Genomic DNA, 288,358 nt, shown 5'->3' with positions numbered 1-288,358 from the left:
TGGTATGCACTAGTTATTACAACAAAAGTGATTCAAGGAAGGACAACTGGACAACTTCAGGTCATAGGCTCAGAATGATTATTGATGCACATGGGGAGTTAATGCTAGCCCATCTGGTCCAATCACACAGAAGAGATACTTTAGCTCAAATTGCTGAAAAGCGTAATGTTGATCATGATAGAAACGGGCCGTGTAACTGCAGACCAGTCAGAGTGCCCATGATGATCCCTGTCTACTGCTGAAAGTGTCTTCAATGGGGACATGAGCATCAGAACTGGACCTTGGAGCAATAGAAGAAGGTTGTCTAGTGTGATGAATCACGTTTTCTTTTAGGTTAGGTGGATGGCTGGGTGCATGTACATTGTTTACCTAAGGAAGTTATGGCAGCAGGATGCACTATAGAAATAAGGCAGGATGGCAGAGGCAGTATTATGCTCTGGGCAATGGTCTGCTGGGAAACCTTGGGTCCTGGCATTCATGTGGATGCTATTTTGTCATGTACCACCTGCCTAGATATTGTTGCAGACCACATATACCCCTTCATGGCAATGGTGTTCCCTGATGGCTCTGGTCTCTGTATAAATTAAAACTCAAAAAAACATGAAAGTATCTGACTATGCAAATCTGCTCTCATAACAATTGAAAGTTAAAAGCATTAAATCAAAGTAAGTTATATTCAGTTATACGACAGTAGACTATTCTAAATGCCTTTATTCAGAAATGATCAAGTGGTCTCACCTTGGAAAGCACCAAAAATAAAAAATAATCCCAGACCTCCAATGACTTAACTGTGACTGAGGTAGACAAAGCTTGCAAACCTGAGACCACCCTATCAGGATGTGATACTAATAGTGAGTTATTTAGTTAAGCAAAAGACACCATATTTTCTCAACTGATGTGATAGGTCATTTACTCTAGATTCATGTATATATAGTTTGTTATGGTTGTGGTATTGGAATGTACTCCTGTATATCATATGTTTGAATTAAGTGTAAAATCTTCATTGCACATTATTTTATTCACATTAGGTAAATCCAAGGGATAATAAAGGTGCACCTTACTGTGCTTTTTTTTTTTAACTCTGACCACTTGAACCACATGTAAATTGACTTATTTAAAGGTGGGATGGCACTCAGCATTCCAAAGATTACTCTTGAAAATTTACTTGTTTACAGTATGAAACAAGTAGAGAAGTGGTTGGGGACTGTTTATAATATACAATGGAGGTGGTCATTGTCACTATCACCACCACAAGATGACTAGGGGTCACCAAGCCTTTATCCATCTCTAAATTAACCATACATACTCCCTCACTCTAATAATTGTGAGGAGGGCCATTAAACTATTACCTGTAAAAAAACAAACTATAATTATTATAATGGGAGCTCTAATTATAATTTTCAAGGGCCCTAGGGACCTAGTGTTCACCTCAGTCACCACTCATGGGCAGCGGTTGGTGGGGTGGACATGCAATTATCACCACCACCACCACCCATGGGATTTCCAATCCCCTAGGTATACTATCATCTTTGACTCAAAAGTGACTTTGCAAATGCACCATGTAGTGACTAGTATTACCATTTTAATAAAACAGCTTATTTTGCTATCTGTGAGGAATTTCAACACGGCTCTGTAAAGCGTTTCTTAATAAATCATAGCCATAAGGAATATGCACGTTCCAAGTGATAATGGATTTTATGTTATTAAATTGTCTACTAAACAGGGTGCTAAAACTACCTTAACAAAGTATGTCTATCATATTTAAGGAACATTTTGTAGGCACTTTCAATAATCCATAAAGGGTTACCTCTATTTAAAAAAGTTTGTTACATGGCACATGCCTGTTTATCAGAGCAGTTACTCTTTAGACATAGAAACCATCCTGCTGATAACCATTTCTTAATGTGGAAAGTGCAACTACTCCTAATGTCAAGAATTGCATTAATATCCATAGGTTTTCTATATATGGACTTATACGACCATACGAAAAACAGGTCATCAATAAATCACTTTAAAAAACAAATGTTGTCATGAAGCAGGCTCATATCTCCAAAGACATGGGGTTCCTCCCACCAAACCATATAAAAGTTGGAGTAGGAGGGGGCACACCACAGTAATACACCATACTAAGAATGAAGTCATTCAAAGCCAGTGTATAACCACTGTAGTTGTCTAAATAATACTTTAATGTTATCATATCCTTGTCATGCATTATGAAGGAGTAAAGGGACTCCAATTCCCTAGTGGCACATTTGTAAATCTTAAGGCAAGCCATTCTGTTTACAATGGATAAAAAGGGTTTTGTGTACCTAATAATGAGTTGTTCATTGAACCAACACTGAGCCACAATATTAAAACCACCTGCCTAATATAGTGTAGGTCCCCATCATGCTGCCTAAACAGCTGTGATGTGTCAAGGCATGGACTCTGCAAGATCTCTTAAAGGACCACTCTAGGCACCCAGACCACTTCAGCTTAATGAAGTGGTCTGGGTGCCAGGTCCAGCTAGGGTTAACCCATTTCTTTATAAACATAGCAGTTTCAGAGAAACTGCTATGTTTATAAATGGGTTAAGCCTTCCCCCAAAGCCTCTAGTGGCTGTCTCACAGACAGCCGCTAGAGGCGCTTGCGTGATTCTCACTGTGAAAATCACAGTGAGAGCACGCAAGCGTCCATAGGAAAGCATTGATAATGCTTTCCTATGCGACCGGCTGAATGCGCGCGCAGCTCTTGCCACGCGTGCGCATTCAGCCGACGGGGCGGAACGGAGGAGGATCGTAGGCAGAGAGCTCCCCGCCCAGCGCTGGAAAAAGGTACGTGAGGGGGACCCTGAGGGTGGGGGCACCCTCAGGGCACTATAGTGCCAGGAAAACGAGTATGTTTTCCTGCCACTATAGTGGTCCTTTAAGATATCCTGTGGTATCTAGCAACAGATGCTTTTATTTCTGCAAGTTGTGAAAAAGGACCACCATGGATCGGATTTTGTGTTCTAACACATCTTTGATGCCCAATTAGATTGAGATCTGGGGAATTTGGAGGCCAAAGCAACATATTAAACTCTTTATCATGTTCCTCACACCATTCTGAGCTATTTTTTGGCATGGAGTATTCACATGCTCAAATAGACTACTGCTATCAGGAATACCATTGCCATCTAGGTAGGTGGCACGTGTCAAAATAACATCCACATGAATGCCAGGACCCAAGGTTTCCCAGCAGAAGATTGTCCAGGGCATAACACTGCCTTTGTCAGTTATAACACAGATGGTCAGTTTGTCAGCAGATGGCCTGCTTCATTACAGCACACCCAGAATGCATGTATGCATATTTGCCAAAATAACACAAAGATAGCCATATGACACATGGGCATTTTTGGAATAAATAGATGCAGAATGAGAGTGTGAAATTAATTTGGAATCCTAAGATTCTTGTGAAAGTCCAAAGCATAAGTGACAGGATTTACACACCTGAGAATCTCGTAAGGACCTATGTATTTAGGGGCAAATTTAATGGAGGGTACCTGGAGATGGATGTTACCAGCAGACAACCAAACCCATCAGATAAGTAGAAACTGTTCAACAGTAATGATCAGCAAGTCTTTTAGCTGTTCTATTCTGGGTATCATGTACTTGCATGCACATCAACTGTATATTGGCAAGGTGATTTTCAAAGCATAAACTGCCTTTATTAAAGAATGCCACTGTTCTGTAGCACCATTGGTTTGGAGATGATAGGCAGAAGAGAAGGAAAGGTTGATACCCATCTCTAAGCAGACCCCTCTCCAAAATTATGAAACAGACTAAGTGCCTCTACCAATTTATTTATTTTTTCATGGAAATCACATTAAGTAAACACTTCTTTGCCAAAGACACTAGCTAATTGTTCTGCAGAGGGAAGTTTCTAGAGGGGTACAAAATGGGCCATTTTGGAGAACCTGTCAATCACAATAAGGATGACTGTGTCCAAATCAATGGACTAATGAGTCCAGGGCTTGGAGGGTATAGGTAAAAGCAAGAGCAAGCCGGTCAGATTTTTTATGTGGAATATTTAGAATACATTGACAGGCTTGAACAAAATTAATAACAAAGGAAGTCCAACAAATAGATGTGCAGTATGATAAATGTTGTTTATACCAGTATAGCCAGATGATTTGTAAGAGTGGTAAAGTGACAAAACCTCCTGTCTGCCAAACAATTTATCAAGGGAGCTGTGACGAACTACCCTTCGCCACTGGCTTCTGGAGGGGCCTGATTGCCAGCCTCCTACCCCAAGACTTTGGGCCCTGCAAAAAGACATGCCAAAAAGTGACTTCCATGGGAAAATGTGCCTCTTCCCCTCCCCTTTTTCCTGTCCTATTGTTCTCCAGCAGGGCGTTATCCCATGGACACTGCCAGACCAGTTGAAATTGGCTGCTTTGTCCCTCCTCCATATCTCATCAACCCTTGCTATTGTCTGACCCCACCCTTCCTTGTACTATAGGGCACTTTTAACATTGGACATATTGAGCGCTCAGATCCAAGCTATCTGGGGATATATTGGACATATAGGTTAAACATTGTATTATAAGAGTTATGTATTTTTATGTGGTTTTTGTAACAGTTTTTGACTTAGAAATATTTCCTGTACCTGGAAATAATTAAGTTACCTCAGCCACTTAAGCCAATTATCTCCAGGATATAGGAGAAGATAGACCGGCCACACAGCCTGAATCTGTGGAACTATTTTGGGCATGAAAACCATGCTTGCGGTCGGTCAAATGTGACTTCCACAAAACTTTAGAACCCCTGCTCTGGTCTGTTTGATTTTTAGATATGTTGTTCACCCAGATCAGGGCTATCAAGTGATGTGTGGGGATATGTGGTGTTTTGGGGCATTTTCTGTGTTTTGTGCCTATGGATTGAGTTAGTCCATTATGTTTGTTATTTGTATCACAGGCAGAAGGGAGGGGTTGTGTACATTATCTGGGAGTGTCTAACTGTACAAGACTGTTTTGATTGGCTTGGTGACTTTGTGTCCTGTGCTCCACAAGGTCCACATGGGTGGTAACCTTGTGGGAAAACTTGTATAAAAGAGACAACAAAGCCTCAGTTCTGCTGACCTGCTTAACCCCCAATATGTAGCCTTGTCTCGTTATTGTAGGGAACTGCTATATTCACAATGGGGGTTGCCATACTTTGTATACTCCCCTGAGCTCTAATCACTTACCTCTTTTAAGAGCTGTTCCTGATACGCTCTCCTGGAGGAGAGGTCTTTCCCACACGGCCCTGGAGGACAGAGTGAACTTGCCTGGAGGATAAACGTCAAGCCTTTGGGATGAACAGGTTTTGGTTATCTGTGATAGCTAATATGGGTTTTTGGTAAGAAGGTGTCTCCATTATTTGAATTCCAATACAATGGCATTACCTATATCTTAATTGCTCTTAGATCTGACAGTTTGAGTAAGCACAACAATGATGAAGGGGCTGACCATAAGCTGCTGTTTGAGGCAAAACTGTGCCTAATTAAGAGTCAGCATACTCTGTGATAAAAGGTTTACAGGGATCTAGATAGACCAGAACTTATGAAGAAGAGAAGGCACAGGCTGGAAATTTAACGGGGCATTACATAACCCAAATGGCATGACCAGATATTCATAGTGCCCACTATGTGTGTTAAAGATCATCTTCTATTCATCTCCCTCACAGATTCTAATAAGATTGAGAGCTCCACTGAGATCAAGTTTGGTAAAGATCTTAGAAACTTTAAGACAATCAAATAATTCAGTACCAAGTGTATTCAGATAGACATTCCTGATTGTAATTTGATTTAGACCCATATAATCAATACAATCTCTCAAATGGCCATCGTTTTAGTCACAAGGAAGCATTCTGCTCCGATTGGTGATGGGGATCTTTTAATAAAAGATTTGGCCAACACATTTGGCTAAGTCTGTCCACTTTCAGAAAGTGGATAGACATTTCCTTAGGTGGTATATAACCAGGGGAAAGATCTATAGCATAATCAAAAGAGGAGGAAGCTTGTCTACTTGTTTCTTATTAAACTCCTCTCTTTGATCATAATATTGTGGAATGACAATCGTATACTGAGGAGTAGCAGCAAAAACATTTATAGTACGCAGAGAGCGTATATCCAGCGACAATTCCTACTCCTAACAGTGTGCTCACGTTATTCCCATTGCTACATTGGAGTTGTTGTTGGTCAGCCAAGGAAATCCCAGGACTATGGGACAGGAATGGAAATAAATCACTTAAAACACTATTTGTTCTGTGCGTAATCCCCCACAGCCATATAAGAAATGTCTCATGGATGATTTGAGATATTAAAAGAAATCTACCAGTGATGGCCTTGATGGTTGCTTTAAGATTGCGAAGTACAGCAGAGCAAAAATATAAACAATTAAGTTATCTGCTGCCTAGGAATCAATCAAGGTATTAACTTGTATTTTTCAGTATCTGACCATTAAGGTCACTGGAAGAATGAACCTAGATGACATTAAACTAAGAGACAAAGTCATCACACCCAAGACAGGCCACCTGAAAGAGTTTTTAAGACAGCTAGAACATTCCTTCCTCAAGTGCCGTATTTGCCCACAAAACAAACACAGTCCTTATTTCCTCCTTTATGCCTTTTCTGCTTCTGATAACTTTGATAGCGCCGAAAGCATGGGCTCGGGAGGAGTTTATAAATTAGAACATGTTGGTGCAAGATGTGGAAATACCTTTTACCGTTTGTCGTTGACTGTGTTCCTCTCCCTGATATGATTATCAATGTGTATATAATAGTCTATCATATCATTTAACTCCTTATAAGATTTCTAGCAGCAATTTCATCTAATTCATTTTTAGCTAGTCCCTCTTGAAATGCAGTCACGCGAATTATTGCTCTAGACTACTTCAGAGACAAATTATCTAAATTCAATGGCATATTCTGGTACATTACATGAACCTTGTTTCACTCTAATGAAACCCATTACAGCTGATTTAGCATGACCAAACATTCTCTTAAAAGCAGCTAGAAATTCAGTGTAATTAAATAATATTGGTTTATTGGTCTCCCATGAAGGAGGCGCCCGGACAAGTGCTTTATCAGCTAAAAAATTGATTGTGAACCCTACCTCGACCCCATTGGAAGGATGAAACCAAGGATTCATTACAAAGTAAATGCCTACTTGAATAAAGGGACACTATAGTCACCAGAACAACTACAACTTATTGTATTTGTTCTGGTGAGTATAACCATTCCCTTCAGTTTTTTTGCAGTCAACACTGTCTTTTCAGAGAAAATGCATTGTTTACATTGCAGCCTAGAGATACCTGCACTGGCTACTCCTCATATTGCTACTAGAGGTGCTTCCTGGGGCAGTGCTGCAAACTACATCCATGCCTTGAATTTGCAGGTAGAGTGATAATGGAGTTGTGTTGCTGAAAATTAGCAAACACATATGAGCAGCTATTATTTGTATTGCATCTGCATTGAAATGACCAGAAGATGATATTTCAGCCATGGTCTGGAGCACTTCAATATAATTGGCAGAACTTGGGTCAGTATAATATCCACCACTAAGTGGACAAGTGAAGTCTGGAAAGGTATAATCAGTATCTTACAGTGAATGGGATCGTAATCAACGCTAAATGCACTAGTACAATCACAAAACACATATGTCTCTAGTGCAAAAATAAAAAAGTACCAGCCTAAGGCTACTCCTTTACCTATTGTCAGCTATAAATAACCATAGGATAATCCTAAGAAGTGCTTAAAATACAAGTGTACAAGCTTTATTAAATAGGCTTATTTATAGCACAAAATCTGCCCCCTTTATAAAATTATAATTTGATGGAGGACTAAATCAGTCTTGGGAGGTAGACAAGAGGTTAACCCGTAATATACGAGGGCAGTAACAAGGGAAGCTAAAGGTTAGACCATAAGTACTTGTCTATGAAGATCTTATTACATGCTTGCCGAAAAAGATCACTATACTATGCCATAAGTGAATCCAATATACAGGGGTGGACAAGTTAAATATAGTATTATAGTGAGGTATGTAAGACAGCAAGGTAAATTCAGAAGCCTCTCTCCCTGTTAAACTGACTAGATAGGTAGAGGAGTCAGAGAATAAAGAGTGAAAAACAAATAAACATTAGTGAAAAAAGGCATGTCTATATATCAGATAGACATCCCTTAGTGCAGACTTCTCCAAACTCCGGCCCTCCAGATGTTGCTGAAATACAACTCCCATGATTCTATGAATGAAATAGGCTGAGAATCATGGGAGTTGTAGTTCAGCAACATCTGGAGGGCTGGAGTTTGGGGAAGCCTGCCTTAGTGCATTTTGGTAAGTGCCCTAAAACACTCTAACCAAACGCCCAACGAGCGTTTCGGTGCAATCCGATATGCACCTTCGTCATAGCACCACACATGGGTTTGATCATGCTTTCCTACTCAGCCATATGGTAAACCCATTATACTGTCCTTGCATGTTGGAGGCCCCTTCTGCAGAATTACCAATACATTTTGAAACATCACCGTGGCTTCCAGAGCTTCACAAACCAAACTGCACAAAGCTTTTCCAGTGGTTGTTGAACAATTTATAACAGAAACAAGGCATTCATGGACAATATCTGTGACATACCAAATGACAATTGAACATTGATCACAAAAATTGATATCCTGCATGGTGTCTATTTGTATGGAGAACATGTCAGCTTCCCTGATTTCTTGTGCAATGCCTTTCTACATCAGGGAGGAAATCACAATTATAGTGTTAACTTTTGTTTTTGAAAGCAGTATAACCAAGAGCACTAAGCCAAGCTGTAGTGCTCTTTGGATCTTTATGTTGTTTTTTATTCTTCTGTATGATTTGGTCAAGGTGACTTTTTACCAAGAATCAAATGTACAAAGAAGCAAAATGTCAATAATATTACTGTGGTCCAACTTTTTATCATTAAAAGTATAAGCTGCTTCTGTTTAAGCTCTATAACTCAATCCCATTTTGCTGATTGGCGTAATAGTTTTAGCAACATGTTCTAGGATACCATGCTTTGTCTTCACTTCCTTGTTCTGTAATTTTTTTTTATTTTCTAAAACAATGGCTGCCAAAATCAAAATTTTTCGATCTCATTATAAAGAATTCTTATGCTTTCTTCATGCTCTTCAATTCTTAGTGATGAAAAACACATGTACCAATCAATAAAAGCACTTTTATCAATGTTTCTGCTAAAGGCAAGGCAAACAGTGCAGAAAAGGGCTCTGTGTGCATGTGAATATGTCAACCACTGATGTCTCTTTCCATCTCTCAGCTGATAATATATATATATATATATATATATTTATTTTTATTTATTTTTTATTTAAAGGTAGGGCATTTGGTTGTCATGAATGAAACTTAAAAAATGCACAGAAAGTTTAAGATTTGGGGTTTGGCAAACCACAAGGTGTAATCCAAGTTATCTTAGACTGCTTCCTCCAAGTGCTTCAATACATAAATTGAGGCTTGTCATTCACCACCTGCAATTACCACTCAGTTTGAGCTAGCAGATATCTGAAGTTCCACTAGGACTCCTGATAGGCCAGAGCCTGTTTGTCATACAACCCATACAGGTCATCAACTAATACTAACATATTGTTAGAAACATTTTGTTGGAGTAAACATAAAATGTAAAGTAGCTAATTAAACGGACACTCCGAGCACAAAAAAAAAAGCTTTACAAAAGCTGTTTTGGTGTATAAATTATGCTCCTCCAGTCTCTGTTCCATCCTTTGCCATTTAGAAGTTAAAACACGTTATTTACACAGCTCTAACCACACCGTCCCTATTTGTGAATAACACAGCCTCTATGAAAAAAGATGTCTCACTTTTAAAACATAATACATTGTGTGTTTCACTTTAATCACACATACAGGTTGCTGCTGTTAACTTGATCAGGCAATTAAGCAGTGGATATGAAATTATAACTTAAACGCACTGAGCAATAAGAGAAGATAAAATAATAAAGCTGTTTTTGAGAAAGTGTGTAGGAGGCTGTGTGAGTCACATCCAGGAAAGTTGTGTCTAGAGCTGCATGACCCAAGTGATTTAACTCCTTAATGTCTTAATGACATTGAACTGAGGAGTGAGACCATAGGGGTAAGATCTATACACCAAACCCACTTCATTGAGATAATGTTGTTTTGGTGGTTAGAGTGTCCCTTTAAGATTGATCAAATTACCTGTACATCAAAATTCAGTTCAGACAAGATTAAAAAAAGTATTATTAGTTGCTATCAGTCCTGACTTCTCAGTAACAACATACAAAGTTGCTACACATCCAAAAGTGACACAGGCTATTTCTGTAATCTGCAAATAAACGTTAACATTGGTTTCAGATGCTTTGCTGTTAATGGTAACATCACAAGTATATGTTGTTATCCAAAATTATACAAGTTATACAAAATTCTTTGATTTTATTGTATCCACTTTCCAATTAGACTTTTCCATTGTTAATGTCTTCTCATGAGTTGTAGATCCAACATTGTTCATGACATTTTGATCCTGTGTATTATCCCTTTTTCCTGTAATTAAAAAAAGTCTGTATAAATAAATCAGATTAAAAGTATAGCAGGCATTGAAAACTGAAAAGTGTCCCTCACCTTTTCTGCCATAAAATAAAAATAGAGGCACGCCAATAATTAAAAGCAAAGAAACAAGTAAGATTCGCACAAGCCAGACGACATCAATGTATGGACCCATAATGGAGTCTTCTGAGAAAATCTCTAGAAAGGAATTAGAATATAAAATAGAGATGATACCAATAATAATTGTAAACAAATAGAACAAGGAGACATGCAACAAAGAATAAATTAAACACTATTTAAGAAAGAATCTTAAAGTGTTACCGTCTGGTGACCTTACAGAATTTGCAAAGACACCTGAAAGTCTGGGGACTGACAGTGACATCGCCGCTGGTGGTTCAGTGGCCTGGGGTAGAGGCGCGGGGAAAGGTTATATCTACTTCTCTGAACCTATTCCTAGCACTGCCATCTCGCTCTGGCCAGTCCTCTTCTGCTCCTGGCTTTAGCACCAGGAGCCAATGACAGTGCTGTACTCTTGCGCATGCATAAGAATGCATCATTGAGGTCTATGGAGGCTCCCACTAGACAACAGGATTCTCTATAGATAAAGTTAATATCTCTGCAGCCATCATTAGTGATGGCTGGAAGATTAACGCTTCTAGACAGCTGTTGCTTCGCTCAGTGTCTAGAGGTTTCAGGTGCAGGAAAAATACTAAGACAAACTAGATATTTTGTCTCAATATATATTTTGGCTGGGTTGGAATTTCAGTGAAATCCCAACATAGTCCATATGAGTATTTCATAAAGATTCTATCTTTATGAAATGCTCATTTTGCGGGGGGAGGTGACAATGCCGCTTAAACACCAGTAGGTAGTATTGAATACTATAATAATTAGACTCACATGTCCACCATAGAAACTTGGAAACAGAATTGAAATTGAGTTCCATTTCTTATATACCAAGTTCCTTGTGTTCATATTCAAAGCTCTCTATGATTGACTCTCTCAATCACAGTAAATATCTACATTGAAGAGAGTCAACCATACTGACACTGGTCTCCTAAGCCCCCATGGTGGGGCAAACTAATAAAATATTTAATTGGAGGGGACCTCATGCCATGGTTGGGGGCTATTAATACAAATTAACAGAGGGACATAATGCCCCATTGGCAGCAAGTGGGGGCCCTAAATAATAATAGACCTTTTATCCACCCTAGCTCCCACCTATTGGCAGTGGGTGAAGGTTAATAAAAACAATTCCCTTTAATAAAAAGGCTAATTTAAACACTTCTGGAGTAATTGGCTTTTCTTAATTTGGATCTTTCAGCAGTTTAGCAGATAACTCCCTAAATGGGTACCCTTATGTGGGATTGCCATATTTTAGGATACCAAATGAGTGCCCTATTTAGTGAATAATGTCTTTATTTAGTATACTTATGGCAATCCCACATAAAGATAGCAAATGTGTGGGTATTTCTGTATTACAGCTCTGTGTACCCATCACAGTGTGGTATATTTATGGGGATCCTTGAAGTAAACCTGGTGCTTGAAATAAACCTTTAATAACCTCTGCGTGCCTCTCCCAAGCTTGGGTTCTTGATCGACCCCTGGGGTGAATGTGATTGTTGTGCAACAGTAAGTATCATGTTGGGACTATGTAACAGAGTGACAGAAAGATAAGTATAACTAAATGGTACTGGTGAGAGCAGCTGATGAAAGAGAAAGGGTGGGTTCAGGTTACACCCACACACACTGGGTTATTCACAAAAGTGAGAACTTACTCAGATGAGAATTGTCAGGGATTCAGAATTTCAAATTTATGGTCAAAATAGATGAATAGGAAAAATTCCTCAAGTCGGCTATGTTTCCAGTTTGGCTACTCTGGCCTTACATTTAAAATAACTTTAAATTCACTGTACATCCCCAACAATTCACACTTTAGTAAATAGCCCTGTTTTCAATAACGGTGAAATAACTCTTGATGTTAAGCAGAATTTTTAGAATAACTGCTACATATTTGCCACAAAATTTTGAATTTGTTAGATCATTCACAGTTCAGTAGTTGCAAATACACAGTCTCACCTGTCACATTAAGAAAGGTTCCGTCCCCATGTCCTGATATTGTGTTTCCTAACTGGAACGTAACTTTGCAAATAAAAAGCCCACTGTCTGTGAGATCCACTTTGTGCAGGATGATATTAGAAGATCTGTTGCTGATGAAATCATTATAACTGGATCTGGTAGTTCTGTTTTTGAAATGTCCTTCAGTGTTCGAAACACATTCCTCATTTACTGTATGTCTGTACCAGTCGAACCAGCCAATAGCGTCCTCAGATATGTTGCCGAGTGTGTACTGACACTCAAATGTGACTGAGCTGCCCTTCACAGCATCCACTCGAGGAACCTGGTAAACCTGGATACTGTGTGACAGGAAACCTGATAATACAGAGCAGTAACTGTGACATGCAAGTACCTGGTATATTTTCTGGGTACACATTATAAAATAATACACACAGGATGAGGAATTTCATTTTCACTTCTATTTTCCAATTTTAGTACAAACAAATTTGCAGTTTCTTTGGCTCTGTGGAAAACATACCTTACAATTATTATCTGAATCATTAAAGTTTTGAATTGAGGCTGTATTTTCAATTTGACTTAGTAAAAGTTGCTTTTGTGCACAAAGGATTTAAAAACACTTTTTTTTCCCTTCTGACTTGTTTGGTTTGGTTTCTTATGTTATATTTAAAGGGACAATCTGGGTACCACAACAACTTTATTGGGACAAAGTTATTGTGCAAGGAGCTCCTGGTCTTACTTGAAGGGGTTAACTTTCAATGAATGGTTTAACCTCAATGTTTTCAAGATCCATCCAGAACACTTTGTCCTTGAACTTCCATTTTATGTCTGAAGAGTTGAATAGGAGGCCTCAGACCGGACGCATAGTCCATAGTCTGAGAGCATCAGCTTGTGCATTCAATTCATCAGTAGCTTCCCATTGAGAAAATAAAGTGACAAAGATAAATACTTGTAGAAGACTACTCGTTAAGGGACCCGAGTGTCACCGCCATGGCTCTCCTTTCCCCTTCAAAGTATCCCTTACAGCACAGTATTCAATGATTAAAGCTCAGAGTACAGCTGTAGAGTAAAGTCCTGTTATAGCTTCCCCCTCCCCATACATTAGTTGAGACTTAATGCTGGGAGAAGATCTGGTTTTATTGTCACCAATACGGTAATGTATGCATGGACCCACAGCATGGGGTCCCTATTCAACACTACAGTGATCCCATCCTGGTGCCTCGGTGTCTGGGAGATTATTGTGTAATCTCTCACAAATCTAATTATCTCCCGGACACCAGTGGCCCCTCCCTCTCCTCTTCCGAGATAACTGATTCTCTCCCTTGCAGGGCCAGCACTATCCAATCGGTTATGGTGTGATGTTGTGTAAATAGGTCGGTTTCAGTTGTGTTGTATTTGTGGGGTAATGTGTGGCTAGGGGCTGTAGAGAGTGAGAGAGTATGTATAGGGAGCATAGTGTGTATAGAGGTTGTAGAGTGTATGTGGTTAGGGAATATAGTATGTGTTTGCTTACAAGGAATCTAGTGTGTGCATAGGGGATCCAGAGTTTGAATGTCAGGAATGTAGTGTGTGTGAAGGGAATCTAGTGTGTGTTTGAAGGATCCAGAGCGTGAATATGAGATCTAGTATGTGTTTGTGTGTATAGAGGATTCAGAGTATATATATGGATTTAGTGTGTGTAGATGATCTAGAGTTGTGTAAGGGATCTAGTGTGTGTCTGGAACGTAATGTGTGTATGAAGGGTGCTGTGTGTGCAGGGCCGCTGCTAGGACTTTTGGTTACATAGGCGAAGATGCATTTTTCCGCCCCAACCCCCCTCCTCTAAAACTAACATCTTCACCTATGTGCCTCTTAACCAGCCCCTCTTCCCTCCCCGTCCATTAGTGGTCCCCTCCCTTCGTGTTCCTCTCCTCTCCCTCCTCTTTTCCCTGTCCCTTGGTGCACGCCCCACCGTCCACCCCCTTAGTGGTCACACTTCCCTTCCTTGTGTGCCTCCTACCTCTCTTGTAGCATTTTCGAGTGGAGCAAATCCCCCACAGGAGCTTCAGTTTTCTGTACCCGGCTGGACTGACAGGAAGTGCTCTCTCAGTGAGCACCTCCTGTCAGTCTGGCCGGGTACAGGAAACAGAAGCTCTTGTACCACGCTCCGCTCCGCCACGCTACACTCAGTGGTGCATACACACTGACAGTCACACACACTCAATGACAAAAACACAGACGTCACTGACAGACACAGACTCACTGATCTGACACACACTCATTAATTGACAGACACACACAGATTCAATGACAAACAAACTGTCACAGATTTGACAGACACACACATACACTGACAAACACACTCATACACTGACAGACACACTCATACACTCACATGCACACATTCATACAATCACTCACAGACACACACACACACACACTCACACTCACAGACACAGACTCACACAAATTATTAATATGAAATGTCCACCCAGCCTCCCTACCTGAAGAGCTGGAGTGGATCTTCCCCTGGGGTCGAGTGGGGCTTCAGTGTGGCGGGTGGCAGAGTTCCTGTCAGACTCGGCGAGGGAACACTAACCTCTCTGCTCTGCATCCTCGAGGGCTGTCTACTGATGCATTAGCAAACGGCATGTGAGGGAGCAGAGCAGAGAGAACACAGCTCCCTCGCCGTGTCTGACAGGAACTCTGACGCCCGTCAGAAGGTGGCCTGGCAGGAGGGAGCGCTTCTCTCCTGTCAGTCATTAAAATCCTTCGCCCCTAGAGCTGGTGCGCCCTAAGATGGCCGCCTATGCCGCCTTATGGATGCGCCGGCCCTGTGTGTGTGTGTGTGAGAGAGAGGGGTGCTGTGTGTACTTGTGTGGGTGTTGTGTATGTGTGTGAGGGGTGCAGTGTGTGAGGGTGCGGTGTGTGAGGTTTCTGTGTGTGTGTGTGTGTGGGAGATAGATTAATGTAAATATATATTTCCTTTTTTTTGTCAATCTTTGTTTTATTGAGACAAATGAGTTAACACATGCATTGGTCAATGCGTAAACTGTGAGGTAACAGAGTTGCAAGATAAAACATTCAACTTTAAAATGCCTCATTTTAATTTTTTCCTTCGTGTGCGACAGTGGGGATGTATGGTATGATTGGTAATGTATAGTCGTAGTGTGTGTAGGTACCTCCGGGGTGGGTAGTGTGTTGTGATAGTTGTCGCTGTGGTGCTGTGGGGTATCGGACCCTTGTGTTCGTTGTGCTTCGGTACATGTAGGTTGGGTGTTGAAGTGAGTGACACTATCGTCAGGTCGGCGTGTGTGGTATCAGTTGCTTTGTCTAGTAGGTGTCATGCCCCTAACCAAGGGAGCATACGGGGGGAAGGGGTTTAGCTGTGTGTGTTGGACGTTTTAGTGGTGGGGGGGGTCGTCTATGTGGGTAGTGACTTCAAGATTAGCTGAGGATCATGTAATCAGTTGATGTTCCACAGTGTGTGTGGTGTTTTGATAAGGCTTTGGTGTGGTGAGTCTACTGTTGTAGTGATACACAGTGTTGAAACTAAACTTTAGAAAAATAAAATAGTAACAGCTGTAGGTTTCGTAGGGACTCAGGTCTCGTCTGGTTTCTCTCCCTCGTCAGACGTGCTGGGCGTCCGTCTAGTCGGTGTCCGGGGTTGCTTGTCGGTGGGGTCATTAGGTGCCTCCGAGTGCATGTTTAGTCCCAGTGTTTGGAGGAAAGCTGCTGCGTCGGTTGTGGAGGTGAGTCTTAGGATCCCACCATCCGCTGTTGTGGCCGTGAGAGCTCTCGGCAATAGCCAATGGTATTCCACTCCGGCTGCCCATAGGTGGCTTGTGATTGCACCTAGTGATTTTGGCCATTGCAGGGTATTCCTGGAAAGGTCTTGGAAAAATGTCAGTTTGGATGATTCAAAATCCATTGGGGTTTTGCCTTTCACGGCTGCCAGAAGCCGGTTCCTGTCTGACACGGTGTGGCAGCGTACTATAATGTCGTGTGTGGCTTCACTAGGGACCTGTCTGGATTTGTTGATCCTGTAGCAGCCGTCGAGCTGGAGTTTCTTAGCTTGTGAGTGTGGAAGGATCGTTTCTACCAGTCGTCGTATATAGTGTGGCAGTTCCGCCTGGCTGATTGAATCCGGGACACCTCGGACCGTGATGTTAAGGAGTCTATTGCGGTCTTCGGAAATGTCGACCCGCTGTGTCAGGGAGGTATGCGAGTGCTGTAGGATGTTGATTTTGTCTCGCAGGTCTCGTACCCCTCGTTGGAGCTCCAGAACTGTGTTTTCTGTGGCTTGTGTGTGAGCCTCCACCGCCTTAACATCGGTGCGGACTGTGTCTATGTCGGCCGCCGACATTTGTCACAGTTCCCTTAGGAGGTTGGCGATGTCTTGTTTTGTGGCCGGGGCCTGTGGATCTTGTTCCGGCAGTGCCTCTAGGAAGGTTGCAAGGGTTTCAGCGTCACCGGTTATGTGAGCATTGGTTGCAGGTTTAGCTCTTTGCTCGCCCGTGTCTGGTGGGACCGCCACCTTGGGTGCCACTGGGCGTTGTAGCAGCTCCCCTATATCTTGGGAGTCCCTGCTGGGGCCAACCTGAGCTTTCTGGGTTCTGCGCCCCATGTTGTCTGTGCGTTGTGCAGTGTAGTCAGGTAGCCAGGGGGAGCTGTAGAGCTCTTCCAGTTCAGCCTCCAGGTCCCGTGCAGCTGACCGCGTGGTCTTGTACCCCTGATAGGCCCCGGACTTGCGGCGAGCTTTCCCGCTCGATTTCGGGTACAGAAAAGGCATGGGCTTGTAGCTCACCCCCTCCTGGATCTGGTGAGTGTTGTCCGGTGCTCTGTAGGCCGCGGGATATCCCACGGTTTACTGTTTATCGCTAAGCCCCGCCCCTCCGTAAATATATATTTCTAGTGTGTGTGTGTGTAGGGATGCAGTGCATATTAGGGGTACAGTGTATTGGGGCGGGTGCAGTGTGTGTGAGGTGGTGCTGTGTGTGAGGGGAATGTGTGGGTGTTGTGTGTATGAGGAGTACAGTTTATTGGGGGTGCAGTGTGTGTGTGAGGTGGTGCTGTGTGTGTGAGGGGAGTGTGTGGGTGTTGTGTGTTTGTGTGGGTTTCAATGTGCGTGTTTGCGGGTAGCTGTGTGTGAGGGTGCTGTGGGGGCTGTATGTGAGAGGTGCTGTGTGTGTGTGTGTGAGGGGTGCCATGTATGTTTGAGGGTGCGCTGTGTGAGGCTGCTGTGTGTGTGTGTATGTGAGGGGAGCAGTGTGTGAAGCGTGCAATGTGTGTGTGTGTATGTGATGGGTGCAGTGTGTGTGTGTGTGTGTATATATATATATATGGGGGGGTGCAGTGTGTGAGGGTGCTTTTTGTTTCTGTGAGGGGTGCAGTGTTTGTGTGTGTATGTGTGGAGTGCAGTGTGTGAGGGGTGCTGTGCATGTGTGTGAGGGGTGCAGGGTGTGTGTGTGTATGTGAGGGTGCTATGTGTGTATGTGAGGGGTGCAGTGTGTGAGGGGTGCTGTGTGTGTATGTGAGGGTGCTGTATGTGAGCGGTGCAGTGTGTGAGGGGTTCTGTGTATGTGTAGTTGAGGGGTGCAGTGTGTGAGGGGTGCTGTGTATGTGTAGTTGAGGGGTGCTGTGTGTGAGAATGCTGTGTGCGTGAAAAAGAGGGTGCTCGGTGTGTGACAGAGGGTGCTGTGTGTGAATATTTTTGGAGGTATTGTTTGTCGGGGGTTGGATTAATGTAAAGGTATCATTTTTTATTTTAATTTTAGAAAGCATAGTATCCCCCCTCCCTTCTTACCTTTAGCCTGGGAGAAGGGACAGTGCTGCCATCCCTAGTGATCCTAGTGGTGAGTAAACTCTAGCCTGCGAGATCAGACTGTTGCCGTGGTAACCGTGACAGCGCTCCCCAATCTCGCAAACCCTGCAGAGCTGCAAGATAAAGCTCCTCCGGGTCCTCCTCTCCCTCCCTCCCCAGCTGGCGGCCACGTTTCACTGCCTGAGGGCCGACAAGGGAGATCTTTGATCTCCCCATCAGCCCATGCAGGCTCACAGCAGGGCCGGTGCTAGAATAGTGTCGGCTCTCAATGGGCCGGCAGGGGAAATCTCTTGATCTCCCCTGTTGACCTCGGCCCATATCCATTGCCGGCCTGTCCGGGATGGATATTGTGTGGTATTCCTGTAAAAACGTGTGATTTATCTATGCTGTGCTTGCCACAAGGTGTAATCGTCTGTGTTATGCTTGTAATAAGGTGCGATGTGCCCGTGCTATGCTTGCAATATGGTGACAAGCATTCCTCTGGCACATCGCCATCATCACACAAGTATAAATATGTGTGTGTAAATAAGTATATATATATATGATTTGAGGATGATAAAACAGATTATCATTGGCCTTAGTGGAAAAACATTGTATATGGAGCTTTGCTATTTCATGTGTACTAGCTGATGGGAGGGTTTGTAAAAGTTCTCTTTGCAGTGGTTTCATATAGTGCGGTGGGCTTTGGGTGACTGGCAGGACTCTGTTCCTAAGAAGTTCAGGAACGTTCAATTCTTTATTCATATTTTCATGGGACAGGTAGGATTAGGAAACTATAATGCTAGATATGTTTCTTTAGTTTCCCTTTACATGGTGGAACACTTATATAGGAGTCATGCTATATGGAACAGCTTCTTTAAAAATGTAAAATGAGTCCCATCAAGGTGTTATATTTCTTCTGAATATGATACATGCTTCACCTAAATCTAATTTGAGTACAATGCTTAAATAATAATACTACGCTCACTATTGAAATGCAGAAAATAAAAAATGATTGCAAAAAAATATTTACTTTTTCATAATTGGGTTTGGGGAGGAGGGAGGAACAATACAGCTCCTTGCCAAGGGTGCTGGACACCTCAAGCATGCCTCTGGCATTGGGGACCGTAGGTACATTCATGGCACTCGCCACACTTCCAATTAAGTCCCCTCTTGATTGAAGGCACTTCTAGCCAATGGGGGCCCCTCTACCACAGGTGGCTCTACCACACAAAATAAGAAGAAATTCAACTCTATGATTGGACAACCACATACCATGTGACCCCAAAGGGGAGGACTTACATGAACTTTCAAACATTTATAAAGCAGAAGATTCCTGAGGCTACTCCACAGCTACTGAGGAAGCTCATGGAAAGAGTGAAACGCATTTAGCTGGATTTTGGACTTTTTACTTGGACGTTTTTTATTGTTTTCTATATTTTAAGTATTGTTTTAATCTTACTACAATAAATTACTTTTTAATATTTACATATATTAGTCCAAGAAGTCATTTCTAGCCTTCAGGAACTTCATGTGGGGAATGCTATCCCAACAAAATTAGCATACTGCCAATGAACCTCAGATCCGGGAATCCAAGGCTGTGTTTAAGGTGAGGACAACCATCACCACTTACGTTATACTAATTTATTATACAGAACTAAACATCTGGTTTATTTATTTTTTGCTCTATATCCCCGGAGGAATACCGTTTGGGACAAAGGGGTGTGTTGCTGCCTCAAAAGCCAAAAGGATTGACCTACGGAGCCAATAGCATATAGGCTTCAGTCCATATGAGTGGTTCTAGCCATTTGTTACTATCACTCATCCCTATTTTGTAAACCATCTGCACTATATTTCCTTTTTGTCATTTTATCTTGTATGTACAGTCGAGTATATATTCCCAAGAGTGTCACTGTACCTGAGGGGTGAGTGTACCCACTTATCTTTCACACTTACTTTAGCTCTCCACTTGTTGGTATATAGTCTAAACCTTTTTTTTGCAATATTTGTGTTTTACTGTGGATAAGGGTATTCCACTTTTTGTGTTGAGCTGCTTCTCCTATTTAGGCACTTTAGAGTACCGCTTACTATCTCTGCGAAGAGACAGTTGTTTTTGTGTTAAGGGTTTAAAGGGGCTATAACAAGATCTCAGTTGAGATTGAAACATTGCGTGTTTTTCCAATAAAACTGCAGCATAAGTGCATAAGACAAAATAATGAAAGGGGAGACAGCTGGTCCCCCTCTACACCAGCAGAGAGAGTGTCAGGGAGACGAGCCTGTTAACCCCTCTCCTCAGCAGCAGTTTACCGTCCAGAGAGAGGAGCTTGTTACACCCTCTCTCCAGCGGCAGCCTAACCCACCAAGGGGAGATGTTACACCCCCCAACAGTGCAGATGGGACCGTAGTCTCTGCACTTGCAGCACAAGGGGTAGGGACGGTCGGTCCTGTCCCCCAGCCCCAGAGCTGTGTACCCAGAGGGGAGACGGTCGGTCTCCACCTCCCACAACCAGGCTCCAATCAGGCTACTTCAGTGGTAGCGCTGGCACCAGGGCAGAGTACCGCTGGTCTCTGCCCACTCAGCAACCCACCAAGGCAGTCTACCAGCTCCCCGCACAGCCGTGGTGAGGAACCTGGACCTGGACAAGCTGCTACTTTATCCAGGTGGAGTAAACATTTATTGTGGGTGGGAGGTACTGCTGTTTGTGCTTTGTGGGTGGGTTGCTGGACTAACCAGGGCACTGACCGGCAGGAGGTCAGATACCCTGTTAGTCTGGGGGGTAAAGGGGAGAAGTGTGGCGAAACCGACCTCGCCACGTGTCCTTGGAGGGGGCTGCTTGCCCGCCTCTTGCCTTTGGACTATGGACCAGACTTTATGTGAATGTGTTAACCCAGATAGCTATACCATGGAGCCTATTCATATAATTCATATAATGAAAGACTATGGGAAAGACTTTAGCTCCATGGCAATTGTACTGTGTGAATAGGATCTGCGCTATTCGGTAGTTTTGTGCGCTCAGATCCCAGCTATCTGGGGATATGTGAAATGTCTGTGTGTTATGGATAAAAAGTTACTTTCTGTATTTTAAAGTGTTTTATGTCTTTCTGTAACCATGTGGTTAATGGAGTCTGCTTCTAGCCCTGGATAATTGGATTACTTCCTTCTTTGTCTCAAGGATAGAGGCCTATGTCAAACCTGTCTAAACCGGTTTGCCATGTGGCTAGAAAGGGACAAAAGATACTTTTAGTAACTTTTGAACCCCTGGTCGGATTCATGCCATTTTTTAATATGTTGTTCCCCTGAATGGATATGTATTTTTATGTGAATGTGATGTATGGTTTTAGAGTTATGAAAGTTGTGTAAAAAGTATATTTTAAACTGAATGCATAATGGGATTATGTGTCACACTAAGGGGAGGGGATGTGTGGGTTGCACCCGTGATACTATTGGTCATTTTATGCCTCCCCCTGGGTGTGGCCTGTATGTGTGCGATGGAAATAAAAGCCAGGCTGGATGAGCCAGTCCAGAGTTCCTGTTTTACCGTCAAAGTGAAGTGTCGTCTCATTATTGGGGGAGGATTTATTGTATGCTTTTCCAGTTTGACTGCTAGGAGTGCAAACCTATTCGTATGGTTCCTATTCAACTGTCTACAGCATTCAGAGGCTTGAGAGGATTCATATGCTTCTCTGATTCGGTGATTGTGGTGTCTGCCAGAGTGCTTGGAGTCCTCAGGAAGCGCTAGGAGCATCCTTTAACGGAGGTACCCAGTCGGGGTGCCAGGCGATCCGTTACAAATTGTTTTTTATTTAATTTGCAAGCTTTGTCGGGTAGTACCAAAGTATGCAAATTACCTCTTGCAGTACGGTACACATGGTTCATTTATTTATACTCTACTACTGGAGAAAATGTGCTCATGTGGAATTCTCCTTTAGATGTCCAAGCACCTGGGGCATCATTGGGCAACAAAGTCACACCCTCACGGAAGTTCGGGTTATGTAAAAAAAAAAAAAATACTTTTATGTACGTATACTGCTCTAGTCAACACAGTGAACCCTGATTTTGATATATTTAGGATGAAGGAAAAAGGAACTGACTTTTTCTAAAATAAAAAAAAAGTAAAAACACTTCTTTAGATAAACAATATTTACTTTGTCATATAAAAGATTCCCTATGCAATAACCATGTACATATATGTATATGAAAAGTACATCTACCAATCAATCTATGTCTCAATAATATGCACTTTAAGTTTGTGTAATAATGCCTCACTTTCTTAAGTCTGTAACTTTAAGTGTGCAGAGCCTTTATGAGTGGGATCTCTCTCTGTAATGGTTCTCTCTGTAATGGCACAAGTGAGCGAAACCATTTTTGACACCTGAGCAGGGCACTTGACCACTGAATGGCAAGCTAATGAGTGTCTCTAAGCTTCCACCCTTTCTCAGAATTCTCATATTCTCTGTATTTGTTGCAGAGCCTTTTTCACCTTTTGGGTTTGTATGCCAAACATTGCTTCTTATTTTTTTTGATTTAGAAATAATAATCAGTAAACTGCAAACTCAATATATTGGCTAATCTCCAAGGTCCAGAGAATATGCTCTCATAACAATTTAAAATGTAAAGCATTACATGAAAGTAATATATATAGCCAGCAAGACTACTATAGATAATTTTAATTGCCTGCCATTCTGAAATACTAAAGCCATCTCACCTTGTAAAGCACCAAGAATGAAGAGCAATCCCACACCTTCCATGCTTCTACTGTGACTGAGGGAGACAAAGTTTACTTTTCTGAAACCACACTGAGTATCAATTTCCTCAGGATGTGATACTAAAAGTGAGTTGTTTAATGACTTTTAGTTAGTGACTTATAGACCATAACATTTTTTTTTTTAAAGGAACACTCCAAGCACTATTACCACTTCATCCCACTCTAGTAGTTATAGTTCCCTGGTGCTCGACACTCCATTGTAAGAAATCAAACTGTTTTTTGACCTTGGGTTCACTAAGCGCAGCTCCCTGTGTCCACTACCAACATTTGACAGTTGGAATTTTCTTAGCAACACCTGGTGGACCCCATTAAATGGTAAATACATAGGTTGTATTTGTGGGATAGTAGGTGCCTAGCAGTGGTTATGGTACTGATTACAGTCCAGTCCCACTTGTGTTGTCACTAATATAGGCGCCCAAAACTGTCAGGAATGTACATGGATACCCTTACAGGGGTCATATAGACAAATGAACCTCCCTATAATGAGGAGGAGTAAAAAATTGACAAATAAGGTGCTATTGCTAGATGTATATATATAGCAGAGATCCCTGTCAGGGAAAAATGAGCTCTGTATCTCCTGTATCGCTCCAAGTGAGGAGCAATATCAACAAAAAGCAGGACTACTAAAAAAAAATATCTCAACAAAAGTATATACATCTATACAGAATGAGTAACCTCCTAGTGCTTACAAGGGAGGGAGAAAAGCACCCTAGGACACCCTAGACTAACTGTCTAGCCCAAAGAAAACGGAACAAACTGACTGCTGCTTCAAGGCAGCCTAACAATATACCTGAAAACCTATGGAGATGCTCAAGCGCATATTAGAGAACAACTGCAGACATCGTGGGAGCCCAGGTAAGTAAAAAATAAAAAAGAGAGAAAGTAAAATTCTATCAAGGTAGATGCATCGGCAAATAGTAGCTCGACGCGCGCTTCGGTGTTTCCATACGCCTTTGTTAAGAGTTAACCGGTAAATGAACTAGGAGCTGTTTATAAAGGGATGATAATGTAAGTTCTCCCCCTAATCGTGAACCTCCAATCAGTACATGTGAATCAATTGAGGGTTGGTCGGAGTGTAAATTGGTCCCTCCTCTTATTACCAAGACCAATCATACAGAAGATGGGCGTGATAAAGTCTCACTCCAATCCCTAAAGGGGAGGTACACTCACCCATTCATGAATAATAGCATTAAGTAAGTAAACAAATAGATGCCCGGATACTAGCTGGGTAAATTGTATATAGCCAAATAAGTATGGCAGTAACTAAAGTAGCTAGATGGAGATAGATAGAGAACGCCCATCAACTCCATCATATCGGAGTAAATCCATGACATAAATTAGCGGGTACTATAAGGCTCCAATGTCCCTTAAATAAAGCTATTACTGTAACCAGACATGATGAGTATCAATGGAGATATTTACTCGTCTGATCATAGTAAGCACTGTAAATACTCCTTGTAACAGCAGGGATACATAAAGATCAGGGATCCAATACATCATAACGAATACATAAGCGATGGTCACTGTCACAGTATGGGGGGTAGTATACAGGGACTCTGTAAAGCTCACGTGTCGAGCAGCCCCATGAATCAAACTATTCCAAATTGAGTGACATAGGAGTAATGCAACCGAACAAGTTAAATATAACTCGATGGGGGTATTTATTCCTAATGAAGAGGTTGCTAGGAGATGACATATGTAGACATCACAGTCCCCACCGATATATTGGAAACTCACAAGGTCGCGTTATAAAGTAATAGGGTAGGGGTGACAGGAAACCTGTCTCAAAAAGCTACATGTTGATCCCATAAAGGATGTCGGACAAGCGGGAGCAGATGAGTTAGACAATTAGCTCTATGCTCCACCGGAGACAAGGATTATGTAAAGAGTGACAACAAGAGATATACTCAATACTTATCACTTAAAACTGTAAATATACCTCCCGTTGCTCAGATATGAAATCATAATGGGGGAGATGTGGAGTTAGGGAAATGGCTAATAATGTCATGATACATCAGTCGCATTGGGTGTATAATGAGGAGATGTAATGATTACTCCGAGTAAATGAGGGGGAGTAGACATACGCCAGTGAGAATGTGGCGGTCCTAGAATCATTGCACCATTTTTTTAGGGTTGCTTATTACCATAAAATGTGTACATAAACTGATCACTAGTTGTAAAGTCACTAAATAGTGGTTAGGCCGGTTAAACAAAGAAGAGAAAACAGTAAAAAAGCACAGTATATACAAAATATACAAATTATACAAGACTCTCATATGTCAAATGAAGGGAGAGAAGGAAAACCCTTCATTAAGACCTCTGGGATTGAGGGTATTAAGCGTATAGATCCACCTGCGCTCTTTTTGACGCAGGATTTTGTCGAAATCCCCCCGTCTTTGTTTCCGCTTGACTAGCTCCAAGCCACAGAAACGTATATCCTTTGATGACCCACCATGGCTTTCCTTCAGATGTCTGGAGATTGGGGTGCCCAGATGATTTTTTTGTCTATATGACCCCTGTAAGGTTATCCATGCACATTCCTGACAATTTTGAGTGCCTATATTAGTGACTACAGTCCAGTCCCACTTGTGTTATTGGTATCATAATCACTGCTAGGCACCTACTATCCCACAAATACAACCTATGTATTTACCATTTATTGCACTCTATACCTTGATTTCCGTATGGACCAGACCGGATCGTGCTTTCACTTTTATATAAGGGACCTTGGTGGTCTTACTTTGACCCTTTTCGAAGTTCACATGCGATTAACCCACTTGGACCCTATATTTATTTATGTGATATTTAGGAGCACATTATCCAGGCTTTTATAAGGATATTTGTTTTCAGTTTATCACGGTTTATACACATTTATGGTGCATTTAGTTTTGATAACTTTTTACCATATATTATTATTATTATTATTTTCAAATAAAGGTCCTTACCATATCTACCGTATATACTCGAGTATAAGCCGACCCGAATATAAGTCGAGGCCCCTAATTTTCCCCAAAAAAACTGGGAAAACGTATTGACTCGAGTATAAGACTAGGGTGGGAAATGCAGCAGCTACTGGTAAATTTCTAAATAAAATTAGATCCTAAAAAAATTATATTAATTGAATATTTATTTACAGTGTGTGTATATAATGAATGCAGAGTGTGTGTATGAGTGCAGTGTGTGTATGTATGAATGCAAGGTGTGTATGTATGAGTGCAGTGTGTGTGTTTGAATGCAGTGTGTGTATGAATGCAGTGTGTATGAATGCAGTGTGAGTGTGTGTGAGATGCAGTGTGTGTTTGTGTATGTGTTGCAGAGCGTTGGTGGGGGGTGGGCATTTTTATTATTATTTTAATACTTTTTTTTTGTTATATTATTTTTTATTTAATTATTTTTTATTTAATTATATATTTTTTTTTGTCCCCCCTCCCTGCTTGATACATGGCAGGGAGGGGGGCTCTCACTCCCTGGTGGTCCAGTGGCATTGGCAGTTCAGTGGAGGGGGCTGGCAGAGAGCGTTGACTTACCTCTCCTGCAGCTCCTGTCAGTTCCCTTCTCCTCCGCGCCGGTCCGGTCAGCTCCCTCTGCAAGTCCCAGTGTAAGTCTCGCGGCCGCGCTATGACCCTGCGGCTCTTGCAAGACTTACACTGGGAGCTGACAGGGGAGCTGACCGGACCGGCGCGGAGGAGAAGGGAGCTGACAGGAGCTGCAGGAGAGGTAAGCGCTCTCTGCTAGCCCCCCTCCTACACAGCCCCCTGTCTGTATTATGGCAATGTAAATTGCCATAATACAGACATTGATTCGAGTATAAGTCGGTTGGGGTTTTTCAGCACAAAAAATGTGCTGAAAAACTCGGCTTATACTTGAGTATGTTACTTTTTACATGAGGAGGTATTTTTGAATGAGAGTAGATCCCACCCACTATTAGTGAGTGGATCTTCTACCCTATTCCTATTTTTTGTCTCATTGATCTTTCATAAATATTTTGTCTTATTTTCTTTGCTTTTGAGCTTTAGTATTGAAATGCACTCCCAGCATATCACGTTTCAATTCAGTGTAACTATTTTCTTTTTTTTTTCATATTAATTTTTTTATTTTTCAAAAATGTATCACAATAGACAGTAAAAGACTTACATTTAAAAATATAGACAAAAAAAAACAATAAAACAATAAATACATTCCGACAGTTCTAGCCCTCTAAGATACTAAATCTTTAATTTATTACCCTTAATTATCATCTTAATTATAAATTAGACGACATACCAAATGTAGTGTCTTTACTTCAACTTGAAAGAACCTTAAATAGCTATTCACTGTCTATAATAAACCATGTAAACATAAAAACAAACAAACATAAAGTCATACTGTGCCGAGATCTATATATCCTGATAGATAGTGCCTTACTATGGGGCTTGATATTTTCCCCTTTATTTTTCCCTTTTCTGCTACTTTCTCTCTTTTCTTCTCCCCTTTTTTTTTTAACCCCTTAAGGACCAAACTTCTGGAATAAAAGGGAATCATGACATGTCACACATGTCATGTGTCCTTAAGGGGTTAAAGAGAATTTACGCTATAAATAGCCAAAAGACGGGTTTATATAGAGATGCAAAATATAGGAACATCACAACCCCATGAACATATCAACAGTGTTAGCTCTCTAAGATGTAAAATTATTAAGAACAGTGTAACTATTTTCATTGCACATTATTGTAGTCACATAAATTATACCTTCCAGTTGTCCCTATTTAAGAGATATATTCGCTATTTTGGTTCCAGCTCCCTCTGTCCCTCTTTTCTGTCCGAATGTCCCTCTTTTCAAGGAAATCAATGTTGTTTGTGTTTCAGTCTATAACAGAGCTTCACAGCAATAATTCTTGCAATAATGGGTCTTTAACCCCATTAAGGACAGAAGCAATTGTCCATATTCTAAACCAAAACAAATCCTTGAATTTCAGCTGTGTGTTTGTTCCACTGTAATTTAAGATTTTCTCCATAAGGGTCTCCATACATATTATATATCACTATTTAAAAGACAGAAAGTACTTTCATTTAATAGCCTATATGTATACCTAACACATATGTGAACAAAATGATGAAAAAATTGGGGGTGGTGGAATACTTTTTTCACATGTTTGCTTAACCCCTTAAGGACCAAACTTCTGGAACAAAAGGGAATCATGACATGTTATACATGTCATGTGTCCTTAAGGGGTTAAATTATATATTTTTACGAGAATTAATGTGAGTGGTTTTTAGCTAAAAACCATAAGAAACACTATAATAAGGAACATGCTAGGCACATATAAAATATAGTAGTCATAGAATAAGTAACATGCTTGGCAAATAGATTATATTGAAAGAAAATGTATAGAGCATATGACAGGAGAAGTCCCCTACGAGGCCACAAACTAGTCAAAGCCATATCATGGGGGCTGTAGAGCAAGTAACTCAAAAACAGAAGATTGTGCTAGTATTCTTGGCAGTGACCCATATGTCTCCGGAGGAGAAGATGAATGGCCACAAAGCCCTTCAGGCCCAGGTTAACCTATGGCAATCAGGTTCACAAGGCAGGTAGCTCCTCAAATGTGGTAACAGAGCCCGACGTCTGACAGAAGTCTTTGAAGATTTTATCCAGCTTGGACAGTGTCACAGTTTCTTCAGTGACACGCGAGGTGCGTCACTATGTATGCTATTGGCCTTCATGGCTTGCAGAGCAGCATTTGATTGGTACAGTGGCATTTTGTGTTACTTGTGCACTAGATTCCCAATGTTTCCCTATGAGAACGCAAAATCTTAATATAGGGGTTATATTTTAGGAGCAAGATAGGCAGTTTAACCCCTTAAGGACACATGACATGTGTGACATGTCATGATTCCCTTTTATTACAGAAGTTTGGTCCTTAAGGGGTTAATTGCCTTCCTAGTAATTTTTTTTTTTTTTTTTTTAAGTATATCTGTGCTGCTAGATTTTGAGCTAAGGGTATATGATGCGCTGCCAGAATTAGTGGCATGTTTACTTCATTCCCTCCTTTCATCCCTCATGGACAGGTATTGTAGACTGCCAATATGACAGAGCTCTGTGTAGCATAGAGTACAGGGTATTATTATAATTGACCACTCAATGTATTTCTCAAATTGCAACCTTGAAAGCAATACTTTGAGCTGAAGGAAGGATTGATCGTAAAATAGCCTTCATACTAAATACAGTTTGTCTTTGGAGGTAATTTTTGGTCCTTTTTAATGTAAATAAAATTGTAACATGTTTTACCTTAAAGCAGTGACTTTCACACAAAGGGTAATCTACTAAGAGCTACCCATTGTTTTGGGTTCTCTCCCTTGTTCTGAATTAACAATGTAGGTCAATTACACCTCCCCTCCCCATTAATTGAAACACCAATGAGTTCATCAAAATAAAAATAATTTGCTGTATTCCTGACAGTAAAATCTGTGGAATTTAAAGGAACACTATAGTCACCTAAATTACTTTAGCTAAATAAAGCAGTTTTAGTGTATACATCATTCCCCTGCAATTTCACTGCTCAATTCACTGTCATTTAGGAGTTAAATCACTTTGTTTCTTTTTATGCAGCCCTAGCCACACCTCCCCTGGCTAGGATTGACAGCCTGCATGAAGAAAAAAAAAAACTGGTTTCACTTTCAGATGTAAGTTACCTTACATAATTGTATCTCAATCTCTAAATTGAACTTTAATCACATACAGGAGCCTCTTGCAGGGTCTAGCAAGCTATTAACATAGCAGGGGATAAGAAAATCACACAGAACTTGCAATAAAGAAAGCCTAAATAGGGCTCTCTTTACAGGAAGTGTTTATGGAAGGCTGTGCAAGTCACATGCAGGGAGGTGTGACTAGGGTTCATAAACAAAGGGATTTAAAGGACCACTCTAGGCACCCAGACCACTTCAGCTTAATGAGGTGGTCTGGGTGCCAGGTCCTTCTAGGGTTAACCCATTTTTTCATAAACATAGCAGTTTCAGAGAAACTGCTTTGTTTATGAATGGGTTAAGCCTTCCCCCTATGTCCTCTAGTGGCTGTCTCATTGACAGCCGCTAGAGGCGCTTGCGTGCTTCTCACTGTGATTTTCAGTGAGAGCACGCCAGCGTCCATAGGAAAGCATTATGAATGCTTTCCTATGTGACCGGCTGAATGCGCGCGCAGCTCTTGCCGCGCGTGCGCATTCAGCTGACGGGGAGGAGAAGAGGCGGATCGGAGGAGGACTGCTCTCCGCCCAGCGCTGGAAAAAGGTAAGATTTAACCCCTTTCCGAGCCGGGCGGGAGGGGGTCCCTGAGGGTGGGGGCACCCTCAGGGCACTCTAGTGCCAGGAAAACGAGTATGTTTTCCTGGCACTAGAGTGGTCCTTTAACTCCTAAATGGCAGAGGATTGAGCAGTGAGGCTGCAGGGGCATGTTCTATACACCAAAACGGCTTCATTTATCTAAAGTTGTTCAGGTGACTATAGTGTCCCTTTAATTTTTTTGATCCATCTGTGACTTGATGTAGTGACATCCCCACACAGTTTGAGAAACTAGTTTATGCTTGGACCTTTGTGGGGAGATTCTCTGCATTCTAAAGGAGGTGATTATTCACCCAATATTGTTTTTGTTATCACCCTTTGCACCCAAGAAGTTCAGAAGCAAAAAAATAAATAAAAATATTGGTTTAGTCAGAAAGTCTGGGTAAGAGTGAGCATGAAAGTCCTGTTCGGTGCCTGACCTCAAAAGGAAATGCAATTTGGATTGACAAGGGCCTTAAAAAAAAGAAAGAAAAAAAAATGAGACCGTAATTGGCTGAGCCTCTTCACTGTGTGAGCAGAGACCACTGCAAAAGTGGCAAGGTTTAATGGAGGTGCATTTTTATTTACATATGTTGCCTATGTAATACATGGTCTTTACATGTCATTATTAGTTAGCAATATAAACAAATATAGGAGGAATTATTTATACACTAATTTCAACAGCAGTGTCAATCATGTCAAACATATTTGGGACCATTAATTGGCTTTCAGAACTTCATATTTTGGAGATGGCAGTTACACACAAACCCCATTTAGAAACAGTCACTTAATTCTGAATGAGAGAATTTATTGTTTTATGCCAACAATACAGAGATTTGCTTTTCTAAAGTGTGGACACCAGATGGAAATTCTCACCGTGGCACCTAGTTAACTGTACAGCCATAACATGATACTATGAGAGGTATAGACCATTTACAAAGCCTAAGTTATATACTAGACAGAACAGATCTTTTAAAGCAGCGCATAGGTTTAAAGTGGGAGAAAGAAAAGCACCTGCAGTTGCATGGTAGCCATAGTGATTGCAACAAGTTCAAAACAATGAACCTTTGCCAAGTCTCTCGCATAGAAGTAAAGTTTAGTACTAGTATTTATTCACAAAGCAATTTAAGGTGTGGTAAAAGATAAAATCCCAGAATGGTAAAATAGACAAGCCATTTTCCATAGTTATTTTTCTATTGAAAATTGCAATTTGTTTTCAAATCTTTCTGTTTCCCTGTTTGATAACTATATCCTCAGGTCTGGTAACCTAACTCACAGTACCATGTATGTCTGAAAGTTTTAGAACTGGTTTCCAATAGCCGATTATATATAGAATAGACTGCTCATAAGTGGTTACTGAAGAGTGATGGACTTTAACTCAATGCCTTCCAATGATAGAAAGTCAATTGTATCCACAGGCATTCGGATTGGGAATGAGAATTCTTGCCCATTACTTAACTTAACAATCAGCTTGTCCTCTTGATACTCAAAGCAAACCTAAAAAAAAAAAAAAAATATATGAAAAATTAAACTTACAGGAAGCCAGTTGGCTTGGTTTACAATACAAGATTCTACCTTTATTTCAAAGACTTACACATAATTTGGAATGTGTACAGTAAATGTTGAGCGGTCATTCATATTTGAAGAAAATGTGAATAACTGTTCATATGGTGAAATACCTTCTCATTAACAGTGGCTACTACATATTGACATAATGCAGACTGTTTGCTTTTCCATTTATCTACTGTATTGGTATTAAATTAGTGTCCCATTACAGAAATGTTCTGCTGTAAACAGGCTTGTTATTACAGTGGTGTGATGGCTATGCAAACAGGTTTTTGTATGTTTGATTTTACAGTGTACGGCTTTTTTAAAAAGCAGAAATCACAGGAGATCCATGGACTGCACAGATCCATGTGTCAGCATAGCTCAATATAACCTCATTATGGTAGGACTAGGGGTCAGCTTCCTTGCAGGTACATCACCTGGCTGTGAATGATTGTCCTCAGCATCAGGTCAGGCAGTCGCAATCCCTAAAGTCTTTGCCAAACATAATGCAAAGCACGACAGACATTGTAAACTGTGTAATGACACTGACCCCTTGTGACAAGTGGCCTTTGACCCATTGAAGAAATCAGTGGTATTTTGCTACCATTGCTAGCAATTGAATGCGTGCAAGCGAACGACTAGAGTGTATGTAGCTCATAATTCCACTACCGAGGCTTGCAGAAGCAGGGCAGATTTAGGATAATCTCAGGACAGTGTTACATTGTAATACTGCATCTTTACCTTATTTTAACATGTAGGAATACAAAAGGGGAAAAGGGAACACATATGCTAGTAATTGCCAGGTTCTTCAAGACAAGTTGTCACTATATGAATACCAATAATAGGGCATATGTAATGTGTTCAGTTACTCTTGGTTTCAGAAAGCCTAAGCTAGGTGCCAAACTGTCTCAAAGGATAAGTATAGTTTGGGGGATAATCTGATGCTGGAGGTCAGATAACAGACCAAAAGTCAGTATGGATTCTGGAAACACCCCCAGTGGCTGTCTGGTAGACAGCCATTGAGGGCAGACTTAGAGCTGTAATGTAAATATTGCAGTTTCTCTGGAACTGCAATGTTTTACATAGCAGCACTAAGTGCAAAAGGGTCACAGCACCCTGACTACTTCAATCAGCTGAAGTGGTCTGGGTACCTACAGTGTCCCTTTAAGCACACTAGTCCAGATTTCAGTTTAAGTTACTCACCAGGGTCTCTGCCCCCTGTTCAAAGGGGAATGATGATTCCCTCTGCTCCGTGCCCCAAGCATCAGCTTCTTTTGAGTTGCAGACTATTGTATTTGTATCTCCATGGAGGTCAAAGCGAGCATTAAAATGAATGATAAAGTTTGACAAATCCTTCCCCAGGTTTACACAAAATCTAAGGAGAAAAAATAAATAAATCGTTATCTGACAGTTCATTACACAATATAGAGCATGGATGTGTCCAGGCAATAACTGTTCTTGGCTAATCAAACAGATAGTGGTCATTGAGAGAGTTAGTGGCTCCTCATTTCTTCCTGAGTAAGCCTCTGCTCATTGTGCACCTTAACTTAGAGACCCACATAGGAGGCAGCACAGTCTTCTATAAAGTCATCACAGCCATATTGTTGAGGAGAGGAAACTGCCCCATTAGTTAAGGGTGGGTAGGGGATGGCCAAGTTGGCTGGGCCAGTCTAAAATTTGCTCTCTGGTTCCATTTACCAAGTAAAATGAGGAGAAAAAAAAAAACACAGATACAACCATCTTAAAAATAGTAATCCATCTTCCAATATTCATAAAATGCTTGAACAACTTAGTCCATGTAATCGTCAATAGTAGCATATTAAAGAGGACAAAAACCCCAAGAACCAATAGTGCAATATAGTAGCGTAATGTGTAACAAAACTACATAAAGGTCTAAAAATGCCAACTCACATATGAGAGCAATAACCAGCATGCAGTGGTATTATATCCACAATTGCATATTATCTCACAGCCCAGGCGGTAGTTCACAGCAGAACGATGAGGTGCAAGTGGGATATCCAGCAAGTGGAGATATATCACTGCATGCAGTTTTATCCAGAGCTGGTTATAGCTCTACCATATGAGAGTTTGGATTTTTAGACCTGCATTTGTTACACCAGTGTTTTCTTTCATATGCTGCTATTGACTGAAGTTGTTCCTCAAGCATTTTATGAATATTAGAAGATGGATTACTATTTTTTTTTTTTTTTTTTTTTTTTTTTTTTTTTAGACTGTCTTATCTGGTATTTACATTTTTTTAGACTCTAGTATATTAAAGGAACACTATATAGTCACCTAAATTACTTTAGCTAAATAAAGCAGTTTTAGTGTATACATCATTCCCCTGCAATTTCACTGCTCAATTCACTGTCATTTAGGAGTTAAATCACTTTGTTTCTTTTTATGCAGCCCTAGCCACACCTCCCATGGCTATGATTGACAGAGCCTGCATGAAAAAAAAAAACTGGTTTCACTTTCAGATGTAAGTTACCTTACATAATTGTATCTCAATCTTTAAATTGAACTTTAATCACATACAGGAGCCTCTTGCAGGGTCTAGCAAGCTATTAACATAGCAGAGGATAAGAAAATCACAGAACTTGCAATAAAGAAAGCCTAAATAGGGCTCTCTTTACAGGAAGTGTTTATGGAAGGCTGTGCAAGTCACATGCAGGGAGGTGTGACTAGTGTTCATAAACAAAAGGGATTTAACTCCTAAACGGCAGAGGATTGAGCAGTGTGGCTCTAGGGGCATGTTCTATACACCAAAACTGCTTCATTAAGCTAAAGTTGTTCAGGTGACTATAGTGTCCCTTTAAAGACTTTTTAAAATTGTATTTTAGAAGATTTTTAGATCCATTTCATTTGTTATTGATTGGCACTGCCTGTTTCTCGGTTTTACAGGGATTCCCCTATGCTTAGGTGTGCTACATCCCTTATCTTGTAGCTCAGTTTAGTGCTGCTCCATACACCTGGTTTGCTTTGTGTCCATTTACCAAGTGCCTGATAAGGTACTCCACATGTCACATTCATTGTTAAAATTCCTTTGAGATTCAAAAACCAAAAAACCACACACACAAAGGCACTTTAAGTTAGGACTTACTAAGTGCAACAAGAGCCAGGGTATGTTTTCCCCTTCAATGACAAGAGAAGAAAGGACTGCATGAGGTCAGGAACGTAGTCCAAGGAAGGCTTATTGTAGAAGATTAGCATATTAGCTCACTCATAAAGGCTTGATAAATGCTTCTATGTGAGTCGAAAGGTCACATCTTCTCCAATAAGTGTGCATAGTACTTTCTATGGTTTTAGTTACCATCAAAACTTGTAAGTTAAGAACAGAGTTTGAATTGGATTACAGGTGTAATTCCCTTGGTCTGTATTGGGAACCTGGATGAACATGTAGTTTGAATAGCCAAGTAGGCTGAGGATTTTGACAGTGGAATTGCATTTATACAGTTGAAACAACAACCACACAAATATTTAGGTTGTTCTTGCTTAAAGAGGTACGGTGACTGATATATCTGCTTGAGGGGCAACACCTAGAGGAAGAGGGTTAGGCAAGATACTTATAGCTCTTCTACTCCAAGTCACTTCCCCTTTCAGGAGCAGTGTTACTGATGTATTCAAAATTCTGTCACTAGTCTACCAAGAATGAGCCTCTTGCACTGCCAAGTGAGGTAACAAGTGGCATGAGGGAACACCCAATAATTATTTTTAAACATGGACATTGCTAGTGAGGGGCTTTGGGGTCTGAAGCAACAGAGTTCAAGCTCTTTACCCCAGAAACTTCATAGCAGCTGGTGAGGGTGCAGGAAAATTCTCATTTTTTTATTTTTATAAAGTCAGCCACTTTATAAAAAAACACCCACCTGTTTTTTTTTTTTTTTTTTTTTTAAGAAGTTGGATGATCATATTTCATCTAGGTAGCATTTTGTTCATCCTAATTAAACTATCTGGGAAAACCTAGTCAGACAAACCAAAAGGCTACTATAAAACATCTACATATTAACTAATTATTGCAAAGTGAGTTTGTCACACCTCATTTACTGAAGCCAATTCCAGTTAACAAAAAACAAAAAACACATTTTAACATTTCACATCCGGTCAATATTCAGATTGAGCATTTGGTGGCATATTTCAAACAGTTTGGCTGATCCTCTACTTGATTTAGAGACTTTACCCCAATCATTTTTTGGGCACCACAGTCAGAACTCCTAATTACAGAACATAGAAGCATCTCATCCATTTGTTTCTCTCCCATATTTTCTGAAAATTATTTTTTACTCCACAGTTAGTTTTTTCCCCCCCTTTAGATGGTAATACCATATGGGTTACTGTTAGGTTTCGACTACTACCTGCAGGTACTTTGTTGCGGTATTAGACCTATGCTTCGCCGATTACATTTATTTTGATCAAAATGCCTTGGAAGTTCAGAACTAAATGCTACTTGTTTATTTAGGAGGATGTGACTAATTTATTTTCTCTTTACATTTATTAGTTTGTTTTCACATGTGGCACTCCGGCTTGACAGAGACACTGCACTGTAATGGAGAAATAAAGATCTCCATTTGTATTTACATTGTGTTGCAGCTCTCTTTTGTGATTTGGAGTTACAGAATCAGAACGAGTTACCCAAAAGAGTTTGATGAATCTTGTAAAACATGGGCATTCAGTTTCATGTACCTACAAGAAAATACCAGTGAAGGAACCTAAACTCCCACAACACTGTATTGTATGTATATCCCATGTCCTATAGTATAGTTTACAATATCTGCGTTTTAGCATTCCCCCCCCCCCCCTCCCCTCAATACAAATATAGACTATCACATTTTAACATTTCACACATCACAACAATAGATATTCTAAGCCTTTTGCTAATTGCACCATTAATGGTCATTACTCCCATTAGATCCACAGCACACACACACCTTGAATCTGTGGTCATGTTAATATAAACGTTATCTGCCTTTGACACAAGTAGTTTTATTTACCAAAGTAAGAATTCAAAGTGAATTTAAGGCAAATTTAGCTGAACCGACTTGAAGATTTTCTTCCAGTTCAGTTATTTTGACCTTGAATTCTCATTTTAGTTAACTATAGGTTATGGAAAAAAAAGACCCAGAAGCTTTTGTTGTAACCCGCAAACAGTTCACAATACAGAGAATGTCATGGATACATTCTGACATTTGGATATGCAAAACCCAGCCTTACCACTACAGGATGAGTGTTTGAGATGATCCACAGCTTGATAACTTCCAAAGTTCATTTCGAGGCCATCAAGTCAACTCCCCACTCAACTGTTTAACACCCAAGTGTTAGATTCAATCGTCTGACAATTCATTCATAAACATGGGATTTAAACACGAGACTGGTCAGAGTAAAAGGGACTGAGTTTATCAGGATACCCTTACCCTTTTGAATCTGTTGGGATGCGAGCCTTCAGTTCTAAGCAGTGTCCTTTCTTCAGGTTAAGGTTATTCAAGACAACACCCTGTGTAAAAAAAAAAAAAAAAAACCTGGAAAGTTAACGCAATATCTGACAGAGCAAGACTGGTTTACTGCCTTATGTCTGACTTTGCATTTTTAAAGGAACACTAAAGGGTCAGAGAAATGTATTCCTCACCCTAAACTGTTAAAACCACTATTTAGGTGGCTTGCTCTCTTTAGAAGGGGTTACGCTTACCTTCTTTCCAGCAACGCACAGGTCCACTGGCCCTGCCTCTGGTCTGTCTTAGTGAAATCACCACAATTTACGAATTTTATCCAATCCTTTCCCATAGGGAAGGCATTGGATTGGTGAAAATGACAAGGAGATAGAATGGGGCGGGGTCCAAATGCAGATTTGACGAGTCAGCACCTCCTCATAGAATCACTGCATCTCAATGAGGAAAATTAGACGGAGACAATTAACGCTGACGGCAGTGCTGGACACTGCAACACTGCCCCAGGAAGCACCTTCTGAAAAGGCAGTGTTTGCATGAAAATGCCTGAAGGGAATGATTATAGTTACCAGAACAAATACATTAAGCAGTCATTCTAGCAACTAGAGTATCCCTTTAAGCTGCAAAGGGTGTATGACACGAACTTGCAGTTTGTGGGCACCAGAGAGAGTTCTTGCCAAACTAGTCAAAGAAGATTTGGCAGAAAAAGGCAATTACAGACATTAATATACCCACTGCAATGTGCTCTAGTGGTCACGATACAATTCTTCCAACATTGAAAGGTATTGAACCAGAAGAGGAAAGGAGTCTTGGTATGCCAGCATGGAGTCCATCCCAACACAGGGCTACACATGCACAAAGCATTGTTACGTCCTTCTGCTAAGCCAATGGGCTCTAGTCTGACTACTTTGGGGTTAAACCATTTGTAAACAGTTCAATCCCCTAAGGCAAGAAAGTGGCCAGGACCTTAAGGCACCATAACTTATTTTAAATTCATTATGGCACCTAGAACACTCATTTATGCTTTAGGTGAAAAGTTATGACACTGAGGGGCTATGGAGATGTCATAATGGCTCATGGTTGGTTTACAGAATTGTACTCACAAGACTCCTATTACCCCCCATAAATAAATAAATAAATAAAGTTTGATACAGCAGAATGCCAAGTTTCAAACCCCCCCCCCCCCCCCCCCCACACCTTTCCCCTCACTGTTACAAGTCAGATTTAGAAGAGGAAATTGTTCTATATTTGTCACGCTGTGCTTATGAAACGAAGATCATGTTTATTTTAAATCAACAGTGCAACCCAGAGCATTAAAATTCAGATTACATTAGATCATGTGAGTGGTGGAGGTGGGGGTTGGAGAGAAAAAATAAATCCCATACTTGAGACAACTGGAGCATTTTGTTAAATTTACTTTCATTATACGGCATCTATGAATTAGAATTAAGAGCTGGGTGAAGAGATTGCCAAAGTACAAAATATCAAACTCAGTTTTCAGGTGATGTGACAAAAAAAAAACCAAAAAAAAAAAAACCTTCCCCCGCCCCAATCAATTTCAGCCGCAATTGCACTTTGTTTCTTGGTGGGGCACATCACCTAAATACGGTTTGATACTTTGTACGAGCTAAAGGAGTAGCCACTAGAATATTTCTCAGCTGCTGCTATTTATACCAATAGAATATTCACACCATGAGCCGACTATCACTCCTATTTGCATCTTTTTAGAGATTGCCATAGTCATTGTTCTTGGGTGTGGCAGCTATTTGAAAAGGCTGATTTCCCCAAATATGGTAATGTCCTGCCACATGCACCCTACAATTAAGAGGTAAGTGGGGAGTTTATTAGGCAGCAAGGATTTTAAACAGTTTCCATAACCATTTAGCCTGAGATATTGTATCTGTCCAGCTATTCTACTTAAATGCAGTAGTTAAGATAACATACTTTGGCAGATACCATTTCCCCCCCCCCAAAAAAACATGGACTAAACTAGGACACCAGCATTATTACAAACCACTGCAGTTCAGCTTACACAAGAATACCTATCATCCAGCAGTATTGGGCAGTGCAGTCAATCTGCACAGAACTATAAACACTCACAGCAAAATAGTACTCCCTATTCTACTTCTAAATACAGATAATTGTATTCTGCTTCACTAGAAGCTATTTACTTACAGCCATCTTCAGCTTGCAATGCTCTGTGAATGTTAGCAGCTATCCAACTCCCTCCTTTATAATGCAGACCTAAACGAAAAGGCTTGAATTACTGGGAGTGGCCCTTTATATATAGTACCAATCAGCATCTCAAATGAGGAGGGAGGACTGAGTAGAAATATTTTCCAGAAAAGGTTTTTGGAAATTTGTACAAGTGGTTAAAAGTGAGAAGAAGAAAAAAATACAATGAATGAGGTTTCAAGCTAAATCAGACTTGTGCAATGATATTAAATAGAGAATATCTGTGATATTTATCTTTATAACTGATCGCTGGAGACTCACTCTAAAAAAATATTAACCCTTTACATGACGCAGAAAATCTATATAGAAACTAACCAGATATCCAAAAGGTTACTTTGGCAGCTCTAGCAACCAGCGGGAAAATAGTTTAAAAAAAAAAAAAAGGTTGGAGCTTGTAGTGGACTTCGGGTAGCCTTACTAGTTACCTCTGCTAATTCCTTCCCTCAGCCACTCTGGAACCGCTTACAGTGTAAAGACACGCATTCTCCCCAGTAACTGGACGAGACACAGCTCTGCGAGTACAACACGATTTTATTATGCCAGACACAGCTTTTATGCATAACCTCTTGCAAGGGGTCTTCCACACAGACACACAGGGGTTCCTATCCCAGGATCCTGTGTACCTGGGAGCCCAGGCGCGGAAAAAGGGACCTAGTCTCTTTGTCTCCCAGGTACAGAAAGTCGGACCCACATACAAGGGGCCTCCCACACCAAACAACAGGGGTCTTCCTCCCAGGGTCCTCTGTGCCTGGGAGCCCGGGCGCGGGAAAAGGGATCTAGTTTCTCAGTCTCCCAGGCACAGAAAGCCCACCAAACTAGCCAGTGCCCCAAAAGTGTCCCCACTAACCTTATGAACCCCCACACTGTACATTTCCCCTACTGGTCGCAGCTCTTGTGCGAACCCCAGGCAAGGGAAGCATCCCCCGGTTGGCGTTCGAATATGCGAAATGGCGGCCACCCAGGGGAGCACTCATTAATTACTTCCCTTGCAGTTTCGCACTTATGTTACGGGTGGTCCCCGTTCGGGAGACGAATGGGTTCTGTTCTTATTGACGCTCTTGAATGGGAGAACAAGGCACACGAAATACAGGGGGAAACACAAAATACAAAGGGAAACATACGAATAAGCAGTCAGATCCCAACGGATGTCCGGGGGAGTACTCACAGATCACTTCTCCAGTTCTGTCTGTCTCGACAACCCGTCAGCATTCCCGTTTTGCTTACCGGGTCTGTAATGAATAGTGAAGTCGTATGGTTGTAGTGCCAGGCTCCAACGTAACAGCCTGGCATTGTCCCCAGCGACCCGGTTAAGCCACACCAACGGGTTGTGATCTGTGAGCAATGTGAATTGTTGCCCATAAATGTTGCCCACACTACCACCAGACATTCCTTCTCGATGGCGGTGTAGCTCACCTCCCGGGGCAGTAGCTTGCGGCTGAGGTAAGCTACTGGATGTTTTCCGCCATGATGCCTGACCTGGCTCAGCACCGCTCATAATCCAAACATAGAAACATCTGTGGATAATAAAACATTTATTAAAATTAGGAGCAGCCAGGACAAGGGCATCTACCAGGGCGTTCTTGATGGCTTGGAACATCTGCTCACACTCCAAGGCCCAGTTTACCTGCCTGGGCAGGTTATTTTTGGTCAGGTAGTGAGGGGCTTAGCTAGGGCACTGTAGTTGGGGACAAACTTCCGATAGTAGCCAGCAGTCCCTGGGAAGGCCATCACTTGGTGCGACGAACGCCCCTCTGCCTGGACGTTTGCCACTGGCTCCTGCAGGAGTGTGGACGCTAGCCTCCTGCCCACTGACTATGGGCCATATACAAAGACCCTGTTCGGGAGTTAAATCTCCCCAACAGCCATTAGTGGCTTGCCCTGGGTGTATTCCTGGTTCGGCACTTTCCAGAGCTAGAAAAATAACCAACTTGACCGGACATCCCCGAGCCAAATCGTTTGGGTCTAGACGGGTATGCCGTCCCATGGAACTGGGGGGAGCTATGTGACAAAACCTCTCTTTTGCCTTCACAGGAACCATTCTCCAGTTCGGGAATGCATTTAAACTTCATTTTTATGTTACCAAAGTTGACCGACCGCTAGCCCTGATTTCATGGAACTGTTTTGGGCATAGGACCATGTGCACGGTCGGTCAAATAATTGACTTCCATGGAAATCTCGAACCCCTGAACCGATTTTTAGATATATTGGTCACCTAGATCGGGGCTATCAATGGATGTAACTGTGGGGTTTTCATGTATTTTATATGTATTTTGCGGTGTTTTATAAATTGTGTGTTTTCTGTGCCTGGAGATTATTGAGTTTGTACAGCTCCTGACTCAATTATCTCTCAGGCACAGGAGAGGGATTACCTGTTTTGTGTGTGAGTGTCCTGGGCATGTTTGCTGTGACTCCGAAATGTATAAAAGCAGGCCATTGAACCTGGATTAAACATGAACATAACATGGGCATGACTGGACAGGACTGTACATGGGCTGGGTATACAAACTAAAACAAGACAAGATAACATAGGCAAAACAAGAGGAGAAATAACTAAGTACTAATCATGGGGATTTAGTCACACTATATGATCATACATTTCATAAGCCTGCCAACAACACCAATGTACCCCATATCTGGCAGGTCCTACACTGCCTAATGTATACTAAAACATCCTAAGTAGACATATATAGCACTTACCTGCAAGAAAGGGCAGAAGCTTTGAGCAGCTGCCTGCAGGACTCTGAAACAGAAAGTAATGATGGAAAACAAACGGGTGTGGCAACATAAAACAAACGTTTAAATGAATCCAAATTACTGGGAAATCCAGGGATGGACCATAGGAATGAACCCAGAAATCCCAGCATAAAGAAAACCAGACATAGAATAGAAAACCAAGAAAAACTAAACAAGAATTGAAACAAGAGTACTGGATACCAGAAGCCAAGTCCAGACATCAGAACAGAGCAGAGCAGATCATGACACCCTGCCTCCCTGATTCGTTCTTGTACCGATCTCACGTGTATCAGGTGTTCCTACCAAGTATCGCTGTATATGGCGATGTCGTCCAGGTATGTGCAACCATAATCCTGGAGGTCATCCAACAGCCGGTCCACCATCCTTTGGAAAGTGACCGAGGCATTCTTCATTCCAAATGGCATTACCTTGAAGTGGTACAGGCCAAATGGAGTGACGAATACCGACTTGGGAATAGCATCTGCCGTTTGGGGGATCTGCCAGTGCCCCTTACACAAATCTATAGTGGTGAGGTACTGGCCACGAGCCATCTGGTCTAGTAGCTCATCTATACGGGCATGGGGTAAGCATCCAAGACTGTCTTGTCATTGAGCCTTCTGTAGTCTACACAGAACCGGGTGGCTCCATCCCGTTTCGGGGCCAGCACTACTGGGGAGGTTTACGGACTCTTGGATTACCCCTAGTCAGAGCATCTTCTGGATCTCCTGATCTCCCGAACCGCCTCTGGTATTCTGTACGGGGTTTTCCACAGAGGTTGTTAGTCGGGGGTCTCTACTTTGTGGGTGGCTAGAAACATTGCGCTGCTCAATTTAAATTTAAACAAAGTATTTGATCAGAAATTTTAAAACATACAGTACTCCCCTATAACCTCTAGGGGTCAGCAGCCTATCAAGCATATACATACAATTATACGAATGTCTGCATGGACTCAAGGAATTCCTATTCCTATAATAGGGCATTGTGCTCTAATTATACGAACAGCCCCAAAGAGGAGCAAAGAGCCGCATAACAACCGAACGCTCCAGTATAACAAAACACTATAACAGACATGTTGTGCGAATCGTAAGTAACGTTCGTGTGTACGAACTAAAGGCCGAACGGGTGAGAGCAACCTCATGAAAGCCAATGTATATGAACCGACAAGCAGTAACATAGTGAACAAACTACCGAACCGTACGTTCGTATGGAAGTTAATGAAAGACTATATGAAAAGCATACGAAATAGAGGTAAGCAAAATAAATAAAGTTGGCCTGTGATGACGCTGTGCGCCTTCGACAGGGTCGCGAAGGTCAACTAACTCACTGTTACTGCAGCTTTGGCACAGTTAGCGGTAGCGAGCAGAAGAGAAGGGAAATTTCCCGGAGGCCTTGGACAGCTGAAAAACTCGAACCAGGAATGGGCAGACAATCTAAGAGCAGGTAAGGTATCCAAGAGGAAAGGTAAGCAAAATGGCGATCTGCTGCAGCCGGAAGTCCAGGTATGCAAATCGCCAGACCAACAACTGTAATGAGGAGGGGTCTGGCGATCCTTAAGTAGGGAAATCATGCCCCTCCCACAACTACAGGCTCAGCCTTTCATATATATATATATATATATATATATATATATATATATAAAAGCAAGAGTTTCTTAGAGTTTTTAAATCAACACCGTAGCATTAAGAACATAAATGTGTGTTCCTAATGCTTTAGTGTTCTCCACTAACATTGAGGTGAAGTGGTTTTAGTGCCTTTAGTGTTCCTATGATTGTCAGTTTTCTTTTGTTGGAGGTGGACAGCTAAACTACAACTCTTAAAACCTCATGGCATCCGGTACAGCAGAGGTTTTTGAGCCAAATAGAATTACTGCAGTTTGGGAGAGAATGGTGGATTTATTGGAACAAAGCAAAATAATAAATACTAAATATTAAAACACAGTCAATCCGGGGTCGGAGCCAAGCCATCAATGTAAGCAGACGTGTGAGTCCTGAGCTCCCTCACCCCTGAGCACCTAATCCGCTTACATTTGCACTAAATATACACCATCTAATCCCAAAAATCGATTATCTCGACAAGAGAAGAACAACACCACCTTTTTAACCCCTTAAGGACACATGACATGTGTGACATGTCATGATTCCCTTTTATTTCAGAAGTTTGGTCCTTAAGGGGTTAAACCATTGGTGGCAACAAAAAACAAAAAGAAATGCCGCCATCGGTGGCCACGCTTTTACGGACCCGGGAAAATGGATGGCCATCTATCTCACAGGGCCCACCTGATTCAGGCTCCGACAGTGAGAACAGCGAAGCGCCTGTGGATCCCATGGCCCCTCTCACCATGGGTGACCTACAAACAGGGGCGTATTAGCCGCGAGGCAAACAAGGCATTTGCCTTGGGCAGCATTTTCCAGGGGGCAGCAAAAAAAGGCGCCCCCAAATGCCCAAGACAAATGTCTTGTTAGCCTTGCGGCTAACAGACATGCTGCTGGGCGGTCGGGCGGCGCTGGTGGGTGGGCGGCTGGCGAGGGAGCACTTCCCCTGAGCTGTCTGCTCAGCTCCCTCGCGCGCCGCAGAGTGAGGCTGGGAGGCAGAGCCGGGATATGACGTCATATTCCGGCTCCCAGCCTCACTCTGAGGCACGCGAGGGAGCTGAGCAGACAGCTCAGGGGAAGTGCTCCCTCGCCAGCTGCCCGCCCGCCAGGCAGTGCCGCTCGCCCAGCAGCCACTGGACCACCAGGGAGGAAGAGACACCCCCCCAGCATTCCCAAAGGTAAGGAGGCTGGGGGGTGGGTGTTTAAATAAATATTAAAACGTGTTAATGTGGGTGGGTGGGTGGGTGAGTGTGTGTGTGTGTGTGTGTGTGTCTGTTAGTGTGTGTCTGTTAGTGTGTGTGTCTGTTAGTGTGTGTGTCTGTTAGTGGGTGTCTGTTAGTGTGTGTCTGTTAGTGTGTGTGTGTGTCTGTGTCTGTTAGTGTTTGTCTGTTAGTGTGTGTGTCTGTTAGTGTGTGTCTGTTAGTGTTTGTCTGTTAGTGTGTGTGTCTGTTAGTGTGTGTCTGTTAGTGTGTGTCTGTTAGTGTGTGTGTCTGTTAGTGTGTGTCTGTTAGTGTGTGTGTCTGTTAGTGTGTGTCTGTTAGTGTGTGTATGTTAGTGTGTGTGTCTGTTAGTGTGTGTCTGTTAGTGTGTGTCTGTTAGTGGGTGTCTGTTAGTGTGTTTGCCTGTGAGTGTGTGTGTCTGTTAGTGAGTGTATGTGTGTCTGACTGTTTGTGTCTGTTAGTGTGTGTGTTTGCCTGTGAGTGTGTGTGTATGTTAGTGAGTGTGTGTGTGTCTGCTAGTTTGTGTCTGCTAGTGAGTGAGTGTGTGTCTGTTAGTGAGTGTGTTTGTCTGTTACTGAGTGTGTCTGTTAGTGTATGTGTGTTTCTGTTAACGAGTGTGTGTTTCTGTTAGCTAGTGTATGCGTATCTGTCAGTGAATCTGTGTGTGTATATTTAGAATGCGGGGCGGGGGGAAAGGTTGGGTGGGGGTGGCGCGGGGGGTGGGGCGCCTGAGTTTTGTCCTGCCTAGGGCAGCACAAAACCAGGATACACCACTGCCTACAAATGCTGCTAAAAGAAACCTCTGCTGACATTAAGGCCCACACTGCCACTGAACTTGAGATGTGCCATCGCTGGGAGATGTGCATCATGCACGATAAGATGATACAATTTGAAGACTGCCTAGAAGACATGAAAAATAGATCCTGCAGGAATAACATCAGGATCCGGGACCTACCTGAAACAGTGACCCCGGATGCTATCCTTCCTAGTGTAAGGGAAATCTTAAAGGCCCTCCTTCAAGACACCTCAGACCATGAGCTTACCATCGTACGAGCTCACGAGGCCCACGCCCCCCTCTGCCGAACTCGGCCAACTCAAGGGACATCATAGTGAAGATGCTCCTCTTCCTGGTAAAAGAGAAGTTGATGTCCCTCGCAAGAGACCACCCGCCTTCCTATCAGAACCAGCCTTTACACTTTTCTAAGATCTGGCCCCTTCAACGCTGAGAAAACGGAGGGAACTCAAGCCTCTCACTATTGCACTGTTGCACCAGGGTGGAAATATATGTGGGGTCACCCCTTTAAGCTAGTAGTGAAAAAAGACAACCAGACCTATACCTTGCACCAGATTAACGAAATTCAGGAATCACATCTGGATATCGCTAATTTACCAATTCCCACCAGAAGCAACTGACCCGCCACGAGACTATAGGCCCTGGCCTGGAGGCTCCCCACTTTCACCCCACCAGCAACATAGGAAAAGACCCACACCCACTCCGGAAGGGCCCCACCAAGGCACCACTTTAACTTTTCCACGAGGGCTATGGACGCTATGTAACTGAATGGCAAGGATCAGGTTTTATGGCATCTCCATGACGTAGTTAAAATCAATGTTCCTGTTTATACGTTATGTTTTACACTTAACCACGTTGTAATTGAACTGCTAACAAGTGTGGGCCAAGGCCCATTTCGGGTTGATATTCTGTTAACATGTATATAGAGAGCACACAGCCTCTACTGAGGCAGCGCACACGGAGCTGAGAATCTCCACAGGCGAAAGGGAGCGCAGCCGGAAACAATCCTGGCCCCAACCTCTGATGTTAGCAACACGTTACAAGCTGAGGAGGAGGTACACTTCGTACCTTGGTTACCCCTTTAGAGGCCAATGGACCCCTAGCTACACAGGGGCCTAGGCATCCGCACCGACCTGGGCCTAATAACATACACCTCTCGAGAGTTATAACTCCTTATGATACACCCAGACGCTCCTATGTTTAGGATAACTCAGCTCCCTCCCCAGTATATCACTTGAAATCATCTGAATCCTGTACACCTAATGCTCTCTGCCAGACCGGCAGCTCATATCTAGACCAGGGGTAGGGACTAGTGAACCCTCCATGTCATAGTTTGGAATAATGTTTCTGTTTATATTTTATGCTTTATGTTTAATTACTACTCTGCTCACATGTGAGGGTGCTGGCCCATTACAGACATTCTGCTTACATGTTTCTAGGGAGCGCGCTGCCCATACTGAGGCAGCTTATTCAGAGATATGAATCTCCACAGATGACAGATGTAAAATTAGATTCACCCCTGGCCACACACATGAAAGACCGCAGCTCATTGTACGCAGTGGAGGGTATGCACCATATACCTCTGACACCCCCCACGAACCCACAGCAATGCAGTGGCCAAGATACCCACACCGACCGGGGCCTAACCACATTTACCCCACAAGGGATATACCTCGTATAGTACACCCAGATGCGGCTGCACATAGGACAACCTGGTTCCCTCACACATTAAACCACCTTCACCCTGTGCACCTCCCTAAACATAAGTATGCATTCCCTGATGGCACTGGGGACCCATGAACTGAGTCTCACATGGGGGACACGACCTTCACAACAGCTCCTAATTGGTCACACTCCGGAACCTGCAATGTGGTGACCCCCTAAAAATGCTAGCCCTTGAAGCCAGAGGCCATAACCAGGGGACGGCACTTTCCCTAGATGACAGGGTCCACAGCATACCATACCAGGGAGATGGTCCAACCACTCAGATGCAGATGTATAATATAATTGAGTCTTTAGGGATGTACATACTGCTATCTTAATTCACAATGTAACAAAATATGTACTGGATGAGTCTGCACCACCTCAAGTTTAGTAGCACCAGCACAGACAGTGGTTGATGTTTCCCCTTCCCTAGGTACACCCTGGTGCACACAAGGAGGCTAATCATAGGCAGACCACATAGGCCCACACGGTGCCAGATTTGAAATCTACAGAAACTGTGTGTAAATAATGTGCCCTGGCAAGTATGTAAACTGACAAACAAATGATATATGAATCTGATGGGTGCAAGCTCAGGGGAGAGGGATGGCATCACCGCTTTACTTTTTGTATATATCACAACATATTGCTCCCTACACGACATCGTCTGCAGATACTTACTTCCCCCCTATCCGGGACGGGACTCCATATCCCAGTTGACTGGAACCACCTGTCCTAACATAACCTGGCAACTCAGGTATAAGACCAGGCAGTTTATCTCACTTACACCACCTCCCCTACCCCCTCAAGCACCCCATATCCTGGTGCCTCCCTCCCCACACACCCCTCTTCACCCTCCCCCCCAACTTCTTTACCCTCACCACTCTTTCTTTCTACCCCCCTATTCTCAACTTCACTCTGGATTTCCTATTACAGACACTCTACTTGTGACTCCCCCAGTGACCGAACCAGTCCTCTGAACATCCCCAATTATACCTCCCTAGGGATACATAGACCCCCACTAGAGATTCCCAGCCTGACATGCTGTTGTCTCTGTCCTGCATAGCCATAAATTGCAAAGGATTAAACAGCCCATCCAAACGCCACCAGCAACTGAGATGGGTGAACAGAACCCGAGCTCAAATCATCTTGCTCCAAGAAACCCATTTTACCCAAGCCAGACCATTCTCTCTCCTTTTAATAAATATTTCCTGGCTAGCTCCTCAACTGGCAAACAGATTGGAGTTGCGATTCTACTTCATATATACTGCCCCCTAACTGTGGACCAAACTATATTGGACCCCCAGGGCCGCCACATAACAATTGCTGGCCGGATTGGACCTCCAAAATACGCTTTCACCTCAGTATAGGCACCTAACGCACCTACCATCTCCTTCTGGCAGAACTTGCAAGCCCACCTCTCGCTCTTTCCCTTACATCACATGATCGTGGGAGGTGACTACAACGGCACTTTGTCCCCCTCAATAGACAGACACAGAGCTACAAAACTCACGAAACGCCAACCCCCTACAGCTAAATCGAAACTCCTCCAAGCCTTTATATCCTGCACATGTCTCTTAGACGCCTGGCCAATCACACTCTCGAATTGACCTATTCCTGATATCCCCCTCCTTGGCGCCAATGATCATCCACCTCCATAGGCTCCATCACGTGGTCTGACCACGCGGACATTACTCTACAACTCACACTGCCTGAAGTGACCAGAACCTGGTTATGGCGCCTCAACCCCACTATAATGCATAACCCGACCATCAGGGATTCTACCTCCCAAGCCATCTCGGAATATTTTCGTCTAAACAAAGACTCATTTACCTCCAAGGGATCCCTGTGGGCTGCTCATAAAACTGTCCTCAGGGGCACGCTAATTAGCTTAGCCTCCCACAACAAAAACCAATGCCTAGCACACCTGGAAAAAACCCTTACAGAACTACGTACCATGGAAACTAAACTCAAGAGCAATCCACCCCAGAATTAAATATGAAAATTTCCCCAATCCAAAACACGATAAAATAATTCATGGCCAAAGACTCCACGAAAGCCCTACAGTGGACCAGATAACTTTATTATGAGAAGTCCAACAAAGCAGACACCCTCCTGGCCCGCAAACTTAAGCGCAGTTTGGACCGCAAAAACATACACAAAATTAACTCTCCAGATGGTCAAACTCATGATCTACCAGACCGAATAGCCACAATCTTTCAAGACTACTTCACCACCTTTTATGACCACAGCATTCACACATGCCCTGAACTGAAGGAAGTGGCATCTTGGATGATGCATACCTAAAATCAATTAACTTCTCTCCCTCTCCCCTGTGGGCGTCAACAAACTGACAACACCAATCACGCCAGAAGAAGTAGCAAACACTTTCAAAACCCTTAAAAAAAATAAATGCCCGGGCCTGGATGGATTCTCAGGCCTTTATTATAAAACATTCGCCCCCCAGCTGATACCACACCTTTGCAACCTTTTAAATTCACTACTAGAGGACGAAGCGCTACCACTTGATATGCTACAGGCGAACATATGCCTTCTTCCCAAACACGACAAGTACCACCTGGAACTCGGACATTACAGCCCCATCTCACTAAATGTGGATGTCAAGATATTCACCAAACTAATGGCAGAGTGACTTAACCCCTTCTTCTCTAAACTTCTACACCCTGAACAAGTCAGGTTCATTCCGACAAGACAAGCCAATGACAACACTAGACGGACATACGACCTCATATGGTACGCATACATTCGACAGATCCCTACTTTAATTCTATCCTTTGATGCCAAAAAGACTTTTGACTGATTGTTATGGCCCTTTCTCTTCACCACCCTCTGCAAAATTTGGCTTCCCATGCCATTTCATAGGCACACTACAATAGCTATATTCCTCCCCTACAGCCCTACTCCCCTACTCCTTCCCTCCTCACAGCGCCCCTCCTTCAAAATCCTAAACGGAACCCATTAAGGTTGCCACCTCTCCCCAATACTATTCACACTGTCCCTTGAACCGCTACTACAAACACTCTGTACACAAGCAGACATCAAAGGATTAACCATTTGCGGTGAGGAATCCAAGATCTGCTTCTAACAATAACAGAACAGACCCCATGAACTCCATGCCCCCACTTTTAGCTGCACTACAGACTATGCTAATGTATATATATGGATATAAATAAATGTGGATAAGACTGAAGTACTCCCGATACATGTTATTCCATCTACCCTCACAACCCTTCAGGGAATATACCCATTCAGATTCCAAACCTCTGTGATTAAATACCTGGGCACAATCCTACTGGCTGATCTTTCCCAAACATATAACTACACCCTGCTCCAAATTATTATGCAAATTATATTTTTCTCATTTACCTAAATAATTGATGTAAATAACAGTCAGCATAATTCTCATGTTATCAACTATTAAAAGTACAATTTAAATTTTATTGAACAAACCTCCTAATGATAACAGTATTTGTTTTAAACATAAAAAACTTACAATGCACTTTTCCAAATTATTACGCATATTAAGTTTCAAAACACTTTATAGGTTGTAAAGAACTGAAAATTGTCATTTGTTGTGTTTGCAGCATATTTACTGAAATCAAAAGCTATTTCAATCAAACTTATAACAACATTTTAACTTTTTAAACATTTTAACAGGTCACGTTACATTTTAACATAGGACCCCTTATTTGATAGCAGCTTCACAAGTCTTGCATCCATTGAACTTGGGAGTCACCATGACTTTCTCTCCTTTTATCCCCATAGCAGCCATTGATGCAGAGGTATTCTTTGCAGCATGAGATGGTGCATTGTCATGCATGAAGATGATTTTATTACGGAAAGCATAGTTTTTCCTTCTGTACCAGGGAAGAAAGTGGTCAGTCAGAAACTCCACATACTTTGCAGAGGTCATCTTTACACCTTCGGGGACCCTAAAGGGGACGACCAGCTCTCTTCACATGATTCCGGCCCAAAACATGACTCCACCACCGCCTTGCTGACGTTGCAGCCTTGTTGGCACAGGGTGGTCGTCCACCAACCATCCACTACTCCATCCATCTAGCTTGGTTGCTTCATCTAAGTGTTGCTTCTAAGTGTGTGTGGTTGGAGATATTCTGGAGATAAACTGGAGGTAATCTGAGTTATTCAGGAGGATAAATAAAAAGTTAAGATTTGTTTGATTCAAATTATTCACCTCATTGGAATGGCAGACTTAGTTCAGTGTAATAGTTGATATGCATTTGTTTCACGTTCCACTTTTTGGAGGTTTGGTTGTTGTCTAATCTGTACACAGTTCTCTATCTTGCGGCAGGAGATTGTATTTTTTAAGTCTGAGATTTGTAAATTATCTGGTAAACAAACTCAGGCTGGAACTGCTGCAAAGCCACTGCCGCAGAGACATACTAGGAATGGCAGATGGATTACTGTAGGATCTGGTAGACTTAGAGTTGTGGATAAAAGGCATATTGCACAGTCTGTTGCTCTACATAATTCATTTTCTGCACTTTCAGAGTGTAATGGTGTCATGGAGACAGGCACTGAGGGTAGTGGTGTTGTGCAGAGAGGCACTGAGGCTAGTGGTGTTGTGCAGAGAGGCACTGAGGCTAGTGGTGTTGTGCAGAGAGGTTTGAAGACTATGGTGATGCCTAATAGAAAGCAGTTGTTGTTGGGGGATTCCGTCATAAGAGGTGTGGAGATGGGCAATGGTGGTCTTGTGAGGTGTCTTCCCGGAGCTACTGCTCACAGAGACAGGAGACGTATCTGTAATATTGTTAAGCAAGCAAAGCAGGAAGGGGAATTGGATGTACTTGTCCATTTAGGGACAAATGACTTGGCTTGCAATGAGGTTTCAGAGGTTAAGGAAGTTTTTAGTGTTTTTGCCAATGATATACGGCAGGTTGCTTCCACACTGTCATTCTCTGAAGTTTTGCCTGTGCATAACACACAGAATGACAGGCGGATGCGTATTAGGGACTTTAACTTGTGGCTTGGTGAATGGTGTCGGGAGCAAGGATTTGGCTTTATTTCTCATGGTACCTCTGTTTGGAATGGAAATAAACTGTACAAAAAAGATGGTTTGCAGTGATCAGTTCAGAGGTTTTGCTAGGATGTATTTAAACTAGGAGGGGGGGGGGGGGCAAAAGGGTGATAAAACATCAATCCAATTGTCCCCCAAAACAAGGACAGAAGGTGCCTGTAGCAAGTGTGTTAAAAAATGATAAGCTTAGAGTCATGTCTACAAATGCTCGCAGTTTAGGGAATAAGATCCATGAACTTGTGGCAATAATGGCAACTGATAGTGTAGATTTAGTCGCTGTTACTGAGACATGGTATAATGAGAAAAATGACTGGGACATAGCAATACCAGGGTACTCTTTATATAGAAAAGACAGGGAAGGTAAGAAAGGGGGAGGGGTGGCCCTGTATGTGAAGGATAGCATAAAATCTAGCCTAATAAAGGTTAGTGAGGCGAACATAGAGTCCGTTTGGGTTACGTTAGAATTTGGTAATCACACAGTAACTCGTGTAGGTGTGATTTATAGGCCCCCAGGACAAATTGAAGAGTTAGATAATCTACTAGTTGAAGAAATAGCTAAAATTACAATGAAGGGGGAAGTTATCATCATGGGTGACTTTAATCTTCCTGATGTGAATTGGAAAACAAAAATAGCTACTTGTGCCAGGAGCACACATATTCTAAACTCCCTACTGGGATTGTCTCTAAAACAAGTCGTTGAGGAGCCAACTCGTAAAGAGGCCATACTAGATTTAGTGTTAACAAATGGAGATTTGGTATCAGATATTACTGTAGGTGAAAGTTTAGGATCCAGTGATCATCAGTCAGTGTGGTTTAATATAAGAACAGTGACTGAGTTACACCACACAAAAACAAAAGTTTTAGACTTTAGAAAAACAGATTTTTCTAAAATTAGAATATGTGTAAAGGAGTCATTATCAGACTGGAGCAATTTAAATGGAGTTCAAGAGAAATGGGATTATTTAAAAGTTGCACTACGGCAGGCAACAGAAAATTGCATTAGGCTTGTCAGTAAAAGCAAAAAATTCAAGAAACCACTGTGGTACAACGCAGATGTGGCCAAAATAGTAAAAAACAAAAAGTTAGCATTTAGTAATTATAAAAAAAACCAGAGTGAGGAAGACAGAATGACCTATAAGATTAGGCAGAAAGAGGCTAAGCAAGTTATAAGAGCTTCCAAATCACACACAGAAGAGAAAATAGCACAGTCAGTAAAAAAGGGGGACACTTTTTTTTTTTAGATACATAAATGAGAAAAGAAAAGTAAAACAAGGATTAGTTAGATTAAAAACAAAATAAGGAAGGTATGCAGATGAGGATAAAGGTCTAACTGACTGCCTCAATGAATATTTTTGTTCAGTATTTACAGATGAAAATGAAGGAAAGGGACCTCAGTTAAGAAAAATGATAAATTAGTCATTTTTTACACGTGAGTTTACAGAGGAAGAGGTTCTATTTCAATTGTCAAAAGTAAAGACAAATAAGTCAATGGGACCTGATGGAATACATCCAAAGCTATTAAAAGAGCTTAGTGGTGTACTAGCAAAACCATTAACAGATTTATTTAACCAATCATTGTTAACAGGAGTAGTTCCAGAAGATTGGAAGTTAGCGAATGTTGTGCCCATTCACAAGAAAGGTAATAGGGAGGAGTTGGGCAACTATAGGCCAGTAAGCCTTACTTCAGTAGTGGGGAAAGTGATGGAAACCATGTTAAAGGATAGGATTGTTGAACATCTAAAAACACATGGATTTCAAGATCAGAGACAACATGGGTTTACTTCAGGGAGATCATGCCAAACTAATCTTATTGATTTTTTTGATTGGGTAACTAAAATTATAGATCAGGGTGGTGCAGTAGACATTGCTTACCTAGATTTCAGTAAGGCTTTTGACACTGTTGCACATAGAAGGCTTATCAATTAACTGCAATCTTTGAGTTTGGATTCCAATATTGTTGAATGGGTAAGGCAGTGGCTGAGTGACAGGCAACAGAGGGTTGTAGTCAATTGAGTATATTCGAAGCTTGGGCTTGTCACCAGTGGGGTACCTCAGGGATCTGTACTTGGACCCATTATCTTTAATATTTTTATTAGTGATATTGCAGAAGGTCTTGATGGTAAGGTGTCTTTTTGCGGATGATACTAAGATATGTAACAGGGTTGATGTTCCAGGAGGGATAAGCCAAATGGCAAATGATTTAGGTAAACTAGAAAAATGGTCAGAGTTGTGGAAACTGACATTTAATGTGGATAAGTGCAAGATAATGCATCTTGGACGTAAAAACCCAATGGCAGAGTACAGAATATCTGATGGAGTCCTAACCTAAACATCTGAGGAAAAGGATTTAGGGGTGATTATTTCTGATGACTTAAAGGTAGGCAGACAATGTAATAGAGCAGCAGGAAATGCTAGCAGAATGCTTGGTTGTATAGGGAGAGGTATTAGCAGTAGAAAGAGGGAAGTGCTCATGCAATTGTACAGAACACTGGTGAGACCTCACTTGGAGTACTGTACACAGTACTGGAGACCATATCTTCCGAAGGATATTGATACCTTAGAGAGAGTTCAAAGAAGGGCTACTAAACTGGTTTATGGATTGCAGGATAAAACTTACCAAGAAAGGTTAAAGGATCTTAACATGTATAGCTTGGAGGAAAGACGAGACAGGGGGGATATGATAGAAACATTTAAATACATAAAGGGAATCAACACAGTAGAGGAGGAGACTATATTTAAAAGAAGAAAAACTACCACAACAAGAGGACATAGTCTTAAATTAGAGGGACAAAGGTTTAAAAATAATATCAGGAAGTACTTTACTGAAAGGGTAGTGGATGCATGGAATAGCCTTCCAGCTGAAGTGGTAGAGGTTAACACAGTAAAGGAGTTTAAGCATGCGTGGGATAGGCATGAGGCTATCCTAACTATAAGATAAGGCCAGGGACTAATTAAAGTATTTAGAAAACTGGGCAGACTAGATGGGCCGAATGGTTCTTATCTGCCGTCACAGTCTATGTTTCTATGTTTCTATGTTTCTATCTTGACCATCCAGGGTTGCACGGCACTCATCAGTGAACAGGACTGTTTGAAAATTAGTCTTCATGTATTTTTCTGCCCAATGTTTCCGTCTCTGCTTGTGAGCATTAGTTAGTGGTGGCCGAATAGAAGGTTTATGCACAGTTGCAAGGCTCTGGAGGACTCTACACCTTGATGACTGTGGGACTCCAGAGGCACCAGCAGCTTCAAATATCTGTTTGCTGCTATGTAATGGTATCTTAGCAGCTGCTGTCTTGATCCGATACATGGATCTGGCAGAAATCTTCCTCAATGTGCCTTTATCTGCACGAACCCGCTCTGAATCTGTGCTCTTAATAGTATGATGATCACGCTTAAGTTTTCGTGAAATATCTAATGTTTTCATACCTCGTCCAAGGCATTTAACTATTTCACTCTTTTCGGCAGCAGAGAGATCCTTTTTCTTCCCCATATTGCATGAAAATGGTGATCTGCTTAATAATGTGGAACACCCTCCTTTAGTAGTTTTTCCTTAAATTGGGCTCACCTGGCAATCTAATTATCACAGGTGTCCTAGATTGTTTTTAGTGATCAAAAGATCCCGAGACACAATGCCATCCGTGAGTTAAACTGAAAAACAAAATATTTAATCTTTGTGACACTTAAATTGCATAATAATTTGGAACAGGGTGTACAACTACACTTCATTACTGCACAAATCCCAACAAGACTTAGTAAGAAATTAGTAGGGGAGGAGGAGAAGGAAATGGGCGGGGGGGGGGGGGAGAAGGAAATTGGCAGGGGAGGGGGGAGGAAGAAATTAGTAGAGGAGGGGGGAGAAGGAAATTGGCAGGGGAGGGGGAGGAAGAAATTGGTAGGGGAGGGGGGAGAAGGAAATTGGCAGGGGAGGGGGAAAAGGAAATTGGCAGGGGAGGGGGAGAAGGAAATTGGTCGGGGAGGGGGGAGAAGAAATTGACGGGGGAGGAAGAAATTGACAGGGGGAGGAAGAAATTGACAGGGGGGAGGGAGAAAGAAATTGACAGGGAGGGTGGGGGAGGGAGAGTGACATGCATCACACACACACAATCACACACAATGCACCCCTTATACACAGAAAAACACACAATGCATTACACACACAGACACACACACACTTTACTTTTGCCCAGGGCGGCAAAAATCCTTGCACCGGCCCTGACCCCGGTCTCCTACAACTGCAGAGCAGCGCCTCACGCTTTCAGCCCTGAACCCTGAGCCTAGAGAACTGCTGGTGTCTTCAGTACTGTAAGTACAAGAAGATATATTACTTGTTTTATGGGGGTTAGGAGGCTAGGTGGTTGGAGGGGAGACGATTAGGGACGGGTGGATAGAGGGGTTAACCAGGGATATCATACTGATCACATGGAATGCTCACATCTAGACAGGGATATCAGTCTGAGCACATGGAATGCTCACATCTAGCCAGGGATACCATACTGAGCACATGGAATGCTCACATCCGGCCAGGGATATCATACTGAGCACATGGAATGCTCACTTCTAGCCATGGATGCCATACTGAGGACATGGAATGCTCACATCTAGCCAGGGATGCCATATTGAGCACATGGAATGCTCACATCTGGATAGGGATGCCATACTGAGCACATGGAATGCTCACATCTAACACTATAGTCACCAGAACCACAACGGCTAAACGTAGTAGTTTTGGTGTTTATAGCATGTCGCTGCAGGCTTTTTAATGGAAGCGCACTGCCTTTTCAGAAAAAGGCAGTATTTACATTACTGCCGAGGAATACCTTATCAGGCGGCCACTAGAGGTGCTTCCTAGTCCAGTGTTGCACAACGTGCAGCACTAGCATTCACGCTGAACAGTCCTCATAGAAATGCATTGATTCAACGCATCTCTGTGAGGAGATGCTGATGCATTGGGTTGGCTGATATATATTCAAACACTGTACATTCCTGTGCATTGTATTGATGATGTGATCTGTAATACGCTCACAAACTGCACATTCCTGTGAGTTATTTTGCTGTAGAGCTTGTTATACACTCACACACTGCACTTTCCCATGCATTTTATTGCTGAGGTGTTCTGTGATGTACTTGCACCTCACACATTACTGTCAGTTGTATTGCTGTGGCACTATGCGATACACTGATATGCTTCACATTATATTATTTCACACACACACACACACACACTTAAAATTTAACATTATTATTATTATTATTATTATTTTATTATTTACATAGCGCCATCAAATTCCGTAGCGCTGTACAATGGGATAAACAACTCCCAGTTTACTGAATAAGAATATACCCGTCGAGTAAGAATGCTATCCCCCCAGATTTGTGGGGGTTCCTACGCCCATGCGCACAATTGGCCCAGAGGCAGAACCTACATACCCCACATGGCTTCAAAAGAGATGGGTAGACTTAGAACACACCATAATAGGTTGAGAATTCCTATTTCTGCACATATGGCTCCCACAACACTCAAGGCCCCAGCTACTCCCCACCTTCCCTGCAATTCTTACTTCCATAAAATTTTTGGATAAACTGCCAATCAAATGCAACCTTGTTTCTAATCCATCACCCCTCACACCTACACTCCAGAACACAGACTTCACCCCTAGTATGCACCCCAAAGATTTTGCCCGATTTGAGGATAATGACCTTGTCCGGTTCCACCAATTTTACGGCAACCAAGATATCATACCCTTTGCGGATCTAACACAAAAAACACCACTCACAACTTTTGACTTTTTTCGCTATATACAAATTAGAAGCTTCCTGGTCTCACCTGCCAATAAACAAATGTGCACAACCCCAAGTTGTGTGACAGAATTACACCATTGTGGCGCACAGTAGCACAATAAACCTCCAAAATCCTACATGTTGATGTCCTAATGGAACCATGGATTTGGCTCTTGTCCAAACCACACAGTGACACCCCAAGAGCCCAAAACAAACTCATCACTAAAATCGCACTGGCCACTCGGAGAACCATTGCAGAGAAATGGGGTAGCTCAGAAGTCTCTTCCATGAAACAGTAAAACAAAAGGTGAACAAGGCTAGAAAAATGGATAGCCTCTCTGCACAAGATCTGGGACCCTTGGCTTTTTGAACCCCCTCCCCCATGTGAAAAGCTTACGACGAAATGATAGGCCACTGATGAACACACCCTTCTTACCCCCTCTTCTGGTCACCCTATTACCTCCCCACTTACTCTCGACTCCCTCGGTTAACCCACTCCCCCCTCCCGACAACTTCACAATCCACAACCACCGTTGAGCTGGTTGCACACAACACACCCACAACTACCTCAAAGACGCAAACATCTCCACGGCATGGACAAGGGCCCTCTAAACATCTTACACGCAATGCAGGTGGGCGGGAAGACCCGGTCACCCCCTTGGGCTCACACAATAGGGCCCACCACTGTAACCCCTGTAACTGTAACCCCACCCAACAAAATATTAGATGAAAATTAAAATTTTCACAAATAAAGAATTTATAAGAAAAAAAACACAGCCAGTCCAATATTGCAGGACGTAACAAGAAAGTGGAGAATGCATAATAAAAGTGAAAAACATCAACAAAAATAAAGGGTAAAAAATATATTTTTATTTGTTAAAATAACTTTTTGTTTTGTTTCACATAATTTTGAAGAAGTTTTTCCTTTTTTTCCACCCTTTATCAAGGAGCAAAATTAATTCTTTAAAAACAAAATACATAACAAGCTGTAACCTAACTTACAAATTGCACCAGTTGTGTGAGTATCTGAAATACCTTTTTAGCACAATTTTCAAGAAAATTCACTAACTCCTCTTTCCTGAATTGTATTTAGTTAAAAATTGAAATTAGTAATTATGGTAGGCAGTTCAGAGGCATTTTAGGAATAAGTTCAGTTTGATTTGGAGCAATATAGTACCTCAAGAAAAAAAAATAGCCCTAAAATGTCTCAATGCAGTGATTCAAACTTGAACATGTTTACATTAGAAGTATGACTCAGTGAATTTTGTTGTCCAGCTTTCAAGCAAATAAGAAAAATAATTAGCTCTGCCAGAAGGAAAAATAGTTAATAATTCATTAAATATGGCCAGGTCATTGATGGTTCTCTCTTCATGCCTGGTAGGGAGTTTAAAAAACTGAGGTGTTCCTGGGAATCCTTTGTAAATAAAAATGGGCTAAAACAAGATGAGAGATCAGTGATTGTTTTGTGACATAGAGGAGGTTGAACAAACAAAAAATATCGAATGGTGTGGGAAATGTATTCTTGATATCTCTCTCTATATTTATATGATGTACGGTGGAATGGTATGACAAAATGTTTACATTCGTATGCAATGTCACTTGCAGCATAGACTACTCCCCATGTGCAGTGGGGAGTGGGCAAGTAAACACAGCTATGGATCCTTGGATTTCCCTTTTCCTGTCTACTTCTTCTCTGCATTGGGTTTGTTGATGTTAAATATTGTGACTATTTCAAGAACCCACTTTTAAATAAAGTTCTTGTTTTAATGTCCTCCCTTTTCCCATAGCTATATAATTTGGGTTAAGGTTAAAATAATGTAGGCAAGTAGGCATGCATGCTCCCTGATTGTTTACCTAAATGTTTGTGGAGTACCCTCCACCAGTAAGATGCCAGAGAAATTCTCAATCCACATGCCACTAATGCTACCATCTCCAATTTTCAGTGTTGGTGGTAATGTCACTTTTGTCATTTGCCACTGTAATTAGCTGACTTGGTAGTAGACAGTGCGTTGGGGGAGCCATCCTTGCATATCATGGATGGGCCATCATAGCTGGCGTGCATACCTTCACATATACTGCCCACCATGGTGTGTTACTGATAATGGTGGCTTGGAGCAAATAAATGTCTTTCTAAGTTATGCAGCATGAAACAATACAAAGGTATTCAAGAGGGGTTAGGATAGAAAAGAGGTTAGATGGTCAGCTGGTGAAGGTGGGCAACGAGTAAGCAGAGTCAGAAGAGCAAGCCAAAGTCAAAACAGAGAAATCAATCACTGAAGAATAGGACAGGAGCAAGAGAAATACAGGACACCAGGAATCTAGAGCAAGGTACTGAGAACAACCAATCACCACTAGAGAGGTAAACTGGGGTCACGTTACCACATACCACATGACTGAGGCACTACATTATAGACAGAGGTGGGCAACGAGTAAGCAGAGTCAGAAGAGCAAGCCAAAGTCAAAACAGAGAAATCAATCACTGAAGAATAGGACAGGAGCAAGAGAAATACAGGACACCAGGAATCTAGAGCAAGGTACTGAGAACAACCAAGCACCACTAGAGAGGTAAACTGGGGTCACGTTACCACGTACCACATGACTGAGGCACTACATTATAGACAGAGCATTGCGGGGCTATTGTAGCAGTACTTACCCTCTCCAGGGGCCGGCCGCGGTCCTCTCTTCTCGCCGCGCGCGGTCCTGCTCCTGCACGAGCCGCGCGCGGCTCAGCCGACGGCGAGATCAGGAAGGCGGGCAATGACCGCGAGAAGCGGTCACGTGTCCCACCTGACACTAAGAGCGCGCCGCGTGTCTTGGGCGCGCTCTTAAAGGGGCAGTGGGAGACAAAATTTAAAACAGTCTCCCATTGGCCCCTGTCATGCCACATTCCCCATACACTCACGTTTTGGGGGCGTGGATATGACAGGGGCCAATCAAAGTGAACTTTAGGGTATTAATACTCACCTGTTTCCTTAGTACCTTGCCCTATCGTGGTTTCTGTTCAGTTCCCTTTAGTGCTTGTATCGTTCAGTTGTTTTTTTGGTGCTTGACCTTGGCTTTGTTCCTGACTCCGCTTTCTCTTTATCCTTGCTTGTATTTCCGCCGGTTTGCTCTCCTGTGTACCAGTCCCTGGCTTGTTCTACTTTACGCTGTCTCTCGGTTCCCTTGACCTCGGCTTGTTCTGGACTCTGTCTTTTCTTGTACTCGTCTAAGTCCGGCCATTCTAAGGTCCGGTAAGACGTTCTTGTTTTCTTGCCTCTAGACTATCTGGACTATTCCTGCGTGTTGGGGTATATTACCGTGACAGCTATGTAGTGTACTCAGGGACTCAGAGCCATCTTGGCAGCATCACTGTTCCTGCTCTGCTTTCCTATCATGCCCAAAGCCATTCCAAGACATACTGGCATGTAGCCAACATGGCACCCTACATTTTTCCAATGTGAACACCATGGTCTCCCATGACAGTAGCAAGGATCAGAGAGGCATCAGGTCGAGAATTAGGGAGCACTGAATTCTGCAGCTACCTAGGGCAAGTTCCCCAGTCATCGCTAGCAATGGCTGTGTAAATCAGGCTGTGTCTCACAAATTGAGAGACTTAGTCTATAAAGGCTCCATGTTCTTGCAAGACTACAACACTGATGCAGCTCTTGGCGCCAGGGCCAGCACTGCCATCAGGCAGCCTGAGAGGCGCAGGATCTTTTTGACCATCAGGATGGAATGTGCACTCTTCTCCTGCTGGTCACTGCACGTAGTATGGCCAAGCTGCGGACTGCGGTAGAAAAGCTCTACGCAGTCTAACAGGAAATGAGTGCAGGGGAGGTTCAAACTGGGGAGGGAAATGAGACACAGAAATGGAAGGTCTGGAGAGTAAAAGACACATAGAATGAAGGGAATGGAGGATAGGAATGAGACCCATGGAGGGGCTGAGAGGACACAAAGAGAGATAGAGGGGAGAAAGAGACAAGATACTGGTGGACGAGACACAAAGAGAGGCTTGGGAGGGGAGAAATAGACACACTAAAGAGACTGTAGAGAGAAAGAGGCACACGGAGGGTCTGGGGACACACAGAGAGGCTGGGGGGGAGACACAGAGAAGCTGGGGAAATGGCAAAAGAGACAGAAAGGAGCTTGGTGGGAAAGACACCTAGAGTGGCTGAGGGAACACAAAAAGACACAGAGGGGCTGGGGAAGGGGCAAAAGAGACAGACAGGGGCTAGGGCAGGGGCCATAGAGACACATACTCGATGGGTGGGGACACCCACAAAGGCTACAGGAAGACACAGAGGGGCTCTGGGGAGAAAGATACAATATTCTGTGGGGAAGAGACAAACAGAGGGGCTGGGGTGATAAAGAGACACATAGGGGATTGGAAAAGGGACAAAGAAATACACAAAAGGGGCTGAGGGGAAATAGAGACATAGAGAAGTTGGGGAAGGTGAGAAAGAGATACACATATGGGGCTTAAAAGAGATAGAGACAGAGGAATGTGGGAGGGGGATAAAGAGATACACAAAAGAGGTAGGTAGGAAGAGACACTCAGAGAGGCTGGGGAAGGGGAGATAGATATACATAAAGGGGCTGAGGGAGAAAGAGACATACAAAGGGATTGGGGGAGAAAGATAAACACAAAAGGGCAGGGAGGAAAAATACACAATGGGGCTGGGGTAAAAATAGACACAAATGGTCTTGAGGGGATAAGAGACACACAAAGTGGCTGGGGTAAGTAAGAGACACACAAAGGAGGGAGTAAGTGACACACAGAGTGAATTGGGGAACAGGGCCGCCATCAGGGGGTGACAACCATGACAGTTGTCACGGGCCCGGCGGCCCTGGGGGGCCCGGCCGCCCGAGCCCCACGTGGAGCGGCGAAACTGCCGCAGGTGCATCTGCACTGGGGCCCATAAGGTGACCCAAGCATTTAGGGCAAGTGCTGCTGGGAGGAAGTGACGGCCGGTCACTTCCTCCCAGCTAACTCCGCGCGGGGGGAGAGACAGAGGAGATGAGATGAGAGGACACCAGAGGCATCCACTCCCATCATCCCCAGCCACCCTCCTGCAACTTAAAGGTAAGATGAGGGTGGCTGATAAATTAGGTGTGTGTGTGTATATGTATGTGTCTGCATGTATGTATGTATGTCAGTATGTATGTATGTCTGTCTGTGTGTGTTTATATATGTCAGTATGTATATAAGGACCTAACTAATCCTGTATTGTTTATGCAAGCAGGACATAGGTTGTTCATGATACATAATAAGAGACTCTTAACACTGTTGGGAGTGAAATATTTACTCAAGTGATTATCTTATGGACTTTTATATTTATATGGTTTGAGAGACTGAGAAGCAATGTATCTGCTGTTCCCTATATGTCTTTAACGATTTGCATACTTGGGTATAGGAAAAGTATAATTCATATCTGCACTTCATATTTATATTTATTTTTATTCATTGTTATTTAACTTTTTAAGCTCCTGGATGCCCACATTTACTGTGTACTGTTTGCAAGTTTTTATAGGATTTGGTGAACTCCTATTCTTCCAGTTTTAGAGCTTAAATACTGTCCCTCTGTCTTATACCCTCTTTTCCACTTCCTGCTACACTCACTCTGTAAATATCAGGATTATATATCCAGTATGTATATATATATATGTCTAAATGTATGTATGTATGTCTGTGTGTGTATGTCAGTATGCATGTATGTCTGTGCGTGTATTGTCAGTATGCATGTACGTCTGTGTGTGTATGTCAGTATGTATATGTCTGTATGTGTGTCTGTGTGATGTATGTCTGTATGTATGTCTGTGTGATGTATGTCTGTATGTATGTCTATTTGTGTGTAGGTCAGTATGTCTGTCTGTATGTGTGTGTCTATCTGTATGTGTGCGTGTATGTAAGTATGTATATATGTCTGTGTGTGTGTGTGTGTCAGTATGTATGTGTGTGTGTATGTATGTATATATCTATCAGTATGTATGTCAGTATGCATGTATGTCTGTGTGTGTGTGTGTATGTCAGTATGTATGTGTGTGTGTGTCTATCTGTATGTATGTGTGTATGTCAGTATGCATATATGTCTGTCTGTTTGTATGTCTGTGTGTGTGTGTATGTCAGTATCTATGTATATATCTATCTATTAGTATGAATGTCAGTACGCATGCATGTCTGTGTTTGTGTATGTCAGTATGTCTGTATGTATCTGTGTATGTATATATCTATCTGTGTGTGTGTATGTATGTATGTATATCAGTATGTATGTATGTCAATATGTATGTAAGTTTTTGTATGTATATATGTATGTTTGTATGTCAGTTTGTATGTATGTATGTATGTATGTCTGTATGTATGTGTGTGTCAGTATGTGAGTATGTATGTACGTCAGTGTGTGTGTCTGTATGTCAGTATGTGTGTGTGTATCTGTGTATGTGTCTAAACGTGTGTATGTCTGTTTCAGTATTTGTGTCTGTTAGTCTGTGTGTATCTTTCTGTGTGTGTGTCTGTGTCCTTTTTTGTCTGTGTGTGTGTATTCCTGTGGGTGGGATTTGGAGGCGGGGCTTGGAGGCACGCACCAGGGGCCTAGACCTTGAGCTGTGTTAGGGGCCCCACAATTTCTGATGGCGGCCCTGTTGGGGAATAAGATATTCTAAAGGCAAGTGTAAGACAAAAGGAGGATAATATACACTAAAGAAGTAAGACATTAAAGAGAGGGATTAAGGGACACACAAGTGAAGATGCATTTTTTTGGGAGAGCGGCAAAATGCATCTTCGCCTGTGTAGCCAAAAATCCTTGGGGCGTGTCTGTCGAGGTGAGCACGCGTGCTGAGCGCGTTGAGCGTGCGAGTGGGCGCATGGAGTGAGAGTTCTCTGCTCGCGGCTCGCTGGTAACCGCTGAAGCATGGATGATAGCGGCGGTTTTTAGGTCCGTTTCCCTGCTGCCTCTACTGCTGCTAATGGTAACGCCATCTACCATTATTTGATACATGTTACACTTGATACATGTTATTGATGCCCGAATACTAACCACCACTGCTCATTGCTCAAAATACCGCTCAAAACATCGATACCGGATATGGGATACTTGATGCCTGATGCCTGATGCCTGACGTCCGAGGCTTTTTTTTTTTTTCTTTCTCCCTGATACCTGATACCTGATACCTGATACTTAATATCTGGGTTTTTTTACCTGCTTTTCCTGATTTGTCTGCCTTGGGTTTAGCAGGATTAAGGCTACAAGTGCTTCAAGCGACAAGCTTGTGTGGTGCTACAAGCGACCATAAGTGTTACAAACGCTACAGGGTTACAGTCCCACAAGTGACCAAAAGCGACCATAAGTGCTACAGGAGTGCTACAGGAGCAACAAGTGCTGCAAGTGACCATAAGCGCTACAAGCAGTGCTGTAAGCGCTAGAAGTGACCGTAAGTGATATAAGTGTGATAAGTGACCGCAAGTGCAACAAACGCTACAGCATTATAGTGCCAAAGTGCCATAGTGCATCAAGTGACCGTAAAGTGCTACTATAAGTGACCACATAAGTGACCACAAGTGCTACAAGCGCTGCAGGTGACAGTAAGCGTTACAAGTGCTACAAGGGCTTCAAGCGACTGTAAGTGCTACAAGTGCTACAAGTGACCATACGTGCCACAAGTGCTGCAAGTGATTGTAAGCGCCTACAAGTACCACAAGTGACCGTAAGTGCTATAAGTGACACAAGTGACAGTAAGTGTTACAAGGGATATAAGTGACTGTGTGCTACAAGAGCTACAACGCTACAAGTGAGCGCAAGTGCTGCAAGTGTCCGTGAGCAAGTCACTGAGCAAACCACTGAGGCCACTGAGGTGCTACGAAGAATGTCCCGGGCTAAGCAATCTAAACTGACTGACCAACTACGGCATGTTAAGAAAGACCGTTTGAGGGCAGCAAATGAGGATGAAGAGGTAGATCTAACACCAGATCTAACACAGGTCTCTAACTGGGGGCCAGAGAGTGAGGCTAGCCAGTATACAGATGATCCGGTTTCCGAAAAGAAATTGTACGCTATGCTGCAGAGCTTTAGGGTATCTCTGCAATGTGACCTGAAAGAGGTGGCTAACGAGATAAAAAAGGAGATGGCGGAGCTGGGGGAAAGAACAAATAGCTTAGAAATCCGTTCAGATAAAATTTGTCAAGCTCAAAATAAAATGGCAGAGAATGTAACCTCTCTCACCAATGAATGCAAGTTTTTAAAGACGAAATTGGCGGATTTAGAGGATCGCTCAAGGAGGTGTAATGTCCGCTTTCGTGGGATACCAGAGGGTATTTTAAAGGATCAACTTTCAGAATTTGTTACGACACTATGCAGGCTACTGGTCCCAGATCTAGCTGAGGCAGATTGGTTTATGGACCAAATTCATCGATTACCAAAACCACAAAGAATGAGCTCTGAGATACCACGGGATGTAATAGCACATTTTTTGCTGTACAAGTCAAAGGAAGCACTGTTTAAAGCGACAAGGAACACACCAAGCTTACCTGATCCATATTCTAGCATACAATTATATGCTGACCTCTCAGCAGCAACTATGATTAAAAGAAGAGAATTTATCAACGTAACTAAGATCCTTAGAAATAATGCTATTCAGTACCGATGGGGGTTTCCAACTAAACTCCTCATTTGGAGAAATGAGAGAACATTCAGAATAAATGAACCGGAGGAAGGTATGAGGCTGCTAAAAGAGTGGGATTTAATCCCTACAGAGATTACGAGCGATATGGCAGGAGCTACGGTAGGAGCCACTATGAATTCGAACCCCTTGCAAAAAGAATGTCAGACGGTGGGATCATTATCAAGGAGGAAGAAAGAATGAAGTGTGAAGAATTTCCGCTATCTACAAAATGGATTGTTGGCTCACTGACCTGGGACATTTGAATAATTTGGGATATATAGAACTCAAACTTCCAGATATCCATGTATCAAGGTCGTGAGTATATAAATGCAGTAACTAAAAGGGAAAAAAAGAGAGAAAAAAGGAAGGAAAGGGAAAAAAAAAAAAAATGAAAAAAAAAAATCTTTTTGTATGTATATATATATATATGGGTATACAAATGACTAGGGTGAAAATGGAATAATGTGTAAATACGATGTTAAAGTGGGAAAATGTGTGAATATATTTAGCCACCTAATTGCCTAGTTTTAGTTCAATAAGTATCCCACAGTATGATGTATAAATATAAAGCATGGTGTGAAAATGTGGTATGGGATGCGGGAAAACTTTAAATGAGCGGTATAATAAGGTGGATATTTGTAACAGTGTGAAGGGAAAAAAGAAGGAAAAATAAATAAATAAAAAATATATAAAAATATAAAAAATAAATAAAAATCCTTGCATCAACCCTGCCTGGCAGCTGAAGACAGAAGATGATGGCGCCCGCATGTGACAGCTTGAGGTAATTCTATCTACCCTCTGCTGTACTTCAGGCCTCTGAACCTCAAGTGCTCATATCACCTTAGGAGGTCCTTGCAAAATATGCAAAAAAACGTGGTTGTTCTGCTAATATAATGCACATAGGTTGGGTCCAGGTAAGTCTTTAATGCGGGGCAAACAGCTGCCCCGGGCCCAGTTACTCCTGTGGGGCTCAGGGCCACCCAGTTGACTTTTGTCAGCATGCACTCAGGGACACCCAGTTGACTTTTGTCAGCAGGGGCCTGGTCAAGCCCTGTGGCCCTTTAAAAGTGTTACTGGGCCTCTTACTTTTAATCAAAATAGGAGAAAGTGACTGCCGTGAGTCACTTCCTCCCAGAGAAAACAGAGCTGCATGGGAGGGAGGACCAGGGAGCGAGGAGGGGGGTGGAAAGCCAGATCCCAACTCCCTTAATACTCAGGCACCATACTGGACCCCAGGGAACCCACCATCCAGCAAAAGGAAGGAAACTGGATTTACAAATGTAAATATTGTATGTGTCAGTAAGTGTCTGTGTGTGTGTCAGCATGTCTGTCAGTGTATGTGTTTGTGTGTGTGTGTGTGTCAGTATGGCTGTCATGTATGTGTGTGTCAGCATGGCTGTCAGTGTACGTGTCTGTGTGTGTCAGTATAACTGTCAATATGTCAGTGTATGTGTCTCTGTGTGTCTGTCAGTGTGTGTCTCTGCCAGTGTATGTGATTGCATGTCTGTCAGTGTATATATCTGTGTGTGTCAGAATGTCTGTCAGTGTGTATGCTGTGTGTATCAGTATGTCTGTCAGTGTTTGTATCTGTGTGTCTGTGTATCTGTTTGTCTGTATGTGTGTTGGTGTGTCTGTATCTGCATCAGTCTGTGTGTCTGTATCTGCATGTGTGTCAATGTGTGTATATGTGTCTGTATATCTCCATGTGTGTCAGCGTGCATATTTGTGTATCTGCATGTGTTTTAGTGTGTGTATGTGAATCACAGTGTGGGGCAGTGTATGTATATATGTGCATACATCTCAACATGAAAATGCCTACACTACTCACAAATACATCCCTACATTCAAACTTCAACACTACATATAAACAGACTCCTACATTGAAGCATCAACACTACATACAAATACACCTCTGTGCTAAGCACCAAATTTAAATATAAACACACCCCTGCAGCCAAAAATCAACACTACACATACATGTATGCTTGCATTCAAATGCTAACACCACATACAAACACACCCCTACATTCACACAAACATACTCCATACAAAAACACGCTTACATTCAAACACACAAATGCTGCCCAGTATAAAACACACCCCTGCAAGCATGGGAAGATGGTAGAACCCCAGCTGTCAGGGCATTGTTGTAGTTGTACAACAGATAGGGATCTACCTTTTGGCCACCCTTGCAAAACAATTCTCGTACCAGACCCTTTCTACTTTAGTTTTGACACTACTTTGGGGTGGATGACGTGATTGCATGCCAGAGAGGGTGCAAGGTCCATGGGGCCCAAGCAAATGGTTGCCCAGGGTCTTATAAATAATAAATATGGCCCTGGTTGGGTCTCTCTTTAACCCCTTAAGGACGGTGGGCGTGCTATGTCGTCCTTGGGGACCCGGCTCTAAACGCTGGGAGGCGGCATAGCACATCCCCACCGTCCTTTCTACTTGCCCGGTCGCCGGCAGTCCCAAGCCAGCGATCGCGGTGTGGGGACTCACCTGGCAGCCCAGGGAGTCCCCCTGCTTCCATTCCGGTCCCTCTGGGCCATGTGATAGCGAGGTCCTTGCGATCACATGGATGGCATATCTGTCCATGTCAGTGCCAGCAGGGGGAGTGCCTGTAAGGACAGGTACTCCCCTTGCTGCTTGTAAAAAATTAAAAATAAACGTTTAAAACAGTTTAAAATTAAATTATTTATACTTACCGTATTTATTCGAGTATAATGCACAAAATTTTGTACCGATTTTTAATCTAAAATTAGGGGTGCGCGTTATACTCGAATAAATATTAGCCCAGCAGAAGAGGGAGGGAGTGGGTGCTCCGATAATACCTCCCAGGACCGCCGGGCTCATTACAAGCCCGGCGGTCCTGGGGTGGCGGGCAGCAAGCGTTTACTCACCTCCCTGCAGCTCCTCCAGCTCCCCAGTGTAAATCTCGCGAGACCCGCGGCCAGCTCTGACGGCCGCGGGTCTCGCGAGATTTACACTGGGGAGCTGGAGGAGCAGCAGGGAGGTGAGTAAACGCTTGCTGCCCGGCGGTCCTGGGAGGTATTATCGGAGCACCCCCTGCCTCTTCTGCTGGGCTAATATTTATTCGAGTATAACGAGCAACCCTAATTTTAGATTAAAAATCGGTACAAAATTTTATACCGATTTTTAATCGAAAATTAGGGGTGCGCGTTATACACGTGTGCAACGCGCACATACTCGAATAAATACGGTAGATCATATATATAGTTATTATATATATGATCTAAGTATATATATATACACATACACATACATACACATAAATACACATACACTGTCTAAGTGTATTTTAATATTAATATATATATATAATTATATATACATATTAATATCAAAATACAAGTAGAATGATATTGATTAAATATATATATAATTAACATTATATATATATATGTATAAATTTGTTCTAACTGTATTTTAAAATTAATGCAATAAGGTTTAAGAGGAAAAGTACCTTCGATCCCCTGCCGAATCAAGCCTCTATTAAAGTTTTTTAAGATCTGTACAAAAGGAGACAACGGATCATTTAAAAGTTACTCATTCCCACAATTCAAATTGTTCTAAAATGGATCGACAGATCATTAAGTCTTTGGCTATGGACAAAGACATTGTTATTAGATCAGCGGACAAGGGCGGGGGAGTTGTTATCCAAGACTATGCTAAATATAGATTGGAAATTATCCAACAGTTATCTGATTCCCAGACTTATTTGAAATTGAAAGGCGATCCTACGCTTCAAGTTAAACTTTTAATTGACGACATTCTACTAAAGGGTCTAGAACAGAATTTTATTGATCAGGACCTCTGGGAATTTTTACATCAACTAAACCCGAGGACCCCAGTGATCTATACACTCCCCAAGGTGCATAAGAACCTTCAGGACCCTCCTGGGAGACCAATTGTGTCGGCGGTGGGAGGCATCCTAGAACCACTGGCTAAATGGCTGGATTTCTTATTTAAGGAAACGATTCAAAACCTTTCAACATACATCAAGGATACTCCAAGTTTCATTGATATGATTTCCAAGATTACCTTACCAGCTGGGCTGACATCACTAGTCACATGTGATGTGAAGAGTTTATACACTATCATACCCCACTCAGGGGGAGTCCAAGCCATGAAACGGATTCTTTCATCTTCAGACAAATACAGGGGCCCCCCAATCGAATATGTTATGCAAATTCTGGAATTGGTTCTTACTCAGAACTATTTTCGTTTTGAATTTGATTGGTTTAGGCAGTCAGCAGGAACATCCATGGGAGCGGCCATGGCTCCAATGTATGCGAATGGATTCATGTTCGAATTTGAAACTCAATATATATTGGAGCCATTTAAAGATATTATTTTATTATACGGCCGCTACATCGATGACATTTTTATGATCATCAAGGGAGATAATAGCACTGCAGAATCCATGGTCCAATACATCAATTCATGTACACCGAATGTAGAACTCACTATGACGGCAGACCCGCTTTCAGTGGATTTTCTGGATGTACGAATCATTAGAGAAGGTACTAAGTTGGCATATACACTCTACTCCAAGACTACGGACCGCAACACTTTGCTTCAGGCGAATAGTTTCCACCCCAATGCCCTCAAACGATCCTTACCATATTCACAATTTTTGAGGGTGGTGAGGAACAACTCAGATCCCAGTAAAGCTGAGGAACAATTGAAATTAATGTGGGATAAGTTCCACCAACGGGGTTACAGTGAACAGACACTCCATAAAGCCTTAGATAGGTGCTATTCAACACAAGTAGAGCCGAACACTGTATCAACAAGGAGATTGGTTTTTCCAACCACGTACACTACAGCATCTCCAAAATTCAAACGGATGATTGATAAAAATTGGAGAATTTTGAGGAACGACACGTCTTTACCAGAACCATTTCGCCAACCACCTATGATGTGTTATAGGAGAAATCGAAATCTGAAAGACCTGTTAGTTAAGACGTATCCTATACACTGTTACGAGCAGAAACAAGGCTCTATAAATCTGGGCTGTTATAAGTGCTTAGGTTGTGTCACTTGCGGACACATGTTATCCGGAAAATTCTTTTCCCATCCTCATACAGGGAAAAAGTACATCATTAGGCATCGGCTAACCTGCACCACTGATTATGTAATATATAGGCTTACTTGTCCCTGTGGGCTTACTTATATTGGCAAGACGGACCTGCCCCTGCGCGAACGGATTCGCAATCATAGATCCAGCATACGAGTGGCGTATAGGGATCAGAAATCAGACTTACCGGTGGCCAAACATTTCTTGGAGAAAGGCCACACTCTACCGACTCTGAAACTCATGGCAATCGACCATGTACCTCCACCCAGGAGGGGAGGGGACCGCAAGAAAATGTTACTACAACGTGAACTATATTGGATTAGAACTCTGAGAACAGTATACCCTGGGGGTCTGAATGAGAAATATACATTGACTGCATTTTTATAATTTTTCTTTTTCTTTTTCTGTGCCATTCAATGAACCTTTTTTTGAGATGGGGTATGTGATGCCCACCCTGAGGGATAGGCATACATACCTATGTTTCTCTCATAACCATGTCAATCCTGGAATATGTCACGATCATGGGGCGGGATGTGGATGCCCACCCTGGGGGATAGGCAATCCTCCCTTTGACTCATGGTGGCACTGGCACATTCATTATTTTGAAAACCTCAATAGTTTCCATGTGCCTCAGAATTGTAACTCATCATGATGATGATACAGAGGTTTGTAATGCATGGGTGTTTACTATGTGAGACAGTCGCAGCTCTGTTTATTATTTCATCTAAGTAAGATCGAGTTTATTTCTAGTAACTACACAAGTCAGTATTAGTTTAATTGGGTAGTCTAGTTGGAACCGTTTCGGTTATCCACCCCTATCTTATACAACTGGGATTTAGTTAACTCTGAGGATATATGTGCTCATGCGTTTAGGTGTTATCCTTTTGTTAAATAATCTTGTTATCTCGTATGGGCTTTTTTAGAGTCCGTTGTATATACTAAGAAATTGAATATAGTGCATCAGTCACAGCTCTATGTGGCCAGTGTGATTAATTTTGAGATCATTAGTAGTTATTTTGATCTAGTAACTGGCCAATCTCCAGTGAGTTTAATTGTGGAGTCTATTTTTGTAATCAGTTAGGCGATCTACCCCTATCCTAGCGATCTTGTGTGGAGTGAATTCCAGTGGGACATATGCCTTTATAATGATGTTTAAAGATGCTTTTGATTGGTTTTGTCTGAACTCTTTCAGAGTCACGAGCATTCCTGTTGATTTTCAGCCCTGCTTTCTATGAGTCCAGTTTACACATTAGCAAAGATATTCATTGCAGTAATTACTATTCTATGCGGCCAGTGTGACTAATGTTTAAGTAATTGATTCCCCTAGCGTAAAATAGTTGATTTGAATTCTTTTAATTGCACGATCTATGTGTAAGGTTGTTTTTTTATAATTGTTGATACATGTCACCTTCACAAGTGTGGTGAGTTATCATTATCTGTATGGTATATATGTGGGTTTATTTGTCTGCACAGTATGTCCTGACGAAAGCTTGAGGGGATCAAGCTGAAACGTTGACACCTTTGATGTTTTAGTGAGAAAAATAAAAGTTACATTTCAGTCCCTGGAGTGCTATCTTTGAATTGTTCGTTGAATTTTGGCTGACAAGCACCGGGCATTGGACTACGGATCAGGTGGAGTGCAAGATTATTTGGTTTTTTTTATATATATATATATAGAAAAAATTCCAAAGCCAGGCACTCCTCCTTCCAGATACTTTAAAGTGTTATAAGCCTAGGTGCAATCCCGCGTTATATACAGAGAAAAGTAATGAAGGGAGCACACTAGGTCTTAAGAAAAATGCAAAATTATTTACTGCATTCCAAAGAATACATCGCTGTGGTATACAAACAAATCAACGTTTCGACCCTGCTGGGTCTTTATCAAGATCACAGTGCAAAATGAAAATTACTTACAATTTATACATAATCGTGTGTTAAGCTTACCATTCAGATGATCGGACAGCCTGTAGACTGAGAAACCCGGAAGTGAGAACCACCACGTGACATCGTGCGTGTGACGTATTGCGTATAGCGTGAATAGCGTAGTTGCTAAGTAACTACGTCCAAGGAGTAAAAACGTAATGTGTATTGCGTAAATAGCGTAGTTACTAAGTGACTACGTCCAAGGATTAAAACCAAACGCCCGATAGAGGCAAAACGAAAACAAAGAGGCTTCACCAGCCTACCAACATATATACACAGGAAGACTAAGCCCATCTCCCCACAGTCTGCATGTGTACATCTATGTACGTGCTGAATATAAGTGCAGTGAAACAAAGGTGCATAGAAACATCAAAGTGACAAACTGTAAAGTGTGCAAACTGTGTACATACAGTATCATATGCAGATAAGGATCGGGCTAGGTCATATATCAAGAGTAGGTAACAAGGTCACATTGTAGTATCCATCCATACAAAGTATCTAGGCATTGTAATATCTACCACTACAGGGTATATGAGTTTAACCTTTAATTACTGTACCGTGGTATAGGCATTTGCGCTGGGGGCATAGAATTATAGTGTGACTAGACTTACTCTATTCATATAGATATGTGCAATTGTATCCCACATATAGATTTATTCTGGGACAATCTAAACCTATTTTCACTTAATCTGTTATTACTACCCTCTATATTAGGAACTGTTTATTACTTCCTATTTAAATCTATTCTGTGTATATAACACATCCAAAAAAACAAATTGTAGTAGCTGGTTTTCTTGTTGTAGAATAGACTGTGTGGGTATGTGCATTCTAAAGTGGTAGATTATATTATAGTATAGAGATAGGGAATTACAGCTGGGTTATCGAGTCTAACAAAAAGTGTACTATGGAGCTGCAGGAATGATTTTCAAAATACTAGAAGATATCCTATATGGGCATAGTTACGATTACAGCTATAGGAATCCTACTTCAAAGAAACATGGACAATACAAGATGTTCATTAAGTCCATTTGGGGTCACTGTGTTGAGGTGATGAATCCAATGGGCCTCGCGTTGTAGGAGCAACTTGGATCTGTCGCCTCCTCTCGGTTGTGCCGGAACATGGTCGATTGCAATAAACCGTAATGAAGGTAAATGATGGTTACTGGCCAAAAAGTGTTTTGCAACAGGTTTTTCTGTCCATTGGTCTCTGAACGCCGTCATTATCCCGGACCGGTGTCCCCTAATCCGGTCTCTCAAAGTCATATCGGTTTTACCGACGTACGAGAGTCCACAGGGGCACGTGATCATATATATGACGTGTGTGGTCATACACGTAATGTAGTATTTAATTGCCATTCTTTTGCCACTGTGGGGATGGGCGAATGTTGATCCTGTCTGCATATGGCTGCAGGTAACACATCCGCTACATTTAAAGCAACCTTTTTTTGTGGATAAGAGGTGGTTTGGCATAGCAGTGCCGAGGATCATTCCGAACCAATAGATCCCTTAGGTTGCGGCCCTTTCTTTCTTAAGACCTAGTGTGCTCCCTTCATTACTTTTCTATATATATATATATATATATATTGTTATCAAAATACATGTAGAACGAAATAATATATATATCTATATACATAAGTATATACGTATATTTCACTATATATATATATGTCATTTTATTAATTACAATTTGCGGGACCTGCCTGACAACCATTTTTCAATCACAAATGGCACTTACACGGACGATATAATTGTTTACGTTTTACTGTTTTGAAACACTAATATTTGTGTTCAGCGAAGTCTCTCAAGTATAACAGTACCCCTCATGTACAGGTTTTATGGTGTTTTCAAAAGTTACAGAGTCAAATATAAGGATTGCGTTTAATTTTTTTTACATTGAAATCCACCAGATTGGTTACGTTGCCTTTGAGACCGTATGGTAGCCCAGAAATGGAAATTACCCCCATGATGGCATACCATTTGCAATACCTTGGGTTGTCTACTATTGCATGGGGGTAATTCCCATTCCTGGGCTACCATACGGTCTCAAAGGCAACGTAACCAATCTGGCGAATTTCAATGTGAAAAAACTGAAAAATGTAACATGTTATATTTGACCCTGTAACTTCTCAAAACCGCATAAAACCTGTACATAGGGGGTGCTGTTTTACACGTGAGACATCGCTGAATACAAATTTGTATTTTATTGCAGTAAAAGCAAACAGTATTATGGCATTCACAGTTAAAATGTCACGTAGAACTAAAATATTTTTTTAAATTCTTATTTTCTCCCATTTTTGTATATTTTCTTCAAATTAAATCATGTTTCATACCTAAATATTTGATGTTAAATGAAATCGCTGTTCCACTGAATAAAATGATATATAATAAGTGTGGGTGCACATAATATGAAAGAGGTGAATTACGCCTGAACAGACATATAGCGCAAATTCCAGGCCAACCCCTGGAGCGAATAGGGAGGGGGGAGCATGACTGCTGCCCTGAGGAGTTGGCATAGCAACCAGAAGGATACAGTTGGTTTTACAGTTGAAAGCATGGAATTCTAGGAAAAATTACCAGACTACTGGTGAACAATGCTGAGGGAGCCTGGCAGTGTCCCCAACAGTGTCCCCTCCACAACTGTTCGGTTCTGGAATTGTTGTTTTGTGTTGTGTTTTCTTTGTTCTCATTTTGTCACAGCTGTGGGTTTCCTGCGCCAGCAAGTTTGGTAAATGAATAATGCCCGGACGGGCTTGGGGAGTCGCAACCTGAATTTGGTTGATGACGAAGGACAGGCTGAAGAGGCTCTGGAAGAAGTTTAAAGTGTACCTGTCTGCTGGGTAAAACCAGCAGCTGACAGTATTTGGTTATGCTGGTTTAAATAAAGCTGTGGCCGTTGCCCTTACCGACTTAACATGGTGTTGCGTTACTTATTGGGAATGGAAGGGTAACGGGATTTGGTGATCGAAGGAGTCAGCAGTCAAAGTTTTGTTTACGTTTTGTTTTGATCACAACATGTACATTTGGCTCAGTCCTTAAGGGGTTAAAAAAAAAAGGTTAAAACACACTGGGTTAACTGCTCACAAGGCAGGATGTTGTTAGTCATCTGCACACATATAATTTTATAGTTACTCTTCTATATGACTAATAAACCACAAGGTTACAAAATTACCGACCTTTCATATATCTGTATTACAGTGATGACTGAATTCTTTAGCAGTGGAAAATCAGTGTTTACAAAAAAAAAACAATGTTGGCATTTTCTCTTTTCAGTGGAGGAAACATAATGCTCCTGCTTGTCAGTGTTGATCATTACTGTTTATAAAACTGCTTTCTTTGTAGTACTTGTTGCTAGTGTAGAGATCTTGATGTCGCCCCTGCCAAAAAGTAAAATGCCACCACTGTCAGAAAAATTAAAGGGCAGTCAATAGACCTGAATACAGCCTTTTCTATTGTTATCTTAAATATTTGAAATGTTGAATTGATTTTATTTAAAATTTCATAGGCATCAGGTATAAGAAAATATGTGAAAATGACATGACATAAAATGATCTAACAGAATAAATTATTGAATATATGTCAACTGATAGCAAAACTCTTAGCAAATGTATAGATTTCTACAGAAAACCCAGTCAAAATTAGTCCCCCCTTCCTCCTGGCAGACAGACTAACGGCATGCCGATGTCTGTCTGCAGGAGAATACACCTCTAGGCTGTTCTCATGTGGTGGAATCTCGGTAAAAATAAATTTAGTAGGCCGAGATTACCACGTGGCATGTGTACGTGCATATGCTGACGTATCGATCAGTTGGTTGCACGAGGCAAGATACGATCAGTAGTGTACGGAGCATGTGCAAGAATACAGGATGTAGTATTCCCCTCCTCCATTGTGCTGGACAGGCCATGCGGTCAAGCAGGAAGTTAATTCTTATTTGTATTGATTGGTCAAGAGAATGTGCGGGTGGAGCTTAATATGGGAGGAGTTATGTGCCTATATAAGGAGCCTGCACTATTGTCCGGGGCTCAGAACTTGTTGTATTTTGGTGACGTTAGTCCCTCTGAGTCCCGATCGGTGATCCAATAAAGAATCTCTTCCTTCCTGAAGAAACCTGTGTCCATCTCTCTGTGCTTCGCTTCCGTCAGTTTCTCCGGTATCATTTGGTGCATTGGCCGGGAAGCTCATCGTTCAACGGTAGCTGAGAGGCAGAGGCGTGAGACGGTCTATCTTTGCCCACGTTCTCTACGGCTGCACCCCTGAACTTCTGCGTGGACCTCCCTTCGTCTCGGCGCCACTGGTCTGTTGTCCAGGAGATCATCGGCCTCTACGTAAGAAGTGCTGGGGTGTCCCCGTCGATGAGTGTGAACTCAGGTTCAGGAACGAGGAGGTAAGACAACTGCTGTTTTAGACGGCAGACCCACTAGGGGTATACCGATTGTGCGGTAGGCCCATCAGGGGTTTGAATTGTGTATGGAATCTGCCCCCTCTGTCGGAGGGAAGGAGCGAAGGCGCACCGCTCGATCGAACGCTCTTTAGTCAGACCGTTTGATTTTGTTAGTCAGGCGGGGCTCTGGTGTAAATAGCCCTAGCCGGACACCGGTGTCTTGTCTAGACTAGCGTTCTAGGGTGTATATTTTGTTCGCTAGGTCGGAGGGACCGGGAGACTAAGCGGCGTCTGTGTAAATTCGGTTCGCTAGCTCTCAACCTATCTTGGCTAAGTGGGAAGGCGTGTAAATTTGGAACCCACTAGATTTTTGATAGTAATCGACTAATAGGCGTCTGTGTAAATTCGGTCCTCTAGCTCGCTATATGTGGTGCTTGGGCAGTGTGGCTAACCAAAACGTATGTAGATAGTTTTTGGTAGTCCATTCAAGGTACTGGCCAATAGTTTAGTTGGGAATTGTAAATGTGATAAAGATTGTTTAGTAAAGTGTATATCTTGTTAGATAGCGCGAGCTCAGCCGTCTAGCGAGAGTGCTAATAGTGTGTTGCTGTATTATAGTGCACGGTACCATAACCCTGTATATTTACTGACACTGTATATAAGTACTAATCACTGTCGTCCATTGCATGTTTAACACCATAACCACTAATAATTGTATTGTGACCTTAAATTGTGCTTTGACCTATGCTAACCGTACTGTAACCGCTATTTGTAAAAGACGATGTTACTGGGGTGTGTTATAGACGGGTAATTCGTATATAGAGAATTATAGCGTGGGTGACTGTATAGTTTCGCCAAAGGGCATAATATTGATTATCTAGTGACTGGTGTAACAGCTGTGTGTGTACGGGAATTCCCTGAGTGTTTATTGTGTTATTGTGTACGTTTCACTTGGTAACCGTACCACGTGGTGCTGTTGCCAGAGGAAACGGGTGTGATTGTTGAATAGTACGCGTGCATAGTATTCGTTGTCAACGACGTTCCATTGATAAGTATGGGCGCGTCGCAGTCAACGATTCCGGATCCCTTAGGTTGTATGGTGAAGAATTTTAAAAAGGGATTCAAGACATGTGATTTTGGGGTTAAATGTCTCCTGTACGTTTGGTCACTTTGTGTACTAGGGAGTGGCCTACTTTGGTTGCGGCATGGCCGCCACGTGGCAGTTTGGATCCAACTTTGGTACAGCGCTTACACGTGGCTGTATCGGGTCGGCCTGAACTTTACGGGCAGTTTACTTATATTGATTGTTGGAGACAGGCCGTAAATGACTCGCCAAAATGGATTCAGACATGCCACGAGGAGCAATGTCGCCTCATGGTGGCTAGGACTTGTTTGTCCACTAGGACTGGTGTTAGGCCCATTTTGGACACGCCCCCTGAGTCCGAGATCCCTTTGCCGCCCCCTTACTTTCCGTTAAGAGGAAGTGACGCAAATGCAGGAAGTCCTGCACCCCTTCCCTCATTGCCCTCATCCACTTCCGCTTCCTCCTCCAGTACAGAATCCACCCCCTCTCATACTAAATCTCCCCTTCCGGAACCAGAGCCAACCCCCATTAGATCCGAATATCCTGATTTGGCGCCACTTCAGACTTCCGGTCAAGCTTCTTCTAGCTCGGCTCGAAGTGTTTTATTTACTACCTTTTCCCAAAACCAAGCTCCCACATCCTCATGTTTTATTACCCCCCGACCGGAACCTCTAACTGACGCCCCTCCACGTAGCCCCATACTAACCCGACAACTGACTGGTACCCAACAATTAAAACATTATCAGATGCCTCTTCGTCTGAATCCCGGGTCAGCCTATATCGATGCCGCAGGTCAAATGGCACATGCTGACCCAGTCTTCGTATATGTCCCGTTCACGACAACCGATCTCTTGAATTGGAAGACCCACAATTCCTCGTATACTGAGAAACCACAAGCTATGACCGATCTGTTCACCTCAATAGTACAGACACATAACCCGACATGGGCTGATTGCCAGCAGTTATTAATGACTTTGTTTAACAATGAGGAAAGGACAAGAATTAATCAAGCGGCCATTAAAGCGCTAGAGGATAAAGCCCGTACTTTGAATCAAGCCAATCCATCAGCATGGGCCGCAACACATTATCCTAACACCGATCCCGACTGGAATGTAAATGGTGCTGATATGGTTCAACTCAGAGCCTATAGAGACGCTATAATTGCTGGCATGAAAGCCGGAGGAAAGAAAGCCATTAATATGTCGAAGACAGTTGAGGTGATTCAGAAAAGTGATGAAGCGCCCAGTGTCTTTTATGACCGATTATTGGAGGCATACCGCTTGTATACCCCCTTTAATCCGGAAGACGCAGATAATTCCCGAATGGTGAACTCCGCCTTTGTCAGCCAAGCTTACGGAGATATTAAGCGCAAGCTACAGAAGTTAGAAGGGTTTGCAGGTATGTCTATCACCCAACTAATGGAGGTAGCGAATAAGGTGTACATGAACAGGGAAACAGAAAGTAAGAAAGAGGAAGAGCGCAAGATGCGTAGAAAGGCAGACATGCTAGCGGTAGCGATCGCAGGCGTAGATAGACGGGGCCCAGATAGAGGCGATAGTAAGTGGAATGAGGAACCTCTAAGTAGAAATCAGTGCGCATACTGTAGGGAAGAAGGGCATTGGAGAAATGAGTGTCCGCGAAGAGAACAGTGTGAGAGAGACAGTCCTAGGACAGGTTATGGAAACTTTAGAGGCAGAGCGAGAGGTAGAGGAGGCCCCGGAGGGAGCAATGGTAATAGAGGGAGCAATGGGAACAGAGGAAGTGTTAGGGAAGATAGGTATTTCCCAGCAGCGCAAAGGTCCCGCGATAGAGAAGGCAGGGACTTTGTAGGATTGGCTGACACGGTCATGGAGGACTATTGATACCGACCGGGCTCCATCCCCCTTGGTCGAGCGGAGCCTATGGTCGATGTATCAATAGGGGGAAAAAGGAGTGCGTTCATGATCGACACTGGTGCTGAACATTCAGTGGTGACTAATCTAGTTGCTCCTCCATCTGGAAGGACTATTACTGTAATAGGAGCAACTGGAAGAAGTGCTGAAAAACCGGTTCTTAAAAGTCGACTCTGTACATTGGGAGGCCACGTAGTAAAACATCAATTCCTTTATATGCCTGAATGTCCAGTCCAATTGCTGGGACGTGATATGCTATCTAAGTTACAAGCGCAGATTACGTTCCTACCCAATGGAACAACATCCTTAAAGTTTAATGGACCTTCAGGTATTATGACATTATCCGTACCAAATGAAGAAGAGTGGCGACTTTATACAGCGTTGACTAGCCAAAACCCTAGGAGTGATGAGTCCTTATTCAACATACCAGGAGTTTGGGCAGAGAACAACCCACCAGGACTGGCCCGCAATATTCCACCTATTAAAATTGAACTAAAACTTGGGGTTTATCCAGTAAGCCTAAGACAATATCACATCCCGCAGAAGGCTAAGAAGAACATCCAATCTTATCTGGATAAGTTCATACGGTATGGTATCCTAAAATTCTGTACTTCCCCCTGGAACACCCCATTGCTGCCTGTTCAAAAGCCCGGTACAGATGAGTATCGACCTGTACAGGACTTGAGAGCAGTCAATGATGCGGTTGTTAGTATTCATCCAGTTGTGCCCAATCCATATAACCTGCTTGCTTTAATTCCGGGCGGGGCTACTTACTTTACAGTCTTAGACCTCAAAGATGCCTTCTTTTGCCTCCGAATTGCCGCAGAAAGTCAATGTATTTTCGCTTTCCAATGGGAGAACGCTGTAATGGGCTCAAAACGCCAAATGACCTGGACAAGACTGCCCCAAGGGTTTAAAAATTCACCTACCCTATTTGGTTCAGCTCTAAGTCAAGATCTACTGGATTTCGAGTCCATCCCAGGAGAGTGTGTATTGTTACAGTATGTAGATGACTTGTTGATAGCAGCAGTTACAAAGGAAATATGTCAGCAAGCAACGCACAATCTACTACACATTCTCTGGAAGGCAGGATACAAGGTGTCTAGAAAGAAGGCTCAGTTGTGTTTGCCAACTGTCAAATATCTGGGATTCCATATCTCTGAAGGTCAAAGAATTATGGGGCCAGAGAGAAAAGAAGCTGTGTGCCAAATACCGATACCCAAGAATAGAAGACAAGTGCGAGAATTCTTGGGGGCAGCAGGCTTCTGTAGGATATGGATTCCCAGCTATGCGATACTGGCAAAACCTCTGTATGCAGCTATCAAAGGTACAGAGCACGACCCCTTCTTATGGACTCAAGAACAGCAAACGGCATTTGAAGATGTGAAGAAGGCTTTGATGAGTGCCCCAGCATTAGGTCTACCTGATCACACACGACCATTCTACCTGTATGTACATGAGCAAAGAAGAATGGCTGTGGGAGTATTGACACAGTACTTGGGATCATGGCAAAGACCTGTTGCCTACATGTCTAAGCAACTGGATGCAGTGGCCAGCGGACTTCCACCTTGTCTAAGAGCCGTAGCTGCAGCCGCCCTGCTAGTAGCTGAAGCCGATAAACTCACTCTGGGTCAAGAACTTTATGTACGAGTCCCACATGCAGTACAGACGTTGTTGGATTACAAAGGAAATCATTGGTTTAGTAACAGCCGTATGACCAAGTATCAAGCAATGTTGTGTGAAAACCCAAGAGTGCATTTAGAGACTGTAAACACCTTAAATCCAGCTACCCTTTTGCCACAACCTACTGAAAGTCAACATGATTGTTTGGAAGTAATGGATGAAGTATTCTCAAGTAGACCAGATCTTCGTGATTTTCCCATCCAGAACCCCGATGTTCAATATTATACCGACGGCAGTAGTTATGTGAAAGAAGGGATCCGCTATGCAGGATATGCAGTAACAACAATAGACAAGGTGATAGAAGCTCGGCCACTGGCGAAAGGAACATCAGCACAAAAGGCAGAATTGATAGCACTGACACGAGCGTTACAATTGGCTGAAGGTTTAAGAGTGAACATCTACACGGACTCCAAGTATGCGTTTTTAACCACTCATGCCCACGGAGCTTTGTATAAAGAAAGAGGACTATTGAATTCAGAAGGCAAAGAAATCAAGTACGCAGCTGAAATCCTACAACTATTGGAAGCAGTGTGGGAGCCGAAAGAAGTCGGTATCATACATTGTCGAGCGATCTGAGAGGAGATGGTGATGTAACCAAAGGAAATCGGATGGCAGATAGTGCAGCTATAGTGCAGCGTGCCGCTGAATCGGGAAGACAGGAATATGTGGGGCATATAGCTGCTCTTTTACCAACTCCACTGTCTCAATGGACTCCAGTTTATACAGCTCAAGAAGAGGAGTGGTTAAAGACTGAACCTGGAAAGTATTTGGAGAACAAATGGTATCAGTTAGAAGATGGAAGAATAGTCATTCCAGCATCACTAGCGGTAGAAATTGTCCAAAATTATCACAACGGGACACATTCTGGGAGAGACAGCACAGAAGAATCTCTCAGAAAACATTTCTACATACCAAGATTGTCCAACTTGACTCAGGCCATTGTACGAAGATGTGTAACGTGTGCTAAAAATAATGCAAGACAAGGACCAGTAAAGCCACCAGGAGTCCAGTTTATGGGAGGACTCCCCATGTCCAATTTACAAATTGACTATACAGTGATGCCTAAATCGGGTGGACATCGTTACCTGCTGGTAATTGTGTGCACCTATTCAGGCTGGGTAGAAGCATGTCCTACTCGTACAGAGAAAGCAGGAGAAGTTGTGAGATTCCTGCTACGAGAAATAATACCCCGATATGGACTACCCTGCTCTATAGGATCGGACAATGGTCCAGCTCTTGTTCTTCAGTGCCTACAACAACTGACTCATATGCTTGGTATAAAGTGGAGGCTTCATACGGCATATAGACCCCAGAGTTCTGGTAAGGTAGAGAGAATGAATAGAACTATTAAGAATCAGTTGGCTAAAATGTGTCAGGAAACCCAACTTAAGTGGAATGTTCTCTTACCCATAGCTCTATTGCGAATCCGCAGTACCCCTACCAGAAGGATGGGCCTCTCTCCTTTTGAAGTCATGTATGGGCGACCACCTCCCGTACTTGGTAACTTAAGGGGGGATTTGAGTCAGTTGGGAGAAGGAATTACCCGGCAGCAGGTTGTAGAGTTGGGTAAGACTATGGAGGAGGTACAGAAATGGGTACAAGATAGATTACCTGTGAATATTTATCCCCCTGTTCATAGTTACCACCCAGGAGACCAAGTGTGGATTAAAGAGTGGAATAATGTACCGTTAGGGCCCAAGTGGAGAGGTCCTTATGTTGTTCTTTTGTCTACCCCTACAGCGATAAAAGTAGCCGAAGTGACTCCGTGGATACATCACTCCAGGGTTAAACCAGCAGCAGTCGATTCTTGGCAAGTTACAGCTGATCCAGAGAATCCCTGCAAGATCCGGTTGAAACGCACAACTCAGTCGGAGTAACGAGGAACTTTGTGGATTACAAAATTTTATTGTTTCAGGGATTTGGTGCGTGAGTGAGAAGGCCATAATAAAGCCTGTCCGCCCACCGACGTATAGTATATAAGCCAGGGAAAGTCTCGAAGGGACTCCTGTGAAGACGAGCAGAACTCCATTCCCTGCAGCCCTTACATCCTGGAAGCTGAGGTGCCTTCGCACGGACGAAGACTGAGGATGACGGCGAAAGATGTGTTCTTGATAATGTTTATTTATGTGTATTTTTATTGAGAAAGCTGAATTTAATCAGCGAAACGCGTTTTGGTGGATTTCCCTATGCCAGCATCATTTGTATGTATGTATATCTTATTGAAATAAATGTTTTAAATTTTACTACAAGCTGGTTTGGAGGAATTCTGTTTACTGCTGACAAGAAGGGTTAATATCACCCTGAATTGATATATCTACGTATATACTGAGAGCCAAGTTATAGGCTCATCAGAAGGTGAGCAATTACCTGTATTTTTATTGCATTTGCCGAATTTATTGAAGGTCTCTACACCAGGGTCGATCTTGCTTCCCTGTTTTCCTTATTCTTTTTGTTTCTGAGGTTATTATCCACGCAAGATAGGTGTGTGTCACCTCAAAGTACACGTCTGCCTTCAAGATCAGAGCCGATCACCCATAGGCTCTGAATCATGTGAGTGCGCTCTTATTAGAGACTTATAAAGTATATTTGCTATACAATATTACCCTATATTTGCACTTTTTGTATACCATCTAGGACTCTAACATTATTGCACACCTCTCCTTAACCCCGAGGGGTAAGTGTATGATTTAAGCGCTCCACCTCTGAGCACCAGTTCACCACTGTGTGAGGGATTGGTGTTTACTCTGTTGGTTATGTGTATTTTTATATTCAGGAAGGTAGAGGTACCGACACTCCTAGCTGTGAGGTATGCATTAAGACTACAAGAACAGGTAACCATATTTCCCAAACCCTAATTTGGCATTCACAATATGAGTGTAAAGGAGATGTATCAAGATGTAGATACTTAAATATAGAATATAGTGTGTGCCATTTAAGAGTAGGAGAACCTAAGTGCTTCAGTCCGGAGTATCAACCTCGTACAATTTGGTTGACTCTCAGGAATGGAGATCCTCAGGGGACCCTAATTAACAAGACAGTATTAGAATCCGTACATTCTTCGGGTGTTCTGCTATTTGATGCGTGTAAGGCGATATCAAGTGGTAGAAAGCCGTGGAATGTATGTGGGGATCTTAGATGGGAGAGGACGTATGGGTCTAATGATAAATATATTTGTCCCAGTAGTAAAAATAAATATGTGAGTCCTAGATGCCCAAATAGAGATTATAACTTTTGCCCATATTGGTCTTGTGTGGGGTGGGCAACTTGGGGACAGACAGTAGACAAGGACATGATAGTGACTAAGTTGCCTACCAGCCCATATTGTAAGTCTATGGAATGCAATCCAGTCCATATACTTATAAATAACCCCGACAAGTTCTTAGACAAATATGGTAATTTATTTGGGTTTCAAATATACGGGACGGGTTTAGATCCTGGGACAGTATTGTTTATAGGGATAGAGACTGATACGGTATCCTCCCAAACTCATCAAGTATACCATTCCTTTTATGAAGAGATGAGCATAGATAATAAGATCCCCCATAATGCTAAAAACCTGTTCATTGATTTAGCCGAAAGTATTGCCGGTAGTCTTAATGTTACCAACTGCTATGTGTGTGGAGGTACTAACATGGGAGACCAATGGCCTTGGGAAGCAAAGGAGGTAATGTCCGGTTCTGAGGCAGTTGACCAATTAATATCTACACAAGCCGATTATCATATGAGTGTTAGAGGTAAATCTGAGTGGAGATTAAAGACCTCCATCATAGGTTATGTTTGCATAGCAAGGAAAGGAATGATGTATAATACTTCTGTAGGAGAATTAACTTGTCTAGGGCAAAAAGCTTATGATGATGATACAAAGAATACAACTTGGTGGTCGGCTTCAAATGTCTCAGAACCATCTAACCCGTTTGCTAGATACGCCAATTTAAAGGATGTGTGGTTTGATTTATCCATCACATCTACCTGGAGAGCCCCAGCAAATTTATACTGGATCTGTGGTAAGAAAGCCTATTCGGAGTTGCCACAGGACTGGGAAGGGGCATGTGTGTTGGGTATGCTCAAACCATCCTTCTTCTTGTTACCTATTGAAACAGGTGAGACTTTAGGTGTTAAAGTGTATGATGTGAATCATAGGAAGAAAAGGGGACCCATAGAGATAGGCGCCTGGGAAGATAATGAATGGCCTCCCCAGCGTATTATAGATTATTATGGGCCAGCCACGTGGGCAGAAGATGGTACCTTTGGTTATAGAACCCCTATTTATATGCTCAACCGTATTATAAGATTACAGGCGGTGGTTGAGATTATTACTAACGAGACATCACAAGCGCTCAATCTTCTAGCGAAGCATAATACCAGGATGAGGACAGCAGTCTACCAAAATAGATTAGCCTTGGATTACCTTTTGGCAGTAGAGGGAGGTGTATGTGGGAAGTTTAACCTGAGCAATTGCTGTCTTCAAATAGATGACGAAGGGCAAGCAATAGCTGAGCTTACTAGCCATATGGTTAAACTAGCGCATGTGCCTACTCAGGTATGGAAAGGGTATAATCCAAGCAGTTGGTTTGGTAGCTGGTATGAGTGGTTTGGAGGGCTTAAGGCAGTGGTAGGTGGAGTCCTGCTGATTTTAATGTTGTGTCTACTCCTGCCGTGTCTTATACCTTTAGTAGTTAGGTCTGTGCAAAGCCTGATAGAAAATATAGCAGAGAGGAAGGCTGCTGCACAGATAATGGCAATTTATAAATATGAGGCTCTAGATCAGGGAGAACAAATGCAGGAAGATGAGTGTTGAAGATTCACATCATAAGATAAGTCTGGTCTGGTTCAAGGTAACTTGCGGTGTATGCAAACCAAGGTTAAGTGATGCCTCAAGTAATTGTGAAATATCAAGAGGCATCAAAGGGGGGAATGTGGTGGAATCTCGGTAAAAATAAATTTAGTAGGCCGAGATTACCACGTGGCATGTGTACGTGCATATGCTGACGTATCGATCAGTTGGTTGCACGAGGCAAGATACGATCAGTAGTGTACGGAGCATGTGCAAGAATACAGGATGTAGTATTCCCCTCCTCCATTGTGCTGGACAGGCCATGCGGTCAAGCAGGAAGTTAATTCTTATTTGTATTGATTGGTCAAGAGAATGTGCGGGTGGAGCTTAATATGGGAGGAGTTATGTGCCTATATAAGGAGCCTGCACTATTGTCCGGGGCTCAGAACTTGTTGTATTTTGGTGACGTTAGTCCCTCTGAGTCCCGATCGGTGATCCAATAAAGAATCTCTTCCTTCCTGAAGAAACCTGTGTCCATCTCTCTGTGCTTCGCTTCCGTCAGTTTCTCCGGTATCACTCAGGCTGTCCTCTCAAGTCCTTCTTCAATGAGTTCCAGCACAAGGCTTCCCACACGGAGGCCGGGCAAAGAAGAGGTCCACTCCTATGAAGGCAGACTCCTAGGAAGTCCACCCCTAAAAGAAGTCCACTGCTAGGAGGGCAGACTAATGGTGGCTCTGAAACCATTAGAAAGGATGTGAGCAAGAAACTCCATAGTAGGTTAGTGGGATTAATTTGTATGAACAGAAAGGTAGGTTATTCTATTGTATTTATTTTGCAAGCATATACTTCAATCTTATAAACATTGCTGTATATTATTATAATGTATTATTAAGTTTGTGGTGGAATCTCGGTAAAAATAAATTTAGTAGGCCGAGATTACCACATGGCATGTGTACGTGCATATGCTGACGTATCGGTCGGTTGGTTGCACGTGGCAAAGATACGATCAGTAGTGTACGGAGCATGTGCAAGAATACCGGATGTAGTATTCCCCTCCTCCATTGTGCTGGACAAGCCATGCGGTCAAGCAGGAAGTTAGTTCTTGTTCGTTTTGATTGGTTATGAGAATGTGCGGGTGGAGCTTAATATGGGAGGAGTTATGTGCCTATATAAGGAGCCTGCACTATTGTCCGGGGCTCAGAACTTGTTGTATTTTGGTGACATTAGTCCCTCTGAGTCCCGATCGGTGAACCGAATAAAGAATCTCTTCCTTCCTGAAGAAACCTGTGTCCATCTCTCTGTGCTTGGCTTCCGTCAGTTTCTCCGGTATCAAGTTTGTATATGTCTATATGTATTTATTTTCAATAACATATACAACAGACAAAATGTTATTGCTTCCAAAATAATCCCTACTTTTTATTGTATCCTAAATTATTTATATATTTTACATAGAAAAGCTCTTATCAACTATATAACATTATGGCTAAAGATATCTGTATGGTGAGCCCTGCTAAATTCTATGCTTTAAGACTTTATAGTGGTAAATAGGGGTACCAGTGGTTGTAAAACTATAGGCTTTAGCAATGTAATTCCATTAAACAGCCTCATTTCCACTGAGCGGTATGGTTCGGGTCAGTACTGTTTGGAAGGGTTAGAATAGTCCAATCTATTCAGGTGAGCGTTTCCACCGCAAGTCGGACTGCTAGGGGTCATGCGGGGTTTAGACCAAATGCCTAGAATGTCATTTGTCGTGAGCATTGACATTTTCCTGTCCGCCAGTTAATGGATTGTATAGTGTGATGCCAGTAGCTCCGCCCTAGCTGTACCGTACCATTTCATATGGACCTACATCTGAAGGGGGCCAGGAATGGTGCGGTTTGGTTCGGTTGTATGGGCCACTTTCATAATGGAAACACTCAAAATAGCGTACCAGACCGTACCGACCCGAACCGTACCAATCAGTGGAAACGGGGCATGTGACCATTAATTGGGCCTATCGGGTTCAATAGCTAAAAGTTGTTGATAACTGTTTGTTTTTGTTTTTTTTACTATTTGCACTAGAAGCCAGTTATAGTTAAAAAGTCTATGGGGTATATATGACCCCCACATGAGTATAATGGAAGTTTATTACTATTGTTGACCAGTTGTTATTGAAATACATGGTGGACCTATCACAGGTTCGTACCATGCATCCACCCATTACATTGGGTGGGAGCTTCAGATTAAATAATAGGGGGTGCACATTTAAATTAAAAGTGGCCCCTCATATTACTGCCCCAACAGTGAGGTCAGATGATTACATTTTAAACTGGGTTACTGACCACGGGTGGGGCTATAATTATTATAACCTAAGATAGACATTTGGTTATTATAATTAAACCCCCACACACCACCAGTGGTATTAAATTAATTATAACCCAGGGGACCAATTGTCCCTCCAACCCCCACTCATAGGCAGCGGTGGAGGCTATTAAATTAATTCTAACCTAGGGAGGACCTAATGTTCACACCCAGCCCCCACCCAATATGGAAGGCGTGCCTTTGTCCACCCAATAAAATTGTGTAATATCTAACCCTCCAGGCGAAGTAGAAGTACCCAGGCCCCTAAACAGCCACAAAATAAATGATTACCTGCCCCCTCACCTAAATAAAGTTAGCATTTAGTAATTGTAAAAAAAAAACAGAGTGAGGAAGACAGACGGATCTATAAGATTAGGCAGAAAGAGTCGAAGCAAGTTATAAGAGCCTCCAATGCACACACAGAAAAGAAAATAGCAGGGGGCGGAGCTAAGCAACTGAGAGGGAAAGTCGCATGGAGCATGAGCTCCGACATAACCGAGCTCAAACTTACCTAATTTACACATTTAGCATCACCCAACCGGCACTATAATAGCCCACTGAACCGACGGGTACCAGAGCGACACAATGGGGCAAAAATCACAGAAGCCCAAGCAGGATAGCCCGAGACGGGGCCCAAACATAGCTGAGCTGCTACGCCAAACACAGGGGGAGTCCAGGCCTAAAATGGGCGCTTATCCGGAAATCTACCCTGAATTCTCCGATGACGTCTCTTCGGGAGACGAAGCAGCAGACCTCCTGGTGGAGCCAATACCAAAACCGGCTACTCAGAAGACTGATACCTCACTGGTGACGACGGCGGTGCTAAAATCACTGCTCGCTCTACCCTCCAATCAGACGTGGAATGCTGGTTTGCGACAGGCCAAAACAGCACAGCTGGACGGCTTCTTCTGAGCTCCAAAACCAGCAAAGGCACCCACCACAACACCCAGAGATCTCATCATAAAATTCCAGCGCCACATGGACAAAATGGCGGTCGTGGCGGTGACCAGGGGAAGCTCAACTTACCAATTTGAGGCGATGGATCTAACATTCTATACTGACCTAACTGGAAGCACACTCGCCTGGAGAAGGTCCCTCAGACCATTCACCATGCTGCTGAGGCAGAAAAACATACCCTACAAGTGGCTGATGACCCGAGCCTTATGGATGCAGAAAGGAGAAAATAAGCACACAGTAAGCACCCTCACAGAAGCAGCAGCACTGTTACCCAGCAGCACTGTTCCAGTTAGGTCAGCGTCCACCGATGGACTCACTACACCCCGCTGAAATCCACAGCGCTACCACCTCGACGCATAAAAGGAACCCTGATCGGGTGACCCACTTTGTCCCACGAGGTCTGACCCAGGAACAACACGAATCGGCAACAATCTGAAAGCTGCAGGAGAGAGCCACAACCCCAAGGACATTGATCTAAAGCATAAGTCTTATAATTTCTTAGATCTTATAATTTCTTAGTTTTCCACGCTAATCTTTTAATGTTTTGACACTACCATGACGACCGACCCTACTCACAACCCACCTGACCGAACCGCCTGTGTGCCATGAATGACTACCCCCCGCCCGACAGCACACGCAACCCAACCTGACAGAGCCAGGCGCAACACCAAGCAAGGCACCACGCGACACGACACCCCACGACAGGGAACGTGTCACTTAAAAGCAACACTAACTCACATACTTCCCGGGTTAAACCAGGCATACCTGACGGGTCTGACATAGGCTTACCTGCACGCTCGCAGAGCACTCTGCATACTCCACCCGCACCTCACCTAGCCAGGTACACAACAGGGACAATAAGCTCATACAGGACACCGGGAACGTACTCCAAGCTACAGAGACCACCTATGTATAATGCGACCAAAACCAATAATGTGCATAATACGACAAGCCATGCAATGTTATAAAATGTTTCAAGTTTAACGCATTGTTGCAAAGCTGTTGTGGCAATGCGACTATACATGTTACTATACGCACAACCAAAATAAAGAATTACAAATATTTAGAGTATAAAAGAGGTGAAGTGATAACATAGTAGAATATGATAGGTGTATAGGGTGGAATGGATAAAGCTAGATGGAGAAAATCATTGAGAAAAAACAAGTATGTGAGATGGTGTGTGCAGGTTCTGAATGGAATGCTGTGATAGGGCACTGAGCTGGTGTGGGTGAATGAAGATAAATCTAAATTAAATACATTCTATTTATTACATTTCGATTGGTCTTTGTTCACTCATTTCGGGTTGTTGTGTTGTTGCAGTGTTTTGTTCAGTACTTCCACATATTGTTTCACATTTCATATACACTGTGTTCATTTTTATTTCTGGATTATTTTATTTATCTGATTTTATATATTCCATTTTGTGCCCCTGCTACTTTTTATAATTTTATTGTTTCACTTCTTTTATACTCTAAAGACAAGCTTATGGATACTAAAAAAAAGAAACGAAAATAGCACAGTCGGTAAAAAAGGGGGATACAACATTTTTTAGATACATAAATGAGAAAATGTCTAGCTGATTGCCTCAATTAATATTTTTGTTCAGTATTTACAGATTAAAATGAAGGAAAGGGGCCTCAGTAAGAAAAAAGGACAGATGAGTAATTTGTTACATGTGAGTTTACAGAGGAAGAGGTTCTATTTCAACTGTCAAAAGTAAAGACAAATGAGTTGATGGGGCCTGGTGCGATACACCCAAAGTTATTAAAAGAACTCAGTGGTGTACTAGCAAAACCATTAATGGATTTATTTAACCAATCATTGTTAACAGGAAAATTAGCGAATGGTGTATCCATTCACAGGAAAGGTAGTAGGGAGTCGGGCAACTATAGGTCAGTAAGCCTTATTTCAGTGTTTGGGAAAGTGGATTTACTTCAGGGAGATCATGCCAAACTAATCTAATTGATTTTTTTGATTGGTTAACTAAAATAATAGATCAGGGTGGTGCAGTAGACATTGCTTACCTAGATTTCAGTAAAGCCTTTGACACTGTTCCACATAGAAGGCTTATCAATAAAATGCAATATTTAAGTTTGGATTCCAATATTGTTAAATGGGTTAGGCATTGGCTAAATGACAGGCGACATAGGGTTGTAGTCAATGGAGTATATTCAAAGCAAGGTCTAGTTACCAGTGGGGTAGCTAAGGGATCTGTACTTGGATCCACTCTCTTTAATATTTTTATTAGTGATATTGCAGAAGGTATTGAAGGTAAGGTATGTCTTTTTGCTGATGATACTAAAATTTGCAAAAGGGTTGATGTTCCAGGAGGGATAAGCCAAATGGCAAATGATTTAGAAAAATTAGAAAAATGGTCAGAGCTGTTGCAACTGACATTTAATGTGGATAAGTGCAAGATAATGCACCGTGTATGTAAAAACCCATGGGCAGACTATAGGATAGTTGATAGCCTACTAACCTCAACATCTGAGGAAAAAGATTTAGGAGTAATTATTTCAGATGACTTAAAGGTAGGAAGACAATGTAATAGAGCAGCTGGAAATGCTAGCAGAATGCTTGGTTGTATAGGGAGAGGTATTAGCAGTAGAAAGAGGGAAGTGCTCATGCCATTGTATAGAACTCTGGTGAGACCTCACTTGGAGTATTGTATGCAGTACTGGAGACCGTATCTTCAGAAGGGTATTGATACTTTAGAGAGAGTTCAGAGAAGGGCTACTAGACTGGTTCATGGATTGCAGGATAAAACTTACCAGGAAAGGTTAAAGGAACTTAACATGTATAGCTTGGAGGAAAGACGAGACGGGGGGGATATGATAGAAACATTTAAATACATAAAGGGAATCAACACAGTAAAGGAGGAGACTATATTTAAAAGAAGGAGAACTACCACAACAAGAGGACATAGTCTTAAATTAGAGGGGCAAAGGTTTAAAAATAATTGAAGGAAGTATTACTTTACTGAGAGGGTAGTGGATGCATGGAATAGCCTTCCAGCTGAAGTGGTAGAGGTTAACACAGTGAGGGAGTTTAAGCATGCGTGGGATAGGCATAAGGCTATCCTAGACTTAAGATAAGGTCAGGGACTAATTAAAAGTATTTTGAAATATTGGGCAGACTAGATGGGCCGAATGGTTCTTATCTGCCGTCACATTCTATGTTTCTATGAGGGGGGCACATATCTAAAAATCTGGAAAAATTAATTTATACTTACCATCAGACATCTTTCTTCAGCCCCAAAAAAGGCCCTGCAAATCCATTGTGCTTTGCACAAACTGAGCTTGTATGCCGTGTATGGCGTCTTTATAATGGCTCTTCTCGAGAAGAGAAAGGAGACTTGGCTGTCATGATTTGCACAGATGTAAAGGAAATGCTGCACACCTAGGAATATGCACACCTAGGAATAGTCAGTGGCGTACTAGTAGGGGGGCAGGGGGGTGGACCGCCCCAGGAGCCACTCCTTACGGAGGTGCCACCTACCCTCATAGCGACAGTGGCGGTAGGGCAGCAGAAGGAGGAACGCAGAGGCTGTCAACGTGCTCCGCCCTCACGGTGTTCTGAGCAGAAGCACTCTGACACTCTGTGCGGGCGGAGCTACGGCGGGAGAATCTGGAGTCCGGATCAGCAGCGAGCAGGCAAAGGAGCAGGGTCAGTGATTGCTAATATTGTTTTTTGTCTTGGGTCTTGTAGAGGGGGGTTGGCAGGGGTCTGTAGGGGGGCAGGGGTTTTTGTGAATGGGGTGCAGGAGGTTTGTAGGGGGGCAGGGGTCTTGTAGAGGGGGTGAGCAGGATTTTTTGTACAGAGGAGGCAGGGGTTTTTGTGAATTGGGGGTGCAGGGGTTTGTAGGAGGCAGGGGACTTGGAGAGGGGGGCAGGGATTCTTGTGAATGAGGGTGCCGGAGGTTTGTAGAGGGGTGCAGGGTTTTTTGGAGAGAGGTGCAGTTTTTTTTTAGAGAGCGGTGCAGGTTTTTCTTTTTAGACAGGGATGCAGGGTTTTTGTAGATGGGGGCAGGGTATTTGTAAAAGTGGGACTGGGCAGGGGTTTTTGTAGAGGGGGCAGAAGTTTTCTAGAAAGAAGGGTTTTTAGAAAGGTAACTGGGTAGGGGGTTTTGTAGAGGAGGGATGCAGGGTTTTTATAGAGGGGGCAGGTGTTTTGTAGAAGGGGGACCTGGCAGTGTTTTGTAAAAAACAATAAAAACTTTTTTGGGGGGTATTTTCTACATTTGAATGGGGGGGGGGGGTGCAAAACACAGGATCCGCCCCTTGTTCCAAATGCTCTGGGTACGCCCCTGGAAACAGTATACATAATTGTCACTGGTGAATGAAAGGGTAGTGATGAGGAGACATGTGCCCAGGAAAAATTTTGGAAAACCCACTTTGTCCGATAATAATAAAATAGCGGATGGGCAAATTTCGTTACCAAAAAAAGTTTGGAAAAACTAATAGATGAACCGACATGGTGCAAAAATGGGCAACTAAGTGCAAAATATATACATTATATAAATATCATCTATATATTTTATTGTACACTTATAGGAATTTTTTCTTGCCGTTTGGTTAACAGATCAACCAATAGATGGAAAAAGAAAATAAATCTACACTTGTTTTTATCTGTGAATTAAATCAACATTTACTGACTAATGCGAAAAAGAAATATATGATTGATGGTTAAGGGACTCAAAACAAAGATGTTAATTCACTGCATATTTCATTTAGTTTTTAATGTGTCTACATTTCAGCTCTGAGTTTGAGAATTCCTAAAAGTTGTAGTTTGTTACAAAACAAATGTCCAAGTCGAGTGATGAGTTCAAAAACTGTACAATAAATGGCTGCATGTCAAAGAAACCGTTTAGTACTTTAAAGTGGCGATACAGATTTCCCTCTTGTTAAAAAAGTAAAGCAGGGTACGTGAAAAAGTGATTGATAGAAAATGCATGACTTATTTAGGGTTTTGGATATTTTCTTTCTTTTTTTTGTTGGTATGCTGGCAAACAGTTCCACGGTTCCAGTAATGATAGCATACATATAGTGTACATTCTGAGTAGTTTGAATATATATAATTATTTTGTTCACTTTTCCATATAGCACTGTAAAATTGCAGAATATTTCCCGAAAGGAGAACAGGGACAGCCCTCAAGTAAATATATTGATCCTATTTTTTTAATAGGAAGAAATTATTTAATTATAATTATTAATTATAATATTATTAATAACTGGGCCTAGAAAGCTCATTTATTTCCTGAACTCAAGCCTCGAGAGTTTTCATGTGGTTTGCAGCTGTCTGACGGAGTAAGTAGGATACAAAAGTAAAATAGTCCTCGTGGTTTTGTTTGTTGCCAGAATGGTGTGGAAATACTTGCTCTGCTTTGGCAACCAAGAAAGTCTGTGGTCATGGGGTGGAGAGATGTACATCTGGACAAATTAGGCAAACGGCCTGATACAGTGAGTCAGACTGAGGTAGGACGCAGTGAAGAATAAAGGAGGGGGGGATGGAGTGTAGCTACAGTAAAACTGGGCAAAAAAAAAACTAAGTTGGAGAAAGGCAACTCGGTGATGAGAGAGAGGAGGGAGAGAAAAGTAACAGAGATATGCTATATTTAGGATGGAAATCAAAATTAAAAAGGATTAGGAAATGCTTTCAGAGAAAATAATTTATAAATTGTACTAAAGAATATAGAAAGTGGAAAAAATGATTTAAAAAGGGTTTAATAAAATACAGTGTTGGGTTATAGTGCATCCTATCTTGCTCCCTTACTTACCCCCAAACTTAAAAAAAACACTAAAAACAGAAAAGAAAAACTTGCGTCTAATCCAGGACTGAGGGTAAGTTCTCCCCTCAGCCTGATCCTTCTTTGCTGACATCACACCCCTTTGTTGGAGGGGAAGTAATATTGGGAGACATTAGGCTGAGGGGAGGACGTGGACAGCAAAGAGGGGGTAGCTGTGCAGCCAGTGTACGCCTGTCATCAGCATCTTGTGCGTGCTGACATCAGACGTCCAATAAGTACAAAACGTATACTAGTCAGCCCAGACCTCTTGTTCTGGGCTGGTTAATTACGCCTCAATTAAGCTGCCAGAGGTGGAGTTACACTCCAGCATGAAAGGGGTTAACTTCTGTATGTGCAGTATTGCAAAGCAAAATGCTGCGCATACAGACACCAGGCACCATGACTACCTCAAATTACTGAAGTGGTCATGGTGCTTGGAGTTACCTTTTGATGTTACTAACAAAGAAGAGAAAGGAAACAAAAGATGGCATATTTGAAAGGAAAAATGTAGCTGGTTCGTTTCTATGAAAGTTGAAAAAAGAAACCAGCAATAGCAGTCATAGATAGAAGAAAAGATAGAAACACAAAGTTATTGACTAAACATCAGATTTTGTACAGTAAAATTAAAAAGTTAGGGTAGATTGATCAATTTCCACCCCTTTGTCCCCCCCCCCCCCCCCCCATGAATAGCAGTGAGTGAAAGCTACTAATGAAATAGTCCACCACACCACCCCAATATTTTAAACCACTTAATCATAACCAGTCCCTAGCCAGCCTCCCTGCCACCCAAATAAACAGAATTCGAGCATATCCCATTCACTCTAATTATGAGGAGGGGAGGGGGGGGGGCAAAAAAATCTAACAGAACATTTATTTTTTTGTCATACTTTTTTCTTTTAGCAATTTTGTGTTTTTTATTTTAATAGTAGCGATAGGAATTTTGGGATTTTATTTTTGCCATTTCAGGACTAAAGAAAAGAAATTTAAGAAGAAAGAAGACATTTGTTGGTAACTATACTTTTTTTTTTTTTTTTACAGATTTTCTCATTTATTAGGTCCCTCCAAGTCAGCCTGTGGGATTAAGAAGCAAAAATTGGATGGGTTGGTGAATAATGGCATCTCCATCCCCTTCTATATTTTATTAGTGGCCATCACCTACCTCGTACGCTAGTGTCTGGTTTAGACATTAGGTCCCACCTTTTTTTTATATTATTTAATAGCCTCCAACCTCTGCCAATGGGTTGGGTTGTGGGGCACAATAGCCCTTCCCTCCCATTTACTGTTAAATACATAGCCATAACCTGCCACTGGATACAGGTGTGGGCAATGGGGTAGATATTGTTCTCTACGCCCTCATTATTTAAATTTAAATCCAGACCAAATTAAGGCTCATTATGAGATTGTTTTGCAAAATCTGGACATTCATAAATACTGTGAACAATTTCTGGATTTTGCAGTACAAGTGGTCCCAGCAGCAAATGCTTTCGACCCATTCGGTACGGGGACATTTGGACATTAGTGAATAACCCTAAAAGAAAAAAAAGAAAAACAAAGAGGAAAGGATGGAGAAGGTTATAACCACTAATGGCACCTAGATCACTTAAAATCAATTAATCTGGATTCAGCAGTCCTAGTTTTAACACATTATCATTTAGTAGATATGGCAATGCTTACATTGCAAGGGTAAATATTCCTCTAGTGGCTGTCTTCCTGATGCTATAGTTTACTTTAATAAAAATAATAGAAAAATGGGTAAAATATAAACATGATCAATTGTATCTAACTAAACAGTTGTATACATTTCATAACATGTTTAAACTAGCTGTGAAGTACCTATGTAAGAAATTGATATGCAAAACATTGTATATATTCTATCTATATATTGTATGTAACTCTCCGTGCATGTGACTGGTTTGACAACTTGGGGTCATCTATTTGATAACAGTGTGATAATGATGAAAGCTTTCAGTTGCATTTTACAGCACCCAGCTAAAACAAAAGCTTACATCCCTCCAGCAGTTCTCTTGCCAACCAGTTTTCCATGCATGTTATCAGAAGATCAGAGTAATGAACATCTAGGTGGAACCATGGAAGTGTGTGATTTACCAAGCCATCCTGTCCAACCTACCCAAAAACCAACCCTAACTGGTCACATCTTACACAATGTTACAGTATAGCTGGAGGGAAGAGATCAAAGGGAAATACTTGTGTAAAGACAGAACTCTCTGGGAAAAGGGGGCTGGATAAACCACTTTTGGGAGGGAAAAGGGATTCTGGGACTTGTAGTTAATGACTGCAAGAATCAGTCTTTGAAAGAGCCAAGGAGGTTGGGTTCTTTCTCTTTTGCCAGGTGCCATGGTGAACCGAGAGAGACTGTCCCAGACTACCCAAGATGAAGGCGCAAGGGGAAGATCTTCATTTAAATGTTTAAGTATTGCCCTTTTACTACGTATCTTTTGGTTTTGGACTGGATGTGGTTATAATGTGTATTGTGCATATCCCTTTTTAAATCTGTAACAGTATCCTAAATCAATATTAACAATACATTTTATTATACACTTGTGTTTGTGTCTTATGTCACTCATTCCCTAAAAGAATATCCATGTAAGAGGGTCATAATTTTTTACACCTACAGCATGAGGTACACTGTGATGGTACAGAGATACATGTAGACTGCCATAATAAGTTGATATTGTGTAAAATAAGAGTCCAAGGAATCCCCATATCTTGGTATATCACTGACAACAGTTACATGTATTTCCATGCCTCCCTCAGCATTGTTTAAAGCTTCTTGTTGTATGTCATTGTCCACCAAAGCACAAAGCCTGGGCTTATTACCTAAGGATCTTGACTGTTTGGACACCTTGGTTGAGCTACTGAATCTAGGGGATGAAGCTACACACAATCATATCCCGTATACTAACTTGAAACCAAAGAGTAGATTTACTCCCCACTTCTCAGACTATAAGAGCTTGGAGGTTTTCCTTGAGATGGTTACCAGAGAAATAGAAAACCTAAACGAGAAAGAGTTTCATTTATCTCCTAATGGTAACCTGAATAAAAAGGAATTAGAGTCCCTCAAAAAGCTACAAAGCTATACTGATCTAATTTTCAAACCGTCTGATAAAGGGGGTAATGTAGTAGTACTGGACAGAGCTCATTACATCTGCATAGCAGAAAATTTACTATCCGATGGCAACACTTACCGGACATTAGCAAAAGACCCTACTAAACAATTCCAAGAGGAATTGAAAAATCTACTCATTAAGGCGGCTAATGACCAATTGATTAATCAAGATGAGTTTGAGTTTATGTACATAAAACAACCATGTTTATCTACGTTCTACTGCTTACCTAAAGTACATAAGTCACTGACTGATCCCACCGGTAGGCCGATTGTATCGGGGTGTGGTAACTTAACCCAAAATGCGAGTATTTACGTTGATAAAATCTTGTCCCCAGTGGTACAGAAATTACCTTCATTTCTTAGAGACACCAAACAGCTGTTGCAGCTTCTGACTAACCTAACCTTTCCACCAAATGCTATATTATGTAGCCTGGATGTGGAAGCTCTTTACAGCTCCATTCCCGATCATCTGGGCACTAAACATGTTGGTGAACTTCTCAGGCTTGAAATCAATTTACCTGAAAGCATTATCAATTTTGTGATGGAACTACTGGATTTCATTCTAACCCATAATATTTTTCTGTTCAATGGAAAAATTTACCACCAGACCACTGGTACTGCTATGGGGACGTCTTGCGCGCCATCATACGCAAATTTACATCTAGGCTGGTGGGAACGGTGCATTAGGGTAGACCCTAGGCTCAAAACATACTTTGATCAGATTTTCTATTGGAAGAGATACATTGACGACGTGTTTCTAATATGGTTAGATACAGTAGACAGATTCCATGAGTTTGTACATCTGCTGAACGTCAATGATTTCAAACTGCACTTTACTAGTGAAGTTGGGGGCCAAAACCTCTGCTTTCTAGACTTAACCTTATTGATTTCCAAAGAAGGTAGAATTGAAAGCACACTATATAGAAAGAAGACAGCCACCAACAATCTTTTGTGTTGGACGAGTTATCACCCGGTGTCACTTAAATCAGGAATTCCAATTGGACAATACTTGAGACTTCGTCGCAATTGTTCAACTTTGGAGGAGTTTAAAACAAAAGCTAATGAATTGCGCCACATGTTTAAAAACAAGGGTTACCCCAATAGAGTCCTCAAGAGGGCCTATTTCAGGGCAATCCACTCAGAACGTGAAATCCTGATTACTGATAGGATTACTAAGACCGAAGACACAAAAATACGTTGTATCGGCACATTTGACACAGGATGGGATGTTATGCTAAAAACCTTTCAAAAATTTTGGCCTATCCTTTACTCTGACAAACACCTAAAGGATGTATTGCCCCCCTCCCCTTCTATTACAGCACGGAGGGGGAGAAATTTAAGGGATATGCTAGCACCCAGTCACCTCCAGACTACAGCACCCTCTGGGTATTTCCAGAAGTATCTACCATTAGGCACATTTCAATGCGGCCGTTGCAGTGCTTGCCCCTTTATCAAGAGACACTCTAAATTAACCATTGATAGTAGTGGCATGAGCCATTTCAAACCTCGCTCCTTCTTCAATTGCCTAACCACAGGAGTAGTGTATTTGCTAATTTGCTCCTGTGGTTTAAAATATGTAGGCAAGACCTTCCGTCACTTTAAGTTTAGGATACGTGAGCACGTGAACTCTGTCAGGAGACACCTAGAGACACCCGTGTCAAGACATCTGCATTTACACCATAACCACTCCTCTGCTGGTATTCGGTTCATGGGCCTTGAACATGTTCCACAACCGCCACGAAAAGGGAACTGGGATTTGAAATTGAGACAGAGAGAAGCCTTTTGGATTTACCAATTAAAAACCCTGTCACCATCAGGGTTAAATGAAGGCTTCTCCTATTCCCCATTTATTTGACAAACTGATTAACAATGATATTTCGAGTTAAGTTTATTCACATATGTATATATCACTTTAACACCGATATCTTAAAATTCTCTTTTTTATACCCTTTTCTGAAGGAGCATTGACCTGTTTAAACCTGCCCCACAATTATATTTACTGAGTATGCCATTTGTAATTGGTACATGTACAGTTAGCTATGCACATTATACAGGCATAATTTGTTTGCCTACTACTCTATACATGCACAGCCTGCTATGTACGTTTTTCTGGCACACTGTGTTTAACCTGTTTTGTTACTATTATATACACTATCCATGCCATGTGTAATTGACATATGTACAACTTGTTACACCAATACTGGCATAACTTGTGTAATCAGGTTATTCACAATCATATACAGTGTATATACTATCTGAAACTGACGTAGGTACAGGTTGTTATTTACACTAGTATAAGCATAACACTATATAATTAGTTGGATATATAGCTTCATTTGCTATCTTTTCCTCAGTGTTATTCTTGCAGATACATAGTGTACTTCACATTCTCTATGTTGGTGTGTATAATTGCACACTCTATGGGTTAATCCTGGACCTCAATTGGGCACCCAAACGGTTAATGCTATTATGCTTTCAGTTCCACCTGATCGCCGAATGAGTCATGTAACGGAGCTTCTAGACACGCCCCGTTTGCCTCATTAGTGGGACGATCGTTGATTGGTGGACTTACTGATACAGGGTATAAAACAGACTGCTGGGCTAGCTGCATTAGCGTTACCCCTGATGACGGCGTGTGGAACACGCTGAAACGCGCGTCGGGTTTTAGCCACTTTTTCACTCACGATTTGAGCACTCTGCACAGATGATTTGTCACTTATTTATACTCTTGGAACCTTTTCTAATGTTAGTTTGAGCTGAGTTTAGAACACCCTCGAAGGTGTTTCTTTAGGAGTATAGGGTTTAGCATAGAGAGTGTTTGTTTGCTGGGAGTCTATAAGTGGGGGGAGAGGTTTATATTATATGGTTGGTTTTTTGATACCTTACCCAAACGTTTATATATGCTTATGCATTTACCTCTCTCCTTTATTTCTCCCCTCCTCTCTTATTGCTTGTACACCCTTAGCCAGAGCACTATTTAGTTAATCTCCTTTCTATTTTAGAAAGGTAGCTCTCTTAGTAGGCTATTAATTAGCCACTTCCATTTCGTGCCTGGCCTCTCCTCTTTCCTCTCTGTCTCTCTCTATTTAGACTGGTTACCATTAGTTTTTATTTTATTTTTAGTTTGGTGTATTTTTCTATTATAGATAAGTCTGGATTGGAACACTAAGGGTGACTACTTGTGGAGGAGTTTACTATATGTGGGGCTATATGAATGTGAGATTATGATCCATACATTCCATTACCCACTATTCTCCACCTAGCCTCTCCACCCATATGAGTGTTTCTATACCCTTAGCCCAAGCATCATTGAGTCATTATTATTTTTCTTTTCTTTTTAGAAGGATTATATACAGTAGGCTACTATTTAGCCACCTTTCTCTATTTTTGATGGTGGGTTATTCCTCTTAACTGACTCTATCTATTTAGATTGGTATTTATGTATACATTGTATTATATACCTTAATAAAGTTATTTATTATTTTCTTTCCTGTTAACATTTACTATTGGAATTGGACTGGGTAATTGTCCTCATGGTTGTCTCTTAGTTAGACCACCTTTGGATTTATTTTCTTTGTTTTGTTTCATTGTCCACCATTGATTGTACTAGCTCCTCTTTCGACTTTCCCCGACATGGAATAGATCTCTCACAGCAAAGATGATCTAGCATTGCCTTGGACTGCACCTGGTACTTTATTTAGCAAACACATAGCAAAGAAAAACAGAGAGGAGAGGGCTGTTGAGGTGTAAATTGGAAATTGAGAAACAATTTATTTTAGTGCTTGGATTAACTAGCAAATCCAGCAGCACTAAAACCTGGGGCAAAAAAAGGCAAATATTTTTAGTTTTTTATCCCACCATTATGCCTCCAATTTGTCACGCAGAAACCCTACTCCAAATGTGTGTGTGACTTGGTTCTAGTAATGAAAAGGTTAGAATTCACTATTCACAATTTGTCCAGAAATAATTCTAAAAATCCCCCTTAACACCACCCACATCCACACAATTATAATAATGTAAATATTACTATTTTATAACGCTTCCACCACCAAGACAATTTATAAATTGGGTGCCTTCGTTCCCCAAATAAATCAGACTAAAACACACAAATTATGATTTAACACAATATATATGTGATTTCAAATTACTAATGAGTTTATCTAATCAGGTAATACGAGTCTTTACCAGACAAAGGCAGAACTTATTTATTTATTTTTTTTGTCTCAGCTGTCTCTGGGAAGTTTGTAGAGGTTGGCTTATTGTAAGGAGGAGTGAGCCCACTTGCCCTTCCCCGTTCCCCTTCACCTGCCAAAGCAACCCCAAGCAAGAATGCTGTGCCGGTGCTCTGCCTGTGGTGGTTACCCTACCATCACTTCCCAGGGTGCCCACACCCTCTGAAAGGATTTGGTAGTGTTCTGAACTATTGCTGTGAGCTAATCCATTTAATAATTATCTTTGATGAGCCATGTCACTTCTGTCATGTCGGGGGCAGTGGGTTCCAACCATTTTGCCGCCATGGCCCTCCTGGTCACTAGGGTGACCTTGCTCATTAGTTTGTTGTGTTTGTTCGACATGCCGTCTACAGGTATGGCCAGAAGAAAGGCCCATGGGTCCAAGTCAATTGGTCTCTCCAGTAGGTCAATCAACAGGTTCCCCCACCTCCCGCCATAGTGGTTGAATCTTCGTGCACACCCACCACATGTGTGTATATGTGCCTCTCTCGCCACAGCCTCACCAGCAAAGATCAATAGCAATTTTGCCCATACGGTGTAGTTGGGTGGGTGTGGTGTACCAGCGCATCATTGTCTTAATCGATTGTTCTTGGAGTCGTACACTGATTGATACTTTGTTAGTTGCTTCCCATATGTTCTGTCATATCAAACTCACCTGTACCTCTCCCAGGTCTGCCTCCCACTGTATGCCAAATTGCCCCATTCTGCGGATTGTGAGCTAATCACTTTATATACAGTCGTAACTAGGCCCTTGCTTCCTGTTTCCTGATCACATAGATTTTCAAAGAAAGTCGGGGCTCGCTCTGCTGCTTCTTGCACTCTGTTTGTATCGCAAAGTCTCGTAGTTGCATGTATCGGAAAAAAGTCCCTTGGAGCCAAGGGATGGTGCAATGAGAGTTTGTCAAAGGAAACAAATGGGTGGTTTATGTATAGGTGTTTAAATCTTTATAGATCAGCTCTTTCTAGCCCAGTAAAGTCCCTAGCTTGCATGCTGGGCAGGAAGGCCCTATTTCTAAAGGAGGAGGTCATGGGGGATGGATCTGAGATCAGAGCCAATTTACTTTTGACTCTATCCCAAAGGGTAATGGATGTCATAATGGCCGGACAATCAGTTCTCGGAAGTGCTCTGTGCTGTTTATCGGTCCAAATACTCCCGTCAGTCCATACTCCAAGTCGACCCAGCGTCTCTCGTCAGGGGGTGAATGCCATAAGGCAATCTGGGCCAGCTGAGCGCCACATAGTACATGTATAAGTTGAGCAGTCCCAGACCCCCCATTGCTCGTGGACGGTAGAGTACGCGTCTGGAGATACGGAGCCTCTTCCCTCCCCATATAAAGTCGTTTATTGCTAATTGCAACCCTGCCAAGTCCCCTCTGGACAGCAATACAGAGAATGCCTGGAAATAAAATAGTATTTGCGGCAGGACATTCATTTTTGCTATGTGTATCCTCCCTATCCAGGAAAGGGGTTTGGAGGTCCACTTTTCTAAGTCAGTCTTGGGGGTGCGGATGATAGAGTCATAGTTTAGAGGTCCCAATCTGGCTGGGTCAGAGGTTAAGTGTATGCCTAGGTATCTGAAAGAGTACCTTTTGACCTGTAACCCATATTGGGTCTGCAGCAGCACCACGTCCTGGGCCCCCATGTGGAACGGCATGGCACAGGATTTCCCTAATACTCTCTAATGACGGCTTTATAGGCCAACCACACCACTGGCATTGCCATTTCAGGAGATATGTTTACTCTTTTTACAATTCTTGTTTAGTTTTTATTGGTTTTTCTGGTTTTCTATTCCATGTCTGGTTTTCCTTATGGTGGGTTTTCTGGGTTCATTCCTGTATTCCATTCCTGGAATTCCCAGTCTCTTGGATTCCTTTAAATGTTTGTTTTTTGTTGCCACGCCCGTTCTTTTCCCATTAATCCTTTCTGTTTCAGTTGGCTCCTGCATGCAGTTGCTCCAAGTCCTCTGCCCATTTCTTGCAGGTAAGTGATGTGTGTTTTATTATTGTTTATTTAGTCATACATATCTAGGCAGATAGGAACCCACCGGAATTGGAGTACTTTTATGCAGTGGTGGGCTGCATACATCTTGGCCATTTATGTATGTCTAAATCTCCAATGTTTATTGCACATATTAGTACTTAGTTATGTCTCCTCTTGTTTTGCCTTGCATCTCTGGTCTTTTTTATTTTGTCTTGTATTCCCAGTTCATGTACAGTCCTGTCCTTCCCTGTTCATGTTTCCGTCATGTCTTGTGTACATGTTCTGCTTTCTGTACTGCTCCGGTTCTGGGTTCTTCTAGTCTAGTCTTGTCTTGTCTTGTTTTATTGTTAGGTATCTGTTCTAGTCTTGGCTTGTTTCTGGATACATGTCTGCTGCACAACCCCCCTATCCAGTTCCTGGGAGGTCTGCATATCAAGCTCCTAGCTCTTGGGATCCACAGTAGCTACATCAGGGCCCTGGTATGTGGCCGCACAAACCGCACAAACGCTGGTGCTTAACACCCTGCACAAGGCCCTGATGGTCCATTTCCACGCTGAGACTCCCTTCATCATCATCAGGCACTCAGGGGTCCCGGTCTCCGAACCGCCACCCGTGTCAATAAAGACCTCTTGGCAGGTTGAAACATCGCTGTTCTTTTTTGTACCATTAAATCTGCCTGCGGCTTGAATACCCTGAGTGCCTGGACACTTCCTTCTTCTGACCTAATACAATGGGCTTCACAATTCCATCCAAAAGGCTTAAGCTACCATAATTATATTATTTTTGTAGGTCGTGCTTTCCCCATTCTAAATATGCACAGAAGAAAACATGATTTCTCATCTGTTGGTTATGATTTTATATGACACGTGAAGACAATGGTTCGTCTTAATGCCAATACTAATTAGCATATCAAAGAACCTATTAATATTATTATTTTATTATTTATATAGCGCCAGCAAATTCTGTAACTCTGTACAACCCATGATCTAAGAGTGGATACAGGCAAATGGTAGAAGCCAGTTAGTATACATTGAAGCCAGACTTAGGGGCAACTCATGTGTAACATTTCATTTTTGTGACTGTTTTCCATCTACATAGGTATCCCTATCACAGGTATCTATTTATTGTATAGATAGAGCAGTGTGTGTATCTGCATATATGCAGCTGTGGGTCAACAGAGGGGGAGGACAGCAGCTCGATGTGACGAGACCAATCACACCACATTGCATTGGAGGAGCCTGGTTGCCTGCCTGTTGCCTGTGGAATATGGCCCCATGTTAAAAAGCGTGATTTTCCCCTGCAAAGACACGAAAGCCGGGTCATTCGGTGCTTGCCCTGTTTGAGCGGTGATACCCCAGATAGCTATGCCATGGAGCCCATACGTATAATGAAAGACTATGGGAAAGACTTTGGCTCCATGGTAATTGAACTGTATGTGTGTGATCTGAGCGCCATTCAGTAATAATGTGCGCTCAGATCTGAGATATCGGGGGATATGTTGAATGTACCTGTTTTATGCAATGGCTGCACAGTTATATATTTTTATGTATTTTATTGTCTTTTGCTGCCATGTGTTCAATGGAGTTTTGCCTCTGTCCTTGGAGATAATTGGGTTACTTCCCAATTATCTCCAGGATAGTAGACTCTGTGGAACTGGTTTTGGCAGAAAAGCCATGCTTCATTTGGTCACAAAGGACTACTATCTATCTTTTGAACCACTGGACCAATTTGTATGATTTTGACGTATGTTTGTATTTGGAGTATGCTGATTCTGAAAATGTAAGTTTGTATGTGAATGTGATGCATACTTTTAAAGTTATGAATAATGTGAAAAAACTGTATTTCTCTACCTCTGATAATTACATTACCCATTGTGTAAGGTAATTGTATCACAGGCAGTGTGGACGATTTTGTGTGGGAGTGTCTGAGTGTATTGTACGTGTTTATTGGTTGTTTTCCAAAACCCTGTGGGTGGTACTAATTTGTATATAAGAACAAGAAACCCACAGCTCTGTCTGTTCCTGCTTGACCCTCAACACAGAGCTTTGTCTCATTCTTGGGGGGATTTACTGTATGCTGTTCCAGTTTGACTGCTAGGAGTGTAAACCTATTTGTATGTTTCTTCCTATTCAGCTGTTTACAGCATTCGTATGGTTCCGGTTCAGCTGTTTACGGCATTCATATGCTTCTCCGGTTCGGTGGATTGGTGTCTACAGTAGCTGTGCCTGTGTCTCTGGAAGGGAAGATCTACTAAACGGCGGTTTAACCCTTTTATGCCTGGGGGTGCCGTTACACTCTCTATGCAGGCATAAAGTATAGTCAGATGTGGAATGTATTTTGTGGGCTAATCAAGTTAAATGCTGCACTGTGAGTGACCACCTGCTGTTGGAGCCAGCAAGGCTATCTACTACAGCAAAGGGCTGTGCTGATGTAGCCAGAGATTGTTATGAAGGCACAGTGGGTCCAATCAAGATAAGCTTTTGTTGTCATGGTGTATTGGCACAAGGGGAATGGTAGGGACTACTGTACGGAATCACTTTGTAGCTTTGTAGTTCTTTTCCTGTGCCCTGTTCTGTATTACTGTTGGTGAAAATGTTTGTGCAATGTTAATTTTACTGTATGCTGTGATCTAGCTGGATATGTATACAATGAACAGAGTCTGAGTTCTAAGGAGTTGCCAAGAAAGAAGCTAGTTGTCTCTTCCTTGAGGTCTCATAAGATATGGCTATTTATCGTTCTCTATAGAGTAATTACTAATGAGAATATTCAAACAAGCAATTCACTATATGCTCTAAATCAGTGTTTCCCAACCCAGTCCTCAAGGCACACCTACCATTCCAGGATTTAAGGATTACCCAGTTTTGTCTAAGGTGTTTTTTCTTTTTTTCTAAAAACACCTTATACAAAACTTGGTAATCCTTAAATCCTGGACTGGTTGGTGTGCCTTGAGGACAGGGTTGTAAAACACTGCTCTAAATGACAGATAAACCCTTTAAGGAAGGAAGTGGTCCACTTAAAGTACAAACAAAAAAAGGTACCAAAAAGGGGCTAGAAATAAATCTCAAACAATACCCAATAAGGAGAATAGTAAAGGTAATATACAACCTGATAAATAGTCATTAGACATTCTGCAAAATAAATAAAAATATATATGATACAGTATGTTCAAGATAAATATCAGGGTGAGGGGGTTAGAGGACTCACTAGATAGATGTATAGTCAAGCATGTCTCCCTTTCAAATAGGGTCAGGAAGTGTAGATAGATGGTCTTCAGAGAAAACTTCTTGATGGCTCAGGATATTATAAAGAAAGAATATAGTGCAGATAGTATAAAAAAATACAAATTTATTGCACAATATTGCATTTACAAGATAGCAGATAAAATCAGGCTTATCTCCACAACCAGCTCGATAACCAGGCTTAAGCGAATAGCAGAAAGCTCCGGAGATAAGCATGCAGGGTGGCAGATTACAAATAAAACCAAAAGTATAAAAACAAAATAGGAATTTACAAAAGTCCTGCACGTTTCGTCCATTGGGACTTCTTCAGGGATCAATGTTGGTGTTCTAAGAGACTCTTCCTATTTACCAGTAGATATTGATCACGATGATCAGCAGCTGGACCGGCATGCATTTCACAGTGGATTACAGGTGGCGACTTCCGAGTGTAAAGACGTTGCATGTGCGTGGATGACATCATTTGTTGTAACGTGTGTTACACGTTGGGACGCACAGAGCATATCCGAGTTATAGACCTGGACAAGCGATGTTATAAGACGAACTTAGGGCATGAAAAACATTGGGGGAAAAAAACATATACAAAATAAAAAAGGAAGACAGAGCATAATAGCTTATTGCAGAAATAATAAAAATAAAAATAATAAAAAATAAAAAAATTAAATATAAAAAATGAAAAAACAAAAACCACGAAAAATGTGCAAAAAGCTATGATGCTGAGTCTTGTAGAAAAATAAACCAAAAGCAATATTACATATAAACAATTATAATATATCCTGGGTCAGACTCTGAAAACTAAAGAAATAATATTTATGATATGTGGAAAAAATATATTAAATATAAAAATTATAAAACATGATAATTGAAAGGGAGACATGCTTGACTATACATCTATCTAGTGAGTTCTCTACCACCCTCACCCTGATATTTATATTGAACATACTGCACCATATATATATATATATTTTTTTTGCAGAATATCTTATGACTTTTTATCTGGTTGTATATTACCGTTACTATTCACCTTACTGGGTGTTTTTTTTATATATATTTTTAGCCCCTTTTTGGTTCCTTTTTTTGTTTGAACTAATAAGAGTATTGCCAGAAGACTGGATGGATAGCATATCATATAGTAACCAGATATCAGTTCCGAATATCCTGCGTACGCTACCAAGGATGAGTCCTAGCATTTAGTGGAGCAGTTTAGTGATGCAGGTTATGTAAAAATAATTACCAAGGACGATATTAGGCCGTATCGTCACATCTCACATGATCAATTTTGACATTAAAGTAGTTCACAGTAAGCTGTGAGTTTACCGGAGGATGGGATGGTAGAGGATTGATGGTATTAAAAATGTGATTTATGATATGGCATAGTACCAAACCAGTTGTTTATATCTATCTCATGTCCAAGCTCTCTCTCCCAGCTAATCAGGGCTTTAGATTTTATTGAATAATCATCGGGTAACTCCAGTAGATCTTTTTAATGATTTTTCTAATCGTTAGTTCTCCTTCTAATAATTGGGCTATTTATTTTTCAATACTAGTAGCATTCTTGCTTTCATTTAGTAAAAAGCCTCTAATTCTGAGAGAGGTGAAATTGTCACTATTTGGGAGGGAGAACTCGAGCCTGAGTTGGGGGAAATCTTTAACTTTCCCATCTTTCCATATCTATCTATATTTACATATGCCATTTTGGCTCCATCTTTTAATATCTAAATCTGGGATATTTTCTTTCAAAATGTTGTCTATCAGGTTATCGGGAAGAAAAAAAACATTGGATATCTAACTTTTTTTTCCATTCTCTCCAAAAACCTAAACGACTATAGATTATTAGGTTGTTTTTATATGCAATTATCTCTTTTTTATTCAAAGCTGAAGATAATAAAAGGGCTAGGTCTTTCTTTCCTAACAACAAGACTTCACATTTATACCATATTTCTTGTTTCTCCTCTACTCAAAGCCATTTCAGCAGATGCCACATTATTGCTGCATCATGGTAAAACTTTGAAGCTTATTCGAGCTTTCCTTCCACCCCATATATATCTTACTAAGGTTTTATGTATCTCTTTTAAACAAGATCGTGGTAAAGAAAAAGGAACTAATCTAAATAAGTATATCCATTTCGGAAGGATATAACTCTTCACTAAATTCAATCTCCCCCACCAGGAAACTTCTAGATTACTCCAAATGTGTAACATTATAGCAGTTTGAGATAATATAAATTTAAAACATTTTTCTAGAAGTTTGTCTGGATCTGTTGTAATTTGTATATCCAGATAAGTTTCTTCTTGAATACATGAAAAACATAATTTGATTTTAGATAATGCGTTTCTTCAACTGTCATATTAAATAACATAGCACAGCTCTTATTTATATTTTTTAATTTTTTATATCCGTTGGGCATCCTTTAATATCTTTTTGTTGTCTAATTGATTGAGCAAAAGGCTCTAATGCAAGGATGTATAAGAGGGGAGATAAAGGACATCCTTGACGGGTGCCATTTCTGATTGAGAACCATGGGGACGATATACCTGCCCCTACAATTTTTGTCGTTGGAGACACATACAGTACCTTTATCCTAATTAAAATTCTTCTACAGAAACCAAACTTTTTTAGAGTATCTATCATAAACCCCCAGTTGACCAAGTCAAATGTTTTCTCTGCATCTAAGAACAGGGCCAACATGGGGGTTTTCTGTCTTTTTGTTAAATCCAATATATGAATGAGTCACCTTATGTTGCTGTTAGATGATCTTCCTGCTGCAAAACCTGGCATTATTTCTTTTAATCTTGTTGCTAATATGGAAGCATATAGTTTTGAGTCAGTATTTATGAATGAAATTGGCCGGTAACTACCAATCTGTGTAGGGTCCTTATCTACTTTGAAGATGGGGATTATATTTGCACACATCATTACACCAAAAAAGTCATGATCTGGTCCTATGAATTGAATATCTGTGCCAAGATGTAATCCAATTTGTCTTTTAATATTTTAAAAATTATATTTGTAAACCCATCAGGGCCAGGGGCAATGTTTTTTTATTAATTGATCTATAGCTCTCCTTATTTCTTGTACTGAAAGTGGTTGATTTACATAATCCAGCTGGACTTTAGAAAGGGTGGGAAGCTTAATATTCTCTAGATATTTCTTTGAAGTTAGCAAATAAATATGATGGCGAATATTATAAAGCCTACTATAAAAACAGGCAAAAGCAGCACCAATATCTTGTGGTTTTAAATTAAATGTATAATTTTTTATTTTATAAATTCTTCTCGTTGCTATTTTTTTTTCAGTTTGCTAGTGAGTTTATCTGCTTTATTATTTTTGTAATGCCAGGTTTAATTTAGTGTTTTTAAATTCTCTTTAATTTTTCTTTCATGATGAAAATGTATCTTATTTTTTATTTCTACTAACTTCTTGGTAGTTAGAGCTGATGGGACTTGTTTGTTTGCTCTTGACAGTAGTTCAAATTCTAATAATAACTCTGCAGGTGGAAGCTCATCTTTTCTTCTATCTCTGAACCCCAGCATTATTAAATGGCCTCTCAACTCACATGTGTATGCACACCAAATTTTTACTGGCTGTTTTTTTTCTTTAAAAGAGAATTCCGTAATTTCCCTTAGGTAGGTAACATTTGATTCATTGGCCAATATGGTATTATTTAATCTCCAATCCATGCCTGGAAGTCTATTCTTTTTCTCATCAGATATCATAATAACCGTGTTATGATCGGACCATGTTATATCCAATATATATTCTCTATCTCTCTCATAAAGTGTGCTTCACCTAGGAACATGTTCATAAAATAAATAAATTTGGGAAAAATACGTGTTGTCACGTTCGTTCGGGCAGAAGGCTCTCCAAAAATCGTATAGAGAATGCTCCTTCAGAATTTGTTGAAACTTTTTGGTTTGGATGACTGTTTCTCGGGAGCATCTAGCATCCCTGGGGAGCCTTTTGTCCACATCTACATCTAAGATAATATTGAAGTCACCTGCCATTATCAGTTTACCTTGTTTTACTGTCTCTAAACTATGCAGTATTTTCCTTAAAAAAATGTTGTGGGGATTTATTTGGGGCATACAGATTTACAATCGAGTATAAATTTCCATTCAACCGGCATACAAGGATAATAACTATCACTTCTTGATCTGTCTCTATCATTATTTCTTCATAATTCAGTTTTTCCGAGATCAAACCTACCACTCCTCCTTTTTTTGAGGTAGAGAAGATTCTGCTGTCGTTATATATCCCTTGATTCTATATTATTTTGTTATTGCTCTAGACCAGGAATAGGCAACCTTTCGCAGTCCAGATGTTATGGAATACATCTCCCATAATGCTCTTACATCTATAATGCTGGCAAAGTATCATGGGAGGTGTAGTCCAAAACATCTGGAGTGCCGAAGGTTGCCTATGCCTGCTCTAGACCAATGAGATTCTTGAATTAAGCCAATCTATATACTCTTTTTTTAAGTTTTTGACAAGTAGTTCTTTTAAAAATAGTATTTAACCCCCGAACATTTAGTGTCATCCATTTAACTATATTTGGATGACAATGTCACAGTTCTCACTGGGAAATCCAGATGGCCAGGCGTGGTCACCCCACAGGTGCCAGACAGGGGATTTGAACCTGGGTCCTTCTCCTGCTATACTGCCTCTACGCCACAGCAGATTCTGTTATTCTGAGTAATTCTATCCTTGTTATACCTGGCTATATCTGCAGCACTGGGGGCTGGACGTCTTCTGTGGCTATTACCTCTGCTTCACCTGCCTTGCCCTGGAAACTTTGTCAGTTCTTTGATTCTGGTGATCGTGTGTAGTTCCTGTTCTCTTGTTCTCCAGATTGACCCCGGCTTCTGACCTTAGCTCCACTTTCCGTTTATCCTGACCTCTGGCTTCTTTTGACTTTGGCTTACCCCTGACTATCCTTTTGCTTGTGACCCTATCTATACTGCATATTGGAGCATCTTTCCTGCACAGCCGCCGTGCACAGATTCACAGTTCAGGTGGCTTCTTACCTGGTCACCTTGAACCGTGTTTATCTGCAAGGGTGAGCGAACATATCTGCGCTACAGACTCCAACCAAGGTAAGCCGTGACAGACAATCAGTATATTTACAAGCTCCCCTTCTGTCTCATCGGGCATCTTTCACTTATAATAAACAAAATATAACATGTAATATACATGTGAGAGAGAAATGCTCTCTTTCACATGTACCCCCCTATAACAGATAACACAAACCATATATTGCACATAAGGGAAAGGAAAAATCTCCCCTCTTGTACTTGTGCTTCTCTTTTGTACATTGATGTTTAAGCACGATCTTGAGTCCAAACCATGGGACTGAGGCGTCTATCATCACAGATATAAAAAAAACAGAAACTGAGAAACTTCCATATATATTTATACACTGGATCTCCTCTGCTTCAATTATTTTGCAGACCGTCTACCTACTTTGATTCGTGAGTAGAAAAATAAGGTGAGAGTAAAAAAAATGCACTTTCTCTCTCTATCCCCCTTTTGGATGTGAGAAAAAAAACAGATCTTACTCCTTGCTTTAGAGCAAACAATATTTTAATATTTTGTAACTTATTACTCAGTTCTGATATATATTAGGGTAGACCATCTCTTTATCCTATATTTTAAGATTTATTTGCATTATATGTCAGAAAGCTCCTAGTGTAATTTACAAAGATTAAGTGAAAGTGAAAAGTTGAATCTATAATCGGATATTCAATCTATTTGTGAATTCCTTTTTACATTATTTTAATATTATCAAGCTTGCGGGAAAGCCCAATTTTGGTTTAAAGATAAGGTGTACACTATTACTTGGTCTTTTCTTACAAATTTTATTCCCATATTTTCATAACACTCTATGAGGAATTCTTCCAATCTATCTTGGGGGATATCTTCAGTAATATTTCTGAAACGTAAATTCAGGCATCTCAATCTATCTTCTAGATTAGACATTTTTAGTTCTAGCATAGCCACTTTATTCTTGACTTTAATAATTTGATCTTTGTTCTCTTTATTTGTCAGGAGAGATGAGTCAATCTTTTTTTTACTTTAATCTTTTCAACTTTGGAGCTAAGTTCTGAAATATCTTCTTTGATTCCTTTAGAATTTGTTTGAATCTCAGCTTTTAATTGTTCCAAGAGTTGTGATAGTGCTTTCTCTAGATGTTGCGGAGTGACAACTCCATGCCTTTGTATTGCAGGTGTAACAATCTGTGACTCTTCTTTATTAGTAAATTCAAAATGAATCTGTTCTTCTTGTAGGGACGAATCTTCAGTATTATTTAGAGTTGTTCTGTAAGTTGTTGTGGGGAGGAAAAGATGTTGCAATTTTATCATCCTTCTTTTTCTGGTCTTTTTCTGGTGCCAGACAGGGGATTTGAACCTGGGTCCTTCTCCTGCTATACTGCCTCTACGCCACAGCAGATTCTGTTATTCTGAGTAATTCTATCCTTGTTATACCTGGCTATATCTGCAGCACTGGGGGCTGGACGTCTTCTGTGGCTATTACCTCTGCTTCACCTGCCTTGCCCTGGAAACTTTGTCAGTTCTTTGATTCTGGTGATCGTGTGTAGTTCCTGTTCTCTTGTTCTCCAGATTGACCCCGGCTTCTGACCTTAGCTCCACTTTCCGTTTATCCTGACCTCTGGCTTCTTTTGACTTTGGCTTACCCCTGACTATCCTTTTGCTTGTGACCCTATCTATACTGCATATTGGAGCATCTTTCCTGCACAGCCGCCGTGCACAGATTCACAGTTCAGGTGGCTTCTTACCTGGTCACCTTGAACCGTGTTTATCTGCAAGGGTGAGCGAACATATCTGCGCTACAGACTCCAACCAAGGTAAGCCGTGACAGACAATCAGTATATTTACAAGCTCCCCTTCTGTCTCATCGGGCATCTTTCACTTATAATAAACAAAATATAACATGTAATATACATGTGAGAGAGAAATGCTCTCTTTCACATGTACCCCCCTATAACAGATAACACAAACCATATATTGCACATAAGGGAAAGGAAAAATCTCCCCTCTTGTACTTGTGCTTCTCTTTTGTACATTGATGTTTAAGCACGATCTTGAGTCCAAACCATGGGACTGAGGCGTCTATCATCACAGATATAAAAAAAACAGAAACTGAGAAACTTCCATATATATTTATACACTGGATCTCCTCTGCTTCAATTATTTTGCAGACCGTCTACCTACTTTGATTCGTGAGTAGAAAAATAAGGTGAGAGTAAAAAAAATGCACTTTCTCTCTCTATCCCCCTTTTGGATGTGAGAAAAAAAACAGATCTTACTCCTTGCTTTAGAGCAAACAATATTTTAATATTTTGTAACTTATTACTCAGTTCTGATATATATTAGGGTAGACCATCTCTTTATCCTATATTTTAAGATTTATTTGCATTATATGTCAGAAAGCTCCTAGTGTAATTTACAAAGATTAAGTGAAAGTGAAAAGTTGAATCTATAATCGGATATTCAATCTATTTGTGAATTCCTTTTTACATTATTTTAATATTATCAAGCTTGCGGGAAAGCCCAATTTTGGTTTAAAGATAAGGTGTACACTATCACTTGGTCTTTTCTTACAAATTTTATTCCCATATTTTCATAACACTCTATGAGGAATTCTTCCAATCTATCTTGGGGGATATCTTCAGTAATATTTCTGAAACGTAAATTCAGGCATCTCAATCTATCTTCTAGATTAGACATTTTTAGTTCTAGCATAGCCACTTTATTCTTGACTTTAATAATTTGATCTTTGTTCTCTTTATTTGTCAGGAGAGATGAGTCAATCTTTTTTTTACTTTAATCTTTTCAACTTTGGAGCTAAGTTCTGAAATATCTTCTTTGATTCCTTTAGAATTTGTTTGAATCTCAGCTTTTAATTGTTCCAAGAGTTGTGATAGTGCTTTCTCTAGATGTTGCGGAGTGACAACTCCATGCCTTTGTATTGCAGGTGTAACAATCTGTGACTCTTCTTTATTAGTAAATTCAAAATGAATCTGTTCTTCTTGTAGGGACGAATCTTCAGTATTATTTAGAGTTGTTCTGTAAGTTGTTGTGGGGAGGAAAAGATGTTGCAATTTTATCATCCTTCTTTTTCTGGTCTTGCTCCTTAGTTATCTTCTTGTCAATTTTTTTTTTAGATATTTCTCAGAGGGTTTTCTGTTCGCCATTTTAGGTAGTGTTTGTCTTTTTCTGCCTGAGAGAAAAAAAAATAGATTTTTCACTCTGTGGTTTCTTCCCCCTTCCTCTTGCCTTTCTTTTAAACTCTTCTTCCGTTCTCTTTTCTTCTTGTTTCTTTATGTCTCAAGCTTTGAGCTATTATTCTCTCCCTTTGTCTCCCCTCTCTCCCTTTTCTTCTTAAAAAAAAACCTCCCCTTTTTTTTTTTTTTTTACACCTTGATTCGCCTTATGTAATTTTTCTTTCCAGGATTTATTATAATAAGCCTTTAATTATTATTTCTTGAGGGAAAAATAACAGGCTGATCAGCAGGGGAGAAACAATGGTGTATCAGGGTGGGGGAGACAGAGGAGTATATTTGAATATATTTGAATATTACTCACGGTTTCACCATGTACCGTCTTCCTAAAACGTTAGGATATATTGGCGTGGCTTGATTTAGTTTATTAAAAAAAAATAATAATAATAATTAATAAACCATGCATCATAGGATGTACTCCTCTCTATTTGTATTGTGATCGCTCTTGATTGTTTTTCCAGACAGCGTATTTTCGCTATACAGTCAGGTCCATAAATATTGGGACATTGTCACAATTCTAATCTTTTTGGCTCTATACACCATCACAATGGATTTGAAATGAATAAGATGTGCATTAACTGCAGAATTTCAGCTTTAATTTGAGGGTATTTACATCCAAATCAGGGATCAGTTTTCTTCACCAGGGAAATAATTCTTGGGTCATCCACCACAGTTGTTTTCCGTGGTTTTCCGGATCTTTTGGTGTTCCTGAGCTCACCGGTGGTTCTTTCTTTTTAAGGATGTTCCAAACAGTTGATTTGGCCACACCTAATGTTTTTGCTATCTCTCTGATGGGTTTGTTTTGTTTTTTCAGCCTAATGATCTCTCATATTGAGAGTTGACAGCAACAGATTCCAAATGCAAATAGCACACTTGAAATGAACTCTGGACATTTTATCTGCTCCTTGTAGATGGGATAATGAGGGAATAAAACACACCTGGACATGGAACAGCTGAGCAGCCAATTGTCCCATTAATTTTGGTCCCTTGAAAAGTGGGAGGAACATATACAAACTGTTGTAATTCCTACACCAAAGCATACTGCAAAAGCAACCAAAGAGTTTTTTAAGGGAAAGAAGTGGAATGTTATGCAATGGCCAAGTCAATCACCTGACCTGAATCCGATTGAGCATGCATTTTACTTGATAAAGACAAAACTGAAGGGAAAATGCCCCAAGAACAAGCAGGAACTGAAGACAGTTGCAGTAGAGGCCTGGCAGAGCATCACCAGGGATGAAACCCAGCGTCTGGTGATGTCTATGCGTTCTAGACTTCAGGCTGTAATTGACTGCAAAGGATTTGCAACCATGTATTAACAAGTGAAAGTTTGATTTATGACTGTTAATCTGTCCCATTACTTTTGGTCCCTTAAAAAGTGGGAGGCACATATACAAACTGTTGTAATTCCTACACCGTTCATCTGATTTGGATGTAAATACCCTCAAATTAAAGCTGAAAGTCTGCAGTTAAAGCACATCTTATTCATTTCATTTCAAATCCATTGTGGTGGTGTATAGAGCCAAAAATATTAGAATTGTGTCGATGTCCCAATATTTATGGACCTGACTGTATACTGCTGGATTTTATATTTTGATAAATGCCCGCCTTTGCTTTCGCTGGAATTAGCTTTAGCTTGCCTCTGTGTTCTCCCTTATCTCTCCCTTACCGTCAGGGAGCTATACCTCTTCGGTACCCTTTGTATTTTCCACGTATGTGGCAATCTCTTGCAGCGCCTCTGCATCTCTGGGGCTCGCAGTCACTCAGCCTTTTATTCCGGTCAGCAGTCTGTTGCGAATTTTGCCACCTCAGTCCCTGGTTCCTGGAGCGTCAGACGTATGTCCTCACGTCATCCCTCCTCCCCTGAAAAATCCATACATTGCTTAAAATCTGCTAGAAATTCACTATAAAATAATGTACAGATGGCACTTAGTGGACCTGTCCTATGTTGGATAAGTATTGGGACTTGGTTACTTCAATTTTAGAAAGTCTCAAGATTTAGGGATTCAGAAAGACACAAGAATCTAACCTACTTCACTTAAATTGGCCTAACATAAATAAATTGCAAAAATATTTGGCTTAACATATATTAATAGCAGCAAAAATTGTAATTGCTCAAAGATGGAAAACCCAAGAAGTTCCTATGTGGCACTCAATAAAGGGTCAAATACATTTTCAATTCCAAATGGAAAGAGGGCTAGCACAAGGAAAAAAAAACCTATATATTAGTTTAAATACTGGAAAACACAGGTTTTGAGCTGATAAAATATTAGCATAAGATATGGTTGATAAAAAAAACTTCCCTCCCCCGAAACATAACTAACAATTATTTATATTAATCTCCCAATTAAATTGAAATTCACTATTAAATGAGAACCTACTTGGTATCACCCATTAAGAATTGTATTGTACTGTATTTTTGTATCATATGTTTATTGTCTTGTATATTTTTATATTATATATACATTTTTTGATATATACAAAATAAAAGAGAAATTAAAAAGGAGATTTATGAGAGAAAGTCCTGATGCACTAATGTTACTTGGAAGGATAGGAACTATAGAACACAGCCGTTGTTCCAAATGCAGAAAGCCAAGGTAGTAAGGGTCTTCTACTGGTAATCAGTTGTTCAAGACCCTTTAAAGATAGTGGAGGGGAGCTCAGCCTTTGTTTGCCAAACATCACACAGTAAACAGGGGCTGATTGTACACACAACAGAATTGTTGTTACAGGTGAGTACAGCAGTATATATCAGTCTGACTGCACTCCAGTGTACACCCTTTCCTATCACAAGTGCTTCATTGCAAACTCTGTTTGAGCCTAAAGGTGTCCCAAGAGACTATAAACCTCCAGGAGCAGACATTAGAATCCTAAAGAGCAGAATCTGCCAAAAAATTTCATACTCAGTGACGAGTGTCATACTTAATCAGTGTATGATCATATACTGAAATTAACAGCCCAATATTGTTACCATTTTTTTTTTTTTATCAGTTTTTGAAAACGTTATCTACTTGAAGTTAGTTTAAAGTTGAGTGTGCTGTATTTTCCATGTTTTATGTATTGGTCACAGCAGCATTAGTAGCAGTCTAGCTAATCTAGGCAAAAATAATGGGGTTTAGTTACATATAGTTAGTTACATATATATATATATATATAATTATACTTGATAGAGAGCATTCAGACGTCTTTGCAATGTTCCAACCACTGCTTTATTGTGAAAAGCAGAAACATATGCCGACAATATAATTGCAAGAATTCCAGTCTTTAAAAAAAGTCCAGTTGAGAGGACTGAAACGACGATTGTATTGTTGGCATTTTTTTCTACTTTTCACAATAAAGCAGTTGTTGTTACATAACAAAGACCTCTGAGTGCTCTCTATCAAGTTTATTTATTTGGCTGCAGTACAGCACCAGGGCGAATATTTTTGGGAGACATTAAGTGCAAAGTACAAGTCGTATGTACATATATATGTGTGTATGTATGTATTGTGTGTATGTACACACACACACACACATCATTAACCACTGCGTCTCCCTGAATCTCATCACACCGAGAAGTCTTATAGGCCTGTGCAAGCACATGTGGCATATTCATCTGTCAGCAGACAGCAGAAACAGGGCTCTGCTAAATATCCTTCCATTCTTCCCCACTCCATTGGCAAAGAACCAGAGTAAGAGATTGGGAGGGAGTAACTGTACAGTAATTTAATGCAGGATAACAGTGCTGCCAAAAGCCTGTGGAGAAGGAACGATATCAAGAATGTTAAAGAAGGGCTTGGGAGCACGAAGGCCTTTAGCTATTTAAGGATACAGGCCGTAAGTCAAGCTGCAATCATCTCATTTAGTGTTTTTCAAGAGTGTGCTCAAGCGACCTTTGGGGTTTATTTACTAAACGAGACATTACAGTGTATTGAAATCCACACTGCAAAATCAAAGCTTCAGTAACCAAACTGTAACTAGAGAAGACTTGGAGAATATTCCACTCAGATTTCAGTCAAATACAAGTCCAAGTTTAGTGAACAAACCACGTTGGCTTCAGGGTTGTAACAGGCAGAAAGCTGTCCTTAGATTTTTTTAATTTTTTTATATGTGTCAGCACTAAAATTGAAATTCACATCTGGCAATTAATTAAATGAATTAGTTAATTGTGCTAGAAGTATCTCTTTAGCAAGGCTTCAATTAAATTTAACAAGTGCTGATATGGGTAAAAAAAAAAATAGAACTTGTGCGCAGTGGAAATGTTTCTCTGATTGAAGTGTGCTTTGGTTAAAAAAAAAAAAAAAGGGTTGGAAAACACTGATCTAGTCCAGGGCTAAGCATCCTACAGATGTTCTAGACTACATTTCTTCTGATGCATTGCCAGCATTACGGGGAAATGTAGTCCACAATTCCTGGAGTGCCGAAGGTTGTCTACTCCTGTTTCTAGTCCATGGTTTGTGAAGAGTGATGGGAGCTGTAGTAAAATAACAACTAAACAGCATTGTGCTGCATGCTGGATATTAGATTTAAATGTGGCCAGTCAAGAGGAACCTTTATCCAGGATTTAAAAAAAAAAAATGTATGTACTATCTAGGTGTTCTTAATTGCTTTCAGGATTATTCAATAACGTGAGAATTGAAAGTAAATTTCAAATTTAAGGACAAAAAAGCAAAACTGAAAAAAAAAACCCAATGGCATAAATCTGAAATTCACTTTGAATTCACTTTCAATTCTCACTTTAGTGAATAACTCTCTGTATCAGCTATGCTTCCGGTTCAGCCACTTTGGCTTTAAATGGGAAATTCCCTTAAGTGAATAACACTGTTCGTATTAAGAAAGACCAAAGGGGAAATTATATTAAAGGACCACTCTAGTGCCAGGAAAGCATACTCGTTTTCCTGGCACTAGAGTGCCCTGAGGGTGCCCCCACCCTCAGGGACCCCCTCCCGCCCGGATCTGGAAAGGGGTTAAATCTTACCTTTTTCCAGCGCTGGGCGGAGAGCTCTCCTCCTCCGATCCTCCTCTTCTCCTCCCCGTCGGCTGAATGCGCACGCGCGGCAAGAGCTGCGCGCGCATTCAGCCGGTCACATAGGAAAGCATTCATAATGCTTTCCTATGGACGCTTGCGTGCTCTCACTGTGATTTTCACAGTGAGAATCACGCAAGCGCCTCTAGTGGCTGTCAGTGAGACAGCCACTAGAGGATTAGGGGGAAGGCTTAACTAATTGATAAACATAGCAGTTTCTCTGAAACTGCTATGTTTATAAAACAATTAGTTAACCCTAGCTGGACCTGGCACCCAGACCACTTCATTAAGCTGAAGTGGTCTGGGTGCCTAGAGTGGTCCTTTAATATATAGCAGGTGTTTCTACACCCATTACATGGTATTTGTAAACACTATAAACACTGTCATTATGCAGTGGAAACTATGAAATTTCAAAATGAGAGCCCTGGTGCAAGGAATTTGTAGGACCCTCCTGTGGCAAAAAGGGTGGCTAAAAGGCAGATACTCACCTGTCATACAACTCCCTCAATACTCTACCTGCTGGAGAATTACTATTTGCCCATTCTTGAAGGGCTGTATTTGTGAGCAGTGTCTGTTCGCATTCTGTTTGAATGTAACCATTTTTTTTTTATAGAGTTGGTAGGTATGAATGTAGTAGTGTGTTTGTGTGTAGTGTTGGCATTTGAATACAGCTTATGTTTGCATGCAGTTTTGGCATTTGTGTGCATGGGTGTATTTGACTGTAGCACCACATATACTGCTACACAAAAACAGATACACACATACTGACAAACATATATACAGATACACAGATAAGTTATGATTTCATAATTGTAGCCTGGGATCCACATTTACACAAACAGACAAACACATAAATGCACAGGCATACATATACACCTACAAACAGATACGCATACAGACATACAGGTGCATACACAGATACACATACAGACAAACAGATACACATACAGACAAAAGACACACATGCAAAATTTTAATTTTTAGCCACCTTCCCATTTCCTACCTTTTAGGTGCAGGTGGCTTCTCTGGAGTCCTGTGGCTGGCTGAAGCTGTTAGAAGTCATAGGCATCCCCCTCTGCTCCTGCTTCCTACTCATGTCATGCTGACATCAATAAAGGGGGCGGCCACGCTGTTAAAGAACTGCAGGCTGACCGGGCCCCTGAACATACATTGCCATGGCCCACTTGCACTCTCAGAGCATAGTGCGCCGCCCCACACGGGCCAGGGACACATCACGATGTCCAGCTGGTGGCATTTGCTAGCTCCAGGGAAAGCTGCTTTGGGGTCCCCAGGAATTACTAGGCCCGGGGCAGCTGCCCCCTATCCCTTTCGTTAAAGACGGCCCTGGGTTTAGCTAAAATGAAAGCTTAGTTGACTTAGTGTTTCCATTTCAGCAATTTTGACCTTAAATTTGAAATTGACTTTGAATTACAGGCAATTCTCACTTTAGTGAATAACATGTCTGCAGTGGCGGCTCTAGACTTGGCGAGGCCTTAGGCGAAATTCATACATGAGGCCCCCACTAACACCATTATTGGAAAAAAATTGCAGTTGACTTGTGTGTGTGTATATAAGAAGCTGTAGATATATTGAAAGGAAACTTGCAGTATAGAGAGAGTACTGGATATAGAGAACTAGTCTTTGTATACATAGTTGCATTGTGCATTTACCTGTGTGTACCTGAGAGTGTGTGTCTGGCAGTGAGTATCTTTGTATATGTATGTATGTTTCCCTGAGCATGTGTATGTTTGTGTACTGGCCTTTGGCAATAAGTTCATGGCGACGCTATGTTTTATGACAGTGTGTACTGTGTAGAATGATTGCCTTTAGGGGGTGACAGGGTGAGTAAAGGAGTAACTGTGGCAGGGTGAGTGTAAAAGAGCAGGAGGGTGCCAGAGTGCGCAGAGTGGTGCCCGTGTGTTTAGAGGGAGCGATAGTGTGTATGGAGGTAGGTGACAGTGTGTGTGGAGAGAGGTGACAGAGTGTGTGGGAAAATGACATAGGGGGTGACAGGTGAGGTGGCAGGGTGAGAGGGGGTGACAGGTGAGGTGGCAGGGTGAGAGGTGGGGTGGCAGGGTGAGTGACAGGGTCAGATGTGGGGTGAGAGAGGGTGACAGTGTGAGGTGGGGTGACGGTGTGTGGGGAGTGACAGGGTAAGTTGACAGAGTAAGGTGGGTGACATAGTGTGGGGGGTCACAGGTAGGGTGACAGAGTAAGAGGTGGGGTGACAGGTGAGGTGGCAGAGTGAGAGGGGGTGACAGGTGAGGTGGCAGGGTGAGAGGGGTGACAGGTGGGGTGGCAGGGTAAGTGACAGGGTCAGATGTGGGGTGAGAGGGGAGGCAGGGTGAGGGGGGTGACAGGTGGGGTGGCAGGGTGAGAGGGGGTAACAGGGTGAGAGGGGGTGACAGTATTAGGGGGTGACAGGTGGGGTGGCAGGGTGACAGGTGGGGTGGCAGGGTGACAGGTGGGGTGGCAGGGTGACAGGTGGGGTGAGAGGGGAGGAAGGGTGAGGGGGGTGGCAGGGTGAGAGGGGGTGACATGGTGAGAGGGGGTGACAGTATGAGGGGGGTGACAGTATGAGGGGGGTGCCAGGGTGGGTGACAGAGTGGGGGTCACAGGGTGGGTGGCAGGGTGACAGGTGGGGTGGCAGGGTGACAGGTGGGGTGGCAGGGTGACAGGTGGGTGACAGGTGGGGTGGCAGGGACTGACAGGTGGGGTGGCAGCGTGAGAGGGGGTGACAGGGTGAGGGGGGTGACAGGTGGGGTGGCAGGGTGAGAGGGGGTAACAGGGTGAGAGGGGGTGACAGTATTAGGGGGTGACAGGTGGGGTGGCAGGGTGACAGGTGGGGTGGCAGGGTGACAGGTGGGGTGGCAGGGTGAGATGTGGGGTGAGAGGGGAGGAAGGGTGAGGGGGGTGGCAGGGTGAGATGGGGTGACATGGTGAGAGGGGGTGACAGTATGAGGGGGGTGACAGTGTGTGGGGAGTGCCAGGGTGGGTGACAGAGTGGGGGTCACAGGGTGGGTGGCAGGATGACAGGTGGGGTGGCAGGGTGAGAGGTGGGGTGGCAGGGTGAGAGGTGGGTGACAGGTGGGGTGGCAGGGACTGACAGGTGGGGTGGCAGCGTGAGAGGGGGTGACAGGGTGAAAGGGGGTGGCAGAGTGAGAGGGGGTGACAGGTGAGGTGGCAGGGTGAGAGGGGGTGGCAGGGTGAGTGACAGGGTCAGATGTGGGGTGAGAGGGGAGGCAGGGTGAGGGGGGTGACAGGTGGGGTGGCAGGGTGAGAGGGGGCAACAGTAATAGGGGGTGACTGGTGGGGTGGCAGGGTGACAGGTGGGGTGGCAGGGTGAGTGACAGGGTCAGATGTGGGGTGAGAGGGGAGGAAGGGTGAGGGGGTGGCGGGGTGAGAGGGGAGGAAGGGTGAGGGGGTGGCAGGGTGAGAGGGGGTGGCAGGATGAGAGGGGGTGACAGTATGAGGGGGGTGACAGTGTGGGGGTCACAGGGTGGGTGACAGAGTAAGAGGTGGGGTGACAGGGTTACAGGGTGAGAGGTGGGGTGGCAGGGTGAGAGGTGGGGTGGCAGGGTGAGAGGTGGGGTGAGAGGGGGTGACAGGTGGGGTGGCAGGGACTGACAGGTGGGGTGGCAGCATGAGAGGGGGGTGACAGGGTGAAAGGGGGTGACAGGTGGGGTGGCAGGGTGAGATGGGGGTGACAGGTGGCATGGCAGGGTGACGGGGTAACAGGTGGGGTAGCAGTGTGAGAGAGGGGTGACAGGGTGAAGTGGCAGGGTGAGGGGGGGTGACAGGTGGGGTGGCAGGGTGAGAAGTGGGGTGGCAGGGTGAGGGGGGGTGACAGGGTGAGATGGGGTGAGGGGGGCGACAGGGTGAGATGGGGTAAGGGGGGGGCGTCAGGGTGAGGGGGGTGACAGGGTGAGATGGGGTGAGGGGGGCGACAGGGTGAGATGGGGTGAGGGGGGGCGACAGGGTGAGATGGGGTGAGGGGGGGCGACAGGGTGAGATGGGGTGAGGGGGGCGACAGGGTGAGATGGGGTGAGGGGGGCGACAGGGTGAGATGGGGTGACAGGGTGAGATGGGGTGACAGGGTGAGATGGGGTGAGGGGGGTGACAGGGTGAGATGGGGTGAGGGGGGGTGACAGGGTGACAGGGTGAGATGGGGTGAGGGGGTGACAGGGTGAGATGGGGTGAGGGGGTGACAGGGTGAGATGGGGTAACAGGGTGAGATGGGGTGGGGGGTGACAAGGTGAGGGGGGTGACAGGGTGAGGGGGGTGACAGGGTGAGGGGGGTGACAGGGTGAGATGGGGTGACAGGGTGAGATGGGGTGAGGGGGGTGACAGGGTGAGATGGGGTGAGGGGGGTGACAGGGTGAGATGGGGTGACGGGGTGAGATGGGGTGAGGGGGGGTGACAGGGTGAGATGGGGTGACAGGGTGAGATGGGGTGACGGGGTGACAGGGTGAGATGGGGTGACAGGGTGAGATGGGGTGACAGGGTGAGATGGGGTGATGGGGTGACAGGGTGAGATGGGGTGAGGGGGTGACAGGGTGAGATGGGGTGAGGGGGTGACAGGGTGAGATGGGGTGAGGGGGTGACAGGTTGAGATGGGGTGAGGGGGTGACAGGGTGAGATGGGGTGGGGGGTGACAGGGTGAGGGGGGTGACAGGGTGAGATGGGGTGAGGGGGGTGAGATGGGGTGAGGGGGGTGACAGGGTGAGATGGGGTGGGGGTGGTGATGGGGTGGGGGGGTGACAGGGTGAGAGGGGGTGACAGGTGGGGTGGCAGGGTGAGTGACAGGGTCAGATGAGGGGGGTGACAGGTGGGGTGGCAGGGTGAGAGGGGGCGACAGTATTAGGGGGTGACAGGTGGGGTGGCAGGGTGACAGGTGGGGTGGCAGGGTGAGTGACAGGGTCAGATGTGGGGTGAGAGGGGAGGAAGGGTGAGGGGGTGGCAGGGTGAGAGGGGGTGGCAGGGTGAGAGGGGGTGACATGGTGAGAGGGGGTGACAGTATGAGGGGGGTGACAGTATGAGGGGAGTGACAGGGTGGGGGTCACAGGGTGGGTGACAGAGTAAGAGGTGGGGTTACAGGGTTACAGGGTGAGAGGTGGGGTGGCAGGGTGAGAGGTGGGGTGGCAGGGTGAGAGGTGGGGTGAGAGGGGGTGACAGGTGGGGTGGCAGGGACTGACATGTGGGGTGGCAGCGTGAGAGGGGGTGACAGGTGCGGTGGCAGGGTGAGATGGGGTGACAGGTGGGGTGGCAGGGTGACGGGGTGACAGGTGGGGTGGCAGTGTGAGAGAGGGATGACAGGGTGAAGTGGCAGGGTGGGGGGGTGACAGGGTGAGGTGGCAGGGTGAGGGGGTGACAGGTGGGGTGGCAGGGTGAGAAGGTGGTGAGAAGTGGGGTGGCAGGGTGAGGGGGGGCGACAGGGTGAGATGGGGTGAGGGGTGGCGACAGGGTGGGGGGGGTGACGGGGTGAGGGGGGGTGACGGGGTGAGGGGGGGTGAGGGGGGGCGACAGGGTGAGATGGGGTGGCGACAGGATGAGATGGGGTGAGGGGGGTGACAGCGTGAGATGGAGTGACAGGGTGAGGGGGGCTTCAGGGTGAGATGGGGTGGCGACAGGGTGAGATGGGGTGAGGGGGGTGACAGGGTGAGATGGGGTGACGGGGTGAGATGGGGTGACGGGGTGAGATGGGGTGAGGGGGTGAGATGGGGTGAGGGGGGTGACGGGGTGAGGGGGTGACGGGGTGAGGGGCGGTGACGGGGTGACGGGGTGACGGGGTGAGATGGGGTGACGGGGTGAGGGGGGTGACGGGGTGAGGGGGGGATGGGGTGAGGGGGGGACGGGGTGAGGGGGGACGGGGTGAGGGGGGGGACGGGGTGAGGGGGGGGACGGGGTGAGATGGGGTGAGGGGGGGGGTGACGGGGTGAGATGGGGTGAGGGGGGGTGACGGGGTGAGATGGGGTGACGGGGTGTGACAGGGTGAGATGGGGTGAGGGGTGTTATGGGGTGACAGGGTGAGATGGGGTGACAGGGTGAGATGGGGTGATGGGGTGACAGGGTGAGGGGGGTGACAGGGTGAGATGGGGTGGGGGTGGTGACGGGGTGGGGTGGGGGTGGTGACGGGGTGGGGGGGTGACAGGGTGAGATGGGGTGGGGGTGGGGGTGACAGGGTGAGATGGGGTGGGGGTGGTGACAGGGTGAGATGGGGTGGGGGGGTGACAGGGTGAGATGGGGTGGGGGGGTGACAGGGTGAGATGGGTGGGGGGGTGACAGGGTGAGATGGGTGGGGGGGTGACAGGGTGAGATGGGGTGGGGGGGTGACAGGGTGAGATGGGGTGGGGGGGTGACAGGGTGAGCTGGGGTGAGGGGGGTGACATGTGGGATGACAGGGTGAGGGGGGGGTCAAAATGTACCTTTTTCCCTGGTGGTCCGGTGGGGTCAATCTGTCCCTGGTGGTCCAGTGTACTGGATGGCTCCCTGGTGGTCCAGTGGGCTTTCCGGTCTGCAGCTCCGCCGGATGCAGAGCTGCAGACCACATGGGGAAAGTCTCGTGATCTCCATTCAGAGCGTTGCCGTGGTAACCCGCGGCAACGTTCTGATTGGCTGGAGATCGCGAGACCTCAGTCTGCAGCTCACACCCGGCGGAGCTGCAGACTGAGGCAGGCTCTCTCCCCAGGCGGCCTGACAGGAGGGGCCTCGCACCCGGCGGCACCATGAGCAAGCCGCCGGGCACCCTCCTGTGTCGGGTCCTCGGTCATAGACCGAGAACCCGACATGTCAGTCTGCCCTCAGGCGATTTAGGCGGCCGCGAGGCCCCTGACTGTGCGAGGCCTTAGGCGGCCGCCTAAATCACCTAATTAGAGAGCCGCCTCTGCGATGTCTGTGTATAATCACTACACTTTAGAACCTAATCCACAGTATGCACACCTGATTCTGTTAATGTTATTCAAGGGTCGTTGTGCACATAATACATAAAACTGCTACATTTATTTAAAAGTAGCTATGTCTCTTACAATATCAGAATACACTACTGACTGTGTGTGTAAGAGACTGCTTTGCCTTAAGGTAACATCTGAGACTGACAAAACTTTACAAAAGGCAGTCCTTCCAGCATCAAGTTGTGTCAATTCCCACAGCCATTAGCTTCACTAAAGCTCCATATACATTCCAGCTAAATGAAAAGCTAAACAAACACATAAAACACCTGGCTGCTAAATGTGGCAGATATATGTGGTCATTGGTGAAAAGTGGAGACCAAGATAGAGAAGAACTTGCATTGGAAAAGGGACAGAAGAGGACCGGCATAGAGAGCTGTTGAGGAATATTTTTAAAGAAGGAAGAATAAAAAGGACAGGGGAGACTAGCTTAAAGATTCAGAGATACTTAGGCTCCGAGGAGAGATTATATAAAAAAAGTGGACTCAGAAAATGTGTAACACTATGTTTAATTAGAGTCAGACTTAAAAAGGAATTGACACAAACCGACGATAGACTGGAGGATGAATAGAAATGCATAGTCAAATTGTACAGGTGGGATCTGTATAAAGAAAAGGAGTGATACACGGAGACCAATAAAAAGAAAGAGGACTGAATGAACTAATGGGAAAAAAGCATGGTGAGACATGCAAGAGGAAAGGTAAACAGATGCCTGTCTGGAATGAAGATTGGGTTAGGATGGCTAACCTGGAGACATGTTTTAGGGAATTGAAATAGGATACAAGGCCCTCAGCCATAGTCTTACCCATGGCCCCATAAGAATTAAAGATGGCCCTGACTGGGATTACTTGACACATTTGTAACATGAATAACAAATGTGTATTCCTTACCCTAAAGTGTTAAAATCACTATCTAGCCCCCTAAATATAGTAAAATCTTACATTATTTTCAGCGCTGCACATGGCTCCACCCCCGATCTGCCTTCTTGGCTGACATCATCAAATGTGAAAGCATTGGATTGGCTGAGATTGCCAAATATGATCTCAGCCAAGGAGGCAGGGCCGGAGTGGAGCCAAACTTTGCAGTGGCTATTCAACATCTCCTCATAGAGATGTATTGAATCAATGCATCTCTATGATGAAAGTTCAGCATCTCCATACAGAGTGTTGAGACGCTGAATGTCAGTGCTGCACAGTGTATAGCACTGACCCATGAACAGGGATGTTTTAGCCGCGAGGCAAACAAGGCATTTGCCTTGGGCCGCATTTTCCAGGGGGCGGCAAAAAACGCCAACCCCAAACGCCCAGTGCAAATGCCTTGTTAGCCTTGTGGCTAACATGCCAGCTGGGCATGCAGGCTGCTGGGCGGTCAGGCGGCACTGGCGGGCGGCTGGCGAGGGAGCACTTCCTCTGAGCTTTCTGCTCAGCTCCCTGTTAGCGAGTGTGTGTTTCTGTTAGCTAGTGTATGCGTATCTGTCAGTGAATGTGTGTGTGTGTATTTAGAAGGCGGGGCGGGGGGAAGGGTTGGGTGGGGGTCGCACGGGGGGGGGGGGGTTAGGGGGCGCCAGGATACACCACTGCCCAGGAAGCACCTCTAATGGCTGTCTGAGGAGGGAAAACTCCTGCAATGTCAACACTGCCTTTTCACTGAAAAGGGAATGTTGTTACAGCAAAAATCCTGCAGGGACATGGTATAGATACCAGAACAACTTTATTAAGCTGTAGTTGTTCAGGTGACTAGTGTCCCTTTAAATACTCCTAGTGACTACTATTTGGTCTAATACAGGTGTGTGGAAGAGAGGAATGTGTGAGCTCTGTGCACTCAATTTAAGGCACCTCACACATCTTAGCATGTCTGTTTTACATAAAACGTTTATGTAAACAGGCTAAAACTTTTCATATTAAGGCAGGAAGAGGTATAAGAAGAATGTGGGGCTGTCCTGTAAAGTGCGAATAAATGGCAACACAATTTTAACTTTTGGGAAAAAACTTTGCATAAATATAACACACAGCAACAGACACAAGTCGTAGCCTAAAAATTCAAAATGGCTTTACAGCATTGTTTTATGTCAGCTTCTACTTAATGGGGGTGTCGTCATTTTATTTGGTGGTTTGTCATTTTTGATTTTGTTCATATTCATTTTGAAATTTGGGTTTTCCTCATTGCCTTTATCAGTTAATACCTGAATCTTTGAAAATGAATGGCTGCATATTAGAGCTTCTACAGCTTAGTTTGAGCTACACTGCTTGCTGAAAATGCTCAGCCTGCTCCAAGGTGCTGTAACTTACTCTTGAGATGATTTTCCATCCAAGTAATACAGAGAATTATACTATGTGCCCAGAATGTTTAAAGGAAATTGAGGGAGCGCTGATGACATGTCTTAGAAATGTACAGAAGTTTAGGATACTCAGCAATATATAGCACAGGAGACTTTAAATGTATTGAACGTGTTTATGGCTTATATGCCTTTTTTTAAAATACTGTAGGTAAAGTAGATTTTAAAATTTAACATTTCAAATCAAATTACTATTAATTTACTGACACAGGCACCATTCCCATGTTTGAACTAGAAAAGGTTATACAATTATACGAGGAATGACGCCAGACTAGGTCACTGAATTATGTTCAATTTGTGCCAAGCATCGTCGAAATTCAGTGTTTAACAATTAAATTGTAATTTTCAAAGGAAGGAAATGCTCAATGATCTAATAGTTTACAGCGGTTCTGGCATTGAAATGTTCTACATATACATTCACTATATGTACTGGGAATGCCATTTTAAAGGGGAACTATTACTTTTCTGAAATTTACACTATTGAATAAAGCATTGAAAATTATGTTAACTTCTGTTGATCTATTTTCATGAGATGCTCTGTTTTATTTTTTTACATTTATATTTAAGATTTTGCATGACATCATATAATGTCATGATATTATCATCCAGTTCAAATAAGGCAAAGCCCAGGCCAATATTGCAAATGAAGAGAAACATTGTTTAATTTATTTTCTTCTCTGTATGCTTTCTCAATACTGACTACCAGTTGTAAAGGACAGAACTTAGAATTAGTCCAGTATTTCAGTGTGCATGGAAGAAGAAATAGATGATGGCGATTCTGATCTGCAAAGTGTATCCACAGACATAAAAGGTAAACTAAAACTATTTTATTTAAAAAAATTGTCAGCTTTGTGCTATGGTATAATGCAGAGACACGTTCTAGTGACAGAGTCGCTTTAAACAGTGTATATAACAATGAATGAGTTAAAATGATCTGTCTTCTAAACATGGTGTGAGGCAGTTTTACAGCAAATATAAATCGGTCTGGGCATTGAAATAGTAAATGTAGAGGTCAGCAATGCAGTTCCTCCATAATATTGTAAAAAAAACAGCTCACTGCTCTTCTCACAATTCTTCTATTCAGGAGTTAAGTCACTATTATCACTTCTTGAAATCACTTCTTTTCTCCCAATTATTTTATTTATTTAGGAGTTAAATCCCTATTATGCATCCCTAACCACAACTTGGCCTGTGATTCAGATCGCCTCCTTAACACATCCTGTAAGAAGAGATCACATTTTTAAACTTCCTTTCTTGCACAGTTTGTTTAATTTAGAAATTACTATCTCCAGGTTTGTTATTTGCTTGCTACAGCCTGCAGAAGCCTCATGTCAGATGTGTAGCAAGAGGCGAGGGCAATGGGAGTAACTGCCACCAGTCTGGTGGGTGCCCTGTCAGTGTACTCTACTCTCCCTGTTCCTACCAACTCTGGGCTGCTTGTACTCTCTACTCCTCTTCTGTGCCATGCACAGCTGATGAACATAATGCTGTGTTTTTAGTTTAACAGCTCTGTTCTGTGTACCTGGGTGCACATTGGTCCCAGCCATGATGCCTTCTCATCTACTATAAGTGCCTCACCAATCTCTGAGAAGCCCCTACAGCCCATGGATGGCTTAGGGAAGCATCCAGTAATCTGAAAGCACAACTCTTCTCCAGACTCCAAAGTCTTATTTAAGGTAGGTTTCAGTCTGACAACATGTCAGTGTGGCCTTCTAGCTCTGTCACGTGGGGCAGAAGGGCACAGTGCCACTGATATTTACAAGTGAATAATGAGTGCCAATATCCATTTTTCTGTGTCAGTGGCTCTCTGACAGTACTCAATTATTTCCTGCAACAGATAATAGTCTTATGGAACATATCATTTTGTTAAAGTGAAGCTGCAATGACAAGTTCATTTTAACAGAACCCTTATCCACCAACCAGGCTATGAATACATTATTTATATTAAATGAATTATTCAGTGTAAAACATTGCATGTTCAGAGCCAAAAGTTTTGACTAGGGAGCAACCATATGATTCCTAAACTTGTAAAGCAGGAAGGATGCCTGTAGGAGGATTCTGCTCTCCCTGTCAGTTAGGGCTTCAGCACATATCTCTATGCCCTCCAAAAATATTGGCATGTTTATTATTATTAAAAAATATTCTTATTAATGTACCTGCAATCTGTGCATGGAACTGTGAGCTAGGAGGCGCAAGTAAATGATTTGCCCCCGGCACCTCCTGATCTTGTGCCTCCACACCATGTACATGGTAAAAGTTCAAATTAAAGAACAGGATATAAAAACTTCTAAAGTAAAACTAATCTGTGGGATCTGATTGAAAATTAATCTGTTAACTCCTAAATGGCAGAAAATTAAGCAGTGAGACTACATTAAACACCAAAACTGCGTTACTAAGCTAAGTTTGTTTCTCCAATAGGGCTACTCACTAAAGTATGAACTGTCAAGATTTCACGCTGAATATTTAAAAAAAATAGCAAAACTGAAAATACAACTAATTTGGACATTCTTTTTTTCTAATTTGCCTTTTATGGATTCAAATTTAAAGTTCAATTTGAATACAGGAAAATTCATACTTTGGGTTAATGCACAAGGCATGCTACTTTCCATATGATGCTAACATACACGTTCTTGAGGTACACAACTTCACTAGTTATGAAAACCTTAATAAGATAAAAATAAAATATGTACCTAAAACAAACTAACCTTATGCTTATGTAATAATGCCACAAATGGTAGTCACTGATGTATTTAAAATAAGTATATTAGAATATTTATAAAATCTTTGCTTTTTGTTCATAATAAAGTCTCCAAACTCTGTTTTGAATACGATTAGTTTAACAGCTCTGCTTACAACAAATTCAAACATATTACGTCTTGTGACACTTGTCCAGATGTGACTGTGCATAACTGTATGATGCATAGTCATAGAATGCTGACGGTAATACTGTGTACCAGTGTACATACGGCTGCCTTGCATTTTTGTGCAGTTCTAGAGTGAAAGGTATGCGGCAACATTCAATTCAGTTATCCGAGGACTGGATTCGATTCCTGGGAAGTGGTGTAGGGGGCAAGGCCTTCCCGGGTGAATCAGTGTTAACTGCCTCAGTTTTTGGATTGGCAACTTTAGTTGGTGGTGGAGGGTGTGGTGGTGGAATGCTAGGGGCTTTGAGGCTGCCTCCCATGGTTCTTCGTGGCGTGGGTTTGGGGCTGCGGCTCTCTTCTAAATTGTCTGTGTTGGAGGAAACACGAGGCTGTATAGGTGGTGGCATGTTGGGACGTAGAGGAGCTGGTCTTTTCACTGCAAGAGAAAAATGGTTATGAAAATATTATTTGTTTTCAAATAGACAGACAGTGAAAGTAGGTGTTCGGCAGTTCATTGATTCAGTAAGCCAGTGAACCAGCAATTCAGTTCAAGCTACAATTTGCAACCCACATTCTATTTCATTCTTTGTGATTTACTATTATTTTCACCACATTCAACTGTTTGAATGTATTATTTGTATTATGCACACATATCAGTAAATGAAGTACTTGAATGCTTCTCCTGGGTTACCCTGGCTCCATGGGCATACCTTTCAATAGTCTCAAGTTCAGAGGTATGGCCCTGATTTGGTTCTCTAAATGTTAACACTCAAAATTTTGGACAATTGGTTAACAATTCAATGCAAATTTACTAACTAATAAATACATTTCTGACACTCTAGAAAAATATAGCTTGTTTAAATCATGTCAGTGTTCACTATGGAAATGGTTTATTATGCATTTAAACTTACTTTACCCCTTTAAAAAGTGATTTTATCAAAGACATCTGACTGAGGGGGACATTACATTGTTAAGGGGACATGTTATCACTAGACATGATTGCACATATTAGTCCCTAGGAGTGGACAGCCGCAGTCATTGCTCAGGAGCCTAGAGTAGAGGAATTAAGTTTCCCGGTACTTAAGATAATCAGTCATGTCAATTTAAAGGTATGCAATTATCACATTGTCATGAGAAAAGGCATCACTGCATATAACACCAAACTGTTTAACAGTCTGAGTCATTTAGGTCACATGCTTGGCAATCAACAAACATTTGCTCTACATTTTTTGTAGTAGTCAAATGACTCTGTAACAGCCACGAGATGTACCCCAACGTCACCAAGAGACTACTGTTTGACATTCCTACTTTACACAGTGTGTGACAAACTAACCTATGTCCCTATGTTTGAAGGAAAATGTAAGATCGTATTCTATTTTAAAAAAAAGACAGAATTAGATAAGTTCAATTTCATTTCTTTAGAATGTTCCTAGTTTCAGTGTTATTGTTCCAGGAAGTCTGCATTTTCTAGCATACAGGATGCTTCCCCTGACTTACTTTCATATGTGTGTTTCAATTCAGTAACCTTGTTTACAATTCTAACAGAATAGAAATACATTTTTTTATTTCATGTGTCATTACTTATCCTTATCCACAGACGACAATAAAGGTTCACTTGAGTCATCAACACAACCTTCATGAAAAAAATGGTCTCATTTACAATTAGATCTTACAGCAGTTCTCACCTACTGCTCTGTTAATTTAAAGGAATACTATAGGATCAGGAACACAAACATACATTCTTGACCCTATAGTGTTAAAATCACCATTTAGGTGGCTTGCCCCACCTTAGCCCCCTTAAAAGGTAATAAAACTCACCTTATTTCCAGCACTGCGCAGGTCCGTCGGTGCTGGCCCTGCCACTGATCCGCCTCCTTGCTGACATAATCAGAATTTATGATTTTTAGCCAACCCAATGCTTTTACATAGGGAAACGACAGTATTTGCATGAAAATGCCTGCAGGGAATGATTATACTCACCAGAACAACTACATTAAGCTGTAGTTGTTCTGGTGACTATGGTGTCCCTTTAACCCCTTAAGGACCAAACTTCTGGAATAAAAGGGAATCATGACATGTCAGACATGTCATGTGTCCTTAAGGGGTAAATAAATCACACATAGGAGGTTGCTGAAGACTCAACAGGCTATTAACAGAGCAGGAGAAAATAAATTCTAAATTAGGCACTCTATGCAATAAGGGTTACTTCAACCACAAAGCCCACTCCAGTGATCTGAAGTAGTTATGGTGGTAGGAGTTATCGACACTTGTGTGCCGGGATAAGTCGTACCTCTGACACATGTGACTTGGGCAGCCAAATGTCAATTCTTTGCATTTTTTTATGTCTGTCATTCTCCACTCATTCCCTTAGTTTAATAAACCTTCCCATTACCCGCATTTCGTTTTGTTTTTTTTACAACCCTCCCCTGTCCATCCGCTATTCCTTCCCTCCTCTCACCGGATCAGAGAGCACGCATGTAAAGATAGTAATGCCCAAAAGTGCATTTTAAGGTAAATAGCAGAGAACAGAGCAATGAGATTGTGGGGGCATGATCTTTACATCAAAAAAACACTTCATTAAAGGGACACTATAGTCACCCAGACCACTTCATTGCATGCGCATTCTGCTCCATTTGGGAGCTGACGTCGGCGTGGGAGGAGAGGTCACCAGCGCCGAGGGAGCCTGGCGCTGGATTTAGGTAAGCTGCTGAAGGGGTTTTAACCCCTTCAGTGCCACGAGAGGGGGACCCTGAGGGTGAGGGTCCCCCAAGGATGACATAGTGTCAGGAAAACGGGTTTGTTTTCCTGACACTATAGTGATCCTTTAAGCTGAACTTGTTTTGATGCTATTAATGTCCTTTTAAATAACTATTTCTGCAGGCCTAGCCAATCTTCCCTTGCTGTCATTCACAAAATCTTCCTAAACACCTTCTGAAAAGATATATCCATTTTGACTAGAGCTTACATTCAGCAGAGTGTTTACTTTAGCTCTTGTTTCTGTTTGTCCTAATCTTTATGCTGACTGACAGGTACAAAGGGCAGACACCCACAAAACACATTTTTCCTAAATATTGAATATAATGCTAAAAATGGAGGAAAGAGATGTTCCCTTTTAAGTTGGTGTCCAAACGTTGGGTTGCTGTTACTGTGTACTTACCTTTACGTGCGGTATTCGGACTGATTTCTGAATCTGGATTAGTGGAATTACCTTCTTCAAATGGAGGTGGAGGTTTTAATGGTGTTGGTTTTATTGTTACTGCCTCTAGAGATGCAGTTATGTTCTCACATTCTCTGGAGAAGAAAAATGAACAATGTCAGAATTTAAATTGCTACAAAACGTTTCATGAAATGAGAATGAACAGCCTCAAGATTTGTTTATTAAAAGGGACACGGTGAGCGCTAAAAGAACTAAAAAAAACTTCTTCTAAATTTGTATATTTGGTAAACAGGCATTGTGCATTTTCTCTGGCAATGTAAAACACTGCTATTTCAGAGAACCGACAATGCTTATATTGTGACAAGAACACGTCGCTACTGTCAATAATATCTACAGCCACTAGAGGCACTTCCTCATTAAGACCATCAAAAATAAAAAGGTCTTCATGTTTGCACAGCATTAAGACGCTGAACACTGTTAATACTTCTCAAGGAGAAGCATCAGATGTGCAATCAAATAAATAAATAATTGGAAAAAGTACAATTGAGTCTATTTATATTGAGTATATCTTAAGATAGTTTGTAAAAGCTGCAGATCTTTTCTCTGAAGCCTTTGCAAACCCTCCTTTTCTAACTCCTCATCTTTTGTATTGATTGATCTGTACATATTGTGAGCCTCCCCCGGTTTTACAGCACTGCAGCATGTGTTGGTGCAATATAGATGCCAGTAACAATAATAATACCTAAGCCCAGACCTTCTGAGCATGTCGAATCACAGACTTCCCAATGCAGCACAATGAGAAGTCTTTGCAATGCAGGTGCTCTGTGCAATTGCTGCCTCCTGAGCTTAGATCCACTGAGCTAAACAACCAGGAAGTAGCAGGATCAGCTGTCTGAATGACAGCCAGGGAGTGTAACAAGGATGATGATATAACAATATGTTCTTTACAGAGGCATTCTAACCAACAAAACCAGAGTAGCTTATAGTAGTGTTTATGGTAAAATTAGTATTTCAGTGCAGTCTTTGTAAAACCACTTTCAGAGGTTTGACAAAAAAAATCAAGGCTCTCCTGCACCTTCTAGAGTATCCCTACAAATCTGTCCACATTTACATGGAAATAATAGGCTGTGGGTGTTGGGAGTAAGTTATGAATACCAGACAAGCCCAGTTTTTTGTCACACTGGCCAAAAGCTGACAATCTTTGCAAAAGGCTGTAATGGTTATAAGTGCTCATCATCTCTTAAGGATCCTATTCCAAAATGAATTCAACTATGTTAACTGCAGAGCTGCATGGACCTGTCAAAACTATATAAGTGGGATTTCTCTGAAAAGGCAGTGTTTACATTAAAAGGCTGGCAGGGACAGGCTATATACACCAGAACATCTACATTAAGCTGTAGTTGACTCTAGTGTCCCTTTAATACATTTATTACAAATGCTAGATCTCAGATCAAATCTTTATATGATCAACAGTTTGATCCAGGAAGGAACTGATGGGCATTTTGCCTTGTTATATTCAATTGCATTGTGAATAACACATTCCATAAACAGGCATCCATGGGTTTGTGTTTCTATGGATTAGTAACATCTGCTATTCCAGCTGCTGTGTCAGGACTTCTGCACCAATACTCTGCTTACCTCTCTGAACTGGTGGATACAGGGGAAGCAAGAGGGGATGTTTCTTCAGGTTTGCAAACATTCTGGACTTGTGATGGCTCGTCAAGCTTCTGAGGGGGCTGTTCAGTGGAAACGGGAGTAGGTGGCACTGGAACTCCAAAATCAATATCTACATGAAATATTTAAAGCAACAGTCACCACTATATGAGAAATTAAATGTAAGGTTTGACCATGTTACTGATTTTTATCATGCAAAAATAGTGGTGGTGACACAACCTTTATATTGGTTGTCACTAAGGTGTTGACACCACCCGTAATGAGAAGACATCACTTGTGATTATCTTGAGATCATTTTGCTACTTGCGGTTTATAATTCTGGAAATGCGATGTCACGAATTGTGAGAGGGACATGACAGGTACCTATACATTTGTGTTTGAATATATCTGGGAGTTTTGGGCTTTTTTCCGGGAGGAGGAATAAAAAAAAAAAAAAAACTACAATGGTTAGGGAGGCAACAGTTTTTAAAAAAATGCAATAAAGGGGAGAGATGTTGGGAGTCCCTGGCATGTGTTTAAGATATAGACACAGATTGTTTCCTTCATTATATATGATATTTTGCAACAAACATTTACTGCTTTGCTTTTTAGATTTTTCTTTTTCAGATTTTTGCTTTCATATTTATCTCTATGGATTCAAAATAATGTTATATAATGTAATACAATGTTATATAAATAAATTCAAGTGTTAAACCCTGTATGGTAATGCATATTATTAAACCATTAAAAAACAAACTGTACTATTTGAGGTGAAATGTATGCTTATCTCACCTTCTGGAAAGACATCTGCAGCACAGTTAATAAGGCCTTCAACCACACTTACTACCATTATTGGGGAAGCCGAAGCCATATTTAGCATTGAAGGTTCTCTGAAAACAGATAAAGATCAGCAGAAAAATTTAGTGGGTCATGCAAGCGCAATAGCCATTTAAAAAAAATCTTAATGCATCTATATTGTCTTAAGGAACGGCTATCATTAAACAATAACCATGGCTTGCTTAAAAAAACATGGGCTCCCTGGGTCATAGAAAAAATGCTGCTGCACCCTGCACGCCTCCTAAGGCTATACACATACAAAGCATACCCCACACCTATCACAATAACAAAAAAATATATATATTTCTAGTGTTCCCTGCAAATGTTCTTCATTATTTCTGACTCCTACTGCTTCTTTGTTCATCCCCCACTCCTGTCCTTACAAATCCTTTCCTCTGAATTTTCCATATCACAGAAAATGTAGGCTTGGGGTGTATACGTCCTAAGAAGCTTATAAACTCTTGTAGCACTAAAAAGAAATTTCTAATGTCATCCACCTGGATGGCATTTTGCAGATATATTTTTTAAAAATGTAAAATTGTCCTAACTGGGAGAAGACATGGCCTCATTTGCACCTTCAGGTCCTGCCTGTGCCCAACATAGCCCGCATCCTGCCCAGTGTCCTTTAGAAAGCTGGCCCTGAAAACATTATTTCCTCATGAGAAAAAAAACGAAACTGACAAAAGATGGTAAGCCCTAGGGACCCAAAATGAATGGACCGAATATAGTTACATAGCTGAAAAGAGACTTGCGTCCATCAAGTTCAGCCTTCCTCACATTTGTTTTTTGCTGCATATACAATGGGTAATCTCATTCTCATGAAAAAAGGAACTAAAATTTATGTCAGGATCCCAAGACTTCCTACCAGCTTCAATTCATGTTGCCAGGCACTGAAACTATAAGAAACTCACTAGTGAAATTGTCAGGAGTCCCTATGGGTTAACTCCGTAATGCATGATAATTGGTTGCATGCATATCAATCACAATGCAGTGAAGAGCTAAATGGAAGCTACACTTGTATATAAACGCAACCACTCCTCTGTTGGAAACCAGTGGGGGAAATTTATCAAAGTATCTGTTTTGAAAAATGTGGTGCAAAAATGTAAAAGGCGAGGAGTCACCAACTGAATATACCTGCTGATTTCACTGATTTTTATGGTGCTTGCCCCACTTTTAGAACTTTAGACCACTTTTTAGAACATAAGACTTTGATAAATCTCCCTCATTCTTCTTCCCTTATACATTATTATGTAAGACCTGAATGACCTTTTTCTTTCCAGCAGGCGTGAATTATCTTTTAATTTTTCTTGTATTGTAGGAATCTTATCCCTTGGACAGACCATAAGACATCCAAATGCGTTGGCTTAAAAAAAAAAAGCACAATAATAAAGTATGAAATGAATTCTCAATTTCTTTAATTCTCTTTTTTATTTAAGGGACATTATAGGCACTCTGATTACGTCATCTCATTGAAGTCATCTGGGTGCAGTCTCTCTCTGTCCCATTAGCCCTACAATGTAAAAATGCAATGAAATGTTTACATTGCAGGGTTAAGACTGCCTCTAGTGGCTGTTTACCAGATAGAGGACATCCAGCTTCTTCTAAATCCCCATTGGAAAACATTGCGTCAATGCTTGGGTACTAGATGTTATGGTACAAATTTTACAGTCCGTATATGATAACCTTGGAAACAAAGCTACTAAGATAAATTAATGGAGTGGTTAGGCTTTATCACTCTTTGCTACAGATATAAAATTAAGAGTTTATTGACTGGTGCATGTGTAGAGCAATTAATAAAAGTTAGCTGGCCCACAAAATAATTGGAGCATTCCAAATAATCAAAGGTGAACTATTGCACCCTTGTCTTTGCCAAAACCAACCAAATATTCATGTAGAAAAAGAACCAGCGCACCTCTTCTTTTTTTCAATGTTTTGCAGTCTGTTTTTTGGGTGAAACACACAAAGAAGGGCAATGTTCCCACTCATATAGGAGTCTTTCTCAAGACAATAAATGAACTGCTAAAGATCGGGGAATAAAATAGGTGTGCTGGGCCTTTTTTCTACATGAATAATTGGTGCATGTTTAAGGCCTAGGCAATACATTTTTGAGTGTTAGGAGATTAGAAAGGTTATCATTGACCTGAATAAAATGAGAAACGTAGGGGTGCTTCACAATGTTTTTTTTGGGGGGGGTTTCATACAAAACAGAAAAAAATACATATATAAACAGAACACAATTTACAATACGAAACGTATAAAAAAAAAAGATAAATGCATTAATCTGTTAGATACGGCTAATCCGTTTCCTATCAACTAATTCTTCAAATATCCATTTTTCCCTTTTCTTTTCAACAATTTCAGGAAATACTTATATGTTTTAGTGGTTATTTAGGCATTTATGAGTAGTTTGATATTGTGGCTATTTGTCTAGGAGACCCACACCCTTGTCTTTTTTTCTTATGAGGATTTTGAGATATTTTTATTTTTCCTGGGTGAATGTAAGTTTTATTCATATGTACGTATCCATTTCCCCCCTATTTTTGAGTGTGAATAAGTATTGTGATTATTGTCCCAATTAGGTCTGCAATCAGACCAAATATTCTTGACCAGGCACTCCTTACCTTGTCTATACCACACTATTAACTCTAGGTCATCTACATGTGTCAGCTCTTGCTCTAATATATACCATTCTTAATTTTTCAGAGTTATCATTTGAAGTATTTGAGTCAGAAGGTTCACGTTTTGGTATCTACTCAATTTCAGGAAACCCATCCCTCCCTGTATTTTCTTGCAATATAGTATTTTTCTCAAAATGCTTGTTTTTTTTCTGCAAATATAAATTTTTCAACCAATGACTGGAATTGATGTACATATTCCTCTGGAGCTTTTAGTGGTATCATTTTAAAATTAATAAGTCAGTTTGGTAGTATATAAGATTTTATAATATTGATATTTCCCTTTCAAGAGATAAATAGATCCCTCCAGTCATTTAGTTGATGGGCTAAATCCCTGATCAGCACAGAATAATTAACTTCTGCTATATCTATTTTTGGAGGGATTGTTATTCCCAGATATTTTAGCCTAATTTTGGCCATTGTAAATAAAAGTTTTTCATTAATATGTTTAATTCTCTTAATTCCATTGCAAATGTTAGGGATTGGGTCTTCTCTAAATTTAATTTGCAATTAGATAATTGTTTATTATTTCCAATAGGGCTTCCACTGATTTCTGTGACGACGTTAGCGTTAATGTTATGTCATCTGCATAAGCAGAGATTTTACATCACAAATTTTCCCTTTTATTTTGGGTCTTATCTACACTTCTGTAATAGGGTTTCAAGTGTCATTATATACAGCAAGGAAGCCAAAGGGCATCCCTACCTAGTACCATTTTTGTATGCAGTCTTTCCAAAATAAACCCTTGTCCCAAAACAGTAACAGATAGAGTGGTGTAAGTGGCCATTATTGCACCTATAGGAAGTTCACTAACTTTAAAGGCCCTCATGATCTCCTCTAAGAATATCCAGTTGACCCTGTTAAAGGCCTTTTTGGCATCCAGTGACAGGGACAACATGGGAACTCTTAGTCTCCACTCAGTATAATAAATCAAAAAATGTTTTGTATTATTATTTGCATATCAATTTTGGATAAAACCCACTTGTTTTTTATGTATTATGTGTGGGAGATTCATTGATTCACAATGTTGTTTTTGCTCTGTGATGAAAAAATGTCCGCAGCCAGTGGGTGGTTTTAATTGTGTTAAGGGAAAAATATCAAATTAGCACTTCACTTCAGGCTTTTGAAAAGTTTATTTATGAAATGTAATGATTTTTTTAAATTATGTATATAGATTTTGTGCAAAAAAATCACTCTTTTATATGTGGCCATGCAACCTAGTTGAGTTATACATGGTTATTGTCAGGATCGGGACAGGGATCCAACACGCAGGGTACAAAGAGTGGAAAGGTACGTATACCGGGCCTTAGAATGGCCGGACTAACGTACCGAGAGTAATAGAGAATAGTCAGAGACAAGCCGAGGTCGAGGGAACGAGAAGACAGATAAGCGAGAGACAAGCCGGGTCAAGGGATAACAGAGATAAGCAGGGTAGTACGACAAGCCGAGTCAAAACCAATAGAGCAAACTAGAATACCAGAGCACTGAGTGACTAGACAAGCTAGAACCACGACAGGGCAATGAGCTGAAGTGAGAAGTAAGCTTAAATACCCTGGCTCCGGATGGTAGACACGCCTCTGACAAGTACCGATTGGATATCGGACACTTGAGTGGCAGGTCGCTCGTGATAGCGTCATGACGTCACGTATTGAGCGTCCCGCTAGAAAAGGACGTGGATTCCTCGCGGTCGGTGTTTAAGTGACTGGATGAACCGCGAGGAACGAAGGAAACAGCTCGTTTGGACGGATAAACTACTAAGTCTCTACCTCTTTTAGAGGTAGAGACCTCAGGTACCCTGACAGTACCCCCCCTCTCAGATACGCCCACCGGGCGGAAGGAACCGGGACGAGATGGGAAGCGGAGGTGAAATGCTCTGCGAAGGCGAGAAGCATGAACGTCCTCCTGAGGTACCCAACTCCTCTCCTCAGGACCATATCCCCTCCAGTTGACCAGATATTGCAATTTTCCCCTTGAAATTCTGGAATCAATGATGGAGCTGACCTCGTACTCCTCCCGACCCTCCACCTGAACAGGACGAGGTGAGGAAACCTTAGAGGAGAATTTGTTGCAAATAAGAGGTTTCAACAAGGAGACATGAAAAGAGTTAGGAATGCGTAAGGCAGGTGGCAGAGCAAGGCGATACGCAACCGGGTTGATACGAGTGAGAACCCTGTAAGGACCTATGTAGCGAGGAGCAAATTTCATAGATGGAACTTTTAGGCGAATATTCTTAGTACTCAGCCACACCCTATCCCCAGGAACAAAGACAGGAGCCGCTCTTCTATGCTTGTCAGCGTGTTTCTTGAATAACGAGGAATTATGTAACAGAATTTGCCGAGTCTGATCCCATAATTTCTTCAGGTTGGCGACATGATCATCAACCGACGGTATCCCCTGAGAAGAGGAAACCGAAGGAAAAATTGAAGGATGAAAGCCATAGTTCATGAAGAAAGGGCTAGAACGAGTTGAATCACAAACAAGGTTATTGTGTGCGAACTCCGCCCAAGGAATCAAACCGACCCAATCGTCCTGGTGTTCGGAAACAAAGCAACGTAGATACTGCTCGATCTTTTGATTGGTACGTTCAGCAGCTCCGTTAGACAGAGGGTGATAGGCAGAGGAGAAGTTCAATTTGATTCCCATTTGAGAACAAAAGGATCTCCAGAAACGTGAGACAAATTGAGAACCTCTATCAGAAACAATCTCCGAAGGAATCCCATGTAGGCGAAAAACCTCTCTCGCAAAAATCTCTGCCAATTCAGGAGAAGTCGGAAGTTTAGGTAATGGCACGAAATGGGCCATCTTAGTAAATCTATCCACCACCGTGAGAATAACAGTCTGTCTCTTGGAAGCAGGCAAATCTACGATAAAGTCTATGGACAAACAGGACCAAGGTCTCTCAGGAATGTCCAAGGGGTGTAACAGACCACAAGGAGATGTATGAGGTTGTTTAGTCTTGGCACAAGTCTCACAAGCTGCGACGAACTCCTCAATATCTTTTCGTAGTGAAGACCACCAGAAATCCTTGGATATCAGAGAGTATGTCTTGCGAATACCAGGATGGCCAGCTACTTTACTTTCGTGAAAACATTGTAAGAGCTCCAGTTGGAGTTCAGGAGGGACAAAGTTTCTTCCCTCAGGAGTGTTTCCGGGTGCCAGATGTTGTGACTTCAAGATCTGGTCAAGTAGCGGAGAATGGATTTTGAGACTGGTATTAGCAATAATATTGCATTTGGGTACAATGGAGGACAAAAGTGGTTCAACTGAAGCAGAAGGCTCATATTGGCGAGATAGCGCATCGGCTTTAGAATTCTTTGACCCAGGTCTGTAAGTCAGAACGTAATTGAAATGGGTAAGAAATAACGACCAACGAGCCTGCCTGGAGGACAAACGCTTGGCCTCTCCGATATAAGACAAATTTTTGTGGTCCGTTAGAATGGTAACAGGATGTAATGTACCTTCCAATAAATGTCTCCACTCTTTCAAAGCCTTGATAACCGCTAGTAATTCTCTGTCACCAATGTCATATCTGCTCTCTGTACCAGACAATTTTTTAGAGAAAAATCCACATGGATGTAATGGTTTATCAACACCCAACCTTTGAGATAGGACAGCACCTAAACCAGTCTCTGATGCGTCTACCTCAAGTAGGAAAGGCAGGGAAGTGTCGGGGTGAACTAAAATTGGAGCGGAAGCGAAAAGCTCCTTGAGAGTTTTGAACGCAAGAAGAGCTTCAGTAGTCCAATTCTTAGTATCAGCCCCCTGTTTGGTCATATTGGTGATAGGCGCGATAATTGAAGAATAACCCTTAATAAAGCGCCTATAATAATTAGAAAAACCAATAAATCTCTGTACGGCCTTAAGACCTTTGGGTAAAGGCCACTCTAGAATGGACTGGAGCTTATCCGGATCCATCTTAAATCCCTCCCCAGAGATCACATAGCCGAGAAAGGTTACCTGGGTTTGATCAAAGCTACATTTCTCCAACTTGCAGTACAAGCCATGCTGGAGAAGCTTGTGCAAAACCCTCCTGACTTGCTTGTGATGAGTCTCAATCTCACTAGAATGTATGAGTATATCATCTAGGTATACAATGACGCAATCTTGCTGAAATTCCCTAAGAACCTCATTTATCAGATCCTGGAATACAGCTGGTGCATTGCATAACCCAAAAGGCATAACTGTATATTCATAGTGGCCATATCGAGTATTGAATGCCGTCATCCACTCATGTCCCTGCTGGATTCTCACCAAGTTATATGCCCCTCTGAGATCTAACTTGGTGAAAATTGTAGAGCCCTTCAAACGATCGAAGAGTTCGGTGATAAAGGGAATCGGGTAGGCATTTTTAATGGTTATCTTATTTAGGCCTCGATAATCAATACAAGGTCTTAAAGAACCATCCTTTTTAACAAAAAAAAATCCAGCCCCGGCAGGAGAGGAGGACCTCCTAATGAATCCCTTGTCTAAATTTTCGTGAATATACTCCTCTAGAACTGAGTTCTCTTTCGTAGATAACGGGTATACATGACCTCTGGGTGGCATGGTACCAGGGAGTAGAGTAATTTTGCAATCAAAGGACCTGTGTGGGGGTAAGGTATCGGCTTTCTTTTTGTCAAATACTGCCTTTAAATCTAGATACTGAGGCGGAATTTGTGTCTCTGTAGGATTGTCAGAGTTAGCCGAGGTGTTGGTTAAGCAGAGAGGTGAGACCTTCCGCAAGCATTTCTCTTGACAATTCTGTCCCCATGAAACTATCTCCCCTGACTCCCAATTAATAATAGGGTTATGTCTCCTCAACCAGGAGTACCCCAGGACTATGGGAATAGACGGAGAAGAAATGAGCAGTAAGGATATGTCCTCTCTATGTAGGATGCCAACAGTTAAGTTAATCGGTATGGTCTCACGGAAAATAACAGGCTCAAGTAACGGTCTACCATCGATGGCCTCAACAGCCAGTGGTGTCTCTTTTAACTGGGATGGAATAGCATGCTTGGCAGCAAAACCCTGATCTATAAAGCTCTCAGCAGCTCCAGAATCGATTAGTGCCATAGTCTTTACTACTCCCTTTTCCCACTTTAAAGAAACGGGTAACAGAAGCCTGAGCTCTTTGTAGTTGTGAATAGAGGACAAAGTAGAAACACCCAAGGCCTGTCCTCTAGAGAAACTTAGGTGCGAGCGTTTCCCGAACGATTAGGACAATTTAGGCGTAAATGACCTCTGACTCCACAATACATACATAAACCCTCCCTTCTCCTGTACTGTCTCTCCCTCTCTGTGAGATGAGTACTGCCTATCTGCATAGGTTCAGGAATACGTAAGTCCTCGAACTCAGAATTTTGAAAGGTAGGCGCTAGTTTAAAGGAGGGTCTACGGGTCCTATCTCGAGTGTTCTGCCTCTCTCTTAGGCGTTCATCAATACGAGATATAAAAGAAATTAAATCCTCCAAATTCTCAGGGAGTTCTCTAGTAGCGACCTCGTCAAGAATTACATCTGATAACCCATTCAGAAACACATCTATATAAGCCTGTTCGTTCCACTTAACTTCTGCCGCCAAGGACCTGAACTCTAGTGCATAATCCACAAGTGTTCGATTGTCCTGTCTAAGGCGCAACAGTAATCTAGCTGCATTGACCTTTCTACCAGGAGGGTCAAAAGTTCTTCTAAACGCAGCTACAAAGGCATTATAATTATAGACTAGTGGATTATCATTCTCCCATAAAGGATTGGCCCATCTCAGAGCTTTCTCAATGAGTAAAGTAATAACAAATCCAACCTTCGCTCTATCTGTAGGATAAGAGCGGGGTTGTAATTCGAAATGGATGCTAATCTGGTTCAGAAAGCCACGACACTTCTCCGGTGACCCGCCATAACGTACTGGTGGGGTAATACGGGAAGAAGCACCTACAGTGGCTACCTCTAGACCTGAGACTGCAGGAGAAATAGAAGGAGTACGTGTCTCCTCAGGTGGGTTACTAGCACGAGACAAAAGTGCCTGTAGTGCTAGTGCCATCTGATCCATCCTATGCTCCATGGCGTCAAACCTGGGATCAGAAGAACCAAGCTGACTGTTTGTACCTGCAGGATCCATTGGCCCTGTCGTAATGTCAGGATCGGGACAGGGATCCAACACGCAGGGTACAAAGAGTGGAAAGGTACGTATACCGGGCCTTAGAATGGCCGGACTAACGTACCGAGAGTAATAGAGAATAGTCAGAGACAAGCCGAGGTCGAGGGAACGAGAAGACAGATAAGCGAGAGACAAGCCGGGTCAAGGGATAACAGAGATAAGCAGGGTAGTACGACAAGCCGAGTCAAAACCAATAGAGCAAACTAGAATACCAGAGCACTGAGTGACTAGACAAGCTAGAACCACGACAGGGCAATGAGCTGAAGTGAGAAGTAAGCTTAACCCCTTAAGGACCAAACTTCTGGAATAAAAGGGAATCATGACGTGTCACACACGTCATGTGTCCTTAAGGGGTTAAATACCCTGGCTCCGGATGGTAGACACGCCTCTGACAAGTACCGATTGGATATCGGACACTTGAGTGGCAGGTCGCTCGTGATAGCGTCATGACGTCACGTATTGAGCGTCCCGCTAGAAAAGGACGTGGATTCCTCGCGGTCGGTGTTTAAGTGACTGGATGAACCGCGAGGAATGAAGGAAACAGCTCGTTTGGACGGATAAACTACTAAGTCTCTACCTCTTTTAGAGGTAGAGACCTCAGGTACCCTGACAGTTATAAATTCCACGCATACTATTAAATGAAAACATACCCGTTACACTTAGCCCACAGCAGGTTGGGACCCAGCACAATTGCAATGTTACTGGGTGTCATCTTATTCACTTCTTGATGCTCTGACAATTTTGCCAAAAATTTAATGAGATATCTAGAAGGTGACAAAAACAAATGCATGAGTAAATCATTTTCAGTAATCGGTATTACATCAATGGTTTATAATGTAAGGTGCCAGTGACACACACACACTAAACTCTACTACATACATATCTCAATTTAGCAACCCTCTATAAATATACAAATATGATAACTAACATGCCACATGGAAAATCCCATTCCAGGTTTCTCTATATCCATTTTTATTAAATGGTAGTATACTTCCAGCTCACAAAACAACAACGTAAGCTTATTCAATCGTAAAAACTCAAAACTATATTAGTAATATGCCTAAAATTAAGATATATATTGTAAGGGCTCACTGTGTTTTTAACATTAGAAAAATAATTCTTTTTTTAATTTCCCATACCGGAGGTTGTTATAATTTTCAGCCGGTAACTGCTTGCAGACCTCTTTGTAACTTTCTGCACGTTTCTCAGGCTCTTTGATGCTGAAAAGAAAAAATATGGTAAACAGACATCCACATGAAGCTGGAGAGTACTTTGACTTGAGAACTTGTTTATGTCTACTACCTGGCAGCTTTCAACCAATCATCGAAGAGTTCAGAGGTCATTAGAGGTTCAGGAAGTTCTCTCAAGTACGATTTCAAGGCACCTGTAATTAATTGATTTTCTTAGCAGTCACGGTTATTGTGTGGCATTTATTTTGAAAAATTAAAGATGGTACAGGAATTGGTACAAATTGATGATAAATGTTTGCTTTACCCACCCCTTCTTTCTCCATTCTTTGCACCTCCTAACAGTAAATGCCTTCACTTAAATTGTGTTATTTAATCAATTCCTGTTTGGAGACCTTTCGTCAAGCTAGAAAAAGGCTCTTATTTAAGCCAAAAATGCTATTTGTGTGCTTCCTGCTAGTAAATAAAATGACACTATGTTATTTTTGGAGAGTGCCGGACCACTCTTTTTTATCTGGCCTTCCTTTTACCCACCGAACAAGCCAACAGAAAAAAAATAGGGAAACTTAATTTTCAAGTAGAACTTACCCTGCCCTCTTTCCTCCTGTTTCTATCTTACTTTATGACATTCTTCTCTAGCTGCCTAAGCTCTGACTTAATTACCTTCTCATACCCTTTACAACTTACCAGTGACTGCAATTATCCTTTAAAGGACAAATGCCAATACATTTTCACTTATATTTTTTTTTTAAAGTTGTTTTTTTATTCATGTATTTTGATTTTTTTTTTTTTTTAAACTAATTTAACTTTTTTTGTCTGTGCAGCCATGTTAGGTCAAACTCTACTGTTATCTGACCAACTGCTGTGAAACCTAACTTGCCTGCTGCTGTGATAGTTCTATGTGTATCTGCAGCAGCCGTGAAGTTGTTTCTATGTTTTAATGCTGATCAAGAGTCTTCAGCAACCCATCCCCTCTGTGCTCCTTCGGCTATTGAGGAAGTATTAGCCTGAGCAGCTGTGATTGGCTGAGAGTGGTAGACGTCTGCTTTTAGCCTATCAGAGTGTCAACTACAGGTATGAATGGATATAACTACAAGAAAGTGTGTAAGTTCAGCCACACCTCCAGTAGGGGCCAGGCTGTGTAAAGCCAGTGATCCTTTTTAAGTGTTTAACAGCTCAAAAATGGTTTAACGTTGAAAGGAGGGACAGTGCCAGGGTACTACAGGCACTATAACCAATTCAATGAGATGGAATGGTTATAGTGCCTACAGTGTCCCTTTAAGCATCTCACAGGTAGTTGGGTGGTCACTGGATTTTGTTGTGCCTGAAGATCACAGCTTGAATAGAGAAGACATCTTAAAGGTTTCTCATATCGGTATATTAGAATAGAAATCTGTCCCTTCACATCATGAAAGATCTGGTAGTTTTACAAACACATTCAGTGTCAGACTAATACTCACCTGCCACAGCATGAGGCTCAGATGTGAATTCCGCCAGATCACTGGTGCCTGCACCTAAACTGGCTTTGAGTTTCTTCAGCATTGAGGCTCCAGCAGCCAATCGAAAGAGACCCTGAACAAGGAAAGGTTAGTCCTACATGAATCCTCACATTATATAATTGTGACTAATGAGGATCATCAGCACTATGAGGATGGATGTTACAATATCACCTATGCTATATTTGCATGTACAGATAGTAATAACAAACACATACACACAAACAAGTCTAATGTAGCAACTCTGAATATTGTTTTTCCACATAAATATGCAACACACAATGTTATCTACAAACAAACACATAGTTCTGTACACCCAAAACGCTAATACATTCTACGCCACTATCATAAAATTACAACCCCAAACTCTCGTTTGAACAAGCTGCATGAACACACCTCTTCATGCATTCCCTCTGTTAGCAGCATTTTGACACAGGCAGATATTGGAACTGCTATCTCACAGTCAAACTTAGACAAATGTGTCTCCAGGGGTACTCCATAAACTTCTGCAGGGGTCTTCTCCACCGGGGAACGAACTGCAAATAGAATGGATGGAATGAATCCAGTACTGATGACAGAATAGAACACAATCATCTGAAACATCAGGGAGATTACAAAAGAGGGAACGGAAATAGCAGAATCAAACTGGATGGTTAACACGTGCTATAGACAGAGAATGAGAGCAGGTATCCGAGGTCATATTTATCAAGCACAAACTGGTATAACTCTGAAGAAATTGTGAAATTCAGGCAATCACTATAAGATCCAATTAAACTTTCTTGCAAATATCACCAAAACCGTTTGCCAATATTTCTATGGTTTTGCCCTGAGAAGAATTTTCCCAGTGGCACTGGATGATGTCAAAGGAGTTGAAGAGAGTTAAAATGGAAATTTTAAATGGTACATGATTTTGTATGGAATACATACAAGCTGCCTTGCGGTCTGGTTTTTTAATTTGTTTTTTTAATTTATTTTGTGCCATTCTTCTCTGCTCCTGTTCTTGGATCCCTGTTGTTTAACAATCACCTATAACCCTTTTTCAAGAAGACACAACATTTTATTTAAAATTTATATTAAAGATTTAGGAAATTACATCTTAATCCAGTTCAGACAAGGCAAACTCAAGGCAAACATGCTTTATTTACGATGACTACCAGATGCAAAGGATGGAGCTTATAACAATGATTGACAGGGAGCTAAGATGGAGGCAACCAGCTGCAGAATAAAAAAGGTATAGATGTCTATATTTAATTATATTTTTTAAACTTCACAATTTATTTGTTCAATATAGGCATAAACATTATATTAAAAATCCTAGTGACAGTTTTCCTTTAAAATCTCTATTAATAATTCAGAGTATAGAATCTATGATAATATGGTTTTGCTCCTGCTGTCAGTGTTTATGTTTCCGTATCACATTATCTTGACAAAACTGTATCCATTGTTCTCCATCTCTGTCTCTACAGAAGCAGGTAGCATGAATCATATGAGGCTGTATGCATTCCCAGAACTGCTGACAAAACCATTTCTGATAGGAGATCAATGTTTTCCAGATTCTTATAGCAGTGAAAGAAATGTCTGGGGAGCTTGGCAAATGTTTACACACTCTAATAAAACACTATCTAAAAGATAATTTGTATGGTTTGAAGCAAATGCATATCAGCAAAAGGCAGATCATATGAAAAAATGTAGGCAAACAAATGACTGTTTATACACCTTAACTCTGTTACATAGAAACATAGAAACATAGAATGTGACGGCAGATAAGAACCATTCGGCCCATCTAGTCTGCCCAGTTTTCTAAATACTTTCATTAGTCCCTGACCTTATCTTATAGTTAGGATAGCCTTATGCCTATCCCACGCATGCTTAAACTCCCTCACTGTGTTAACCTCTACCACTTCAGCTGGAAGGCTATTCCATGCATCCACTACCCTCTCAGTAAAGTAATACTTCCTTCAATTTTTAAACCTTTGCCCCTCTAATTTAAGACTATGTCCTCTTGTTGTGGTAGTTCTCCTTCTTTTAAATATAGTCTCCTCCTTTACTGTGTTGATTCCCTTTATGTATTTAAATGTTTCTATCATATCCCCCCCGTCTCGTCTTTCCTCCAAGCTATACATGTTAAGTTCCTTTAACCTTTCCTGGTAAGTTTTATCCTGCAATCCATGAACCAGTTTAGTAGCCCTTCTTTGAACTCTCTCTAAGGTATCAATATCCTTCTGAAGATAGGGTCTCCAGTACTGTGTACAGTACTCCAAGTGAGGTCTCACCAGTGTTCTGTACAATGGCATGAGCACTTCCCTCTTTCTACTGCTAATACCTCTCCCTATACAACCAAGCATTCTGCTAGCATTTCCTGCTGCTCTATTACATTGTCTGCCTACCTTTAAGTCATCAGAAATAATCACCCCTAAATCCCTTTCCTCAGATGTTGAGGTTAGGACTCTATCAAATATTCTGTACTCTGACCTTGGGTTTTTACGTCCAAGATGCATTATCTTGCACTTATCCACATTAAATGTCAGTTGCCACAACTCTGACCATTTTTCTAGCTTACCTAAATCATTTTCCATTTGGCTTATCCCTCCTGGAACATCAACCCTGTTACATATCTTAGTATCATCCGCAAAAAGACACACCTTACCATCAAGACCTTCTGCAATATCACTAATAAAAATATTAAAGAGAATGGGTCCAAGTACAGATCCCTGAGGTACCCCACTGGTGACAAGCCCAAGCTTCGAATATACTCTATTGACTACAACCCTCTGTTGCCTGTCACTCAGCCACTGCCTTACCCATTCAACAATATTGGAATCCAAACTCAAAGATTGTAGTTTGTTGATAAGCCTTCTATGTGCAACAGAGTCAAAAGCCTTACTGAAATCGAGGTAAGCAATGTCTACTGCACCACCCTGATCTATAATTTTAGTTACCCAATCAAAAAAATCAATAAGATTAGTTTGGCATGATCTCCCTGAAGTAAACCCATGTTGTCTCTGATCTTGAAATCCATGTGTTTTTAGATGTTCAACAATCCTATCCTTTAACATGGTTTCCATCACTTTCCCCACTGTTAATTAGCCTTCTTTTCATGTCTATATTATTTCAACATGTATCTAGGCTTTTTTCACAAACGTTGTGATATATTATAAATTAATGTAGTAATCATCTGTTTTTATAGAGTTAAATACACATATTTTAGTGTTGCTTTTCCAATATGTTTGCCAGACTCTCTCTCTCCTAAAATACGAAAGAAGAAAATATGAATAGCTATAAAAAAAATCTTGTATGCCTTTTTCAGTGAGTGCGTTAAACTGAGCATTAGAATGCACAGGAACATCTATTCCAGTAAAACACAGAAATGTCTGACAACGAATTAAATAAACCTGAAAGTAAATTAAACACTTAGCTTGCCACCTAGTGGTGAAAGTGTTTTTACGCTGCTACTTGTAAAAAAGGCTGTTCTTACAGGAACAACTCTACCAGTCTACTTATCGTAAAATCGCCTTAATCTCAATTAGTGACAAAAAACAGACATATTAGCTTGTCAACTCTCTAGCTTTGAAAATAAATTCAACAAACAGTGATAGAGTGATGGACAGTCTTACAATAGCCTACACAACACAATAGCCTTTATTTGAAAACATGTGTTAAAGGAGAGATGTCACTTCCCATGTTTTTTAATATTATGTTTAATTGTCCCTATATTTATCAAATATTTATTTGTGAGGTGTGAAAATTTTAATTAAATGTAGAAATATATACCCTTACATCCTGCAACTGTGCTCCTACATATTTGGTCCCTGTCGATAAATGTCTGTCTCTGTTCTTATATATAAAAAGGCATATAGAGAATAGGAAAATGAAGCAACATTTCTATTTCTCCTTTTCGTTTGTTTGCAATGTGTTGAAATTGATTACATTTGCTATATTTTTTATTTAAATATAGTTTTATTGGAAAGAGAAGTATCATATAACATCAGTGTTACAGATATTCAATGAACATTTAAAGAATTCACATCATATAAACATAAACAATTTCAAACTTATTGTAAATGTGTAAGTACAAGAGATATCAGAAAAACAGTATATATTCTGTATAAATGTGCTCAGCCTCTCCTTTATACTTTTTTCTTTTTATCTCCCCTTCCCCTCCCCTTCCTTTCAGTTTAGTAATTCTATTTCAGTATGTCTATTTATATGTTAGAACGAAATAGCAAGAAATCAATGGCTGTGGAAAAAAAAAGTGGGGGGAAGGTATTACTGGGGCAGGGGACCAGGTTAGAAGGCTAAGGAAAATGATAATGTTCAAGTGTTTAAAGGGACACTATAGGCTCCAAAAGAACTTTAGCTTAATGAAGCAGTGTATAGATCATGTCCATGCAGTCTCACTGCTCAATTCTCTGCCATTTTGCAGTTAAATGACTTTGTTTTTGCCACCCTAGTCACGCCTTCCTGCATGCGACTTACACAGCCTTCCTAAAAACTTCCTGTAAAGAGTCAGCTAATGTTTACAATTTCTTTATTGCAAATTCTAGTTAATTTAGCATTTCTTATCTGCTGCTCTGTTAATAGCGTGCTATATACTGCAGGAGTGTCCTATATATAATTAATGTGCAATTTAAAGAGCAGGAGATAAAAACTATTAAAATAAGTTACATCTGATTGAAAATGAAACCATTTTGTTTTTATGCAAGCTGTTTAAGTCACAGCCAGGGAAGTTGTGGCTAGGACAGTTTAAAGAGAAACAAAAGTGATTTAACTCCTAAATGGCAGATAATTGAGTAATGAGACTGCAAGGATATGGGGTATACACCAAAACTGTTTAATTAAGCTAAAGTTGTGTTGGTGACTATAGTGTCCCTCTAAGTTTGTATTCCATCCTTGCATGCCATATTTTGTTATGTGACGACAAGTTTTATCTGATCTTAGCTGACATTTCCTCCATACCTTTCTCATTACAGTATCAATTTTAGGGGTCCCTTCTTTCCCTTTCTTCGCAATACACAGCCTATTCAAACTGCATATTTTGCGACATAATAATGCAGTAGAGTTTAAGCGTGTGATTGAATAGTTGCCATTTAATAAAGCTAATGTTTATTTCAAGCATGTCTCTCAATATTTTAAAAAGCCTTTCCCAAAGGATTGATAGCACAGGGCACGTCCACCGCATATGGAAAAATGTACTGTGTGCTCCACATTTTGTCATATATAATGGGGATCTATTTCTAAACAATCTGGGTTAAGGTACCACCTAGACAGGTATTTGTATCCATTGTCTTTGATTGTAGTGAAGATTTGTAACAGTTAGTAAACTTTTTTGACCATGTGCCCTTTATCATATTCACATAATCTCTGGCATCTTGTTTTCTCTTGTTTATTAAGAAGCCCTGCATTGTTGATACCAATCCGGTCTCAGAGGAATTGTATTTATAAAGGCGTTCAAATTGGGTCATATGGCCAGATGCAATAAGGAGAGTTGTTAACCTCACTGACTGAACACATGTAAAACGATAATCAATGTTTCTAAGTCTAGATGCGGGGAAAGTATTCAATGAATACTGAAGTAGATTGGTCCTTCCTAGATGGTTCTCGACCAGTTTGGCATACCACAAAGGTTTGTTCCTGCAATCCAAGTTCTCAATTATCAACTGCCTGCGAGTCAGGCGATTGGGAGTCTCTTAATTGAAATTCAATATTTAAAAGGGAACGAGTCAGGGCTGTCCGTTATAACCTTTTCTGTTTGCACTCTATATTGAGCCACTAGCGACTGCAATTAGAGAGAATGTGAACATCTCAGGTATTAAATATGGTGCCACAGATTACAAAGTTAGTCTTTTTGCAGATGTTCTCCTTCTTTCTGTTTCCAATCCATGCCGTTTTTTACCCAATCTTTACAAACTAATCACAGATGTTTATAGAGTATCAGGCTATAAATTGAATCAAAATAAATGTGAAGGTATCAATATTTCAATCTCAGATGGGAACGTTATAAACTTTGCTCAATTCTTTAACTTTAAGGCCAATCTTCATGAACTAAATTATTTAGGCATGGTATTACCAGATTAAGACAATATCTCTATGTTTCTAGCTACCCACAACTACTCTCCAACAAAGGTATAGGAAGGTAACTCTGACTAAAACCAGTGTTTTCTTAAAACACAGTTTTTCGGTTGGAGTGACCCTTTAAGATAAAGGGGGCACAAGGAAAAGAAAACCAAAAGAATAAAAAATGGCAAGGCCACTTAAGTAACAGGACTACCGCTAGATAAAAAAAGAATGTGATATTCACTACCCCACCTCTACTTAAAAACAAATAATATAACTGCCGCAGCCAAACTTTGAAACACATAAACTATGGTACTAAAAATAACATTTCATTCTTTGTGATGCAATTTTTAGCTTCACAGTTTTAAAGATAACACCAAATAACTTAGATTCATGTGAATTAGACTCTCAAGTCAGTTTCTATCATGGATAACAGAACACGGCCACTTCACATGCTGACCTACTAACCTGATTCCTTTAAAGTGTCTCTGACCTCTTTGAGTGTATCAGTCAGGTGGGCAAGAGACTTTTTATGATACTCTGCTTGCAGTTCTAGCAGCTGTGAGTGAGAGGGGAAAAAGAGATAGTTAATATGTACAATACTGGATTTGCACTCTGTGGTATACAGATTTTTTCTGAGCCCTTATTAATAACCAGTGCTAATTTTGACAGTAATTTTTTATTTCGGTTTAGTCATAGTCTTTTAACTTAAATGTCATTTAGTTTTAGTCATTTTTTAGTCATCTGAATTGATTTAGTTTTAGTGGACTACAGGGAGTGCAGAATTATTAGGCAAATTAGTATTTTGACCACATCATCCTCTTTATGCATGTTGTCTTACTCCAAGCTGTATAGGCTCGAAAGCCTACTACCAATTAAGCATATTAGGTGATGTGCATCTCTGTAATGAGAAGGGGTGTGGTCTAATGACATCAACACCCTATATCAGGTGTGCATAATTATTAGGCAACTTCCTTTCCTTTGGCAAAATGGGTCAAAAGAAGGACTTGACAGGCTCAGAAAAGTCAAAAATAGTGAGATATCTTGCAGAGGGATGCAGCACTCTTAAAATTGCAAAGCTTCTGAAGCGTGATCATCGAACAATCAAGCGTTTCATTCAAAATAGTCAACAGGGTCGCAAGAAGCGTGTGGAAAAACCAAGGCGCAAAATAACTGCCCATGAACTGAGAAAAGTCAAGCGTGCAGCTGCCAAGATGCCACTTGCCACCAGTTTGGCCATATTTCAGAGCTGCAACATCACTGGAGTGCCCAAAAGCACAAGGTGTGCAATACTCAGAGACATGGCCAAGGTAAGAAAGGCTGAAAGACGACCACCACTGAACAAGACACACAAGCTGAAACGTCAAGACTGGGCCAAGAAATATCTCAAGACTGATTTTTCTAAGGTTTTATGGACTGATGAAATGAGAGTGAGTCTTGATGGGCCAGATGGATGGGCCCGTGGCTGGATTGGTAAAGGGCAGAGAGCTCCAGTCCGACTCAGACGCCAGCAAGGTGGAGGTGGAGTACTGGTTTGGGCTGGTATCATCAAAGATGAGCTTGTGGGGCCTTTTCGGGTTGAGGATGGAGTCAAGCTCAACTCCCAGTCCTACTGCCAGTTTCTGGAAGACACCTTCTTCAAGCAGTGGTACAGGAAGAAGTCTGCATCATTCAAGAAAAACATGATTTTCATGCAGGACAATGCTCCATCACACGCGTCCAAGTACTCCACAGCGTGGCTGGCAAGAGGGTATAAAAGAAGAAAATCTAATGACATGGCCTCCTTGTTCACCTGATCTGAACCCCATTGAGAACCTGTGGTCCATCATCAAATGTGAGATTTACAAGGAGGGAAAACAGTACACCTCTCTGAACAGTGCCTGGGAGGCTGTGGTTGTGTCAGGGTACCTGTGGTCTCTACCTCCGAAAGAGGTAGAGACTTAGCAGTTCCTTCATCCGGACGGTCTGATGGCTTCCTTCCTCGCGGTCTATCCGGTCGTGCAAAGCCGGCCGCGAGGGAGTGACTGCCTTTTACAGCATCACGTCCGGAAGTACGTCAGGACACTACCGGAACGACCTGTCAGTCTAATGCTGCAGGACCAATCAGGACGCCTCAGAGGCGTGGTTACTTTTCGGAACAGGGTATTTAACGGAGCTTCTCTCGTCAGCTCATTGCCCTGTCGTGGTTCTAGCTTGTTCTAGTCACTCAGTGCTTGTGTTCTGCTTATCCCCTTTGGTTTTGACCCGGCTTGTTTATTCTACTCTGCTTACCTCTGTATCCTTGATTCGGCTTGTCTCTCGCTCTCCTGCCTTCTGTTACCCTCGACCTCGGCTTGTCTTTGACTATTCTCTCAGTACTACTTATGTTAGTCCGGCCATTCTAAGGTCCGGTATACGTATCTGGCTACTGTTTGTACGCTGCGTGTTGGATCCCTGTCCCGATCCTGACATTACGACAGGGCCAATGGATCCTGCAAGTACAAACAGTCAGCTTGCTTCTCCTGATCCTAGGTTTGAAGCCATGGATCACAGAATGGATCAGATGGCACTTGCGCTACAGGCACTATTATCTCGTGCCAATAACCCACCAGAGGAGATACGTAATACCCCTATTTCTCCTGTCAGTTCAGGTTTAGAGGTAGCCACAGTGGGTGCTTCTTCTCGCATTACCCCCCCAGTACGCTATGGTGGGGCGCCTGAGAAGTGTCGTGGTTTTTTAAACCAAATTAGTATCCACTTTGAATTGCAACCTCGCTCCTATCCTACAGATAGGGCAAAGGTAGGATTTATTATCACCCTACTTATTGAGAAGGCTCTGAGATGGGCCAATCCACTATGGGAGAACGATAACCCATTAGTATATAACTATAACGCATTTGTAGCTGCTTTTAGAAGAACATTTGACCCTCCAGGTAGAAAGGTTAATGCAGCCAGATTACTGTTGCGCCTGAGACAGGAGAACCGAACACTTGTGGATTATGCACTAGAGTTCAGGTCTCTGGCGTCAGAAGTCAAGTGGAACGAGCCGGCGTATATGGATGTATTTTTGAATGGCCTATCTGATGTAATCCTTGATGAGGTTGCTACTAGAGAACTCCCTGAGAATTTAGAAGATTTAATTTCGTTCATCTCTTGTATAGATGAACGTTTAAGAGAGAGACAGAACACTCGAGAGAGGAATCGGAGACCTTCTTTTAGGTTAGCTCCCTCTTTTCCAAGTCCTGACTCCACGGTATCTTTGCTTCCTGAACCTATGCAGATAGGGTATACCTGCCTCTCTGAGGAGGAAAGACAGTACAGAAGAAGAGAGGGTTTGTGTATGTATTGTGGAGCCAAAGGTCATTTACTCTCGAACTGTTCTAACCGTCCGGGAAACGCTCGCACCTAAGTCTCTCTAGAGGACAGGCCTTGGGTGTTTCTATATTGTCCTCTACTCCTAATTATAAAGATCACAGGCTTCTGCTACCAGTTTCCTTGACTTGGGAAAGGGAAGTAGTAAGGGCTATGGCATTGATAGATTCCGGGGCTGCGGAGAATTTTATCGACCAGGCCTTTGCGAGTAAAAACAACATCCCAACCCAGCTAAGGGAGACACCCTTGGCCGTTGAGGCCATAGATGGTAGACCACTAATAGACCCTGTTATCTTTCGTGAAACCATACCCATTGATTTAAATGTTGGTATCCTACACGTGGAGAATCTCTTATGCTCATTTCGTCCCCTTCCGTTCCCATAGTTCTAGGGTACTCATGGTTGAAGAAACATAACCCTATTATTGATTGGGAGTTAGGGGAGATACTCTCGTGGGGCCAGGGCTGCCAGGATAGGTGTTTAAGCAAGGTTTCTCCCTTACCTAATATTAACATACCGGAGAATCCTACTCAGTCCACAGAAAGACAAATACCAGACCTTTACCTAGACTTAAAGGCAGTATTTGACAAGAAGAATGCCGATTCTTTGCCGCCACACAGGTAATTTGATTGTAAGATTAAGCTTTTACCAGGGACGATGCCTCCGAGGGGCCATGTATATCCTTTGTCTGTTCAGGAAAACTCGGTTCTAGAGGAGTATATTCGGGAGAATTTAGAAAAGGGATTCATTAGGAGGTCTTCTTCTCCGGCCGGGGCTGGGTTCTTTTTCATTAAGAAAAAGGATGGCACGCTGAGACCTTGTATCGATTACCGAGGCTTGAATAAAATAACTGTCAGAAATGCCTATCCTATCCCACTGATTACCGAGTTATTTGCTCGTCTTAAGGGCTCCAAGATCTTCACCAAGTTAGATCTTAGAGGGGCATACAATTTGGTGAGAATCCAGCATGGTCACGAGTGGATGACGGCATTCAATACCCGGTATGGCCACTACGAATACACGGTTATGCCATTTGGACTTTGCAATGCTCCTGCAGTATTTCAAGATTTGATTAATGAGGTACTTAGGGAGTTTCAACATGATTGTGTTATTGTTTACCTGGACGACATACTAATACACTCTAAGGAGATTGAGACTCACCATAAACAGGTCAGAAAGGTATTACACAAACTTCTGCAACATGGTCTATACTGCAAATTGGAGAAATGCAGTTTTGATCAGTCTCAGACAGACTTTCTTGGGTACGTGATTTCTGGGGAAGGGTTTAAAATGGACCCTGGAAAACTCCAATCTATTTTAGACTGGCCTTTGCCCAAAGGACTCAAGGCTATCCAGAGGTTTATTGGTTTTTCCAACTACTATAGGCGCTTCATTAAGGGATACTCCTCTATCATTGCGCCTATTACCAATATGACCAAACAAGGGGCTGATACTAAGGTCTGGTCTAAGGAGGCTCTTGTTGCTTTCAAAACTCTCAAGGAACTTTTTGCCTCGGCTCCCATTCTAGTTCATCCTGATACGACTCTGCCTTTCTTGCTCGAGGTCGATGCCTCTGAGATAGGAGTTGGGGCTGTTCTATCTCAAAGGTTAGGGGTGGATAAACCGTTACACCCTTGTGGTTTCTTCTCTAAGAAGTTATCTGGGTCTGAGAGCAGATATGACATCGGGGAGAGGGAACTGTTAGCGGTCATTAAGGCTTTAAAGGAGTGGAGACATTTACTGGAAGGGACATTACACCCTGTTACTATATTAACGGATCATAAGAACTTGTCTTATATTGGGGAGGCTAAGCGCTTATCCGCCAGACAGGCTCGCTGGTCCTTGTTCCTCACTCACTTTAATTATGTACTTACTTATAGACCTGGTTCTAAGAACTCTAAAGCCGATGCTTTGTCTCGTCAATATGAACCATCCACTATAACTGAACCAGTCCTGTCCTCCATAGTTCCCAAGGGAAATATCATCGCAAACACCAATCTTAGGATTCACTCTCCATTGCTTTCCGAGATCATGAAATCTCAGCATTTGGCACCCAAACAGACTCCTGGGGATCGACACTTCGTTCCTGCCACTCTCCAACTGGAGGTGCTACGCTGTCTCCATAACAGCAAAGTGGCGGGGCATCCGGGCATCCGCAAAACATATGCTCTGGTCTCTAAAGATTTTTGGTGGCCTGACTTACGTAAGGATATTAAAGAATTCATAGGGGCATGTGAGGTTTGTACCAAGACTAAGCAACCTCATTCGCTTCCATGCAGATTTCTGCATCCTTTAGAGGTCCCTGAAAAGCCATGGTCCTGTCTGGCTATGGACTTCATTGTTGATTTGCCTATCTCTAGAAAGCAGACTGTTATCCTCACTGTGGTGGACAGATTTACTAAGATGGCTCACTTCATTCCCTTACCTAAACTCCCATCTTCGCCTGAATTAGCGGAGATATTCGCTAGGGAGATTTTCCGTTTGCATGGGATACCTTCCCAAATTGTCTCAGACAGAGGCTCCCAATTTGTTTCCCGTTTTTGGAAATCTTTCTGCTCCCAACTAGGCATCAAATTGAATTTCTCCTCTGCCTATCATCCTCAGTCCAATGGAGCTGCTGAACGTACTAACCAAAAAGTTGAACAATATTTACGTTGTTTCGTTTCTGAACACCAGGACGATTGGGTCGGTTTGATTCCTTGGGCGGAGTTTGCACATAACAATCTCATTTGTGATTCTACGCAGTCTAGCCCTTTTTTCTTGAATTATGGCTTCCATCCTTCCATCCTTCCTTCGGAGTCTTCTTCTCAAGGGGTACCGTCGGTGGATATTCATGTTGCCAATTTAAGGAAGTTGTGGGATCAGACTCGACAAATCCTTCTGCACAATTCCATGCTGGTTAAAAAACACGCTGACAAACGTAGAAGGGCAGCACCGGTGTTTGTTCCAGGCGATAGAGTATGGTTAAGTACTAGAAACATTCGGTTAAAGGTGCCGTCCATGAAGTTTGCTCCTCGATATATTGGACCTTACAGGGTACTGTCTCAAATTAACCCAGTTGCGTATCGTTTAGCGTTGCCTAATGCCTTACGCATTCCGAATTCATTTCATGTTTCCTTGCTAAAACCACTAATATGTAACAGGTTCTCCTCCGCGATCGCCCCTCCTCGCTCTGTGCAAGTGGAGGGTCAGGAGGAGTATGAGGTCAATTCCATCGTTGATTCTCGAGTCTCCCGAGGGAAACTGCAGTATCTGGTCGATTGGAAGGGTTATGGTCCTGAGGAGAGAAGTTGGGTACCTCAGGAGGAGGTGCATGCTCCCCGTCTCCGCAGGGCGTTCCACTCTCGCTTCCCTTCTCGCCCTGGTGTCTTCCGCCCGGTGGGCGTATCTGAGAGGGGAGGTACTGTCAGGGTACCTGTGGTCTCTACCTCCGAAAGAGGTAGAGACTTAGCAGTTCCTTCATCCGGACGGTCTGATGGCTTCCTTCCTCGCGGTCTATCCGGTCGTGCAAAGCCGGCCGCGAGGGAGTGACTGCCTTTTACAGCATCACGTCCGGAAGTACGTCAGGACACTACCGGAACGACCTGTCAGTCTAATGCTGCAGGACCAATCAGGACGCCTCAGAGGCGTGGTTACTTTTCGGAACAGGGTATTTAACGGAGCTTCTCTCGTCAGCTCATTGCCCTGTCGTGGTTCTAGCTTGTTCTAGTCACTCAGTGCTTGTGTTCTGCTTATCCCCTTTGGTTTTGACCCGGCTTGTTTATTCTACTCTGTATACCTCTGTATCCTTGATTCGGCTTGTCTCTCGCTCTCCTGCCTTCTGTTACCCTCGACCTCGGCTTGTCTTTGACTATTCTCTCAGTACTACTTACGTTAGTCCGGCCATTCTAAGGTCCGGTATACGTATCTGGCTACTGTTTGTACGCTGCGTGTTGGATCCCTGTCCCAATCCTGACAGGTTGCTTCTGCACGCAATGTTGATGGTGAACAGATCAAAACACTGACAGAATCCATGGATGGCAGGCTTTTGAGTGTCCTTGCAAAGAAAGGTGGCTATATTGGTCACTGATTTGTTTTTGTTTTGTTTTTGAATGTCAGAAATGTATATTTGTGAATGTTGAGATGTTATATTGGTTTCACTGGTAAAAATAAATAATTGAAATGGGTATATATTTGTTTTTTGTTAAGTTGCCTAATAATTATGCCCAGTAATAGTCACCTGCACACACAGATATCCCCCTAAAATAGCTAAAACTAAAAACAAACTAAAAACTACTTCCAAAAATATTCAGCTTTGATATTAATGAGCTTTTTGGGTTCATTGAGAACATGGTTGTTGTTCAATAATAAAATTAATCCTCAAAAATACAACTTGCCTAATAATTCTGCACTCCCTGTATATATTATAGTCATTTTTTAGTCATCTGACTTAATTTAGTTTTAGTTGACTATATATTATAAGATTTCAGTCGACTAAATCTATAGTAGATTTAGTCGACTAAAATCTAATGGGTTTAGTTTCTCTATAATTTCCTAACTCATTATATGCTCATCTATTAACCTGTTACTTTTTACGGTATTAATGTTTGAACATGCAATATAGACACATATTTAACTGTTGTGATATAACGTCTTTATTATTTATCTTACAATTAAATAAAGAAACAAAAAATATGGCCTTGTTTTTTTCCAAAAAGACCAGTAATTAGATATCTATTAATTAAAACAAATTGCATATGACATTCTTCATTCTTTTATGTATGTGTATAAGGACTGTAGTGTGGTGTGTGTGTATTTAGGGACTGCACACAGGGGGAATAGAGGCTTTATGGTGGGAAGAGGAATTAAATTACTATTTTGTTTTTAAAAAGGGGAGCGTAACAATAGGCGTGCACAGCCCTTTTCATTATTGTGTGCACCGGGAAACTCTTCCCGTTGTTATGTTATATTTTAACGTTGTGTAATATTTATCAAACTGTTGAATGGATATGTTGCGTGGGTATGTGTTTTGTGTAGGTATGAGGTGGCTATAAGTGTTGTAGTTGTGAGTGAGGTGTGTGTTGTGGCTATCTGTGTGTACATATAAGGCTGGCTGTGTGTAATGTGAGTATAGTTGTGAGTGATGTTTGGGGCTAAGTGTGGGTATTTGTAAGTGGTATGTGTAGCTGTGAGTGATAAATTTAGGCCACTCTGAGTAATGTAGGTTACAATGTATGATGTGTGGGTAGCTGTGAGTAATATGTATTGATGTGTGTGCGTAATGTGTGTGAGCTGTCAGGGATTACATGGGAGGTAAAATAGACTTAGGCATGTTATGGCACAGTAGCCCACTTTCATATTTTTGAAATGCAACTTTTTCTTGCAGATTTTAATAATATAAATGAGAAGACCTCACTAATCCACACACGTATACACATATAGACTGTACCTATAGACTGTAAGCTTGTTTGAGCATGGTCCTCTTCAATCTATCGTTCCTGTAAGTTTTCTTGTAATTGTCCTATTTATAGTTAAATCCCCCCTCTTATAATATTGTAAAGCGCTACGGAATCTCTTGGCGCTATATAAATGGCAATAATAATAATAATAATAATAATAATAATAATAGAGACGGCAATCAGTCACGGAAGTGTTCGTTTAGAGAGGTACACACTCACAGATGCACACATACAAACATACACAGATACATAGTACACTCTCGCAGCCACACACACACAGACACATTCACACAGATACAGATATAAAGACACCCACAAACACATATATACAAATACACTTGATTATACAAAAATACAGACACAAATGTTTGCGCATGCATGGGTATCTACATCAAGACACAGGCACAAATACACACATACACTCAGATAGATACTCATATATATTTATGCATGCAGACATACTCACAGACACACATATACACACTAAAATACATATTCACAGAGACATACAAAAGTACACACACACACACACACATACACACATACACACATACACAATCATACATGCAGACGCATTCATAGATATAGGCAGGGCTAAACAATTACAGGTCCTGGCCTACAAGCCACATCTGAAATTTTGGCGCTGTAAAAATCAGGAAGCACCATCTGGCAGCTGTCTGAGAGACAGCAACTAGAGGTGTGATTAGCCCTGTAATCAAAACACTGTGGTTTCTCCAAAACCGCAGTGTTTTAACTAACAGGGCTAAGTGGAGAGGGGCAAGGCACCCAGACCACTCCAATGGGCAGAAGTGGTCTGGGTGCCTACAGTGTCCCTTTAACTCCTTAAGGACCAAACTTCTGGAATAAAAGGGAATCATGACATGTCACACATGTCATGTGTCCTTAAGGGGTTAAGGGTTATTGAAACCACAAAAGGGCACTGGACCATGGAGGCAGGAGTATATATATATATATATATGTATATATGTTTAGGCCTTTGTGTCAACTTTGTGTTACTGACACATGCACAGAGCATCAGACAATGCATAACGCATAAAAAGACAACCTTGTGAATATAATGCTGCGTAACCAAGGACACCTTGTGTATTTGAGATTGATGCGACTGTGTCAGTATAGGGGCGAAGGCCCTTCCTTCATAATGGAACTGAAGCATATTGAATTCTAAGTAGTGGAATCTTGGGGATATTGATGCAATTGAGTCACTTTCGGCTAAAAACTCCAGTTTTCACAATGCTGCATTTTGTCACCAAGGGCTCAGGACTGTAGCAAGATTAACGAAGACGTGACATTGAAACGTAATTTTTAAAAATAGTCCTGCCCCAACAAAAAATTATTTTAACTAACAGTTAAAAAAAAAACAAAAAAAAATTTAAATTGGTGATCTATCTCACACTACCATACTGGGATCAATGACACAATCACAATCTCCCACTTGAAGTTGTGTGAGTGCCAAGCTAGTTAGGTAAGATGAACTTTTCTTTCAGTCGCCCCCCCCCCCAAAAAAAAACAGTTAACAACTGCTCAACAAATAGACAAAAAAGTGTCGTCCAAATTTATTTTAATGCATGTTATTGAGTATGTACCACAGCCACCTACATATGTGTATGTTGCAAAGATCTAGTGTCTTACAAGAAAAAAAAGAAAACAGGTATCATTTAATTTCTATAACTTTGTATAACATTGGGTCTGTGTTAGTACTGTGCTAGTACATTGGGTCTGTGCTAGTACATGTGTGTGGTCGTGTGACTCACCCTGATGAAGTAATTCTCATATTCTTCTTCTTTGGTGGAGAAGTGATAAAGGTCGGACAAATAATCATCCTGTGCAAAAAAACAGAGAATATCTGTCTGCAAGATAAACATAACCACATCTCGTGCACACATGTATTTATTTTGCTCACATACATTTATGTTGAGGTTATGTAAAAAGCTATTCAAAAAGTTGACGAATAACTTTGTATATATAGGTCATATAAATGCTATAAACATAAATTGGGCCCCTGTTTTAAAAAAAAGTTGAAACTACTGCTCAGAGAGAGAGACAGAGACAGAGAGAGGAGAGAAACAGACACAGCCGTGCCAATTTTTCATCCTTTAGAACTTTGTCCTACAATTTATCTTAATACAGGACACCAGATTAATGTATTACCTTTAGTTATAGAGTAGTGTTATATCATATGATAGGTAAGAAAAACACTAATAGATTTCAAGCTCAAAATTTCAAAATGTAAAAAGCTTTTTGCATCATACCTACACCTGCTCAGGTCCCTATCTTCAGCATTAGAATGGGTATTGTGAAACACAGCGATTGCTTTGTTTGGTTGTTCTTTGTCCAATAGGCATTTTATTAGATGCCAGCGATCCTAATTTCATAATAGTTCAGTTTCCAAATGTATTTCCTAGAGATCAACTTGAGCTTACGTATTACCATGAATCACAAAGGCATCCAAAAGACAAAAAATACAACAAACAATAACATTTTTTTTTTTTTAAACAGCAATTTACTAGGTATTGTTCCAAACAGAAGCACGACAGCTTGGTTTTAAAAAAAAAAAAAAAGGAAATAGCAAAAAATAAAATACAAATAAAAACCACCAGCATTACATTTGTAGAAATTTATGTAATTGCTTCCTTCTTTCTATGAAGGATTGACACATAGTTCCATGCATGCCTACACCAGCACCCTGCTTTCCCACTCAGAGATTTGCAGAGATTTGGTTTGTAACTGGGTCTGTTTACACAAAAATATTTAGAAACTGTGAATGTGTTGGAATCTATGGTATGACAGAAATACTGTACTTAGATTGTGACTGGCACATTCATCTTAAAAGCATAGTACACATTAATAGAATTATTTTTAAATGTCAATTTTGTAGCAAGTTGGTAGCACTCAGTCCTTAATACTGCATACAACCCTAAATTTTTGATCAAACAACAAGAAAATGGTTCAGCAATTCTGTTTAATTCCAGTGAACAATGGTTTTATTTAGGCAACTGCACAAAATTAAACAAATGTAAATTCTCTGATTAAACTGCACACCAGCTGACAGAAAATAGGGTTGCCACCTTTCTCAGAAAAAAATACCAGCCATGCTAACTTCCACAGGTAATTATATATGTGTGACATCACAGGACATGACATCGCAGGACATGACATCACATGGAGTGACATAATAGGAAAGGAAAATACATTGGTAAGAGGAAATTTCCATCAATCACTAAAAAAACTACTTACAATTTCATTTTGCAGTATAGAGGGATTGCAATGCAGTTTGGAGAGTTTGGAACTATCATCTGAATGCAACCAGTATCAGCATGTAATGCAGTTACGGTATATTAAAGGGCCTTAATTGGTGACTTTGGGGTGATTTCAAAATTAAGACTAGGAAGGACCAGGGATATATATATATAAATTCTTCCCAGTCTTCATTTTGAAATCACACTGAAGTCAACAATTAAGGCCCTTTAATATAACTGCACTACTATATATATATATACACACACACACACACATCTTCAGCGGCATTAGTACAGGTTAACACAGTGAAGGAGTTTAAGCATGCATGGGATAGGCATACGGATATCCTAGCTATAAGATAAGGCCAGGGACTAATGAAAGTATTTAGAAAATTGGGCAGACTAAATGAGCCGAATGTTTCTTATTTGCCATCACATTCTATGTTTCTATTCCAGGCAATTGCCAACATCTAAGATGGCGGCCCCAATGCAGAATCTGTAATACATAGCAACCAGTTCCACAATTGTAGATCTACACTGTGCTGTGACATTTTATCATATTTACATTTATGCTAATCCAAATTGCTCATATAATATTTATTTACTACCTACAATAACCTATTCTTTTATGTATAACTATACCGGATTGCCACCCGGACTAAAAATGACGTCCGGATTACTTCCGTAAACGCCACTTCTGGGTGACCTACATAACACGACTACAGTCCACAACATAAAGGAACCGGATATGACGTCAAGACAACTAGCGGAAACTGGAAACAGCTGTGATACACACAGGAACCGGCTAACATCAACCAAAGACAATATAAATCACCAAGACCTGATCCCCTAGAATCCACTTTTGAAAAAGCTTTGGTGAAACGCGTCAAGTGAGGAGTGAGGACGTATAATTTACACCAGAGGACTGGTTTTCATATTCATTTATTTTCATTTACATTTTTTTATATATCAAGTTTTATTAATAAAGTACTTATTCTCTACATATATATCCAGCCCTTTATATACTTACCTCACATCCAATTCAGGTTGCTGACTCGGGTCCACGTATATCCCTAGGTGGGAATTGTTCCACCTAAAGTTCTATACACTAGAGCAGCTCCTTGCTCTAGGTTATGTAGGTTGGTTTTATCCTTTTAAAGTCACTATCACCATACCATACCATTGGATTTTTTATCTTATTTTTTTATGTATGATGACCATCACCACTCAAGTACAATGCATTGATGATATCTACAAAGACATCCTAAGACAGGGATTATTTCGTCCAGGCCAATGAAATAGAGCTTATATAGCTCTATAAAGCACGAGTGTTCCTTTGGCACTATTTTATATATCGCACTAGTTTATCATTAAGCTGCACTATTATTTCATCTTTTTGTTTTAAGATACATGTTCTTGGAAATCGTCACCTCCTGTTACGTATGTAATTTGAAGTTCCAGTGCTGTTAACCTTGTTTTTTATTGTATTTATTTGTACTTTACAAGGGTGGGGGAACTTGTGTTGGTGGACTGTAGCTACTGTGTCAGATAGAGAGCGCTTATTTTGTTTTGTTATAGTAAAGTAAGTTAATATCTGATTGAAAATGAAACTATGCAGGGCTACGTGAAAGAAGCTGAGAGGGCTCAGGGGGCTCTAAGGAATGAGATGCGAGGAGTAAGTGACGGACATGGAAAAACTCAAAATCTAGATTTAAGGAGAGGTCTGTCCCTCATTTCCATTACCTGGTTTTATTTGAAATTATCTTGAGAGCTGCTTCCCCACCAGCTATGGTGAGACCTGTGTGTCTCTATTGATAAGTGACACCTTTCTAAATATGAAGTCCTGTGCAAATTCCAGAACCATCTCATGTCGATTTGAGACCTGCAGGTCTACTTTATAATCTTGTTGTTGTTTTACATGCTCAGTTATCCTTGATCGAGACCTGCAAATCGCCGGGTGTTTCATTATTTCACTTGAAAATGTGAGATAAAAAAATATTTACAAAAAAAAAATTACTTCATGTGGGCTGTCAGTCACAGACAGGGGTGGTGTGGCTTGGGCTGCATAAACAGAAACAAAAGTGATTTAACCCATAAATGGTAGGGAATTGAGCAGTGAGATGTCAGGGGCAGGATCTACACACAAAAACTGTTTTGTAAAGTTAAAGCTGCTTTGATGCCTATAGTATCCTTTTAAGTTTTATTTTTACAACAAAGTCCTAGAGTGCTTTGCATTTTTTATTTTATTTATTTTTTTACAATTACTTCTCTCTGAAGCCTGGTTCCTCAGGTATCTCTGTCTTTTCTGGCTTTCAAAGTTGAATGACTATTGTCAAAATGCACTTCTGCGTTAGCTGAGTCACAGAAGAGGGGCTCTACTTTAGGTGCTGGTGGAGCCACAGTTTTTGTTTAACCCCTTAAGGACACATGACGTGTGTGACATGTCATAATTCCCTTTTAATCCAGAAGTTTGGTCCTTAAGGGGTTAAAGTAAATAAATAATATAATATATCTCAATCATACTAACTCATTGGCTTTCAGTAATCTCATTGTTCTTAACCTTGACAAAAGCACACAACATTCCCCAAGGTGAAATACCACTGAGGTATGCAAACTACAATTTTCTCCAAGGCGAACCCTTATGAACCGTAGCTCAGATTTTATTTATGTGCAAACAAAGTCACAAATGACAATAACAATAATCCAAGAAGAAAAACTCACAGGCACTCCAATTTTTCTTCTTGGATTATTGTTCTGGGATTGCTGGTCCTGCTCTGGAGCAGCCTTGGCCGTTGGGATTGAGTGCGGTTCTCACCATTTACTCTGCTTAAATGACAATAACAAGTCTCATATGAACACTCATGGCTTAAGGTGTTGTTTAAAAAGCAGTGAGCTGTATTAAGCTGACAAACAAGAAACAAACATTTAAGCCAAAATAATAGAAGTTGATTATTTTCCAGCTTAATTGTTGCAATTCACCGCATTGTTCTAGTCAATAAATCCCAAAGGTTTATTTTTCAGAATCTTTTTATTATTATTTTTATATAACCACAAGCAGTCAGTGGCTGTATATTTACAAATAAAAGTTACCAAAATACCTTACAAAAAACATGTGTCTGGCACATGCAATAGTGCTAGCTCAATTAAAGCTGCATTTTGGGGAGGTGGGGATTTTTGGGGGGAGGGAGGAGCGCAAAGAGAGGTTTGCAGGGTGAAATGTTGGTTTGTATGGTGGTGGCCATCATTACTGAAGATCCTGTGAGATGTTGAACAGATAATATCATACTTGCATAATAAGGTGCCATAAACATTTATTGCACATCATATGATAGAATGCCTGTTCACATCAGACGTCATGAACATCGGACTGTAAATGGCAGGATATGGTGGCAGAAATTCTGCCATTTACCAAAGATCAGAGCTTACATTAGGCAAAGTAGTCCTGTCACGACAGGTTCACATTTTAAGAAAAGGAAGAATTATAAATGTAAATTGGATTCTTCTAAGCCAATAGATTGCTCTGGGAGGAGGCAATAAATTTAACAAAAAAAAAACAAACTGTATGGGCACTAGAAGTCAAACATTGTCAACTATAGTTATTATGTTGCTGAAATAAAACCACCTTTTTTTTTAACATACTACTAATTCTGAAAGCTTGGGGGCATCTACTAAATGTAGGAAACTCTCAATTCTGAAAGCTTGGGAGCATAAGTCACTTATCAGGAAACACCTGATAAGTAACTTATTAACCAAGTATAATATATCCAGGCACACACATTACTGGGCCTTTCAAAGAGCAGGTGAGGAGAAACTGTACACTAAATCCACGTGGTGAGATTATATGTACTAACTTTGTTTATATATCTGTATCTCTGCAGTAAAGCAAATAAGTTACTTGATTTAATATCAGGATAACTGACATGGTTTTCTTATTTCATACTACGCTGATAAGAAATATAGCTATATTACTATTGCACACGAGATCTAGTAAGTAAGTAAATGTGTATTTATGATAAATTATCTATCAAGCAACTGATATTTAGCTTAAAGAGGAACCATCACTTCTCTGGAAAGTACACTCTGGATAAAAAATCCACCCATCCCCCAGCCCACATCCTGGGCTATCTCAGCTAAACCAATCCAAATGTGATTTCCTGAGATCATGACTTATGATGATATCAGACAAGGAGCCAGTGCCAGCAGAGTGAAAGAAAATTGAAGATTTCACAATATTCAGGAGGGCAAGGGGGGGGGGGGGGAGGGGGGCAGGAGGTCTATATAGTGTTCTTAACACTATAGGTATACGTGTTTGTGTTCCTGACCCTATAGTGTTCCTTTAACAAAAAATCAGCTATGATTTTCCCTCTCTTAATGCAATCTCCTAAAGTTGGCAGAGACCACAAACTGGTTGGCAACAGCATGCGTTGATTGGCGTGCTGTCTGGCTGACCCCGGGTGCCGATGCATGCTGTCTGACTGTGCCACTAGCTCCTTGTGACGACCTCCCCCTGCTTCCAACTCGTCTCCTCCTCCTCCTCCTCTCTGTCTCCCAATCTGAACTTTCCTCCTGTTCTTCTTCTCTTCTAGCGGGCACCCACGTGACATCCACAGACGCATCGTCATCATCAACTGCTTCACTTGTATCTGACAACTCAGCAAAGGAAGCAGCAGTGGGTACAACATCATCATCATCACACCGTACGTGTGTAATGCTGCCTGACTGAGACATATCCCTGTTATCTACATCCTCTGGCAATAATGGTTGCGCATCACTCATTTCTTCCAACTGATGTGTAAATAACTCCTCTGACATACCAAGAGAAGCGGCTGTGGTGCTAGTGTTGGTGGTGGTGGCAGGCGGGCGAGTGGTAACTTGAGAGGTGCCCGAAGCTAAGCTGGAGGAGGATGGTGCGTCGAGGTTCCGAGCGGAAGCTGTAGAAGATTGGGTGTCCTGTGTTAGCTAGTCAACTATGTCCTCAGAACTTTTCAAGTTCAGGGTACGTGGCCTCTGAACACTGGGCATTATTCTAGGGCCAAAGGGAATCACAGAACCACGACCACGACGGCCCCTGCGGGGTGGCCTGCCTCTGCCTGTCATTTTTTTTTCGATTAGTGGTACTATGCGTGAAAGCTACTGTGACAACAGATATGAGTGGCACTGGTGTGACACTGTGCCCTGGCAGGCCCTGAAACGCACACTCGTGAAGGAAACTGACTGCTATTATATTACAGTCCAAAAAGTTTAGTTTTTTTTAAATGTAAGCTATTGGGACACCAGATATGAGTGAGTGGTGGTACTGGGCAGGCCCTGAAACGCACACTCGTGAAGGAAACTGACTGCTATTATATAACAGTCAAAAAAGTTTAGTTTTTTTTTTAAATGTAAGCTATTGGGACACCAGATATGAGTGAGTGGTGGCACTAGGCAAGTGGGCACAGTATACGCTGCGAGCCTGACACACACGCTGGCAGACAACTAACTGCTATTCAATCTATTACAGTCAAAATTGTATTTATTTTAAAAATGTACACTACTGTTACACCAGATATGATTAACATGCTGTATTTTTTGCATGCTCACATCTTTAAAATTTTTGCATTAAATAAAAAAAAGCAACGTTTTGCAGAAGCCTTCCTCTTTAGTCATGCATTTCATAAGGAAGTGTTTCTGGCATGAGGGGGTGTGGCTAAACAGGCAGGCTTAGGTGCAACATTCTGCAAAACATGTATTTACTCTTATGCCAAACTTTTTTTTCTTATGTAAAACTCAAAGATTTGAGCATGCAAAAAAATACAATAATACAATATACAATATAATAATGAGGCCTAAACCTATGAAATGCATTGGTATTGGTGCCCAGAATTGGTGTATTGGTGCCCAGAATGTCCTTTTTAGTTTTTGTTAATTTCTTTGTATTTTGTTGTGGTATTTACCATTTTATAATTTTTTTGTAAACTATATGTGAATAACATATTGCTTGGGAAATAATTTGATTAGCTAGTATGAATGGTTGATTGATTTTGATTTGTTCGCCAGCTGTATTGAGCAAAGTTATATGATTTATTTTTCCCAAAATTGCTAGCCGATTTTTTTTTTTTTATTTGATTTGTGAAAATGTCTATCATGGAATTATTGCCATCATTAAACTTGTGTATCTAATAGTGGACACTTGTTTATATTGGCATATTCTTACTTTATGAATTCATTTAACTACATGGCTGAGAAGTAATCTACTGAATGTATTATAGTAAATATAACATAAGAACTTGTAGACGAATTCCAATATTAATATTTCATCATGCATTCAGAAGATGAAACTTAAGATATCTATAAAGATTAATGCATGTTATAAAATTGTATAAACAGCATACAGTAATATAGGAGAATGGAATGATATGATTGATAGACTTTTGGTAACACAGAAAGAAGTTGTTAAACTAGATTTAAGAGCATATTAAAGCATTAGTCCGAGGTAGATTGGATCACAACTTTTCATGCATCATAAATCATGCTTTCAACACACACAAAAAAAAATCATATTATTGTTGATTTATACCAGGGACTAGCACATGTGCAGTAATTTCCCTATAAAGACCAATTGGCTCCTCTCACACACACACACATGATACAGCCATACCTTGACTTCAACAGAAGTAAGCCAATCATACTTGCACTGTGCACACCTGCAAGTGGTTCTCATTAATTCCTCAGAAGAAATGGCAATCATATGGCATAGTGAGCCTTGTAACCTCACCAAAAGCTCTCTGAAAATGCAAACATGATTTTTCAAAAAAATTGCGAGATAATAATACCCACAAAATAGTTTTCGATTTAGATACAAGTAAAATTAAAATGTTCTTTAATATGAATATAACCTTTTTTCTGGGTACAAAAGTATGAAATATATACGTAAACTTGCATAAATATATAGTTACCAGCAGGGCCGGATTAACATAGGGGCTGATGGAGCTGCAGCTCCAGGCCCATGCCCATTGATTTAAAAAAAAAACATTTTTTTTTTACACAGTATTCTTAGAGTTTCCAACTGGCTGGTATTTTATTTGAGGCTGCCTGACCGGTGCCGATATTGCAGTCATACTGGCAATACAAATGCTGGTATTTTTCTCAGTATAAACAGAGATTACGATGCAATACCAGCACTGGCCAGTAGGGGCCGCTGTGTGTGTGGAGAGAGGCAGGCATAGGAAGTTCCAGCATATCCCTCCCTGCCTGTCTCTACTCACTGGTCCGCAGGGGAGCAGCTACAGAGAGTCCAGACAGAACCTCCCACCATGTAGAGACAGCCTCAGAGAAGTGAGGGATGGGGGGAAAAGGCTGCAAGGAGACATGGGGGCACTGGGAGATATGGGGATACTGAGACACTAAGTGACATTGGGAGACATCATGACATCATGACACAGACACTTGGGGACACAGACATTTGGGGACACTGGGAGACATGGGGACACTGAGACACTAGGGACACACTGTCCCAATGTCTCCCAGTGCCCCCATGTCTCCCTGCCAGTGTCCCTGGTATCTCAGTGTCCCTGGTGTCTCAGTGTCCCCATGTCTCCCAGTGTCCCTGGTGTCTCAGTGTCCCCATGTATTCAAGTGTCCCCTAGTTTCCCAGTGTCCCCATGTGTCCCAGCCAGTGTCCCTAGTGTCTCAGTGTCCCCATGTCTCCCAGTGTCCCTGGTGTCTCAGTGTCCCCATGTATTCAAGTGTCCCCTAGTTTCCCAGTGTCCCCATATGTCCCAGCCAGTGTCCCTAGTGTCTTAGTGTCCCCATGTCTCCCAGTGACCCCGGTGTCTCAGTGTCACCATGTGTCTCAGTGTCCCGATGTCTCCCAGTGTTCCTATGTCTTCCAGTGCCCCAAGTGTCTCAATGTCCCCATTTCTCTCAGTGTCCCCAGGTCTTCCAATGTCCCCTGTCTCAGTGTACCCATGCCTCACAGTGTTACCATGTCTCTCAGTGTTCCTAGTGTCCTAGTGACATGGGGACCCTGGGAGACATGGGGACACATACACTAGGGGACACTGGGAGACATGGGGATATAGACATAGGGGATACTGAGAGACATGGGAATACTGGGGGACATGGAGGCACAAGAGGAAATTAGTTAAGTTAATGCTGACTTTGGTTTCTCTAACACTGTGGCATGTTCCCTTTCTTCTACACTCACTGCATGATTGGCAAGCAGCCTGACATGCATTAATGCCAGGCTGGCCTTCCAATTCTTTGGGCAGACATGCCCCCTTTTTGGGCATGTCCGCCCCTTTTGGCAGGTTACGCAATTTGCACCAGTGGCACACCCTTTTAGAGAGAGATTAGCATAGGGTATGTGTTTTCTTATAGCTGCTGTCTTCTTTCCCTCCAGCACCATCTCCATCAGATAAATGACCCGTGGGAGTGTTTTAGTGTTTTTTTTATATCCACTACTATCTATGTCTATATTATGATCACATACCTTGCTTTGTTCGAGTCTTCTCCTCAGCTCCTCTTCCTCCTCCTTGAGACTTTCCAGTTTGGCTGGGGTTGTTGTGCTGCCTACTCCCTGCCCCCCAGAAATATTCTTTTGAGCTTGAGATAATCTGCAATTAAAACAGAATTTTAAATACAAATTTTTTTTTGTACTTTTCAACATGTCACATAACAGAATATCTACGTATATGCATACGCTTGTCATATAGCTTTAGCGGGACAATAACAGTCCTCTCCCAGAGAGGTATTTGTACTCATGTACATCTGGCATATACAGGTATGTGTGCATGTACGCACCTGTCAAATTGTAGTACCTATACACACCAACCAGTACTGTGTACCTAAATACTCCTGTTACATAGTGATGCTTAGCTCGGTGTATATGCCTGTTACACAGGGTTACATGTACATTTTGAAATTATATTTATCATCACCTGCTTTTTGTATTGTTCCAGTCTGTGATCAACTTCTGAAGCTGTTTACGGCGCTTTAGGATGGCAGGTAATTCCTCCTGAGGGGGAAGAGATGGCGCTGTAGGTGGTAGTAATGGAGGAAGTGTGCCGAAACACAAAGTAAAGATGGGATTGCAGGACATAGTGAGGTAGAATAATGGAGGTAGAGTAAGCAGATGATTATTACGGTGGTGAAGCTGATAAAGCAGGTGACAATGGTGAGGAGGGCTGCAGATGAAGCAGGTGACACTGATGGTGTGGGAGTTGGTGAAACATGTGAAAATGATTGCAGGAAGTTAGTGATAATGATGGTGGAGCAAATAACAACAATGGCAGCGGAGACAATTAAACATGTGATAATGACAATGGGAGATGTGGTAAAACAGGTGATTTTGGCCAGTAAGTTGCCAAAGTAATCGGTTGGGATAAGTGGTGGTGGAGCATTTCACATTAATGGTGAGAGGATACAGTGATGGCATGAAACCGGTCAAGCAGGTAGTGGGAGTTGCTGTTGTGAGAAGGGGTAGGAAAACTTCAGCAATCCAGATGTGGAGGACTACATCTCCCATAAAGCTCTTAAACCATAATGCTGGCAAAGCATGATGGAAGATGTAGTCCTAACATCTGGAATACCAAAGGTTACTTATCCCTGTTGTAGGGTAATGGTGGGGACGCTGGTAAAGCAAGTGAAAATAACGGTTGTAAGGGGTGAAACAGATGATAATGATAGTGGGAGAAGTGGTGAGATAAGCGAGGTTAATATACAGATCATAATTAGAGATAGCATAAGACAGAGTTCCGTCTGAAAGGAAAGGTTACATTACCTCACTAAGCTTGTTTAGTGGTTGTAATACATCTCTCTCCATGCAAATTTCAAACTCCGCCAAATCTTGAGCCAGTGTGGTCTCAACGAAGCAACCCATCTCCAGTGTCCTCCTGTAAGAAGAGGTAAAAAGCTATACTGGGCTGGTTATGAACGGGTGGGCTGTGTGATGGTTAACATTTACACAGTGTCTATAGTTCTGATCATTCGCTATATTCTGACATATGAATTTACTAGCTGAATTAATAAAACAACACATTGGAGGTCTACTTATGGGGAGTTATGTGCATTGTTTCATTGTGTATTGACTCATATTCGCTCACCTTAGACTTGACTCAAAGTCAATTTCCTTTATACAATCAGCCATTGCTAGTGAAAGAGACATCAGGGCCAACTTTTTCTGTAAAAGTGACAGAAATTGTGTTGTTAATGACAATACATGTATAAAGATATATATTCTATTCTTCAAGGAACACCATCTAACATTCATATTACCCAATGGTGAAAGATTAATTGGTCAAACACAGTACAACCAGTTTTAAGCAATAACCGATTACAGTTTGGCAAACTCACCAGTCTTTTCTCCATGTCGGAACCTAGGGGGCCTTGCATACAGCTAGCCAAGCGTTTTCCAACAAGGTGAGCCACTTTTTTCACTGGTTCTACCTGCTGGTCTGCCTGACAGTCACAAAAGAGAAAATAATCCATTAGTAGGGCGAGGTTACTACTTTTATTTTCAATTCATTATTGGTACAATTCCACTAAGCACACAATAAATAAATCGTATTAGTCAAGTGATGATATTACACAACATACTTTCTCTGGATAATAAGAACTAAACACATGGAAACAGACTTGCTTCAGTTCCTCTTTCTGTACAGGAACTTGTTTTTAAAAATATGTTCCACAATATGTCCCATATTGAATAAAAAAAAAAACAATTTCCCTGTTAAATGTCTGTATTTATAGATGTATTCTTAGAAATGAATGAGGCAAAATGATCCCAACACACTGAAATTTCTTAGTTCAATGCTTTAGACTAATCTACCCAAAACAAAAAAAAAACCTAGGATAAGCAGTATAAAAACGCATTATTGGTCCTTAAAATGGATGAGCTTAAAGGGACACACATCACTTTGCGACAACTGTCTCAACTCTGCAGGCTGAAAAAAGCAGGTAAATTTGATTTTTTTGTTATCTTTTTCTTTCTTATGCTTTCCAAACCTACTCCAGCGAGGACATTGATTGGTTAGATCCCTAAGAATGGTGGAAAAGTTCATTGGTCATGCTTGACAGATTTATACATGTGCAGTTAGAAGATCTCTTTGCCTTGCAATATCCTAACAGGGGTAGAAGAGATGGAGTCTGATCAGTGTGATCATGTTGACCAGGCTCCAGTGTTGGTTTTCTATCTCCTGCTACTGCAGATACTGTGAATACCCTATTTCTGCCATCAGTGGACTGTTCTGAAACTGGGGTGGGTGGGTGGATATAAAGGGAGGCTGAAGAAACTACCCTACCTTAGAGGCTTGCTTAAATAACAGAATCTTGCAAAATTTGGGAGTGTAGCCAACTCCTTGATTTTTAACTCCTCCCTGTCACAGGTGCCTCATCCCAGGGCCCTTTTTAGCCTTGCACTACAGAGAGCCCTAGTTGGATTTCTTTCCCCAAGTAAGTGCGTTAATCTCATAAGAGAAGACATTAGGCTGTTAGAGTAGGACCTGCCAAAGATGGATTACATTGACATTGTGGCAGGTTTATGCAATGTATGATCATATAATGTAACTAAACCCCCATTATGTTTGCCTAGATTAGGTGTTTTTTTGTTTTGTTTTTTTAAATATTAAAATCTGTCAACATTAAAGTTGCTGTTTAGTGGATGAGTGAGTGTGCTGGATCTTGTGTATTGTGTGTAGTATTTAATAATGCAATCTGACCAACTTTATAAACATTTATTACATACTTTTTAGGACTTCAAAGTTCTTCTGGCTTTATTTTGGTTTGTATATTGGTTTACAAGCATTTGCTTGCTGGTTTAAAAAAATAATTGTCAAAAGATGCATGTCCGCGTGGGTCGTCCAGGGAGATAGAGTACACAAGGTGGCGGCCTACGCAGACGACCTCCTTTTCTTCGTGAGCAACCCATTGGTTACATTGCCCAACCTACTAGCTGCCTTTGATAGGTTCGGACAGATCTCTAACTTCAAGCCCTCCCCTTGTCCATACCCCCTGAACTGGTTGAACGGCTGACTGGGGAATTCCCCTTTAAATGGTGCCAGCGGCGAGTAAAATACCTCGGGATCTGGTTGACCAGAGACCTGACAAAACTCTATCAAGAGAACTTTCTCCCAATTCTCCAAACGCTCCACGCAGACTTTCTCAGATGGGGACACCTGTGCATGTCGTGGTTCGGGAGGATAAATACAGTAAAGATGAATCTGTTGCCACGTCTGCTGTATCTTTTCCAAGCTATCCCGATAACGATCCCGCGGACCTACTTCAACTGCCTGGGCTCGGCGATACTGAGATTTGTCTGGGCGAAGGGACCGCCGAGGGTAAGAAAGACGCAGCTTATGCTCCCGAGACATCGTGGGGGGACAGCCCTCCCGTCACTACAGGGATACTATCAAGCGACACATCTCTTACGAATCATAGAATGGCATGTTCCGGACTCAGAGAAACTATGGGTCCACATGGAGCGGCTTCAAGCTAAGGGGCGTATTCCACCGATGGTATGGATACAAAACCCGACATGCGACAGTATATTGCTGAACCACCCATTCATAGGCACGACGCTGAGAACATGGACAACCATACGATTCAAACTGCAGCTCACCACGAACCCAACACCGCTGACACCTGTGATACATAACCCGGATCTGGCGGGAGGCCTGACGCAAGGGGACATTGAGGGACTGGGGGGGAGGACGGCACAACACCTTCAAGCTTGGTTTGCAAATAAAGCACTGAAACCGTTGGAGGACATTCTGGGCCAGGACAGGGCGACAGGGATCCTGCGATTTAGGTACCACCAGGTACGCCGGTACTATGCCACACTACAGGGTGAAACACCTAGTCCACTGGGACCTAACTCATTTTGAAACGCTATGTTCTGGGGGAACGCACCCGACACGCGGCGTCTCGACTCTTTATGCTATGCTCCTGGGCGCAGACGCGGGACCCCCGGTGCACTTCCACTCAAAGTGGGAACAAGCTACAGGCGTCAACTTAACGGAACAACAATGGGAGCAAATACACGTTCTATCCCACCAAGGAATACTCAGCTCCAAAATGCAAGAACTTAACTACAAACTCCTGACGTATTGGTATAGGACCCCTGCACGACTACATGCCATGGGGATCGCACCCAACAATAATGTTGGCGATGCGAAATCGCAGAGGGGACGGAACTACACATATGGTGGTCCTGCCCTCGGATAGTCCCCTACTGGCAACAGATCTACGACACAATGGTGGAAATCCTAGATGAGGACATCCCCATGGAGCCCCTCCCTATGCTCTTAAACCACACCCAGATGTCCCTAGGGCGCTACAAGAAAACCCTTATTAGACACTTTCTCAACGCAGCCAAAAGCCTCATCCCCGCCAGATGGAAATCACCGGATATCCCAACCATTACACAATGGATAGACAAGGTTGATGAGCTTTATACAATGGAATCCCTTACGGTGGAACTCCAAGGAACACAAGAACGCTGCACCCGCTTGTGGACACCGTGGATAACCCACATTTCCGATCGGAGGTGGGGGTGACCGTGGGCTGCCCGCCCTGGGCCAGAAGAGGAGGCCAGGTAGCGTAGGAGGGGACTGGACCGCGGCAGCGCTAACTCTCCCCCTTCTCCCCACCCACCCCCTTTTTTTTCTCTCTTCTTCTCCTCTCTCCCCTCTCTTCCACAAACCACCACCATAACCCAAAGACGGGACCATACTAAGGCGACTGACAGGGGAAGAAATGGGACCTTGCCCGGAGAGACTCACTACCAGACAGAGACGTGGGCAACGGGGGGGAGGGCTACACAATTAGAAGGAGCCCCGGTAATACGAAGAGGTCACCAAGACTAATGACCACCTCGCACCTGGGAGACCCTAACGCCTTTAGCCACAATGGGACACACAGTGGCCAATGATAGTAGGCAGGCTGGAGATCACTTGGACGAGGCAACGCCACCACTCCCCTCCGGGGGGAGGGTGTAAGGAGCTGACGTGAGAAACATACCCCCCGCGCTAGGCCCATAGGGGTTGGAGCTGCACCGAGTGAAGGCCCCAGGGCAATACTCATAGGGAGAAGAGGCCTCCATCCCCCTTGTGAGCTGTGGGGAGACTGGCTCAGACACAGAAGCTTAGCCATCATATTGCACCCCACCAACCGAAGCACACGCCCATGCAAATTGAAGACCACGCACTAGCTACAACACAAAACACAAACCACAGCCCCTCCAGCAGAACTCATAATGAGAGCCAGACTGACTTGTGTTAGGCCCCTGATTAACATTCCCCCGCAAAGACAGATCCAGTATCACGGATCACTATGAACACTAGGTACGAGACACGGGGCAATGAGGACTGACCAAGATAGGAGGACGGGGATAGACATGATGGGGGGGGGGGGGGGAGGGGAGGATGTGGGGAATATGAGAGACGAAATTACCAATTTTCCAACGGCATAAAGGTTTACTGAGCTTGAAATACTTGTTAAACCGTGTTAATTGCTAATGTTTGACCTGTACTGTTAACTATCCACTCTAAAATAAAGAATGTCAAAAAAAAAAAAAAAGATGCATGTCCCTTTAATGTTAAGGATAATGAGACAGTCTGAAGCAGAGGTCACAAAACACAAAAATATACAATCTTGTAAAATTAGCAAAGGTAGAGTATAGCACAATTCTGGGAAAACAATAAACCAAAGGAATCACACAGAATTCTGAACGCACTCTCGTGTATCAGAGACCACAACAGGGCAATGGGCAAAACAGAAGATTAGTCTTAAATACTCAAATGTGGATTTTCATTGGACTGGTAAAATTTTCCTGCATGAAGGAAATGAAGCTGATGACTCCAAAATAAAATAAGACAGGCAATACTGGTTATAAATGGACACAGGGATGGAGCGGTCCACATCAAAATCTGCACCCAGAATGACATATGGTATCAATTCACATCTGACGCCATCCTGATGGGACAGAGGTTGTGAAACAATAATCCTTGGAATTTGTTTGCGATTACCTCATTGGGCAGAAGTTTAAAGTCTGCCATTGACTGACTTAGGCGCATGCTGATCAACCTTGATAAGGTCAGCTGTAAGACATTGGTGAGTAGGTAACAGTCCTTACCAGCAAATATATATTTATTTTTTTAACTCTAGTCTCCAGTTCATTAAAGTATGAACAAACATTCCAATACACCTGATATTGTAATCCACAGAGGAATGTTGTCAGACTGCAGTCCACAACCCCTGTATGCTAGTGGCCTGTAGTGCATTTGTTCCCCTATCTCATTTGTCAGCCCTACTCTATATACATCTCCACAAGATTATTCACTAAAAGGTTGATTGTCAGGCATTCAAAGTGAATTACAATATTAGGCAACATTAGCCATATTGGAAAAAAGCTACAGTTTAAGTTTGGATATTTTGCCATGAATTTGGAAATTTACTTTGATTTGCTGATAATACTCACAAGGGATCTCAAACTATGGTAGTTGATATCCTACAACTCCCAAACATTTTTGCATGCAATAGATGACTAAAGAATCATGGGAGATGTAGTTTTGCAACAAGTGGTGGGCAGAGTTTGAGATGCCTGCTTCAGAGGATAAACATGAGAATTTTTGCCTGAAAAATTGTGACTTTTAAATGTCAACTTCCCCAATAGTGCTGAAAAGCCTGGCTGAGAGTGAGTACATTTTGAAAGCAGATACCCCCAACCCCAGCATCTCACAAAACCGACAATGCTTAACCCTGTGTCGTGAAAGCACAGAGTACCACAACCTTGTGTTGTAATGATGTCTTTCATTATAAACAGTGCAATAAACATACAAGTTGCAATGGTTTTTCATAATGTTGCTCATAAACATTATATAGGTATTAGACAAAAACTAAGGCCTCGATTTAATAATCTTTCCAAATCAATCAATTATCAATCAATTATGTTAGAACACTTTCCAAATGATTTATCTACAGTGATCCCTATAGAATATAAAGGTGGCTTTTGTAGATAAATAATGTGGAAGGTTTTTCCAACACCATTGAATCATTTGGAAAGCTTATTAAACCAAGGCCTATGTACCTTTTTATTATTCATTTTCTTTGTCATCTGCCTTATCTGTGTTTGAGCTACACATTCATGTGTAATGATGCTAAAGCATGCATTGTTACCTGGTGATATCATAAAAATATACAAAACATGCAAATACACAACTCTCTCACCTGCAGCAAGTCCTCAGTCAGCATATCGGTGACATCTTGAGATCTAGATAAAGGAGGAGAAAAGACAGAAATAGTGATAAACATGGAACAAGTTAAGTTATGAGGAACTAAGTAAGTCACAACGCAGAGTGGCAAAAAGGAGCATTTTACCAATGTGTTACAGAAAGGAAACTTAAAATATGACTACTAAAATAATCCCATATAAACACATGTTTAACATTAGAGTAAGGTCTTTATTGAAAGGAATTTAAAACATTAACTTAAAACACTTTATTTATAACACAACTGTATAACTACATATAACTTGTAACACATCCCTGGCATTTAACAGCCACGGAAAAACACCACATTGCGGCCTTTTGACAACACAACATAAAAATGTTACCCCCTATTTGTTTAGGCGGGCAAATCAAAATACCAAATAAAGACCACGAAAGAATTAGAGCAAATAAGATAAAGGGTTTGAGGGAGGGAAGCTGCACAATAGTTATCCTTAAAGGAACACTATAGTCACCTAAATTACTTTAGCTAAATAAAGCAGTTTTAGTGTATAGATCATTCCCCTGCAATTTCACTGCTCAATTCACTGTCATTTAGGAGTTAAATCACTTTGTGTCTGTTTATGCAGCCCTAGCCACACCTCCCCTGGCTATGATTGAAGGGAGCCTGCATGAAAAAAAAACTGGTTTCACTTTCAAACAGATGCAATTTACCTTAAATAATTGTATCTCAATCTCTAAATTGAACTTTAATCACATACAGGAGGCTCTTGCAGGGTCTAGCAAGCTATTAACATAGCAGGGGATAAGAAAATCTTAATTACACAGAACTTGCAATAAAGAAAGCCTAAATAGGGCTCTCTTTACAGGAAGTGTTTATGGAATGCTGTGCAAGACACATGCAGGGAGGTGTGACTAGGGTTCATAAACAAACTGATTTAACTCCTGAATGGCAGAGAATTGAGCAGTGAGGCTGTAGGGGCATGTTCTATACACCAAAACTGCTTCATTAAGCTAAAGTTGTTCAGGTGACTATAGAGTCCCTTTAACAGGTTTTCTATTGGTGGTCTTTGAGATTCCCCTTACAGACAGCCGCATTTAAGGCCCTGATGCCGCGCAAAAACAGGGTGAGGCAGAAATTGACAAAACTGATCAAATTGCACTGTGACAGCTCAGCCACAGAGCAAGAAGAAAATAATAAACCTGGAGTAGATGGAAGGGTCATCTATTAAACCCTCCATTCCTTCCAAACACATACAGACTTCATGTCACTTGTCAGTTGTTCAGTCAGGGGAATGCAACTGTTTTAAAAAAAACTTGCAACATTTGAAACAAAACAGCAACTTTGAAAGAACTATTCAAAACCACTTCAAGTCAGTTGTTAAAAACTTAAAATTGATGTTAAGTGAACATAACCCATGTAGTGGCATATATCGCGATTCGCAAGTAGTTGGAATGATAGTGTTCATACAGTAAATAGTCAAACATCCTTGACAAATGGCTACCTTGCAGAAGTGGACACACGGAATGTGAAAGAACATCAGTACAAAGAGAAGAGGCCTGTTAAAGTAATTATGACTTGGTGAGGTAGGGGTAGTAGTACCGAGAATAACAAATCACTGTCAGACTATAAATTGCAGGATTTTTTAATTTATTTTTAAAGATAAAATCAATAGAATCACAATAGCATAGAAGTACATCAAGAAAAATGCTGAAGGTGTCTGTGTTCATGAAATAGTTCAACTGTGGAGTGGCTGAACAGAAAAAAATGAAATGGTGGAGTAGGTAATCAGATGACAATTAGTGAGTGAATATGTACATATAAAAATAGTGCAGTGGGTGAATCCGATGGGAAATTAGACTAGTAAGTAATTTGGTGGAAATAAAATGGTGGATTTGGTAAAAAGGTAAATATAAAATGGCAGAATTGGTGAAGAGCTGGAAAGGAACAAGAAGAGGTAAATATAAGATTTACCAAGGGAAAAGCTGTAGACGAGGGAGGAGTCATTGTAAACTCTATAGACTAAGGCTTGATAATCTTTTTGCAGTTAAAATGTTGTATAGTATTCCATTCAGAAATGTGCCCTGTACCTCATATATATATATATAACGTTGTCGGCTAATTTCACTTAATATAATTTGTCAATTATTTGTGTTTTACATTTCTATCGTAAAACTATAAAGAGCTATGGAATACGTTTATTCTATATAAATTATGATAACAGTTTGAGTTTGTAAGAGGAACAAAGAGAATGGTGTAACAAAGAAACATAGAGTGATGATTACAAGGGTTCAAAAAGAACCATGCAAAGGTATGTGGGAGAGAAAAACAGGTAATAAAAATATGAGAAAGATCAGAAGAGCAGAGATAGATATTAAGATACCCAATACAGTAATAAACAAATGACTACGGAGCAAAATAAAATGATGACAGATAAGACCTTTAACCTGCAATTCTGAAGCACTTTCATGCCAGCACAAATTACTGTCATAAAAATTGTCAGTGGCATCTGAAAATTTATACAAAAGACATACAAGTAAATATAAGTAACTGGACACAGTTGGATTATTCACGCAGTGGCAGAAATACCTCTGCCACGTGTTCTTGAAGGGGCCTGCTTGCCAGCCTCCTGCCAAACGACTATGGACCCTTTAAAAACTTATGTGATTTATGTATTTTAGTACTCCAGAAAGAGAGACCGACCGTTAGCCCGAATTCCCTGGAACTGTTTTGGGCATAGGACCATGTGCACGGTCGTTCAAAATTTGACTTCCATGGAAACTGTCAGGATTACTGTTGATCCAGCACGCAGAATTGGTTCATATCTAGGACTAAGGATAACATCTAACCGGACATTAGAATGGCCGGACTTAACGTACTAGAGAATAGTCAAAATACTTGCCGAGGTCAGGGACACAGAACGAGGAACAGCGATAAAGAAAAGCCAAAAGTCAAGGGTACTCGAAATCAGTGAAGTCAGAACGAAGCCAAAGTCAAAAATCAGATATACATGATCAGGAACACACTCTCAGATAACCATCAAAGGGAAACCGCGACAGGGCATTGACAGAAAGGTAATTTGGGTTTAAATACCCCTATTTTGGCTGTAATTGGCTGTCTTGGACCTCTGACCCCAAACGTGCGTACGCGTCTATGACGTGACGTCGCACCAAGTTGGCGCTATCTTTGGTGTGGGTGAAGGTAAGTTTACTACAAAAATCTAAACCACAGTGGTCGGCACTCCTAAGAGCGTCGCACCCACTGGGGACCGGACTGGAGGGAGATCGGCAGTGGTCTGCCGCGAGCAAGGTAAGTATGAATTGTTTCTGTTGGCGTGGTTGCTTACTTTATGGTTGCTTACCATGCCGGCAGAATCACCGGGAGCCGTGACAGAAACCCCAAAACTCTGAATCGATCTGGATGATTTTTGGAAATGTTGGTCCCCCCAGATAGGAGCTATCAGTAGATGTGACTTTTGTGGGTTTTCCATGTGTTTTGGGGGACTTTCAGGGTTGTTAAAATGTATGTATTCTGTGCCTACATATAACTGAGTTTAGTACAGTTCCTGACTCAATTATCTCTCAGGCACTGGGGAGGGATTATCCTGTTTTGTGTGGGAGTGTCCTAAACCTGAGATCTAACGTAATTACAGTGTATACTTTGTCACAGTCCCCTCTCAGGTCCAGAGGGGAATGCCCCTGGAATATGTTATGGAAAACCCCTTGCATGGGCACTTGCATATAAGGCCAGTTGTGGCTGCCATTAAAGAGTTCGTCTTCACCCTCAACATAGAGCCCCTTCTCATGTGTGGAGTGGACAGCTATATTCACTCCGGGGATTGGTATACTCTTATACTCCCTTGGATTATAATCACTAGCTCTTGTAAGAGCTACACTGCTATAACTGTTTAGGAGAGGTCTTCTCACTTGGAGCTGGATCCAGGAGTTTGGTCCAGGGTGAGAAGGGACGGCAAGACCCCAGCCAAGCTGCGGCGGCTAAGGGGCTGTCAGGGTCTTACCTGAGTTGGGAGTCTGTAGCGCAGATATGTTGCTCACCCTTGCAGATAGCCACAGGCCGAGGTGGTCAGGTAAGAATTCACCTGGCCTGTGGGTCTGTGCACGGGGGCTGTGCGGGATGCAGTACCAAATACGCAGGACAGGCAAGGACAGAACCAGCAGGATAGTCGAGGGATAGCCGAGGTCAAAGGATGCCAGAGGTCAGGAACAACAAGGAGTAGCCAAAGTCAAGGGATGCCAGAGGTCAGAATAAACGTAGTCACAAGCAGAGGTCAAATAAACGAAGGAGATAAACTGGAACACTGGTACGACACAGCAACACTAGATCAAAGACTTGACACTGAGTACAGGGCGAGGCTGGGTTTAAATACCCTGCTGATGATAGATCAGAGTCAGGTGAGACACAGACAAGTCAAGGTGCAGCCCCCGGTGTAGTAGCCATGCCAGGATGAACAAGACCGGAATCAGTAGTCTCTGGTAAAGCTGCTGTGGCTCAGAGGCAGAGAGCAGGACTAGGATAGATAAGTTCCCCGGTTCAAGTCCCCTGTTGGGAATTCCAGGAGCGACCACGTCTGGCCGTCTGTCTCACAGGTGAGTACCCTGACAGGGGCTACGGTGCTTATGTTGTCTGGTGCAGTGCTTATGGTACTCAGCGACAGCTAGGAAGCATCAATTGGTGGAGGCACCCAGTCGGGGTGCCAGGTTGTCCGTCACACATGCCTTTGATAATATTTATAAGGTATTTACAAGAAACCACCTGTTCTCTTGTAAAATAACCTGAAAATATACACTGAGAAATATTCCAAAAATACATTTCCAAATGTAAATGGACTACAATTCTCATAAACTTTTTCTAGTCCAAGCTACAATTGGCTGGTACAGATGAATACATTTGGCCTCTCCATATTGGCCAGTCATTATTTGACTATGACCTATGATTTAAATCATAATTCATATAATTCTCATAATCCATAGCATGTGGACAACTGAAAGCATTGTGAATGGCAGTCAAACAGCAAACTTGTTGCCTGACCTTGGTGCAGCTGACTATGGTAGTGGCTGTTGCTGACCAAGAAATTACTTGAAGTCTTGGAACTCATCCTCTCCAAGACTAAACTCCTTGTCTTTCTTCCCTCAAATGATTCATCTGTCCCTGTATCTCTTGAGGGCAACAGAGTTATCATAACTTCTACTCGGCTAAATGACTCTTCCAGACTTATCTACCTTACAACCTGCAATATTAAAAAAAAAACTCTGCCAGTCTCTGCACTGGCTTCTTGTTTTATTCAGGATTCGGTTCAAAGTTCTTATCCTTACCTACAGGGCTCTTCATAACTGTGCCCCTACTTACATTTCCTCGCTTGTTATCAGATATGCTCCAGCCCGGCCTCTTTGCTCCACTAATGACCTGTTATTATTCCGTTCTCGTACTGACACCTCAGACTATCACCTGCTGGACATCTCCAGGGCTGCCCCATCCTTATGGAATGCCTTAAGTGCCACATTTGAATCTCCCTATCTTTTCAAACAAATCCTTAAAAGTTGACTTCTTTAGAGAAGCCTCAGCTAGTCTCTTATCTCTTATATTCTGTGCCTTCTCCTCCCAATCACCTGCCCTCAGATCTAAATAATTTAATTCAATCATTTAACCTTTGTGTTTTTGTCCCTCGTCCTTTTAGATTGCAAGCTTGCTTGAGCAGGGCCACTTCACCTACGTGTTTTGTCAGAATTGTTTGTCTTGTTTTATTTAGTGTACAGTGCTGCAAAATATGTTGGTGCTATATAAATAATTATAATAATTATAATTGTAATTGCAGGTTTCCCAAGCATTAAAGGAAATTTTGTAAAAGCACTGTTCTAAAAAATATTAACATGCTTCATACATAAGTGGAAAAACAGTTGTATTCAGAGAACAAACTCAATGACAGAGTTGTTTTCATAAAAAATGTGAATGCAGTGATATTCCGCACCCACATTATGCAGTTGACATTCTGCTTTCTATGTGTTTTGCAATCCTGCATGTCTTGACAATGTCTATGAGTGTAATGGGAAGCATGCCACACCCCCTACCACCACCACCACCTTAACCTGGCTAAACAGAAACTATATTCTAGATGCCCTAGTGTAAAAAGATTTGGGAATACCTGGGAGTGCCCACAGGTAGTGACAGGCAAGGGGTGTGTCTGGCATAGCTCAGAAGTGAATGAAGGGGCACCTTTCAAACATTAATCCTTACTTATACTTCTGCACAGTGCTTGAATATGCATGTAATAACATTTTTATGGATGTATTATACTCTGGAACTGTAAAATTTTTAATTTAAAAAAAAGTAATATTATGTGGAAATACACGTCCATTCACAGCTAAATACATAATTTTGCAGACTTCCTTGTTTATATGTACACAGAACTGTGTGTTTTTATTCACAATAAAGTATGTTAGCATGCATGCATGAATGACAAAAATAATCTTTTATTTTACTGTATATTTTTAATATTCATTATGAGGGATAGATAGATGGATAGACAGACACCAGATGACAGACAGATAATTTGCCAGCTTGCCATGTAGGACTTACATTAACAAGGCACTCCATTTGATGGAATGTGCAATACTCAATTCATTATTAAAGGAATACTATAGCGTTAAAAATACAAACATGCAGGGCTGGCTTTTGGGGTGTGTGCGGAATGCAGGGTACCATGGCAACCAGGCACCAGGCAGCCATCATAGCTCACAAGACCATAATAAATTCTTCCACTAGGTCCGGTGCTCAGTTAGTGAGTCAGAGCACAGCTTCCGGGATCTGGGATTCCAAGCCTATGATCTGAATCAACATTGAGTGCAACAACCGCAAGGTAGAAGTTATTTTGATCTGAAACAACAGGGCATGCACTCCATGCTATTCAACATCAAACCACTAGGGAGTCTAAATAGGTTAGCACTAAACAACCAGGGAAAAAGGGGATATTTGTCACCAGGCACCGGAGTAAGGAGGAGTCACAGAGAAGCAGATGGCAGCTCGGAACAACGTTAGGAGATGGAGTTGCTGCTTTAAAATGCAGTATTGATGAGTTCCCAGCCACAAAAACTCTACTAGTCTATGGGTGCAATAAAGTTGCTTAACCCCTTAAGGACCAAACTTCTGGAATAAAAGGGAAACATGACGTGTCACACACGTCATGTGTCCTTAAGGGGTTAATATAGGTGGTGCTGCACCAGCATTACTCTGCTGGTGTAACACCCCTTACCTATCCTATCATGTACCGTCACATGAACCTCGATTCAGTAATTTTCGGCCTAAGGGCGGCCTTGAAAAGATGTATTGCAAACACTATAACATCCTGTAGCTGTTTTGGTGTTTGCTGCAACCACCGCAGTGCATGAAAAAAGTAGATTTACTTATCTTTGCTGTATCACTGCGCTGCTCTCTCTGCAACCACCTGCCTCCTTGGATGAGATCATCAGCTGTTATGATCCCAATCAATCCAATGCTTCCCCATAAGGAAGCATTGGGAGGCTAGGGTGCATGCACAGTGAAGCACAGTGCTTCGACGATCAGTATCTCCTCATAGAGATTCAGTGAATATTTGCATCTCTATGGGGAGAATTCAGCATATCCATGCAAAACATAAAAAAGTGAACATAGGTCCTGCAAAGATTGTTCAGAAAGTCCTTCTAATGATTATTAGGTGAGCATCATGAATAGCTGAGTCTCTTCATGGCTTGGTGAAGGACTTGTGTTGTGCAGCACATGCAAGAGCTTCTAATATTATCTAATTTTATTTTAAATGGCTTATAAATATGCTTCAACTCCATCTCAGAAAGTCCCTTTAATGTTTCTTGCTTTCACTATTAGCATTGAAGGGACACTATAGTCCGAAAAACAATGTTAGCTTAATGAAGCAGTTTTGTTGTCATGACCCTGCAGTCTCACTGCTGTATTCTCTGCCATTTGGGAGATAAATCACTTTGTTTATACAGTCCTAGCCACATCTCCCTGCATGTGATTTACACAGCCTTCCCAAACACCTGTAATGTGAGATCTAATGTTTATACTTCCTTTATTGCAAATTCTGTTTATTTCAAAATTTCTCATGTAAATGAGAAAATCTGTTAATAGCTTGCTATATCTTGCAGCAGCTTCCTGTATGTGATCAAAGTTCAAGTTACAGAGCAGGAGATTAAAACTTTTAAAATAAGATAACGTATGATTGAAAATGAAACTATGTTTTTCATGCAGGCTGTGTCAGTCACAGCCAGAGGAGGTGTGGCTAGGGTTGCATAAACAGAAACAAAAGTGATTTAACTCCTAAATGGTAGATAATTGAGCAGTAAGACGTCAAAGGCATGATCTAAAAACAAAAACTGCTTAATTAAGCTAATGTTGTTTTGGTGACTATAGTGTCCCTTTAAGCAGAAGTCATATGCTGCAGTAGTCAAAACAATTACAGGTTATTTACTAAACTAAGAATTGTAGGGAAATTAAAGGAACACTACAGTGTTAGGAACCTAAACAGTGACTAGGGCCCCATTTTGCGGCAAATAAATGGTTAATTAACCAATTATTTGCTTACCTTAATCCAGAGCTGGGCTCCCTCGGCACTGGTGACCTTTCCTCCTCTATCGATGTCAGCTCCCGAGTGGAGCCGCATGCGCGGCCAAAGGTGCACATTCAAACCGGCCAATTGTAAAGCATTACTCAGTGCTTTCCTATGGGGATCTTTTTTGACCTTTGAGGTCCGTGAGGACGACCAGCGTCAAATAATTGCGATTCACTAGAGGCTGGATTAACCCTGCAGTGTAAACATGTTTTCAGCTGGTCTGGCACCCATACAACTAAATTAATTATGAATTCACACTTTTGCAAATAATCCTAGTAGAGCAAAGATTCCAAGATAACATTTGTAAATAATAAATAGATTCCATAGCCATAGCAATACGTCTATATGTCTATAAATGGTTTTCATGCTCAGATACTCCATTGAGTTGCCAAACTGCTCCATTCATGAGGGACATTTACCAATTTGCAGACTGCATCCCTCCCAACAGTCCAGCAATTTCAGGGTCCTGTCCCAGATTTAGACACACAACAGAACTGTCCGAGTGCATCATTAGGCGTGCAAGCGTTGTGCAGCAGACACTAGGACTAGAACTTCAGCAGCTCTCCCTTAATGGTCCTGCCATTAAAAGATCAGACAAGACAGATTGTCATTAGACATGTGCAATTAGTTTCATTCCGAATGTAAATTCGGACGAACTTCGGGCAATTCGGAGATTCGGATACTTCCGAATGTCCGAACTGACGAATTTCGGAAATGCCGAATTTTGGAAGTGGCAAAAAGTGGCAAAACAAGACAGGGAGGGAAAATTACATGAATCATGACAGTAATCTTGACCAATAAGCTAATTCCTGGCACTAGGAGCCCTACAGATGTGTAAGTGATTGTGGTGGCAATCCTGGCACTGAGAGCCCTACAGATGTGTAAGTGGTTGTGGTGGTTAGATTTAGGGGTAGGGTTAGGGAGCCCTACAGATGTTCCGAATTCCAAAGTCCGAATTGCCGAAGTCCCGAATTGCCGAAGTTCTAAATTGCTGAAGTCCTGAATTGCCGAAGTTCTGAATTTCGGAAGTGCTGAACTGAAATGCCGAAGTGACACATTTTTTTACTTACCCGAATTTCTGAACTGAACCAAATTTTTTGCCCATGCACATCCCTAGTTGTCATGCTCCTTCAGTAGGTGGGCCCACTGCTGTTTATGCAGACCCGCCAATTATGGCCATCAACGATTATGCAAGTCACTTCACCATCGATGGCCCCTCAGGGTCTGCTTACATCCCATCCAGCTATTCCTCCCAATGTTCAGAGGTACGAGAATTTGGAGCAAGGCTTCATAATGTTACCAGGCTATAAGTAGAATTTTATCCCACACTAGCTTTTTAATGACATTCGAGCTACGCTTTCTGATTATTTTTGTCTCTGCCTTTAGAAATAGGGTAAAAAAAACAACAAACACAATGACAATTCACACTTTCAAACCGGGACCATCCTGTTGGATTTGGGACAGTGGCAAGGTATGGCACTTGTATACTCCATGTATACTAAATACCTGCATCGGTTCACATTGCCCAATATACAAATGGCAGAGTTATTCACTAAACGACCAATTTTTTTGAAAATCTGAATGGCAAAACTTAGGTTAACTAACACTATCTGTGACTGTAGCGGAGTTTAATTTTTTTTCCAGATCAGCTTTTTTTGGTCTACATTTCAATTTTAATTTACAACAACTTAAAATTTTGTTAAAATGCTTTCATATGCATTACAACTTTAGATCAAATTAAAACACGGTTGACTTTTCCCAATTTACACTTGAGTGAAAAACTCTAATAGTAACTATTTATGAATGTATCCATTTTAATGTATGTGCTTAAGACGTTATGAGGCTAATAAGTGCAGATCACTCTGTACTTTGACCTCATAAACCAAACTTAATTATTCAAATCTGGTTAAAGGTGGCTAAGTTTCTAAAGCAGTGTGTTTTGGTCATTCTACATTACAAAGAAAGCTTAGTAAAGTCATTGTATTAAAACACAACAGCAGTAATGACTGGAATTTTCCACTTTTCTCCTTGCCTGAGAAAAAGAATAAAAAAATAAATAATAATAAGTGATAATCCAGCGTTCCTAATCTGATTTAAACCATACCTTTCATTGTGCTCAACCAGGTAACATCTTGCCAGCGCAGCTATCACCATGCTAATTATTTCTACGCATCTAGATTTATTGGCTGGTTTTGGCGGGATCATGCACACTTACGGTATATATTACAATGTTTGGAATTCCAATTGAATTTAAATTGTTAGGTCAAAATAGCCAGAGTGGCAAAAAATTCCAGGTCGGTTATTTTGACCAAACAAGAGATATACTTACTGCCTATGGCCCGGGGGTTACAGAAGACCCCGCAAATCCTGCAGATACCAATCCCTATTCAAAGAATGAGGGGAGCTACTTTAGACTGCCAAGGGCTATGTTTCCCTGCTGAGCACCTCATTTTCATAATGATAAAATGTTCTATAACTCATATTGACCACATTGGAAATTCATTGATTTCTTCAAAAGCTTTCTGTTTCATTTGAATGCATGTGCATGAAAGAGTGTGGATAAAGGCCCATATGTAGAAGAAGGCCCCCAATGAGTAAGATGGGTAGCACAGACAGAAGTCGTTCAGGTATGGATTAACAGAAGGCCAAAGCGTTAGAAATACAAATCTGTTCTCCTTACGCTTTAATGTACCTGTCCCTAGTTAGATAGGTCCCCCTCACGCAGTATGTACAAAAAAAATACAATAAAAATAAAACGATTTTAACACAACTTTTTTCAGTAACGGACTTCCTTGGCACTACTCCACAATGGTCCTCCCACGATGTCATGGCCTACTCCACAATGGTTTTCCCACGATGTCATGGCCTACTCCACAATGGTCCTCCCACGATGTCATGGCCTACTCCACAATGGTCCTCCCACGATGTCATGGCCTACTCCACAATGGTCCTCCCACGATGTCATGGCCTACTCCACAATGGTCCTCCCACGATGTCATGGCCTACTCCACAATGGTCCAATCCAATGCTCCTCTTATACACATACTGCACGCATCCAAGGTTCCCCATTGGAAAGCAGTGAATTACTGATTTCCTATAGGGTGTTCCGCATAACAGAAGCGCAGTGGCTGTCAGTAGGTTTTACACTGCAGGATTAAAACTACAGGACCACGGACCCCAGGCCACTTTATTGAGATGACTTTAGGGGTCCTTTAAAAGGCATTTGACTTGGATGAACCCTTCAACATAAACTTTTGCACAAGTCACCCTGTGGTTGGAAATAAAATCTTCTTACTGCACTACAGCTAACAAACTGTGGTCTGATCGCAGCTTCCACAGTAAACCCACTGGTTGAGGGATAGATGCAGGAAACAGTTAAATTAACCCTTTACACTGGGTATTATGACCTCCCTGATAAGGCATCGCCCAAGAAGTGGTTAATAAATAGAGTATTTACAGGTTGCAGTTATGCAAAAAAAAAAGAAATAATAGGGAAGTGGATATATGGAGCAACATTAAGTGTTGGTGGGAGTGGTTTTATTATACTGAAGCAATTTGTTGAAATATAGTCATGTTACATCAGTCCATAGTTAAAAGTCCCTGCTTGAATACAGGTGAATTGGTTAAACCTTTTTCTAAAAAAAACTACAATTTTCATGACCGCTTGAATTAAAACTATGATGTTTACACATTTAGACAGTCTGTGCCTGGAGTACTTCCAAAACTCTATGGAATAGTTAATATCTTGATGGGACCCAGAGGCAGAATCTTTTAGAAATTTCCCAGGCATGGGCGGCAGATTTAGGAAATAAAGGAGGAGATCTTGATTTACATTGAGCTCTAGAAGAAGTGGCAAGGAGGGGTCATGAAGAGCACAGTGTTTCTTTGCAGTAACAAGAATGGCTACACAAAACAAACATATACTAACTCTGCATGAAACCATTGTAAAAGTGAATACACAGTTTTGCTTTAGTTATTAATGAGTGGTTATTGACAAGTTATGTGAGAGAATTAGGAGTTATTTAGATCAGAAAGAGGTAAAACCTAGCTCTCTATCAGTTGCTGAACTACAACTCCCATAACGCTTAACCACATGTGACCCTGGTAAAGCATCATAGGAGTTGCAGTTTCAGTTTGAGCCAACCCTAGCTTAGACGAATGAATATGTAGTAATGTTATTAAACAGGCAATGGCAGCCGCTATCAAGTCCTTCTTATCCGCAGTGAACTATTGTAGAAGCTGAGTTATAAGTGTTGTTTGCCAGTGAAACAGGTGCCTGAATGTTTGTATAAGTGCAGCTACATACACTATATGAGTGGGTCAGGGCTTACCTGCCTGGGCCATGGTTGGCCAGCTGTCTCATTCTGTTGAGCTGTCTCTGAATCATATCTGCAGGTGTTTCTGTCCTTGCTGTCTCGCTGACTTTCCCTCTGTCTCTGTGCCTGTGGGTGAGGCTGTCTCCTCCTCCTTTCTTGGTCTACGGAAGGACTGCTTTTCTTCTGTGGCTGGATCTGTGCTACTTCTCTATCTATGGCTGTGATGTGAGCTTCCTTGCAGGCTCAATCAAAGTCTGTGTGTGCTGCCAATCAGTCCTTATCTCCAACTTTCACAAGCTGTTTTCTAATAAGCTGACTGTCTCAATGAGACAGTTTCTCTGACTCGCTTTGCCTCTGCAGCATCGTGGTGTGTTCTGTCGTGTCAGTTGTTTCCTGTTGTAGTCCTGCAGTGTATGCTGTTTGGTGATGAGTGCGTGTTCCCCTTACCTATGTATTTGTATTACAGCATTTTATGTGACAGTTTCTGTTCCCAGAGAAAGATCTGTGAAAGTGACTTGATCAGAAAAGTGGAGGAAAGGTGTCAAAGTGGAGTAATCACCAATGGAATGTCCCTGCTGATCCCTATGGTTTCCATGGTGACTGCCCAATTTTTAGAACGTTAGTACAAAATAGCAGTATTTGAAGAATTATTTAAATCCGCTGTTTTTCAAGCTTGGCTTCTTTGGCCTAAATTTACAACTTTTTTGTAGTTCACCACCACAATTCAGTGTTTAGTGAAAAAAAAAACCTTCCAGTCAGGGTTATTCTTTTGAACATCAAGTTGTAGCTAATTGAAAAGCAAATTCCAAAGTTTAGGTAAAATAGACACGTTTTGACAATAACTTTCCCCTAAATTATCTATTTTATGCAATTTAAGTTATGCCATTTGGATTTAATTTTGCTACAATTCAAAGTTTAGTTAGTAAACCCCAAAGTATTCATTAAGCCATTAATTTTCTGGAGCTTATCAGAAAACTGTACATTTTAAATTTAAAATAGCTATGTTTCTAGCTCCTCCTTTTAGGCTTTAAATTTGCAATTCCCTGGTGACTTCTCAAATATTTATCTTGTTAGAATTTGAATCCCTAAACCTGGAGTCATGGAGAGTTAATAACTTAAATGCACATCTTAAAATATCAACAGATCTGAAAAAAAAATGTCTGATATTTTTGCTTAAAGGAACACTATAGTCACCAGAACAACTTTAGCTTAATGAAGCAGTTTTAGTGTATAGGTCATGCTTCTCAGGTTTCACTGCTCAATTCTCTGCCATTTAGGAGTTAAATCACTTTGTTTCTGTTTATGCAGCCCTTGTCACACCTCCGCTGGCTCTGATTGACACAGCCTGCATGAAAAAAAACTGGTTTCACTTTCAATCAGATGTAATTTACCTTAAACAATTGTATCTTTTTTTCTGTCAATTGAACTTTAATCACACACACAAGACTCTTGCAGGGTCTAGCAAGCTATTAATATAGCAGGGGATAAGAAAATCTAAATTAAACAGAACTTACAATAAAGGGAGGATAAACTTTAGATGACTCTTTACAGGAAGTGTTTAGGAATGCTGTGCAAGTCACATGCAGGAAGGTGTGACTAGGGTTTATAAACAAAGGGATTTAACTCCTAAATGGCAGAGAATTGAGCATTGAGACTGCAAGGGCATGATCTTTACACCAAAGTTGCTTCATTAAGCTAAAGTTGTTTTGGTGATTAAAGTGTCCCTTTAACCCCTTAAGGACACATGACGTGTGTGACATGTCATGATTCCATTTTATTCCAGAAGTTTGGTCCTTAAGGGGTTAAAGATGTTAAACCCATTTATAAATTCAATACAATTCACAGTTTAGTAAGGTAACGTTTCTCTGAATGTAGCAAATTGAACACTAGCAAAGTTATTCACTAAGAATTGCAGAGAATTCAAAGTGACCAAACTGAAAATATAGTTAAATGGAAGAAATTGTCAAGTTTAGGTATTTTGAGCGTAAATTTGCAATTCACTTTGAATTCTCAGCAATTTTCATTTTAGTGAAACCCTATTAATATAGTGGAATAATTTCTCCAGATCAGCTATTTTGACCTAAATTGTGTTAATCATATTTTAATATGCTATAATTTGGAATGCAGTGAATAAACTCCAATATGTAATCAATTGTAATATCTTGTTAAAGGGATGCCCCAATCTATTATCAGTCATACTACGGGCACAGGTTGTGGTGTGAAAAGCTCTCTACAAAATATCTCTCTCACTCTCTCTTATTTCATTTTTTTCAGGTGAGCATTATTTTATTGACAATTTTTGCCACATTTAGCAGAAATATATATTTTTCCTTTGTTTTCACAAGTGCCAATGTGTGTTAATTCATTTTTAAATAAGTACCTATGAACAGCTCAGATCAACATATGCACAAGCCAACGTTTGTTATTCAATTTGGTGCATTTTCAGTTTTCAAATGGTCATTTTAGTGCCAATCATTGAAAAGTTTATCAGTGTCGAACAACAATAAAAGTAAATGTCTCAAAAGTGGTTCGGTGAAACACGCAGGTTTCCAGTAAATGGCACATACAAGTTATCAGGTACAGTATTAGCGAATCTTAAGTATCGGTACAGCAATGCAGGGAAACGCGCAGGTTTCCAGGTCGAAGCATGTATAGTTAAGCCTTTGATGGCATACCTGTGTTCCGCTGTATCCTGGTCCGGCTGCGTGGCCCGGGGGGGGGGGGGGGGGGGGGGGGGGAGGGGAGATGAGAAAACAAGGGGGGGGGGGAATCTTCAGCGTTTGGGGAAGCGTCATCCCTGCCCCATGGGTATCAGTGTCATTTTATCTTCTGATCAATATCGTTTTATTCTTGTGGGTGTGCTTTCATTTTTTCCGGTGCCACTCTTTTGCCTGTGAGCAGTGTATCTTTCGGAAAACAAACACCATCAAATCTTTACAGCCATCTTAACCTACTTGCACGTTTTCAATGATTTTGAAAACTATATGAACAACATGTCAGAATGCCTAGAAAGATGACAAATATAGAGAGAAGGCGACAAATATATGCACCAGGTCAAATTGTTGCACAGTTAGTATACATTTCTCCTACACTCCTCCAAGAATGTTGATGCAGAATTCTAAGATGTCTCAGGATGCCATAGCCATAGTGTGATGCAAAAACCCAGCAAACAGTCTCACTGTGAGCAGAGCAAGCTCTAATTAGGTCAGTTAGGCCAACACCAAAGCCCTCACAGTTTGCTGGGGCCTCACCTCACGCCACTAGAAAAAAAGCCTTGTTGTTAGGCCTCTTATTTGACTTTTACCTAAGGCATCAAAGGCCAGGTGTGCTCATATAAGCAGTGAGACCTTTTTTTCTTCAAGATTTCACATTTCACAGTTTTATTTTATCTTTTATTGACGGACACCCACACTATGTACTCTGATGCACTATGATGGATTCCTGTTCTTCAGTTCTAAAATGTGTTAAATGGGTTACTGCAACACATTATTGGAATACCATTATTTGTGCTTAATTTAGTATCTGTAACGTTTTCTATTGGTTTGATTGTCCCCCAGCTCCCACCTATTAGCCGCATCCATCTTTTTTTAAACCCCACCTCCTCCCATCTCCTCAACATTTGATTATCTCTCTAGTCAACCCATGCCTCCAGGTCTATTATTTCAAAAACTTTTCTGCTTTATTCCTTCTTCAGATCTTTGTCCTCAATGCCACCATCTTTGTGTTCCGTGGTGACGTATACCGTAGGGCCTTCTTTTGCCCACCCTAGCTGAAGCTTTGAAATTCACGCGCATGGTAAGTTAAACACTTAGGCATTCTATATTGTCTGAATTGCAATTCGGTCTTCGTTCGTTTGTTTAGTATATAACTAGGAGGGAGCTACTGGCTTGCTGCTCCCTCCTTGTATTATGTAAATCTCTCCCCCATACCTCCCTCTGGGTTCCGGGCTGCACAGAATTTATATTTTTGCAGCCCGGAACTCAGTTCCAGCAATTAGCCTCAGCTCAAAAGTACAAATAACTGTGGTTGTGTGGTGCTTCAAGCAGAAACACTGGAGATCCAGATTCCTTCCTCCATGACCACTTCAAAAGCAGACATAGACATGGCCATGGACATTGCAATAACCCTTTAACGTCCTCCAGGGCCATGTGATCACCAATAGGAGTCTATGGAGCTCCCAGCCAGGGGAATGTCTGGCTGAGCTGTCAGGCAGTCCCCCTGACACCTAAAATGTAAAAAATAAATAAAAAATGTTTTAAAATAAATATATTGTACATATATTATATATGTATAATATATTATAAAATAATTAAAGCATTTTATAAAATATTGAACATATATAATGCATATATATGATTTCATCATAAGTATAATTTGAGATATATACACATTGATCTCAAAATACACTTATAATGTAAGTGCTTTCATTATTTTATAATATATTATACATATATGGGAAATAAAAGTGTCACACAGACATACACGTATTATATACACACGTATTATATATGTGTGTGTGTGTGTATATATATATATTATATGTGTCTATATATATATATACACACATACACACACACATATATATATATATATATATATATATATATTATATATATATATATATATATATGTGCCCATCTGTTTATATTATATATATATATATATATATATATATATATATTATATATATATATATAATATAAACAGATGGGCTGGGGTGAAAGAGCCAAATATAAGGCTTGATTTTCATTTTTTTCAGATTGAAGTTTGCCAGATTGGTTATGTTGCATTTGAGATACCATTGATAGCATACCAGTTGCAAAAGAAGACAACACAAGGTATTGCAAATGAGGTATGTACAGTCTTTTTTAGTAGCCACTTAGTCACAAACACTGGACAAAGTTAGCGTTCATAATAGTTTTTTGCATTTTTAACACATAAACAAATATAAATGCTAACTTTGGCCAGTGTTTGTGACTAAGTGGCTACTAAAAAAGACTGGACATACCCCATATTGAATACCTTGGGTTGTCTACTTTAAAAAAATATGTACATGTGAGGTGTGATTCAGAGATTTATGACAGATAACAGTGTTACAATGTCACTATTGATACATTTAAAAAATATATATATTTTGTCCTACTTCTACTTATAGCCCTATAACTTGCAAAAAAAAAAAAAAAAAGTTAAGAACATGTTAGCATTGGGTATTTCTAAACTCAAGACAAAATTTATAAACTATTTAGCACAGGTGTTTTTTGGCGGTTGTGGATGAGTAACAGATTTTGGGGGTCAAAATTAGAAAAAGGTTGAGGGGGCGGGTCTGGGCCACTGAGCCGACCAGACGTGTGTTCATGTGCTCCGGTGTCTGGCACCGCAAAATCGACAATATTCTTGGAATAAACACTTACCTGGATGCAAAGTTCGCCTAAGCTTAACCAAGAAAAGACGGTGGTGCGGGGGATACCCCTCACAGGTCTCGCCACCACAGAACACTCTGACTTGAGGTCTTGCAGCCTACCAGCGACTGAGCAGGGGAAAGACGGCTGCTCTCCTACTGCACTGCCCGGCGGTGAGACAACCACCTAACGAGACTTCCTACCCCCCCCCCCCATTGACCGGCGGGGGTCATCCCGGTCCCCCCTGAAGAGTCCCTTATACTCACACTCTTGCCGCACTCGAAGAGGACCCGGCGATGACAACTAAGATGGCGGACGCGCTTCCTGAGCAGGGGCGCGAACTGAACAAGCCGGAGGCGAACCAGCTGGGACTGGGGAGCGACATGCTGCAGCGCCTAGACAGAATCCTGGAAAGGTTCTGGCAGAGGATCGAAGCCCGTACGATGCCTGCACAGTCCCAACAACAAGGGGACCAGCAGAAGGGCAAGAGAAATGAGACAACTGAGCCCCCTAAAAGCACAGCTCCCACGACTGCACGTAAGAAACCTGCCTCAGACAGATCAGGTGGTGATGCTACTCTGACTGCAAAGGCATGGAGCAGACGGAGAAGACGGAATAACAGCGCATTCTCGCTCCCAAGTGTGGAGACCCCAAGCCGACAGCCAGGCGTACCCTCCACAGGTGGGAAAAAACAGAGACTCACCCACTATAACGAGACGAGGCATAGGCTGACATGGACACTCCACCATCAGCACATCACCTGCATGCCTCAAGGACATGGTTCTCCATCCCTTGTATTGTATTATTTCTGATGTTTTCTTTCTTTCATTTCATGTCGAGGGCCAGGAGTGTTTTAGACTTCTTAGTCGCTGACTGGAGGCAGGGTGCACAGCACTCTACACAGGTGCCACCCAGGGGTTAACCGAATAAGCAACGATACTCACTCAGGCTTACATAGATAGCTCACTTTAAAACACGTTAACCTTACATACTCACTCCACTTACAAGCTAACTGACTAGCCTGTTAAAAGTGTACTAGACCAGGTCACACTAAAGAAAAGCCACAAATGTCGCTATAAAAAGTAGCCTGAACTAAAACTAGCCTGAATAATCTGTATTCTGTAATATCAGCATGATTCACAAACAGTTTTCTTTTCCGCAATGTACTGTTAAGCTAGGATATAAGTCTAAAATAGATAATTCATGTACTTACTTGTAACGTTAAGCTTGGTTATATATGTTAAAAATGTGCAAACAACTCATGCCACTGCCTAAACTGAATGCATATGCAAATAAACGCTGTTGTGGCGTATTGACAATGCTTGTACCTACCTGCACAATAAAAATAAAGAATTAAAATTAGAAAAAGGTTTTTTTTGGTTTATTTTTCGTCATATTTTATAATTTTGTTCATAGTAAATTATATGATATGATGGAAATATTGGTATCTTTAGAAAGACCATTTAATGGCGTGAAAAATGGTATATAATATGTGTGGGTACAGTAAATGAGTAAGACGAAAATTACAGTTAAACACAAACACTGCAGAAATGTAAAAAGAGCCCTGGTCCTTAACGGTAAGAAAATTAAAAAACGGTCTGGTCACTAAGGGGTTAAATGGGGACGATTTACCAAAAGTGTAGTGTTCTGAAAAGTAGTACAACATTGTAAAAACTGAGCAATCACCTATGTTTTTCATGGTGAGCCCTTCCTTGTACACTATGCAACCCTTTTTATTACATTGGACTTTCTACCCCACACTGTCATACTTAATTTTGTAATATAATGGGTACTAAAATGAATAACGCAAAAACCTTCGACTCTTCCTCATGTCAAAAGACTATACAGTGCTGGATAAAGCAGTGCTTCTAATGTTATCTATTGTGGGCATTTGCCTAGTGGCCTGACTATTAACTTGCCTATTCTAACCAGAAAAAAAGTGGCATGAGGGGCCTTCATTTGGTCCCAACACAGGTACTCAGAACTACTGGCTTAGAACTGGTCATAAAGAGAAAATAAGTGCAGAACATTTCTTAAATGCTCCCATTACAAGTAAATGTTATCAGCACAGCTCCATAATTAGTTCCTTTCTGTGTGTGCTGTAATTTAATGCACTTTTACCTCATAAACAATTGTTGTGGCAACCTGTGTCTGTGTTATACTTTCTTTCTGTTCCTGTAAAGGAGATGACAGACCACTTAAAGAGGAAATAATGCTAATATAACATGCACAGGAAGGCTCAAAGAGCCACACATAGCCCCACAAACCGGAACAAGCGTGTAACTGAAGTACAAATAGATAGTATTGTAGTCAGAGATCTACAGATACGCACGTTACTGTTTCTTGCTGTAAACACTCCTGTTTATTGTTATATTTACATCACTGTGCTCAAGCTAATTAAAGGATCACTATAGTGTCAGGAAAACAAAGCGGTTTTCCTGACACTATAGTGCCCTAAGGGTGCCCCCACCATCAGGGTCCCCTTCCCTTGGCACTTAAGGGGTTAAAACCCCTTCAGCTACTTACCTTAATCTAGAGCTGGGCTCCCTCAGCGCTGGTGACCTCTCCTTCCCCGCCAAGTGGAGCGGAATGCGCATGCACTGCAAGTGCCGCACGCGCATTCAAACAGTCCATAGGAAAGCATTTCTCAATGCTTTCCTATGGACGTTCTGCACGCTGGATGCGAAATTTCGCATCCAGCATCGCAGATGCGCCTATAGCGGCTGTCAGGAAGACAGCCACTAGAGGTTGGATTAACCCTGCTATGTAAACATCTGAAGGGTTAAAACCTGAGGGACCTGGCACCCAGATCCCTTTATTGAGCTGAAGTGGTCTGGGTGACTATAGTGTTCCTTTAATTACAGTCTACCTCCGTCTACTGGCTGGAGTTGATCAAATATGTGAATTATTAATCTCTTAAAAAAACTATTACAATGTTTAAAGAGCTAGCTTAGTCTAAATATAGGTGACATTTTTGAACTAAATGATAAATGCAGAGTTAAGCCCCTGAACTCTTTTCTCAACCATATCAGTGGGTACTCACTTCGAGGAGGACTGAGCAGAATTTTACCACATGACAGGAGGCTTCATATTTTTCTTATCTTTCTTTACAAACTCCAAATAGCAGCAAAGACAAGTAAAGAGAAAACTGAGAACCAATCAAATACAAGCAATGGATATAAGAGGCGTGTATAACTGAAGCATTTCTTCTTTCTTTGATGCTCCATCACAAGTTAAGTACAGCGTTTTGGTTCTTTGAGCCTTAGGGGGGTCCCCTTTGGGTTTCCTTCACCCATTTTGTACTGCGAACTTGGTCAATTGCCTTCAGCACTCCTCTGCATCTAGGGCTCTGTCCACTAAACTGAGAACCCGACAGTGGATAAATATCTTCTCCTTGCTTAACAAGGCACAGTCATCTATGAGTAGAGTCTGTGGTGGATCTCACAGCTGAGGTGTTTTGGCAGGGCTGGTCGGCGTCTCCCTCAATACCCCCACTTGCCTTCCTCTAGTTGAGTTTCTAATTACAGGTTTCACAGTAGGTTTCCGCAGTGGCGTCATTTCACTTAGATCAGGTATTAGGGTTTTTCCTAACCGCCAATCTACTAGTTAAGACTCATTCAACTTAATTACTATTAGTGGCAGAATCAAGTATTGGTTTCTTGCTGGGGCCCTTCTTACACCCTCTTTATTTGCGGTTGCACCTGCCATATTAGCCTAATTAATGGAAATCAACTGTTTCCATATTAGCCTAATTAATGGAAATCAAGGTTAACAAATTTAAACCTATTTAGTTTAGAAAAACGTCGCCTGAGAGGGGATATGATAACATTATACAAATATATTCGAGGCCAATACAAACCATTGTGTGGAAATCAATTCACAAACCGGACGTTACATAGGACACGAGGTCATGCGTTTAGACTAGAAGAAAGATTTTTACTGTAAGAACAATAAGGATGTGGAATTCTCTGCCTGAAGAAGTGGTTTTATCAGAGTCCATACAGATGTTCAAACAGCTACTAGATGCATACTTGCAAAAACAGAATATTCAAGGATATAATCTTTCAATGTAGGGTAATAACTGCTTGATCCAAGGATAAATCTGACTGCCATTCTGGGGTCAAGAAGAATTTGTTTTCCTAGCTTGTTGCAAAATTGGAAGTGCTGCAAACTGGGTTTTTTTGCCTTCTTTTGGATCAACAGCAAAAAACATATGTGAGGAAGGCTGAACTTGATGGACGCAAGTCTCTTTTCAGCTATGTAACTATGTAACTATGTAACTGCTCAATTCTTTTTTTTTATAAATTCTTTATTTTTCATTGTTTTTCTTTTGCGTTTGGTGTTGGGGTTACAGAATTAAGAGAGGGTGAGGGGGTACAACATTGCTTTGTCAAGTATACATTACAAGCACTGCTCAATTTTATTATCGGCTACTCAGTCTTTTAAAAATTCCCAGCATTAGGTCATGGTATTTGGCCTATCTTAAGGTCCACAGAAGCAGCCTGACTAGGAAATTCCATATTCCTCATTTTCACGTTAATCCCAGTGGAATTTGCACGATATTTAGTGAACTGAGCATTCTACTTTCCAGCCGCCTTACGTTTGGAGCAGAGAGATGCCCAAACTATTCAATATAGTTGCACAATCTCTCTGTAGGCTCCTCTTGTACGTCAGTACTGTCCCTCAGTAATACAGTCTCTACATGAGTATAATGATTATTGAACTGAATGCCATACTCTGAAGCAGATGTGTCTTTTGTATCTGGTACATCCTTTGGAACTCCGCTGTCTCAATCAACCTTTGGTCCCTACACCAATTTTAATTTCTGGAAATACATTAGACTTAATTTCATTGCCGTTCAGGCCCCCAGCAGACTAAGTCCAGCGTATCAGGGAAAGGGAAAATCCTTTCTGGGCAACGATGCCTGTTTCCCATATGGATCTCTAGTCTCTCCTTGGTCTTCTGAACTTAACCATGCACCTTACACAAGGGATCTCATTTACTTACCATCCACTCAAACTGCTCCCAGGTTCAGCTTAGCGCTGTTACATTCGACACATGCTTGAGCAGTCCTGTTAATGTCGCTAAACTTTCTATCCCACCTGAATAGGGAAACCATGTTCACTCCAACATTGTCCCTCATATCTGGACTAATACAGCTGCCCACACTGGATGGCAGCCAATTTCATAGTTTTTCATAGTTAACTGGGTCCATGACACATTTCCCATAGTGACACGGAACCTACCCTCTTTAGTAAATCATCAGCATGGGAATTATTACCGGCCAGTCCCCCTCACTAATAATAAGGTTGATTAGGAAGAGATGTGTCTGGCAGCATCACAGATACTCTACTTTGTTCACATACACATACCAGGCTGTCACAAGATAGCAACCAATGAGGTGACTCGATCACAATTTTTTGCATTCTTCCGAACTCTCCCCACATCGGCCAAACGACCTACCAAACCCCTACATTACAGGATTAATTGCTGGTATATGCAACACTCTCTGTCACTGCCACCTGTTTATATGCTGGGCTCTGGCCATTTTCAATAAACTCACTTCCGCATATCAAATCATCAAACCATAATCATTCGATTCCATGGCGGTGTTCACATATTTTTTGCCACCTCAACCTTTAACTAGCTCACAACACTTAGTACTCAAATACAACCGTTAACATTTACAGGTCATTCTAAAAGAATACGCGCTGCTCTTACTGCCGCTAGTAATATCCCAGTACATATCATCTAATTGCTGGGACAGTAGAGTCACCTGCATATGCCAGTTACATCGCTCAACCTGAGAGGGAATTGAGACATGCATTTAAGTGTTGAATATGTCAACACATATTCAATGTTACACTGTTAAACTTTTTGCCCTAAACGTAGTTTCCGGCACACCACAATTGACTTACACTACCATTACTATAACTCGGCTTATTGTATACGACCAAAAATGGGGAGGCTGAGCCATTAGGTGAAGCCGGTAATTGTGGGAGGAGTTACCTGGCCTATAAATACACACACCTCCCATTCCTCTGGGCTGAGACTGCCTGGTTCAGCCCACCCCCCACTCCCTTTATTAAGCCATTCATCTTGGTGGGCCCGCTTTTACAGGCCTACCCGAACGTTGGTTCCGGCACACCACAACCGACTTACACCACCGGCACTATAACTCGGCTTATTGTACACGACCACAAATATAATTTTTTTTTTATTCTTTATTTTTGCGTGCAAGAGATAAGCAGATGCTATTACATTTGCAGTGCCCCAACGGCATATACTCATTGTTATACAGAAGTTGTTAAGTTGAGAGGCATAGCATAGAGATACTGTGCACATTTTTATATTGTCACGATAAGAAGTCGAGTATGTGTCGTTTGTGTGAACGTGGTGTAAGCATGTAGAGTGAGTCAGCGCTTGAAATCAGTCACCCCGAGCCATCAGAGACTGGTGCTCCCATGTGTGCATAGCAATAAGTGGTCGAGTATTGTACTGTGTCGTGTGCATGGGTACGGCCTTGTGTAGGCGTTTGGTGCGAGCGTGAGCGTGGCCCCCCAGGCTGTGTACATATGAGAAGACATGTCTGCTGTCATGAGGGTATGGACGAGGTCATCAGCAACATGCAATATCAGTCCTCAAGCACTCGGTGGTCCCCACATGGTACGGGAGGCATAAAGACTGTAGTGAAGAATCTGCAGTTTGCGTCTCTGAACCTGCCCATGACGGTTGGTGTCGGTATATCCGGCCTCACGGCCTCGGCTTGGCATGGGGAAGTCCTTAAATGTGGGCCAGTGTGCTGTCACAGTGAAGGCATGCTCCGTGCGGTTGGTACGCAGGTGATATACAGTGCTCTGTTGTTCCGTCATGAGGTGACATTAGCTTGCTCACGTGAGGCATGTCCACCCATTGTCCCTATAGGCTGCATCTTGTTGTTCTCCCTCCATGTGCCTTTCCCTGTCCTGCTGCGTTTCCGCGGTCGTGGCTTGTTGCTTGTCTTGGGCTGCTGCTGGGTAGGAGATGCTGTTTGGTGGGTTGATTGATTGGGGGGGGGGGGGAATGCGGCGTTGTGTCTAGGGCTCTGGCCCTCGGTTCTGACAGAGGGAAAGTCGCTTGGCGCCGGTGGCAGACACCTATCCCCAGAGGCATCTCCCCTTCCTTCTCCCATCTGCCTCTGGGGATAGGTGTCTCTTAGGGGCCCCGCTCTGCCTACTCACTGTGAGGTGCCTGGCATGTCTGTCCTGCGGGGATCAGCGGTCTGTGTCAGACGCCATGAGTCGACGCTTTCACACGCCGCCCCACGCCATCTTAGATTGAGGTTTCGGGCCGTCTCTGCGTGGTCTCCGAGTGCAGCCATGGGGTGAGGGCCGGGATCACCCCCCCCCCCGGCCTAGGGGGGGACCAGGCCTGGGTCTGTTCCGGTGCAGCGTGACTATCAGGCTCCGGGTGGCAGGATAGTGGAGCGGCGGCCGTCCACTCCACTCACCGCCAAGAAAGTTCCCGCCCATTGCAGCAGAGAACTCCCCTCCGGGGGACTAAAACTCATCAGGCAAGCCTCTCCAAGGTCCGGTGGCCCTCATCCATCGAGGGTCACAGTGATGGGTAAGTTGGGTGATTTAAATCGATTTTAGTAGGCTTATAGGGTCATTGTGTGCGGGAGTTGATCTTTCCTGCGACCGCTCCGCTCGGCGGTCCGGCCCCGCCCTCCCACAAATATAATTTTATGTGATACTCAACACAGTGCCTTAAAGTGGAACTTTCACTTATATTTCCTTCACATCATTACAAGTTATTTCACTATTTGCACAGCAGAGGTAGGTAAAAAAACTCTCCTCTGGTACACGTCTGTTTTCCCTAAGTACCCAACCCGTGCGGTTGAGCATCTAACAACGAAATTCTGTACATGTAAAGACACACAGCTCATATGTGCATACCTCACTTCTGGGATAAATGGAAAGAGCATGTGTGTGTTTAGAACTGTGAGAATTAACTAATTTACATACTTTAAAGGGCTTTCAATAAACAAATAAATATATCTTGATAAATTGCAACAGTGTATGTAGTAAAAAATAAAGTGCTGCCAAGTACACTGAATTGCCTCTTCTAATTCCAATTGTTAATGTATGTGAACCAGTGGCATAACTACACCGGTTCACATTAACAATTGGAATTAGAAGAGGTAATCCGTCTTCACCCGGTGAGGGCTCCGCGCAGACTGAGCTCTGCAGGGCGGGGGAAGGCTTATAAAGCCTTGCCCCGCCCCGCAATTAGGCTCAGAGCACTCTGATTGGTGGGTTTAAGCCATCCAATCAGAATGCTCTGACAGGTAAATGAAGAGACTGACAGGTAAGTCTCTACATTTACCTGTCACAGCACTCTGATTGGTTGGTTTGAAATCCACCAATCAGAGTGCTCTGTGTCATTTTACACAGCGTGGGAAAGTTCTTTGGAATTTTCCCATGCTGTGTAATTTGACTCATAACACTGATTGGTGGATTAAGTGGGGAGGACAATAGGACATCCCCCCTTTTTTTACTTTAGGGTCCCCACCCGCTCAGGGAGGGGGGACCCTTTTTTATTTTTATTTTTTAACAGTGAGCAGCCACTGGCTGCTCACTGTTTAATAGACATGCCCCTACTCGCGGTATTGCGAGTAGGGGCACAATTTACTAATACTAAGTAATCTTTAGTATTAGTAAATATGGCTGAAAGACCAATTTAGGTCTTTCAGCCTTTTGGTAGATAACTCCCTAATACCGTGTATCTCATATTTTTTTGCATGAGATAGAGCCTGGCTTTAGGGATAGATGAAGCAAGAGCTCCTCATAACCGAATTTCAGGAGTCACATGTATTTATAAAATCTTGTTATTTACCCTCTGCCTGGTCTCTTCTTTATACCACCTTCTAGTAATGGGGAACTAGCAGAAAAGGGCAGACTTTTGCTTTTTAAATTTTCAAGGCTATTTATTGATGAGTATGTTCATGATAAAAAGCATTTAATTGCCGAATCCAATGTTTTCAGTATTTAATATCGATATTTTTAAAAAACTTGATATCATTGGAAGTGATAATGATCGGCTCCCGATAAGCCTTTAATGGCATGAATTAAACAGATTCATACCGATCAAAGGCTTATCATGAGCCAATAAAATGTATCATCGGAAATCTAATGCATGGGAGGTGCGACTAGGGTTGCATAAAAAAAAAAATTATTTAACTCCTAAATGGCAAAGAATTGAGCAGTAAGACTGCATGGGCATGTTATATACACCATAACTGCTTCAATAACCTAATGTTGTTTTGCTGGCTATAGTGTCCCTTTAAGGTCAATCTAGCCAAACTGGAAAAGTCACTTATGGATTCACTTCAGCCACAGCGGCTCCAAATGTGAAATTCACTTTGAATTCTTACTTTAGTGAATAATTCTGCAGGTTTCACTATAATGTGATAATGACACATGATGTGAAACGAAGGAAAACTGCATGGCGATTATAAGTGCTATAAAATTGGATCAAAAATCTTGGTTATATACAGAGGGATGTTGTTGAAGTCTCGCACATAACTATTTCAGTACACAATTACTTCAGGCAGACTTGAAGCGGAAAGGCTTATGCTGTTAATTAAACCCACATTTCCTGGGGATTTGGTAGATTTGTGGTTCCCATATGTAGATGCTCTGCTGCTCTGTGGCATGTTTAAAATGAGAATTGCATGTCCAAGTGTGTCGTCCTAATATATTGAATGATGATTTTAAATATATCTCCAGATCATATATACACCTGGGTATAGTGCAGGCACATGGATGTGCTGGAGATGTTCTGTCATCTATATCATCATGTAACTGGCATGGATACAAGCGTATTGCGTCCAGCATTCTTCTTAAAAGGGACTTTTATGTTGCCTTACTTCACAAGGTCCCAGCATAATCTGCAAATAATTTCATCTTTTGTGGCTAGAACAAACACAAATTCTCAGATACAATAAAAAAAAAAAATTCCGGTTGGCTGAAAAACTATGTTGCAAAAGTGTCTCATGTCATCCATTCTGATCTGTTCGTGCATTACGGGCACATCAAACAGAATGCCCAGAACCTCCATGTTTCTATGCATTCTTCCCAGAACAGAACCTGGTAAGAGGTTTATTATACCTGCTAATCCGGAATCTTTATTGTTAATGCGCTGGTTATCGCTCACACTAAAATAAATAGCCAATAAAATTTATCGTCAGAAATCTAATGCATGGGAAGTGAGACTAGGGTTGCATAAACAAAATTATTTAACTCCTAAATGGCAAAGAATTGAGCAGTAAGACTACATGGGCATGATATATACACCATAACTGCTTCAATAACCTAATGTTGTTTTGCTGGCTATAGTGTCCCTTTAAGGTCAGCTATAATCTATATTGTGTGGATCACATTACAAAAATGACCAAAGATACTCTCTTCCTTCACCAAAGATGAAAAAATGACTGTGTTCTTAAGACGTCTCCTGAACCCAAACTGTTGCAATCTCCCTTCTCTTATTCATCCAATGCTCAGATACTGGGGAGGCCTGAAAAAACTAGGCAGATGTTGGAATTCCCATTATTAGTGTCTCCCATCCCGTTTTCACCAAATGCAAGAGGAAAGTGCTAATACAAAGCGTGGGTTGACTATGCTTACCTGAGTTCATAAACGAGGGGGCGTTCTTTTGTCTTCCCCAAAAAATGCCACCCATTGAGTGAGAGCAATTACACGTTAGAGTCATTATTTAGTGAGTTTTTGACAATTCCATTATATAATTGTGCACAGACAGCACAAAAATAGTAGGAATTTGTGTGTTTGTATTTTATTTTAATTAGCCATGCTGCAGCGCTGACACTCACCCTTTGTTCGTCTTATTAAGAGTTAATAAGGCTTTAGGAGTTCATAAGAATACCCCTTTCAGTATTTCTAGAGATAAGTGAATTGTTAGTGTTAATAGTGCAGGACTCAAGGTCAACTTGACACAGCAGTTGATCTTTCACTTTAATGGCCATTTTGAGTGGTACTAAAAACCTCAGCTATTTAAATGTACACAGGGATTTGAGATGGCATGCAAGTCTTTTTCGTGAGTGGTAGTGTGGCTGAGGAGGCAGCAAACTATACAGCATATTAATGAGGCCAAACTTCAAACGCGATTTAAAATTGTATAAGGGGCTTGGAGTGACCCTTTAATACACTAACCAATCTAGTTCTATGTATTGCAGTAGGCTGTGGTCAGGCACTGGCAGTTGCAGCTGGAGGTGTGTGCAGGAAGCTGGTTCTCCTGCACAAGCAGTTGGTTTACATAGAATAAAATCAGATTCAGAAAGTCTGAGCAGAATAGAAAGCTTCTGCACTGCAGCTATACGGTGGACTGCACACACTTTCTGCAAAGTCTATACTCTGATTCTTCTAATTCAAATTGTTAAAAATAAAAGGTAAGTGCCCCAAAAATTGTTTTTAGGACGGTTTGCATGAGTTTGTTCAATTAAAACAAACACGCTTGCAGGCCTCCCAACCGTCCAGACTTCGACGGGAGAGTTGTGATATTCGGGTCCTGTCACGCTGTTCCAGCTTTGATCCACGGTGCCCCACTTTTGGGAGAGCTGTGAAACAGGATTTGACCTCAGTGGGCCGACTTGGATGATAGTCAGCCCGGTGTGAATTCCTGCCAGGCTGTCTTGCCAATCCTTCGTATGTACCCTCCCTCTTTCTAAGTAGGTCTGCTGAATTCACTACTGATAGAGCTAAAAAAAGAAGAAAAAAAAAAAAAAGAAAGCTTAAAGGTTACTTAAGAAACCAAATAAATCACCCCTATTAGTAAAATATAATATAAAATGTTGAGAGCACTCTTAATACATTAAAATTACCAAAGCTTCATAGGGAATATTCCTAAAAAATGAGATAAAAAGACCATAGGGTAATATAGTTACAACTAATATAAAACACCTAATTATTGGTCAAACTCACATATATCTGAGTCACTTAAAAACTGACAGACTGGAAAGCGGAGAAGAGCATCTATATTGGTGGATATCTGTTAGGATTCAGGATACTTCCTGTAGTGCCAGACGGTAATCTCTCCAAAGGACCCAGGATGCAGGATCAATTCGAAAATAATTTATTCAGACACAAATCACAAATAAAATCAAACAGATTAAGTCCAACCAAGAATATCGCCACCTGACGCGTTTCGGCGTTACAGCCTTCTTCAGAAGCGGTGATTCTGCTCTTCGCCTTTCCTTTCTTTTAAATCTAAAATTGGCGCCGTTTTTCTCCTCTTCTGGTAAGTACTTCCGCGTTCGTCATCAATGTTTGACGGTCACGTCCGGCGCACACCTTCAGCATCCTTGCGCCGTGACGTCAATGCGTAGTTCAAATGCCGCGAGTCACTGGCGGACATTTTTAGAAGTCCATCTGCAGTTATATTTGCCAGGACCTTTCGTTCACACAGATTCTTAACAATATATTAGGAATGCATACAGCGAAAGCACATTAGAACATATCGATATTAACCTCTTTCCTTAGACTAATAAAACAAAACATATTTAGACAGACAAATGAAATTATATATAAAACTCATTAAACAGTATACCTCATGATCTCCAAAGTAAGATGAGATAAAGGGGAAAAAAAGAGGAAAAATGCATGAAGTATAATTATAAAATAATTAAAAATGTATATAAAAATATAAAAATTAATAAAAATATAGTCATCAATCATTAAATACACAAATTAATCTCAAAATCGGCATTCAAGCCGTGAGGTGTTAAAGTGTCCATGTTAAAAATCCATCTCATTTCACTTCTACTGAGGAGGTTTTCTATGTCTCCTCCTCTCCAATGAATTTTAACCCCTTCTAATCCCATAAATTCTATTCCACTGGCGTTCCACTTTTACCCAACATTTTGCTATTTGCTATTAGTGCTGACCACCCAGTCACACAATTGAAGAATAGGTAAGCTTTTTCTCCGAAGGGTAAAACCTGTTCACAGGATGTAGGAGGCACAGCAGGAGTTAAATATTTTGTGAACAAGTGAAGCAGTAGCATGGGCATAAGAGTTTGATAGGTGCAACCCACTAAAAATCCCCAGAAATGAGGATGCCATCTTCACTTAGCTTTCAGAGTGAATGGATCAGTGATAAGACAACTTACTAAACAACGGTCAGTGTTCCATAATCCCAACGTCTCGTGTAGCAGATGGCCTTTTAAAATGTAAACTCCCAAAGATGGATTACCCTGTCCTAAACGTTCACACAGATTATGGTGAAATACATCCATATTAGTATATCAATAATTCACCTAGAGAGTCCGCCATGAAATATGTTAGCATGTTGCTGGTAGAGACGTCTAATTATCCTATTTGGTGATGTTGCGCTTCACTTGACATAGTGGTATTAGTAAGAAGAATGTTAGCCAGATGGACAATACAAGAATTAGATATACTTTGGCTCCCATTAAAGATTACGATCTGGGACACGTCACCCTCAGTTAAAAAGGGCTGAGACTAAAAAAAAAAAAAAAAAAAAAAAGAATAAAGAAAAGGTGAGTAAACGTAAAGCTAGAACTTTCTTAGGAGATATTGTCATAAGTGCACTGGGTGTGCAGCAATAAAACATTTCTCCTAGCTGCAATACAGCATGCTCCATTGATAGTAGGTGAGGAATATCAACTGTTTCTAACTTGTTCTCCCTCACAAACACCCATATTATATATATATTTATTATTTAGGATTACCACAACATTTTGATACGATAAACAGTTTTTTTCAATAGAGAAAATGTGTAACATTAACACCTCTTCTCCCATTATGCTTCCTCCAACACCCCTGAAACTGGTAGAGATGCTAGAAGCTATGTCCATCAACGCTTCAACATTTGGAGGCGTTCTAAACTAGAGACGTTGGGTCAGGGTAACAACTGCTGGATAGACAGTGATACCACCCTATAGTACATCCCCCACGTTACTGGACAACTGGATCAGGATATTACTGGCATCATAGCCACTATGGCGGGCTGTGCTTTTGATGTCTGGAGCAACCTTTTAAACACTGACCAACAGCTCTATGATTTTATTCTGACTGTGGATAAACCAATGATATTAATTTCAACAATAATTGTAAGTATTGACATGTTGTAAAGTTTGCACTTTTATACTTTGGGTATCTCAGCACATACTGCTGATTTCGTAAATTGACCTAAATCTACAATCACTGACTGCCTCAAGTCAAATTAGGCATCATCTGAGAGAATACAGAAACCATCATAACCGACTACCGTATATACTCTAGTATAAGCCGACCCGGATTTAAGCCGAGGCCCCTAATTTTACCTCCAAAACTGGGAAAACTTATTGACTCTAGTATAAGACTATGGTGGGAAATGCAGCAGCTACTGGTAAATTTCTAAATAAAATTAGATCCTAAAAAAATTATATCAATTGAATATCTATTTACAGTGTGTGTATATAATGAATGCAGTGTGTATGTGTGTGATGCAGTGTGTGTGTTGCAGAGCCTTGGTGGGGGGTGGGCATTTTTATTATAATTTTTTTAAATTATTTAAAAAAAAAAATTGTTATATTATTATTATTTTTTTTCGGCCCCCCTCCCTGCTTAATACATGGCAGGGAGGGAGGCTCTCACTCCCTGGTGGTCCAGTTGCATTGGCAGTTCAGTGGAGGGGGCTGGCAGGAAGCAATTACCTCTCCTGCAGCTCCTGTCAGCTCCCTTCTCCTCCGCGCCGGTCCGGTCAGCTCCCACTGTAAGTCTCGCGGCCGCGCTATGACCCTGCGGCTCTCGCGAGACTTACACTGGGAGCTGACAGAGGTGCTGAACGGACCGGCGCGGAGGAGAAGGGAGCTGACAGGAGAGGTAAGTAAACGCACACAGCCCCCTGTCTGTATTATGGCAATGTAAATTGCCATAATACAGACACTGACTCGAGTATAAGCAGAGTTGAGGTTTTTCAGCACAAAATATGTGCTGAAAAACTCTGCTTATACTCTAGTATATACGGTATATAGTCATGGACATTGCCTTAACTATATAAATGCATTAAAAATGTGTAACAACCCCAGCTCGGAGTGTCCCTTTAAGACCAAGACAAATTAATTTTACTACTGCAATGGTCTCGTTAAATTCGTGGTTATGACTCCCTCCTTCAAAAACTGACTTAAGCCTTCTTTAAAGTCATTGCTCAGGCACTGCAAAAAGACAAAATTGCCTACTTTAACACTCATCTTCTGGTCATACTCTTGGAAATAGTTATTAATTACCAATTGTATCATGTAAATTGGAAGATCTTTATTATCGCCATTGACGAAACTGCATTAAAACACACATATACAACGTCATCAAATTCCAGGGTTCTGAAATAAAGCTTTTATTTCTCCTCAAATTACAGATTTTTTATTTTTTTGTGCTACCAGCCCCAACACCTCTTACACACCAAAAATATATGTGTGTTTACAACACAAAACAGGTGGGGGTGACAGATGTAAAATCAAAATATTAAGACACATTTGGTTTGTTAAAGGGAAAAATGGAGGAGGCAAAAAGCAATGAATGGAAGGAGGAGGAGCAAGGCTAAGTAGGGTGTCAAATCTGACAAAGTGGTGTATAATTTTTATTTTTTACTGTAATGGTCAGCAGACCATTAGGGGTTGTAATAGCACAAACCGGCACTTGGAATCATATATATATATATACACATCAATTAATAGCCCGTGTGACTTTATCACCAGTCTGCAAATGCAGACTTTATCATAAATAACCTACAGTTAAGATAAACAAGGTGATCAATATCCTGTAGAACATGAACAAAACGAAAACACTCCCCCATCCCCAAAAAGACAAACAAAGCCCTTTAAAATCTTACCACCAATTACTTTTAGCAATTGAGGTGGCAATCGGGAATCCTTTGATTCAAAGCAAAAAAATGTCATATACACACAGGTGTATCCTGTTACTTGTGTGTTTTAACAGGAGCAGTAGAACTTATTTATTTTTGGAAATATGAAAAAGCGGTGTTTAGACAGAAATAAGGCATCTTTGAGATGTGGGGAGATTGAGATTTCATTATAATTACTGGGACTTATTTATATATATATATATATATATATATATATATATATATATATATATATATATATATATATATATATATATATATATATATATATATATATATATATATAAAAAAAGGAACTTCAAAAATTTAAAGGAAAAAATATATATATACTAAAAAGGACAATTCGGAGACATTGTACCCCAGGGAACAGAAAGCATTAGTGATCATATTTAGCTTTCCTTATTGTATTTATACAGAATATTAAGTTACTACCTAAATACTAACTGCCTCACAATAATTTAAACTAAACTATATTATTTGCCTGCTTTAAGTTGCAGTTCTACAAGAGCTATGGGTATAACATTTGGCCTTGTATAGGAGGGATGTCAAATGTTATGCTAGCTCTTGTAGAATTGCAACTTAAAGCACGCAAATGTGTTGAAGTTCTACAAAAGCTGCAGATCTACCTATTGGTCACCCCTGTTGTAGCATAGCAAGTATTTTTTTTTTTTTTTTTTTAAAGGAATAATTGGCAGTAGATTCACAATTATATGCAATTGATTTGTCACAATCTGTTCCAACGAGTGTCTTCCTGATCCAGTACCATACCTTGTGGTCACCAACCTATTTTCAAGGCCACTATGTCCACTGCCGACTAGGCAAAAAACTATAGGGTAAAGGGAAACCTGGGTGTCTGCATCAGTCTAAGGATGGTGTCATTTATAATCAGCAACTAGAGGGAGCTTGAATTAGAAGGTATATCTACTGACAAACTGAACCTTTTATATCTCCTAAGGTAGGAGAGAGGATTGGTACAGGACTCAAAAAGGAGAACTAGATGTGGTCAGCATTAGCAGGCTTTACCCTGCACCCTCACACTTGTGATGGACTGGATGTTCTTTGCAGGATAGAATTAGCACAGGACTCATGCTGTGTGCAACGTTACAGCTTGTTTAGAAACCATACAGTGTGTATGATTTGGGGGGGGGGGGGAGAGAGAGGTGGAGGAGAAGGTAGTCTTAGCACAGCTTAATGTGTGTTGAGGGTGAAAGTAGGGATTGAACTGTGTTCTCTGCACTTTGTGTGGGAGCCTTAGATAACACAGGAAGCTGTAGTTCGCACAGAACAATTCATTCTTCTAGAACGTGCATAGAAAGAGCGTAGGCATTGGCATTGCTGTTGTGTGCAAAATAGTAACTCAAGTCAGAACAGGACATTGTTGCGGCAAGTGGGAGCTGGAATAAAACCAGAAACAATGCATGCGGACATCGTGAGGAACAAGTGCAGGGCAGTGGGTGATTACACTTTTGCGCAGAATGCTGCATGTGTAGGCAGTAACATGGATTGCAGTGCAAATCAGGAAATAAGCAAAGGGCAGGAGAAAAAAACAAAACAATTCAAAAAATTAAATAAAAAAAATCATGTCCGTTCAATACATAAAATTCTAGATATCAATTCGAATTTGGGTTATAAGCATTAAATAACGTGCTTAGGTAAAACCAAATTTAAAAACACCCAAAACACATATCCTCCTAAGGGCTGTAGTAGTAATGCACATTTACAGGCTAAACAATGCTTTATGCAATGGCCTGGACTGTCATACATAAAGCACAATCAAGTACAACACATATATAAGGCATAATGTATCGAAACACTGCTGTCAAGGTACAGTGCGTTTAAAAACATATACATTTGTGCCTGGGAGCAGCACGGGATACAATCAGTAGGTGAAGTATCATAGGAATGATACTTACCCATTATATGAATATATAACAAACGGAGATGTTAATGTTTAAGTGCAGTTAAGGAATCAGAAAATGATGGGATGTTGTGTGTGAGCTCGCAAGCACAGAGTAGGAGGAAAACAACTGATGCTATACAAGAAGCACCTTATGTGAGCCACCCTAAAACTTCCAAAAATCATTGCTTAGTGAAGATTTCTTCTGAGGTAAATGTTTATAGTTTAATGAAGGGACCACTGGAAGCAATACACTCTTTTCCAATAGTCGTTTGGTAGCACATTACAGACTCCTCTAGCACAGACTAGTATACAGAAAATTAAGTGGGAGGGAAGCAAACAAAGAAAAAAAAAAAACAATAGTTTGAATGAAGAAAAAATAAAGAGCAAGCAAAGGGTTGTACTATTAGAGAAGGTTACTTTCTTTTTTTTGTTCATCCCAATTGCTACTATACCTTGCGCCAATTCATATTGCCCCCCAGTAGTATCCATGTAACAGTAAAGTGTTTGGAGCTTTGGATTAAAAAAAATCTTAATAAAGAGCAGCCATATAATTCAGATTGATTTATCTACTGCAGTCCTGGGTGTGCCTGCCACTGCCACTTCTGCATTCCACTTCTGGATAGCCATCATCTTTAGTAGATCTTCCAAGTAAGGAGAGAGGGCTCCATGCTTTGCTTATAAAGTTTCTGCCCCTATTTCTCTTCATTTTCTTTTCTGCACGTTCCTTAGAGGTTGCCCCATTTCTCCACTGGAGGAAACTCTTCTACATCTCCCATCTCATCGAACGACTGATCCCCTTGGGTGTAGGTAAGTTTGTATCGTAGGCGCACCTTCTCCTATGTGCAGAGAAAAACCACAAAGCAAAAGCGTGAGTGAACCAGTATGTAACAAGTCAGAGAGGTGGAAGAAAACACGAATTAATCCACAGTGAAAGAAAAACAAAAACACAACAACAAAATCATACACAATTTGAATATTAGTCTCTTGTTGCATATTTTAAAATCTGGACCTGGTCACCTTTATAAACACTTAAAAGAGGCTGCATATATATTCGTTAATCCTCCAAGAAACACAGGAAGAAAATTATGTATGCTTGTTGGAGTGCACAATGTATAAAGAATATATATCTACCTATCTATCAAAAGGTGGTGAAGAGTAATATGAGCAACTTCTATACAAAGATCATTTTGATTTGGATAGGAATTCTGAATAAATGTTTGCAAATTTTTTGATGAAAGGTTAGACTTTTTTTCTTTCTACAGAACTATGACCATGTGCACATATAGAGAAATCATGGCCTAATATAAAAAGGTTTATAGAGTATGAGGCATCAAAGAAGAACTGTCACATTTATTTTATATTAGGACACTCCAGTTCAAACAATATCTTGAGTGATGTAAGGTGACGATAGCTGCAATAAGACAAAATACCAGTGCTCACATCCTTCCTTGAGATCCCTTAGTACACCAGCAACAGGGAAAGCGGAATTTCAACCAACACAGATTTAACTATCAGACCTAGTTTGTGACAGTTCCTGTGCCTTAAATATAGAAAAGACAGACTGCAAATAAAAGTTCACATGCAGTTGGCAGCTTTTGCATAACTATCTGTGTATATGCATTTATTGCCTTTGTCACATAACTATATTTACTTTCCTTAAATGTAACTCACCTGAGCAGGATTTGCCAGCAGCAGCACCTGAGTGATGGCAGACGGAGGCAAAATAGGATTGAAAGGTGGGAGCTCACTGCTAGTTGCTGGTTGCAACTTCACCTTCATTGTCTTCGAGGAAGGAAGCGATGGGAGAAGGGACAGCATAGAACAGAGAACAAAAGGTTGTGAAGAGTAAAATATCATTACTTTGCATTTCATTCAGCTCATCCACAGACATTAAAAATGGAAATGTCAACTACATTACTCTAAACTTCCAAGTTTTGAAAACTATATCTAATGTTGTCAAATATATACATATTGAAGGAGGTTTGCTACAACTGAGCCCCAAGCTATGCTTTTTCTTGTCCTGGAAACCAACAACACCGCTCTCTTACTCACACTGCAATAATATCAAGCATATAACTTTGGTGTCTTAAATCAAAGAGAAAAAACAACAAAAAACAACTCTACTGGCCAGGCCTCAAATGTTACTCACAATGATAAGACTGAATAGTTCATATTCACCAGGGCTAAAAAAAAAAAAAAAAAAAAAAAAAAAAAAAAAACACAACAACCTCCCCCCCCCCCCCCCAAAAAAAAAAAAAACAAACACATTTTATCCACCAATGACAAAAGGAGAGTGGAAATGTTGAGCCCAGTATTCATCCCTTCACAACTATGCACAGTATAGTCGAACGGGCGGTTTCTTCACTCCCTCACACTTAAAAATAGACAGGTGCCTGGATATCACTTTTCAGACAGTCAAGAAAATACCCCAACCAGTTCTCTCCTTTCTACCATAATTTTTAATTCTTTTAAATTCAATGAGAAATACTCAAAAGAACAAAATAAAAAAGCACTTCAATAGTTTTATAGTATTTACATAGATTTACTTTAACAAACTGTACAATGCAGGATCGTACAGCTAGACTTGCACAAGCAGGGTACTTATACTAATTCAATTGTTGGGCACTCACAATCACCTGTACTAATGCAAGAAGATGCTGCAGTACAGCTATTTCAGAGTTTTCTTCTTTAATGATGCTTTTTTTCAGCATCACCAGGCCTGTCTAGCCAAAGCTCTTTTCATGAGACAGTTGTAAGAAGTGAAAGGTAGGTAGAAGAATACCGATGACACACACAGGCAATATTTTAGGTACCTTGGGCACTGCGGCTTGGAAGCTTATGCCAGTGACTGGGAGCGGTGCTGTGCTCAGCATGGAGATAACAACAACAAGGACATCTGGCCTCCCTGCAGGGGGATCCTGAGCAAAGTGAAAGAGTACCCGGAAACTGCGCTGGTCATACACAGTTACTGGGAGGATGCTACCTGCAAAAAAAAAAAAAAGAAAGAAAGAAAGCAGGATAGGGTATTAATGTAAGATTGTGTTTAAGAATATTAATCAAAGTGAAAAAAAGTATAGTATACACACTAACCACAGATAATAAATCTGCTATATTGAAAGGGTCCCAGGTGTACCTCACTAACACCCACAGTAGTAAAATGTGAAACAAAGAGATGGAAACCACATTCAATAAGCATACAGTAAAAATACAACCTGGAAAATATAACCAGAGTAGGTCTATTCTCTATAGGAATAAGATAGAGTCTAAAATGACAAAAAATAAATACAAATCATAGCGTAACACAGTAAGAGATTAATAGTGAAAATTGTGATGTTAGTAACAAACTCACAAACAGCGATGAAAATCAGGCCTCTCATCCCCTTATCCATTTCTCTGAAGACATCCATATACTTGAATCTACTATCAAGCTATATATTACATATACCCCAAGGGGGTGAGAGGCCTGATTTTCATCGCTGTTTTTGAGTTTGTTACTAACATCACAATTTTCACTATTAATCTCTTACTGTGTTACGCTATGATTTGTATTTATTTTTTGTCATTTTAGACTCTTATTCCTATAGAGAATAGACCTACTCTGGTTATATTTTCCAGGTTGTATTTTTACTGTATGCTTATTGAATGTGGTTTCCATCTCTTTGTTTCACATTGTGTTTAAGAATATATCTTTCACATGGACCATGCCCCAGAATATCATGGACAAAAAATACTGTAAAAAATACTAAGTAGCCACCCATATTTTGAATGCTTACTAGGTTTGATGGACTCCAGAGGTACAGTGACATTTGCCAGAAACGTTTCTGCTTTCACAGGGGACGCAACTGAATGGTCTCCACTAAGAGATGGAATGGTCCCTGGAGCAGCAGCTGGCTGAGGAGGAGAAACTCCAGGGGTAGCTTTATTCTGAAGGTCACGCAGGGTTAGTTTGTGCTGGGGTTTTTCCCTGGTAAGAAAGTGGACATATATCTCCATAAAAGCAAGAATACAACAGCTGTTAAATTTGTATAAGTCAAGTATTTCAGATCAATGACTTAAGTCAAAACCTCTAGAAACACATTTGTTTATATGTAGTAAAATCAAGACTTAAACTAGAAGAAAAAAAAATATGTTCTTCTAAAAGACACTTCATCTTTTTCCTCTACAGTAGATGGAAGCATCTGTGCATGCTGCTGCCAATCACCATATTATGTGCGACATCCTAAAATGCATAGCATGTGACTGCAATCAATGCAATGGTAAAAAAGTAACAGTTAATATGACAAAATATGCATTGGTGTGTTCTATGCATTTGATACAAATTTGATATACAAAGATGAAACTATATTCTTTTTATGCAGATATCTGTTCTGCATTTTGAAAGCTAATTTCTATTTCATTTCTTCATTATTAATGGTTAACTTCAGTGCAAGCATTCTTGAATTAACAAGGTGAGCCATTCATATTTGCATTGAAGGCGATGGCTGCAATACCTTCTATAAAGCAATTTCTTCTCACCTCCAAAGTCAAATCACATCATTTTGACTTAATTTGTTTTCTAGAAGAATGTTTTTCTTATTGAACTTAGTAATATAGTTGACCCTTCCTACTTTATCCCAAGGCAATTAATGTCACCATTTGTAGAGCAGCTAAGAACCATAAGTTTTTCTGATAAAACAGTGACTTGTATAGTGACCCCTAAGGTGAACTAACAGTAAAACAGTGACGTAGAATTTTAAAATGGTGTGGTTTAGGGGGATCTGCCAATTTCACGGGTCTTTGCATGTAAACTTACCACTGGCTGTCCCTCATGGACAATGCCATATTAAAGCCGCAGGTACTCGCGATACAACAGGTCTATGGAGGATCCTGAAAGATCTTCCATAGACAAAGCCTACATTTGTGATGGCTGCTAGGATTGGACAAATGTTGACAGAGTGGCTGCTCCTTTTGTCAACTGCAGACTTTACCATAAGACAAAGTAGTTTCAACTTTGGCTTATGGTATCTTTGGATTGCATTGGAATACCAATGCAGTAATAATCAGTATTTCATAAAGATTACATGTATAAAATACTGATAACTGACAGATTTGCTTTAATAGAATAAAGAAATGCAAAGATTTTTTTTTTTTCCCAGCTTTGTTATACTGGGAATTCCTTGTCATCTACTGCCTCACCACAACTCACTGCTGAAGTCTGTATTTCTAAATAAAACCTGTGCTTCATACAAAAAGCACATACAGAATATTCTCAGAATCCTCTTGCTCAAACCTGTAAATTCACATGGTTTTGAAACCAGAAACAATTTTGGGAACTAAAATCTTCTGAAAGCAGCTAGCAAAAAGCACCATAAAAAGGGAAACACACAATTAGAAACTCTACAATTCTATTACTTCTTGATTTTGCCCAGTGTTCTAAGTAATACTTTAAGCACATACACTAGAACAGAGCCTCCTGCTGCTTTCGTTTCATTTTCCCAATACAAATTACTAGTAGCTACATATTACCCACATGAGAGTGGCGAAAGTTGCCTACCCTTAACCTAAAAGATCACAAAGGAGCTCGCCATACCCAGGAATTATAGTATCCTTGGATATCCTGATATATGCGAGACAAGTTCATTTCCACTCATGCAGTTAGAAAATCTAGACAGTTGTGTGCAATTTTGAAAGTATTACATAATGCCTATGGATAATGCTAGATTTGACTCAATTAAATTCCAAACACATTAATTTGTGAGACAGATATATGTATATATTGAGATCTATAATATAAAAATAGTACGATAAATAAAGTCTAGAAGTCTGAAGAATGTATGCCAAATGCACCACATGACCTACCGACAGATTAGCCATCATCTTATAAAGGCTTGAGTACTTAACACTAAATTATTTCCTGCATCGCTGTTGACGAAAAGCTTTTGTACAGGCATTACATTTTGGTCATGTCAAAAAGACTGTTAATTAACAGTTCTGGAACAGAAAAGAACTTGGCATTTGGATGAGTATGTTGAGCAATGTTTAAATCTACATATCTTTGGTGATCGCCCTCCAACTACTATTTAACATGTGGAGTACCGTTGTCTGCTGCTGTTAAGGGAGTTTTCATGGCCTTAACAAAGAGAAGTCGTATAAATAGAGTGTTCTCACCATCGTACTTGGAGACTGCTAGCTGGCAATGACTGTTGCAGTAGTGTTTTCCCGAGAAGATCAAGATCTTCCAGAGCTTTATTTCCCTGTGGTGGTGGTTGGTGAATAGAAGAAGCCCCTTTCTCATTCAAAGCTGGTTCGGTACTTTCTGAGGACTGCGTCAGAGCAAGAGATGGAGATGTACATAGGTGTGACTACTATGTTAAATGAACAGTATCTATACAGAATAAAATCTAGAACAATAACAATTCACAGATGACTGGTATAAAACTAAAAGAAGATTATAGAAATTATGGTGGGCTTTATTGCAGCATATTTCCATTTGTTGACACTTAATAGACTGCAGTATCTATGCTGTAAAGCAGGCTCTTCAGTAGTTATGTTTGTGACTCTCTATGGACAGAGTTATAATAATGCCTCTTGGGTGCACCTGAGTGACTATATAAAATATAGGAAGACATATCTAAACATTAAAAATATATCACAGAGTTGATATAACTGCTGTATAAAGCAAACACTACTGCAGTTCTCTGTTCAACTCTCATGATGTCTTGCTCCGTTACTGGCAACTGAATAAGTTGCAAAAACTGTCTCCGCTTTACATGGCTATTTGCAGCCCTATAAATAGTTTATGCCAATAAAACGTATGTGCATGCATATCAATGAAGGATTTAGCGCCATATGGCGATATTAAGTAGATATGCATTTACAATGACATTAAAACAAGGAACTACAACATGTTGACACTGTTACTGCTTACTTAGTGATGCAATAATAATACAAATTATAATGATTACATTATGATATTTTACAATATTTCAATAATTTTACATTTAGAATGACTTTAAAATAAAAACACAAACTTCAACATATTTTTAAAATGAAAAGCCTGTGAACTTTGAAATCTGATCTACAGATTAAAAAAACAACAAAAACAAAACAAAACGACAACTGCAGCTATTTGAGACCAAAAAAGGGCACACCACACGGTTTTGTATAAAACAGGCATACATACAAGGAAAAGTCTTGGGTTTTACAAGCAATAACATATTTACACACACAAGCACCAGTTGTACAATGTTTTTGCCCACAAACCGAAGTAATAAGGCCTGTGGGCCAAACCCTCTATGACTGATGTGTGCTGATGTGTGCATCAAATGAATATCTTTACCACATGCAAAATGTGATATTGTCATATAATATAATATATATATATATATATATATAAATAATATATATATATATATATATATATATATATATATATATATATATATATATATATATATTTTTTATATATTAACAGCTGTCCATGAGTGGTTCACTGGCTCCTCTTCCTGAGTTGTGTTTCAAACATGTTGTATACAGCAGACACACACTCCAAAGAATCCATGTATAAAGTGGAATTAGGAGGCAAAAATTTAGTTCTTTGTTGAGCTCATTTGCATACGCCTACCCAGAATCCCTTGCAGTAGTGAGAGCACTGTTAAAGTGAGATTTCTGTGGGAAAAGTAAGTCTTTTGGCTCGACTGGTGTGTGTATTTGTGTTTAGCAATGTAGTAATAAACACTACGTTGTAATAATAAATAAATCACTTTACCTATTGGTCATAAGGAAATAAAAAAGGGAAAGAAGAACTACATCATTGTATGAAAAAATAAATTAAAAAAATGATCAGTGCACTTCTCTTAACTGGGCTAAACATGTGTTACATAAAGATACAAGCCAAACGTAGTAGCTACAGTCAAGTCCCTGTGAAGTCTTGTGATTAAGTATCAGTTCCTCACACAAAAGGCAGCTTCTTACAGATTATGTACAGCATGACAAACTTGGCAAATAACAGATGGTACAATAAAAGTACATCATTATATAACAAAATACACTCCAACTTAAAGAAAAACAAACAATGGTGATAAATGCATTCACATCAATCTGTTCTTTAAATACCCCCATCCAAAAAGGAGTAACCCAAGTGAATACCAACTAGGGGGCTACATAAAGGTGCTACAGGCATTACATGTTTAGGGACCTTAGGTGCTTGATGACGTGTAAACTATTTTTACATTAACTTTTTGCAGAAAATATACTCCTCGTAAAGGGAATACTATTTATAGATGAATTGTACACGAGTAAAAAACGGAAATGAATCAAAAACCTGGTTTCCTGGAGTCACTGTCTCCTCAAACAAAACATATGACAAGCCACAAGCAAAAGCACTCACCAAACTCTATTGTGGACATTACAGGAAACCCTTCAAATTGATGTGCTTACATTTCCATAACAACTGTAATTAAACATAATAGGACTTAACTGGCCTCTAAAGTTTGGTTAGAGTTGTATGGGAAAGGTGAGCAACCAGGAGCAATTTTCACAGTCGCTGCTTGATGGCATTTGTTATTGTTGAACATAGCATCTTATTAACGAGTTTCCAAACCACAAGTACAGGTCAACACTTCTAGATGCACATTTAGGCAACACATTTGAATGTGGATTGGACAGTTAAGTCAAAACAGTCTAAGTGGGAAGGGTTGGAGGACTTTCTGAGATGCCACACTTTTTTTTAGGCCACAACGCCTGCAGAACTCAGTAAGAATATATAAACAATAATGTTCCTGACATAGTCAAAGTTCCCCGAGGGTACATTCTTAGACTCCTATTTCTCATATTTATTAATGATCTACCCATGGCTTGCAGCACCTCATAGGTAAGAATGTGTACAGCTAACAATCCACACTAGGAAACGAACATGGTAAAGCAGAATTTCTCAGAGACAGGAGATATTTCTAAAATCAAGCAGATCCTAATTCGTGATGCAGTTTGACACATCAAACAAAACAGTCTAAAAACAACAAAAATACCCATTTAAATAGTAACAATTATGATCTGGCCGCAGTTAACTCCTACAAATATCTTTGATTGTGGATAGACAATGACTTCGCAATGGCTCTTCATACTGACAATCATTGTAATATAGTGTAGTGTTGGTGATCTGTTAATAAACACAATTTGTTTATATCCTGCAGTCACGCATAGCGGGAGTGCTTTATATGGGTCTACATCAAAAATTATTTTCGATAAACTCAAGATTCTGTACAACTAATTTGGTTACATTTTCAAAGAAAAATAGAATATGACTGCAGATAAGAACCGTTTGGCTCATCTAGTCTGCCAAATTTTCTAAATACTTTCATTAGTCTTTTGCCTTATCTTAAGTCTAGGATAGCCTTATGCCTATCCCACGCATGCTTAAACTTCTCCTGCAGTGCTTACACTATTCACCAGAGTAATATGTTATGATAACTAAATGGCTGATAAATCAGAAGCATCCTTTACTATCCGAATTGGTCCACCATAACCTAGTTTCCTGTAAGCTCCTACACTACCCAAGAAACAGGCTTGGCCTGATTCTCCACTGTCCCTATCAAAATCACAATAAGGAAGTTGATCAAGCAGCTCTCTCACATGTCGGGTAACCTACCAGAAATCTATTCTACATGTCTGTAATTTTCAAAAATAACTCCCTCGCAGTTTGTCTCCAAGAACTTATAATGGATATCCATATTTTGTTTATGTTAACTGTGTAACCTTATATAACTGTGCACCTTGAATGCCCAAGGACATATAGGAGGAATCTCTGTATATTTTCCCTGGTAAAACCCTTAATGAATAAATAAATATGCAATAGGTGCTCAGGATCGACTTGATATACAGAAATGCAATCATTGGAAAAGGCTAGCTGCATGAATGTGAAACATTTAAGATATGCTCAAGTTTTTATTTTTATCAGTGTATGACCATAGGTTTCCTGTTTCAACTATATCCTGTCTTACTGATAAAGACAATTTTTTTATACAGACATGCCTACTTTCACAATTATTCATACATTTATTTATAGGAGTAAACCTATAGGGGTCCCTTTAAGGCAGCAACTAAACACTTGGCTAAGTACACTACCTGGAAACTATTCCATGCAGAGGATTCTGAAGGTTGTGCAAGAGGAACAGGGTCATTTAAACCTGTAAGAAAATAAAATCATGGAAGAACATAAACACATGTTTACATTATACATATAGGTAAATGTCCCAGCTTGCATACCTAGAGGGATTTAGTAAGTACCGGTAAAGATATTTACTTACTGAGTAAAATAAATTAAACATATAAGTTTACTTCATGCCCAATTGCCTCAAAGGCAGGTATGTCATTTTTGTTTTTTTATCTAAATGCCAACAGTAGTTATTCAATAAATGTACAATTGTCTCTTATTATCTAACTTTTTTGAAATGTAACTTTAAGGACACAAGTAATACAGCAGCAATTACCATCAAGGGCATAGTGCACCACTGATTTGAATTCACCCTCAAAGTGATAAAATCATATTAAATAATCCATCCTCACAGGAGATCTACTATTTCTTTTCCAAATTGTGTCAGAAAGTGGTTTTACTAGGATTATGGGCATCTCTTCGTTGCTGCAAAAACATAACATTTAAAGGATTATGTGATTTGAAGTGGTCATGGTGCCTGGAGTCTGTATATACAGAGTTTCACTCTGAAATGCAGCACATACCAAGTTTAACTCCTTTGCTGCCAGAGGTGTAACTCAGCCTCTGTAAGCATCATTGAGACATCATTAGCCAACTCAGAATACAAGTTCCAGGCTGGTTAATGTCAATTCTGTGCATATTGGGTGTCTGATGTCAGCCCACACAGCATGCTGGTGATATGCATCCAAAGAGGGAATTGACCCACCTTCCTCTACATCTCTCTCCATGCAGGGAAGGGTTACTAAAATCTTATTGTGGTTGCAATACCACCTACTAAGCAGGAAACAAAAATCCAAATTGTTTTTTTTTTGTTTTTTTTAAAGACATCCAGGGCAGAGTTTTTAATATCACCTCACTTGTATTTATTTTACTAGATCTTTTGTACACATTTTATCTAATCATTTTATCTTTTTAGATATAATGCAAGTTACATCAGCTGCAGAAAAAAACAAAGAAAAAAGAAGAAAAAAACAAAACACATTTCTCACCAAGGGACATAAGTTCATCATCTAGCAAGGATATGGATGCAGAGTTCTGTACAGGGGTACCGGATGAAAACTGCAAGGGCAAGGCTGGAACAGAGGGGTAAGAAGGGGCAGCTGCTGAAGCTATGTCCAGCCCTGAGAGGTCCAGCAGTGCAGAGGAGCTGGCTAAATGGAGAGAAGGAATAAGAAGACATTTATATTGCAACATACAATAGAGAGCTCAGGACATTGTAGATTGGCCACAACTCAGACTGAACTTGTAAAAAGGTTGTGCTTTAAAGGCTAATAGAATGTAGTTCTAACCTGGCATGCTACTTGATGCAGTTTCGCCATTGACAACTTCTCCTTTCACCACCTGCCTGTATGTGTTGATGACTTGTGTCAAACTATCGTTCGCCTGTAGTATTTCCGCTAGAGACAAAAACCATGATGTCGCAGTTTAATTAATTATTTTAAAAAATCAAGTGACTGAATTTGTACACTCCATTAGCATTTTGTGTTTTGACAAAAAATAAAAAAAAATAACTAAAGAAAAATGATAAAATCAAAGAATGTAACCATTGAAGTTAAATAAGAGGAGAATTTTAGGTGAAAATAGACAAGCTAGAATAATTGCATAGTTTAATTATTTTTTTTTATCACCCCAGTTTGCATATTTGTCTAAAATTTGCAACATCTCGTCAATTTTTAACAATATGCAGTTTCATTAATAACCATATTATGAATACTTTCATGGCTTTAGAACTCAAAGTAAAGCCATAGTGTAAGACTGACTATATATGTGTATAACATGTAATCAAGGGCCATGTTTATAGCACGGAAATAGTTAGAAAAGTCAGCATTCCTTGGAAATGACAGCCAACTAAGCTCCTCCCCAAGTCCTTTCTATAGGTTTTATGGAGGTCTTTATTAAAGGGACACTCAAGTCACCAGAACCACTACAGTTTAATCTAATGGTACTGGTGTCCCTGTCCCTGCAGGCTTTTCAATGTAAATACTGCCTTTTCAAAGAAAAGGCAATGTTTACATTGTTGCCTACTAACACCTCTAGATGCAGTCACTCAGACTGCCACTAGAAGGGCTTCCTATTTTAGTGCTGCACTGTGTGAAGTACCTGCATTCAGCAAGGAAACGCTGAACGCTCCCAATAGAGATGCATTGACTAAGTGCATCTCTATAAGGAGATGCTGATTGACGAAGTGTGGCATTTTGCCACATATGCGCAATAGCCTCGAAATGCTTCCCCATGGGAAAGCATTGGATTGGTTGAGATAATAAAGATTGATGATCTCAGCCATTGCGAGAGTTGCGCAGTAATGGAGAAAAGGTAAGGTTGCATGGACCTAAACTGCTATTTCAGAACTACAGTGTTAAGAATACATGTCTGCATTCCTACCGCTATAATGTTCATCTTACCCAAGGCTTCATCATTGTCTTCTGTGTCACTGGCCAAACGGAACAGTGTGGGCCTCATTTTTTCACAGCGCTGGTACAGTTCCTACAGTGGGGAGGGGGAACAACAAAACCCAGTAAAGCCTATAATAAGCAGTTTAGAGAGGCACATTATTATAAGAAAATTACCAGTAAAGCATAATTTTTGATCTGCCTTAACTAGCCATAAATAGCAATGTAAACAGTATTACCTTCATTAAGTCCTCATTCCCTTCCGATGTTTGCCCTGAATTGTACTGGCTCAACATGTCACTCAATAGCCTCACATTGTTATTCACTTCTTCAATGGCATTTACACGTTTTGAGATTTTCTCCATTCGTTTTTGGTCCTGTCAAAATCAAGTTGGGAGAAATAAGTAAAAACACGCATCAGGATATTAGAGCTGGTCATTTAAAGGGGAACAAGTGCAACTACAGAAAAAGAATTTAAAATAGATTTAAATACATTTTTGGTAATTAATGATAGCACAAAAAAACATACCACTAACCGGTCACTATACCGGCGTTTCACAATTGGTCTTCCATGGGAACACAAATAAGGTTCTGCCAAAATTTCGGGAAACAAAATTGCCACGGGCGGAAAGAGAACTCTCCCCTGCGCAGCACCCTCGAGTGCACAGCAATGATGCCGGAGGCAGAATCTGACGTCACTGCAGCTCCGGTATCATTAAGAGGCATGCGAGGGAGCGGAGCAGGAAGATCACTGCTCCCTCACACGCCAGACGCTCAGCAGCCCCACTGGACCCCAGGGAACGCATGCCCAGCTGCTCCAATGGATCCCAGGGACCGCACGCCCAGCCTAGCAGCCCCACTGAACCACAGGGACATAGAGAGTTCATGCCAGCACTCTCAAAAGGTTGGGTGGAGTAAAAGCTCAATTCACTGTCATTTAGGAGTTAAATCACTTTGTTTCTGTTTATGCAGCCCTAGCCACACCTCCCCTGGCTATGATTGAAGGGAGCCTGCATGAAAAGAAAAAACTGGTTTCACTTTGAAACACATGTAATTTACCTTAAATAATTGTATCTCAATCTCTAAATTGAACTTTAATCACATACAGGAGGCTCTTGCAGGGTCTAGCAAGCTATTAACATAGCAGGGGATAAGAAAATCAATTAAACAGAACTTGCAATAAAGAAAGCCTAAATAGGGCTCTCTTTACAGGAAGTGTTTATGGAAGGCTGTGCAAGTCACATGCAGGGAGGTGTGACTAGGGTTCATAAACAAAGGGATTTAACTCCTAAATGGCAGAGGATTGAGCAGTGAGGCTGCAGGGGCATGTTCTATACACCAAAACTGCTTCATTAAGCGAAAGTTGTTCAGGTGACTATAGTGTCCCTTTAATGACAACACTTTGTACTCTGTTTTAAGCAAATGTTCTACCCAAGAACAAGCATTTTCATCTAGACCGATTTCCTTGAGTTTGAACACTAATCTATTGTGTGGAACTGCATCAAATGCTTTGGCAAAATCCAAATAGATCACATCCACTGCAACACCCTGATCTATACTTCTACTTAGTCTCAGTTATCAATTGATACCAGAGTCTCCACAGTCCTAAGGGCTTTCAATGCCACTACTTGCAGGGCAGCATGGAAATTCCCAATGTAGTTAAGTGTTTAAACATTTTACAAAATACACTGCAATCGACTTCAGTCCTTGCACAGCCCAGGGATACATTGCTAATGAGGAAGAGAAATAAAAACATTGTTTCATTTCTCCTATTTCTGCATATGTACTTTATCTATGCTGACTAAAAAAACAAACTCCACCAACTTCGTAAGTGCAAACACAGGAATTAGCAATTCATTTGCACCTAATTTGTATGTTTCATTAAACCTTTTTCAAACTGACTTGACAGCCCACCTTTTGATCTTATTTAACCCTGAAAAAGTAATAACAGAAAATGTTCCTAATTTCTCTATACTAACTGCCAGGTGCAAAAGACAAGGCTTATACAGGGAGCTAAGATGGAGGCAGTCACTTGCAGGATAAAAAGGTGTTGATTCCTACATTTAAATATTTACACTTCTCACAAATACATGTGTTTTATATTATAATAATATTTATTGAGGATATAATATAAAAAAATCCTGGGAAATTACATTTGTTTTAAAGGAACACAAACATGTATTCCTGACCCTATAAGGCTAAACCCACCCTTACCCCACTTAAAAGCATGAAAAACTTATTTCCTTATTTCCAGCGCTGTGCGGGTCCGCCGGCACTGGCCCTGCCCCCTTGGTGACATCAGAATTGCATAGGGAAAGCATTGGATTGGCTAAAATTGTCAAGGGGCAGGACCGTTTTGGCCAATCAGCACCTCCTCATAGATATGCACTCAATGAATGAGGAAAATTCAGCATCTCCATGCAGAGCGTGAGGCACTGAGCCAGGAAGCACCTCCTAAAACTTAAGCTCTTCTAAAACTTAACCTAACTGGCACTTAATATTTTTGTATCAATGAGCTACACACCATCCCCATATATTTAAAATTTCTTGCATGCCAGGGCTTGACAAAGCAATTATGATACAATTCTTAATGGGACACTATCGTCACCAGAACCACTACAGATTAATGTAGTTGCTCTTGTGGCTATTGACTGTAGCAAAGGCCAGCTAGCTACAATGCACCTTGAGCCGGCCTCCTCCATGCTCCCCAGGGCGGGCGGCCAGCTACAATGCAACCTGAGCCAACTGCCCCCATACTTTCTAGGGCGGCCGGCCACCCGCCAACAATGCTGCCTAAGCCGGCTGCAAGGTTAAACAACTTGCTTCTGTAAACAGTTTTTCAGATGGTTAAGGTACAAATTTTAATTTGGGAATACCGTATTACCTCCTGGACCATCTCTTTAATCAGCTTATTAGCAGCCCTTAAATCTTCTGGATGGGAACTCTTCAGGAGTCGAGCTAACATCTGGATAAGGGAAGAAGTAAAGTTATAGTACAGTATGTCAACTGAAAATACATAAAGTACCAAGTGTGAGAATGGAAAATTAAGAAACTAAAAGATCAAAACTTTAGGAGGCAGATCAGCGGCAGAGCCAGCACACTGGAATAACAGTAAGATTTTACTATATTTAGGGGGGCAGGGCAATATGTTTCTGACTCTATACATCTGTGATGTTTAACCCCTTAAGGACACATGCCATGTGTGACATGTCATGATTTCCTTTTATTCCAGAAGTTTGGTCCTTAAGGGGTTAAAGAAACATTATAAACTTTACTGCCCAGACTTCATTTATCTCTTAAAATATAAAAGAAGAGTATTTACAACTAATATTTAATATTTATTTGGGGATGTACAGAGGATAAGACATATTTCCCTTTTTTCTTTTTACAATGCCCCTCACTGAAAGACCTTTTACTGTGAGAATCACTGTACATCATGTCCCATAACATTGATTAGTTTATTTTTTAATAAAATCAACCTGTTTGTATAGATTGTTACCCCCTATTTAGATGCAGCCTCCTGTGCTTCAAAATGTACAGTTTCTGAGAGTAAAGATGAAGACAAGTAAGAGTGCAGATAGAAGTTTTACATGCACGAAGAGAAAACTGAAAGACAAGTTATTTAATGACTTCAGAAAGGACATGAGATCTCAAATAAAATGCAGATTTGCCATTGACGCAAAAAAAGAATGCAGAACCAGAAAATGCAAACATCAGGGAAAGGTCAAAAAGAAACATGTAAAAAGAAACAAAAAAAAAAAAAAAAAACCACCAAACAAAAACAACATTTTGGTAGATAAATTGTATAAGAGTATATTTAGAGTATAGAATATTTAATCCCCTCTTCCTCAAGGAAATTGGATTGATGAGCTCATAAATTGTCACATGAGAAAAAAAATGTAAACATGTATAAAATCAAGTCAAGAAACATAAGGAGCACGCACTTAAACACATTACCTTAGACTTATCTTCATCATCAAATATAGCATTTTTTGGTCGTGGAGGGGGAGGTGGGATCATGGCTTCAGGGGGTAACTTTGGATCCTCTTTCAATATACCTGCAAAAAAAAAAAGCCGTTATTTAGTCTGGGTGATTGTGATACATTTCTTATATAAGTTCATACCGGCAGTCGCACAAGTTTGTCTTCATTCACACGTCCCACTAACTCACCTTGCTTTTTTAGCATCTGGTAGGCCTCTGAGATTTTAACCTCATTTGGAAGTCCTAAAGTCCAACTATACAAAAGCTCCAAAATCTTTAGCTTCACTTTCTCTGGAGATCGAGAGCCTAGATACTATAGAGAAAGTACATTTAATGAAACTGGTTTCTTTTTTTTAAATTCTTTATTTTATTCGTGCATGGATGAACAGTTAGGTCTGTCACGTCACAATAGAAATGCGAGACCGTATATCGACAATTGGTAACATGGTAAAATAAGTACTGTGCACAATTTTTAAATTAAGAATAAAAGTAACATGCAGTTTGAAACTAGATATAATAGTGGCTATAGGTGCCTAGATGTTAACAAGGCTTTGCTTAGCGTGTAGTTTGACACTGAGTGGTTAAATATATATAGGTGGCGTGTTAGATCGTTGGTAATGACTTAAGTAGGCTAATGCATGTGGGTTAGTACTTTTAGCTTAGCAATGGTACGATCAGGTCCATGTTCTGTGTGTGCTTATAGTAAGTTAGTGAGGCTCAGATCGGATCCGAGCATATGAAATTATGTAGATTGTCAGTAGGTGTCGGAGCATACCACTTGGCCCTGTTCCTGTATGTGTGCCACCTTAATCAGGCTTGTGAGGTTTACGTGCAATCGCGGCAGGTATAAAGTTATATGATTAATACTAATGGGGGGCAACTGGTAGCATGTTTTATGTGACTGGATCGCTGCAATGTTTGTCAATTATATATTAGCATCAAAATACTCATGTTTATAAGATAATAGTAAAACTGAAACCACATTGTTATCTAAGTATCTTTAATAAACTGAAAAAATGAAATGTAAGTGTGTCGCCTGGGTAGCGTCTCGAACTGGCTGAAAATTGCCCTCTCGGTCTATGCCCGTGGTAATCCGGCTGGTCGAGGGCTTGTGCAGTAAGGTTCCGGTCGATTGATATAAGTAAGCTTTTCATGCTGTGTTTTTTGGTGTGGTGAGGGCTGAAAACATTGTTAGACAGCGTCCCGCATTTGAGAGTTACTCTATCCCCACTTTCACCCAGGTAGACCCGTTGCAGGACCACAGTCCAGGTAATTTAACGGGTCAAGCAAAACGTTCCTCCTTGTAATTGTTTTATTCACCTATATGCATTCCTCTATTTTTCCCCTCTGATTTGTGACTGACCTCTGACCCCTCCCATTTCTTATTGATATGTTTGTTTTTATTTGAATATCCATCTCTTCATCTCTGTACCTAGATACATTTCCCCCTCCCTTACCTTTATTGCAAGCTCTATGACCCTCACATCTCTTTATCCAACAGCCTGATTCCCCAACTTTGCAAGCCCATTCCTTCAGTGAGCAAGCCTGATGCCCACCCTCCCCACACCCCATGCTCATTTATAGATTGTCTGTCACACCTACATTTTAGTTAGGTTAAAAAAAAAACTGCCTCTTTTTAGTAGACTCCTGCACTTTTTTAACCCATAAAACACATTTTTCCTACCTTCACCTGCTCTTGACATTCCAATTATCTCCAATTTTCATTTTTCACAGTTTAGCAATGATCTGCTTTCTCCTCCTCTTTATTTCCTCAGTCTTCCTCAGTATAAAAATCTCTCCTTACACCCACTTCACTCATCCCCCCCATCCACATTTACATATGCCCTTCTCTGCTACACTCCCCCCTTCTCTCATCTCATGCCTTACACTAATTTTTCTACTCTCTCACGCCAACCCACAATCGATCTCATCCTAGACCCCATGCATACAAAACCCATTCACACCTCCTGTCACTTTCTCTCCTCCTACTTCTAGCAGCTGGTGATGTCTCTCCCAATCCAGGGCCCTTCACCTTCTCTACACACACTAAGACAACCAGAAACCCCACAAACCTCATCACAATACCCTGCCCTTTACCCTCACTTACCAAAATTCATTGTGCACTCTGAAATGCCCGCTCCATCTGCAGTAATTTAAAATCAACAACCATACACGACTTTTTCATCTCAAACTCACTCACACTGCTTACACTTACAGAGACCTGGCTGTCCCTCTCTGATAGCGCTACTCCTGCCTCTTTATGTTTTGGTGGGCTACAATTCTCTCACACTCCCAGACTCAACTGTAAAGGAGGCGGCGTAGGCATCCTTCTCTCCCCTCAATGTACCTTTCAACCAATCAGAACTCCCCCTGCTCTAACCTTTTCTTCTTTTCAAGTTCACACTGTCCGCCTATTTAAACCCACTCCTTTAAGAATTGCCATCATCTACCCCCCCCCCCCCCCCGGTTATCCTAGACTATTCATTGAGCACTTTTCTTCCTGGATCCCCCACTTCCTCTCATCCCTTATACTTGGGGATTTCAATATTCCAATCAATAACCCCAATTGCACTGATGCCTCTCGTCTGCTCTCTGCAACCTCCTCCTTTGGCCTTACGCATGCAATTAAGCAACCCATACAGCAGGAAACACTCTTGATCTTGCCTTCACCTACCTCTGTACTGCCTCGAATCTCGTCAATATTCCTTTTCCTCTATCTGACCACCATCTGCTGACTTTTGGCATACCGAAGACCCAATTGACACCACCATCTGAACATCACTCTCACAGAAACCTCCAATGTCTTGACCTAGAGCATTTCTCCACTAATCTCCAAACTCTCCTTTTACCTATCTCAAACCTCACCTGTCCTAGTTCTGCAACCTCCTTCTACAATTCCACCCTCTCCGCTCAACTAGACATCATGGCACCTTTTACATTTAAACGCCGCAGGCCCCCCCAACAACAACCCTAGCACACCAAGCTCACTTGATACCTCCAAAAATGCTCCAGAACTGCTGAACGCTGTTGGAGAAAGTCTCACTGTGCATCTGACTTTCTCCACTATAAATTTATGCTGAGCTCATACAGCTTTGCTCTTTCCTCTGCAAAAGTGAATTACTTCAATACCCTCATAACCACACTCTCCCGCGAACCCAAACGACACTTTCACACATTTAACTCTTCTTCGCCCTGCTGTTCCTCCTCCACCTACTAACTTGACCGCCTCAGACTTTGCAACTCACTTCACTGACAAGATCTCTACAATCAGAGAAGAGATCTCTCATCTTTCTCCCCCCCCTTGCAATACTTCCCCTAACTTCACTCCCTCTGCTGTTCTATGTTCATTCGCACCCGCTACATTGGAAGAGGTTTCTGCTCTGCTTCAGTCCTCCCGCCCCACCACCTGCTCCCTAGATCAAATTCCCTCACATCTCATCCGTACTCTGTCTTCTTCTCTTTCTCCACCTCTAACTAAAATTCTCAATCTCTCTCTCTCTCCTCTGGTATATTTCCATCGCCCTTCAAACATGCAACTGTAACCCCAATTCTAAAGAAGCCCAATCTTGACCCTAACTCCCCATCCAACTATCGTCCTATCTCGCTACTGCTTTTTGCATCCAGGATCCTTGAAAGAATTGTGTATGCGAGATTGACAGACTTCCTCGAGTCCAACTCTCTGCCTGACCTGCTTCAGTCTGGTTTCCGCGCTAAGCACTCTGTGGAAATGGCACTGACCAAAGTATCCAATGATCTACTCGCTGCAAAATCTCGTGGTCACTACTCTATCCTAATTCTCCTTGACCTGTCTGCGGCTTTTGACACTGTTGATCATCAACAGCTTCTTCTTATCCTCAGCAATATCGGTCTACAAGATATTGCTCTCTCCTGGTGCTCCTCCTACCTCTCCCAGCGCTCCTTCAGTGTTTCTTTCTCTGGTTCGGCTTCTTCTCCCCAACTCATCTCTGTTGGTGTCCCCCAAGGTTCAGTCCTTGGTCCCCTACTGTTCTCTATCTATACTGCCTCCCTTGGTAAACTCATTAGCTCCTTTGGCTTCCAATATCATTTCTATGCAGATGACACGCAAATCTACCTGTCCTCTCCTGATCTCTCCCCGTCCCTCTTGACTAGTGTCTCTGACTGCCTCTCTGCTGTTTCTAACTGGATGGCTGCCCACTTCCTTAAACTAAACTTGACCAAAACTGAAATTCTGGTCTTTCCTCCCTCAAGTGTTACTCCTGTGTCTGTCTCCCTCCAAGTCAATGGCGCTACCATCAGCTCCACCTCGCAGGCTCGCTGCCTAGGTGTTCTCTTTGACTCCGACCTCTCCTTCAAGCCTCATGTTCAATCTATCGCCAAATCCTGTCATTTCCATCTCAAAAACATTGCGCGCATCTGCCCCTACTTAACGCCAGATGCGACTAAGGTGTTGGTCCATTCCACTGTCCTTTCTCGCCTTGACTACTGTAATCCGCTTCTCAGTGGTCTTACGTGCTCCCAACTTGCGCCATTACAGTCCATAATGAATGCGGCAGCAAGGCTCATCTTCCTGTCCGCACCTCCCATGCCTCACCCTTCTGTCAGTCCATACAAAATATAGAGCTCAATTTAAAATTCTGGTTCTTGCTTTCAAATCTCTACATAATGCTGCTCCCACCTATCTATCCTCCCTTATCCACAAGTATGTCCCGTCTAGGCCCTTACGATCTGCTGAAGACTTACGTCTATCTTATGTCCGTACTCCCACCTCTGATGCTCGCCTTCAAGATTTCTCGAGGGCTGCACCGATCCTGTGGAACTCACTTCCCTCCTCCGTTAGATGCTCACCAGTCTCCACTCCTTCAAAAACATCGTTAAAACCCCACTTCTTCATAAAAGCGTATCAATTAAACTGTTAATAGCTCCCAACTGATTCCTCTTCTGCAACTGTCACTAGTCTAATACTATCCTTACCTTTTGTGTCATTTTACCCCACTCCCTCTAGCATGTAAGCTAATTAAGCTGGGCCCTCAACCCCTCTGTTCCGGTGTGTCCAACTTGTCTGGTTACAACTACATGTCTGTTCGTCCACCCATTGTAAAGCGCTGCAGAATTTGACAGCGCTCTATAAAAATAATAATAATAATAATAATAATAATATACTTTGGTTACCGTCTGTACCCTTTATGATTGACCTCTTGTAGAGGTGCATTGGTAAAGAGTATTAAAACTCCTAACAACTTTTAAGCAAGGTGTGATGAGAGTTATTTTATAAAATGTAACTGTTGGGTTAAAGTATAGTATACCTCCTCCGGCTAAAGTATAGTTTACCTCCTCCGGCTAAAGTATAGTTTACCTCCTCCGGCTGACAAGGCCTCTCTGTATCGTTTTGTTTGCTCATCAAGTGGTGAGTGCCACGTAGGGGTCGGGTGTGTGACCTGTCGGCACAAATGGGATGTGTCTCACTGGGTCCCACGAGTGAGGGGAGGCGTTGTACTCTTCAGTCCTGTCTGTGTGAGGGAGTCTGGTGGCAGGCCCAGTGCCTGTAATAATGGTATTGCTTTTTTCAATTCCCTGATCTGGTGAGAGTCTGATCCCTGCTGTATGGTGAGTGTATGGGTCGTCTGCCATCAGTATTTGAGGTCTCTTTGGCGGAGGAGCGTAGTAAGAGGCTGGAGGTAACGCCGCCAAGCTAGGGTGCTTCTCGAGAGATCATTGAAGAAGTTCAATGTCATCCCTTCATATTGGAGCAGTGTCTTCCCCCTCAAGGCAGCCTGAGCGGTTGCTTTATCTGTTCTGGTTTGGAAGGTGAGTGTAATATCTCGTGTGGCCTCAGTTGGCACCCTTGGGGATCCTGAATATATTGGCGGGGATAATCTTGGTGGCCCACGTGGGTGGTAGTAGGATGCAGTACGTCTTTGTAGTGATTTGGGGGCACCTAGCCTGGGTTTTTCTCCTTTCATCTCCCCTGCCAGCCCATGCAGAGCCAGCCTTGCTGTAAGCCCTCTCGGGTGCTGAGGAGATCAAATATCTCCCTCACCAGCCCACTGGCACTTAGTTCCAGCAGAGGGAGGGAAGGGCCTGGGAGGCTCTGTGTTCCTCTTGCGAGCAGGCTGGTCGGAGTGTTGCCGCGCATTACCATGACAAGAGAGAGTCAGCCTGCAGCCGGAGGAGCTGTAGGCTATTGTGAACATGCAAACACTGGACCACCAGGGCTTGCAGCATTATGTCCCCACTCCCTGGTAAAAGGTAAGAAGGAGGGAGGAGCAGACATTAAGATTAGAGTTGAGCGCACCCGAACTGTAAAGTTCGGGTTCGTACCGATCATTAAGATTTTTTGACCCCGAACCCAGACATTTCAGTAACAGTTCGGGTTCGGTGTTCGGCGATTAAATGGTGCACTTTGAAAAGCTGCAGGGCAGCCAATCAACAAGCGTTTGACTCGTGTGCCCTTAGAAGCAATCACAGCCATGCCTACTAATGGCATAGCTGTGATTGGCCAGTGCAGCATGTGACCCAGCCTCTATATGCTAGTAGGGGCATGTCTATTAAACAGTAAGCAGTCCTCCCCCCTGAGCGGCGGGTGGGGGCCCTAAATACCAATAAGTGGGTGTTCCTATTGTCTTCCCCCCTGGCCCCCACCCCTGAGCGGAGGGTGGGAGCCCTAAATAAGAATGGGGGGGAACCTAATGTTCTCCCCCCTGAGCGGTGGGTGGGGGCCCTAAATTAGAATAAGGGGGGGACACACCTAATGTCCTGTCCCCACCCCTGAGCGGTGGGTGGGGGCCCTAAATACCCACCCTAAATAAAAATGTAACCCCCCCACATCCAGGTGACTCGGGGTCCCCAAACCCCTAGTCACCCCCCCTCCTCCCCCCACAAAAAAAAAAAAAATAAAATAAATGAAACCCTACCTACGCCCCTCACCCTAAAAATAATGAGGGGGGAACCTTTAACTAAGTACCTGTAAAAAAAAAAAATAAACTTATCATTTGATGTTTTCTTTGTTCTAAAATCTTCTTCTTTCAGCCCCCAAAAAGGCCAAATAAAAATCCATAAATAATGATGCACCAAAAAAATAAATAAATAATCCATCTTCACCCATGGAGGGCTCAGCGCAGACTGAGCTCTGCAGGGCGGGTGAAAGCTTATAAAGTCTTGCCCCGCCCTGAAATTAGGCACAGAGCACTCTGATTGGTGGGTTTAAGCCATCCAATCAGAGTGCTCTGACAGATAAATAAAGAGACTGACAGGAAAGTCTCTACATTTACCTGTCACAGCACTCTGATTGGTTAGCTTGAAATCCACCAGAGTGCTCAGTGTCATTTTACACAGCGTGGGAAAGTTCTTTGGAATTTGTCCACGCTGTGTAATTTGACTCATAACTCTCTGATTGGTGGATTAAGTAACCAGAGTGTTATGAGTCAAATTACACAGCGTGGGAAAATTCCAAAGAACTTTCCCACGCTGTGTAAAATGACACAGAACACTCTGATTGGTGGATTTCAAGCTAACCAATCAGAGTGCTGTGACAGGTAAATGTAGAGACTTACCTGTCAGTCTCTTTATTTACTTGTCAGAGCACTCTGATTGGATGGCTTAAACCCACCAACCAGAGTGCTCTGAGCCTAATTTCAGGGCGGGGCAAGGCTTTATAAGCCTTGCACCGCCCTGCAGAGCTCAGTCTGCGCGGAGCCCTCGAGGGGTGAAGATGGATTATTTTTTTGCACTTTTTAAAAAAAAAAATGTAATTTTTTTTTTTAAGTGCGCCGGTTATTATGGATTTTTATTTGGCCTTTTTGGGGGCTGAAAAAAAGAAGATTTTAGAATGGTAAGTTTTATTTTATTTTTACAGGTACTTAGTTAAAGGTCCCCCCTCATTACTTTTAGGGTGAGGGGGGTAGGTAGGGGTTAATTTTTGGGGGGGAGGGGGATGAGTAGGGGTTTGGGGACCCCTAGTCACCTGGGGGGGGGGGGTTTACATTTTTATTTAGGGTCCCCACCCAGTGCTCAGGGTGGAGGCAATAGGTCCCCCCCCCCCCCTTATTGGTATTTAGGGCCCCCACCCGCCGCTCATGGGTGGGGGCCAGGGGGAGGACAATAGATCCCCCCATATTTTACTTTAGGGCCCCCACCCGCTGTTCAGGTGTGGGAACTTTTTTTTTTAAACAGTGAGCAGTCATAGGCTGCTCACTGTTCAATAGACATGCCCCTATTCGCGGTATAGCTTGTAGGGGCATAATTTACTAATACTAAGTAATCTTTACTTAGTATTAGTAAATTTTGCTGAAAGACCAATTCAGGTCTTTCAGCCTTTTAGTAGACAGCTCTCCAATACCGTGGGAATTAGGGAGTTATCTACTTATTCATTCCTGTCATTACATTAACTAGCCAAGTAACTTTCATTTTATATGAATGTGTGTTACTTTATTGTTATAAGTGTTGCAAACGCTTACAGCTGAATCCTGGCTATGTTTGTATACTTTTTATTTACAATTGTATACAGTGTAACCTTCTTCTTCCACTGGGTAAGTACATTAGTATTTAGGCAATACATTTTACTTCCTTTTGCAGCCCTCTAGCCCTTTCCAGGACTTTTTTAGAGCCATTTTGGTGCCCAAAAGTTCGGGTCCCCATTGACTTCAATGGGGTTCGGGGTCAAGTTCGAGTCCCGAACTCGAACTTTTTGCCGAAGTTCCGCCAAACCCGAACATCCAGGTGTCCGCTCAACTCTAATTAAGATAGATTTTCACATCTCACCCACCTACACACAGCATAGACCCAATGCACCCTTAAAACACATTGCCCCCCTTACATAAACAGCATCGTTCTCACACACAGCACAGCACCTCATAAACACACACAGAAAAAAAAAAAAAAGGAAGTTTTACCATCAACAAAGATACAAAAGTGGGCTGTAGATAATAAAAGGTTGACTACTCCTGGTTTACAGCATCGGCTGGATGACACGGATGTTAACCTATAGAAGAGCAACAGGTTCAACTGGTACTTTTACCAATATCTTGATGGGAAAAATGTATTGAAAAAACAAACAAAAAAAAAACAAAAACAAACTTACCTTTGGGGATACTACTTTTATCAGCTCATTAAGGAACCGGAATTTTCCAACCTCGCTGTGAAAACGTTTGCCGCAGTTTTTCATACATGCTTCCAGGACCTGTTACAGCATAGTATATGAACTATTATAATAAATGTTAAGAAAAAAAGATCTATAAAATAGCAGTGAAATCACAACATTTTATTGTGTGCCTTCCCCAACCCCCAATTTCTACAAGTGCAGATTTGTTTAGGATGTATTTAAATTTTTTTCAAAAAATAATTCCAATACATTTACAAATGCAAAAAAAGATTAGGTTTTATAACCTCTATTCAATTGAAAAATCAGCATGTTTATAAATTTGCTGCTGAAATACTTTCTCCTCTATGAATCAGAGCACACCTGCTAACACTTCTCAATGAGCTTTAACACAGCTCATCGAGAAGAATGAATTAAACGCCATGCTATGCCACACAGAATTCTCAATGGAGGTAAATTTGCCAACACAAACTTTGCGAGAGAGGGGAGTGCTTGCAATAGCTGCAGACACTAGATCTTTATGGTTTTATTTCTCAAAAGTGAAGTGGTCCTTTAAGTGCGTGGGTGCACAAATGCTGCCAACTAAAAAGAAAACTTTGAAAAGAAAAATAATTATTCCGCTGTTTCCTGTCGGCAATTACAAATACCCAGCATTAAACAAACAAATTCTGCAATGTCACCATGGTTACAATTTTTTTATTTTCTTTGTGTAGTTAATAAATGCATACAGATATACATTTATACACAATTAACATATACAGAGGTCTAGCACTAAAATTTCAAAACAAATCACAAAACACACAGTAGACAAAGTAGGGAAGTAGATGGAAGCATCCATGAGCCAACAATATAATAGGGAAAAGCATGGCCACACCATGAAGAAAAAGCACACCAATACAGCTTTAATGCACTTGTTAGATTTTTTTTTTTCGCATGGTCAAATCCCCCCCCCCCCCCTCAATTTAAATATAAAAACAATCAATTTTTTTTTTTTATGTATTTAGCACTAAGCAGTTTTTGTGTGTTTAAATGTATGCATGTTTTTGTATGGAGTATATGTGAGTGAATGTAGCGGTGTGTTTATATGTAGTGTTGGCGTTTGAATGCAAGCATGCATTTGTGTGGTATTTGAATGCAGTGGTATGGTTATATATAATGGTGGGGTTTGTATGTAGTGTTGACGTTGAAATGCATTAGTGTATTTGTGTGTAGTGTTGGAGAGATTTTTAGATGTCTGCACATATACACATACACGGACATACACACATGCAGATACATATACACACACACAAACACAGTCACACACAGATACACATGCAGACATCGTGGCGACTCTAGGAACAATATATGTGGGGGGGCACATAAGATACCACAGTCAAAACAGGAGGGGGAGCAGTAAAACTTCTCACTAGGGGATGGGGTAATTTGCTGGCATTGGCTGTCTGATGCCAGCATGCTGTGTTCTGCATGCTGGCATCTGACTACACATTTGCATATAATTCACATTAGCCACCCAGATTTCTTGTTGTGGGCTGGCTGACACCTCTCAATTTCAATCTTTGTTTAGCAGATAACTCCTGTTTTTGCTATCCTTTGTGGGATTGCCATATTTAAGGACACCAAATAAGGAGATATCTGCTAAACAGCACCCTCATTTGGTATCTTTAAATATGGAAATCTCACATACGGGCACCAATTCAGGGAATTATCTATTAAACAGCTAAAGGATTAAAAAAAAATCGCCCTCTTCTTATTTTCAGTTGTTTAGTAGATAAATCCCTTATTTGTTATCCTTATGTGGGATTGCAATATTTAAGGACAGGAAATAAGGGAGCTATCTACTAAACACATATGCAGAGATACACACAATCACACACATAATCACAGATATACACAAACACAATCACTGACCCACACACATACAATCACAGACACACAATCGCATACACACACACACAAACATCACATACATGCACACATTTAATAATTACGAGGTCCACCCAGCCTTCCTACCTTGCTCTAGAAGGGCTGGAGTGGATGCTCAGTCGCTGGTGGTCAGTGGTTGCTGCTGGGATCTCTGTGCTCTTTCTGCACAGGTCCATCGCACGCCCTGTAATGATGCCGAGGCCACGATGACATCATATCCTGGCTGCCGGCTCACTGCAGGGTGAAGACTGTCAGACACAGTCAGATGCACACAGTCCCTCACACACAGTTACAGGCAGACAGTCAAACACGCAGGCAATCACAAAGGCAGACAGTCACACATACACACACAGATTCACAGTCACACAGGGGCGGACTGACCGGTCGGGCACTTCGGACATGGTCCGAGGGCCTGGCCGGGAGGGGGGCCCGCCCGCCCCTTTAAATGCTGCAGCCGCCTGAGCGCTCTCTTAAGAGCCTCAGGCGGCTGCAGCTTCTCACCTTCCCTCCCCTGTAACGCTCCCGGTCCGCAGTGCCCGGCCGTAGTGATAGGAAGGTGCACACTGAGTGTGCACCTTCCTGTCAGTCCGGCCGGGTACAGGAAACAGAAACTCATGTACCGCGCGGAACAGGAGTTTCTGTTTCCTGTACCCGGCCGGACTGACAGGAAGGTGCACACTCAGTGTGCACCTTCCTATCACTACGGCCGGGCACCGCGGACCGGCGAGCAGCTCGGCCACGCTACAGGGGAGCCCACAGGCCAGCCAGCCAGCCAGCCCACAGGCCGGCCAGCCAGCCAGCCAGCCAGCCCACAGGCCGGCCAGCCAGCCAGCCAGCCAGCCCACAGGCCGGCCAGCCAGCCAGCCAGCCAGCCCACAGGCCGGCCAGCCAGCCAGCCAGCCAGCCAGCCAGCCCACAGGCCGGCCAGCCAGCCAGCCAGCCCACAGGCCGGCCAGCCAGCCAGCCAGCCAGCCAGCCCACAGGCCGGCCAGCCAGCCAGCCAGCCAGCCAGCCCACAGGCCGGCCAGCCAGCCAGCCAGCCAGCCCACAGGCCGGCCAGCCAGCCAGCCAGCCAGCCCACAGGCCGGCCAGCCAGCCAGCCAGCCAGCCCACAGGCCGGCCAGCCAGCCAGCCAGCCAGCCAGCCCACAGGCCGGCCAGCCAGCCAGCCAGCCAGCCCACAGGCCGGCCAGCCAGCCAGCCAGCCAGCCCACAGGCCGGCCAGCCAGCCAGCCCACAGGCCGGCCAGCCAGCCAGCCAGCCAGCCCACAGGCCGGCCAGCCAGCCAGCCAGCCAGCCCACAGGCCGGCCAGCCAGCCAGCCAGCCCACAGGCCGGCCAGCCAGCCAGCCCACAGGCCGGCCAGCCAGCCAGCCAGCCAGCCCACAGGCCACCAGTTAGGCTTACAGCCAGCAAGCCCACAGCCTGCCAGCCGCAGCCAGCAAGCCCACAGCCTGCCAGCCGCAGCCAGCAAGCCCACAGCCTGCCAGCCGCAGCCAGCAAGCCAACAGCCTGCCAGCCGCAGCCAGCAAGCCAACAGCCTGCCAGCCGCAGCCAGCAAGCCAACAGCCTGCCAGCCGCAGCCAGCAAGCCAACAGCCTGCCAGCCGCAGCCAGGAAGCCAACAGCCTGCCAGCCGCAGCCAGGAAGCCAACAGCCTGCCAGCCGCAGCCAGCAAGCCAACAGCCTGCCAGCCGCAGCCAGCAAGCCAACAGCCTGCCAGCCGCAGCCAGCAAGCCAACAGCCTGCCAGCCGCAGCCAGCAAGCCAACAGCCTGCCAGCCGCAGCCAGCAAGCCAACAGCCTGCCAGCCGCAGCCAGCAAGCCAACAGCCTGCCAGCCGCAGCCAGCAAGCCAACAGCCTGCCAGCCGCAGCCAGCAAGCCAACAGCCTGCCAGCCGCAGCCAGCAAGCCAACAGCCTGCCAGCCGCAGCCAGCAAGCCAACAGCCTGCCAGCCGCAGCCAGCAAGCCAACAGCCTGCCAGCCGCAGCCAGCAAGCCAACAGCCTGCCAGCCGCAGCCAGCAAGCCAACAGCCTGCCAGCCGCAGCCAGCAAGCCAACAGCCTGCCAGCCGCAGCCAGCAAGCCAACAGCCTGCCAGCCGCAGCCAGCAAGCCAACAGCCTGCCAGCCGCAGCCAGCAAGCCCACAGCCTGCCAGCCGCAGCCAGTAAGCCCACAGCCTTCCAGCAAGCCCACAGACTGCCAGCCAGCAACAGTAATTAAGGTAAGAGGAGCCAACTTGGCCTAGGTATCAGCGAGCTATGTTGTGTTGCTATATTGTGAATAGGAACCAGAGTGTTGGAGAGACCCCCCTCCAGGCCCCATTAGACTCCATTGTAGTCTCTAATGGGACCTGGAGGAAATTCTTTCTAACACACTCTCTAAAGGACACTGAGATAGCGTCTGCTAGAATGCTCCCCCCCTCCATGGCCCATTAGCCCTCAATTGTAGTCTCTACTGGGGCCTGGAGGCGACTGTTTCCAGCAGGGACACTGAGATGGCCTCTGTTAGAAAGACCCCCTTCCAAGCCTATTAGACTCCATTGTAGTCTCTAATAGGGCCTGGAGGGGATTCTTTCTAACACACTCTCTAAAGGACACTGAGATAGCCTCTGCTAGAAAGACCCCCCCTCCATGGCCCATTAGCCCTCAATTGTAGTCTCTACTGGGGCCTTGAAGGGATTATTGCACTTTTGTTCCTTGTGTCTAAAGATTGTGTAGGGTGTGGCTGGAGGCGGTGCATGGAGGCGGGGCATGGGTGGCGCTTGCTGCGGAGTATGGGTGGGGCCTGTAAGGGGGCCCTTGATTTATTTTGCCCGGGGCCCTGAGGGTTCTCAGTCCGCCCCTGCAGTCACACACACACACCCACAGGCAGACAGTCACACATACACACAACACAGTCACAGACAGTCACTCACACACCCACAATCACAGGCAGACAGTCACTCACACACACACACACACACACACAGCAACAGACAGTCACACACACAGAGTCACAGGCAGTCACACATACACACACACAATCAGAAGCAGACAGTCACACACAATCATACAGTCACAGACAGTCAATCTCACACACACAATCACAGGCAGTCTCATACACAGTGACAGACAGTCACTCAAACCCTCAATCACAGGCAGACATTCACACAGTCACACAGACAATCGCAGGCAGTCACACACACACACACACACACAGAGTCAAAGACAGTCACAATCACAGTTATACACACACACACACACACACAGTCAAAAACAATCACACACACAGTCAAAAACAATCACACACACAGTCAAAGACAGTCACAATCACAGTTGCACACAGCACTCACTCTCTCACTTACAGTAAGCTTGGGCTGGAGGAGGAGTGGATTCAGTCCCTCCTGTGCTGTAGTTGGGGAAGCTGTGTGCAGCAGTATGAGGCTGCATTTAGCTCCGCCCCCACGTCCGTTCTGGCTCTGCCTCCAAATCTCTGGGCAGATCTCCTGCTCCTGCTGTCAGCTCCTGCGTGTGAGCTGTGTCAGCTGCCCAGCGCCCCTGCTGCTATGGCACCTGGTGCAGCCACACAGCTCACTGAACTACAAGCCTGGCCAGCCCTGGTGGCACCCCCCTGCATGATGGCACCCGGGGCGGACCGCCCCCCCCGCACCTCCTTAGTACACCACTGCTGCCTCTTTAGCCACATCCCCTCATGCCAGAAAGACTTCCTTGTCAAATGTATGTTCACAGTCTCAGCCCCAACAGCACTAAGTGAGCTACTTTTAAATTCCCCAGCGGGCAGCAGACAGTCAGACAAACTATAAACAGGTAGTGTTATCCTTACTATATGTCTTCTTGGGTGTCCTCTCCTTCTAATGGATGTTAATTTGTTGTTCTGTATGTTAGTGTCTGAGCTGTGCGCATGTCTTTTTGATAAGGAGCGAGGAGGTGTGGCTAAAGAGGCAATCTTATTGTGCAGCAAAAATCATAAAAATGTAAGCATGCATATTAACGAAGCCCAAGCCTATCAAATGCATTAAAGAACTAATGAAGCAGGGAGTCCTTTTAGAAACCAAGAAAAATGTCAACACACTAATAAGAATATCAAGTTATAGATTATTTTTAATGTTTTGGTAAATGGTGTAAAAGTGACGGTTCCCTATTAATGTTTTAATTTTATTTAACACACATTAATGAAAGGTGGTAATATTACCGTGAGTGCTTGCATAGCCTCCCATTCTTGCGGTGACTGTATTTTGTGCGCCAGAAGTCTGGTTGCAAGCTGAGGTCTGGAAGAGTCAAAGTTCACAAGAACATAAATGAAAACAGAACAAAAAGGTACATCAAAATAATGTAATATGTTTCCTTCTTTAAAATTCTTTATAATCATTTTTTTAATTTTTGTCCTTAAATTACATCATTGGTAAAATAGAAAAATATTAGATTGATCAAAAAGATTAAATTATACAATTTATGATTGAAATGGTAATATGGAGTAGAAGAGGGGAAGAAATGAAAGGAAGGGAAAAAAGAAAAAAGTTTACAGAAAAAAGGGAAAGAAATTAATGTTTGGAAATATTAAAACTAATATGCATTAAATGTTCAAGGACTCAACTCCCCAAACAAAAGAGCTTATTTATATAATACTCTACTTAAAGAAAAAGCTCACATTTCCTTTATACAGGAAACCCATTGGAAGAAACAAAATAATCATTACTGGAACTATAAAAAGTTTTTTATTATTATTGCTGAACCATCAGATCAAACAAACAAACAAACAAAAAAAAAGGGGTAGCAATATTGTTTTCTAATTTGGTTAACTACTCATGTGATTATTCCAAAAGTGACTTAGAAGGGAGATTTATTATATGGATAGGAAAGTTCAATGAGATTCAATACACTCTACTCAATATCTATCTTCCTAATAAAGCTCCAATCAAATATATATCAAAAATAATGATAAGAGTAGAAACAATCCGAAAAGGAATATTATTAATAGCAGGTGATTTTAACTGTGTGGCCGACCCTAAATTAGATAAACAAATAAAACCTGGCCAACTTACAGATAAAAATCTTGCTAATCAAGCATCTTCATTATGTAATTTGGCTAAAAAAAAATAAAAATATATATTTTTGATTTATGGAGAACTTTCCATCCCACGGACCGTAACTATACCCATACTTAATCTGCTCATAAAACCTCAGCAATAAAAGATGTGTTGGGGTGACTCTGACCTTATAAAACTAGAAAAATCTATCAAAATAGAGATCAATACATGGTCAGATCACAAATTTCTAATATTAGAAATTAAAGAAAATGGGAAGAAATATTTTTCACCATGGAAACTTAACAATTCCAAAATATAGAATATATAAAAAAATCTCTCTGAATTATTTTTTGCTGAAAATCTTCCTGAAGCTACATCCAACCAAAATGTATGGTCTACATATAAAGCGGTTATTAGGGGTTATTTCATAAAACTAATAAAGTTATGAAAAAAAATTGAGAGGGGCTCCATTATCAGAACTCTATTTACAATTATACAAACTTCAAGCTCAAAATAATAAGACATTTTCTCAGGATACAATACTTTTAATAAAAAAATCTAAAAATATGATAAATCAAAAGATTCTTGAAAGAATCGAATTCAATTTAAAACGATTAAAAACTAAATTTTATTACCGGAGTAATAAAATAGATAAAATACTAACAAATTGACTTAAAAACAAAAAACAAAATGGAGAATAAGATTTATAAAATTATCGAAGATGGAAAAGTTTTGTTGACCCCAGAAGATATAGGTAATTCATTCAAGAAGTATTACGAAAAGCTATATAACCTACATCATACACCTGCAAACCAGGCTATTGTGAAGTATTTACATAAAATAAAAAATTCCTAAAATGACTCCACTCCAAAGAGAAAATCGAAATAAAAAAAAATCAGACAGAAGTAGAAGAAACCACAAATAATTTACAATCATCAAAAACACCTGGCCCTGATGGTTTTTCTAATTTATTTTTTAAAATATTTTAAAAAAATTATAATATCTAATATAACTGCAACGTTTAACGAAATTGCCTCTTCAGGCAAAATAACACGAGAACTATTAAGAGCTAATATAAAGCCTATTTTGAAACCTAACAAAGTTCCAACAGAAATAAATTATAGGCCTATCTCTTTAATAAATATAGATGTTAAATTATATGCTGCAGTATTGGCCAAGAGACTTAACTTATTACTTCCTGAACTGATACATAGAGATCAAATAGAGTTTGTTAAAGGTCGCCACGCTAGCGATAATTCTCGTAGAACCATTGATTTGTTTGAATATGCTAAATTAACAGAGACGCCCCTTCTGACCCTGTCGACTGATGCAGAAAAGGCTTTCGACAGGGTCAGATGGGGATATATGAATGAAGTTCTGACTGCATTCGGCTTGGAAGGTTGGATTGCACTTGCAATCAAGGCGCTTTACAAAAGGTCCATCGGCAAGAATAATAGGATATGATATATGTTCAGAATGGTTCGATATTAACGGAACGAGGCAAGGGTGTCCATTATCGCCCCTGCTATACGTTCTCTCAATCGAACCATTTGCTATAACTATTAGAGAAAATTTGGGAATAAGAGGTATGATAATAGAAGAAGAAGAAGCAAAGATATGCCTTTATGCAGATGACGTATTGATCTCAATAACAGATCCTGATATTTCACTTTCTAATTTAAAGCAAGAGATTAAAAATTATGGTGAGGTGTCAAATTATAAGATAAACTTCCATAAAACCATAGCTTTAACAATTAATATAAATTCTCATATACTAGGTTCTCTTCAAGAGAAATATAACTTCCAGTGGACAAAAAAAAAAGAGTTTCAATATTTAGGAATTATTATTACGGCAAATCCTCAAAATATGGTAGAGACTAATTTTTTAAAAATGTTAAAATACACAAATAAAACTCTAAAGGAATGGCGACCTTTGGAGATTTCTTGGTGGGGAAGAGTCAACACAATAAAAGCATTTGTTATCCCCAAATGGGCCTATCTTTTCAATATGATCCCATTGAAAGTTCCAAAACCTTGGCTAGACATGCTCCAACATTCATTTTCTAACTTTATTTGGAATGGGAAAACACCAAGAATAAAATCTCAAGTTTTAACAAAAAAATATTAATCAAGGAGGAATGGCCTTCCCACTTATCAAAGAGATATATATATATAGTGCTAATATAGTTTCCCATATACATACATTTTATATTTCTGATTCAAAAAAAACAACCCTGGTATCAGATAGAATCAATAAGAACAAAAGAGAAGGATCTAGCGCTCCTGATTTGGGATGATAAGACTAATTATAATATTCATTTAATGCAATCTAACTCTATGATTGTATCTCATCTTATCGATGAATGGCAACGAATCAAAAAATCACTTAAGATATCAAAAAAAGATAATTGAAGGAGCAAATATCCGGGCTATGGAAAGAGTTATTCCAGACATAAATCTCTCCAAATGGAGACTTGAGAAAGAGATCTTTAATAAAGATCTCCTTCAAAACAACAAATTGCTGCCATTTAATAATCTTAAATCTAAACTTAATCTCTCTGACATAGAAATCTTTTCTTACATGAGAGTAAGAGGATTTCTAAATGAGTCCTTATTAAGAAAGGATTGCAGCATTAATAACTTGGTTTATAGGATTTTTGATAAAAAGGTAACAAAATCTACATGTTCTATGGCAACTGATCTGATTAGACAAATTTATTCAGATCTTTTCCCCACAGCTAAAAAACAATGGGAAAAACATCTTAATATTAAATTATCTTATAAGGCTTGGTGCACACCTATGAAATTACTTTGAAAACATATACATTGTTTAAATTTAATTGAAACTTTTTTTTTTTAAAGTTCTTCATAGGTGGTACCTAGTACCAACAAGGTTGGCCAAAATATCTACATCTAATTCCTCCCTATGTTGGAGATGTCTAACACATGAAGGAGATATGTTGCATATCTGGTGGAGCTGTCCAAAAATTTCTAGTTTATGGGATTCAATATATAGTTTTTTTTTTTTTTTTTAATATTAAAATAAAAAAATGTTGACAAGTAGGCCTACTTCATCTCAATTGGGATAGATTCCCCAAAGATCAATTAATATTGACCATCCATTCCTTTATTGTATCGAAGATCCTAATAGCAAGAACTTGGAAACAAACTACTACACCAGATATGAAAAAATGTATGGCTCAATTGCTATTCCAGCTTGAAATGGAGATAGGAGTTGCATGTTTAAATAATGATGGAAAATATATCCATCATTTTGATAACTTGATAAGAAAGATTAAAGAGCGTTTTAAATGAATTTAGTTCATTTTTTCTGATATATTAAAAGGTCCCTTTTTTCAAGCTATAGATTCCAGTCAATAATTGTTAATAATTGTTATGCATGTTTTGTCATGTGTTAAGTCTTGTAATTTTTTATACGTATTTACATTGATGACAACAAATGTATATTTATGTATTTATGAATGCTTTTTGAAAAAGAAAAGAAAACTGAAAAAAAAAATTATTCCAATAAAGAGAAAATTTATACTAAAATTTGTTTTATATTGCGCACACACACACAAAAAAAACAAAAAATAAAAACTAATTGTGTCATAGGATATAATCACATACTTTATATGCTCTGATATCTTGTTTTATTAGTCAGCAAATGAACTTATACTTAAAAAGGACACTTGATTTATCTGAAGGACTACAGCTTAATTTAGTTGTTCTGGTGTGTGCTCCCTTGTTCCTGTAGGCTTTTTAACCCCTTCAGGACGGGTGACGGGCAAGGTCCGTCATCCTGGGGATGCCCTTAACGACGGGTGACGGACCTCATCCATCACGCGGTAAAATTAACGCCGCGATCGCGGGGTTAACGCTGTTGCTGGGTCCCTCTGAGTCAGGGGCAGACCAGCAACAGCAAATTGCGATGTCCCAGCACATGTGATCGCTGTGACAGCCAGTCACAGCGGTCACAATACTGCTGGGATATCTGATCCGCCTCCCTCCACCTCTTGTGGGTTTGTGAAGTGGAGAGAGACGGATCGTTGCAACATTGTGTCCCAGAAATATACTGATTATCTTTCAAAGGTGCCTAATCCCTTTCCCCTTCCTTTAAAAAAAAAAAAAAATATTAACCCTTTCCCTGCTGCTTGATCACTGCTAGCAGTGATCAATATACAGGTCACAGTACTTTACTGTGATCTATTTTTTTTTTACACTTAAGGGTTAAATTTTATTTTTTTTGTAACCCTAAGGGGTTAAATTTTATTCTTTTATTTTATTAATTTGTGATTTAGTTAGTTGGTGGGTGGAATTTAGTGGTAATTTGGGGAATTTAGTTAGGGGTTAAAAAAAAAAAGTTTAGTTATTTAGTTAAAGTTTTCTTAGCTGTGTTAACTGTATTAAAAATGTTGCGAAAGTATAGCGCAGAGGAGGCTTATGCCCTGTTAGCCGCCGACTCAGAGGTGACCGACACTGCCTCAGAGAGTGACGCAGGGGACAGGGACTATGTGCCAGATACTGCAGTAACATCAGAGGAAGTCGCTGATTCCCCTAATGTTCAATATGGCGCAGATGACTGGGTACCCCCTAATCATTTTTCGCCAGACATCCCAGTGTTCACTGCCAATCCTGGCATACAGGCTGACCTGTCTGGCTATAATGCGCTGGATTGTATGGAGCTCTTTTTGGGGGATGATTTTTTTGGGGAGGTAGTTACCCAGACGAATCTGTATGCGGAGCAATATCTTGCACGCAACCAAGACTCCCGAATCGCCAGGACAGAGAGATGGTACCCAACCAGTGTGCCAGAAATTAAACAATTCTGGGCACTGACCATGTTAATGGGGATAGTTAAAAAGCCCACAATTAGAATGTACTGGACTAAAAATCCTATTTTTAATACCCCCATTTTTTTCCCAGACTATGCATAGGGAGAGATATGAGGACATACTGCGTTTTATGCATTTTAATGACAATATGAAGTGCCCCCCAAAAGGTCATCCGCAGTATGACATTCTTTATAAAATACGCCCTCTAATTTCCCACTTAAATGAAAAATTTGCCACTATTTACACCCCAAAAAACAAATTTCAATTGATGAGTCCCTCATGAAATAAGGGAAGACTGGGATTTAGACAATACATCCCATCCAAAAGATCCCGGTATGGGATCAAATTTTATAAAATTATGTGAAAGTGGCAGTGGCTATGTATACACCTTCCGTGTATACGAAGGAATGGATAGCCACCTTGATCCCCCAGGTTGCCCAGATACAATAGGGACAAGTGGGAAAATTGTCTGGGACTTAATAATGCCATTAATCAACAAAGGTTATCACTTACACATCGATAACTTTTATAACAGCATCCCACTCTTACAAATGCTGTACTGTTTTGAGACCGTGGCCTGTGGCACTATCAGGAAGAGTCGCACAGGTTTCCCAAAGGCTCTAGCAGAAAAAAAAATAAAAAAGGGGGAAACAGCAGCTCTCTGCCAGAATGAACTGCTGGCACTCAAGTACCGCGATAAAAAGGAGGTTTTCATCCTAACTACCATCCATGGGGAAAACACTCGCAGGGTCGCAGTTCGTGGCAGAGAGGAATATAAACGGGTGCCAGTCTGCATTCAGCAATATAATCGGCACATGGGGGGGAGTTGATCTATCCGATCAACTAATGCAGCCGTATCTAATCATGCGCAAAACCAGGGCATGGTATAAAAAAAGTGGGCATATATATATATATATATATATATATATATATATATATATATATATATATATATATATATATATATATATATATAATGCAGACGGCAGTCGACAATGCCTTTATTATTTTTAAAAAGGCAAATGCTGAGCTGAAATGCACATTCCTTTCATTTCAATTTCAGCATTTCTGGGTTACTTGAGTGCCACAGAGGGGGACCATCAGTGGAGCCTAGCAGAAGAATGGAGGCAGGTCACTTCTGCTTTAAGATTCCACCAACCCCTAAAAAACAAAACGCCCAGAAAAGGTGCAGGGTGTGTTACAAGAGGGGCATAAGAGTTGAGACAAGCTATTACTGCCCTGATTGCCCCTCTCAGCCCGGCCTATGTATTGGCCATTGTTTTAAAGTTTTCCACACCCAGGCCGAATAAGCAGACCCGTTTTGGGGTGTGATTTTAATCAACTGTCTGGTTACCAAATCTTGGCTTTGTCTCCCGTTTATCCTGTCTTCTCTGATCCTTGACCTCGGCTTGTCCTATCGTTGTTCCGTTCTCTTTACCCCTTTGACCTCGGCTTGTACCTGGACTATTTTCTGCTTGTATAGCCCGGCCATTCTAAGGACCGGTATTACAAGTTTCTCTCTCTGTGTTCTCTCTCTTTGTGGTCTGTCTGTGTTTTGGAATCCGTGACAGCATTGCCCGTGACACATTGTTGCACTAAGAGGACATAGCTGAGCAACATATTAAGTGTTAAACTGCCATAGCACACATAAGGATTGCAAAATATACAGTAACATCTCCAAGTGTGTGTCAAAAAGGCAGAAAAAATGCTAATTGTAACTAGACTTGGTACAAACGAACAAAAAAATGATCCTACGCTAAGGTTTAAAATATGCCTTTTGAAATGCCCTGGGGTGTCTACTTTAAGAAATGGTAGGCCTTTGTGGGGTAATTTGAACTTAAAACCTGCGAAGATGCTTGGAATTTGCACATGGGCCGAGCATCAAAATTCAAAGTTCGGTAAAAACTGATATGGCTTGGTCTCCAATGTGCCCCTTCAACATCCACATATCCCCAAAAAGGGTACACATGGGGGTATTGCTGCACTAAGAGGACATAGCTGAGCAACATATTAGGTGTTCTACTGCCATAGCACACATAAGGATTACAAAATATACAGTAACATCTCAAAGTGTGTGTCAAAAAGGCAGAAAAAAATGCTAATTGTAACTAGACTTGGTACAAACTAACAAAAAAATGATCCTACGCTAAGGTTTAAAATATGCCTTTTGAAATACCCTGGGGTGTCTACTTTAGGAAATGGTAGGCCTTAGTGTTTTTTTTTTGTTTGTTTTTTAAAACTTTCCAACTGCAATAATGCCCCAAATTGAAGCATAGGCCAATTAAATCCATCTCTCAAAATTGTACTGTAAATACTGAAATGGATAGGTCTCCTATATGGCACTGTAGCTTCACGAAATAGTGCCAAAGACATACAATGGGGGTGTCATTTTACTCAGAAGACTTAGCTGAGCATAATTTGGGGGGGTTTGAACTTAGTGGCACATGTGAAATATACAGAATGCCTAGCAAAAATGCAATCCATATGTAAAAAACGCACAAAATTATTTTTTACCACATAATTTGGCATATATTGGTGAAAAAATGGGGGCATGTTAAGGCACAATGTGCACTTTATGAGATACCCTGGAGTGTCTACTTTTACAAATGGTAGGCCTTTGTGGGTTTTTTTTGAACAGTCAAACTGTTATAATACCCCAAATGGACACATAGGCTCATTAAATCCGTCTCTCAAAATTCTACTGTGAATACTGAAAAGGGCAGGTCTCCTGTATGGCACTAACTTCACGAAATAGTGCCAAAGACATACAATGGGGGTGTCATTTTACTCAGCAGATGTAACTGAACACAAGATAAAACTTTGTACAGGAATAGCACACACCAACTTTACAAAATAAACATGAGAAGTTCATTGTTATAAGTTTGTGTGCCAAAAAAAAAAAACACACAATTTTACTCCAATATTTAGCAGAGGTTGGCGGTGAAATGGCTATGTAGAAAGTGTCAAAACCACCTTAGGTAAATAGCCTGTGATGTCTACTTTATATAAATATATACTTTTGTGTGGCAATTTTGTTTTCTTTTATGGCTATTAGGCTTACAAGACAAACATACCAAATTCTAAAATCGCTCCACATTAAAATTTTATTTGACTCCTTGTGCTTTGTGACCTGTAACTACCAAAAAAAAAAAAAAACTGAAAATCCCAGACACATTATATATTCTGTAAATCAGAACAACTAAATTAATTTATTTTTAATTACTTTACTTAACCTGCACTAATTATGCACACATTATGATTGCAAAAACACACAATATTTTTCATTTATTTTTTGCATTTTTCTGTATTTTCTTTTATAATAAATATATATATATATATATATATATATATATATATATATATATATATATATATATATATATATATATATATATATATATATATATATATATATATATATATATATGTCATATCAAATTAAAGCCCTTTCTGTCCTTTAAAAAACAGTATATAATATGTGCCGGTGCAATAAATGAGAGAGATGCAAATTGCAGTTGAACGCAAACAGCAAGAAAATGCAAAAATTGCTTGTGTCATTAAGCGTAAGTCAAGCTTCTGAAGCTGTGTCCTTAAGGGGTTAAGTGTATAATTTTTTTTTTTTTTTTTTTTTTAAAGTGTATACATTGCTCCCTAGCAACACCTGCAGTGACAGTCACTCAGACGGCCACTAGAGGTGCATCCTACACATTGTGCAACACTGATGTTCAGAGTTGCCACACACTGCATGGAGATGTTGAACGCTCCCCATAGAGGTGCATTGTTTCAATGCATCACTATAAGGAAATGCCGATTGGCGCAGCGCTGCGTTTTGCTGTGCATCTGCCTCCCAATACTTTATGGGACAGCAATGAATTGACTAAGATCACACAGTTTGATGATCTCAGCCAAGGAGGAGAGGAGGCAGAGCCAGCCACAATCAGACCAGCACAGCACTGGAAAAAGGTACGTTTTAAACCTTTTTAACAGAGCCAATGGAGGGGCACCTAATCAGCAGTTTACAAACTACTATAGTTTACCTTTAACCCCATAAGGATGGAGGCAATTGTACAAGTTATATACCAAAACAAAACCTGGAATTTAAACTTTGTTTGTTCAACCATAAATTTACCACTTTCATATTAAGTGCACCCACACTTTATTTTTAATATCATTTTGGTCAGGAGAAATAGTGTTTTCATCTCACATCAAATATTTATATATTGAACATACCTTAAAATAAATAAAATCTTAAAAAAAAAAAAAGTGGGAAATAAAGACATTTATGCATGACATTTTAACAGAGTGTCACAATTATTGTTGTCTTTTACAGTAATAGGGGGGTCTGCCTTGACGTTGGCAGGCGGGCATTCCCTCCAATGGCCATTGGAGCAACTAAATGACCTCCCCATTTGTCTAAATATACATAGGGATTAAGGAGAAAGCGCAGGTAACATTTTCTTTTCTTTGGTTTTTACTATATATTGGGACTGATGTGTATTGTACTCCTTGCTGCTGGCCCAGCAGTAATGGGACTAAGCGCAGGACTTCTCTTTTTGTATTTGTATTTACTTTGTATCACACAGCCTGGTTACAATGCTGCTGCCCATCCCATGTGTTCCCTGTTAAGGGTTAATAAGTATAGGGGTGTATATAAAAAATACCCCTTTCTGTCTCATTAGAGATATCTTTGCCAGAAGCTCAAGGAAGCAGGCTGAAGGGTCAGTGGTTAGGACCCGCTTAGGGGGGTCTGCCTTGACGTTGGCAGGCGGGCATTCCCTCCAATGGCCATTGGAGCAACTAAATGACCTCCATTTGTCTAAATATACATAGGGATTAAGGAGAAAGCGCAAGTAACATTTTCTTTTTTGTTTTTTACAGTAATAAAATACACATTTGTGTTAAAGGAACACTATAGGGTCAGGAAAACACAGACACATGTATTCCTGACCCTATAGTGTTAAAACCACCATCTAGCCCCCCTAAATGTAGCAAAATCGTACATGCATTCGAGCCTGATGCTGCTGGCTCTGTCCTGTCTGCCCCAGACCCGCAAGCAGTCTGCTGACATCATTAGCAGTGGTAGCCTGATCCAATCACAGTGCTTCTCCATAGGATTGGCTGAGACTGACAAGGAGGCAGATTAGGAGCAGAGCCAGCACAATCCAAACACAGCCCTGGCCAATCAGCATCTCCTCATGGAGATTAATTGGATCAATGAATCTCTATGAGGAAAGTTCAGTGTCTGCATGCAGAGGGAGGAGACACTGACTGTTTGGATGCATTTTAGGCAGCCATGACCCAGGAAGGATCTCTAACAGCTATCTGAGGAGTGACCAGTAAAGTTATCACTAGGCTGTAATGTAAACACTGCATTTTCTCTGAAAGACCGTGTATACAGCAAAAAGCCTGAAGGTAATGATTCTGTAGTTGTTCTGGTGACTGTAGTGTCCCTTTAAGTGATGTCTCCAGTACAACAGTACCCCCCATGTACAAGTTTTATGAGGTTTTGGAAAGTTACAGGGTCAAATATGGGGCTTTCCTCTCTTCAGTTTTTGCACATTGAAATTTGCCATATTTGTTTAATAGGCCTATGTTGCCTTTGAGATTGTATGGCTGCCTAGGAAGGAGTATTACCCCCATCGTGGCATACCATTTGCAAAAGTTAAATATAGGTCTTGCCCATTTCCATCTTCATGCCTGGAAATTTGACAAAGTGATTTTCTGGTTTTATGTCCCCTTTGAGAGAGTATGGCATACCATTTTCAAGTTTGCGTATGGCCAAATACGCTATTTTCAAATGGCATATTCTGAGAGGTTTGCTGTAGTCACTTTATCACATATTCAGGCCCCATTTAGTGGTCATACTTTATTTTGTGCTTTTTTTCACACACATGAACTCACAGGGCATTACAGAGTGTGTGCAATATATATGTATTTTTTTTTAATATAAAGTAGAAAACCAAACTTGTCTAGAGCTTTAAAACAAACAATAGTAGTTAAAGCTAGTGAGATGCAGGTATACATGGTTTTAGGATACAATGAGTGCAACTGAGTTGAAGTAGCAGGATATTCTGATCATAGTAGTAGGTAAGAATGTTATGGGCGAGAGACCTATAGCTTAGAGTTGCACATGAGTGAAAGGGAAGACTACCAGCACTGAACATCAGTTCCATGAAAAACTTCAAGCCTAATGAAGGAGTAAAAAACACACAATAAAAAGGAATAAGACAACAGGTCAAAAGCAAAAATAGTCTAACAAGACTGCGACCACTCAGAGCAAGAGAGTATTATGCCCTTAACTTGAAAGAGTCTCCATTCATACGTTTTCCAATATTGGGAAGTAGCTGGAGCATTAGTGTTCCCACTCTCCGCTATCAGGCCCTCTAGATGTTGCCGATTTTCCCTCTACAGGGCATAACTGGTACCAAAGGGCGGTAGCTCTGCGTCACCTCTGCCCCAAGCTGGAATTGGTGGCCCATGCTCCATGTCCATGGATCCCCACCACCCAGGCAATATGATCGTAGGTTCAACATATTTTGAAGCAAACCCTGGGTATGTTGGGATGAGCTGGAGATACCTTTGAGTGAGCCACTGGCCCAGAAGAGGTACGGGCTATGAAACCATTGCTCTGGGTTGGCTGTGAAGCTGGAGGGGTGAGTATATTGGCTTTGCTGTAGATGTGATGCCAGAATTTCTGTCAGACCGTCAAATATGGTTTAGAAACAACTTTGTCTATTGATGGGGGTTTAGCGTGGCGGCGACAAGGACCCCAGGGTTGTTGGCTTGAAGGGCAGAGTTTTCATCATCCTGGTGGAGAACAGGATAATCCCCACTGGTCCAGGGGATAGGGTGATGGGGCTTCAAGAGTGTATTAAGAACTGGCGCACACCGCCACGTGTGATCTGCCACCTCTTACCCTAGCAGCCCGAATAGGCCTCAATCAGGATCAAGGTATAACAAGATAGTCCAAATCAGGAGTAGAAACCTTTGCTGGGCTGATTTAACAAACAGCCTGTGTCTTGGGTTTTTAAGCACGATTTCTTGATAGCTATTGAGATATATGTCTGGCCCCACCCCCATGTCTCAATATTTAGATAGAACATTTTCTCACAATTATAACAGTATCCACATGTACCAGTTTTGCAAAATGTTTGGTGGAAGTCACAGGGCCAAATATATTAGATTGTCAAATTTCCAAGTTGAAAATGGCAAAGTAATTTTCTGGGCCTATGTCATCTTTGAAAAAGTCTGGCAGCCCATGAAAAAAAAAAAAATTGCCTCCATTTAGTGGTCATATTTTTTGTTTTGTCCCACACACAAATTCAGTTTTCACAGGAAATGTCATAATCCTGATATTATTTAGTGCAATAAAGCATCAATATTTTTATTACACATGGTCTCACGAATATGAGTAACCCCATGTACCATTTTTTTTGATAAGCTACAGAGCCAAATATTATTAGATGTCCCTTTCACATCAAAATCAAGAGTGGTTTTCTGCACTTCTGAAAAAAAAAAAAAACACTACACAAAAGGGCACGCATTTAGACTGGAAGAAGGGATATTAATCTAAGGTAAAGGAAAGGTGTGGTTTTTTTTTTATAGTAAGAACAATGGGATTCTCTGTCAGAAGAGGTGGCTTTATCAGAGTCTACACAGGTTTAAACAGCAATTGGATAAATACTTGCAAAATCATAATATGCAGGGATATAGTTTTTTAATTCGTGAAGCTTGTTGATCAGAGGATAAATCTAACTGCCATTCTGGGGTCAACAAGGAATTTTTTTCCTAGTTTGTTGCAAAATTGGAAGCACTTTAGACTGTTTTTTTGTCTTCTTTTGGATCAACAGCAAAAACAAATGTGAGGAAGGCTGAACTTGATGTACGCAAGTCTCTTTTCAGCTATGTAACATAGCACCTGGTGACCTTTAACACGTTTTCAAGAATGTGGCAAAATTACACATACATGTCTTCATATTTAATCTGTATGCTCCAGTTTCCAGTATGGGACCAATTGATACTAGCACCATCCCCAAAGTCTCACTTACAAAAGAGTGAACGATCTTGACCACCTGTATGTTCCTCTTCTGCAACTGTCACTAGTCTAATACTATCCTTACCTTTTTTGTGTCATTTTACCCGACTCCCGCTAGCATGTAAGCTCATTGAGCAGGGCCCACAACCCCTCTGTTCCTGTGTGTCCAACTGGTCTGGTTACAACTACATGTCTATTCGTCCACCCACTGTAAAGCGCTGCGGAATTTGATGGCGCAATATAAATAACAACAATAATAATAATAATAATATTATAAATGGCACAAAAGAGGTTATCCCATCTCTTTTGGATTGTTTGACTTATTTCTGACATTTTCTCCAAATCTTTGTTAAGAATTGAATCTGGTCTGCCAAATTTGTTTTTATATGTGCATCTAGTTTTAGATTTTATATCTGCATCTAGTTCAAATGCTTAAGTGTTCCATTAACTTTTTTTTTTTTTTTTTTTTTTTAAATCTTTGAGTAATGTTTTTGTCTTCCCAAAGAGAATAGGTTATTCCAAGGGCAGGTTACATAAATTATTCTGATGCAGAGGGCATTACCAGGATTTTATCCAAACTGTCTAATGACTAAAGCTAGGGCAATGGACCTGGAAGCAAACCCTAAACTCTCCAATGTGGTATCTCATATTAATATTTTTAAGCCGCTTGACTGGATACTCATTAGAGTCCTTCCTCAAACAAACAATCTTCTAGATCACTAGACCAAATCCTTTGTGATTTACATATTAAGAACTATAGTCTGAGAGGCAGCAGTAAACTAAGATTTACACGGAGTAGAATCCATTCTCCATTCACTGGATATTTAACATTAGCAGATTTTCCTATGGGAATAGTGGTTTAGTAGTGTTAATTTGTAAATATGATTTGGTAGTGTTAATTTGGACCATTGCCCAAGTTAACTAATACTTTCCACTCACTCATTCTTTGTTATGGAAAAAGGGTCAAACCTTTTTAAAATAAAAGGCTTCTTAAAAACTTATTTAAGATATGGATGCAACTGAAAAGTCATTTAGCCTTTTATTCCTCCATGTGTCTTTTGGATGCCCAACCAGTGAGACTTTCATAACAACTGGCAAATGTATTTTTCATCCAAGACACAGATTACTCTTACATCATCTTCATCAGATGATTTAATGCGAGGAAATCAAAGTCAATGGAAAAGTTATCCAAGACAGACACCACCTACCTGGTAATTAGTTTATAATCTGAATTTGGAGTTAAACCATTCTTCTACAAAAATAAAAAGTTGTATGGCCAGGGCATCACATGTAAAATATAACACACTTGCCAGAACTATAGCGACAAAAAAAATGGAATACTAGTACCTCGCAGGGCTAGCATTCAGGGTATAAAGGAGCAACCTCCTAGGACTCTCCATGCCAACACTGCCATGTCCGGTTTTAGCTGGAATAGTCGCAAGTGTTCCCCAGATACAGACCGGCATCTCTGGATCTACCTGTTTTAGTGAGGAGGAGGAGGGGACAACCTATCTTTAGCATCGTTATGAACGATGTATGTGAGAAACCCCTATTTAATATATACAAGGTGTTGACGGTCCAGAGACATCCAATTAAGCACATCTCAGTTGTGTCTTGTAATTGTAGAGAAGGATTCACATTTACAATAAAGTTAAATATATTACTGAAAACTGTGGTTTAAACTTAAAAGCATCTTTTGACGTTAAGCTCGTTTGAGTAGTGCCCTCATGTCCTTTTGTATCTGTATGCTCATGAGTAACATAATGAACAAGAATTGGGTAATACAGGTGCCCCAAAGAGAAATCAGTGAGTATGCCAATGACATCTCCCATGGAAAGCGCCAGGAGACATACATGGTGAAGTCTGATACTCAAAATAGCCAAAACACTAAAAACATTATTGCGAATTTATAAAATGTGAAAAACAAACAACTAATGTTAAACAAAACCAAGACACTGATTACCGTATATACTCGAGTATAAGCAGAGTTTTTTAGCAAATTTTTTGTGCTAAAAAACCCCAACTCGGCTTATACTCGAGTCAATTGTCTGTATTATGGCAATTTGCATTGCCATTATACAGACTGGGGGAGAGGGGTGCTGGCAGAGCTGTACTTACCTCTCCTGCAGCTCCTGTCAGCTCTCTCCTCCTCTGCGCCGTCCGTTCAGCACCTCGGTCAGCTCCCAGTGTAAATCTCGCGAGAGCCGCGGCTCTCGCGAGACTTACACTGTGAGCTGACAGAGGGAGCTGCACTGACCGCGCGGAGGAGGAGAGAGCTGACAGGAGCTGCAGGAAAGGTAAGTACAGCTCTTTGCAGCAGACTTTACTGTGTGCTGTAAAAAAAACAACCTTATTTGATCAGTAATTTAATGCACCTGCTCATAGATTTATCAAAGGTGGGAGGGGGGCGCCTGAGTTTTGTCCTGCCTAGGGCAGCACAAAACCAGGATACACCACTGCATATCCCCCCATGATGCCAGGAGTACGCTGACCCGACTCATAGTCGTGGTCATGGTGCTTGGAGAGAGCTGACAGGAGCTGCAGGAAAGGTAAGTACAGCTCTGCCAGCACCCCTCTCCCCCCACTGAACTACCAATGCTGGACCACCAGGGAAGGAGCCCCCCTCCCTGCCATATATCAAGCAGGGAGGGGGGACGAAAAAAAAATAATGAATAAAAAAAAATAATAATTATTAAATAATAAAAAAATAATACAATAATAATAATAATAAATAATTAAATAAAAATAATAATTAATAATAATAACAAAAAATTGTAAATAATAAAAATTTAAATAATAAAAAAAAAAAAACACCCACCCCCACCAAGGCTCTGCAACTCTCACACACTCACGCTGCACTCACACACTCACGCTGCACTCATACACACACACACACACACACACACACACACTGCATTCATTATACACACACTGTAAATAAATATTCAATTAATATATTTTTTTTAGGATCTAATTTTATTTAGAAATTTACCAGTAGCTGCTGCATTTCTCACCCTAGTCTTATACTCGAGTCAATAAGTTTTCCCAGTTTTTTTGGGTAAAATTAGGGGCCTCGGCTTATATTCGGGTCGGCTTATACTCTAGTATATACGGTAATATAAATTAGAGCAAATTCTATTTGTCCAAGATTATAGGTTGTTAACAAAGTGTATGAGAAAATACAAAACAGTGCACAGCCCCTCGAGCAGCAAAAGAAAAGTATTGCAAATGCACAATACAGATTGCATAAGAAAAAAAATCAAATGAACAAATTGTCCATGTGTGAAGCAATGAACATTAGGGTGGAAGTTTCTTGAAAATGCCTGTGGCCCCTGAATTAACCAGATGATAGGACACATCACCAATAAATCCAATTAATCTGGTGTCCCAGATAAAGTGATGATCTAATGGCCACAGACAAAAACAAGAATATGGTAACTATTGGTATGATGATTTATATTGTAGATATAGAGGTCAGATGGTCGAAACGGTAATCATTGTCTGACTCACCTACTAGCATCAAGGCTAAATATAGGACAGAAAATACCACACAGTGTTCTGCATGCTTCACAGCCTCTGGACCACTGCTTCATCTGCAATAGCCAATTCTAGATGTTGATATATAGAGAGTTTCCCACGCAAAGTTTAGTTGCTGATCAGTCGACTCAATTGCATTAATTCAGGGACTGTTACCATGTCACAGGAGTCAAATAAATGCCTACTGTCATGATCAGAGTCTCAAACTAACATTTGTTTACTTTTTGATGTGCCCATTAGCCTATTACGCAATCCAATTTCAACTGCAATTTAAGTGCCTTTGTGTCTACTTTCACTACATTCCGAGTTGAACAGCATCTGGAAGGCAGAAGGTACATTTGCCTAATACGACCGGTGATGCCATTAATCTTTTTGACTGCTAGAAATGTAAACAAGGTAGGGGTTTATACAATTTAAATGTATAAAGCATAATATGCTACAGAAAACATGACAGACGCGGGTTATCAATACCACTCCTCAACATTGCAGCCATCCATTCTAAACATATACATACAAATCTCTTGCATGCTTTCCTAGACCTACGCGTCTGCTTTCGCACTCCTTTCCTGAACCTTTTCTAATGCTGCTCCCTGTTTTGGAATTCCCTGGGTCGCACCACCTGGCTCACTGCCATCCTTCTTTGCTTTAAGTGCATCTTGCAAAATGCTTAGAGTCAAGCACTTCATTATAACACTTAAACCTTGCGAGGTACATTTCACAAAAGCTGGAAACTAAGGTCCTCTATACAACATTATCAAGTTACCACACACACATGGACACAAGAACAAAATATAAAACATTAAAAACATTTTTTATATAACAGCACATGATCAATGGCAAAACCACACATACCTAAAACACATTTCTTATACTAGTAAAAGTAGGCACATTGCCCAATTTACTGTATCTAACTACAACTTGGCCCACATTGGGTAGTTTACTGAAGTGTGAAAATGTCAGGAAATCAAAATTACTTTTTGAAGTTTTAGGCTGCAATAGCCAAGTTAGTAACGCTGTTAATTATACATTATGTACGGTAATGCCCACTTTTGCTGTGAACCCACACACTTAAAAAGTGTTCTCACCCTTCTAGATCCCGGTTCAGTTGATCACAGAAAGCCTGAACATCTTCCCAGTCTTGCTCTTTATTTAGAGGGTTTGTGGCCCGATCTGCAGAAGAAGAAGAATGCGAACAGGAACAAAGTCACATGATGTGGCATGCATGTTTCATTAAGACATTGTTAGCTCTGACCCACAGATTGCAAATATTCCATCGCTGAAAAAAAACTACAAGGGGTGCTACAGAAAAAAAAGTTTTATGCAAGAGAACAATGACCTGGCTAGGTCTGATTGGCAGCCAAATTAACAGACAGTTAACCATGTGTGAAGACAGCAAAACAAATTTACTTTTTATGTGTCTAAAACCTCTCTAAATAATGAATTCAAAGTTCAAAATAGACAAAAAAAAAAGAATAGAAAAATGCCTAAAATCAGCTTCTTTTTTTTTTGGTCTGGCACTTTTGTCCCAACATTTCGAGGTAACTTTGTATTTCAGACAATTAATCCTATCTATCCTTCAAACACACAGACGGTGGCTATAAGGTACTTCCCTATCTGTCTTAGAACTACAATTCCCATGGTGCTCAGTCAGGCTGATGACACGTCATGGGAGTTATAGCTCTCTAGAAGCTGGTTATATACTTCCTAACCCTAGGAGGTAATTTAGAGAGAAATCACATATAGAAGTAATAAAGCTGTATTGGCAGTATATCTGCTGTACAAGTCACATGACAGATGTCCAGGACAGGAGCAGTGCCAAGTCAGAGTTCTATCAGATAGACCGGATAGAAAGCTCACAGCTCAGATCGCTGGCTGATAAACTTAGACAACATGTGACGTCACACGTGCCGGTGGAGGGCAGCCAGCCAGGCAGGCGTTTTGACGGTTCGATGCGGAAGTGGAGACCTGCGAGCTCCGCGGTCGCTGTCAAGCTTTGAGTGACAGGATATCTCCTGCACCGGTGAAGCGGACACCCACCGCACCGTCCTACCCCCACCCAACACTCACTGATACGGGCTTCCAGGCTCTCCTCCTCCATCCTCCGAACGGACAAGATCGCTCGCCACTTCCGGCAGGCTCGGCGACACTTCCGCCAGGTCTCGAGGCCGACTTTACGTCATTTCCGCCCAGACTCGGGTCACGCGCTTAAAACTTTCCTGACACTCTGACAGCCAGGCGCAAGCCACACCCACCTGCTGGGTGCAGTGAAGGGCTTTGAGGGGATGTGTAGATGTGTTGTGTTTTATTTGTCCTGGCATGTAACTAACAATTTAGAGATGTCAACATTTAATACGTGAGTTTTAAAGCCCTGCATACACTAAAATTAATTTTATAGTGGGATTTACATTTAGTATGGGAAATACAAGTTTGTAACTGTATCACGCTATGTTAGTATCTTTTTTATTAAAGGTCGGATACATATAAAGACACAGTTCACTTACTACTGTTACAACTATCAAATCCCTGCGGACATTCGAAAGCACCCACATAAAGACTTTAATTGGGACTCTTCATTATATATCTTTTTTGTTTGACCCCTAAGTATACAATAGGGGTATACCAACTAAGCGCTGATACTATCTTTTATTTTTAATTTTGTGTCGTTAAGATGTTTTAAAACTTGGGAAGGTTTTTAAAGTATTAAGCAGCTTTTTACAAATTTCTCTTGTGGATGATTGCAATTTGAAGCATTTGCTTAGAAAATTCACTGCATATTTATATTTATTTTGCACTCTCTATAGACTTGTTTTTTCACAAGTAGTAAGTAGTAGTAACAGTAAGTAGTGTTTCAAAACAGTAAAACGACAATGATATCATCAATGAAAGTGCAGTTTTGTGTGAAAAATTCAAAAAACTTCACTTTCACTGACAATATCATCGCTGTAATATGTGCTACTGTTTTGAAACACTAATCTTTGTGTTCAGCGAAGTCTCCCGAGCAAAACAGTACCCCCCATGGAAAAGGTTTTAGGGTGTCATGGAAAGTTACAGGGTTAAATACAGTGCTAGCAAATTTAATTATCTGGCCTTTTGGCCTGGATTGTCAGGCAGGTCCCTCAAATTGCAATCAATAAAATTACTAAATTATGTAAAAATATTACATAAATATGCACGTAGAATTTAAATACATATATACATATTTATATACTTGAAGTCTACATGTATATTTATGAAATAAATATATATATATAATGTGTGTGTGTGTGTGTGTAATTTAATTATAAGTGTATCTGAGGGATGGAGAGGTGGAGTTGTAGTGCCAGGAAAACAACTTTGTTTTTCTGGCATACTAGTTTCCCTTTAACTCTCTTATTAAGTGCTTTAAAAAAAAAATATAGCGCCCAAAATATTCTGGTTGCATTTGGACAGTGCGCAGTGCAGTGACATAATCAGTTTGACTGTTTGACGAAGATCAGCCTCGGTGTGGTCAGTAAAAAGATGTGTGGGGATATAATTCAGGAGTTTTCTAAAGTCACAATTTTATTAAAGAAAGGCAAGTATTATGCTATAGCTTTCTGTTACTATTCCCAATAGCAGCAAAATGAAACGTAAACTAAACTTGAACAAGAAATATAATAGCTGAACATGCTGTTGAAATAGAACCTTAGCATCAGACAATTATATTGCAACATAGTCTATATAAGGTCTTTGCTTCTCCACTTAATCCTCTACCTGTGAGTATCCTCAAGATTAAATAATAAAACTTCAAAAGCATAACAATAACTTGGAATTGATCCATGAAGTGTCGTTTCAAATGTAATCTTCTCATCTCCATTATAACCAATGAAAGCATGTCTCCGGTGGAACAAAACTCATCATTGAACTGAAACACATGCACATGAGAGAATCAATGCGGAGGGTAAATAAAAGGCGGGATAAAGAATCCATGTGAAGGATTAATAAAAAGGGGGGTAATACCAAAATTGTGACGTTACGTCACTATTGTTAGAAAAATGCAAACTATAAGTGTAAGCGCTTAGTAAATAAAACCCTGAAAAAATGATCAATAATAATCAATGAAACACAAATATAGCTGTAATCTGTAATAAATATAGGTTTTTATTGCTTTGTCCACAATCACTACAGTCATATGAAAGCAGGGGGAGCTGAGTATATATTTCCAGTATCAAATGAAACAATGTATCCTCTGTATCCAATAGATGTATCAAGTTGGAATACCATCAAGGATACAGAGATACAAACATAGTGTAATAGTGAAAATTTTATTGATATAAAATTGATCTATCAGCCAACGTTACTAATACTAAGTAAAAATTAGAGCGTTATCTACACTTGAGAAAGCTACCCAGTTGGTAAAACACGTTGTGTTCGGTTTAAAGGAACACTATAGGGTCAGGAACACAAGCATGTATTCCTGACCCTATAGTGTCCCCCCCCCCCCCTTTATTCCCCTTAAAAGCATTAAAAACTCACCTTATTGCAGCGCCATGTGGGTCTGCCACCCCCCCCCCCACCCCACCTGGTGACATCATCAGAATTGCCGATTTTTAGCCAATCCAAAGCATTGGATTGACTAAAATCGGCAAGGGGCTGTTTTGGCCAATAAGCACCTCCTCATAGAGATGCTTTGAATCAATGCATTTCTATGAGGAAAATTCAGCGTCTCCATGCAAGCGTGGGGACGCTGAATGGCATAGCTGCCTGCTGTGCAGCACTAAGCCAGGAAGCACCTACAGTGGCCATCTGAGGAGTGGCCACTTGTAGGTGTCCCTAGGGGCAATGTAAACACTGCCTTTTCTCTGAAAAGGCAGTGTTTACATGAAAATGCCTGCAGGGAGCTATTATACTCACCAGAACAACTGCATTAAGCTGTAGTTGTTCTGGTGACTATAGTGTCCCTTTAACCTTTCTTTTTTGAAGCACTAATGTATATTGGGCATTCACTAATAGTTGTGTTTGTCCATTCATTACACTTTTTATGCTGTTAGTTCCTTTTACTATTTTTTTTATCTTCTTCTGTTCCTGGCACTAAAAAAAACATACCTAATTAGGAAACTTTGGATACTACTTCTTGAAGAATCTACCAAACATTATATCCCTGGTGGGGATTATACCACCCAAGTGCAACCATCTGAGCAGAATCTACTGCTTCACTCTATGTGAGTAGAATATTCTTATTTTTACAATCATTATTATATTGATTACAGTGAGCACACTTTTTTTGCTGTTTTTATCTCTTATATATTAAACTATACATTGAATGACCAGCCCCAGATCTACATATCAATCAATGGGGATTGCACCGCTGCATGCTGTTAAACTCAGAGCTGGTCTCATAGCTCTGTCAAATGTAAGTGATATATACATTATTTTTGTATGTCCTGTACCTACTTCCATATGTTCTATCTGCACCATTACTGGTAATTTTCTGCTTTTATTTCATATACTCCCTGTTACTAGTTAAGAACAGACTCCATCAATTGTGGACTAATTGGACTTTATATTGGCGCAACCTATATTTTGTGTATATTGTTTTCTCTACTACTTCTTAACTACTCCGCCAATGATCCAGAATAGTGAATATCCATGAGAAAGCCAAGATACTCCAGCAATCCACAATCAGGCAGGTGTACCCATATTAGGGAATTTTATTAAAGGACACGGAGGCTCCTATTATGCTATTCTCTTTCTTTTATTCCTCAGCAGCAAAAGAGAGAAATACTGTAAATATTCAGCAAAATGTAAATAATAACATCATTTACCCCAAAGGGTTAACCATATATAACACATTAACCAATGAGAGTGTTCCTATCCTAATAATGTCCCATGTGACCTTAAGCCACTCCTCTTTCTTTTGCTGCCGCCTCCTCAGCTAAGTACAATTTTACATCTCTCTACATATTTGGAAAATTATCTATTTATCTCTGATTAGTTTGGTACATTTGCCTTAATTTAACCTTGTTGCATTACCTATGCCTTATTTGTCCTTTTTTCTGTGGTAAATTATTTGTTTTTATCACTGTTTTATTGCTGTGTTTGTTGCTCCCTTTTCCCTCCCCTCCCTCAGTCACCTGGTCAGTTTGATTATCTTCCGACCAGGCTTTATTTTTTCTACCATCCTGCTTTGAAGGGACCTCAGTCTCGGTCCCGGCGGGTCTCGGCATTAGCCACGGCTAAGTGCTGCTCGCTCATGCGCACATAGCGAGTGCACATCGCGGCGGCCATGTTTTGATTGGCGGTTTTTCCGCGCTTTTTCCTAACACGGCCAATACGATCACCTGGGGGCGGGAACGTGTCTGTGTTACTAGCCTGCTCTACTGCTCTAACTGTGCCTAGTTTTTTCTTGTTACTCAGCTTTGCATATTGTTTTACTGTGCCTCTTAAAGCTGTATTGCTTAAATAGCTGGTGCCTCTTAAAGCTGTATTGCTTAAATAGCTGGTGCCTCTTAAAGCTGTATTGTTTAAATGGCTGGTGCCTCTTAAAGCTGTATTGCTTAAATAGCTTGTGCCTCTTAAAGCTGTATTACTTAACCCCTTAAGGACCAAACTTCTGGAATAAAAGGGAATCATGACATGTCACACATGTCATGTGTCCTTAAGGGGTTAAATAGCTTGTGCCTCTTAAAACTGTATTACTTAAATAGCTGGTGCCTCTTCAGCTGTTGGCTTATTTAGCTAGCTGCTAAACTGTCACACTGCTACTCCACAGATAGTAGTGCCCAGTTAAGGCTAAAAATATTTATCTGTCGGTCATTTAATCCTTTCCTCCTGGCCACGCAACGATTGAAGGGCCACAGGAGAAAATGGAGTCTGAAGAGCTGCATTCCCTCCTGGACGCGGCTATGATGAAGTCCGTGACACAGGCCATATTTACCGCTATGGGGGCCATGACAGACAATATCTCACTGTCAATTAGCAAGGCACTGAAATCCTCCACTTCTAACCCCCCAGAGGATAATCCGGTAGCCCCTAGTGGGCGTAAGGCCGTCAAAAAGTCCCACCACCTGGACAAAAATGCCTCCAAAACAATACAGACGGACAGGGTACGTCCTGTCACAGATCATGTGGTTGAACCACAACAAGGAGCCCCCCACCGGGCAAAATCGGTGAGGAATTGGAAAGGGCTAGAGCCCTCATTGAATCCTCCGAATCTGAGTCGGAGCAAGAGGAGGCACAGAGCGAGTCCGATGAGGAGGACTCTTATGACCCCAGTTTTTTATTTTATCTCCCTGAGCACAGCTCCATGACAGGAGCGGGAGCAGACTCGAAAGATGGAGTAGACGACTCCGCCCTGGTTGATCCGCAAGGCGAACCACCTTTTGACCCCAACACCTTGCAACACCCGAGATCCTCGGAGTGGTATCCCCTAGAGCATGTTGCAAAATATATTGCTGCTCGTATTAGAAAACCACTCGACAAGGTGGCACGGAGCAAACTCCGGGCGGAAAGCCCATGCCCCACTATTCCGGATATGGCATGCGCCACCCCGGACGTAGACCCCAAAATTGCCCAATTCTTGGGGAAATCAGGCTGGAAAGCCAAGAAGGGCCTGGATTTTGCCTGGCGGAATTGCCTGGATATCCTAGGGCCAATTGCAAAAATGTTCGACACACCGGTGGATTTAGAGGCACTCAGGGGGCGGATCCAGCGAGCCGTATGCCTGCTGGGCAACGCCAATACGGCGGTAGCCACAGAACGGCGCAAGGCAATCTTGATAAAAATAGAACCTAAGCTAGTGAACCTAGCTATTTCAGAGCCTGGACCCCAGGCAAAAGCCCTCCTATTTGGAGATACTTTTGTTAAAGAGGTAGGCACATATGTAGGCACCTTTACGGCACTTGATAAAGCTCAGGCCAACATGAAATGAGTGTTCCACCAGAGTGTATTTGGTGGAGCCAGCAGATATTGGGGCCGTCAGCCCGGCCAAGCACCCCGGGGTTCATACCGGGGCTACAGAGGCCCCATACAGTCCAGGCTTACAACACCTGAACCCAGAACTACCAGACCGTTCTTCCCAGTCCGGGGCAGACCATGGCAGTCTCAGGGACCCAGAGGTTCTTCCTATGGCCGACGACCTTATGGTAAGTTCTATACCTCGACATCTGGCTTCACTAACTCTGGTAGGGGGCAGACTGTGTCATTTTGTCACTGCATGGCGCAAGCTCACTGCAGATGCATGGTTCCTTCACACTGTTCAGGGATACTCTATAGATTTTGTACACTACCCTGTTCAAATACAACCCCCCAACCGCATGGTGTTTCCCACTCACGGCCAATACCTAATATCTCAAGAAGTACAAGCCTTAGCCTCCAAGGGCGCTATTGCAGAAGTCCTCCCTCTCACACCGGGTTTCTTAAGCAACCTCTTCCTGGTTCCCAAAAAAGGCAGAGGCCTCCGTCCAGTCATCAACCTACGACCCCTAAACATGTTTGTCACATACCACCACTTCAAGAGGGAAGGCATCCACTCTCTAAAAGATCTCCTGCTTACAGGGGACTGGATGGTCAAGCTCGACTTGAAGGATGCATACCTCACAGTTCCGATGGCCGAAGAGTGCCAAAACTTCCTACAATTCAAATGGGAAGAGACCTTATAGCGATTCAAATGCCTACCGTTCGGCCTATCGTCGGCACCATGGTGCTTCACGAAGCTCATGAAACCAGTGGTCGACCTCCTACGCAGCAGAGGAATTTGACTCATAATATACCTGGACGATAACCTCATAATGGCGCAAGACCCTCATCTGCTCCACGAACATTTCTCGTGGACGAGGACTCTACTAGAAATCCTGAGGTTTCTAATTGTAACGGATCACCTGGCACCCCGACTGAGTACCTCCGTTAATGGATGCTCCTAGTGCTTCCTGAGGACTCCAAGCACTCTGGCAGACACCACAATCACCGAATCCGAGAAACCTTTTAAATTCTCCCAAGCATATGAATGCTGTAGACCATTGAATAGGAACCATACGAATAGGCTTGTACTCCTAGCAGTCAACTGGAACAGCACTCAATAAATCCTTCCCCCCAATAATGAGACGACACATCACTTTGAGGGTAAAACAGGAACTCTGGACTGGCTCATCCAGCCTGGCTTTTATTTCCAACTCACACATACAGGCCACAACCAGGGTGAGGCATAAAAGAACCAATGACATAGATGTTACCTCCCACACATCCCCTCCCCTTAGTGTGACACATAATCCCATTATGCATACAGTGTAACATATACTTTTACACAACTTTCATAACTTTAAAACCATACATCACATTCACATAAAAATACATATCCACAATCAATCCATTCAGGGGAACAACATATTAAAAAATGGCATGAATCCAACCAGGGGTTAAAAAGTTACTAAAAGTATATTTTGTTCCTTTCTGGCTGGCAGAAAAACATCCCCACAATGCACCCTGGTTTCCTCCCTTCTGCCCTGGAGTTAATTGGAGAAGTAATCCAATTACCCAGGACTAAAGGCAGACTCCATTAACCACATGGTTGCAAAACAACATAAAACACTTTAAAATACATATAGTCACATTTACACATAACACACAGACATTTCACCTATCCCCAGATAGCTGGGATCTGCACGCACAAAACTACAGAATAGCGCGCAGATCCTACTCACACAGTACAATTGCCATGGAGCTAAAGTCTTTCCCATAGTCTTTCATTATATAGATAGGCTCCATGGTATGGCTATCTGGGGTATCACATTCCCATAAAGTCTGGTCCATAGTCCAAAGGCAAGAGGCGGGCAAGCAGCCCCCTCCAAGGACACGTGGCGAGTTCGGTTTCACCACACTTCTCCCCTTTACCCCCCAGACTAACAGGGTATCTGACCTCGTGCCGGTCCGTGCCCTGGTTAGTCCAGCAACCCACCCATGAAGCACAAACAGCAGTACCTCCCACCCACAATAACTGGTTACAACACCTGGGTAGAGGAGAACTTTGTCCAGGTCCAGGTGCCTCACCACGGCTGTGTGGGGGACTGGTAGTCTGCCTTGGTGGGTTGCTGAGTGGGCAGAGACCAGCGGTACTCTGCCCTGGTGCCAGCGCTACCACTGAAGTAGCCTGATTGGAGCCTGGTTGTGGGAGGGGGAGACCGACCGTCTCCCCTCTGGGTACACAGCTCTGCTGCTGGAGACAGACTGTCTTCCCTTTGGCTAAACAGCCCTGTCGTGGGGGGGCAGGACCGACCGTCCCTACCCCCTGTGCTGGAAGTGCAGAGACCACTGTCCCATCTGCACAGGTGTGGGGCTTACAGTCTCCCCCTGGTACATTAAGCTGCCGCTGGGGAGAGGTGGTAACCAGCTCCTCTCCCATTAGAACACTCTGCCGCTGGGGAATGGAGACTGGGCTCTCTATTCCCTGTACATTAATGATCCGCCGCTGGGGAGAGATGGTAACAATCTCCTCTCCCATACATACTTCCCGTCTCTGCGGAGGGAGACCGACTGTCTCTCCTCCCAGCACAGAGTCCTGCTGAGGGGGAAAGGGGGCTGGGCTCTCCATTCCCTGCTGGATACTCTGCCGCTGGGGAATGGAGACTGGGCTCCCAATTCCCAACAAATCACACTGCCGCTGGGGAGGGAGGACGGCCCCTTCAGCTCCCTGTAACTTGGGCGCAGAGACCACGGTCCCATCTGCGCTGGTGTGGGGCTTACTGTCTCCCCTTGGTGTGCTAAGCTGCCGCTGGGGAGAGGGGGTAACAAACTCCTCTCCCTTACACACTTTCAGCCGCTGGGGAGCAGGGCTGACCCTCTGTACTCCCTGTAGGCAGGGCGCAGAGACCACGGTCCCATCTGCGCTGGTGAGGGGCTTACTGTCTCCCCTTGGTGAGCTGTGCTGCCGCTGGGGAGAGGGAATAACAAACTCCTCTCCCTTACACACCTTCAACCGCTGGGGAGAGGGGATAACAGGCTCCTCTCCCTGCACCGTAGACTGCCGCTGGGGAGCAAGAACGGCACCTTCAGCTCCCTGTAACGCACACTGCCGCTGGGGATCTGGGCCGACTGCCCAGCATCCCTGTAGGGCCGGTAGAGAGACTGCAGTCCCATCTCCACCTGCCATCTGTGAGTCTTCCCAGGACCAATCCGTGAGGCCCCTCAACATTTGTGAGTAAGGGCCACCTGCTTCCCCACCTGGCAACTCTGGCTGCTGCTGGGGATCTGGGCCGGCTGCCCAGCATCCCGGTGGAGAGACCTTGGTCCCATCTCTACCTGCCTGTTGTGGTTCCTCACAGGACCAGTCTATGAGGACCCCCACTTCGGGTTCTTCCCGCCGCCTCAGGGAAAGACGGCTAACCTCCTCGGATGCAGCCTCTACTCGGCTGCTGTAATGCTCCTGCTGCTGAGCATACTTCCTCTCTTTCGCCAACCGGAATTCTCGGTCCAGCCTTGTGTTTCGCTCGGCCATGACCTGGTTCCAGATCACCCGGCGTGTCTCCATGGGTATATCATCCCCATACTCGGCCACTCGCTGCCTCACCTCGGCCAGCCAATCATCTCCAGAGCCAGAACCTTCCATACTAGTCTGCTCCCAGGGGCGCTGCACGAGTGCTAGCGTTGCCCTCAATTTGTAAATCCAAACAGTGTCTCTGAGCTGCTTTACCTCGCACTAGGACGCCATCCCACCGCTTGCCACCAATGTAACGGATCACCTGGCACCCCGACTGAGTACCTCCGTTAATGGATGCTCCTAGTGCTTCCTGAGGACTCCAAGCACTCTGGCAGACACCACAATCACCGAATCCGAGAAACCTTTTAAATTCTCCCAAGCATATGAATGCTGTAGACCATTGAATAGGAACCATACGAATAGGCTTGTACTCCTAGCAGTCAACTGGAACAGCACTCAATAAATCCTTCCCCCCAATAATGAGACGACACATCACTTTGAGGGTAAAACAGGAACTCTGGACTGGCTCATCCAGCCTGGCTTTTATTTCCAACTCACACATACAGGCCACACCCAGGGTGAGGCATAAAAGAACCAATGACATAGATGTTACCTCCCACACATCCCCTCCCCTTAGTGTGACACATAATCCCATTATGCATACAGTGTAACATATACTTTTACACAACTTTCATAACTTTAAAACCATACATCACATTCACATAAAAATACATATCCACAATCAATCCATTCAGGGGAACAACATATTAAAAAATGGCATGAATCCGACCAGGGGTTAAAAAGTTACTAAAAGTATATTTTGTTCCTTTCTGGCTGGCAGAAAAACATCCCCACAATGCACCCTGGTTTCCTCCCTTCTGCCCTGGAGTTAATTGGAGAAGTAATCCAATTACCCAGGACTAAAGGCAGACTCCATTAACCACATGGTTGCAAAACAACATAAAACACTTTAAAATACATATAGTCACATTTACACATAACACACAGACATTTCACCTATCCCCAGATAGCTGGGATCTGCACGCACAAAACTACAGAATAGCGCGCAGATCCTACTCACACAGTACAATTGCCATGGAGCTAAAGTCTTTCCCATAGTCTTTCATTATATAGATAGGCTCCATGGTATGGCTATCTGGGGTATCACATTCCCATAAAGTCTGGTCCATAGTCCAAAGGCAAGAGGCGGGCAAGCAGCCCCCTCCAAGGACACGTGGCGAGTTCGGTTTCGCCACACTAATCAACTGGGGTAAGTCGGTCACCAAACCCTCTCAGTCAATAGAATTCCTGGGATTCACTATAGATGCTGTGAACGGAGCACTCCTACTCCCAGCAGCCAAAGTCAAATCCATTCTTACCTTGAGACAACTGGCCAGGATTGTCGGCCTCCTCTCAGCGTCAATCCAAGCCATATTCCCCGGGCCTCTGCATTACAGGGCACTCCAACGACTGAAAGCCAAATACCTTCGCTCAGGGCACTCATACTCAGACTCTGTTCCTCTCGACTGCACCGCCAAAGAGGAACTCAAGTGGTGGTTGCAACACATGGAAGCATGGAATGGCCGAGCGATCTTCGGGAACCACCCCACACATCATAGTGGAATATGATGCAAGCATGCTCGGCTGGGGAGCGCGCTGTGGAGCTATCTCCACCGGAGGAAAATGGTCCCTAGAGGAACAGAAACTACATATCAACTGCCTAGAACTGCTAGCAGGATCGTTTGCTCTACGGAGTCTTTTAAGTATATCAACCAACTGCTTCATTCTATTACGCATGGACAATATATCAGCGGTCCGGTATATCAACCACCTCGGGGGCACGAGATCTACAATACTAGCAGAACTGGAGAAAGATTTCTGGCAAGTCTGTCTGGACTGCAACATTTTGGTACAAGCAGAGTACATTCCGGGGATGTCCAACGTAGTGGCGGATTGGAACGCCAGACACCTACGAGATGCCAGCGACTGGCAGATGAACCCGGTCATCTTCAGCCACTTACAATCACTTTGGGGCCCCCTGGACATCGATCTCTTCGCGTCACGCTTGAACACACATTTGCCAAAATTCTTCAGCTGGAAGCCGGATCCGGAAGCTCTGGCGACGGACGCTTTCCTCCAACCATGGGCGAAAACCCACCACTACATTTTCCCTCCTTTCTCCCTCATCGCATGAACTCTACTGCATCTCAGACGTCACCGAACCTCCCTGATCCTCATAACCCCCTTTTGGACGTCTCAACCCTGGTCCATAGATCTCCCGAGATTACTACTGGTGACAACCGACCTCATACGGGATTCCGACGGGAACTCACACTCCCTTTTACTTCAGGGACATCTCAAACTCTTGGCATGGCTCCTCTCAGTGGACCCTATTACATCCCAAATGTTCCACAGGCAACTCTGGATCTCCTGGCAGGAGCTTGGGCCCCAGGAACAAGGAAGTCGTACCTACATGCCTGGAACGCATGGAATGGTTGGTGCATGGAACAACACATGGAGTTTCCTGACTTCCCTTTACGACTATGGTCTGGCATATCATACAATTAACTTGTATAGATCAGCGATCTCGGCAGGCCATCAAGGCTGGAATGGACTCCAAGCAGGAAAGCACCCAGTGGTGTGTCGACTTCTACGTGGCATCAAGTTTGCACACCCACCAAGACCTAAATATGCAGCCTTATGGGATGTTGGCCTAGTTCTCAGACTTTTCGAAAATTGGCCAAGAAATGAGGAACTCTCAATCAAGCAACTCACTACTAAGTTGGTTACGCTATTGTGTCTAATCTCCTGTAAACGTGTCTTAGATGTCCGAGCACTGGACCCCACAGCACGCTCGTTTACACCAGAAGGAGTCTCCTTCAAAATATCGAGACGTGCGAAGACATCCATTACATCAGTCTTCTACCCAGCCCTTCCACATACCGTTAAGTTATGTCCAGTAGCCTGCCTCAAGGAATATGAGGCAAGGACCGTCTCGATTCATGATTCCCGGTATCCAGATCTGTTTCTGGCACTCCGACAACCTCACCATCCGGTTTATACTATCACCATATCTCGCTGGGTTAAATGGATCATGGAGTCGGCGGGCATTGATACCTCCACGTACAGAGCACATTCTGTAAGGGGTGCTTGTAACGAGTATATACCTCTACACGCAGGATCCAGCCAAACAGAAGACAGCACAGAGGAGAGATACGTCTACCGGACCTTAGAGTGGCCGGACTCGACGTAATAGGAGAAGTACAGAGTCAGGAACGATCCGAGGTCAAGGGCACAAAGAGACAGCGTAAACGAGAACTAGCCGGGGTCTGGTACACAGGAATCAGCAAGCCGGCAAACAGTACAGACAAGGATAAAGCGAAAACGAAGTCAGAATACAAAGCCAAGGTCAAATACGGAGAAACACAACTGAACACAACAAGCACTAAAGGAAACTGTAGCAGAAACCACGATAGGGCAAGGAACTAAGGGAAAAGGGTAAGTATAAATAGGTTCAAAACTAATGTGATTGGCTCCTGTCACTTCCACACCCCCAAAAGGTAAGTGTATGGGGTGTGTGGGATGACAGGGGCCAATGGGAGCCTTTTGGCAATTTAGGCTCCCACTGTCTCTTTAAGAGCGCGCCCGAGACTCGCAGCGCGCTCTTAGATTCAGGCGGGACATGTGACCGCATCTCGCGGTCACTGCCCGCCTTCCTGCCTGAAGCGTCGGATGAGCCGCGCGCGGCTCGTGCAGCCGCAGGACCGCGCGCGGCTTGAAGAGAGGACCGCGGCCGGCCCCTGGGAAAGGTGAGTAACGCTACAGTATCCCCCCCTGAGGACACGCCCTCCGGGCGGGCAGGACTAGGTCGGGCAGGAAAACGTGAATGGAAAGAACGCACAAGGCGGGAAGCATGAACAGCATCAGGAGAAATCCAACTGCGCTCCTCAGGCCCATAACCCTTCCAATGTACCAAGTACTGAAGCCGACCCCTAAGGAAACGAGAGTAAATAACAGCAGACACTTCGAACTCCTCATGACCCTCCACAGAGACAGGAGGGGGAGGGGGAGTATGCCGGGTATAGCGGTTGCGCACGTAAGGCTTCAACAACGAGGTGTGAAAAACATTAGGTATGCGCAGATTCTTAGGCAGACCCAAGGCATAAGAAACGGGATTAACCTTATGTATAATACGATAAGGACCAATGAAGCGGGGAGCCAATTTCATAGAAGGCACCCGGAGACGAATATTCCGCGTGGAAAGCAAAACTCTGTCCCCCACAACATAGGAAGGAGCCGCTCTGCGATGCTTGTCAGCCTGAGCCTTCTGGCGAGCAGCAGAGTCAACCAAAGAACGCTGAACCTGCTCCCAAGTATTACGCAAACCAGCCAAATGTTCATCCAGAACTGGCATGCCCTGTGAGGAGAATGCAGCCAGAAGAACAACGGGATGCTGGCCATAGACGACGTAAAAAGGGCTTTGGCCGGAAGAATCATGAGTGGCGTTATTCCGAGCAAATTCAGCCCAAGGAAGCAGGTCAGACCAATTGTCCTGATGGTGAGACACAAAACAACGGAGGTACTGCTCCAGAGACTGGTTGGCACGTTCAGCAGCTCCATTAGACTGGGGATGGTAAGCGGAAGAAAACGAGAGAGAAATACCCATTTCTGTACAAAAGGCCTTCCAGAACCTGGAAATAAATTGGCTACCCCTATCGGACACAATAGATAAGGGAATGCCATGTAACCGAAATACTTCTCTAGCGAAGATAAGGGCCAGTTCCTTGGATGTGGGCAACTTGCGAAGAGACACAAAGTGAGCCATTTTGGAAAACCGGTCAACTATCATCAAGATGACTGTGTTACCATTCGAAGGGGGTAATTCAACAATAAAATCCATAGATAGGTTGGACCAAGGTCTCTCGGGAACGGGTAACGGATGCAACAGCCCACAAGGAACTCTACGAGAGGATTTCATACAGGCACAAGTAGTACAAGCACTTATATAGTCAGTGACATCCTTTCGTAAGGAATCCCACCAAAAATACCGAGAAACAGCTGACACTGTTTTGGAAATACCAGGATGTCCAGCAGTCTTAGTATCGTGATATAGTGACAGAATATCCCGTCTCTCGGGAACGTCAACGAACAATTTATCATTAGGCCTCTCGCTAGGTGCCATGCTTTGTTTCGC

General features: G+C 41.7%; 3 protein-coding genes across 3 annotated transcripts; all 3 read right to left on the bottom strand.

The window, feature by feature from the left end:
• Positions 1-31,255: 31,255 nt before the first annotated feature.
• On the bottom strand, positions 31,256-39,736 carry LGALS1 (galectin 1). Its single transcript, XM_063427457.1, has 4 exons — positions 39,633-39,736; positions 37,428-37,507; positions 33,220-33,391; positions 31,256-31,965 (listed from the first exon to the last, which is right to left on the bottom strand). The coding sequence occupies exons 1-4, from the start codon at positions 39,636-39,638 to the stop codon at positions 31,822-31,824; spliced, it is 402 nt and encodes a 133-aa protein (XP_063283527.1). The 5' UTR covers positions 39,639-39,736; the 3' UTR covers positions 31,256-31,821.
• A 95,292-nt stretch (positions 39,737-135,028) lies between these two features.
• SH3BP1 (SH3 domain binding protein 1) lies at positions 135,029-199,909 on the bottom strand. Its single transcript, XM_063426520.1, has 18 exons — positions 199,537-199,909; positions 186,586-186,628; positions 180,715-180,819; positions 180,465-180,541; positions 180,143-180,254; positions 179,301-179,377; positions 178,853-178,976; positions 168,898-168,966; positions 158,806-158,896; positions 152,680-152,819; positions 152,248-152,359; positions 150,903-150,984; positions 150,740-150,820; positions 150,251-150,364; positions 140,750-140,847; positions 139,943-140,090; positions 138,305-138,438; positions 135,029-135,583 (listed from the first exon to the last, which is right to left on the bottom strand). Exons 1-18 carry the CDS (start codon positions 199,590-199,592, stop codon positions 135,306-135,308), a joined length of 1,941 nt encoding a protein of 646 aa, XP_063282590.1. The 5' UTR covers positions 199,593-199,909; the 3' UTR covers positions 135,029-135,305.
• Positions 199,910-222,936: 23,027 nt separating this feature from the next.
• Positions 222,937-273,900, bottom strand: GGA1 (golgi associated, gamma adaptin ear containing, ARF binding protein 1). The gene is made up of 17 exons (XM_063426519.1): positions 273,804-273,900; positions 272,822-272,906; positions 254,495-254,570; positions 248,360-248,458; positions 239,491-239,614; positions 239,277-239,377; positions 238,204-238,284; positions 235,559-235,696; positions 235,332-235,413; positions 234,219-234,326; positions 233,919-234,080; positions 232,842-232,903; positions 228,888-229,042; positions 226,514-226,704; positions 225,554-225,723; positions 224,412-224,522; positions 222,937-223,576 (listed from the first exon to the last, which is right to left on the bottom strand). Exons 1-17 carry the CDS (start codon positions 273,832-273,834, stop codon positions 223,466-223,468), a joined length of 1,887 nt encoding a protein of 628 aa, XP_063282589.1. The 5' UTR covers positions 273,835-273,900; the 3' UTR covers positions 222,937-223,465.
• Positions 273,901-288,358: the final 14,458 nt, after the last annotated feature.

This window comes from Pelobates fuscus, chromosome 7, assembly GCF_036172605.1.
Source record: "Pelobates fuscus isolate aPelFus1 chromosome 7, aPelFus1.pri, whole genome shotgun sequence".
NCBI classification, from domain to species: domain Eukaryota; kingdom Metazoa; phylum Chordata; class Amphibia; order Anura; family Pelobatidae; genus Pelobates; species Pelobates fuscus.
The sequence above is the reverse complement of the archived record's forward strand: the minus strand, read 5'-3'. Positions and strand labels throughout refer to the sequence as shown.

What these genes read in the sequence shown, in the direction of transcription:
- SH3BP1 (XM_063426520.1), bottom strand. Translation starts at nt 199,592, where the DNA reads ATGATTCAGAGACAGCTCAACAGAATGAGACAGCTGGCCAACCATGGC. An exon ending in GACTTTGAGTCAAGTCTAAG is followed by an intron (nt 180,255 to 180,464) that starts GTGAGCGAATAT and finishes CTCTTCTTACAG; the next exon opens with GAGGACACTGGAGATGGGTT. An exon ending in GATTGGTTGAAAGCTGCCAG is followed by an intron (nt 150,821 to 150,902) that starts GTAGTAGACATA and finishes TTTTCTTTTCAG; the next exon opens with CATCAAAGAGCCTGAGAAAC.
- GGA1 (XM_063426519.1), bottom strand. Translation starts at nt 273,834, where the DNA reads ATGGAGGAGGAGAGCCTGGAAGCCCGTATCA. An exon ending in CCAGATGCTAAAAAAGCAAG is followed by an intron (nt 239,378 to 239,490) that starts GTGAGTTAGTGG and finishes TTTTTTTTGCAG; the next exon opens with GTATATTGAAAGAGGATCCA. An exon ending in TGCTGGCAAATCCTGCTCAG is followed by an intron (nt 223,577 to 224,411) that starts GTGAGTTACATT and finishes CTCTGCACATAG; the next exon opens with GAGAAGGTGCGCCTACGATA.
- LGALS1 (XM_063427457.1), bottom strand. An exon ending in ATCCCAACAGATTCAAAAGG is followed by an intron (nt 33,392 to 37,427) that starts GTAAGGGTATCC and finishes TTTTCTCCTTAG; the next exon opens with ATTTTGTGTAAACCTGGGGA. An exon ending in AACAGGGGGCAGAGACCCTG is followed by an intron (nt 31,966 to 33,219) that starts GTGAGTAACTTA and finishes TTTTTTTTTTAG; the next exon opens with GTTTGCTTTGAGTATCAAGA.